Source organism: Schistocerca americana, chromosome 3, assembly GCF_021461395.2.
Source record: "Schistocerca americana isolate TAMUIC-IGC-003095 chromosome 3, iqSchAmer2.1, whole genome shotgun sequence".
NCBI lineage: Eukaryota > Metazoa > Arthropoda > Insecta > Orthoptera > Acrididae > Schistocerca > Schistocerca americana.
In genome coordinates this window covers 595,647,539-595,888,817 of record NC_060121.1, presented here as the reverse complement: position 1 = coordinate 595,888,817, position 241,279 = coordinate 595,647,539, and the positions used below count along the sequence as shown (strand labels likewise).

At 39.4% G+C, this 241,279-nt stretch overlaps 1 protein-coding gene across 1 annotated transcript; it reads right to left on the bottom strand.

The window, feature by feature from the left end:
* Positions 1-47,661: 47,661 nt before the first annotated feature.
* On the bottom strand, positions 47,662-197,145 carry LOC124607168 (zinc carboxypeptidase-like). The gene is made up of 10 exons (XM_047139382.1): positions 197,063-197,145; positions 182,156-182,315; positions 172,706-172,842; positions 170,256-170,331; positions 124,468-124,612; positions 95,025-95,185; positions 93,563-93,647; positions 92,592-92,794; positions 75,604-75,688; positions 47,662-48,111 (listed from the first exon to the last, which is right to left on the bottom strand). The coding sequence occupies exons 2-10, from the start codon at positions 182,306-182,308 to the stop codon at positions 47,909-47,911; spliced, it is 1,248 nt and encodes a 415-aa protein (XP_046995338.1). The 5' UTR covers positions 182,309-182,315; positions 197,063-197,145; the 3' UTR covers positions 47,662-47,908.
* Between the last annotated feature and the right edge of the window lie 44,134 nt (positions 197,146-241,279).

Below are 241,279 nucleotides of genomic sequence, written 5' to 3'. Positions count from 1 at the left end.
GCAGAAGCGACTCTCATCGCTGAAGACGACACGTCTCCATTCGTCCCTCCATTCACGCCTGTCGCGACACCACTGGAGGCGGGCTGCACGATGTTGGGGAGTGAGCGGAAGACGGCCTAACGGTGTGCGGGACCGTAGCCCAGCTTCATGGAGACGGTTGCGAATGGTCCTCGCCGATACCCCAGGAGCAACAGTGTCTCTAATTTGCTGGGAAGTGGCGGTGCGGTCCTCTACGGCACTGCGTAGGATCCTACGGTCTTGGCGTGCATCCGTGCGTCGCTGCGGTCCGGTCCCAGGTCGACGGGCACGTGCACCTTCCGCCGACCACTGGCGACAACATCGATGTACTGTGGAGACCTCACGCCCCACGTGTTGAGCAATTCGGCGGTACGTCCACCCGGCCTCCCGCATGCCCACTATACGCCCTCGCTCAAAGTCCGTCAACTGCACATACGGTTCACGTCCACGCTGTCGCGGTATGCTACCAGTGTTAAAGACTGCGATGGAGCACCGTATGCCACGGCAAACTGGCTGACACTGACGGCGGCGGTGCACAAATGCTGCGCAGCTAGCGCCATTCGACGGCCAACACCGCGGTTCCTGGTGTGTCCGCTGTGCCGTGCGTGTGATCATTGCTTGTACAGCCCTCTCGCAGTGTCCGGGGCAAGTATGGTGGGTCTGACACACCGGTGTCAATGTGTTCTTTTTTCCATTTCCAGGAGTGTATTTTGAAAATCCAGATATCATGATATAAAGCTCACTGAATATTCATGTATCAGTGTGTCTGAGTACGGTAAACTCACCCTGGTGCCCTTCGAACGACGCACGTGCACTGCGAGTTGTGTGACACCTTGCTTTCAGTTGAGAGAAACAAACTGCATGTCAGGGTGGACATGATCCTAAACGATAGAAACAGGCTTGTGTTGATCCACTGTGCCTTCTAGAATGACGAAATCACTCAGGGAATGAGCTGAAAACATTCCCCAGACTATAACGCTCCCTCTTCCGGACTGGATCCTTAGAGGATTGTTGAACTGTTTTTGCCATCCGCCCGATGGAGCATATAACGCAATTACATCTGGGTGGACAGTGGGTCAACAGCTGCACGTTTATTCGATCGTACGTATCTTCGCAGTCGTCGATAATCCCTGTCATCTGTGGCCCGTGGTGCAACACAGTTGCCTCTTCACCGGATTTGGAAAGCACCATTTTGCCATTGACGGTATACCTAAACCACGGCGGCACGCGAACTGTTTACAGACGTAGCTGTTTCAAAAATACTTCCAACCATTGCCTTTCCGACAGCACATAAATCACTCCGTTTCCGCATTGCGACGGCGACTGCACTGTTTTCAGTTTTCAGCGTCGCCCCGTCACGTTTCTTGTACCCTCCACTGCTCGCGCTGTTACCTACCGTCTGTTAATGATTGTTGAACGTTGACGTAGAACATAGGCAGTGGTCACATTAATGTGACTGAAACATGTAATTATGTAAAAATATTCTTCGAGATGATAACTGAAGCTTTATGACTATACCCCATAGGTTATCGCTGTGCTATGGTCATTAGAAAAGAAACAGTTAAGTCTTTCGCCAGGTACGGGTTACCAAATGTCCGTCCATCCTACAGCTGTCCTATATCCGGATATCTGACTGTCCGGTATTCAGCCGAACATTGCCACATAGCCATATACACATCTGAAGGTCTCGGCGAGGATCATTTGGTGGATTCGAGCTAATTCAGTCTCCGTCGTTCACGAGTGAAGCGAGCGAATCACATATTGATTGACTGACTTGACTATTTGATTTGTAGCGAGTGGCAGTCACTTTCATCTGTTGTTTATATGAGGCTACCACTGAAAATAATTTACTAAATGCAAGACAAATTACGAAAATTGTCGTAGGTATATAAAAGATCGCCTGCTTGATAATACTCGTATTTTGAGGCAAACACAGACAAAAAGTATTTTTCCGTTTGATGGGCCAATCTTAAATTTCAACTGGCGGAAAAGGAAAAGACGGGGATATCTACTAATGCCTTATTTTATATTTCATTCTTTCGTTCTGAACTATTTTATTACATTTATTAAAAATACTGTTTGTCCATAGCTAAGATGATTAGTATTGTTCAGTAGATGCCTATTATTGAATACTCTATTTGACTGAACTTGTTTGCGATGCGAGGATATTTTTGAGCAACGTAGTTATAGCAAAGGGTAAAAGTAATAGAAAATGCCTAAATTCCTACACCCAATGAAATACGTTTTTGTCTAACAGACACATCACTAACAAAAATCATTTGAAAATGAAATATTCTAATAATTTCCAAGCAGTTAATAAAGGTACAGACAGCTGCTGCTGTCTACAGCGTTCTTTACTATCCTCGATATAAGTTCCTCTTCAGCATCGATAGAAAAGCAATTGTACATGTCAGCATTGCTTGGAAGGGAATGGCTGTAGAATGGAAACGACGTTAAAGGTAAAAACTATAATTTTTTAGTAGTAAATAGACTGCAACGGGCAATGAACCACTCTCCATGGTAGGAAGGACCAGATTTACAAGACTCCTTTAATTAACTTTAACCTACTATAAAATGCCAAGCCGTAAATACATTTACCAAAAAGCTGTGCCTGACATCAACGACAGAATTTATGCAAAAAATAAATAGATTTATTCCAGGTGCACTCACGGTTTCTTAGCTTCTGATATATGGACCTGTTTGCATAAAAACTGAGTTTCGCAGTTCATTGTCTCCTGAATTACATGTGGAACACGAAGTTCTTGCTTTGAAGCCTTTTTAAGCTCGTCACACTGGAGAAAACATAGCGAGAAACCTTAATACTATTGCAGATTGCTGGGATATTGTCGAAAGCAAACATATTTTACTCATTCATGGCTGAGGCGCTAACTCATTGAAATGTGCTTGAGAGGCTGAGTGTGATTCTGTTAGGTGCTTCGTCCATTCGCTTCACAAGGGTCGATAAGGTCTGAATATCCAGCCTGAAGCAGCGGATTGATCGGGACTGATGGTCATCTCGTAATGCATTTCAGCAATTTCAGCTTAGCTGAAGGAAAACTGTTGACGATTCAAAATCAGGTAAATTTACTGGAGCGTCAGTTGGTGTAAAGTATTAGCACGAGGTGGAATTCGATCATATAGTAGATGTGTGTCCGCTGGAACAAAAACGAGCTATTTCGCTGCACGTGGTGTTTGAGAAAGTTGTGCATTCAACTTCTGCAACGCTTTGAAATAAGAAAAATAAGTTCTGGTCCGCAATTTCGAAGTAATACCACGTTTCGAGGCAGTAAATAAGCATTTAAATAAGAATGGGTCAGCACAAATATCCCCTGAGTTACCAAACGTGACAGCCTTGTGGAGAGGTGAATCAGAAAGTCGCTTTAACTCTTTCAATGAAGATTCATTTTACTTGAGTGTAAACTTTCTAGACCCAAGATAATATGGTGTTGTAAAAGCGGAAATAATTGGACACAACGTGCTATTGGAATTTTGCGAAGAGTCTTCCACCAGTAGTAGTTGATCTCCAATACCTGCAACGAGAAGTGAAAGAGGAGAAACTCAGGAAACTGTGACTTGCGAAGCTCACGACACGTTTTACAATTTCTGTAACGAGGTAGTAAATGAAAAATAATAATAGTCAGTGCGGCGGTCAACAAACGAAGGCTACTGTAAGCGAAATTGACTATTATTTGAACACATTTTCAATCGATCGCAATCGAGACGCATATATTTGCTGGTCAGCTATAGCGAAAAAATATCCAAATTTGACAGTTTGTCAGAATTTTATCTTCCAGTGTCTTGCAGTAATGTATACTGAAGTGGCCAAGAAAATCTCGGCCCTATAAGTGGAATGTTCCGATGGGACGGTGCTTGGGTTCTGTGGCTGCAATCAAAAGAATTTACAGAAGACAGTCACTGAGCATAGCATTAGGCACTATTATTATACTCCACTTTTGTGCAATGACTACTAGTTGAAATCCAAAAACAAGTCCCTGGAAAACGCTGATACAAGTCAAACACGTTAAATATTCACAGTAAACATCAGTCTGGAGGCCATTTCTCAGGTACGATTTCGGTGGAGAAAGTAACATCTGCACTAAGGCGATACTAGACTATTCTTTACTACAGCCACACAGCATTTCGGCTAGATCTCCGTAAGAACTGGGTAAGAACTCGCATGAACTCGACTGGGAACGAACTGGCCGAGTTGCAGCTGGGCGATCACTTTGTCCTCGTGACCCATGGCGCCTGTGGCGCCACAGCTCAGGGGGAGTGGCAGCTTTGCCGCTAGCGATCGCTGTCATTTCCGCGGTCTGACAACGGGGAAAGCCTTAGTGCCAACCTCGGAGCCTCGAACGATTGTTACGTGTACGGTGTCAACAGGTTACAATACCAAATACACATCTAAAGACTTTTCTTTGATACTGACATTGTTTTGAAAGACAAAGAAAATCCCTAATTGCGTTTTAATGCAGAGAAATTGTTGTACATTTACTATAATTCGCCTCTAGTTTAGTAAGGGTGGTAATTTATTTATTTTTTTTGTTCAAATGAATAATAAAAGAGGGTGTGGTTTGAAGATATTGTAGTTTTATTTGTGTAAAGATAATCTTATATGTGAAATAAATAAAGTCGACTTTATGAAACTTTCGTGATTTCTTGAAAATACCGTATCCGCCAGATATTGACCTAATGCATGTTATTTGGCTGGATAGTAGAATTAGGTCGAATACTGGTTAGTTGCTGGATATCCGATTCACCTGTAACTGTTATACCATTTAATTCATCATTTTATTTTTCTATTTTTATTTTATTTTACATTTTGTGAATGATGACCAGTCTTGGTCTGACTAGAAGATCATTTTCGGGTCTAAGTTAAGAAAAGGAAACTTAAAGTAAGACAATACATAAATTACATGAGTGTAACACTAAAAATTATACTGGCAATGGTACTATCAATAGCATTAATACTTAATGAACTCGTTCGTATATAGTTCTACAAGAGTAATTTGAAAGTAGTGGTGAGCATGTAATACAAAACTACGTAAAAAGTACAGACGATCCAATGGGAAAGTTACATAGACAATCACGACACAAGCGCAGTTGAGTGTCCAGTAAATTGATACAGTGTAAAGAATATTCTTCCATCACAAAAAAAGAAGTTATTGAAATAAAAATACGTTAAGCTAATACTATTCAGTAGGTATGACATTTTACAAGACAAAAGTAAAAACAGGGAAGAACGTCACAGCAATTTGCACGAAAACATTGTACATTTATGGGTGTGTTTATACATTATGTAATACAAAAAATGCAAAATAAACGAAAGTATCTAATTTGCGTTATTTTAGTCCTCCATCCGTTAAAACCGAACTTGAAGAACTTGCGATCATTTAAAAGATAAAACTGTTCAGGATTCGTAATTTAATATGACATAAAAGTGTAGTTTAATGTGACATAAAAATAGAAAAGAAAATCTGGGTACAAAACCAGCAGTAACTTTTATGAAACAGAATTACTGTATACTAACAAAAGAGTTGCAATAGTGTGGGGAAACACACAGTGGCCATTGTGGTGCACCACATACGTGTCAGGTTGATTGACGAGCGAGGCTTCAGTTTGTTTTTCACATGTCGCAGCCTGCATTTCTGCGACGACCACAGTTTGTCTAAGGCCAACTGATATGATAAACACGTTACCGTTAGCGGACCGAGAGAGCACATCAGGTCCTGTGCATGTACTGGAGAGAGTCCTCGTAAATAGTAAAATAAACACTGCTGGAAAATTCATGTCTTTCATTAATATATTTGTAACGTTCTGTTCGTTTGGTAAATTTCCAGCTCTTCATATCATATCATACTGATACAGAAAAAATACTATTTCAAACTATAGTCAAAGTGACGAAAGCGTACCTTGTTAGCCCGATGCAAAATCTCCATGTTATTGTCAATGCCACTGGTTTTATGGCAATGTGTTGACAGACGTGTATCAAGTGCAGTTTGATTTTGTGTAAGTTGTGATGAAAAGAAATTGGAAATAATATCTAATCTTCCTGAAGTTTTGCTACACAATGTCTGCTGAGTCTTAGAGCCACTTGATCATATGTGGAACAGACGTTCGGGTTTATCATAATCATTTTTGATGAGGTTTAGATAGGCTTTCCGAAAGACCTTTCCAGTAAATCCGTCTGTCTTCACATCACTACGGTAGATATGTTTGTTGGTGGTTGCCACAGGACATACTGTTAGTTGCAACTGAGTTGGAGACGAGAAATGTTATTCAAAGTCCAAACAATCTAAGGTTGCCACTGAGATATATCCAGAATAAGATTATGCCTAATATGATTAAAATTTATGTATCATCTGGTTTAATACATTATTTTTGCATTTTAGAATTGAATTACAGCCCTTTTGGAACATAACAACAACATAAACAAGCACACAAAACATTACTTACAACACGAAAGTTTTCTTTATCACGACAAAATAAAGTTATGGACTTATTTTTTTTTAGGTATATATCTAGTCCTAGCAAACACTGAAAACCCCGCGGCACAATACAGTATCACGCTGCTAGAGAATTCAAAACAAGATGGCACCCCGTTATATAATTCCTCGTGAACGTTACTCTATGAAACCTCTTAAGATGCTATACTCCTAAGAGAAATTTACTACGCTTGACAAATAGATAGCAAAATTCAAAAAAATAGCTGTACAACTAAACACATTCTCAGACTGCATCGAGAACAGAGCCCGGCAACGAGGTGGTAGAGACAACGGATTCTAAAATTTTTCTCTCTGGATCTCAGATGAGCGCTTGAGATTGGCCAATGAGTGTTTACTGTTCCTCACCTTGTCTTACATTTATCTGATAAATCAGTAACTTAATGAAGCTGCGTTTACTGAGTAGAGAAATGTTTTTTTCATCTTGTTATTGTTGTTGTTGTCCATTAACCGGAATACTGATTTGATGCAACTCTTCATTCTAGAATGCTCTGCGCAAGTTGCTAGTGCAACCCACATTCACTTACACGTACTTACTGTAGTCGAACATGGCCCCATTTCACAGCTTGTACATCCACCCCCTCCCCATCTCCCTCCAATGTCGCAGGAATTTTCCTGTCAACTTACACCTTATTTTAATCAAGTAGAGCAATAAAGGCACTTTCTATCCAACTCGATTGCGTATCTTTTCATGATTTACCCTATCAAGCCATCTTATCTACACATTTTTTCAGTTACGTAACATTTCAAAAGCTTCTTTTCTCTTCTGGTGTCCTATTATCTAATTTTTTCTTCCATATAAAGCTACACTTTAGACAAATGTTTACAGAAAAGACTTCCTAACACTGGAATTTGTATTATAGCTCCTTTACAAAAAAGAGGTGAATAGAGAAAGATTTTTGGACTCGCTAGCCCTACCACTTAATTTACGGGCTCAGAACAGTAAAAATGTGTTGAAGACCATTCGTAGAATTAAAGGTTTAGTTATGCAGTTACTTTTAGAATTTTTCCAGTCTGGATTTTACATACTTCCACTCTTGTACTGACAAATAGTGTTGACTTTCGTCTATAGCTTTCTTTTTCTGTATGGTGGTTATTAACAGAGTTATGTTGACAACAAATTCCAACCTAGACGCAGGTCTTCCACGACTGTTGCACCTGAATAATGGGATAATAGGTCTGAGTGAGAGACATGTAGATTCAGCGCCAACCCGAAAGGAAAAGCGTGCTCGTTTCACCTAAGGGACACAAAAGAGTCCGTAGTGACCTCTGTCTGGGCTGCACTTTGGTCCTTGGCACAAAATGTCACACAGCTGCACTCAGTACTTCCCGGCAGAAAGTTACTGTGATAGCCTACGCAATGATGCAAAAGTTCCTACATCACCTTCTGAATGGGCAATATCATACTGATACGGAAAAAATACTATTTCAAACTGTAGTCAAAGTGACGAAAGCGTATTTTTCACTAAAATGTATCATTAAGAATAAGCGTTTATTTTTCCAAAACCAGTGAGCCAAGCTGGAAGCAAAGACAACTTCCACAAGACCACCGCACAATCTCCGCTGTGTTCTACTGTTGACACAGTACTCCAACAAGCACCGCGCACGAGGTATTCACCGTGCCCACACTTGGTCACGTGAATAGCGTAGCACGTAACATGACTCATAAATCTGTAATTCCGTTGCTGCACAGACCAAAAACAAAGTCGTTTTCGCCATTAATACTGATTTAGCGCATTCATTCTTACTAGTATCGACTTTGATCGAAATCGGACCAATTATGTTTATAAAGTAACGAAAGTCAATTATTTTTAATGTAAGTGATTAGAATTTATGCATATACTGATTCTTAGTCCTTATCTGAACAGAATGCAGGTTTTTAAGTCTCACCTGAGTGCTATGAGACAAGGAGAGAGAGAGAGGACGACGAGAAACAATGAGAGAATGAAAGACAAAAATGATAATATTTGCTCTATTCTACAATTTGACGATACAGAAGCAGAGTATAAATAATATTTTCAGTAAATATTCTTTCATCGTTCGCTAAATGTCCTTGCTCGCTAGGCTCACAAACGTAAAATTTCAAACCACTGAAACATCGAACTCCACCTTTCACAGCATAAAACTGACCACACATAAAAACTGGTTGTCTTAATAAAATCCCAACTTTTACGAATATTTGTCCTTGTGATTTATTAATGATAATAGCAAACGCAGAAATAATTGGGAACTGCGTTCTTTGAAACTGAGAAAGTAAAATTGTACCAGAGTAAGTAGTATGTACATGTCTAGTCAAAACTCGCTTATTTTGTATGATTCCAGTCAGTAGTTAGCAATCAATAGCATCATTATATAAACATTTGACGCACATTCTGATTCCCTTACCTAATCTTTCTTTCGTATTTATATTTCTGATAAGAAGAATTATGCAGTTAATTATGAATTTTAATTTGTATGGTGGTAAACCACATACACACAGAGGATTTAAAGGCTTTAGTGAATAGCCATTATTAATTTTGTATTCATTATCACAAATTATTTTTTCAAATCTGTGACAAATTTTTACTTCACCTGGCACAGCATTAAGTACATCATTATTTATTATGGCACAGACTTAATTTTTTGGGCCTAGATTAACTGAATTTAACGATGATTGTGATAAAATATGTTGTGCAATAGTGCCATAAATATCAGTAATGATATTATTTTCGACACTGACTAATGGCTGTGATATTTCAATAATACTGTCACCAAACTATGGAAGTTTCCTTGTTTATTTCAAAAAAATCCACAGACTCTACTTTATGTGACACAGCCCTCATATTTTGAGTTAAAGTATATTGACGAAATTTATGAACTCATTCTAACTTGTAATGCACTTCTCAAGTAGAACTGCATGTGATCCATGTAAAATCGACGATTGGTAATATTTATCAAAAATCACCACACAGAACAACAGTGTCACCTCCAGATGGTTTATGTTTATTACATTCATCTGTACACAGATCTCTAAATAATCTGTCTATAAGTTTAAATACTTGATGTGGACACATGGTAACTTCATCAGCAAGAATCAGTGAACATCAGTTAAAGTATGGTCCACAGTAATTTTCTGATGTTATATTGGGCACTGGATTTTACAAAACTGGAGTGGGCAGCTTAAACAAATTGTGCAAGATTCTACTTCAAATTAGAAGATTTGAAGCTATGCCTCTATAGACTGTTACAGTGTAAAGAAGATTGCAAGAATTTAATTTGTATTTCGTGTGAATTTTTTATCACAACCTGCATGAACAGTTAAGCAAAACACATTTGTGCCAGTATTAGGGTACTAAACTTCATAAGTAGTACTGTCAGTTACAGTAAGCTCTTCATTATTATCTCCTTGTAGCTCCTCGTGTATTGGATCCAAGATATCTACTTCAGGAAGTTTTGGCAGTATTGTTAGAGCAGGTAATCCAGATAACCAACATGTCAAATTGTGACTATTCAAAATATCATCAATTTATAATAGTGATCTACTCTGAGAAATTTGTCCATTTTATTCCCTTAAGAAATCGTCGCAATAGTATATTCTAAATTCAAGCCAGAATACTAAAGCAACAGGTTGTATGTTTAAAACACAAATTACACCAAATAAATGATACATTAGCTTTGACGAATTCAGTTACTTTGCTTCATTGAAACATTCATGTCATTCATGGTCAGACATTCAGCAGGTAATATATTGTAAACATTGCAATTGTAAGTTTCAACATCTTCAAATGATTTAGCACCACAAATGTTGAATAAGTGCAAACATAAATGAAAACTTTCTGCGTCCTTTGGAGACACTACATACATGTGTGTTATCACTTTGGCCTCATGATATACTCTCTTCTTCCATTTTTTTCGCCTTCTGTCGAAACATACATAGTGCAAAGGCATTCGCCGATGGATTGGTTTCACTTAATACACTCCTGGAAATGGAAAAAAGAACACATTGACACCGGTGTGTCAGACCCACCATACTTGCTCCGGACACTGCGAGAGGGCTGTACAAGCAATGATCACACGCACGGCACAGCGGACACACCAGGAACCGCGGTGTTGGCCGTCGAATGGCGCTAGCTGCGCAGCATTTGTGCACCGCCGCCGTCAGTGTCAGCCAGTTTGCCGTGGCATCGCAGTCTTTAACACTGGTAGCATGCCGCGACAGCGTGGACGTGAACCGTATGTGCAGGTGACGGACTTTGAGCGAGGGCGTATAGTGGGCATGCGGGAGGCCGGGTGGACGTACCGCCGAATTGCTCAACACGTGGGGCGTGAGGTCTCCACAGTACATCGATGTTGTCGCCAGTGGTCAGCGGAAGGTGCACGTGCCCGTCGACCTGGGACCGGACCGCAGCGACGCACGGATGCACGCCAAGACCGTAGGATCCTACGCAGTGCCGTAGGGGACCGCACCGCCACTTCCCAGCAAATTAGGGACACTGTTGCTCCTGGGGTATCGGCGAGGACCATTCGCAACCGTCTCCATGAAGCAGGGATACGGTCCCGCACACCGTTAGGCCGTCTTCCGCTCACGCCCCAACATCGTGCAGCCCGCCTCCAGTGGTGTCGCGACAGGCGTGAATGGAGGGACGAATGGAGACGTGTCGTCTTCAGCGATGAGAGTCGCTTCTGCCTTGGTGCCAATGATGGTCGTATGCGTGTTTGGCGCCGTGCAGGTGAGCGCCACAATCAGGACTGCATACGACCGAGGCACACAGGGCCAACACCCGGCATCATGGTGTGGGGAGCGATCTCCTACACTGGCCGTACACCACTGGTGATCGTCGAGGGGACACTGAATAGTGCACGGTACATCCAAACCGTCATCGAACCCATCGTTCTAACATTCCTAGACCGGCAAGGGAACTTGCTGTTCTGACAGGACAATGCACGTCCGCATGTATCCCGTGCCACCCAACGTGCTCTAGAAGGTGTAAGTCAACCACCCTGGCCAGCAAGATCTCCGGATCTGTCCCCCATTGAGCGTGTTTGGGACTGGATGAAGCATCGTCTCACGCGGTCTGCACGTCCAGCACGAATGCTGGTCCAACTGATGCGCCAGGTGTAAATGGCATGGCAAGCCGTTCCACAGGACTACGTCCAGCATCTCTACGATCGTCTCCATGGGAGAATAGCAGCCTGCATTGCTGCGAAAGGTGGATATACACTGTACTTGTGCCGACATTGTGCATGCTCTGTTGCCTGTGTCTATGTGCCTGTGGTTCTGTCAGTGTGATCATGTGACGTATCTGACCCCAGGAATGTGTCAATAAAGTTTCCCCTTCCTGGGACAATGAATTCACGGTGTTCTTATTTCAATTTCCATGAGTGTATAAAGAATGGTAGTAATTTATTTTATTTTTTTCACGTTTTCAGCTGCATTCCATTCTTGTCCTTCTGTGAAGTAAATGTTTTGTCTATGGGTCAAATGAACATCAACTGTAGTGATAGTGTGCTACTGAAAATACATTGCAAATTCACAAATACACTGTACCACTTGAGTTGATGCAGCATAACGGCCATTCATAAAATTTCTCACTTTGTCAATCTAATCTTCTTCCTTCTCACGTAATCTTTCATTGCGTGCTTCTATAGCTCCACTATTATATCCTTTATATATTTATTTATAAATGTATTTAACACTTTCAACTGTAGTGCAAACTTCAACATTCATGTGACAATCAAATTTAGGAAATAAATATGGACTTTATGGAACAACATAACGATTATCAAGTGACTGTCCTCGAACATTAATGCTAAAACCATTATCTTGCCATCTGTACAAAGAATAGCTCTTACCTGATGGTCATGTGGTTTTACAGAAACCTTTAGGAACTTCTTTGTGCATTTGCAATCCATCATACACACAGAATTTTGTTAAGTACACCACATGGCCCATGCATCACATGTTTCGCAATATGTTCATGCTGTTTACAGTGTGTTCAAACATCTGGAATTTCTGCAAATAGGGCTTCATTGATATTACAAATGTCTACTATTCTACCAATTTCACATAAAGTGGTTAAAACATGGGCCTGCGGAATCTCTTTTGTTTGAGACTCAGTAGTGTAAATCATAGCATTAACTTTACCAAAAATATGCGTTACTGCTGCATTAAATAATTCATTTAATTTAGACTTGAATACTCTCACAATAATTTGTGGACAGAAATCAGAAAATTCATATGGATCAATGTTGTTAGTAATTTATGGACAATTAGAATTGCAAATCGTTGTAACAAATAATGAACATTACTCAAAATGTTGAACACTGGACTTTTTGTTTAAGTAATTTTGATATTTATTTCTTGGAGAACCATTAAATAAAGAATACAAAATAACTCTTCTTCCAATATCTACAAGATTGTTCAGATTTATTTGAAAATGATGACAAGTGATTATAAATTTTCTGCATTAGAACATACTGATTTTTGCCTCATAAAAGTGAGTGTTGTAACTTCAATACCTACATAAATATTAAAAATGCACTGCAAAAATAAGGTTTTTGAATGATGTTAATGGCTGAAACCACCTCTCACTGAAAGGCAATGGCATGCACATTGCAACAGAGTATCGTTATTCCTAGGGAATGGATGTGTTTGATGGATTATGAAAATAATTTGCACGCCAACCAGTGTGTCCGTTAGAAAATAACAATGCAAATAGTAATTGATCCCGAGATGTTTTCGACCGAACCCATGTTTTCTTTGGGAAAGTGGTTCACCTGTGGTAAAAATAGCGGCAACATTAGTTTGAATTGCATCATTGTCATGCCAGGAGTCTAAATTTTTTAAATCCATAATAACCATTCAAATTACTGTATTTTCATTACCTGCTCTTGAAAAATATTCTCCCATCACAATGAAGGAACACTCAAAATGATTAGCGCATTCTAGTTCAGTACCTCTTTCATGTATTATATTGATATCAGTATAGCAGGACTGATTTGTTTGTTCATTTAGTCTACAGTGAACAACAACGTCTGTGTCATAAAAATGTAATTGCCTATTATCATGTTGAATGACAATATAGAGGAGTCATTGGACGTGACCTGTGACAAAAAATGCCATCTGTCTTAAAGCAATACACCCCACTTAAAATTGTGTGTGGAATTTTTGCCTCAGAACTGACCGTATCAAATGCTGCATTGCAGGCACGAATATTATTGAAATAATTCTTTGATTTCTCATGAACTCTTGGATCATTTGAAGAAGTGCGCCCTTGATTTCTCAAGAATTCTTGGAACACTGGAAATGCTTCCTTGATAAGGCCCTTTGAAAAAGGATTTTTATATTAATGCCAGCAAATTAACTTCTCACATGCGACAACACAATGTGAATACCGTTGTATCACGTACTGAAACCTCTAATGCGAAATGTTTTCCATTTCAAAATCTGCATCGTAAATTCATGAAACCGCAGTTGTGAGTGGAAGAATTATTTGAAATTACCTTAAGTGCACATTCAAAGGTATAGTTCAATAAAATTGTTGTATTATCGTTATGAATGTTCACATTCCTATTGCTCTGTCTGCGCAAAAACTGTGTCTACCTGGCTCTGCGCCTTTCACTCTGACCCATTACAGTTCCCGTCCCACGCATAGCCTAAAACGAAAATGGTTTCCATATAACAAGGGAAATCGAAAGTCATAGTTGTTCAAAATGAATAAATTAAAAATTAAGACCTTATTTCATGTTTCGTGGGAATGGTGGCAAATGACCAAAAATTACTCTTACAGAAAAGTAAGCGAAATAACGAAACCACTGTATAACATTACTTACAGACTTCATCGCTATGATATTTTGACTGTACTGTTAACATCGTCGACCTAACAGTGGTTGCATTGTAGCTGCCCAGTATGTATGTGTTACCGCAAACGAACCATGTAAACACGAACGTCCGAAGAATGTGATTTCACGAAACGTTGTTACTTTCGTGTGTCATTTCTACCATACGGCCTGATCAGTACGTAGGGCAGAAGTTGGTAACACTTCAAATATTGCCATTCACATAATGGAGATTCTACTGCGTGATAGGGAAGGTATTATCAGAGTTATGAATATGGAAGCATGTACTTCCTTTTACCACTCTTAACGGCTACGTACACTCTTGACCTTTTTTTAAATACATCTATGGCAAAGTACATTTTGAATTATGTGTTTCATTGATCTCCTTGTATAAATAATATTAAAAATCGCTATTTCAATTTCCGTATTTAGATATTAACATTATGGTGACTAGCACCTCTCAGGTGGTAGCATAATCATGAAAATACTTTGTAGATAATCTGCAGCAGAAAACCTGCGGAACAGCTAGCAATTGCATACTGCAACAGAGTGATGGTTTTTTTTTCTAGGCAGTGGATATATTTGGTGTATTATGGAACAAATGAGCATGATTCATTCATATGATACGCTGTGCAGTTTGCACTCTTTGTCGCCTATTTGCTCAAAAGATCAATCTTCCACGTGAATGAAGACAGAAAGTTTAACATATTTATCGCATCTTAAACTTTACGCTGGCGTGGCGTGATTTAATGATGCACCTCAACGAAGGATCGGCTGAAGAGAACGTACAGATTTCGCATTGCATCTTCTCTGACCAAGACCGCCTGATGTTAGAGGTGTTTTTCTTGACTTTGGGGGGAAAGAGAGAGGTTATAAATGCTTCGTTCCATGAACTTTTGACGTCTGGAACTTAGCGGGATTGCGGTTATAATTACGTGTAAGTACTCCTGTTATTGTACCGAAGTTCTTCAATCACTGAAAACTGTCATAGGTAACTTGGCTTTCATATCCGCTTGCAGGGGTTCGAGCAACTTTGATTTTTAGGTGGCTCGATACTTAATAGGCGGTATAAGTAGCATACCAACAGAATTTGTACGTATTGTAGACTCTGAGAGCACCTTTTAACACCGAGGGAGCAACCCCTACCATAATAGTTGCAGCCAAGGTTAGTCTCTTTCAAGATTATGAAGATTTTTGCTAATGAAGTGCGTAGTTCCCTTATCAGATTAATACAGGCATAGAAGAGTTTGGTAAATACAGGCTAGTTCGGCATCGGCTGGAAAAGCACATGAATGACGTTGAGCTCAGGCATCAACCTTTCTAGTCGCACCGTCATGAGATGGCCGGCAGTCATGCTTATCAAAGATTGTGAGCATAGTGCTCCGAAGGGGATAAGGGTTAATCGTTAGCCGGAGCCGAAACGAAACTTTAACTCGTGCTTTTGAAACACTTAAACTGAACCAAATAACAATTGAAAATTTCACGAGAGACTTTAAATTGTTATTAAAAAACGGAACGTAAATCTTTTGTTCACATGCATAATGTGCACGGGGTACTGTGCAGGAAAATTGAACTTTATAGCGCGACCAATAGTTCATCAGCGCGTTAAAACTCGAGCATCGTCGAAAAATACGTGAATGCAGAACCAAGCGCCAGAGCAACTTACCCAGCTCGTTGTAGATACATAATGGCTAACGAATGCGAACTACAGGCAAACTACACAGGTAAACCTATTCTAATTCAGGGATAAAATTCACAGCCTGGCTCGTAAACTGATGTGTGTATACACAGATGTAAATCCTGCTAATAATCAGAGCCATTTGGAAACACTCGGCGAAGTGTCAGAACTTTCATTGGAAACTAACTAACTCATTACTAGCACTTAGGTTAGTACTTAACGGAGTGATAGTTCATACGCCTGCACTCTGGTCATCAAGCTGCGATGGTTTGTCGCCAACGTATCAACAATCGAGGTTTCGTACACGTGTCGACATGACCACTAATAAACTAACTATAGGGTTTTAGCTAAATAAGTGCAGTTGAGCAATTGAAATCACTTTATACAGTTCTGACATTAGTCGTGAATTATGTGAATGCTAGATAACCTGAAGGTTAACTAATCTAGCATAATTTTTCGTAATGTCATCGACAGCTTGCTGTATTCTGCTGCAGATCTACAAATGTGCAGTTACTAGAATGGCTCACGCAGTGGAAGGCATAGATGCACCGCATAGCGCCTAGAATAGAAGCTTGAAACTTCCCCGTCCACGAGGTATGTGAACTGCTTCTGGTCACGTGCCCTTAACCATAGCCTTGTCGTTCCGTAGCGGCCTACCACCTTCTCTCTGTAACGTTCTACGTGTGCCTATTTCATACGACTTTCTGAGTTATATGCAGTTCTCTTGGTGGATATTGAAGAAAGACATTGATTTAAATATTAACACGTTTCACAAAATCAGTCACCTTGCCTTACAGGAGGTACGATTCTGTTTTAATTTCAGATGAAGCCTTTTCGAGTTTTGCTATTAACTGGAACACTACAGCAAATTTCCAGAGGAAAAACATTAGTACTAAAAAGGTACGCGTAATTACTACACTACATGTCACGTGGAAATGTAAGCAGCAGAACTGAATGCAATAACTTGACATGCTTGCTAAAATATGGAACAACCTTTGACTGTTTTCTCGATGTTTGCCTCGCATCCCGTAATGAGATGTTGACTATTTGTGAAAGGTAAATTAAAAATTAGATCATAATCGTAATTGTAAAAATAAGCCCAAGATTATGTGGACATGCATGTAAAAGACATACCTTTGTAAAATCGGATGGCTCGTTTGACAGCAAAAACTGTGAGACCTATGAGTAAGTTAAAATTCATCCTATCTTCACTCATATGGAAGATATAGACTCTTAAAATTGGCTAAATCTATTCGAAACACCTTGTGTATCTAACTGAGGATTTCGGCATATGTAATTCCGATTCATCATCTCTGATTGAATGCTAAACATCATACACTTTTGAAAACATACAATTTGAAAGAATTTAGTTTTCTGCGGTACTCGGAACTCTGTGTGACAGATAACACATTTGTGATGTTAGCGTGTTGTTCCTAAAGTTACGGAATCTAGGAATCAAAACATAACACTAGACTAGTTAGGTGTGTAAAGTGAATGGCAGCATGGTTCACCCTTTGTAGCACTCATGATTTAACAAGGAGTGGCTGGAACAAATTAATGGCTACTTTTTGGCTATGTATGTGCTACACAGTTTGTGTTAGTACCAATCAACGGTATGTAGCGCCTCTTAATAAAGGATATCACAATATGCTCTCCACATGGGACTAGACATGCATACAGTTTTCACTTGAGACGTGACATTCACAGAAAGAATTTACGTGGATCTCTAACAGGAATTGTCGTTCTTTCAGTTATCTAACCATAATGTTGTTATTATGCAATTCTATACTCCCCAGGTCAGCACTAACGTAGCGATTCTTTGTCAATAATATATTTTAATTACAGATTCAGTGACGATTTAACAAAAGGGAGCTACTCAAAAAAAAATTTCACGTTTCTGTCGTTGTGACATAAATGTAACACACATAATTTTTGACGATATCTTCTTTTTCTTCTGCCTTTCTCCTAAATCAGCACAGGGTGGACATGGTTACGAACGATTTTGGCAGTTTGAGGCGTAACCGGATGCCCTTCCTGTTACCACCTCGTCTCCCCCTTCCCCTCTGCCCCACTATGAGACAGAGTATGTGTGCAGTGTGATCCGTATGAAAGTGGGCGACAGTTCTCTAAATAATTGCGAATCACGTAACTGAAGGAACTTCGGTACCAGCCCAGTATTGATCTAGGGGGGTGTGGTAATCCCCCTAAAAAACCGCATCCAGGCTGGCCAGTATATCGATCCTCGACGCTAATCAGCCACGTCGATTCGCTGTGGGGCTGGCGTACTTCACTGTCCTGGATGTGGAGCTTAAATACGCATGGCTATACCAGTGGGTGTTAATTTTGCTGATGTACTAATATATTTCCCTTACTCGTTATTACCACCTGCTCAATTTATTACGTCATTATAACCTGTTCTTCAAATGTTTTTCCGTGGAACAAAAACTAAAGTTACTGTTAGGATGCAAAGAACAGAGGATCTGAGACATTCTGCAGTTCATCTTCTTATGACCTTTGTCCAGTGTGACAAGCATAATAGTGACCCTTTACGACCAGCAGTAGGCGAACATCAGTCGGGAGCAGCACTCACACCACACCTAAAAACGACAGTAAAAAAGCAGCCACCGGGGTCAATCGCTATGAAAATAAAATTTTCAAATTTGTAGTGCATTTAAATAAAGATGTATTAATTTCATAGCAATATACTGAATTACAAAATTTGGCATAGCTTGTGGTTGCAGAAGAGGTAAGAGTAAGAATATCGTTGTCCTAAACATTATGTCACTACCAAACACCCTCGCTGGCTGCTCAGCTTGATAGTGGATTCTGCTTGATATCGACGCAGACTGATAAAATTTCTTTGTATTTGTTAAATAGCTTTTGATATATGAATGAACAGAACCTGCGAATGCCATCTGAATTATGAACACGTATTTACACTGCAGCTAAAATTCTGCTTACTGACATTTTATCTCTTTCTCTAAGCAACAACATATCAAAATTTAATATCCATCTATCAGTATGTACTTTCACAATTTTTCTTGATTGATAAAACTGTGTCATGTATTACTATAGAACTGTTCACACTGATGAAAACTATTTGTCACATTGATGTCGACTACATCACGAACTCTTAATTCGTATGTAGTTTGTATGCACCGCTCACAAACAAGGTTTTACATATATTTAGGATTTCATCCTTCAGATGCACCGTCGAAGGAGCAATTTACACCAAGAACGTTTCTTCATCAGTTGTGTCATTAAAGCCCAACTTGAATAGGTAGACTTTTAGTCTGTTCCTTTACAATCATAAAATGACATACCGATTACAATTTCCACTCAACATTTGTAATATAGTGTCATCGCTCAATAGAAATATCGACAAAGCCTTACTGCAACCAATATTCCAGTCTGAACAGGAGGTGCATCCCTCTGTTATTTTCAGTACATTGCGACCAGGTATGTTTTGCATTTTGAATGGAAACTGAGTAAATATGTATTTCAGTTTGTACGTCATACCAATGGCCATTATGTACGAACAAGGCACAGCACACATTCTTTTTTTCAACAATATGATGTGCATTGTTTCCTCATTGCAATGCTCGTTGTAGCTTTAAAGGTTGCGGGATGAGGCAGCAACGAGAATTCCTAATGCTCTACCCTTCATTTTTAAATATATTTTATGTTAATTATTGTGGTAGATACATTTAGGTATCACCTCAGGAGGTAATACCGCTTCTTTCTCTTGTGGGAAACATCACTGGCTACTCCCAGGGCTAAGTATACAAAGGAAATTCTATTTTACGTCAGTAGAAAAGTCTTGAAACATTTTCCGATACTTCTGTACTGAATAAAATACGTAAGTGCTCTTGGGGAAAGAAATGAGGAAGAAGTTTAAAAAGTGTACATTATTTATAGGTGTGAGGTTTATAGCTACAACACCCAGAATACAAGAGCACTGGACCACTTAATAGACCTGATTTGAACGACATGCTGCTCTTCACTGAGCATGCCTGGATAAGGAATAGTGTGTCCGAAAATTCTTAAAACCCATAAATACTAAAGTACAGCTCAGTCAGATTAACCCTTATACGAAATATTAAATTTACTCCCTAAATGTAAGCATTCAGAACGGTATGACATCAGCAGCTGTATGTATAACTATCAGTGCATTCTCAACCTCGGCTTTAGTCATATCTGAGGTCCCCCCCCTCCCCCCTCCCCCCCCCCCCCCCCATCTTCCGTGCCTCCTCGAACTCCCTACATCCCACACCCTTAGCCACTATTCGTAGATTCCGGTATCGGGAATATCATGACAAGTTAGGTTAGAATTGCACCTTAAGTACTAATCTTCAATGTGTTCTTTAACATAATACGTATCCATTCCTGTGGTCCATTAATTTGATTGGTAGTTTTAAATTACCTTTATATATCAAGTTCGACAGAGGAGAACTTTATTACTTTTTTCTGAAGCTTGGTAACCAAAATGAGAGTGGTGTGTTTTGGGTTCATGCCCAGTATTCTATAGGAACTTAGTTTTACGATGACATCCTCATTTTTATACTCGCGAAACTAATTTTAAGATGAAGCACTATTTTAAAAATTCTGTTATAAATATGCTGTTAATTAATATCTTAATGTTTTATTACTGATATCTGCTCTACTCTCAGTTTTTGAGAGGTAAAACAGTGGAGTTCCACATCACGAAGAAAACCGTACGTTTACATACGATGTGTTACAACGTTTATGAATATATGCTCTTTTTGTGAGTATGGGGCATTGTTACCAACAGTTCAATCGCAGATGTACCACTAATTTTGTTTGATTCTTCGTACTGATTTTATACCCGACTGTGTGGTTTTACCACCATTTTGCCTGATTTTTATGTAACTGTTTTACACCCGATTGGACGCTTTCATTGATGTTGATCTTCCTTATCTTGCCATGTTGTACAGCGTTGTTTCTTATTTCAGAATTTATGTAACGATTTATACTTGAATGAGTGGTTTTACCACTCTTTTATGTCTGACTTTATGTAATGTTTTATAACTGAATGTGTGGTTTTGTTAACGGTGGAGTTTCTCATCTTGCCATGTCGTATTAGACTGTGTTAAAACTTTGTCTCTTGATCTGTTTGTTGGTATTGTCACAGTTTGTTTTCGTATGACTAGCATCGTAGAGAAACTCAAAATTTTTTTCACTTATTTTCTGAGTGTAGCAGTGAAATGATGACGTACAGGACATGATGACGTTCAGACACCATTTTGCTTACATTACAAATAGTTACTTAAATATCTTCTTGTAAAGCTTTTTGATGGTATTTGAAATATGCGTTTTGTGATACATGTTACTGCATGTGCTGTTAATCACTTTATATGAAACTGAAAAAAAAAGAAAAATATATGTAAAATAAAGCTGCAGCCTGAGGGTGCACTTCCGGTAAGCGCCTCCTATCCCAGTCTTCCTAATACCTTCCACGCTTTGGTGTCTCGTTTTAGTGAATGAATTTCAGCCCTGCACTGCTTTCCAAGATGTTTTTAACTAAAATGAACAGTAATGTGGCTGTCATAATATATGTTATTCCGTATGTTGCAGGTACGCATCAGTTGTCATCAGTTTTGTTTGTACTTTGGCACTATTTTGTAATGTACTAAATACTTACTATTTGGTTCCTGTGTTTTAGGATGATTTGATAATCAACTTACGGAACCAGTCATCAAGTGATAAAGAAAATTAATATTGCAACTTCGACGGTTCTCTGCAGTTTACCGCATAATTCGAAAATATTCCTACTCAAACGTAACACAAAATGTTACTGCAATAACTTAATGAAAAATCTGGTATTAATATTAGCAATCACCGATCCTGCCAGAGGAACTATTTCCCTGGCTTCGTAATTATCTGTCCTCTGTGGCCTCATAACGATGGAAAAACCAATGGAATAATTACTAGGTAATACTGGAGTGAACAACTACATTATGCAATAATTTTTGTATCGCAAGAACTCTCTGCCAACTTTTTTTTTTTTTTTTTTTTTTTTTTTTTTTTTTGGTCATCAGTCTACTGACTGGTTTGATGCGGCCCGCCACGAATTCCTTTCCTGTGCTAACCTCTTCATCTCAGAGTAGCACTTGCAACCTACGTCTTCAATTATTTGCTTGACGTATTCCAATCTCTGTCTTCCTCTACAGTTTTTGCCCTCTACACTCCCTCTAGTACCACGGAAGTCATTCCCTCATGTCTTAGCAGATGTCCTATCATCCTGCCCCTTCTCCTTATCAGTGTTTTCCACATATTCCTTTCCTCTCCGATTCTGCGTAGAACCTCCTCATTCCTTACCTTATCAGTCCACCTAATTTTCAACATTCGTCTATAGCACCACATCTCAAATGCTTCGATTCTCTTCTGTTCCGGTTTTCCCACGGTCCATGTTTCACTACCATACAATTCTGTACTCCAGATGTACATCCTCAGAAATTACTTCCTCAAATTAAGGCCGGTATTTGATATTAGTAGACTTCTCTTGGCCAGAAATGCCTTTTTTGCCATAGCGAGTTTGCTTTTGATGTCCTCCTTGCCCCGTACGTCATTGGTTATTTTACTGCCTAGGTAGCAGAATTCCTTAACTTCATTGACTTCGTGACCATCAATCCTGATGTTAAGTTTCTCGCTGTTCTCATTTCCACTACTTCTCATTACCTTCGTCTTTCTCCGATTTACTCTCAAACCATACTGTGTACTCATTAGACTGTTCATTCCGTTCAGCAGATCATTTAAGTCTTCTTCACTTTCACTCAGGATAGCTTTGTCATCAGTGAATCGTATCATTGATATCCTTTCACCTTGTATTTTAATTCCACTCTCTGAACCTTTCTTTTATTTCCATCCTTGCTTCCTTGATGTACAGATTGAAGAGTAGGGGCGAAAGGCTACAGCCTTGTCTTACACCCTTCTTAATACGAGCACTTCGTTCTTGATCGTCCACTTTTATTATTCCCTCTTGGTTGTTGCACATATTGTATATGACCCGTCTCTCCCTATAGCTTACCCCTACTTTTTTCAGAATCTCGAACAGCTTGCACCATTTTATATTGTCGAACGCTTTTTCCAGGTCGACAAATCCTACGAAAGTGTCTTGATTTTTCTTTAGCCTTGCTTCCATTATTAGCCGTAAAGTCAGAATTGCCTCTCTTGTCCCTTTACTTTTCCTAAAGCCAAACTGATCGTCACCTAGCGCATTCTCAATTTTCTTTTCCATTCTTCTGTATATTATTCTTGTAAGCAACTTCGATGCATGAGCTGTTAAGCTGATTGTGCGATAGTTCTCGCACTTGTCAGCTCTTGCCGTCTTCGGAATTGTGTGGATGATGCTTTTCCGAAAGTCAGATGGTATATCGCCAGACTCGTATATTCTACATACCAATGTGAATAGTCGTTTTGTTGCCACTTCCCTCAATGATTTTAGAAATTCTGATGGAATGTTATCTATCCCTTCTGCCTTATTTGACCGTAAGTCCTCCAAAGCTCTTTTAAATTCCGGTTCTAATACTGGATCCCCTATCTCTTCTAAATCGACTCCTGTTTCTTCTTCTATCACATCAGACAAATCTTCACCCTTATAGAGGCTTTCAATGTATTCTTTCCAACTATCTGCTCTCTCCTCTGCATTTAACAGTGGAATTCCCGTTGCACTCTTAATGTTACCACCGTTGCTTTTAATGTCACCAAAGGTTGTTTTGACTTTCCTGTATGCTGAGTCTGTCCTTCCGACAATCATATCTTTTTCGATGTCTTCACATATTTCCTGCAGCCATTTCGTCCTAGCTTCACTGCACTTCCTATTTATTTCATTGCTCAGCGACTTGTATTTCAATATTCCTGATTTTCCCGGAACATCTTTGTACTTCCTCCTTTTATCATTCAACTGAAGTATTTCTTCTGTTAACCATGGTTTCTTCGCAGCTGCCTTCTTTGTACCTATGTTTTCCTTCCCAACTTCTGTCATGGCCATTTTTAGAGATGTCCATTCCTCTTCAACTGTACTGCCTACTGCGCTATTCCTTATTGCTATATCTATAGCGTTAGAGAACTTCAAACTTATCTCGTCATTCCTTAGTACTTCCGTATCCCACTTCTTTGCGTATTGATTCTTCCTGACTAATGTCTTTAACTTCAGCCTACTCTTCATCACTACTATATTGTGATCTGTGTCTATATCTGCTCCTGGATACGCCTTACAATCCAGTATCCAATTCGGAATCTCTGTCTGACCATGATGTAATCTAATTGAAATCTTCCCGGATCTCCCGGCCTTTTCCAAGTATACCTCCTCCTCTTGTGATTTTTGAACAGAGTATTCGCTATTACTAGCTGAAACTTGTTACAGAACTCAATTAGTCTTTCTCCTCTTTCATTCCTTGTCCCAAGCCCATATTCTCCTGTAACCTTTTCTTCTACTCCTTCCCCTACAACTGCATTCCAGTTGCCCATGACTATTAGATTTTCGTCCCCTTTTACATACTGCATTACCCTTTCAATATCCTCATACACTTTCTCTAACTGTTCAGCTTGCGACGTCGGCATGTATGCCTGAACTATCGTTGTCGGTGGTGGTCTGCTGTTGATTCTAATTAGAACAACCCGGTCACTGAACTGTTCACAGTGACACACCTTCTGCCCTACCTTCCTATTCGTAACGAATCATACACCTGTTATACCATTTTCGCTGCTGTTGATATTACACGATACTCATCTGACCATAAATCCTTGTCTTTCTTCCACTTCACTTCACTGACCCCTACTATATCTAGATTGAGCCTTTGCATATCCCTTTTCAGATTTTCTGGTTTCCCTAACACGTTCAAGCTTCTGACATCCCCGCCCCGACTCGTAGAACGTTATCCTTTCGTTGATTATTCAATCTTTTTCTCATGGTAACCTTTCCCTTGGCAGTCCCCTCCCGGAGATCCTAATGGGGGCTATTCCGGAATCTTTTGCCAATGGGGAGATCATCATGACACTTCTTCAAATACAGGCCACATGTTCTGTGGATACACGTTACGTGTCTTTAATGCAGTGGTTTCCATTGCCTTCTGCATCCTCATGTCGTTGATCATTGCTGATTCTTCCGCCTTTAGAGGCAATTTCCCACCCCTAGGACAAGAGAGTGCCCTGAACCTCTATCCGCTCCTCCGCCCTCTTTGACAAGGCCGTTGGCAGAATGAGGCTTACTTTTTATGCCGTAAGTCTTCTGCCGCCAATGCTGATTATTCGTCAAAACTTAGGCAGTGGCGGGGATCGAACCCGCGATCGAAGACGTTTTGATTATGAATCAAAGACGCTACCCCTAGACCGCGGATACCTGCCAACTAACAACCACAATATCTTAAACTACCGCCAGATTGCAAAACGTACAAATGATTCTCTCCTATTACAAAAGGTACCTTAAGTGAGAGACTGACTTCAATGCGGTATAAAATCACGTTTTTCCGTAATTGGTATCATAATTTACGTCTGTACTCATAATTTTCCCACCAGCCTTCGTATCAAATTGGCATCACAAGCAGAAAGAGCTCACACGATTTTTGGAACTTTAATAGTGGCAACTACTTATTTACAGCTCGTACAAAATAGATACGTGTTTCAAAGTTTTACTGATCTCCAAAATAGTCACCAGCATTGTGTATAACCTGTTGCTAGCGATGTTGAAGTTGATACTCTTAGTAGTGCCAGTTGTGTTGACAGTTCGAGCGGCGCGGTCTATTGCCCGACGAATTTGTAGCAGTTCACAAGCAAATGCCGTGAAGTGTTTCCTTCAGTTTAGAAATGGAGTTGAACTCACGATGGCTTAAGTAATGAGTTTACAGCAGTTGATATAGCACTTAGCAGCCCGATCAGTCAAACAAATCAGTAACAGCTTGCACTGTAGCTGCTTGATCATTGTCCTGCAAAATGATGGTCAGGTCCTGCAGAAAGTGTCATCACTTCTGTCTCCATGCTGTTCATTTTTGGAAGACAACCTACGAGCAGCTTAGAGACAGAAGTGATGACACTTTCTGCGGGACATGACCATCATTTTCCAGGACAATGATCATGCAGCTACAGTGCAAGCTGTTAGTGATTTGTTTGACTGATCGGGCTGCTAAGCGCTATATCAACTGCTGTAAACTCATTACTTAAGCCATCGTGAGTTCAACTCCATTTCTAAACTGAAGGAAACACTTCACGGCATTTGCTTGTGAACTGCTACAAATTCGTCGGGCAATAGACAGCACCGCTCCAAATGTCAACACAAGTGGCACGGCTAAGAGTATCGTACGACTTCCACATCGCTATCAACGAGTTATACACAATGCTGGTGACTATTTTGAAGGTCAGTAAAACTTTCTACGAGCTGTAAATAAATAGTCGCCACTATTAAAGTTCCAACCCTCATATTTCACATAAAAAGCTTTCAGTTCTTGAGCGCAAACTGGCAGTCGTTTCGGTCAAAGATAATATCATTGTATCATCTTTTCAGCAGCATCTTTAAACAAAGAACATCGAATTAAGATGGTCTGTAACCATTTATAGCTGTAGGTCCAGTATAGTGTCTTAAAAAAGTTCAGGCAGTAGCGGACCGAAGTTGAAAAATTCAGGCGAGACGCACCCTTGTTACAGATGCCGGTCAAGTAACACCAAGCCACCTCAGAATACAATTCTTTTCTAAGTTGGACGAGATGCTTGTCAACGGAACTCGCGCGTCCTAGCGACAGTGCTGCTGCCTGCCAGATCCTGGTATCCACTCCATCACGCGTTTGAGATCACATTTTATCATGAGATATAGTTAAGCTTAGAAGTAAATACTTATTTCTGTAGGTCTTGTAATCATCTTTATCTATTTATTTTTTGTGTCTTCGGTGATTATGTTTTCATGTAGCATAGTTGAAAAATCTAGTCTCTCCCCACAAACAATTTATATGCGTTTCTCTTGAATTTTTTTCATTGTTTTGTACGCATAATAAGCAGTTCACTGTCCCCTTCAGGTCGGTTATACAAAAAATTATAGGCACTGTTCTCCCACTGGAAGACAGCCTCGATGATTCCTTTCCCAAAGCGTTTTGTGACGCAGGAGATCAATCAGATTCGTTTTATAACCAGGAGATATATAAAACAACTGACTGTGTTTGGAAAATTGCGTTTACCATACACACATCACTCTGTGGAGCTAACAGTAAGGCTTTGGAGAGAGGATGAGGTAACGTGATCATTTATTTCGTAAGTGTGAAACCTATCAGTTATCAATATCTCCCATGAATGACCGTAAATGGCTGGGAATGTCTGAAAAGTGAGTGCATTTGAAAAGTTTCTGTGAGAAACCAAAGCAATTAGGGTAGTGGATGAGCGCTGTTAACGTAATGGAAGGGAATAGCAGAGGGGGTGTTGTCTAGGTAAGGAATGGTAAGGAATGGTGGTAAGGAATGGTGGGCTACAGAGGTGATGCGGCAACTGTCATTGTAGGAAAGCTGGATAGGAGCAGAAATGATTAGCGAAAGAGTTACAACACTAAGCGGAAGATTTACTTAACATATATTTCTCCAAGCGTACGAGGACTCATTACAAATAATGTTGCAAGGAACAGAGTCATCTGTCATTGCTAACGAGGATGAACTAAAGCACAAAAGATGGTGTTGGAGCTACGTCTAGGTGGTGTCCACGTACCATCACGTAGCGCGCCGGCAAGAGTGGCCGTGCGGTTCTAGGCGCTACAGTCTGGAGCCGAGCGACCGCTACGGTCGCAGGTTCGAATCCTGCCTCGGGCATGGATGTGTGTTAGGTTAGTTAGGTTAGGTTAGTTACGTTTAAGTAGTTCTAAGTTCTAGGCGACTGATGACCTCAGAAGTTAAGTCGCATAGTGCTCAGAGCCATTTGTACCATCACGTAGCGAGGAAGTTCCAAGTGGAAGTGGGCTGTCTGGCTGCCGCCGGCCATCCTGTATCAGGGCGACAGAGGGCGCTCACAGTCCACAGCCGCTGAAGTTGTGGCTCAGCGGGCGTGCTCCATTAGGTCCACCAGAGCCCAACAACTATCGGTCGCTGAGAGAGACTTGCAATTCTGTTGCAAACTTTAACAACTGTAGGGTGGTACTGATACGCGATACCACAAGGGGCAATGTCAGAGATGTAATTTAATTCCAGACGTCACAGTGTGCAGTTCGCCATACTACTGTTAACAGTACGTCTCCCTACACTCCTGTTAGCCAAGGGAGGAACTTTATGGCTTCATGCTTTTTGGTTGCACTTACTGTCATTTTGTAAGTATACAGTCACACTTTTGTGAGCAATTGTACTAGGTCATGGATCAATGTATTAGAATAAAAAAGTTGAACTTCTAAAGGTGCTTAATCTCTTTATTTCACGAAATGGTTTCACATATTGCGAATCTGGACTGACATCAGCTGTTTACGGTTTGTGACAGACTGGGACTCGAATTCGGGTATTCCACTCACTGTGAGCAGTCGCCTTAACCATTTCTGCTGTCTGAGTACACCTCCAGTAAACACAGATATTGTAACCATCAATAATCTATTTATTTCAGTTACGTTATGTTAAAGAAGTGGTTTGTGATCAGTTTTTGGTTCCTATTTCCAAATTTTCACATGCTGAATGTAACTTGAAATGGCGCACTTTTTTTCTTCCGAAACTACCACCATGTGTCAGCTTTGTTGGAGGTGCTAGGTTATCATGAACTGTCTAACTACTAGCTTGATTGCATATTATTTATAAAACTCTGTGATAAATAGTGTTTGCATGTATTGTTGTTTAGCAGGATAGCCTCTGTGAGCGATGTTACAACTTTGTCCAAGTGTAACTGAACTGAACACACAATGGCGAAGTGTTGAGTGAAAGTGCGTTCAGAAATTACTTCTTGCCCATTCACGATACCTTTTCCCACATTTCGAATCAGTAGAGTTTTTACACGAACATATGATTTACCTGCACTAGATAGCACCAGGCAAGTGTGAAGCACACCACATGTTCTCCGTTCGAAAGCTACTATTTAGTGCTGCCATGCGTGTTGTAGAATGCAAAACTCTGTGTCTAAACTACAGGGGTTCAGTCTAAGACCCCTACGGGTGTCACGAATCGGCCAACCAGGGTGTTATGCGGAGGATCCAGTAATGCTCGAGAGCATCAAGAAAATATTATTGACAACATAACATTTACTAAGCAGAAATATAGGACTGTCTTCCTCAGGCACTGACAACCCTGTCAAGCTAGCAGTGTGCGAACCCAGCCAGCAGTAACGGGAGCACGTCGCCTATCAGTTCTGCTGCATCACAAAAGAATCGCTTGGCAGCCGTTACTTCACGGGCAGATGATACTCCCAGCGGACTCACAGCAGACAGCATGTTCTACGAGCTTATTTAGGAAACGCTCTCGTTGAAGCCGCACGGACAGGAGACTCGTCCAGAAGCCCAGCCTGTAATACTGGTTGTCATGTGGAATTCGACCCTGTAAGTAAGCAAATAATACATCAACTTTGTCTAAGGTGTTGCTATTACATTCCGATAGGAATCGTTTATGTGAATTACGACATTGTTGTGTAAACAAGAAAGGCACGATTCACCTTCTTCTGTTTGTAACTTCTCCATCCATCACAGATCATTTCAAATGTCGTAATCTTAACAAAACATTGGGCAGGCCACAATCCATTCAGTAGTCGAGGGAGTACCGACTAGAGTTCTATTAACACAAGTGATATGGTGAGTCTAATTCGTCTGATAACATACTTGAGATTAGTAAAGTACCAACATATACAGTGTAAAATTATTGGATTACTAGGGTTACTAATATGAAGTTACAAAATATGAAGATGCCAGGGCAAATGGATATGAAGCTAGAAAATGGAGCAGTAAAATGCCTGTTCCTAGCCATTAGTGAAATAGTGATCGAGTGTCGAATGCATTTTGATCATAAATTTCTCTCGTAAGGAGGCTGCAGTTATCGATTTTTCTACAGGAAAATGTGCTTTGAATTTCGATGGTTAAGAAACAATAGTATGCTGGATAAAACCCAAGTTGGATCTTGGTAAATACTGCCAGGATTTGAGAGTAAGATTACTTGGGACAAAAACTGTGGTAACGTTGAAGATACAGAAAGTTTATTAAAAGATTACTAAATCCACTACTATTGATTCACGGTTTTTAGCAGAAGCTAAAGATTTATTCTTAAAATATATTCATGTTTTGTAAGCAAACCTGGTGTTGTCAAAAAGCACCAGTTTAATTTGGAAGCCAACCACCATGAAGTGTACTGTTACAAAATGTAGTCTATCCCTTGGATCAAGATGGCAGCCATGGCTGCAAAATTTAAACAAATGCTAGGTTGGTGGTTCATTGAACCTTCTATTGTCACTGTTTTTTACTCCATTGTTATCAGTGGCAAAGCATGACGTCAGTTTTCCCTTGGTTCTCGACGAAAGGTCAGTTAATAAAATCATTGTAACTGTGAAAATACGTCCAGAGAACTAGGATGAGCAGCTAAAGAAATTTGAGGACGTAAGGTATCTTACTAGCATTGATTAAGAAGTTCCTGCTGGCAGGTGAGTCTTCCAAATGAATCTAGGAATTACAGGGCCTTTATCATTGGTGGATGTAACTACCAATTTTATGTGCTACCATTTGATCTCAATGTATGTTCAGGCATGTACGTAATCACGTTAGTTGCAGTACTTCACATTATACGATTACGATGTACTAGTAGCCACACACACCTGGGATGAACACGTAGGTTTAATAAGAAAGACCCTTCAGAAGTTCTCTGAAGCAGAAGTACTTGCATACTTAAGGGAATCAAAGTTTGTTGTATACATGGAATTTTCTGAAGGAATCGTACCTGACCTTGACAAAATCAGTGCCTTAGAACACTTTCCTTACACCAGCACAAAAAGACAGCTTAAGGTGTTTTCTGATTTATAATCGTTTCTTAGAAAGCTCTTATGAAATCAGCTTTTAAAGAGTACTGTCCTTTTGAATCTGCTGAAGAAAAATGCACAGTGGGTGTGGACCAATGGGTGTAAAAAAGATTTTGATTCCATAAACGACACCTATGTTAATTCAAATATACTGCACCATCCTGATATGAACAAGAATTTCTGATAGTGCACTCAAGCATCGTTTTCTGGTATAGGAGCTTGTCTGTCTCAGATGAGCAATGAAGTTGGAAATCCAAATGTTTGTGATATCAGTTTTGCAAGTTGAACCCTATCAGAATGTGAAAGCTCATACTCAGCCATAGAACTCGAAACAGTAGCAACAGTGTGGCAATAAAAAAAATAATTTTTACATTTGTGGGAAGAAAATTAAAGTTTTCTAGGATCATCAAGCTTTAAGCATTTTGTTAGTTTGCAAGTTACTTCATCTGAACTTACTTTGCTGGTCCTTTTTCTGCCAATATACTATTATTTCTGGTAGGGATGACAGCATGTCCAGTGCTCTGTCATGGTTACCTCAGGAACTAGCCAAATACATGGAACTTATTGAGCAGTCTAATGTCTACCATGTTCTACTCATGAAAGTTAATAATACACAGACAGTACTACCTAGATATGTAGAAGAACATTGCAGAACTACAGAATGCTGCCCAACATTTCTACGTTTTGAAAACATTGCTTACAATAAAATCAAGAGATAAGATAAAATAATACCATACATTTCCAAAATGATGTTCTGTTTTTACAGTAGTGACTCAAGATCTAACGTATGGTGCGCTTGTGTACCAGTTTCATGCCTGAATGCACTAATCTGATATACCCATGAGACACAGCAAGCAACTCTTTAAAACATTGTAAGGTGGGAGATTAGATGAATGTCAATTTCGCATCTTGTATGAGAGATTTTATACATCGTAATGAGAAGATGAGCCGGCCAGGGTGGCCGAGCGGTTCTCGGGGCTACAGTCTGGAACCGCGCGACCGCTACGGTCGCAGACTCGAATCCTGCCTCGGGCATGGATGTGTGTGATGTCCTTAAGTTAGTTAGGTTTAAGTAGTTCTAAGTTCTAGGGGACTGATGACCTCAGAAGTTAAGTCCCATAGTGCTCAGAGTCATTTTTGAGAAGATTAATATGTCACCTGACATACTTCGACGAAAACGAGCAGATTTGCCTATAAAAATGTGCAGTATGCAATGCAAAGGGATGACACTCAGTTTACGGTATTACCACACCAAACCTAAATCCTGCATGTCAGTGAGCAAGAGGTGAAAAAAGCTGCTGGAGGAAACATTTAGTTTGGTGCAGAAGTGAGTTGTGCCATCACGGGCCCGAGTACAACGGAACGCTTTTAAGGCGACTCATGGTGAGGGACAACGAATGCGCCGGGCGATGCATGGAGGAGAACAGGTAGCGGGTCAGTGCGGCGTGCTACGGAAAGAATCTTTAGAAAACTGCGTTGGGGAATTTCCAAATGGATACAAGCAGACCAGCGATGCAGTTGATCATGTGAAAGGCGTGTGGTATGCTCATAGTGTACGCATGTAGCTTTTAGACAGTTTTGCTACGAGAGACACAAGACCGAAAATTTCGGAGAACTCTCCTCTGAACCAGCGTCAATTGCAAAACAGAGCGCATCACACTCTGTGCGACGCAAAGGAGGATTTGTGTGTGAACACTGCGTTCACTTCAGATGACATTCAGTTCGAAATTAGCTGTAGCTACAACAGTAGAGAAACGAAACAGCCACATAGTTAATTGTTCTTGTGAGAACTGAGAGGGCATTTTAATATGCAAACAGTTCCATCCGTGCACGAGCATGTCGCCATATTTCAAGATTAGGGATGAGTGAAGGTTTTCTCGCTTGACGAGAAACATAGTACAGTTTCTGCTTCACTACCCGAAATGCCATCCTGAAATATTTAGTCACGTCCAGTATGAACAACTTAAGTTTTTGCTTGGCTGATACAAGTCTTATCTCAAATATCATCAATTCTTTTACCATCATCACTTGCCAATTTAGACTCATAAATAGTAGTTATACTAAGTACTAAACATTAATTCAGTAAGGATAAGCTCATTTCCTTAATTTTGAAAGTATTTCTTCAGATTGTGATGGAAATACAACCACTTAATCTTATTGGTTCTAGGGTATGCCAGAAGATAACTCCCCTCATGCAGACTACTAGCAGCCTTACAGGGAGCCCTGAACAACAATTGCCGTTTTCAGTTTTTCTTTCAAAGAAATTACGATATTGCATGATTTTCAGCAAAATGTGTTCCCCTATCTGGTACTTCTGTGTCCGTTACTATTTTTTTGTCGTAATATATCTTCCTTATATGAACTTGTTCAGTAAATGCAATTAAAACTCTCCTTAACTTTTCTTCCCAGGGACTAGTGTCTCTGTATATACAACGTAAAGAGTCAATCCATTAATTGCTCTCCTTCAAGTTACCTATGAGTTCTGCAAATGTAATTCGTGTAGTGTATAGTGGCAAACCGTTCAACACCTAGTCAAAAAGACCTATATATTCTATCCACCTTGCTTGATTATTGTGTACATAAGTCCTAATGAATTGGTTGAATTCTCGTAAAATATGTTATATTGTATTTCCTTGAGGATGAAAGAGTGAAACAACTTCATTTGCGAGGAAAAAACGTTTTCCATTTGTGGGAAGTAAAATCTGTCGCATTTCCTGACAGTGGAGTGGCAAGTTTGCCAACTGTTGGAACACAGTTTTTCATTATCCTCATTATGACGGGTCCCACTGCAGTCAACCATGTACCATATCATTTAATGTACTTAAAAAAAGTCATACAGCGCGACCACATATTTACTCCCACACTTACGTCACAGAAGGGAGCCTGTGACGCCAATGGCGACAGTTTCAAATGGCTTTGTTGGTATTATGGGGTGTACATCTGTATGACAGTACCTGTTTGTGGGTTTAGCTTTTTAACATTAGAAATGTTCTGCCACTCCACACCTGTTCTCTACCATCACACATCATCAAAAACAAGCAGTGAATGTGTTAGCGTCTATAGAATAAATGACTGGGGTAAGGAGTAGATCCTTATTCTATGACAGAGCACAACAGTGTTTAGCTGTACACAAATCGTTTTTAATTCAGGATTATTGTCAAGAAGCACACCATTTTATATAAATTGTAACATGACAATGTTAGGACACTTCTCAAGATAACGCATTACGCCCTATTTAATCGAAACAATACTGAACACGACAATATCACGTTTTAACCAGAAGGTTCTCTACAAATTATTCTTGCTACTACATCATGAAGTTGGCCGACATTACGACAAATCGTCCGATTCCAGTCCTAAGTTCGGTATTGTTTAGGACGACAATCAAGTCTACAGACGATAATTAGTTTTTATGACAAGATGAGCAAAGGATTACTCAAGGTTGCTTGAGTTCACAGTGGAGAGAAGCTGGTGAACCAACAAGTTTATGCCTCTGCTGGCGGTACTTACCTTAGCTCATTTCTCCTACTCGCAAATTATGCTTGCAGAGTACACTTCACTGATAGGTGTTTCTCATTCTGGAGTGTTCAATGCATTAGCAGATGTATATAATTAACGTAAATAGTAAGATGGTTTAAACACAAATGCTGCAGTGTTAATTATGCTACTTGCGGTAGAATGAAACCCAAGTGATGTGATGAGGGTAAGTTAATTCACTATTTTCAACGAAGAAACTAATGGGAAGATTTATTTCTAGAAGTTGTTTGAACTTACTAGTTAGAAAATTGAAAATACCCTATCGTTAAGACGTTGATGTGGTGGTGACGAAAAGATAAAGGAATCGTTACACAGACCTATTCGTTAACAAGGGAGTTGTCCAATAAGAAGTGTCGAAACCTATTCTGAAATTATTTACACAGGAAGAAGACAACGAAAGAAATGCACCATCAAAATTTTAGCTGCTAAGAGGTACTGCAAGTATTAAAAGAAAAATGCAGAAATTTGCCGAATTCGTAGCGCGCCATGCTGCAGTAGAAATGTACACCCCTACTGGCGCTGTAGCAAGTGCAACACACACACACACACACACACACACACACACAGTCGAGGTTGACGGTACACTTGTAAACAGGAAACCACAACAACACAATCCTATCATAATTTGTAAAGGACGTTCCAGGTTACAATTCGTTGATAGTTTCTCTGACACTACAGTACATAGTTACTATTCTCTCCAATTAGCCAGTCAAGTAACATCTATTACAAATTATCAGTTGCTTTTTGCAGTATTTCTAAGTATTGACAAAGCAGATAAAGCTGAATTAATACGTATTGAGTTCGAATCTCGGTCCGGCACACAGTTTTAATCTGCCAGGAAGTTTCATCTCATTCTACTATTTATTGTGCTTTTGTAAAGCATGCCTGCTAGTAGTTCCTTTTTTTTCTTCCAGTTTGACAGCAGTGTGGAATCCAATTAACTTTCTCATTTTAGCAATGCTGAAATATGAAGAACGTGGTTTCCAGCCGAAATCACCTACTTCTCATGAGAACATACATATGTCTCATTTGTTACTTGATTTCCTTGACATTTCCTTGACATTCATTCGAACGATATCGACATTTCGTTTGAAATTGTGGATACGTTAGGAGAAATAGGAAATAACAACGACGATTCCATGAATTGTGGTTCGGACGACGACAGTTGTGCCAGTAACAGTTCTGAAGACGAATATCCTCCAAGAAAAAAACTGCAACAGCATTAAGCGACAAAGAAAAGGCGGGAAAGGCAATGAAATATTGGTTAAACAAAGGAGGGAAAAGGCGCTTGAAGTTACGCAGTGTGCACAGACGTTTTCGTTTCTTAAAATCGGAGCGTGAACCGTAAAAATGGAAGACTGAATTACATGAAGTAAGAAATATGCGCCAAACGGAAATCCGAAACCATCTGAATGAAAAACTGTTCGAAAGATATAGAACTGCTCGTGAGAGGTTACCGATGGAGATTTACGAGACTGGGCCCTCCGAATTGCTTCTGACATGAACATTGCTAATTTCCAGGCTTCGTCGACCTGGCTACGCAGGTTCAAGAAATCTTACAGAATAAGAAGTCGCAGAATTACCAAGTTTACGTCACGTAAACATGTAGAGCAGCTGCCAGTAATAGACAGTGCTATAGAGAAATTCATAGCTGACGTATAGACGAAACTTGTTGTTATCTCCGCAACTGCTGTTTATAACGCTTATCAATCAGGTTTCCTGAAAGAACTGCGTGCATACGGCACTTTATCACTTCGGGGTGAAAAAAAGGAGTCAGTTGCCCAATCAATGAATGCAATGACACATTCATGTAGGATAATTCCAGTGATAAGTATGAGTGGTTTCCTGTTTCCCTAGCCTCGTATATCTGTCTTCAAGAACCGCAAAAAAATGGTTCAAATGGCTCTGAGCACGGTGGGACTTAACATCTGAGGTCATCAGCCCCCTAGAACTTGAAACTACTTAAACCTAACTAACCTAAGAACATCGCACACATCCATGCCCAAGGCAGGATCGAACCGGCGACCGTAGCGGTCGCTCGGTTCCAGACTGAAGCGCCTAGAACCGCTCGGCCACACCAGTCGGCCAAGAACCGCAAGGCAAAAAAGGACTAAGGATAAAAAATGGACTATTTAGTTGCAAAAAACTTGTAATCGACGTATCAAAATCTGCAAAAATGGGAAAGAATAATTTTCAACATTTCGTTCGAAACGTATTCCTACCAGCTGCAGAAACTAATGTATTGCTTTCGTTGGATTCATGGTCTGGACATAACAACGCCTCTGTTTTTATGGCGGACGACGAAAAATCTGTAGATGTAATGTGGCTTCCGCCTGGAATTACTAGTGCGATTCAACCTCTGGATAAAGAATTTTTTCGCCAGTGGAAAGCATTTTTGAGGAAATTACCAGGCAACATAATTTCCGATACATCTCTCTGATTTCAGGTTTATCAGCGGAACAGTATTCTTAAGCTCCAGTCATTTGTACATTACCAGTTTTCTTCGTCACGATTTACGAATTTGATCAAGTATGCCTGGTACGTAGCACAATATGCAGAACAGCTGATGGGACCGTTTCTGACTCCACCCCAGTTCTGTCTAAATAAAACTAGTGGATGCTGCGAAGTGCCTGACTGCATCTGTTTTTCCTTTGTCCTGCGTTCCTGATCCAAGCAAATGTTTGTTTTTGTCGCTCAATAGACAATTCGCATTTTTGTGACAACTACACGGAATAAATAATGAACTGTTTCACAGATAGTCAAATGTACAACATTTTTATAAGTTTCCCTTCAATGCTAGTGAGAAGCAAGGGAAAATGGCAGCCAACTTACAAGGAAAATTTTGGACCAGTGCTAAGGAGAGATGGAGATGCAGTTCCGTGTAAAGTGCACGATCTCCACGTATGTCACGCTTCCATACAAATTGAGACACTTTTCTTCCTTCCCTGCGCCATTTTGCATACTCCGTCAAGAACAGTATGCTCGCCATGCAAAATAATCCTCATTCAATAGCAAAGTTTCTCACTGTGGCTCTAACAAGATAAAGTTGTATCTTGTATGCCGAATATTAGCTCCAAAAACTAAAAACTAATTACATAGTGTTGTAGGCAATGTTCGCTACCTTGTGTTCTCTTCCGTTCCCTCTAGTATAAACGATTCAATCCATATATAAGCGAATGGTAGCGAATTTTCTGCAAATGCTCATTCGCACGATATCGCTTCCATTCCCTCCATTGTAAACCAGGCTTTAGGTGCTTAAATTAGGTGTCTGTGAACTCCGCATAATTCAGCTACGCAGCGCTGCGTGAGTGGTCGCAGAATCTCGCGCTAGGCGGGCTGTATAAACCGCTGTCATAAGCTGTTCTCCGCGCGGCAAAAGTGTGTAGCTTAAACATTTTTTTACAAAATACTTGCAGTGCCTCTTAGCAGCTAAAAGTTTGGCTGTGCATTTCTTTCGTTGCCTTCTTCTTGTGTAAAAATTTCAGGGTAGATTTCGACATGTCTTATTGGACCATTCCCTTGCAAGTAATTTCTTACGATGTGAATACTTTATTACAAGTTTCTTTGTATTTAGTAGTTAACTTGATGAATAAGTACAGGAAATGTCTTTCCAGTTCTTCTGGAGTCAGTACATAAGACCCTTGGCTCGATGAGGAGGTTCTACTGAAGCCAGACGTGTTTATATTCATGTATTTATGTTACCACGAAACGGTTTATATAGTTCTCTACAAATCTTGTAAATAGTAGTAGATCAAGAAAGTTTTGCATAAGTATGACTTCCTAGTTTCTTGAGATTTTGAAGATTGCTCGGCTTTGAGCCTTGATTTTCTTTCGCAATTAGTTACCCTTTTCGTGTCCCACACGTTGGCTTAACCTGACACTACATGTGAAAGACTTGTCACTCTACAAAAATGCAAAATCGGTCTAACCAGGCTGTAAATGGTCCTAACATGGAATTAGCATATACGCTGGTCAGACCTTTCTGGTAAGTGACATCAGGAAGTTACTGCTTCCTCATTCTGCTGCAATGTATGGGAATAATCTTTATGCCATGAGGCGAACTAACTGTCTTTTAACTATGTTAATTAGGAATATTATGTCAAGGAAATAAGACTCATGATTGTGAATAAGCCATAACAGCGACGAACACTAGAAACGTCATTGTGCCACGATCTGAGCTAGTACTGTGTAGCAGTGTGTTGTTATGAGCTGCAAAACAAACTAAAAAAAACTGCCAGCACATGCTTCCAACGGAACATGGTATTCACCAGTGATATACTCAGCAATGGGTTGTCTGGTACAAGCCTCATCACTGCGTAGTTGGTGTAAACTGCGACGTCTGCTACACGGGATGACATTTCTCACACTGAAAGATGCTCTGCCACAACTCACGGAAGTTGGCAACCTGAGGTATGCCTAACCACAACTTTGAGTAGGGGCTGCCCGGATTGTCGCTATAAACACTAGCACGCCACTGCTGTTAAATGTGAACGCTAGTTTTTAAAACTAGAAGAACTTGCTGACGGAAAGACTAAAGAAGTGGATGTTGTAGACATTAAATGAAATTAAGACTTACTGCACGGACTGTTTTATTATTAACTTAAGTAGCGTACGCTGTGTCAAAAAAAATTCGAATTATAAGAGGCTCTACTTCCCTCAAATAAAACCGAATCCATTCCATGTACCAAGAATTCACATTATTGTTGTATATGATAAAAAGGACTGTTATTTATAGTCTGATGAAAATTTGTTTTAATATATTTTTGTAAGTTTACGTCTACGTAGCATTAATCCAGTTGTATAACAGTTTCATGTGATCTAACGATTCTATGCTGTATGCTGTATGATGACAGAGAATAAACACTGGGTGAATTATCACGCCTACTGTTCGATGGCGAGCTATCTTGCCGAAAATCTAATCATTCACCTGGATCCGATCTCATCTGATAATACCATCTCAACCAAGTTCTCTGTCAGTCACATTTGGTCATCCTGCTGCAACATTCAACCTACAGCCATAACATAAACAACATGAAGAGCTCCACCTCTACTTTGTAAAGCAAGGATGAAATTCGTATTATGTAGCCATTGTCATCACCGACGTAATAATATAGGAGTTACGAGGACTGTTCAAATTAATGGACTTCACGCGAATCACAGCTTGTTTCAAAAATTCTAACCCCTAACTGCTGTTTATTTAAACTATCTGGAAAATACTGAATTCCGGTCGTTTGGTAAGCGCTAAAAACCTGATGTATTACTAATGGGAGCACTATACTGTACGTTACAATGAATGCCTTGAAAGTATTTACTCGAAGAAGATTATTGTATTATCTGAACAAGTTGTTTTAGACTTTTCACGTTAATGCAAGGAACATAAAGGCTTATGTAACTTCACACTTAATGAAATTGCGCAGTATGACCGTTGCATCTCATATGTTCCGTGCTGTCTGAAAGTAAACCTCCAAAATATTACAGCGGAATAGCTGCCCTTGTATCGTTGCCAATAATGTCACCGCATTCAAGCAAGTATTTATCTATCAGCTTTACCTAAGATGTTGCCATTACATTCCCATAACAATCGTTGATGTGAATTGCGACATTCTTTTGTAAATAAGAGGAGCACGATTCGGAATCAGTCTTTTGTCCTTCTCTCTTGCAGCAGCAAGGCATGTAAGCTTCGTTGTAATCAATTTTCAGAAGTTTGGTAGTAATAATTACAGTCTCGACATTTATCGATGTTTCGTTCGAGGAGCATTGCTGTTATCCTTTGTTATCAATGATATTAAAATTTTATGTATTTCAGAGTGATTGGTATAGGAAGGATATCAGCGCAAAAAAGTCGAACTTTAGCAGTCCAAATTTACCACACGAAGTCACTTAATACAGTGCAAAATTATTTGTTTAATATTTCCGTGTTTAATTCCTGTGGTGGTCACTGTGGCTCATTCCGAATTTCGAATAGTTCAGATTCGAAAGAAACAGTTTCAGCTTTTCTTTTCTTTTAACGTGTGAGTGACAACCTCCAGTTAGAAGACAATGGCCGGCAGCGTCAGTGTCGGCTATGGGAGCGGAGCGAGCAGCAACAGCGAGTCCTCTGCAGGGCGGCGGGTATCGTACGGCTTCTCATCGCTGTTGGTCAAGTCTCTTTTAGGCCAGCAGAATGATGGCGGTTACCGCATCCAGTCAGTGGAGACTCAGAAGTTGGCGTCACAGCTTACAGTGGCAGAGTCTGTCAGTGGAACTTGCGACTCCATAGGTCATCGTAGATGATTAGGCGCTCATAGGTCCGACTGACACAACCTCCCCTGTGACACGGGACTGCTGCAACTCAGAGTGATTAAGAAAGGCGGAGTCCTTACGCAGCACTCTGTTGCGATGTACCAGTTTTCTCGTGTGGTCGGCTCTCCTAGTGGCTTCAGACTTTCGTAACTTAGTCTTTCAGCTGAATAGTTACTGTTGCGTTACAACTGGGCTTTATGGCACATTGCTCTGTCAATAGTCTGACGATATTTGTCTGTTGCTATGATGACACTGTGTTTCGATTGCGGACTGGGGTGCTCCGCCGGTTCCATTTGTCGCAATCGCTTCCAGGTTCACCTCGGCCTGCTCAGCATTTCCTCCTGGCTGGCAGTTTGCCTGTCATAGACTCAAACGGCTTGACTCGTGGCGTCGCTAGTAAAGAACTTCAACAAATTTTTAGTGTTAACCTGCGATAGTATTCTGCGGAGAAGTTTCTTTCGTTTCCTTTTCCTTCCATTTTAGTCACTTTTATGCGACCATTTGTCTCTGGTCCCACACGTTTTATTGTCCTCGCTGTTTGTGCTGTAAATGTCCTGATGGGAGAACATCTTGGGAGTAGAAGTTACCTGATTCTCTGTCGATGCGTTGTTGTGGATAAAATGAGTCTTGCTCCATCCTTCGTGTTGCTTCATTGTTTCGAACGTGAGGCTTGTCACACTTAACAACATAATCAATATTTCCCCTGCATCCATTCTGTAATGCATTACGGAAACGAAACCCAATGTTAAATCATGTGTTCCTGTTTTTACTGTAAGTGCTCTCTATTGTAAACATGTTTCGAAGCTGGATGTCAGTGGCAGTTCCAAGCCTCATTAGAGTAAAATGTCATTTGTGTCCTAAGAGACGTAGTTTTCCTAGTATGTTTTTTTATACCACTCCAATCTCCATCTGCTGCCGGTGTATTCATCACAATACCTGTTTAAACGGAATGTGTGTGTGTCTAAAAGAGAATAGGACCCAAACTGAGTAGTTTTCCATGAAGTAGACGACAATGCAACCACCAACGCCCAACTTTCTACTACAGGCTTGCATAAAGGCATCCAAGTTGTCCCTTGTGCAAAACATTACTAATCTCATTGCTTGGCCTTATTTGATAACGCAAATTCGTTTGGTGGAACGAGAATGAAGTTGACGAAAATGAGATAGGTGGAAATAAAATAATATCAGTCGAATTCATGAACAGAGGCCTTATATGAATACTATCTTCCAAATTAACGATATATTCCTTTTAGCAGACGTCTTATTATAGCGTTGTAACCAGAACGAACCAGTCACCTTCTATCTGGCGTCTCTATTCAAGGTGCTTTTTCTTCTGTTCGTCAACAATATATCATTTTCACTCGATCCTTTTTAAATGAACAGCAACCATCCAGCTCTATTCAATGCAAGCTTCTATTGTCCTAGACAAATTGAAATTTTATATAATTGATGCTAAAGTCAGCCAACGGATAATGTCATATTTAACCAAAAGTCTGCTGAACGTTTTACTTAGTAATTCAACAGATATAGTCTGAGGACGTAATTCAGACTGGAGAGAAATAATATATGGCGTTCCCAAAGGTTCAATCTTAGACCCACTATTGTTCCTCATATATGTAAACGATCCTCTGTCTATTATACAATAGGGTCATTCCACACCAAGTGGTCTAAAACTGAAAAAAGTTCCCACCATCATGGTCTCCAATTTTCGTCAAATTTTAACTGTAGCTTTAGTCAAGTGTTGAAGTAAGTTTCCCAAGATTTCAGGCCTCTAGCTGCAATAGCTGCTGATCTAGACCCCCTTGTCTGAAGTGTACTTAGTCCGTGTGCATGCAACATAAAAAAAATGTCATATTTGGAGTCTAATAAAATCGAAACTAATTCATAAGAATGGTTAGTAAGATGCGACCCTGTACAGTTTTTTTTGCTGATTCCAACGAAATTATGTATAACATTACTCATGCAAACCCCGGTCAAATAACTCGACTCAAAGTATACTTCAAAATTTGTCGTGACACAACGCGACAAATTTTGACCAATATTAAGACTGCAATGATTTCCTTGCAGTTGAAGATATGGACTTGAACTTTTGGCCAAGCTTCATGCTTGTGCTAGACATAATGCAGCCGGATTTGCAATGATCCAGGCCATATGGTCGCCCTGCAGTATCTCTTCAAATTAGGCAGTGTCAGCACAAACGGTAAAATTTACCAAAGTTTCAAGCCAATTACTAAAAAATAGTTGGCCTGAATCTGCTTGTGAATAGTATCACCTAAAAGAGAAACTCTTGCTCTACAAGACTGACATTTGTTTTTTTTGCAACGCGACCATTAAGTACTCATTAACTCACATCAAAGTTGTTATATTTTGTATGCGCGATGCACTAATTTTTCTTCATTTCTAGGAATTTGAATCTTAATAGTCGCTTAGAATTACTGATATAATTGGATATTTCATTCGTGTTTTATTCAGTGATTGGCCAGTGAGAGATGTCAGAAGTTAATGAAGAAGAAGAATCGTTGGCCCCCTGTTCAATTGGAAAAGATGCTGCTGCATCGAAGTGCCATGTTATCTTCTATGCTAAGAAGACTGGATTCAAAGCGTTTAGTGATTTCACAGAATGTGACCAGAAATTGCTTGTTTCGCGTTCAGAAGCCAAACTTGACGAAAATTCCATCATTTGCTTCCACCATGAAGCCCTCTTCCTACATGAATATCAAGCGATGCAAAAGAAATGTTGCAATCCATTCAAGAAGAGGAATCACAATGTAAAAGCTGGACTTAGACTGCTTGATAATGAAACAGCTGCCAAACTTTGCCTGTTAAAGAAAAAAGAAGTGATTGATATAAAACCTGGTCAGAAGCTTTGCCCTCGCTGCATGTCGGCACTGAACCAAAAGCTAGAAGATTCATCATCACTATCAACCCAATCTGAACAAGATTTCACAACGGATGAAACTGAACCAGCCATCAACAAAAGTTTATCATTTATTGGTGCTTCACCATTGAAAAGAAGACAACTAAGTAAAAGAGATAAGCAAAGCTATGCAAAAAGAAAGATCTTGGATGCACAAAGTTTAATTGGGAATCAAATTGCTGCTGCTGTAGGAATCAATTACGATGAACAGCCAAGTTCAAGTAAAAGTCGCCCATGCAATAATTGTGCAGATCTTGATAATCTTATAGAAGAGTTGAAAGAAAAATGTAAAGTGTCAAATCGTAGGACAAAAGTTCAAATATTGACCTTGGTTCCAAGAAGCTGGACAATTAAAGATACGACAACAGCATTTAATGTATCAGAAAGAATGGTAAAGCAAGCGAGAAAACTGAAGAATGAGCAAGGTGTTCTAGCTTTTCCAGCAAATCGGCAAGGAAGGAAGCTTTCAGATGAAGTTGTTCAGAAAGTACATGACTTTTTTCAAGATGACGAATTCAGCAGACTTTGTCCAGGGAAGAAAGACTGTGTGCCTGTGAGAATTTCAGGAACAAAGGTTACAAGCAAAAGCGGTTGTTGCTTTGCAATTTGAAGGAAATGTACGTGTCTTATCAGAAGCAAAATGGACCAGAAATTGGCTTCTCAAAGTTTTGCGAGCTTAGACCAAAATGGTGTGTTACAGTTGGCTCTGCTGGAATGCACTCAGTTTGTGTCTGTACAATACACCAAAATGTCAAGCTTATGCTCACTGGTGCATCAATCAATGAAGACTACAAGGAAATTCTTAGCAAAGCTGTTTGCAGCTTGGAAAACAAGGATTGTATGCTTCATCGTTGTGAAAACTGCCCTGGTCCAGAAGGTGTAGAAGCAGTTATTGCAACATATTTTGAAGATAATGACCCTGAAGAACTGATTGAGTACAAACAATGGATTCATACCGACAGGGATACTTTAGAAACAAAGCAGCTTTCAACAGAAGAGTATGTTGAAGATATTGCAGCAAAAATTTGGAACCTGTCTTGTCATCACTACATTGCCAAGCATCAAAGCCAGCACCTGAAAGCTCTCAAAACTGATTTGAAAGAAGGCGAATTCATAATACTAATGGATTTTGCTGAAAACTATTCATTTATTGTTCAAGATGCAGTGCAAGGCTTTCACTGGGAAAACAGTCAAGCAACAGTTCATCCATTTGTAGTCTACTACTGTGAAAACGAAGAGGTGCAATGTGTGAATCTTTGTGTTATTAGTGACTGCCTTCGACACGATACGATTACTGTCCATGTTTACATTGGAAAAGTAATCAATTACCTGAAGACGCAATTTTCCAAAATAAGCCACATCCACTACTTCAGTGATGGTTCAGCTGCACAATATAAGAATTTCAAGAATTTTCTCAACTTATGCTATCACAAAGAAGATTTTGAAATAACAGCAGAATGGAATTTCTTTGGAACAAGCCATGGAAAGTCGCCTTGTGATGGCATTGGAGGCACAACAAAACGGTTGGCAGCAAGAGCAAGTTTGCAACGTCCATATGAAAACCAGATTCTAACACCCAAAGATCTTTTCAACTTCTGCAATGATAATATCAATGGAATCAAATTCTTTTTCATCAGCAAAGAGGAAGTTGAAGAAGAAAAAGCTTCTCAAGAAGAAAGATTCCTGCAAGGGCACACTCTAGCTGGCACAAGAGAAAACCACCATTTTTTGCCCATTGATATGACGACAATTAAGGTCAGTAGAGTTTCTAATGATGCGACATCTTTTTTGGCCAAAATTAGTGCTGCTGAAGTAGTAGTTCAAGTCATGGATCTTCAGCCTGGGCAGTATGTTGCTTGCATTTATGAAAAGAAATGGTGGATTGGAAACATCGTTGAAACCTCAGTCGAACAGAAAGATGCTTTCATAAGCTTTATGCATCCTCATGGTCCTGCAAGTTCATTTTATTGGCCCTTAAGACGTGATACTTGCTGGATTCCAGAACAACTTATCATTGGTGTTATTCCAGCTCCATCAGTGACATCATCTGGTCGGCAATACAGTTTTCCTGAAAGCATTCTCTTGCAAATCAACGATGCTTCCAGAATGATGAAGTAACTGAGGAAGACAGGCTTGGGAACCTGCATAAAGAAACCCACAATCAGGCTTGGGATCCTGTGGTAAAGACACCCTGTAATCAGGCTTGGGAACCTGCAGTAAAGATACCCACCCGTGGCTGTTACTGCATGGCTATCGGGCGTGGCCCCTATGGCGATGGGGATGCTGGTTTTATTGTGATAACCAGTAATGGCTCAGCCATCATGGACCAACGCAGGGCACTGCGCACACAAAATATAAGATACTTTGACCTGAGTAAATAAGCACTTAATGGAAGCGTTGCAAAAGAAAAATATATCCATCTCGTAGAGCAAGAGTTTCTCTTTCAGATGATACTATTCACAATTAAATCCAGGCTGACTATTTTGTAGTAATGGGCTTTGAACTTTGGTAAATAAAGCCATTTGCGCTGACACTGCCAAATTTGAAGAGATTTTGCAAGGCGACTATAAAGCCTGGGTAGTTGGAAATCCAGCTGTATTATGTCCAGCACAAAGATAAGACTTGGTAAAAAGTTCAAGTCCATATCTTTATCTGCAAGGAAATTATTGCAGTCTGAATATTGGTCAAAATTTGTCGCATTAAGTCACGACAGAATTAGGGGTACACTTTGAGTCGACTTGTTTGACCGGATTTTGCATCAGTAATCTTATAATTAATTTCGTTTGAATCAGCACAAAAAACTGTACAGGGTCTCATCTTACTAACCATTCTTATGAATTGGTTTCAATTTTATGAGACCCCAAAAATGGCATTTTGTCTGATGTCGCGCGCATGCGAACTTACTACCCTTCAGACAAGGGGGTGTAGATCAGCAAGTATTGCAGCTAGAGGCTTGAAATCTTGAGAAACTTAATTTAGCACTTGACTAGTGCTACAGATAAAATTTGAAGAAAATTGGAGACATGATGGTGGGAAGGTTTAGACCACTTGGCATGGAATGACCCAATAAATGGAGTTAGTTCTTATTGCTGACGACACTAGTATTGTAATCAGTCCATACAGAAGCTGAAGAAATTATAAACAATGTTCTTAAAAGTATCACTGACTGATTTTGTGCGAGGGTCTTAGCCTCCATTCTAAAAAGACACAGCCTATACAGTTCTGCACATATAGGGGTACTACACCACTGATATGCATAACTCATGGTAATGAAATAATGCATAGGTCGTAAATGTAAAAATTCTTAGGTAACTGTATCGAGAATTTAAACTGGGAAAAACACGTTTTGGAACACATAAAACAATTTAATTCAGCCACATTAGCATTACTGCAAATCTTGGGGAGAGACAAATTATTGATTTGACACATTTTGCATATTTTCATTTAGTAATGTTATATGGAATAATGTTCTGGGGTAACTCATCTTTGTGAATGAAAGCCTTCATTGCTCAAAAACATGCTGTAAAAATGATATGTGCTGCTCACTGATGATCATCTTGTTGACCTATGTTTAAGCATTTGGATATTCTGAGTACTGCTTCACTGTACGTTTGCTCCCTTGTCAAGTTTGTTGTAAATAGTCCACTACAGTTCAAAAGGAACAGTGATGTACATAATTACAATATGAGAAGAAGAAAGACATTAATTACTGAACATTAAGGTTTCCTTTAGAACAAAAATGTGTGCACAATACTGAAACTAGCAGTTTGGTCGCCTACCCAGTTGTATAAATTGTGTAACAGACAGAAATTTTAAAAAGTCAAAACAAACTGAAAAATTTTGTTCTTGTTAACTCCTTCTAATCTGTAGAATAATCTGTATTATTGTAATGTATAACAGGTGACAGTTAGAAATTACTGACTCATATCTGCACATTAAAAAAATTCTAAATGTTAAGCATGTAGCCATATTTATAAACCAATCTGCAGTGTGAATGTAAAATGACTCATTCCACATCGTTACAATTTACATGCAAAATGGTACATGAAACTAACTTATATTTAAGTTACCTTCAATTTCAGCTTTTTGGTTTTCTGACATCGGACCGTGTCTTGTAAATTGTTATCAGAAATGTTGATAACTGACTGTCTATTAAATATAATTTACTGTGCAATAATTATGATAAAATTCCCAGTTATTTTATGAATGGCTGCTCTCGATCTGGGCGAGCACATCACGTAGGATGGACAAGATGCTGTCGAAGGTCTCTTCACTGTTGGGGATGATCTGGTCAGCTGGCAGCAGCTGGCCATACTGCCCCTTGTCACGCAGTTCCCAAACGAAGACAAAACGCTTGCCCAGCACGCCCATCACCCAATCGAGGCTGGAGCCTGCCGCCGCATCTATAATAGGAATGGGCGATATTTAACTCAACTGTTAAAGTAACACATTTACTGGGTAATTGGAGACAGCTTTCTACCAGGAGGATACTGTACCAAGGAACACATCATGTTCCCTGATCGTGTATACTCTAGTGACTGCCTTAAGAACCATATGAGAGGAATATGTGCTAGGGACCGCCATAAGCAGTTTCTTGTATTTTCTACTGTTGTTGCTGTTGTGAGAAATGTAGGTGTGCTTTGTGCTGCGCTTGTAAATATTACGAGTTCTGCATATATAAGTGCTGTATAACATGTTAAATTTATCTGGAGGACGTTGCTAATTCTTCAGTTACGGGACTGTATTCTGCATATTTTTAGAACAAGTTACATAACATGTGGACGGTTAAGCCATACTTCATCAGTCTTGCATCGTCTTGTACCTTGAAAAGGAAGGTCTTCCACGTGGAGTGCTTGATGTTTGGAAACAAACTTAGTTCCTTCAGTGTGTCAACCATTATTCCTGTCACGAAAATGAAAATTTGAGATAGTTGCCAACAGTTTATATTTCAAAATGTTTTTAACACTTAGTAGCTTGTTGATGATAATTCTTGTTAATATGATTTCACTTACTGATTACTAATGTGTAGTAGAGTAATAACACACAGACCGTTAAATGCAGTAATGACATGATTTCCTCGTTTAAAACACTTTTAAATTTGAATAGAACATTTGTTGCTATGTACAAGACCATGTTTTACCTTGGAATAAATTTTCTCATTTGGAAAACCCTTACTTTCTCAGAGTAACTTTTGTAATATCGGAAAAAGATTGCAGCACATATGAAGTGAATGCTGTCGTTTAAGAGGGTTGAATGAAAAGTAATGTCTCCATCATCGTTAATTGTGTTTGAATGGGAAATTTTAATAAATCAAACACAGCAATAAGCCTTAGAATGTGATCTTGAATTACCAATATTCACTTTTACACATAATCACCAGCCAATTGGATACATAAGGGACTATTTTACCTCTGGAATATTTTGCCCAAGATGATGCCATCATCATTTAACCATACAATAAAACTGCATGCCCTTAGGAAAAATTATGGCTGTAGTTTCTCCTTGCTTTCAGCCATTTGCAGTAGCAGCACAGCAAGGCCGTTTTGGTCGATGTTACAAGGCCAGATCACATGATCTTCCACACTGTTGCCTCTGTAAGTACTGAAAAGGCTGCTGCACGTCTTCAGTAACAACATGATTGTCTGGCCTCTCAACAGATGCCCTTCCATTGTGGTCAGACCTACAGTATGTCTCTCTTTATCGCGGAGGCACACGAGCCTTCTCACCAATGGCAAAGTCCATATATACATATACATGGCTCACCAGCTTTCTGGGTTGATGCGCCACCACAAACACGGATTTGTCTCATGTGCCAAACTGTACATCTCGATGAGCACTCGCACCTGAAGTCCTCAATTATTTGTTGAATCTGTTCCAGTCTCAGTCTTCTTTGCAGTTTTTACCATCTACAGCGTCCGCTAGTACCACTGAGGTTATTTCCTGATGCCTTAACAATTGTCCTATCATCCTGTCTCGTCTTTTTGTCAATGTTTCTCATACATTTTTATCTTAGGGATTCTGAGGAGAACCTCCTCATTCTGTACCTTATTGGTATACACACATTTTAACATTCTTCTGTAGCACCACAGAGTTTGACCGCTTCGATTCTCTTCTGTTGTGGTATCCCCGCTATCCAAGATTCACTACCATACAACACTGTGCTTCAAACGCACAATCCCTCAAAATTCGTCACCAAATTAAAGCCCATGTTTGATTCTAATAGACTTCCTTTGTCTGGGAATGCCTGCTTGACAGTTGTAGTCTACTTTTTATGCCCTCCTTGCTTCATTCGTCATTTTGGTCTAAAGTAGCAGAGTCTCTTAACGTTGTCTACTCCGTGATCAACAATTCCAATGTTAATTCGTATTCTACAGTCATTAGGCTATTCGTTCAGCTCTACAGGATCTGTCATTCTTCTTCGCTTTCGTTGACGACAGCAATGCAGTCTCATCATTGATATCACTTTCGTATTTCAGTGAGACTCTTCAAACTTCCCTTTATTACTTCCCAAACAGCAGGAGGCGAAAGACTGTATCCCTGTCTTTTATATTAACCATGTTTCCCTGTAGCTTACTTATACTTTTCTCGGAACATCTTGCACCATTATACACTGTTGAATGCTTTGTCCAGGACGACAAATACTATGGATGTGTTGAACTTACTTCAGTCTTGGTTCCATTAACAAGCGCAACGCCAGAATTACTTTTCGGTTCTCTTTACCTTACTGAAACCACACTGATCGTCACCCAATGGATCCTTAATTCTCTTTTCCATTCTCCTGTATTTTATTCTTGGTAGCATATTAGATGCATGAGCTGTTAGGCTTTTAGTGCGATAGTTCTCACTGTCATCTGCCATTGCTAACTTCGGAATTGTGTGGATGATTTTTTCCGAAAATCTGGTGATTCGTCATCAGTCTCATGCATTCTGCATAAAAACTGGAATTAGCGTTTGGTTGCCACTTCCCAGAATGATTTCAAAAATTCCTATGTTATCTACCCTTTCTGTCTTATTTGATCACAAGTCTTCCAGAGCTCTTTAAAATTATACTGAATCCACTGTCATCCCTATCTACTCCAACTTATTTTCTAACACGTCATCAGACAAGTGCTCACACTGACAGAGGCCTTTCTGTGTATTATTTCTACCTTTCCTCTTCTGAATTTAGTAGTGGAATTCCCATTGCGCTCTTCACGTTTCACCCTCACTTTTCATTTCAACAAAGGATCTTTTGGCCTTTTTAAATGTTGACTTGTCTTTCTGATAGTCATTTCTTATTCGATATCTTTGTCCATTACCTGCATCTGTTTCGCCTTGGCTTCCCTGAATTTAAGGTTCATTTTGTTCCTAAGTGATTTATATTACCACATTTCTGTCTTTCTCTGAATAATTGTGTATTTTCTTCTTTTGTCGATGAGTGCAAGTATATCTCCTGTTACCAAAGGTTACTTCACAGTTACCTTTGTTGTACCTGCATTTGTCTGTCCAAAATCATTAGTCTCTCTTTTTAGAGATGTCTACTCCTCTTCAACTGAACTGACCCTTATGGTATTTCTCATTGCTAATTCCACATCTCTAGTGAACTTCAAATGAATCACATCACTGCTCACTTCTTTAGTACCCCACTTCCTTCTACTCTGGCATTTCCCATCGATTCTCATAAACTTCACCTTTCCTCATCATAATTACAAATATGTGAGCTGTGTCTACATCTGCACCTTAGTAGGCCTTACAATCCAGTACCAGTATCTGATTTTTGAATCACTGTGTGATCATGATGTATTCCCACTGAGTAGCATTTAAGTATGGGGTTTCTGGACCAAAGAGAACACTTTTAGATATTTGTTGATGTGAAACCAAGATTTCATTTTTGTTGTTTCCCCGATTTAAAAATTTAAAAATTTATCTAACATCAGAGCTGGATGAAGCATGGAGTGGAATTTTAGCAGTGAGAGTATAAACAAAAATTCTGGTAAAAGAAAATTTATTAGATCAGTAAGCTGCATACATGAACATGTATAGTGAGTAATATGATGGTTGCTCTTGCCTGCAATCTAGTACATGTGTGGACCAAAATTATAATTTATTTAAAAAATTAAAAAATAGAATTATAAAAATCTAAAATTTATTCAGATTCAATAACATCAACTGATTTATCTTTATTTTGATTTTTATCTCGATAAATCCAATAATTTTATCTAATTTATCATCATCTTCTGAAAATGTTTTAGTACAATGATCTTGAAGAGTAATTTTTATTTATCATCTAAAATTAATAAAACATTTTCATCATATTTAGTTATTAAAATTTAAGTTTTTGAAATACTGTAAGATTTATTCATTTTAAGTCCTGATAATTTAATGAACAATTCTGCACAACCATTATGATAAGTGTTAAGTTTACATACTAGATTTTCGATACTACCATTCATGTTCATTTTATTTATATATAAAAATATACATTTTCAGAAATTAAAATGTTAATCAAAAGTTTTAATTTTTTAAAATCTAATTTTTTTCTGTTTGAAAGGCATCTTTACAATTATGGGTATCTTTACAATTAATCTGAACATGGGGATAAAGTGTGGCCTCAATACTACTGTATTGCAAATGGAATGCAGTAGGATGTGCTATACATCAGAGCTGGATGAAGCATGGAGTGGAATTTTAGCAGTGAGAGCATAAACAAAAATTCTGGTAAAAGAAAATTTATTAGATCAGTAAGTTGCATACATGAACGTGTATAGTGAGTAATATGATGGTTGCTCTTACCTGCAATCTAGTACATTGCATATTAATTAACCCTAGAATTTTACTGTGGAGACCCCTGGAAGGTCTCTAGTCTATGGAAGAGGAATGTTCAAATGATGGTTTAATTACAAACACTTACATTCACACACACTTGACAGACTAACAGGAAGGAAAAGAACTGAAAACCTTCACCACAGCACACATGGGTAGGAAGAACAGCTGTTCTCTTGATATCAGCATGCGGGATAGATGAATAAAACTCGTATTCTATAAGAATGAAGCATAATTAAAAATCATAATTAATTCAGAATGAAACTTTCACTCTGCACCGGAGTGTGTGCTGATATGAAACTACCTGGTTGATTAAAACTGTGTGCCAGACAGACTCAAACTGAGGAACTTTGCCTTTCGCTGGCAAGTGCTCAGACGACGTATTGGCGGAAATAAATGTATGAGGATGGATGTGAGTCATGCTTGGGTAGCTCAGTTGGTAGAGCACTTGCCTGTGAAAGGCAAAGGTACTGAGTTCAAGTCTCAGTTTGGCACATAGTTTTAATCTGCCAGGAAATTTCATATTAGTGCACACTCCACTGCAGAGTTAAAATTTCATTGTGGAAACATCCCCCAGGCTGTCACAAGGCCATGTCTCCAGAATATCTTTTCTTCCAGGTGTACTAGTTCTGCAAGGCATGAAGGAGAGCTCCTGTGAAGTTTGGAAGGTAGGAGACGAGGTACTGGCTGAAGTAAAGCTGAGACGGCAGGATGTGATTCGTGGTTGGGTAGCTCAGTAGGTAGACCACTTGCCTGCAAAAGGCAAAGGTCCCTAGTTCGAATTTCGGTCCAGCACATAGCTTTAATATGCTAGGAAGTTTCATAATTAATTCAGATATTCTATAGCAAAAGATCACTATGGCCTTGGCACCATAAACTTTTTCATTAGATCATGAACATGTGGTCCTCAGAAACAAAAGTAGGCATAAAGAAAGTTATCAATTGAGACGAATTCACAAAAGTCAGTCATAAAATCACGGGAATCAAGCACAAGATATATGTTCTTGCTAAAGGGATAGTAAACAAAATGAACTAAATCACAATAAACTTAACAAGGTTCCATGTATTTGATGAATACTTCAAAAGAACAATAGCCTAAGCCATCCCTGGATTTTAATGCATTTAACACTCATGAATCATCAAATAAAAGTTGTCACACATGGTAATAAACTATGAATGATGAAAGGAATTATATACTTTTAATAGCTTTGAAGAATGTACATAAAACTCAACATTAACTTCTCATCGAAAAGACACACTTACTGCCAGTAGGTCTCACCCATCTCATGTCCCATCGAACACTTCACAAGCATTCACTCTTCAACCAAAACCACTCTGTACTTACAGAAGTGGCCAGAATAGTCCCTATTGTGGTGTCAACCTATGTGAATGGTTGGTCCCAGGCATACAGAAACCTCTTTGCTACCTGGTATGTGTTTCCTACAGTAGCAGACTACTACACCCCATGGATATACACACTTAAAGCCTTGCACACTCTCATTCTTACAGTCAACTCATTGGACAAGAAGAAGAAAGGATAGATACATTGAAATTTGGCGGTTAAATGTTTCAGACATGCATGTGGGGCTCCTACAAATACGAATAACCTCATGAAAAATTAGAATGAAATACAGATAATACACTGTGGCCATCACAAACACATTCAGCTGCTCAGTCTTTTCCCTTTTTGACCATTTGCACCAACAATTGGAGTGCCAGAGGCAAACAAATGAAGCTATGTGGAAATGGAAAAAACATGAAGAGGCTCATGCAGAGATCCTTCAAGTATTTATCTATCTTTCTGAAAATATTTCAAAAAGAAATGTAAAGATGAAGATGAAGATTTTATCACTTTCTTAAAGTTTTTATTCATTTACATCATTAAAATTTTGTAGTCAAATCTGTGTTAATCATGAGTTAAATTCTTTTTATAATATGAAATTATATATATATATAGTAACATCATTAATTATATTTCAGTTAAAAATGCACATAACTTGATTGTTATTTTTTCAGTAGTTAAAACATTAATTCTTCTAGGAACATTTATCACATCGGTAGGATAATTCTGAATAACATTGAATGGATTTAGATTTGCATCGTTATTTAATTGTGTTATTCTTTTAAAATCTCTACAAGAAACATAAGCATTTAAAAAGTTATTCAGGGGATCAAGATTCCACAATTCTTTAGTAGAACTTCATTTCTTCAATTTTTTGCATTAATATTTTGTAATTTAACTTCATCAAATAAAGGAGAACTTTCAACTAGTTATTTTTTCGGATTCTTGGAAAAATAACCAAAATAAAGTACGGTATATCATGTTCAGGAGTATTATAATAATTAGTAATATCTCATACTAAATGTTTTTCTATTTAATCTATCAAATTCAATTGTTTGTAGATCAATGAGAGAAACTGGAATTCTTGGATCTTTCAGTATTTCTTGTTTTAGTTCAAGGGAATATTCTGGTTAATATTTAAGGAAAAGATCAAGACTTGCCACATTCTTACAACAATTTGACCTTCTTTTGGAAATGTACTATTATCACTATTAGTAGTCCAGCAAAGAACAGAGTCTTCTTGATCCTTTCTTGAACTCTGAAACAAAATTACTATTAAATGTCGTAAAGCAAAATATTTCTTTAAAATCCTTTAAAATTCACGAAATAATTAAAATGGGTAATGTACTATATTTTGTTTGTTTACAATTTTATCGTTGTGAAGAATATGTCCTTTGATTGTTAATTCATTTGATATTGTTGAAGTTAATCAAATAATAGTTGATATAGAAATAAGTAGATATTCTAAGCTTGAAAAAAATTCTTTCTCTTTGTAATTGTAAGAACATCAAACAATTGTAATGCATAATTATCAATTAGTTTAATATTCTGTTTACCATTGTACACTGAAAAAACCGTTCCATCTGTGTGAATACCATCAAATGTTATATAAAGCTGTGAACAACTAGGACGAATTCATCCATCTCCAATATTAATATTACTTTCTGTTTCTAAATTAGTTAGATATAATTTAATATTTTTTGTTTCCTCATTAAAAGGAAATGAGTAATGTTGATAAGTAGCGATTTTGATCATGATTTACTAAGGAAAAATTTATTACTTTTTTTTTAATATTACTCCTACACAAACACAATTAAAGTCAATCAAATTATTATTTACACCAGTGACAGTAATTATTAAATTTTGAATAGTTAAAAAATTGGAATATTAATAGGATAATTTGATTCATAATTTATGGTCCGCCAAATTCAGCATTTTGTTTAAATGAAGAAATCATATTAATTTCACTATCAAAATGATCATTATGTTTAACACACATTCCATCAACTACATTAAATTTTATACTTATTAATTAAAGTGGAGTAGTTTTTGAATTATTTTTACCAATTGTATTTCATTAGCATCAATAATCTGATTATGATACCCTAAAAATTATCTAATACAATATTCGTTATCTATAAATAATTTTATATCCCTTTCAGTAAAAACTTCTTTAATGTGTGTGTTAGATTTTTTCGATTGAATAAATTTTTCAATTGTTTTGGCCAACAGGAATTTGTATCATTTCTGTGTGAGTACATAATTTATTATATGTTGTAAGAATATTTGAAGGTCAAAACCAACTAGTGAAACATTTTTATAAGTTTCTTTTATTGGAACTGTTAATCTTCTTTTCAGAACAAATGAATTATCGCTCAAGTTAAGTAATATTCCTACTTATATTATTAAAAATTATGTAAATAAATGACAGATTGCGAACCAAACATAACAATTCCTGAAAAAATATAAATGTAAACACAGTAAACTTTTACCAAATTCTATTAGATGTTCAGTAATAGGACCTCATGCTTGTGGAAAACAAAATGAATGATTGGAAATTATATTGTAGCCCCAAGATGTGTAAACTGGAAAAATTAAATCATATGTAAGCTTAATCGAAATGTTTAGATGAACCAAAATATCTAGAATTTATTTTAAAAATGTGAAAAAGTTTTAGACAAAATGAATAACAGAATTACTACTTTTATCAAAAATAATAATGGAATTATTCCATTAAATGAGTGTGAAAATTGTTCAGGTGTAGTTGTTGATGATTTTATTCTTAAAAATCAAAATATAGTTACAGACTGTTTTACTAGAGTTAGACATAAATGAAAACAATGTTTTTACTCCTATAAAACTTTTTAACATATACCAAAACAATTAATTTGAGGTAATCTATATTTTCACAAATTTCCAGACAAGATGACATAAATTTAAACCTTATTATTATGAATTCTTGGATGGTGCTTTAAAATTAGACGATTTTAAAAAGTGTGTAGCAAATGTTGGAATAAAGATGAATTTGATATTATAACAAAAGATTTGATAAGAAAAATTGATGATGTTAGATACAGAGGAAAGATAAAAATATTTGTAGACATTAAATGTAGAAAATAAAAACATTACACATAAAAACGTTGAATATAAAAACATTGAACCTAAACATGAAAATTATGAACATAAAATTAAGAAAAGAGAATATTCCAATTTTGTCATTGGTAAATGATTTGAAAAAACATCCAGTAGTTCTTAAGAAACCTTAACGATGCAAGAAAGTAAAAAAAGCAATTTAAACAATCATTTTAAAAAGGGAAAAACAACAACCCAGGACATATTATAAAAAATTTAAAATAACATATCAAACAATTATTGAACGAACTGAACAAGTTAAACATTGAATCAATGGCTTAAGTGATAACAGAGGAGTTGAAAAACAAACCTTTCCCTATAATCCAATATTACTTATTAGAATTTAACGATACCACAACAATTAAACAATGTGGTAGAGATGAAAGAGATTATATATTCAATGAATCAGAAATACGTGATTTATTTAATAAAATGAAGAACAGGTTAAAGACAGAAAAAGTCAAAAGACAAAGATGATAATAAATATATAAGTGAAAGTAAAGTTAAAATTAATCAGTCACAGTGAAGATTCTGTTATTGGATTAAGAGCTGTTGGTACTTTTAACTATACCGGTGAACATTCAGTTGAAATAAATCGTAATAAATTAAATTTCGGTGATAAGAATATGAAGGTACTGATGCATTAATGCATCTTTCAACTACAATACAAATTACTTTCGTAGATTTGGGCAAAGAATTTGATTCTCTTGTTTTACAAAACGATGCTAGAATATGATTCGACTCATATTCTGTGTTTTCTGATAACAATCCTTATAAAATGAAATCAATTATAGTAAATAAAATCAATTATTTGATAAAAAGTGTTGAAGATTATTTCTCTAGGTTTTCATATTTAATGGTTGATTCCAAAATATTAGTGAAGGTTTAATAAAAAATACTCAGAGAAAAAGTTGAAAATATTTGGATGAATGATGTTCATCAACTAATTGATAGATTAGCTATAACCCTTGAAGAAAGATTGGCTGGAAATAAAAATTATCATAATGAAAAAGTTGGAGTAACAAAAATGTTTGCTAATAAATTTAGTGATTTTATAATTAACAATCGAAAAGGAATTCTATATTTCATTAGAATTTTGAGTAATTTACTATATACATTTTGGGAATGCAAATATGGGAAAAGTTTAGTTAATAAAGCAATTAATACTTTTCCATGTTAAATGGATTTACTAGTTAATAACTGGTGTAGTCCTGGGAGTAATGTAAATGAGAGAGTAGCACATGGAGTAAGATAAATAAACGCAACTGATGACGCATGTAAAGAAAATGATATTTTGTATTGAGATAATAAAGAATTAGAAAATATGTGAATCTGATAAAAAACTCCTGTTAGCGCAAAACAAAGAATGTATAATCCAGATGCCATATTGGTAAAAAATTAGCTGCAACTTCAGTTAGCAGAGTAATGTATGGAAAACTAGGATTAGGACTTGGATGAAATTGAGATAAAATTGGATGGGGATTATAACAAAGCTTTATTAATGTTTGATATGTATGAATATATAACTTTAGTACTGGAATAAATCAAAATCAATTAAATTATAATTAACTAATGAATATCTAAGTAGTACTCAATCATTTATAACTGATGCACAAAAAAAGAAAAGGAGAAAAAACTGGTGAAAATTTGCTTAATACTTCTGCTTTTTGTGTTTAAAAAATACTTTTATATTATTTAATGAACAAAAAAGAAACAAAACACGATGGTAGATTTTACTGCTACTAGCGCCTGGTTCATCACTCCTACTTTTTGCATCTGCAGAAATATTTAAAGATTTTAATAATGCTTTATCTAATTATGAGATGAAGTAATTAGTCAGACAATTAAAAATTAAATATTTTGATGGCGAGTTTATGATTGATGAATTATCTGACAAACCTAAAAATTCAGAATGTGGAATCGCAAATTTATATTGGTAATCATACCGATTTTTGTCATAAGAATAAAAAAATAAAATTTGTTTTTGACTATTTGGTTGTAAAATATCAAAATTACTAGTACATTACTTAGGAAAAGGTGATTTTTATAACATCATAGAAAGGATACAAAAACTTAACGAATTTATTTGCAGTCTTTACGTTTGTTTTAAAACTATTATGGATAAATTATAGTTTTAATTATATTTTTAATTTAATGTATATTAAGTTTTCGAAATATGGTACCTGTTTAACTTGGCTCGATTTAGAAAAAGTAAAACATTTTCAATTGTTAGAACTATAATAAAACATAAATTAACTTCCAAAATTTGAAGATTTTCAATCAAAAACCATAAATTTTAAACCAGAAAGTGAAAATATCGATCAACAATAGATCCAAAAGCTCTGGAACAATTACCATCAGAATTTAAAAAATAAAACTATCATTACAGTTGTCAGTAGCAACATCTAAGGTATTTAATCATCAGTAGACTCAAAAATGGATAATGCAACTAAACAATTTCAGAAACATTTATATGTTTTTTTAAAGTACCTAGAGATAAAATGATACAATTAATGTATAAGGTACAGTGAACAAACAACATTTAGTCAATGGGTTAAAGAATCTTGTAGCTAAAACTGAATATAGATGTATTTTAACACAGTTGAATAATTATGTCAGTGAAATGGATTTTAATCAGTTTAATAGCAGTAAGCTAACTAATTAGTTTACCGAAAAGGAAATTGAAAAACTTTTTCACATTACTTCTTAAAAAGAAATTTAACCCCAAATTAAATGGTTTCCTTAATCTTAGAAACAAAGGATATGTAAAGAAATAATTGAATTTACCATTATAATTGGAGGTGAACAAAATATGCACATTTTGAATGATTTTATTCTTAAGAAGTGTTTTTGGTAAAAAATATAAAGAGGGATTTAACAATTAATGGTTTTGATCTGTTGATAAGTGTTACTGATGAACATTGCAAAATTCTCCTGTCATCCAATTAATAAAAATAGTGGACAAATCAATTTTTTTGACTATAAGATCAATACAGGGTGTACATAAAGTTCTGGAACACTTTCAATTACTTATTGCACAACAACCAAACATTGTACAGATGCCATACATTTTGAAGAGAAACTCTGAAAGTAATTTTTCAAATATTCGATATGTAAACCATAAGTCACCGGGCAGTGTCAACACAAAAATGAAATTCTCTCCATGCAGTCCATCGTGGACTGTGGCAGTCGCTTCCTGTATTCTCTCCGGGAGCTCTGCTGCATCACATGGTAGAGGCTGTACATATACCAGATTTTTAATGTGACCCCCACAGAAAATAGTCACACGGATTGAGATCTGGTGATCGGGGTGAAGAAGATTGGTCCATACTGTGTTTTATGTCTGATTTTCTTTGCTGGGCACAAGCAACCCATCATAACGAACTTGTTGTGCCACTGGTAAATGGCGTTCCTTGTTGGTGGCTTCTCACTATACTTGGTTATAACATTTGTTGAACAGCTGTAGCAGACTTGTATTTGTCGAACTTCAACACATAGAATGCTTCCTCCACACCTGTACTCGCCATATTTGCGACTAGCGCTGCCTATTGCCAAATTACCAAACCATGCTGTGGCGGTATAAATGAAAAAAAAACTTTTATTGTTTCTCTTCAAAATGGCATACGTATGAAATGTGTACAACGTTTGGCTCTTGTGCAATAAATAATTAAAAGTTTCATGGTCTTTATGTACACCCTGTAGATTCTGTTAAAACTGTTCCAGTTGATGTAAAATTAATGATATTTGGTGAAATAATTTAATTATTTTTATATTATATGAATGGAGAAACATAGTCACATCTAATGTTTCAAATCTAAAAAGTTTCTAACACAGCTAAAAATGGAAAACAAAGAATTAAAGGTGTATGTTCGATAGATTTGCTTATAAATACATAAATCTTCCGCTACCAGTCACGATTTTTTTAAATTTTACTTTTCTTTCGATATGTTTCGAGGAATAATTCCCATTTTCAAGTGCTTTTTTTGTGTGTTTTAATCCATGTCTTTTCATATTGTCGGTGTATATGTGTCTGCATCATTTCATTGACTACTCCGTGGACTACCTGTAGGAAGATCCTTGTAACTGTTTTATATATTTTTGATGTGTAAAGAGTGCTACAAGTTGCGTGTGATGTTTAATGTGTGTGAGACTCTGCACAACTGGACCATTAGAAAACGTAAAACTTAATGAAATGAAACAGACACACACACTGACAACATCAAAAGAAATTGCTTAATACACACAAAAAACGCACCTGAAAATGGGAGTTATTTCTCGAAACACGTCGTGCGAAAAGTAAAATAATGAAAATTCATGACAGGTTGGGGAGGATTTATATATTTATACACAAACCTATTGTTTTTACAGTCACAGGCTTTCAGAAACCATTTATGATGGATCAAATCAGAGTGTTTTTTCAATTTGTATAAATGAAAAAAGGAATTAAGTTAAAAAGTTTGTGGGTGATTGATTAAATATTGTTAAGAAATTTTTTAATGAATTACATAAAATAACAAGAAAAATTTTAAAGGAAGAAAATTTAATTTCTTTTGGAATAGATGATTTATTGCAAGCTGAATTCAAGAAAATGAAAAGCAATTTAAAAAATAAACAATGTAAATATTTATAAACTGTTGTATATGTTTCTTCATAACTGCTTTGATTTTTGTAGTTAAAGGTAAAAGAGGTAAAAATATAGTGACAGTATTAAAAATATTAAAAATTTAGAAGCAGATAATGGTAAGTAAATATTAATAGAAGATAATTGTTGAAATATTTCAGCGACCTTTAAGTGAAAAATGTGGAAAAAGTTTGAGTTACAAGGAAATTATAAATTTATGTACTTGTTTCTGAATTAGTTGATTAATATAATAACACAAAAGTTCAAAAATAAAAATAAAACTGAAAGATGTAATCACAGAAAATGAAAAAAGTTTCTTGAAAAGTGTTTGTGTAACAAATTTGTTAGGTAATATGCTAAATATAAAATTGGAGGTAAACTAAGAATAAATACATTTAGAAGAATTTTGGAAAAATGATATACAACAAATTGGTAAACAGAAATTTTTGAAATTGCAGATGTTATTCGACATAAAAGTTTTCTGGCTTAGGTACCACATCATTAGCCGCAGAAGAAGACCATGCAATCGTGGCCGAAATGTTTCCTTTTCTCCAGCACCAGTAGTTTTTATATTATGACGCAGTACCAAACCCAGAAAGCTTTTTATGTTGAATGACTCTGGCCACGGAAGCCTATGCAATTATATCAGATGTTATTCATTTAAATCCAACCACATATACATTGAAAGATTTAAATGGTGAAGAAGTAAAATGAAATTTTTATGAATGTGAACTATTGGAAAAGAACATCCAGATGTTTATCTTGTTGAAAAATGTTAAATAAGAAAGGTAATTAAGTATATGTTAAATAGTTACATTTTGATAATAGAACAATAGTAGGATAAATAAAGGAAAGTAAGTTTTTAAAATGTTCAAATAGCTCTGAGCGCTATGGGACTCAACTTCTGAGGTCATTAGTTCCCTAGAACTTAGAACTAGTTAAACCTAACTAACCTAAGGACATCACACACATCCATGCCCGAGGTAGGATTCGAACCTGCGACCATAGCGGTCTCGCGGTTCCAGACTGCAGTGCCTAGAACCACACGGCCACATCGGCTGGCTTTTAAAATCTAATTTAATATTTATACATAAATAGAGTTTGTTAATGAGAATTGAAAATGTTTATTATTGAATACTATGTCAATTATGCTTACTGTTTTATTGAAGAAATATATTTAAGAAATATATTGGAGAGTATATTATCATATTCAAATAAAGGGTAACAAACATGGTTTAATGTCGAAATCATTTGCAAATTTTAAATGTGAGTTAATGGAATCATCTGATTTAAATGAATTTTAATTATTAGATGAATATGAAAATCGTTTTGAATGTTATTTAAAATTAAATTGCGAAAAAAGGGCTTAGAAATTTAGTTTTATATTCGAAGAATCGCTCGCTAGAAAGCTATATTATCATAGAGTGTTCTCGTGAATAGTTGTTCAAACCATTGAAATAATTTCGATTGCAAATTATTCTTAACAGCCTATAAATTTTTTGAATAAATTTACTAAATTTGATACATATGTAATTATTAAAAGTTTTTCACGATTTCGATATCTATTTTTGATATTTATTTATGACTGAACATTATTAAATTTAATTCGAATAAAACATTTAACATAATTAAAATATGTAAACTAAAAAAGAAAATAGGGTCTTAAGTTTTCATCAGTTAATTAAAGAATGACATGTGATAATGAACAATTATTTGTTAATTTATTTCATGCAAAATTTGAATATTCATCATGTATTTCGTTTGATTTTTGATATAACTAACCTCAATTTAAATTTGATCTTTTAAATGATTTATTTAGAGTTGCTTTACTATAATATTTATTTATTGTTTGCAATGTTATGAACTGCTGGTAAGACTTCTTTATACACCCAACCTTGAAAATTTTCTGATATTGATATTTTTGGTTTCTTAATTAAAGAACACATATTTGGTTCATTTATAAAGTTTGTACATGAATGTATGTGTACTTGCGAATTAGCCCAAAATTATTTGTTATATATATATATATATATATATATATATATATATAACAAATAATATATATCTATATATATATATATATATATATATATATATATATATATATATATATATATATATATATATATATATATATATATATATACAGGGTTATTTCAAATGATTGAAACGATTTCACAGCTCTACAATAACTTTATTATTTGAGATATTTTCACAGTGCTTTGCACACACATACGAAAACTCAAAAAGATTTTTTAGGCATTGACAAATGTTCGATATGTGCCCCTTTCGTGATTCGGCAGACTTCAAGCTGAGAATCAAGTTCCTCTCACACTCGGCCCACCATGTCCCCATCAATGAGTTCGAAAGCGTTGTTGAAGCGAGCTCACAGTTCTGGCACGTTTCTTGGTAGAGGCGGTTTAAACACTGAATCTTTCACATAAACCCACAGAAAGAAATCGCATGGGGTTAAGTCGGGAGAGCGTGGAGGTCATGACATGAATTGCTGATCATGATCTCCACCACGACCGATCCATCGGTTTTCCAATCTCCTGTTTAAGAAATGCCGAACGTCATGATGGAAGTGCGGTGGAGCACCATCCTGTTGAAAGATGAAGTCTGTGCTGTTGGTCTCCAGTTGTGGCATGAACCAATTTTCCAGCAAGTCCAGATACACGTGTCCTGTAACTTTTTTTCACAGAAGAAAAAGGGGCCGTAAACTTTAAACTGCGAGATTGCACAAAACACGTTAACTTTTGGTGAACTGCGAATTTGCTGCACGAATGCGTGAGGATTCTCTACCACTCAGATTCGCACATTGTGTCTGTTCACTTCACCATTAAGATAAAATGTTGCTTCATCACTGAAAAGTAGTTTCACACTGAACGCATCCTCTTCCATGAGCTGTTGCAACCATGAGCTCGTAGCAATTGTAAGCGGTAAGGCTTCAGCTTTAGCCTTTTACGTAAGATTTTCCAAACTGTCGGCTGTGGTATGTTTAGCTCCCTGCTTGCTTTATTCGTCGACTTCCGTGGGCTACGCGTGAAACTTACCCGCACGCGTTCAACCGTTTCTTCGCTCACTGCAGGCCGACTTGTTGACTTCCCCTTACAGAGGCATCCAGAAGCTTTAAACTGCGCATATCATCGCCGAATGGAGTTAGCAGTTGGTGGATCTTTGTTGAACTTCGTCCTGAAGTGTCGTTGCACTGTTATGACTGACTGATGTGAGTGCATTTCAAGCACGAGATACGCTTTCTCGGCTCCTGTCGCCATTTTGCCTCACTGCACTCTCGAGCGCTCTGGCAGCAGAAACCTGAAGTGCGGCTTCAGCTGAACAAAACTTTATGAGTTTTTCTACATATCTGTAGTGCGTCGTGTCCATATGTCAATGAATGGAGCTACAGTGAATTTATGAAATCGCTTCAATCATTTGTAATAGCCCTGTATTTGCTTGTAACTTTGTTTTTCATGGCATCTCTGGAACTGACATTTCCAAAACATCACAAATATTTTGTGCTGTAACAATTGACTATTTGTTCTCCACTAATTATTAACAGTTATTTATTGTTATATATACGTTTGTTATTTTTATATGTAAAACCGAATTCATTTATTTATGATAAAATATAATACATGTAATATTATAGAACTGTTTTACTTCTGTAATTGGATATTCATATTAAAGACTATAATACACATTCATTAATAAATATTCAAAGGTGACTTTTTCTCTCATTTTTTTTCATATGGTATATCTGAAACAAGATAAAAAAATTCCCAAATTAGGAAAAACTATTAAATGTGATTAGTTTTTATTTCATTAATCGTTATCTTAATCATCTATACAACTAATCAATTCATTTAAGGAATCATGGTTATCACCTATTTTTGGGGATTTAAATTACAATGACAATATGGTAATGTAATAATCTTGGAATATAGTATGTTCATCATCATAGGAACTTAACAATTTTATTACATTCAGCTTTATACATTTCATATTTCAAAGATATAATTAAATTAATCGCTCTATATTGTTTCTCTTGCTAATTTTTCTAACCTTCAAACTTGTTAGAAGATATTACATTAATCATTTAGATTTATTCCTTCTTTGTCACTCAGTTTATAGCCATACATTTTCGATATTAAACTGTTTCATTCATCCATAGTTTTTACAGAGTTGTTAATAGTTTCTTGTTTACGTGTTGAATTCCTGAAATAATATCTTATGAATAATCACTTCGTTTATCATCGATTTCATAACTTTATAAATCATAAATAGAAGAATCTGTATCCATGTAACTCAAATGAATATTTTCAAATTATTTTAGTTTATTACATTATAATGGAAATCCAACATTTTCATTTTCGAAATATCTAGGATAGTCACTGAAAAAAAATTGGTTAATTGAATCTTACTATTGTTTCTTTTCATATGAACTGAACTAGATTTTCTGAAATTGCAGTTGTATGTCCACAATTTGGTTTTTAAATATATCATATGCATTTATCTGGATGTATTATTATTTCAATAGTTTGTCGAATATTAAAATTTTCCACTGTCTTACTAAATACTGATTTATTCATGAATCTATAGAAATATTTTTTTCAAAATCTTTTGTTGGTTTTAGTTTTCGTTTCTGTATTACAATTAGTATATTTTGTCAATGAATCCAGTTGTTCAAATAATAAGAATGTTAAAATTTTTGTTATTTTCACCGAAATTTAAACGTATTTTAAGAGTTACATGATTTAAAATATATTTTCCTCATTATTTAATGTTAATCATTTATTTTCTCCTTCTAGCAACAGTGTAAAAGCTATATGTAAATATTGCAGTTTTTTGGATATTCTAAATGTGCTTCTAATTTGCAACCATATTTATTGACATCTGTTATTTTAAGAATCCCTTCAGAATGAAAACAAATTGGATTTAACCAACTGAAATCTCTAAATGGTAGAAATGTAGACATTGCTCAATCATATACATTATCTGTGTGTAAACTGTAATATAATTTGATTGTTTGCCTGTCTCAAAATTTTTTATCTTTTTAGTATCTGATTTAGCATATCTTATAATATATTGAGAAATTCTACTTCGAATTCCTGTATAAATAAAAAAATCGCATCATAACTGTATAATAAATCTAATTTAATTTTTGTCATATGTAGCATAGAATCCTTAATCACACCAAAGATGTAAAATATCAAGATGGATCGAGTTTATAATATTTAATGTGGGTATTTCTAAAATATCTGCTAAAACTAAAAGGAAAGATTTAGTATATATAACCTTGTATATTCAACTAAATTTGGAATATCTTTTTTTACAAACTGTTTTCCCTCGATTCTAATCTTCATCAGAAATATTTTCTTTATTAATTCTGGGAAAAAAATTCTGTTTTGTGGAATTTCGTTTGTTGTAATTCATCTTCAGGCTCCCTATCGTCATATGGATAAATTCTTTTTTTAATGACTAAATCTAATTGTTCCCTTTTAAAATGTTCTGCTGTATCTCCAAATTGTTCTTTTGTAAGTTCAGAATCTGTCCAATCTGTCCAAATGTCTTAATGTTAATAAGTCTTCATCCTATTTACGAAAGGAAACATATTTCTGTTCATCTTTTTAATAGCATAAACTTTTTCGATCTATTATATATTCTTTATTAAACAAATAAACATCGTAATTTGTTAACGTATGAATGAAAACTGGAATAAACTTAAGATTTTGAGGATTAAGATTGCAATTCTTGTGCACAGCTTCACATTCTTTTCCTTTTAAATGATAATGCTATCTTACTTCTTTTATTCTTTACTCAATTTTTTTTGCAAATAAAATAAGTATTTGAATGTATAAAATTTTTATTAACTTCATTGGAATATTTCACTCACATGTTTTACCAATTTGTCTAAATTCTTGTTACAACATTTCAAAAAAAATGTCTGCGTCTTTAGCACTAAACGTACCATGATTCGAATATTTAACATAATGGTAGAATGAAATCGGTAAATGTTTCGATATTTATTATTATTAGGCTTTTCAGGAAAGATGTTGATATGCATTAGCATCTCTAAAAAGGCATTCAAAGCCTGTATTTAATACTAAAGGTATTTACAATAAATTATTGTAATTATAAATTTAATTATTTTACCTTCTACAGGCATATCAATTTGTTTTCTTTACATTCTTTACAATAATTTCCATGATTGTCTATATTTTCTTGAGAATAAAATACCTTATCTATCTATGTAAGGATAAATTTTTGATTTGTATTTAGTCATTGTGATTTAATTGATTTAGATAAAATTGTTTTCAAACAATAATGTCAATTGTTTTTATCTCAAATTTATAGAAGAACAACTTGTTTTCATTATTTATTTTTTATGGTAAAAAGGATTCACAATAAATTTTTCATTGTGTAAACATTCATTGAAATATCTGTCTTCTTTGCCAATGTTGGAATACCTGTTAAATAAACAGTAAATTATTTTTCCCCTTTTCAAAAATTTCATCTAATTATACACAATATTGTTATGATTTTTAAAACTTTCAACCTGATCATTTAGTGGACATAAATCTGATTATATTGAATAAGGAGAACGTTACTCATCTGTGTTTTTGGATTAATTACAGTTTTTGCTGAATCGATATAAGAAGAACCAAAAATGGATTGTGCCTTTTAATCTTTAATTCTTGACTATTTATGTAAAATTGAGAAATAACCTGATTTTTCTTTGAATTTCTTCCACTGCAGTTAAATTTTATTTGTTGTTGTTTGATAACAACCTTCTAAAGCAGCTGTTATAAAATTTTATTACTTGTTATAAAATTATATTCTTGTGATTTATAAAAATTCAGTATAATTTCATATTAACCTTAATAGCTATTCTTCGTGATTAAAGTATTTGTAAATTTATTGGTTACTTCTCTTTAGTATGATTAAAAAATTCTTGGGTTTTAACAATATTATCAGCATTATTAATTTTGTTAGTTGTTATCCTCGATTTAAGGCAGAAGTTTTTCTTGTAATTCGCTGAGGTGATTTTAAAAGTTTGAAATCGTCTAGAAAATTGATTCCAGACATATTTTTCTGTTAATGTTTTCAAAACTTCTTCATATTGTTAATATTACCCTCAGATCTTGTAATAAGATAGATAAATTGTTTTTCATCAAGTTTTGAGTTTTACTGCAATTTTTTGTTTTATGGATTTTACAAATGGAATTTAAAGATTTTTAATTCAGTTCATTATCATTATTATTAATATTGTTATCTGATTATTTGATAAGATCATTTAGTTATTGTTTATTGAATTGGGGATAATTCATTAAATTTTTTGTTTCACAGATTTCATGAAGTTCCATTATAGTTTTTAAAAAATATTACTCATATTATTAATATTATCGATACAATTTTGGAATGAGAGTGTTTTAATTTTTCTTCATTAAGTTCACAGTAATTTTGTAATTTTCGTAATTTACAAATTATTCATTTATATTTTTGTGTTTTAGTTCTCACTTCTTCATTACTCTTATAGTAAAATAATCAAATAATTCCTGTAGATCTCTTCTAGTTGCATTTGAATGGCCCTTTTACTTACAACAATTTTCTAAATCAGTATAACTTAATCCACATTTCTATTTAGAATAATTCTTTAAGATTTGAAATAGCTCATTTTCAAAGTAGATTTGGCTTTGCATTTATTGATTGCAAAAAATTAATCTTTTTAAAAAGTTGAAATATTTACATTTGAAATGTACCATTGAGTTTTCTTTCAAAATTTCAATCAATGATATAGATATATGAGGTCTAACAGAATTTACTTACATACAGAAAAATATATTAGAATCTTAATTTTGAATTAAATGAAAATTTTCTTCATGGATATACATAAACACGATCTTGGAGTGCTTCTTATCAAAGGAAAAAAATTAATTACATTTTTATTTTTTAAGTGAATGAAAATTTCGTTCATGGATGTAGATAACACAAACGGGAGAATCTATTTATAATGAAAAATAGTTACTAGACTTTTAGTTTCTAAATAAATAAAAATTTGATTGATAGATATAGATAAATTTTGAATGGGGGAAATGACAAATATAAAATTTTGGTTTTGTATCAAGAAATAAAAAAAATATCCTCTTTGGTCCAGAAACCCCAGTCATATACTACTCTGCTGGACTTATCTTGTGTCTCACGTGCAAGCATACTTCCCCCTCTTGTGGCTCTTTAACAGAATTTTGGTTTTCATGATCTGTCAAATGTGGCAACACTCTGCCATATTATTCCTATTCATAATGAATCCTACTCCCATTATACCATTTTTTGCTGCTGTTGATGTAATGCTACAGTCATCTGACCTGCAGTACTTACATTTCTTCCTGTTTCACTCCACTTGTCCCCTACATGTTGGCACTGAGCCATTGCTTTTCCCTTTTCAGATTTTGTAGTTTTCCTAACATTTTCAAACTTTAGTATGACTTGTAGAGCATTGTCCAATCGGTAGTTATTCAATCTTTGTGTCATAGCCACTTAACCCATTGGCACTCATTTCTGTGGGAAACTAATGTGGAATCTTTTGCCAATGGATAAATCGTAATGACACATTTTCAATTACAACCCATTTACTGTGGACTCCCCCTATATCCCTTTGATTCAGTGGCTTCGAGCGCCTTATGCGTTCTGATGCCGTTGATCATCGCTGAGTTTTCACTCTTTTAGGAGCAGTTTTCCGCCCCATGGGGAAGACAGTCCCTTGAACTTTTATCCACTCCTCTGCCTTATACACGGATATTAGCACAACAGTCTCATACTGGAAGTCTTTGGCTGCCATTATGTATGACTTTTATTCTGAATTTTAAACAGTGGATACGTTGAACCCACAATGTCTACATTATCAGCCATAGTCCCTATGGCAAGACTACAGGCTTTCTTATCAGAGGATGAGTCATCCACATTCTATTTATGTTACCAAAATGCTCCATGTCATTTTCATTTTTTTTCTGTTCATCTAAAGGTTTTCCTTAGCTACTTTAAGCACAAGAAAGGTACTAACTGGTTCAATGGCTTCGTTGTTAACTTTTTCTTCCATGTATTTATTATACACCATTGTGCCTAGGTATGATTATCACCCAGCAGATATGGTGTGAAATATTACATGTGCTGTGACTTCGAATATGCCACAGTAGCATCCTGATTTGTTAAGGCACATAGGAAAGTAGCTGAAGTGAGTTACCTAAAGTGCGCATCATTTATGTTGGCGGCCGAGTTTAGGTTCGCTCTGCGCATCTGACGTCACAAAACACAGTCAGCCAATGAACAGAGAATGACGTTGCCAGATCTCGACTGCAGTGCAGAGCATGGATGAGTGTCTTCAGTTTTAGAAACGTTCAGTCATCTATAAAGTAACAGAAGAAATGCAATGTCTTGATAGCAGACTTTATTTTATAGAAAGCTTGGAAAAAGTATTGTTTGTACCAATTGCTTCATATTCTATTAATTTACTAAACCAAACAAGCAATAAGACTCCTAATTCAGGCGATAGCAAGGAAAGGAGTTCGTATCAATCTCACGAACCGCTTTTTCACAATAAAGAGCAGCGGTAATTGTTTATTTCCTATTGTACTTCGACGAAGCGTGAGTTATTCATAGTCATACCAACAGTGTTTGTCAGTATTTTGCATGATGCCTTAGAGTCCTCATGGCGTGTTCTAGTTAGACGAGCTGTGTTAGCGCAACGGTTAATGTGTTGGGCTTCTACGCGAAAGGTTATGAGTTCGAACATTGTGCAGTGCTTAATACTTTCATTATTCAAAAACAATATCAAAGTGCTTTACGTCACGAATTATATTCGTTTGAATGCAATTTTTTGAAATTCCTAGTGCTTTGTCTCTTAATTAACCCTTTCGCTGCTGCAGACATGTGCTCCCCACATTCCGCGCTGTGCGCGATTTTGTCATCACTGCACTCCTCACCTGTGCAGACACATGGTGTTCCCACTGCTTTGACACACTTATCATTCGACTTCACAATAACTATTTGGCCCAAAAATTAGATTTTTACAAGTCTTCTTGACTGATACCTTCCCACCATAAATGACTTAATTTTGTTTCGATGTTCAATACAGTTATTATGCAGCATTAAATGTAGTAAACCATCGCACGAAATTTTTAAGAGTTTGCAGAGGTAGAAGTCCATAGCGTATACTTTCCGTATGGTCGATTTTAGTTGCCACAATGTTGAGATTGAAATGTGGACAAGATACCTATATTTCATATAAAATTTACTGTATAGCAATATCTCACTTAATTTAAGTACCACATAGGTGTCGTATGTAATATTGAGAAATATTCCGTCTTTAGCGACTGTAATAAAAGTTTTATTTACGCCGGATGCCTTTGGCTTTATTTTAAAGCACTTCAATCAATGAAAGGTACGGCACATACTCAATGGTACTCATGTTCTCTTTCTTATTTTTGTTCCACAGTCGCAGTTTTACCAATGGTACTGAAATATATTCCTCTTCTGCAACTGTAATAAGCGACTTATTTAGACCAGATGTGTTTCTCTCTTTTGAAGCATCTTCAGTGGACAGTATTTTGTCTCCTCCATTGCCAAGTCACCTTTTGTAGTTTTGTGCTGCGGTAACACAATATTCAACGTTTGTGTTGGCTGATCAGTGTTTTAGCAAATAAATGATGTTTGTGTGTGCCACACACAAAAATTATATTTGACATAGCTCAGAGCACTTCACAGATAGACGGTATATTCAAGTCCTAATGTTTTTGTAAGTCCACAGTCTTGTTTAAATTATTTTGTCTACTTCCTTTTGATTGATTGAAGTGCTTTAAAATAAAGCCAAACATGCTCAGTGCATATAAAATTTTTGTTACAGTCATGGAAGATGGAATATTTCTCAATGTTACATACGACATCTTTGTGGTACTTAAATGAGATATTGTTATACAGTAAACTTAATATGAAATTTAAGTATCTTGTCCACATTTCATTCTCAACATTTTGGCAACTAAAATCGACCATACGAAAAGTATACTCTATGGACTTTTACCTCTGCAAACTCTTCAAAATTTCGTGCAATGGTTTACTATATTTAATGCTGCATAATAACTGCGTTGAACATCGAAACAAAATTAAGTCATTTATGGGGGGAAGGTATCAGTCAAGAAGATGAGTAAAAATCAAATTTTTGGGCCAAATAGCTTTTCTGGAATCGAATGATAAGGGTGTCAAAGCAGACTGAACACGATGTGTCTGCACAGGCGAGCAGTGCAGTGACAAAATCGCGCACGGCGCGGATTGCAGGGAGCACGTCTTTGTAGCAGCGAAAGGGTTAATGCGGCCGTGGTGGCTTTACTTCATGAACTGCGCGCTTCCCCCTAAACGTAAGCTTGCGAACTATGCTATACTATGGTGCTGCTTATATTGGCGCGTGTGTCGTGTGCAACTGGCAACGCAGCAATCTCCCGCGTCTGGGCGGGCATGCGCGAGCCGCCAAGATAAAAGGATTGAACTATAGCAGCAAATGGAATGACACTGATAAGGCACCAACATGCATCTCATGTCACCTGACACCACGGGGTGTGCTCGATGCCGCAGATTTTATTTAAGTGAAACAAATGTGCATCCATGTTTCTACTTAGTTTCTTAGTAAAACTTTTACTTCTTGCGTAAGTTTCTCACTATAGTTGATAAAACTGAATATCATGCAAGACGTGTGGATGACACATTAGTGCTGATTATAGAGTCAATGACTTTTATGTTACACTTAGGTGACAAAATTCAAAGCCATGCGATACCTCCTAATATTGTGTCTGGCCGCCTTATTCTCTACATAGTGAAGAAACTCAGCGTGGCATGGACTTAACAAGCCGTTAAAAGTTCCCTGCAGATATATGTAACCATGCTGCCTGCATTGCCTTCTACAGCTGGCAAAGTGTTGCCAGTGAAGGATACTGTGCACGAACTGGTCTCTCCATTAATCCTGTAAATGATCGATTGGAATCATGTCAGGCGATATCCGTGGCCGAATAATTCGCTCTAATGTGTGGAATGTTCTTCAAGCCAAACGCAAAAAATTGTGGCCCTGTGACATGAGGCATTGTGATTCATAAAAATTCCATCTTTGTATGGGAACATAGTCCGTGAATGGCTGCAAATGGTCTCCAAGTAGCCAAACATAACCATTTTCCATCAATGATCGGCGCAGTTTGATCAGAGGACCCAGTCCATTCCATGTGAACACAGTGCAAACTACGATGGAGCCACCACTAGCTTGAACAGTGCCCTGTTGATAACTTGGGTCTATGACTTCGTGTGGTCTTCGCCACACTCGAGCCATACAACAGGCTCTTACCAACTGAAACTGAGGCTCGTCTGATCAGGCCAAGGGTTTCCAGTCGTCTAGGTTCCAACGGGTTAAGCCGTGACCTGTGTTATTAGCAAAGCGACTCGCGTCGGTCGTTTGCTGCCATAACCCATTAACGCAAGATTTAGCCGCACTGTCTTAACGGATACGTTCGTCGTACGTCCCACATTGATGTCTGCGGTTATTTCACACTCTGTTGCTCGTCTGTTAGCAGTGACAACACTACACAAACGCCACTGCTCTCGGTCGTCAAGCGAAGGCCTCGGCCACTGCACTGCCCATAGTGACAGGAAATGGCTGAAATTTGGTATTCTCGACACACTATGGATCTCGGAATATTAACTTCCCTACAATTTCCGAAATGGAATGTTCCATTCATCTTGCTCCAACTAACATTCCGCGTTCAAAGTCTGTTAATTCAGGTCGTACAGCTGTAATCACGTCAGAAACCTTCTCACATAAATCACCTGAGTACAACTTACAGCACCACCAATGCACAACCCTTTTATACGTTGATGCAGGGCTGTGATCCTGCATATTCGGCCACCGCACTCACGGATATGCTTCACCCGCCAGGTATGGAGCGTACCTAACCTTGGAGGTTGTCAACACAAGAGTGACTGAGCTGTTTACCGCAAGCGTCGTGCAGCCGCCACAGCCTCTGGAGGCGCGAGCTACGTCGATACGTTGTGTGCAGGTCGCGGTTAACAGCGCTACAGTCACAGGCATCTATGTGCGTCTTTGTGGTCACCTGTCCAGTTGACACTGCATCTGTAGTCTCCCGCGGATAGTAGCTAGGTCATTGCTCAGTCCCGCGGGAGCCAGTGTCGCTCTGGGCTCCAGGCTGACCATCAGCCGCCGTCGAGTGTACACTACGGATCCACCTACTGCCGTCAGACAGTGCTGTGTAGCCTCAGGTGTGAGCCAGTCCCGAGGGCCTGCTTTGCTGAACTGTGTCTTGACTGCCCACAAGCCACTACCTCGTGGGACTGTGCCAGTTCTGCATCCGGCTGCTCAGCGGTTGACTGTTCATGAGTGAGCTCATAGTCTCGTGCAGACACAGGTGTGTCTCCACGGCACTTGACTGGTCGTCGCCACTTCGATGTTCGTGCATTTCATCGTGGTATCAGTTAGGCATCGACATCTCGTTTGTAATCAAGTTGTGACAACATTCGTCCTGACAAGCTGTACTGAGTCTCGTTCACAGTCAATAAATAAACATTTGTTATTACACCATGTGTATTTCACTTCTGTCAGTTATACCTAACACATAAGGAACAGAGCAATGTTAGCCCATATTAATACCTTCACTAAGGATTTGTAAAAACAATATGGCATTAATTTCCTGGATCTTACTATGATGTATGGTGTTGATGTTATTAGAATTATCACCTGGGCTGTTAATCTCATTCAGACTAATTCTTACCACCCACAAGCCCAAAAGAATGTAATTTTCTCCCTTTTATCATATAGAAGTTAATACATCTACTTATATATTTGTAGCAAATTGCTTACATGTTTCTGAACTGTAGCGGTCGTCAATCTCATGATAACCTCAAATTTATTGTATTGTCTGTTTCTTTTAAGAGATTATTTATTTTTATACTTACAGATAGTATCCACTATGCTCCCGAATGTGTACTGCGTCCCATATCTAGCAGTCAAAGCTTCCACAGCTTTAGTGGTTATTACAAGCTGAAAAGAAGCACAGACTGAGTTATTATTGTTCGTTCTACAATGCTAGTTTCATAAAAAAATTTAAAAAATCGGTTCATAGTGTGCTGATAAACGATAACTGTTGACTCCAGGCAATCAGTGACAGTCATACTGTTTAAAGTTTTTCTTCTTACCATCAGGTTACAGCTGTCGATTCCCTTATAAGCAAATATGCGGTAGCTACCGCTAATGATTGATTGATTACATGATTGCCGAACAATGACTCGAAGCAGTTGAATCTATTACATATCTAGGAAAACACACACTGAGTAGTTTAAAATGGAAAAATCGTATGAAACTATGCGTAGGAAAGGTGGATGTCCGATTCATTAGGACAAACCCACAAGAAGTTTAGTCCATCTACGAAGAAAAGAGCTTACAAAACCATAGGTTAGTCGATACTCGGATAGTGCTCTTTGTCTGGGACACTTAAGAGGTAGGACTGATATAAGAAACAGAAAATATCCACAGAGGATCAGATCCAAGAAAGAGCAGTTTTCGTCATGGGTTCATTTAGCAAGCGCGAAAGCTTCTCAGAAGTGCTGAATCAAGAGAGATTCGAACTCATACAACGAATTACCAACAAACGTTCTGCCCTCGCACCATTCGAGAGTAGAACAGGAAAGGGGAATGCAGGAGTGGAGAAAGTAACAGAGGTTCTACAAAGTTCCCACCATCACAAACTTTGCTGTTGCTTGAGCAGTATAGGTTTAAATGATGGCGCATGTTTGTATGTTGGCGTACAATTCCTTATCATAAGATAGTCACCTAGTTTCCTGGTTGCAATCGCTCACAGCTATGGCTCATAGACTGCTGGATTGTGGCACTGCTAATGGAGATCAAAGTGACCAGTGCGAACTCTGAACTATACAGTTTTCTTTGTGCAATTGGAGAGGAACAGGTTATGTACCAGTACAGGCTTGCAGTCCCTTTCATGACTGAATTCATGATTAAACACAACAATAGTAACATCATTTTGTCATACAAGGTCTCCTCAGAAATACAAATAAGATCCACAACCGTCCAATAAACGTTTACTTATATATCTGTATTGGGTGAGATCTGTCGCCTCGTGCATGTAAGAAGGGAAAGGGTAAGCAAACGGCAGTGGCTAGACCAGAGCAGCAGGCGACCTCAACAGGTGGAGTACAGTGGACTTTCAATCCAGTGCAAGGGATATGGCGCTTGTTAAGTGCACGGAGCTGGGGACAGCGACCATAACAGCGGACACTGTGCACCTGTAGGAATACCACTGGAATAGTATCATTGAATTTCTGTTTCATAAGGTACGATCATAAAACACAGAAACCAAATATGCCAAAGACATCGCAGCGACGAGACCAGCTCAATGAACTTCAGTTCATGATCATATGACAGTTATGACATAAGATACATGCACTTGCAGTTATGAATATTATTGAACATTAAGTAAAATTACACACACACACACACACACACACACACATACACACACATACACACACACACACACACACACACACACACAAAACGCACACAAACGCGAGCGTGAGAGATACTTACCCTTCAGGTACTCTTTCGTAATGAGAGTCATAGCAAATTTAATTAATTTATGATTATGAAAACCCATATCAGTTACACGTAGCATGAAGTCAGCATTAGGTACTCAGATTGTGTTTCTCTTAATCCATGTAATACAAAATTGAAGGTCGATATAGTATATATTTTATTGAATTCTAAAATGACATGAATGAAAATCATTCATAATTTAAAAGCGGTGCAACTAATGTAGATTCCACAGGCAACAAGATGTTGAGCATGGAAAGACGCTTCATTTAAGCTTGTCATTGTTATCTATTTACTTAACGAATTTTTTATTGTTTCATAAGAAGGCATATGTGTATATTATGTGCGTTTTAATTAATAACGTACGTCCTATTGTAATGTAAGGTAGAGGAGAAGATAGTTCAGTTGATTTACTGTTTTACATGTAGTTATTGAACAAACGATGTGTTTTATCTGGGGTCCGTGGTCATATTTTGATCGTTTCAGTAACTGGCAGAGAAGGCTGAGAAGACTACCCTTGCGCATTGCCGGACAATGTGGCCGAGCGGTTCGAGGCGCTATAGTCTGGAAGTGCGCGACGGCTACGGTCGCGGGTTCGAATCCTGCATTGCGCACGGATGTGTGTGATGCCCTTAGGTTAGTTAGGTTTAAGTATTTCTAAGTTATAGGGGACTGATGACCTCAGAAGTTAAGTCCCATAGTGCTCAGAGCCATTTGAACCTTGCGCATGGAGTTTCAACGAAGCTCATGAATTGCGCACTGTCCTCATAGTCAGTGCGAGAGCGGTACCGAGATGCTCAACAAACTCCACTGCAGGCATTACAAGACAGGCGTTGTGCGTCATGGAGAGGTCTACTACTGAAATTTCGAGAGAGAACTTTCTGGGAAGAGCCGGTCGACATATTAATCCCTTCCAATCACATCTCACGAAATGACCATGACGAAAAAATTAAAGAGAGCCAAACAGCGGCTTACCGACAATCATCCTTCCACTCGCCATTCGCAAGTGAAATAGAGTAAGGGGGGGGGGGGGAGAATATCCCCCCACCACGCACCTTTAGGTGGCTTCCGGAATATGATGTACATGTAGATGAAGATGAACCTATGGTGGCTCCATGGTTACAAGTCGAGTGGAAGGACTGAACCAGAAACTTCGAAGGTTCTGGGCAAGCTGGGCTACGAGTTACCAGACTTGAGTCACAGAGTTGGAAACTGTACGGTACCCGTAAATGGGTCAGATGTGCACTACATATCAGAGACTGATACCCAGTTGGTGAACTATGGGTGGTGTGCACACATGAGATTTTTAGATTAGGCTACCCTCCATGCAGTCCTGATAGCGACAGCTATGGGAGACCCGGGAGTATTTGTGTAAAATCCAAATGAATGTCTCCCTCAGGCGATAGTATAAAAATTCCTAGTACATAAATGTCGAAGCATTCGCCACAAAGTGGTAGATTTTGGAGCGCTCCTGAAATGCGGAGAAGCTCACGTAATACTAGGTCAGAAAGCTAGTTAAAACGTGGAGTTGGTAGCAGTGAGATTTTTAGGGATAACTTAAATGTACATCGAAAGGATAAGCTGATGGGAAATGGAGGTGGAGTATTTGTCGCATTAGGAAAGAAAGCCAAATCCACCTAGTTAGAAATTGAAGCTGCATTAGAGGTTGTTTGGGCAAGATTCATTATCAGCAGTGTGCACAAAACTGTTGGATCCTCTTGACGTAACCGAAAGCTTTAGAGAAAATCCAGTTCACTTGTACGTAATTTCCCCAATCACACTGTATTTATCAGTGGAGATTTTAATTGTTCAACAACCAGTTGGGAAAATTACAGGTTTGCTAACGGCAGGCATGATAAGACAACCTGCGGAACATTACTAAATGCCTTCTCTGAAAACTACCTAGGACACGTAGCTCGAAATGCCACTCACTATGAAAATTATTACAAATTAAGTCAATAAATAGATTTGTCCTCTTTGAGGATGTCCACATCAAAAGTGGTATCAGTGACCATGAGGTGGATTGTGGCAATTATGATTACCAAAGTATAAAGGCCAACTAAAACAAGGAGAAAGATGTACATGTTCAACAATCTAGATAACAAAGCAGTAGTGTCATATCTCAATGAAAAGCTGAAACTTTTAGCACAGGACAAGAACACGAAGAGGAACCACGGATCAAGTTGCGCTGGATAGTTACGCAGGCAGTAGAACAGTTCATGATGAGGGAGATTCTCCGTGGTGTATTGTCACTGTAGAGGAACTTCTGAAAAAACGCAGTCTACTGCATAATAGATATAAGACAAAGCGCAGGGCTACAGACAAATACGTTAAGTCCTCAATCACCTCCGTAGTAGAATGTTATTAATGATCTATCACAGAAAAGGAAATTATGATCGTATTTAAAGGCTCCTAGTACCACAAAGGTTAGCGTCCAGTCACTCGTGGATGAGACAGAAACTGAAATTAAGAGTAGCAAAACAAAAGTACAAATGCTTAACTACGTTTTCAAATATTCCTTTACAAAGGAAAACCTAGGAGTGTTCCCCCTATTTAATCCTCGTACCACTGAAAATATAAGCGAAATAAGTGTTATTGTCAGCGGTGTTGACAAACAGCGGAAATCGTTAAAACCGAACAAATCTCCAGGCTCGATGGAATATCTATCAGATGATATGCTAAATTTGCGGATGAGTAAGCCTCTTCGGGCAGTATGATATAGTGTAGACCTCTACAGCATGACCTGTGGTGTAGGGAACCGGTACGGTAGCTCAGCGTGTTCAGTCAGAGGGTTGACTGCCTTCTGTAATTAAAAAAAAAAAAGTCTTAGGGAATGGATCAACGATACACTTGAGCGGGTGCCATGGCCATGGGACGTCTGCCCCGAACTAATACAGAGTACAGTAACGCGCAAATTGAGATAAAAAAGGGATAGTGTCTTTGCTTACTAATCAAAGCGTCATCAGTCCCGGATTCAAACCTCACCACTGATTAATTTCTGAAAAAAAGGCTACATAGCGTGTGACCAGTAACTGAAAAAGTGTCACGATGATATGATGATCTTCCCAATGGAAAAAGAACCTGACTAGTTCCTCATTCGGATCACCGGGAGGGTGACCATGAGAAAAATATTGAATGGCTAACTAAGGATAACGTCCTAATAGTCGGCGTGAGGAACTTCAGAAGTTTGAACGTGGTATGCAGGCTAGAAAACGTGAGAACGGAAATGCTAAAGCTCAGTCTAGATATATTGGGGTAAGTGATGTGAAATGGAGAGAAGACAAGGATTTCTGACTAGATGAGTACAGAGTAACATCAACAGCACCGGAAAATGGTATAACAGGAATAGGAATGGTTATGAATAGGAAGTCAGGGCAGGGAGTCAGTCACTGTGAGCAGTTCAGTGATAGGGTTGTTCTCATCGGAACCGACAGCAAACCAACACCGATGACAATAGTTCAGGCATACATGCGACGTCGCCAGCCAAAGATGAAGAGACACAGGAAGTATACGAGGATATTCAAAGGGTAATTCAATACGTAAAGGGAGATTAAAATCTGATAATTATGGGGGATTGAAATGCAGTTGTAGGGGTAGGAGTAGAAGAAAGGGGTTCGGGAGAATATGAACTTGTTACTAGAAATGACACAGGAGAAAGCTTAATCGAGTTCTGTAATAGATTTCAGCTACTAATAGCGAATACTCTTTTAAGGATCACAAGAGCAGGAGATATACTTGGAAAAGGCAGGGATATACGAGAAGATTTCAGTTAGATTACATCACGGTCAGGAACAGATTCAGAAATCAGATACTGGGTTGTAAGACGTACCCAGAACAGTTCTAGGCTCAGATCGAAATATAGTAACGGTGAAGAGTAGAATGAAGTTTAAGAAGCTAGCCAGGAAGAATCAAAACGTAATGAGGTGGGAAACGGATGTGCTAAGGAATGAGGAGATATGCTTGACATTCTCTGAGGATATAGATATTGGGATAGTGAATAGCTCAGTAGGCAGCTCGTTTAAAGAGGAATGGACGTCACGGAAGTACGAAAGAAAAATACAGGTACAAATAAGGTAGCTGCGAAGAAGCCTTGGGTAATACAAGAAGTACTCCAGTTGATCGATGAAATAAGGAGGTACAAAAATGTTCAGAGAAATTCAGGAGTACAGACATACAAATCATTTATAAACGAAATGAACAAGGAGAGCAGGGAAGCTAAGATGGAATGGCTGCAGGAAAAATGTGACTCAATCGGAAAAGAAATGGTTGTCGGAAGGACTGACTCAGCACGTAGGGCAGTCAAAACAAAATTCGGTAAAATTAAAAGCAAAGGTGGTAACATTAAGAGTGTAGTGGGATATACAGTGTTGAATGCAGAGGTGAGAGAAGACAGATGGAAAAAGAACACTGGAGTCCTCTGCGAGGGGGAGGACCTGTCTGATGACGTGATAGAGTAAGAAACCGGAGTCGATCTAGAAGAGATCGTTGATCCAGTGTTAGAATCATGATTTAAAAGAGCTTTGGAAGACTTAAGATAAAATAAGTCATAAGGGATATTTAACATTCCCTCTCAATTTTTTAAATAATTGGGGAAGTGGCAACAAAGTGACTGTGTGTAGAATATATGAGTCACGTGATATGCCATCTGACATTCGGGAAAAACATCATCCACAACATTCCGAAGATTGCAAGAGCCTATAAGAGCGACATTTATCACACATTCACCTTAACAGCTCTTGCATCCAAGTACTGACAAGAATACTACACAGAAGAATGGAAAAGAAAACTGAAGATCTGCAGGAGACTATCAGTTTGGCTTTAGGAAAGATAAAGGCACCGGAGAGGCAATTAAGACGTTGCGGTTGATAATGGAAACAAGCTTGAAGAAAAATCAAGACATGTTCATAGGATTTGTCGACCTGGAAAAAGCGTTCGACAGTGTAAAATGGTGCAAGGTGTTCGAAAATCTGAGAAAAATAGGGGTAAGTTACAGAAAAATATACAATATGTTCAAGAACTAAGTGGGAAGAATAAGAGTGGGAGTCGAACAACGAAGTACTCCGATTAAAAAGCGTGTAAGACAGGGATGTAGTCTTTCGCCGCTACTATTAAATCTATACACCGAAGAAGAAATGACTGAAGTAAAAGAAAGTTTCAAGAACGGAATTAAAATTGAAAGTGAAAGGATATGAATTATAAGATTCACTGATGACATTGCTGTCATTAGTGAAAGTGAAGAAGAATTACAGGATCTGCTAAACGGAGTGAAGTCTAACGAGTACAGAATATGGACTGAGAGTGAATAGGACATTGCAGTGGGTGCGCGACCATCGGGATTCGATCGTTGATCAATGGAAACGTGTCTGGTATGCGGGTAAATCACTGTTTTCCTGCACTAGGTTGGTGGGCGAATCCACAAACGCCGTCGTGGAAATGAACGGCGCCTCGAAACTTGTAGCGCGCCAAGGACTCAGGGTGGTGAGAGCAGTGTTATGCTGTGGAAGACATTCTCCTGCGCTTAGATGGGACCTGCGGTAGTAATCGAAGACACGCCGACAGTTGCAAACCACTTGCATCCCTTACTTCTTGATGTCATTCCCTACGCTGACGTCGTCTTTCTTCAATATAATTGTCCGGGTCTCGGAGTCATAACCGTGCTACAATGGCCTGAGGAGCGTTACACTGAAATCACGATGATATCTCGGAGATCAAATCCTATGGAACCCATCTGAGTCGCTACTGGGCGCCATCATCGCGTACACAAAACGGCGGCCGGTTATTTACGCGAATTACATGACCTGTGGGTAGACATCGAACAGGCGCACACGCACTCTTGTATGAGTTAACCGTTACAACATACCTCCACAAACCTACCAAGAAACTGTAGGAGCCGGCCGGGGTGGCTGAGCGGTTTTAAGCTCTACAGTCTGGAACCGCGCGACCGCTACGGTCACAGGTTCGAATCCTGCCTCTGGCATGGATGTGTGTGATGTCGTTAGGTTAGTTAGGATTAAGTAGTTCTAAGTTCTAGGGGACTGATGCCCTCAGCAGTTAAGTCCCATAGTGCTCAGAGCCATTTTTTGAAACTGTCGGATCGATGACATGCAGAATCAGAGACGTATTTCATTCCAAAGGTGGACAAACAAGCTACTAAGTAGCTGGTCATAATGTTTTGGCTCATCAGAGTATAGCTTAACGATAAACACGGCAAATGCGAAGGTGATTCAGAGTAGGTGGAAGGAGATTGAAGACTTGCTCAAGATCAAAACTGGTAACGATACTGTAGTGGAGGAAGTGGAGGAATTCTGCTAGATAGGAAGTGAGATTTCACGAGACTGTGAAAGTAAGGAAGACATGATAAGAGGATTGGCACATGCAAAGCTTCACTGATATCGGATACTAATATGGAACTGAGGGAGACGTTCTTGTAAGTGTACATCATGGATACAGTATTACATGAAAATGAAACGTGGACTTACGGAATCAAGAAATGAAAACATTAAAAAGTTGGGAACGTGTACCATCAAACTGTGTTAAAAACTATGTGGAAATAATATCGTGTATAAAATCGAATAGTTCTAATATGAGTGAGTTAAGATAGATTTCTATAGACGACGTTTGCCAAAAGACGGGAATGGTTAATAGGGCATTTGCGACAACATAGTTCAAGTTAAACTGGTACTAAAAACAGCGGTAAATATGACAACATAGTTCAAGATGGAGGGCAGCATCAAACGACGAAGGATTACTGCCTAATAAAGAGAAATATAAAAATAAAACTTGCTACTTTGGGTAGCAGGTCAATCTTCGTAATATCTCACGAAACTATTATGCGTATGTTAGCTGACTAATGGTGCAACGGCCAACATGGGGGTAGGAAATATGACTCCTGACGTTTAAAATATGCGGAAACGTAGTCTAGTCAGACATTCACTTATGAAATCTGTGTTTTTTGTAAGAAGTGAATATGCCAACAGTGTTCATCCGGGTGGTGTTAATTTAATCATCGTATGAGCTTCGTTTATTTGTACTGAGGGGGGACTCGCAGGTATGCCTACAACTATCTCATCCAGACGTACTCATTCCGGTACCGTCGTCAACGGGTGTGGATGCTTGATGAGTGCTTGTGTGTTCTACAGGATGATGAAAAAGTTCCATTACCCCTATGTATTATTATATATTACGTAGATGTTACGAATTGTTGTTTTTGTTCTTGTTGTAGGTGCTGATACAGGCTCAAATCACGGCTGATAAGTTTACTTACACCGTAGAGGAATGGATGGCAACGAGGACGTTGGCTCACGAATGACCCTGTGCAGGCAAATCAATAAGAGATGTTCAGCATTGTTTCACTCTCAGGTTTCAGAAAGCTCCCCCAGCAAAACCAAAAATTTTACAGTGTGAGGAAAAGCTCTTTGCAGCTGGCTGCGTAAAAGTTAAGTCCTGCTCAGGACGACGACCAACAACACTGGAAACATGTGTAGGGTCTACAGCGTGTGTCGGACGTTCGCCAAAGAAGTCCATTCGTAAGCGCTCACAGGAATTGGAAGTTCCATACTGGATCTACATCTACGTCTCGTGGTGTGTAGCGGAGGCTACTTCTGGTACCACTAACTGATTCCCCGCCTCCTATCCTATTACACTCGCGAATGGGAGTAGAAAGAATGATTGTCGGTAGGCCTATGTATTGGTTTTAATTTTTCAAATTTTATTATAATAGCAGGCAGTAATATGTTGTCCGACTCATCCTGGAAAAATGTTCTCTCGAAATTTCAATAATAAATCTCTCCGTTATGCACAACGCTTCTATTGTCACATCCGGAAAAGGTGATTGTTGAGCCGCTCTTCGTTGTATCTTCACTTTGCTCTCTCTCTCTCTCTCTCTCTCTCTCTCTCTCTCTCTCTCTCTAGCTCTCTCTTCTGCCAGTCATACCTGGTAAGGATCACATCCTGATGAACGGTACTAACGAATCGGTGCAGAAAACTCCTTGTAAGCCACTTCCTTCATGGCTGAGTTACATTTCCTTAAGATATTTCCTATGAATCTTAATCTGACATCTACTTTGTTTATGTGGTCGTTTCACCTAAGATCGCATTGGATAGTTACTCCTAGATATTTTGCGGTAGATACTGTTACCAGAAATTTCTTATTAATCGTTTTTATGTACAGTAGTGGCTTTCTCTTCCTTTTTATGCGTAATACGTTACATTTATTCACGTTCAGGATCAACAGCCAGAACCTGCACGATTGATCGATCCCCTGCAGGTCATATGCAAATCAATAGCATCTCTGGCATTGCTACTTTGTTGTAGACAACAGCATCATCTGCGAACAGCCCTAAAGAACATCCGACGCTACTACATCATTTATATACATTGTAAACAGTAACGATCCTATCACACATCCTTGGGGTGCTCCAGATTTTGCCTGTAAGTTTGTCGATTCTGTTCCTTTAAAAGTGATGTGTTGTGTTCCTTCTGTAAGGAAGTCTTGAGTCCAGTCGCAAACCTGGTCCAATATTCGATAAGCTCGTATATTTTTCACTAAACGACAGTGCGGGACGTTATCAAAGGCCTTCCTGAAGTCAAGGAGCACGGCATCAACCTGGGCGCCATTGTCTACAGTATTATGCAGCTCATGGAGGAACACAACTAGATGAGTTTCGACAAGATCCCTGTTTGCGGAATCAATGTTGATTATAGCAGTGGAGATCTTCGTACTCCAAAAACGTCATAATTCTGGAGCTGAACATAAAACATGTTCCATAATTCTATAAGATGGACTCGGCATTACAGAACCATATAGAGAGAAGCATTTAAATATTAGTTTGTTACCGAATTGAGTGATAATGACATGCCAAAGGTCATCAGGTTTTTGGGCTAGTGCTGCTTTTTTTACAACTTTTCCTTTGTGGAGGAAAGGGTTTTTCCGGAAAAGTGTGCAATATACTACAGTGCAAAAGTTAGAAATATTTATTTCTGGAATAAAGAAAACTCACATTTTGTAAAGAACGTGAAAACAATCCATTGCATGTCATGATCTGGGATGCAATGTCTACAATCCACTTTATAGGTACGCAATTCTTTTTCGGTGCTGTGAATCAAATTGAGTATGTCACCATGTTCGATAATTGGTTTATTCCACACCTGCAGGATCGGGAACCGCGTGGTCGTGCATGGTTGCAGCAGAATGGAGCACCAGCCCATTATATTCTCAATGAGGTATTTTATGATAAATGGATTAGACGTGGTTATGTTTCGAAAACGGTGGTGTACACACAGACACTCTGGAATAAATAACGAAGAATAGTCATACTACCTCAGATCTGTCCTTTGCCAAGATCGCATTAACACAATGTGATCATTACAAATATATGGACACAGGGTGGGGCTTTTTGATAACTCTATAGTATTGTGTAATCCATGAGTTTATATCGACGATGTAAACATCAACAAGGAGTGAATACAGTTTATACCTCTAGAACAGCACTAATAATACCAACAAATCCAATATTTACATTTGACACACAGATCACTGACGATGAAACATGGCGTCATTTCTTTGGGCCATTGAAGAGCTTTAGAGTTCAAACCATAACGTCGATGCTAATTCTGATGATCATATGCACTGTCACCTACTTTTAGCAAATACTGTAAGTATTTTATTTCCTTTGTCAAGCTACCTACTTGAGAACTCACTGCATTCCTTTAACAAACTGCGTTAGCATAGTGAGTCAGTGACGTTACAGTGACGAACTACTGTCAGAAGATCTTGCTGCAATTATTTGGATTATTTCTTGTAAGTGGTGGAAGCTTCTGTTCAAAATTCAAAACTAATGACAGCTGTGAAGTTGATGAATTTAACAAACGTAAAAGCAAACTAAGTTCAGAGTCTTAAGAAATTTTGTTTCAAATTAATTGCTAGATGCGACAACAAAACGATTCAATGGAGGGGAAGAGTGAAAAGACCCACTATTAAACTTAACAACATTAAATGAGGTACAACAATAATAGAGTGTTTAATTAAATGACTTAATTGACCAGGAAACCGTACGCCTAATACTACAAGAGGGATTTTAAGTTTTGACAGTAGCTACAACAAAATTGACGTAAGTATTAATAAAAGAATTCAAGAGGTCGTTTCATCACAATCAGACAGTGACGGACTTGAATAACTAGAGTAAATATTTCGCCAATCAGCTCTAAATTTATAATGACAGCTTGGGCGAATTTCATACGACTGTTACTACTGAGAAGCAATTCGAATAATGCAGCCTCCAACTAATAACCGTTGCATAAGGCTAAACAGCAGACCCCTAGAAGTCCAACTTAAAACTTTGCTCAAACTCAGATTGTAGTTTATGGACAACCATGAACGCACAAATGACAAGCAGCCAGAGAGCTTAACCAACATACTTAAAGTTGCTTATACTTTTAACAAGGAAAGATGCCTAAATTCTAAGATTCTTGAAAATAAACACATAATAAGAAGACCGTTACAGCCTGTACTGCAACACCAATTAAGCAAGCAGAATAGTAAATTAAACTCATGAATTCACTAGGGAGTAGTACTATTTAGAGTGCGCACAGCCTTTGACCTACTCCCGTAGAACGCATTGCTGTCCAATACACGATAACTGCGTACAGCCGGCCGAAGTGGCCGTGCGGTTAAAGGCGCTGCAGTCTGGAACCGCAAGACCGCTACGGTCGCAGGTTCGAATCCTGCCTCGGGCATGGATGTTTGTGATGTCTTTAGGTTAGTTAGGTTTAACTAGTTCTAAGTTCTAGGGGACTAATGACCTCAGCAGTAGAGTCCCATAGTGCTCAGAGCCATTTGAACCATTGAACCAACTGCGTACAGTTTAACATAAACGGTCAAACTTTTGATTCACTGAGGCGTCTCAGACAGCACCTCAACAACAAGGCACCAACAGCCCACAGCCCACAACGTAAAAATGTGTCTCAAACTGATCTTTTTAATTATTTTTTTAAGATCGCTTCCCCTAGACGTAGCCCGGCAGGTACAAACAGCCGACGCTACTCACAGTCAGTCACTGGTGCGTCGCGTTCCTTGCATACAACTCCGCTGGCCGTCCAAAAGGCCCTCCTGCCCCGCAACAGGCTCAGCGCTACGTGGTCACTTCCTGCACGCCGCGGTCCTTCCTCTGACCGTGCTTTTTTTGGTGGTAAGTTCCTATGGGATCAAACTGCTGAGGTCATCGGTCCCTAGCCTTACACATTATTTAATCCAACTTACTCTAACTTACGCTAAGGACAACACATACAACCAAGACCGAAGGAGGAATCGACCCTCCGACGGGGTTAGCCGTGCCAACCATGGCAAGGCGCCTCAAACCGCTTGGCTACCCCGCGCGGCTGGGACCCCGTGCTACTTGGAGCCAACTTCCCAACTGCGAGGCGCGCTGTCGCACCACAGAGGCGTGTTCGGACAAAGATAGCAGCACGAGGTCACAACCGACAATAGAGAGATCTAAGCGAGCCGCACGGCTCAGTACTAGCATTTCTGAGCACTCTTCGGTATGAACGCACTTTTATCAACAACAGGGTACACATATCACTAGGAAAAGAACAAAATAAAGAAATAAAGGATTCAGCCAGAATGCGCGAACAGGAAATAATTATAGGACAGCGATAGGAAAAGAGAGGCTGTATCAACACAGATATATCTGTACCATTGTTTTTTTGTTGTTGTTGTTGTTGTTATTGTTGTAGTCTTCCGTCCAGAGACTGGTTTGATGCAGCTGTCCATGCTACTCTATCCTGTGCAAGCTTCTTCATCTCCCACTACCTAATGCAACCTACATCATTCTGAATCTGTTTAGTGTATTTATCTCTTGGTCTCCCTCTATGATTTTTACCCCCCACGCTGCCCTACAGTACTAAATTGGTGATATCTTGATGCCTCATAACATGTCCTACCAACCGATCCCTTCTTCTAGTCAAGTTGTGCCACAAATATCTCTTCTCTCTAATTCTATTCAATACCTCCTCATTAGTTATGTGGTCTACCCATCTAATCTTCAGCATTCTTCTGTAGCACCACATTTCAAAAGATTCTATTCTCTTCTTGTCCAAACTATTTATCTTCCACGTTTCACTTCCATACATAGCTACACTCCATACAAATACTTTCAGAAACGACTTCCTGACACTTAAATCTATATTCGATGTTAACAAATTTCTCTTCCTCAGAAATGCTTTCCTTGCCATTGCCAGTCTACATTTGATATCCTCTCTACTTCGACCATCATCAGTTATTTTGCTCCCCAAAATAACAAAACTCATTTACTACTTAAAGTGTCTCATTTCCTAATCTAATTCCCTCAGCATTACCCGACTTAATTCGACTACATTCCATGATCCTCGTTTTGCTTTTGTTGGTGTTCATCTTATATCCTCCTTTCGAGGCCATGTCCATTCCGTTCAACTGCTCTTCCAAGTTCTTTGCTGTCTCTGACAGAATTACAATGTCATCGGTAAACCTCAAAGTTTTTATTTCTTCTCCATGGATTTTAATACCTAATATAAGTGTTCGTTATTCCTATGCGCTTTTCGAGAGTGGAACAGTAGAGAAATAGCTTGAAGATGGTTCGATGAACCCATTTCCAAGCACCTGATTATGAATTGCAGAGTAATCATGTAGATGTAGATGCAGATGGGGTCTCTGGGCCAACAATGATATACGATTATTATCATAGTACAAACAAGGAACGTAGTTAAACATTACATTAGGACTATGTTCGTAAAATTTTTAAGTTGATCATAGTTTTAACGATTTTTCTGTACTTTGTATTTCAATAATTCCAGTCACTGCCCTAATTTATTTACTGAAGTTTAAGTATTTGTACTTGATAATTTTGCTAAACTGCATAAACACAGGAAATGGCCCCTGAGAAGATAAAGAGAACCAGTGTATCAGTTTTGATGTACAGGGTGATTTTGATAAATGTGGGCAAACTGCAACAAACTATCCCTAAGAAGATAAGGAGTAAAAGTGGTCATATAGTCATATGGCCAGGATTGCATTGTACGGGAGCTTCATGTACTTCAAATTAGAGATAAAAGATATGTAATACCTTTGAAAGCTCACATGTAAACACACCAGATATGTGCGAATGTCCCCTGTGTACTAGTGTTTGAGTGGAATGGTAGCAGCGAATCACCAACACTGAGACACTCTCAGCAAGCGGGTGGGGACTATTCGCAACTGTCTCATGGGACCAGTAATCCGTTCATCACGTCTGACAGGCGAAACACATCTGCTCTTCCTGCTTGTGATCCTCTCTCCTTTTCTGGTGCCTTATATGGTACGAAGAGTGAGGTGGGTGCTGCATGCTCCAGCTCACTTCTGAATTTCTGTGCGGATGCAAATCGACAACATTTACTGTACCTCGACCACACATTGAGGCTGAACTGGTGTTGATGGTCTGCTGCAACAACATCACCAAAATGCTAGTACAGACAGACTATTCACACTTACCTGCTGTGCTCTGATGTATGTTTTCAGTCTCTGATACACAGCAAAGATATTTTATCTCCATCTTCAGGTGGGTGTACCGCCTTTGGAACACGTTCCCACGCATTTTCATATGTCCATAGCGTCTCTCTTGCGACGTATCCACTTAGCGATCTTTTCCTGCTGTTTGTTCCCGTTTATCATAATTGCCCTATGTATCAAAACTGATACACAGATGCAGAATATTAGTAATCGAAAAACTTAATACGAAATTGCAGTGTTGAAAGAATGCCGTAGCACATAACAAAATGATAGTTTAAAATGTTCTTGACGTACAGAAAATTTAAAGAGTTTTCCAAGAGCGTGCAATCTTGATCAGTTAGATATATACAAATTGTTTTCCGCTTTTGTGTGTATTGGGGAGACACTGAAATATTGCCGACATTAAATATATGGAAAATTAAAAGTTTCAGCCAGTCGCAGAAAACTGATAATCCGAATCCTGTTAATAACAGTTTCCTTTCAGTTGTTACTGTATATGTAACAACAGGAAAAGAACTTGCAGTTCTGTACAAAATGTCAAGCGAGTCATTCAATGCGTGTTTCATTTGTTGTCTTTTCGTGAAAAAAAGTGTTAACTACTTTGGTGGCATCATTTTAATATTATTGAGTGAGGTTTTGGATAATGGTGACGTCGTTTCTAATGCATCTAAGAAACATGAGAGAAGAACGAATTTTTTTCTTTCTTCACGATGACTTTTTTATATTGTAATCGCTTAAGGTAAATTGTACGCAGTCAAACGAAGTATGAAAACATAAAACTTTGAAGTCTTAAGAAAAATCGAAGTTTAGGTTACATTCTATTTTTGTTAGTTAGCTTTTTCTATTTATATGAGTCATTTCTGGAGCACGTTGAGCGAATCATCCATATTAACGATCTATAATAAAAAGTCCGCTTTTTACAGGAGAATATATAAGTCTGTATGAAAACCTAGTTATTCAACTGGTTGGCAAGAGCACCGTCAGTGCCTGCTCAAGTAGTTCTTGATTAAATCAATATATATTTGTAAATTAATTCTGGCTTCACGAGTGATTTTCTCGTATTTACATTCCCATCTGCCCAGTATCCTTTACCAAATATCATCTCAATGCGACATCCCATGTATTCTAAGAGTAATTTCTTATGCAATACTCTGTCTGTTACAGCCTCCCGCAGCACAGAGCTATGCTTATCTATTTGTAACTCGAAACTTCGTAAAGGAAGTTTAACGAGCTGTGACAACGTGAAGCTTTTATGTATGTGGAAATCAGTGAGGCCCTTTAACTCGGTCAACTGGCCTTACAGATAAACCAGTGGAGATATTGCCATCGTAGTCAGATGTGTGTTTACTTTTTCAGTCTTTGACATATGTAGCTTTCTGGACTGGTACAAACACATTCTTTGCACAGGCTTTCCCTACAAGAAATGACGTATGTGCGCTGTCACGCAGTCATGTAGTGGACATATGCTGCCAGCTTTTTACTTCTACATTAATTATTTTGTTTTACCTATATTGTGTCCACCGCAAGACCAGTTTGATTCATAATTCAGATAACGAAGTCCGGGACTTTACTTTGAAACTTTATACTGGGATTTATGTTGACCAAGAAGTAAGCACACAATTATTTAATGTCTTCAAACAAATGTCGCTAATGTTTCAATTTGGTCTTAATATTCTGCAGCTAAAGTCTACTACATAAATGGTTAATTAGCTGCTAGTGACTACAATAGTGTTACAAAGTCAGATCGAGTGACGCTAACAAACAGAACAAAATAAATACGCCGGTCCTGATTCAATAATGCTGTCACAGAAGACTCACCAGGTCGTCGTAGTTCGGTGCTGTCACGCTGTATAAGCCATACGGGAACATGAGCATCTGCCCGTAACTGTGGAAGTCTAGGTAGACCTGGAAGTCGTCGCCCAGACTCGCCAAAAATTCTGAGAAGGTTCTCGTTTCAACCTCGGAGAAGGGTTCTGGACCGGCGAAGTCCGATGAACACACCGTGGAGCTGGCACCTTCTTCTGTTGGTGAGGAAACACATATGCTTGTGAACACATGACTACTGAGGCCATTTATTCGTGTATCTATGCAGTTGCTTCTAGATTTATGAGAGCGTTTGTTAGTTGTAGCAAACTACAGAATGAACACCTTTAACCTAGATATAGCTAGAAAATACCAATGACATGCATATTTAAACTCAAAGAGAATTACAGTGTGTATAGATGAAAGGGATGGAGTTCTCTAGCTCTCAATGATTTGCTGTTGTTCTCGCATGTTCAATGACTGGGGTCTCGCCGCGTTGGTCTGTTCTGTACAAGTCTCTTCGTCGTTTCGGACCTACTACAACCAACACCCATTTCAGTTATCCCCTCAGCTCTCATCTCGACGTTGGTTGAAACTCTTACCGCACTTTTCACTACGTGTCCTATGGCAATTAGCCTAGAATAAAGTTAAAGGATAATGCCAATGGACACTCGTATCTAAATCCTGGAACATGTTTTCGTGATCTGGCAACTGATAATTCGTGCCCGAGTTAAAGAGTGTGTTTGGTTCAATAGAAAAAAGATAAAAGTCACCTACATACACGTATAATTTATCCTTAATTATATGTAATACTCATTTTAGTTTCGAGTATTGGAGAATCGTAAATACTATCGACGTTAGGAAGGTTATTTAATTGCTGCACCACTGTGTACAAAGACACAGAGATAATTACGCTCAGTAGATACCAATGGACATACGAGTATTGTGAAAGGCGGACCAGTACTTGCTGTAGATTCAAAACTTACCTCCCCAGTGGAAGTCCCAGTTACGATTCGGGTCAGCCCCGTAGCACGGCGTGTATGGGGTGCGAGTCCCGCGCCAGTTGCGATCCTGCGGACAGATGTCAATCCTGAGCACGACGACAGCTGGGAAGCACTTGTACTCTACATCAGCTCCCGTAGTCCAGAAGCTACTGAGAAACTCCAAGGCAGAGGCTACTTTCTAAACTTCCTGATAGATCAAAACTTTATGCGGGACTGCGTTTCGAACCCGAAACTTCGCACTTCCCTGCCAATGGTCTTACTGACTGATTCAGGCATGACTCGTGGCCTATCCTCACAGCATCAATTACGCAGCGCCTTTCTCTAGCTACGCCAACTACATGCAAGGTTACCTGTATACTTTTCTATCCTACTCGGACGTAAACTGAAAATCTCTGTGCTCACTCTCAAGGACAGTCTGATATAACTTTCATGTGTAACGTCAGACATCACCTTGGCTAGAGACATTGTACTACTTGCGTTTGTTGATGTGGGAGGGGGAGGGGACAACAACGATTATAGAGTGAATGTATTACTGTCACTACAACGCACCAGCATACACTGTAATTAAAATTATTTCATAGAATAAATATACATTACTTTGTTTCAGAACTGGTAATAACAACATGTAAAACATATTTTCCATCATTCTAGGAATCAATGTATTGGTTAACATTATGGGCCGCTGTGCATACATCTGTCTACTGAGAACACTCTTCAGTTGCTCATATGCATTACGAAAGATGCGAGGTGACAGTTTAGAGTTATTCATCACGTACACAGATACACCCAAGACAAGGTGTTAGTAGCCTACGTTTATCTTCATTGGCGCTCCGGATGCTTCTTGGAACGGCGAAACAAGTTTTAGTGCACAGTCATGAAAACCTCTGGCCGGAATTTTGGAATATGTTTCTGAAAATATATTTCACTGAGTGACAGCTATTTCAAATTTTTTAGGTTTCCATTCATATAACACAGTGTAGTCAAAGAAATAAATTTAGGAAGCAATACTCTAAATAAACAAATATACCGAGTTCTATCTGGATTTAATTGGACCAGAAAGAAAAACAACGACATTATATTCTAGAGTTAATGTCGTAATCTGTAACAAATCAAATGGCTCTGAGCACTATGGGACTTAAATTCTGAGGTCATCAGTCCGCTAGAACTTAGAACTACCTAAACCTAACTAACCTAAGGACATCAACACATCCATTCCCGAGGCAGGATTCGAACCTGCGACCGTAGCGGTAGCGCGGTTCCAGACTGTAGCGTCTAGAAACGCTCGGTCACTCCGGCCGGCAATCTACAACATCACATTAACTAAATTCTTATTGTCATTCCGAACTGGACTTACATACCCTATATATTCGATTAATTCAACAAAACTGAATAGCATACAGACTATTAACCTGATAAATTTGATAAAGTTTAGTGTGCTACTCACCGTGGTCCAAGTGTATACGTATCCATCAGGGTTGAGGTTAGGGAAGACGTAAAAGTTAAACTGCCTCACGGTGTCCCTTACGGCCGAGTCATTGGTGGTCAGTATCTGATTGATGATCCACGTAGCGGTGGCGGGGCCGATCCACTCACCAGCATGGATGCCTGCCAAGTCATATTTGTAATAATTCCGATCAGAATTAGTAATGCGTGTCAGTGCAAAATTTACTGAAAAAAGAATCGTCTAAACAAGAAAGCCCAGCGAGTTTTAATAAATAATCCAGTGATTACGGGTTTGACGGCAGATGACAAAACAATCTTGTTCCTGTTACTTGATGAGACCCTCACCGCCGTGTAAGTTTTGCGAATATGACGAAAGCTATTCTTCATTATCATTACATGATTCATCGTGAAAATGTTTAATTTTCTCACCTCCTGCTTGTGCATGTACACTACCTGACAAAAAAAGTGAAGTATCTAGAAGACCTGATCAGATGCCAATGTAAGTTCGTCTGTATACACACCATTGACAGGCAAATAAATGACTTGATATGCAATTCTCTGTGACAGGTAGAGTGCACTGGTGTGATTTCTGTTTAGTGGTGCTACCAGACTTGGTGGCGTATAAAATGAGAAGACCATCGTAAAGGACTCATAGATGCCGCGTAATCATGTGAGAAAGCATTATCAGCAACTGACGGTGTTGGAAAGCTAGTAGCGATTGAGCGATCTGTCAGTCGTCCTTAGGAGTTGCGGGCGGCCAACGCCTATCTCTCGTTAGGTTAACGCCGGAAGGTGTGGCGGCTTTGTCTTCTGTGGTAGGAACAGCTATGTAGTGTTCAGCTACTAACGAAACTTTCGTAGAAAAGAAATCCCAAGTAATCAACACTGAACTTCAATAGTAGTGACTTTTCTGTCCGCCAGCAACTATAAAGATGTACATAGATGGAGCACAAGAACTGCACTAAGATTCAAGTCCAATGAGAGTTATGGTGAAACCAGTTCTACATCGTTGGCTGTAGACTGAAAAAGTTTCGACAACCGCATGACTGACGCCGAATTATCTCTCTCTTCAAGCAACGCGTCAGTGTTTCATAGACTAGGATCTCTGTTCTCTAACTTCTCAAGTGGCGTCGACAGTCGGCCAATAACGAGTGACAGTTTTCCGAGAGCATCACAGAATATCCAAAGCGTTTCCTTCTCCTTTCTTGTGTGGTTGAGAGGGACGGTTCCTTGCCTTTTATCGTACACGTAATAGTAATAACTGTCGACTGTACGTAATTTGGTGTGGCAGGTCTCACTGTTGCTACGTCTTCTTTGCTTCAGTCTGGGTCTGTCTGCTCAGACCCCTTGCTTCAGCGTTCCCAGCATAAGAAACATGAGGTATGAATTCTCACGAGGGCAAGTTAGCAACCACACGCTTACAACAGGCCTGATTCACATGTGTGTACACATACGGAATTATATATGGATGTTTTATAATGAAGTACGGCGTTTTCTTACTTTTTTACATTTGTGTATATATGTTTTCTACAATTTTTAAATATAAATACAATGATTATGGGATACTCTTCTAAACCATTATTGTCGTACATCGCATAGAGATGCAGCTGGCTACTTTTTATGTAAAAAGGACAAAAATGTTTTTCACCACTCTCATAATGTGCGTAGGTTGTGATCCTTCTCCAAGTAACCTTCTAGGTAGAGCAACCACAGCTATGAGTAATCATCTTAGATATTAATAAGCTGCTTCAGCTGTATTTACTCCTTTATTTTTAGATTACTGCCGGTTTCGTGGCACTACAAGCCACATCGTCAGGTGAACATCTGTGCAACAGTAAAATCAGTAAAATAACAACCTTGAGACACCCACTGATATAACTAACTAAAATTATTTTAAGTTTTAAAAATTTATAGAAAGCTATTAAAATTTTTACGTGAGATAATTAAAAAGTTTTTACTCACTTAACTAAAATATTTGTGCTAAAACGCTTGGAATTTGTACTCAACATTCGTTGTCGATTAGAACTAAACATCGTTAAAAGGCGGTATATCATTCAGTAAAAACAGCCCGATTCCAATCCAATATGGTGGATGAGTCTTAAACAAATTATACCATAATGAATCATTGGTAGGGTGTGAATAAATAAAACACCTTTAATACTTAATTCGCTGCTAGCACACAAAACCGAGAATTGGTTACAAGAAAATGTAAAAGTTTTAATAATTTTAAAATTAAAAAAAAAAATTCAATATAATTTCTTAGATTTATCATGTCAGATGTTGTCTCAGGACTGTTATTCCTTCTGGTTTTGTTGTTACACAGATATTCACCTGAAGATGTGGCTTTTGGTGCCATGAAACCGGAAATGATGTAAAAATAAAGGAATCTGCATTATCGGTGCAATTTTGTCGCTCTGTGTTCAATCTTGAACTGGTCAGTGCGTCTTGTACGAACTATTTAGTCTACCATCACACCTCTAAATTAATTTCAAGCTTAGAGATTAGCGCATATTATCACTTTATCGTTACAGCAAGAAGACTTGTCAGCAAGGGAAACTGCCCATCGCATTGGCGTACACAACAGCAGTGTCATTCAACAATTGTACCCCTATCGTACGACAAAAAAAAGACTACTTCTTAGTGGTCACCGGAGGTTAACAGTGGCTAATGTCTGCTGCCATCAAAATATGGCTCGTAGGTACCCTGAAGAGAGCTCCTGCCTTCTTGAAAGTAAATATGAAGGGCGAAGTCGATCCTGACAATACCCAGCCATCACCAGTCTTTGTTCCTAACATCCATTACGAACAACAATATATTCAACCAACACTGTGATGCGCGCAGATGGTGGGCAAAGGAACTCCTGTAATGGAAAGTGGATCGGTGATGTCGGGTTATTTTCACTGATGAAAGTAGTATTTATTTGACATCTGATGATCCAGGAAGAAGAGGAAACAGGCGACGAGCTACCACTGCACGTTATAATATTTTACGATACACGTTCAGCAGGGATGCGATTCACGCCTGTTTTGGGCCAGTATTGTGTACAGATGTGGCATGGCTTTCACCACAACCAAAGGTAATATGAGAGCTTATCTTGTGTTGGTGGTCAAGTTTTCCAAAGACATCATCCTCAAATCTGTGAAAATATTAAGTACATGTTTCGATCTTGTTTTGTCTTTTGGAATAATTCTTGATGAAATGGAAAATTTGTAAAATAAATAAATTTATTTATTCTGATTTCTTTAATTTATTACAGCCACTAATACAAACATTTTTAGCTCTAGTTTTTAATTCGATTACTCTCATATTATTAAGATTCCTTGTAGGAATAAGTAAATTATGCACTATAATTAAATTATCATGCTTACTTAATCTGTTGGAATCAGTAATATTACTCTTCTACAATAATCACACAAATAGGCCACAGTACATTGTTCCACTTTGGTCTATTACTTAATATAAAAGTTTTATGAAGGAATTTTAAAAAGAGGCTCAGCCAGATTTCTGATTTTTTATATATTCTATAGTAGATTTCATACATTTACGTGTATGTTTATCTCAATACAATGGATTGGGGCAAAAACATTCTGTTTCTTTAATATCTTGACAATCAACACATTTTTGAGTGTGTTATCAGTCTCAGTCTGTCATTCACCATATTTCATCGACAACAGTATCTTCAAATGTTTTTAACTCAGAATTCGTTAAAGTGATTTTTATAACCTCCAATCACACAAGGAATTCGCTTACTATTGTATACTCTTATGTGATATTCATTTTAAGTTTTTCAAAATTTACACAGTTTTGATTGAATGTGCTCCATTCATATAGGAAAAGTTTTTGGAAGGAAAAAGTAAAATTTTCTAGTTAATAAACATAAATCAGCTATTCCAGCTTTAAATACTTTTTTGTGAATTCATTATATTCATAGTATTGTCCTAAAAGAAATACATCAAACCATTAATGTACCTAAATACAGAATTCATTCCAGTATGCCCTTCTGGAAGTTTTCTAGTTATAACATCTCTAGTTTTATATTTATAATTGCATTCATCTATTGCCATATAGGAAACTTCATTAAGGAATAATACATGATTTACTGTAAAATCTTATGTAATCCCCTACTAGAAATTGACTTAGGATAGCCTGGTATTAATTGTAATGTATAAAAATATATGATGTATAGCATATTGACACAAATAAAATAAACTTCTACTTCGTGTTTAATATATTTCATCTATTATTTTGTAAATCCTGTTTGAGAAATGTTATCCAGTTATTTATTAGCTATGATCTCATATCACTACCAATCCTCAACGACTTTCGATAACATATTTATAAAATCCCATTCACAAATGATATATGATTGTACACAGACTGTGTACTGAGCCCATCAGGGCGATCGAACTTCTTCATCTAACATAAAGATTCATTTGGTTCAGATGAAGCAACTGGGATTCTTTATGGTTTTTATGGCTGTGTTATTGTCAGTATTTTTTGGAATAGAGTCGATGTCATCTTGAGAGAGTTCTAAATGTGAACCACCGTAGTATGGATGCATTGTTGCTGTATCAACATCTGTGTATTTTAAAATTAAAGCATGACCAGTTTCATGAACGAAAACTTCAAATAGATTTGCTTTACCCTTATCAATCTCCAAGTATCACAACTCTTTGTCATCCATATGCATTTCCACTGGATCATTATTCATAGTTGGGAAACATGTATGACCTAAGACATTATTACCATTTCTGTCTAGATGCTTTGGACAACAGTAACCATACACTTAATAACTATGTACTCATCTGTTATTTATAATTAAAATATCAGGGTTTTTGTTATCTTGATGAAACTGAAAGCAAATATACTGTTGTCATATATTAAATGTGATTTTTGCTACTTGTAATACCTTTTTAGCCATGCCTTTATAATACCATTTTATATTTTTCTTATTCCATTTATACCTAGCAATTCTATAGTCAGTATTCATGTGTGGAATGAAATATCATTAAAGCTTATCTAAATACATCTCTCACTTGAGTAAGTTTTGTTTCATTCTAAGTATATATCAATATTCGTTCAAATATTTCATTGGTTTACTCTTTTCACATGCAACTGCTATTTTCATGTACAACATTAGTAGAAAGAAGTATTATAAGATTTTGTTAAAATGAAGTTTCCCTGCTCTGGATCCAAAGGGCTATGCTGGCAGTAGTTTACCTACAACAAGGATCACTCAAGCAGGACTGGCTGAAAGGGAGGGGGCCAGACAAAGTGTGTCCCACAATGGCCTTTCTGTCCTCAGTGTCCTATCCTCATCCTATTCCTGCCTTATCCTTTTTTCTACCATTCTTTGTCATAAGTAAAGAGTGGCGTGGACAGGAACCCTTAGCCATAGTGAAGCAATCTGTCTAGAGGTGACATCCCTGAATAATAAGCCTCTCAAGAAAACAACTTGGGTAGTATCTTGGAGAGTGGCTTTCCACAGCCCGCAAAGAATAATCTTCAACCAACCATCGAGGAAAATTTCCCTGAATGCAATACCCCAGGTGGTAATCATTCACTGTCACCCAAAATGACCTTAGCCAACCTTTAGATTCTGAGGAGTCTGCACTAAAGTGCTTTGAGGATGAGTCGAACCATCCTGAAATCACTGGATTTAAACTCAGACCAAGATGGCAAAGCTTCTTCAGAACATTTAATCTTAATTCACTGCTAGAAGTGGGTAAACTGAAACATCTGACCGTTTCACTAATACAATACAAAATAGTATTGACAGCGGTACAGGAAACCAGATTCACAGATGATTATGTCATCGAGTCCCAAGGATATAGAATCCTCAAAGGAAAAGTGGATCAGTGGGTAATGAAGAACCTAAGTCACTTAGGTACAAGGTTTATAATCAGTCAGAAAATACTGGATTCAGTGATTGACTTCACCTCTCGAAGCAGTTGTGTATCCATCCTCTCCCTCAAACGTGATAACAAGGGCTACAGTGCAGTCAACGTACATTCCCCAACCAACCAGAACAACAGACGCAATCCACACAGAACTGAAAAATTCTGGGAAGACTTATAAGATATTCTCTCTAAAGTTTCAGAGACACACACCAACATACTGCTTGGTGACTTCAATGCCCAACTGGAAGGAGGGAAAAAGTACAGAAATATAGTGGGCAACTATGCAGCACATACGAGAGCCACCCACAATGGGGCACGATTGGTGGATCTTTGTAGGACTTATGGGTTGTTCATGTCAAACACTTGCCAAGGAATCAGAGGGCTTTGGTTTGACCTAACACCAGCTTGGGTGAACTCCAATTAGATCATGTGGCCATTTCAAGAAAATCTCAGAAGAAAAAACAAGTCCTGAAGGTATTAATAAGTGCCAGTCTAGATTCAGACCACTACCTCCCAAAGATCAAAATGAGACTACAACCTATAATCACAAGAGTACACAGAACTTTGAAGATGATAAGATCTGACATAAGTGAGGTAAAAACAGACAAGAAATAAGGCAGGGGCTGAACACCACAGATTTCAACTGCTGTGACCAACTTAAGGAGACTCTTGTGAAGATGGCCAATGAACTCACCCCCATCACGAGAATAAGGAAGCATCCATGGTAGAATGAAAACTGTGGCAATGCACTAACCCAAAGACTGACACTGTGGGGGAAGTGGAATTGTCAGAGAACCAAGAAAAATTGGCAGAACTTTTTGGAACAAAGAAGGCTTACAGGTAAGCTAATTCAATAAACCAAACAGACCTTCACGCAATATCAACCAACCCAAATCGAAGAGAGCTTCGCTACGAATAACTTCAGAGTTCTCTACAGAACCTACAAGCAGACACTCAGAAAATACAATCCGCCAAGCCTCCACTTAAGAGACTCTCAGGGTAAACTGGCTTTTAACAATGAGGATAACAGCCACCTCTTACCTCACTACTTGAAAAACCTATTCAGCTGTGATCCGCCCAGCGAATACTTCGATTACAAACAAACCACACCCAACCCAGACTCACTGCCTGCTTCATTGGAAGGGTTTGGACAAATCATTCAGTTTCTAAAGAATAATAAGGTAGCTGGAGAGGACTCTATCGTTGCTGAACTCTGTAAATGTGCTGGGAGCAATTCCATGGGCAAACTCTCTGACATCATCCAGGACATCTGGGAAACCTGATTGGAACACGGTTCTGAACCATCCTCTTCACAAAAATGGAGACTTTGCTGATCTGAACGACTACTGTGGAATTTCTCTTGTCCCAATATCATACATGAATCTCTCCAAGGCGTTACTAACAAGGGCGGAAGATCAACTGGATAGTCAACAGGAGAATATCAGTAAGGCTTCAGAAAGACCCAATTCTGTGCTGGACAGGTCCTCAACCTTAAAACTGTACTGGCATACTCCAAGATGAGGAACTGCAAGGTGGCCATCACCTTTGTTGATTTCAGGAAGGCCTACGACTGTGTTGATAGAGAAACGCTTAACAAAGTACTCCAGCGACTAGGACTAGACAACAAAACTCGCAGATTCATTCTAAAAACCTTGAGCAACACCCATTTTGAGGTCAAATTTAGAGGTGAGATCTCAGAAAGATTCGAGATAGAAACTGGAGTTAGACAAGAGGATGGACCCTCTCCACTTCTCTTCAACTGTGTCCTTGAAAAATTTGTGAGAGAATGGCGCCAGGAACCGACCAGTTTGGGTGTTCAGAGTGGTGTCTACCTAGGCCATAAGGACTTTTTGTAGATTGCCTCGCTTTTGCAGATGACCTGGCACGGATTGCTGATTCTCTTGAAATGCCAACAATGCAGGTAAACGGTCTCAGAAAACAAGCTGTCAAGGTGGGTCTTCAAGTGTCACTAGAGAAAACAGTTCTTCACCAAGATCAAAGAATTTAACAGAGAGATGGTGCTAGATCAGGGAAACATCAAAAGAACTGAGAAATTTAAGTACCTCGGTGAATGGATTGAACCCAACTTATCAGAAAAACGTCGTTATCCATAAGAGTCAACAAGTTGGAACAAGCCTATCGACTGACTATGAACACCTACAGTTAAAAATGTCTGTCACGCAACCTGAAATTTAAGCACTATACATCAGTCATACGACCAAAAGCCCTGTATGCCATGGAATGCCTTTCCATTAACCAGAAAGGTCTGATGGAGAAATTTCGAGTCCAAGAGAGGTGTATCCTCAGGAAGATCCTAGGCCCAGTAGAAGAAGGTGGGGAATTCAGAAGGCAGCATAACTTGGAGCTCTACAAACATATCATGAGGTTCTCCGACTCTGCAAGAAAAAGAAGGAAGCTCTCTATAGCGATGTTACAAGGTTGCCTACAAACAGATTGACTAACTGTCTGTTTACCTTTGCAAAGCAAGAAGGTTCACATCACTTGGCTGACAGAAACTGAAAAGGACGTTAAAGAAGTGGGACTAGCTGATATCCAGAACAGACTGTCTGTGAGACATACCCTCAAGGAAATCTGAGGATTTCAGGAAAAGCCCCAAAGGAAATGTAACCCCTGTATAGAAGAAAGGAAGGAGTTACATTGGCAAAGAATGCGACAGTCCTGAGCAAAGATGCGAGCCCAACAATTGAACAAGCATTGCACAAAGTAGGCCCAGAAACGAAACAGTGCTACTTAAATATGAAATTTATCAATGAGCCCAGCATTATTCTTTGAATTACGAAAAATTCTAATATATATGTCTTTTATTCAATAGTCAGTCATTGACCTTGTGGACAGAAGTTTACATATAATAATAAGGAAGTGTTCATGACTATTGATGAAAAGAATAGACCACGATTTAAAGCTAAAGAAAGGCAATGTCAGATCATGTAAGGCAAAATATAGGAAAAGGTGTAAAGATTTGAAGGGTGACGATTCATTACTCTTCCATCCAGATATAAATTTTATTAATGAACCTGGTCTGTATTAATTAATCATGAAATCAAAAATAAGGTTAGCAGGAGAGTTTCAAGACAGTGTTTATGAAGAAGTTGTACCATCACTTCGTAAACATTGAAAATACAAAATTAAAAATGAAATTAAAGAGATGTATCAAGGTCAAATAACTCACTTCAGAACTATAAACAAAATTAAGGATGGACTTATAGAAAATATAAATGAAATAGTTGATAATTCTATGAGAATAATATGAGAAAGAAACAGAGAAATTGGTACTTTATTACCTCACATTTTTCTTCAAACATTTCATCAGATTTTAAGACCAACTTTTGTTCTTTTAAATTTATTTTATGAAAACTGTGAATACAATTATTATGACGTTAGAGCACAATAAACAAATTACAAAGGCAATTGTGTAGAATCTAAGACAAACATCCAAATTGTGAAGATATGTTAAGACTTAATTACAATATGAATTCAATAAATTTATACCAAATGATGAAACAAACTTCAAGAATTTTTCTTGGCGCAATTATTTCACTATTTTAAATGGTTACACACAAGAGAAACTGATTAATGATATAATTAATCAGTTATTACCATAAGAAATGCTCAAATAAATTTTAATTAACTTACATCTGTGTTTTAAAATATTCATACACATTTCTTCTCAATTTAGATTGTGTAAGTAATTCATATGCTCATTGGTTAACTGATCTCTGAATGTGAATACATTACTATCAAGGTAACATACAGGTAGAAGATATGGAAGCATCAATTTTATCACTAGTATGTAAAATATATTTACATGTAAAAATTTTTATTAATAAAATAAAAATCTAATAGAAATGGTTTACTATTATTTGGAACCAGTTCCAAGTACATTTAATACTGAGGCACTTATGATGTATGTATTTGAATTCATTAACCCTAAGAAATATGTGTCAAATTTAGGTACCTGGTTTAATGATATTTGGGTTCCATTATTTAAAAAAAGAATGCATCAAGCACTAACAAAAATGTATGTTTTACTATGTTTGGAATTTCAGAGGCTGGAAATCTCACCTCCAAAAAATTAAAACAAATTAAAAAGAATTTTATTGAGTCCTTAAACACATACAACCTAGAGTATCGTTAAATTCCATCTGTGTTTTGCGTTATTATTTTTAAGAAACTTGTGGCAGTGGATAGTGGAGAAAACAAAACACTATTTCAGAACATGAATCTGGGTTTCTTTTGACAAAAAATAAATCTGTATATAGGGGTAAAAATAAAATTAGTAAAATAGAGTACCAACAGTGGTAACAGGTTCCTCTCACTGTCATAACATGTCACATATATACCGTCGTATTTTGTAAACAAATGTGGTGTCTGCAAACTATTAGGTTTCACCTGGTTACATAAATGAGTATGAGGTTTAAGCTATATTAACTTGACAAAATCGGATTTGTACCAACCTGAAATATTTAATCCAATGACTGTATTCTACATCTCAAAATACAGATCTCCAAAATCATTTAATAATTATTCAGTAATAATGTTATTACAATGTATATTCTTTGCACTTTGTGATAATGTTTCTCTTCTGCTATATGATCTTTGCACCTAAGTCTCCAGATGCCACATTTGTGTACAAAATATGACAGTATACATGTGATGTGCTATGACAGTGAGAGGAACCTGTGACCACTGGAGGTACTCTATATTACTTATTTCATTTTTACCATTAGATATACGTTTAGCTTTTTCTCAAAAGGAAAACAAATCCATGTTCTGATATAGTGTTTTGTTTTCTCTACTAGCCAGTGCCACATGTTCCTCCAAAAATTGGAACAAAAATACACACACTAACAAATTATGTCCACCTAATGATGGAGGTTTAAACATTAGAAATGTGTCATGGAGATAATAAATAGTGAATGATAGCAGTAAACTTGTTTAGTTAAACCTAGAATATACTGAAATATTGTACAACGTGCAATTAGCTTTAGAATGTGAATATATTCAAAATGAATTCAAAAACATAATGCAAATACTTTGAATAATAAACATCGATACTTTTAACATCAATAAATTTCAAGAAACTTGTTATGGGTATAAGAAATAAAGTTGCTGATGAGATTAAATATTACTATATTACAATTGAGGATATACTAGTTCACTAATTTGATTATACAAGAGGTGTAGAATAAACCCCAACAACTTGGAAACAAACTAAAAATAGAAGAAGAACAAAATAGTCAACTAGCTATACAGCGGAAAGAAGAGGAAGCAAGAAGTGAAAAACTAAGACAATAAACAACAAAATATTTAAAATAGAAATAAAGAAATTCAGAATAGAACTGAATATTTAAAATTGAACTGAAATTATAAGACCAACATAGTCATCACAGACAAACTACAAAAATATAATGTCTTCAAAATTGGTGAAACAACTACCAAGTTAATCAAATCTAAATTATCTCCACACTATACAGGAGAACATTGAGCTGACAAGTTTTTGTTATGTGCACAGCAACGAGTGTAACAACAACAAAATGACTGAAGAGGATGCTGAATCTGCTTTCAAGTGTTATAGAATAGAAGTGGGTAAAAAGAGCATACATTATGAAATTTGATGACTTAAAAGATTACATAGATAGATATGTTCAGAAAGAAAATAATTCATTACTACACAGACATGAACTCAATAATGAAGAAATTAAAAATAAGTTATATGACAATATTCTAACATCAGCAGAACATATTCAACCTGTTAGCATCACCAAAGAAAGCACAACGAAAGAAAACAATAAAATAATTAATAAAACTTTGTTAGATGGATTACCTAGAGAGGAACTACCTCCAATTATTTCTGGAATCTATGAAGAACATCCTTACAAAATGTATGTGGATTAAAAACACTAGAAAAGTTCTTCTATCTAAAGGAGATACAATTAAGGGAAGTATGATGAGGAGAATATGTAAGGACACTGTGACTATTATAACAGAAGCTAATCCAAATTTAGAAATAAATTTTAAGTACCAATGGTAGATAACTTACATTTCTTTTTATAGTAGTTATAAAAATACATATTTCTTCGCTACAACTGAAAGAAAACAGCCTTCGGTCAATATTTATAACGAATTAACTGGGTTTCCATATTGCTAGGAGTGTCTTCCTCAGAATTTAAATCAAAGAATGGTCTATAATGTGGTCACAGAATCACGACTAAAAATGTATGATACAGAGTATAAGTATGGAATCATCTTGTAAGACTGGTGGTACTTATATGTCATTTACAAAATAACAAATATGCCAAAAGGGCATTAGTCACAAAGATAATCAAGATAAAGAAAACTGTGATGGCGAGCCACTAAGGGCTGTTCGTTACTTCCGTGGTGCAGGTTGCAGTCATAATTCTGTGATCATGTTATAGACCATTCTTTGATTTAAATTCTGAGGAAGACACCCTAGCAGTGTTGAAACCAAGTTAATTCGTTAAAAATAGTGACTGAGGGCTGTTTTCTTTCAACTGTAACTATTCACGGTCTCTGAATGTGCAGCAATGTACAAAATGTTGTATTTCTTCTCTATTTAGACTGTATCAGTAATTCACATTCTCATCAGTTAATTGATATATGAATGTGGATGTATCATCATCAGGACAACATACAGATAGAAAACATGAAAGTGCATTGTATGATACAATTACATACACAAATTAGTTAGAAAACATTTTTGTTGTTGTTTTTTGATACATCAAGGTGGTGATTCATTTCTCCTTCAAATATGCTAAAATATTTTAAAAAGGGTGAAGAAGAATATTAATAATCAGTTTTTCGAGATATAGGTATCAGTGAATCGCTGCCCCCCCCCCCCCCCCTTTGAGATGATGAATGAGCACCCCTAAGTTTCAGTGGAGAAATATCGATACTCTGCAATTAGCTGGGTCTAACTTACAATGAAAAAAGATCATAAAATAGATAGCGATATATTATGGAGATACATGTGTGCACGAATCACTCACCTAATCAATTACAAAACATAATACAATATCTCCTCCCCCCATGAACCATAGACCTTGCCATTAGTGGGGAGGCTTGCGTGCCTCAACGATACAGATAGCTATACTGTTGGAGGGGTATCTGTTGAGAGGCCAGACAAACGTGTTGTTCCTGAAGAGGGTAGCAGCCTTTTCACTAGTTGTAGGGGCAACAGTCTGGATGATTGAGTGATCTGGCCTTGTAACATTAACCAAAATGGCCTTGCTGTTCTGGTACTGCGAATGGCTGAAAGCAAAGGGTAACTACAGCTGTAATTTTTCCTGAGGGCATGAAGCTTTAACTGTATGATTAAATGACGATGGCATCCTCTTTGCTAAAATATTCTGGAGGTAAAATAATCCCCCATTCGAATCTCTGGGCGAGGACTACTCAAGAGGACGTTCTACAAACCGGAGCGTGGAATGTCAGATCCCTTAATCGGGCAGGTAGGTTAGAAAATTTAAAAAGGGAAATGAATAGGTTAAAGTTAAATATAGTGGGAATTAGCGGAGTTCGGTGGCAGGAGGAACAAGACTTTTGGTCAGGTGAATACAGGGTAATGAATACAAAATTAAATAGGGGTAATGCAAGAGTAGGTTTAATAATGAATAAAAAAATAGGAGTGTGCGTAAGCTACTGCAAACAGCATAGCGAATGCATTACTGTGGCCAAGATAGACACGAAACCCACGCCTCCCACAGTAGTACAAGTTTATATGCCAACCAGCTCTGCAGATGACGAAAAAATTGAGGAAATGTATGATGAGATAAAAGAAATTATTCAAGTAGTGAAGGGAGACGAAAATTTAATAGTCATGGGTGACTTGAATTCGAGAGTAGGAAAAGGGAGAGAAGGAAACATAGTAGGTGAATATGGATTGGGGCTAAGAAATGAAAGAGGAAGCCGCCTGGTAGAATTCTGCGCAGAACATAACTTAATCATAGCTAACACTTGGTTCAAGAATCATGAAAGAAGGTTGTATACATGGAAGAACCCTAGAGATACTAGAAGATATCAGCTAGATTATATAATGGTAAGACAGAGGTTTAGGAACCAGGTTTTAAATTGTAAGGTATTTCCAGGGGCAGATGTGGACTCTGACCACGATCTGTTGGTTATGAACTGTAGATTAAAACTGAAGAAACTGCAAAAAGATGGGAATTTAAGGAGATGGGATCTGGATAAACGGAAAGAACAAGAGGTTGTACAGAGTTTCAGGGAGTGCACAAGGGAACAATTGACAGGAATGGAGGAAAGAAATACAGTAGAAGAAGAATGGGTAGCTTTAAGGGATGAAATAGTGAAGCCAGCAGAGGATCATATAGGTAAAAAGACGAGGGCTAGTAGAAACCCTTGGGTAAAAGAAGAAATATTGAATTTAATTGATGATAGGTGAAAATATAAAAATGCCGTCAATGAAGCAGTCAAAAAGGAATACAAACGTCTCAAAATTGGTACTACAGGTAGTGCAAAATGGCTAATCGGGGATGGCTAGAGGACAAATGTACGGATATAGAGGCTTATCTCACGAGGGGTAAGATAGATACTGTCTACAGGAAAATTAAAGAGACCTTTTGGAGAAAGGAGAACCACTTGCATGAATATCAAGAGCTTTGATGGAAACCCAGTTCAATGCAAAGAAGGGAAAGCAGAGAGGTGGAAGGAGTATATAGAGGGTCTATACAAGGGCGATGAACTTGAGGACAATACTATGGAAATGGAAGAGGATGTAGATGAAGATGAAACGGGAGATACGATACTGCGTGAAGAGCTTCACAGAGCACTGAAGGACCTGAGTCGAAACAAGGCCCCCAGAGTAGACAACATTCCATTAGAACTACTCACAGCCTTGGGAGAGCCAGTCCTGACAAAACTCTACTATCTGGTGAGCAAGATGTATGAGACAGGCGAAATACCGTCAGACTTCAAGAAGAATATAATAATTCCAATCCCAAAGAAAGCAGGTGTTGACAGATGTGAAAATTACCGAACTATCAGTTTAATAAGTCACAGCTGCAAAATACTAACGCGAATTCTTTACAGACGAACGGAAAAAATGATAGAAGCCGACCTTGGGGAAGATCAGTTTCGATTCCGTAGAAATGATGGAACACGTGAGGCAATACTGACCCTACGACTTATCTTAGAAGAAAGATTAAGGAAGGGCAAACCTACGTTTCTAGCGTTTGTAGACTTAGAGACAGCTTTTGACAATGTTGACTGGCACACTCTCTTTGAAATTCTAAAGGTGGCAGGGATAAAATACAGGGAGCAAAAGGCTATTTACAATTTGTACAGAAAGCCGTTATATGAGTCGAGGGGCATGAAAGGGAAGGAGTGGTTGGGAAGGGAGTGAGGCAGAGTTGTAGCCTCTCCCAGATGTTATTCAATCTGTATATTGAGCAAGCAGTAAAGGAAACGAAAGAAAAATTCAGAGTAGGTATTAAAATCCATGGAAAAGAAATAAAAACTTTGAGGTTCCCCGATGACATTGTAATTCTGTCAGAGACAGGAAAGGACTTGGAAGAGCAGTTGAACGGAATGGACAGTGTCTTGAAAGGAGGATAAGATGAACATCAACAAAAGCAAAACGAGGATCATGGAATGTAGTCGAATTAAGTCGGGTGATGCTGAGAGAATTGGATTAGGAAATGAGACAGTTACAGTAGTAAAAGAGTTTTGCTATTTATGGAGCAAAATACCTGATGATGGTCGAAGTAGAGAGGATATAAAATGTGGACTGGCAATGACAAGGAAAGCGTTTCTGAAGAAGAAAAATTTGTTAACATCGAGTGTAGATTTAAATATCTGGAAGTCGTTTCTGAAAGTATTTGTATGGAGTGTAGCCATGTATGGAATTGAAAAGTGGACGATAAATAGTTTAGACAAAAAGAGAATAGAAGGTTTCGAAATGTGGTGCTACAGAAGAATGCTGAAGATTAGATGGGTAGATCACATAACTAATGAGGAGGTATTGAATAGAACTGGGGAGATGAGGAGCTTGTGGCGCAACTTGATTAGAAGAAGGGATCAGTTGGTAGGACATGCTCTGAGACATGGAGGGATCACCAATTTAGTATTAGAGGGCAGCGTGGAGGGTAAAAATCGCAGAGGGAGACCAAGAGATGAATACACTAAGCAGATTCAGAAGGATGTAGGCTGCAGTAGGTACTGGGAGATGAAGAAGCTTGCACAGGATAGAGTAGCATGGAGAGCTGCAACAAACCAGTCTCAGGACTGAAGACCACAACAACAACAACAACAACAACAACAACAACATTACAATATCTAGGTAGCACCTGTGGTCTAGGGGTAGTGTCTTTGATTAGTAATGGAAACGTCGGTCCCAGCTTCCAAAGCTACCACTTCCAGCACAAGAAGTCACCCCCACGCTTCCAACGTCCCTGTCAAAGAGAGCAGAGGAGTGGACAGAGGTTCAGGGCACTCTCTTGTTTTTGTGATGAGTAACTAGCCCTAAAGATGGAAGAACCAGCAATGATGAATGGCATGAGGATGCAGAAGGTAATGGAAACCACGGCATTGAACACACATAACATGTATCCACAGGACATGTGGCCTGTAATTGAAAAAGTGTCATCACGATCTCTTCATTGGCAAAAGATTCTGGAATAGTTCTGCGAATCTCTGGGAGGGGACTGCAAGGGGAAGGTCAGCACGAGAAATGTATTCAACAACCAACGAAAGGATAACGCCTGCCTAGTCAGGGCATGGAATGTCAGAAGCTTGAATGTTGTGGGAAATCTAGAAAATGTGAAAATGGAAATGCAAAGACTAAAACAGAGATAGTAGGGGTCACTTAAGTGAAGTGGAAAGAAGACAAGTATTTCTGGTCAGATAAGTACAGAAGCAGGAAATAGTAAAACAGGAGTAGAAATCGTTATGAATAGGAAGGTAGGCAGAAAATGCATTACTGGGAACAGTTCAGTGATAGGGTTGTTCGTATCAGAATCGACAACACGCCAACATCTACAAGGATAGTTTAGGCATACATGCCAACTTCACAATCTGAAGTTGAAGCGACAAAGAAAGTGTATGAGGATATTGAAAGTGAGATGAAAACGTAATAGTAATGGGGGACTGGAATGCAATTGTAGGGGAAGGAGGAAAAACAAAAGGTTGCAGGAGAATATTGGCTTGGGACAAGGAACGAAAGAGGAGAAAGGCTAATAGCGTTCTGTAATAAACTTAAGCTAGTGAAGCTTCCTGGCAGATTAAAACTGTGTGCCGGACCGAGACTCGAAATCTGGACCTTTGCCTTTCTTCCAGGAGTGGTAGTTGTGCAAGGTATGCAGGAGAGATTCTGCGAAGTTTAGAAGGTAGGAGACGAGGTACTGGCGGAATTAGAGCTGTGAGGATGGGGCGTGAATAATGCTTGGGTAGTTCAGTTGGTAGAGTACTTGCCCGAGAAAGACAAAGGTCCCGAGTTCAAGTCTCGGTCTGGCACACAGTTTTAATCTGCTAGGAAGTTTCATATCAGCGCACACTCTGCTGCAGGGTGAAAATTTCATTCCGGAATTTAAGCTGGTATTAGCGATTACTCTGTTCAAGAATCACAGGAGGAAGAGGTATATTTGGGAAAGGATGGGAGTTACAGGGAGATTTTAGTTAGATTACATCATGGTCAGACAGAGATTCTGAAATCAGACGCTAGATAGCAAGGCATACACAGGAGCAGATGTAGACTCCAGTCGCAATGTAGTAGTTATCAAGAGTAGGCTGAAGTTTAAGAGACTAGTCAGGAAGAATCAGTACACAAAGAAATCGGATACAAAAGTACTAAGGAACGATGAGATAAGTTTGAAGTTCTCTAAGGCTTCAGAAACAGCACTATGGAGTAGCTTAGTAAGCAGTACATTGTAGCGGAATGGAGATCTCTAGAATGGCCAGTCACAGAAGCTGTAAAGGAAAACATAGGTACAAATAAGGTGACAGCAAAGAAACCATGGGTAACAGAAGAAATAGTTCAGTTTATCGACGAAAGGAGGAAGTACAAAATGTTCAGGCAAATTCAGCTGTACATAAATACAAATCGCAGAGAAATGAAATAAATAGGAACTGCAGGTAGCTAAGAAGAAATGGCCACATGAGAAATATTAAGAAATTGAAAAAGAAATGACTGTCAGAAGGACTGCCTCAGCATATAGAAAAATCAAAACAGCTTTCGGTGAAATTAAAAACAATGGTGGTAACATTAAAAATGTGAAGGGAATTCTACTGTTAAATGCAGATAACAGAGCAGATATGTGACAAGACTACACAGAAGGCATGAGGGGGAAAATTTGTCTGATGTGATAGGAGAAAACATAGTAGTCGATTTAGAAGAGATAAGTGATACAGTATCAGAATCAGAATTTAAAAGAGCTTTGGAGGACTTAAGATCAAATAATGCAGAAGGGATAGATAACAATCCATCAGAATTTCTAAAATCATTGGAGGAAATGGCAACAAAACGACTATTGATGTTGGTGTGTAGAAAGTATTAGTGTGGCCACATATCATCTTACTTTCAGAAAAAGATCACCTACAAAATTGTGAAGACTCCAAGACCTCACAAGTGTGAGAATTATCCCACAATTAGCTTAAAAGCTCATTTGTCGAAGTTGCTGAAAATATAAGATACAGAAGAATGGAAAAGGAAATTGAGGATGTGTGAGGTGACTATCAGTTTGGCTTTAGGAAAGCAATTCTTACATTGAGATTGATAATGGAAGCAAGGTTAACGAAAAATCAAGACCCATTCATGGGACATGTTGACCTGGAAATAGCTTTTGATAATGTAAAATGGTTCACGGTGTTCGAAATTCTGATAAAAATATTTTGTAAGCGCTATAGAGAGAGATGTGTAATATGCAACATGCACAAGAGCCAAGAGGGGATAATAAGAGTGAACGATGAAGAACGAAGTGCTCAGAATAAAAAGGGTGTAAGACAGGGATGTAGTCTTTACTTCACCTGTTCAGTTTCTGTATCGAAGAAGCAATGATAGAAATGAAAGGAAGGTTCAAGAGTGGAATTAAAACTCAAGGGGAAAGGATATCAATGATATGCTGGTGACATTGCCATTTGAGTGAAAGTGAAGAAGAATTACAAGATCTGGGAATGGAACGAACAGTCTAATGAGCAGAGAATATGGACTGAGGAATATGTGGAAAACACTGACAAGGAGAAGGGGCGGGATGATAGGACATCTGTTAAGAGACCGTGGAGTGACTTAGATGGTACTACAGGGAGTTGTAGAGGGCAAAAACTGTAGAGGAAGACAGAGATTGGAAATCATCCAGCTTATAATTGAGGATGTAGGTTGCAAGTGCTACTCTGAGATTAAGAGGTTTACACTCGAGAGGAATTCTTGGTGGGCCACATCAAACCAGTCAGAAGACCGATTACTCAAAAAATAATAATATTTGGCCCTATTTCAGAAAATAAAATAAATTAAATAAAATGAATATGGATAATAGTGTTTTTGATATTTAGAATAAAAATAAAGAAATATTTATGTTAATTGATAATGATAGTAGTCTGTAGTAACAAATCTGCAACAGCTAAAACACACTTTACTTTGCATCTGGTTTATATTCTTTAAATTTATCAGCTAAAAAAGGAGAAGCCATTATCCTTACCAACCCAACTTTATGTAAATTATCAAATCCCAGCCATTTGACATATACTTTATCTCCTTTATTCTGTAAGGCTTTCTCAGCTAGAAATACATCTGGATATTTTGTCTTCCATAGTTCATACTCACAAAAATTTCCTTTTATTTCTGCTCCATCGAATGCCTTTAATTTATGTGATTCGATTATAATGAATAACATCATTAGTTCGAAAATTTCTATTGACCAGTTAGCTGCATAACTTTCTTCAAAATTCCTTTAAGTTTGCTGATATTAACGTTACTGCCAACTTTATATTTAGGTTTATCATTAGATGTGGACATGCTTGGTTTATAATTTATTTCATTAACTTCTAATCTCTTCATTTTATTGTCGAATTTTTTGCATTATTGTATTCATTAACCAATTTTTCAACTAGTTCCATCCATTCATAATTACCTTATGGAGCAAATTTTTTCCACATCGCTGCTTTAAGTGTTCTATGAAATCCTTCTACAACAGATGCTTCTAATTCAGTAAAAGCTGATGATGATTAATATTACAAGTTTTCATCAGTTACTGAAATTCCTTAGTATAGAATTATTTACCATTGTTGAAAGAGATTTTGGGATTGGTGCCAGTTATGAACTTCACTCCACGATATTTGGACTGAACACCTGCCAGTCATCTTTATGTCAGCCACCTAAATCTGTGGAGGACATTTTCCACTCTGCCCTATATAGGATGCTGAGAGTATTGCTCCATGTGACTGGTAGGTGTTTTATGTTTTATTTTTAACTGGAATAGAGCAGCATATGTGGAAAAAAAACATCGAAAACAGTTAATAAATATTTAAATCCATTATTTATTTTCGAAATGCCTTTCAGTTTACCAGAACATTTCTACTAGATCAGTTTGCCATAAATCATCTATACCAAATGAGCCAACATGTCTTATTTTAAAATTTTTTCTGATTGGTTCATGTAACTCATTAACTAGTTCTTCACGGATATTAGAACTGAGATGTTTCTGTGATGTAATCATTCACACAACCACACTGCTGCCCGAGATATCGATCCCCAGATGCGATTCTCTCGATAAATGGAACAGAAGAATGGCTGTGTTAGCCAAAGAGTACACAGCCAGTCACAGTACTTATGCTCACTGTGAGGCGCTGTTAGGCCACTTCATGTGCCACAGGAGAGAAGTGCGGCTGTGCCAGTCTACAGTTTGTAGCCACACTTAGTGGTCAGCCAGCGCTGATGTTAGTCTTCGTCTGCAGCTCAGTCATTGCTGCCACCAAGTCTTTGTAGTTCCGTTCCAAGTTAGCCTTCAAATTCAACAGAGAGATTAATTCGTCACTGCAAGATTTGTCACTTGTAAATTATGTCATTCTACAGACTCTTAGTCTGGTAGCATCTTCTATAATTGTCAACAAAATGATCATGGACTACAGCAAAGTTAAGTAATAAATACTTTCTTATTTTTTACTCCTGCTAATTAATTGTGTTTTCCTGTTGTAGCTACCAAGCAGTCTTGGCATGGTAGAACTCATGTTTCCACCTCTTTGGCTACCTCATATTTGTCACCTCTTGTTGATGGACTCGATTATGGTGGAATATTGAGACCCATCAGTATTAGTTTTACATATTTAACAAATTACATCAACTCTTTGTTTTCCATTTTCTGTTGTTGTTCTATTTTGACAGTATGTACCGGTAAATGTTTTACATTTTAGACATGAAATATGATTGTCTGAAAGGTTATTCATTTGTATAAGATTAAATATCACCAAAATTTTGAATTTATTGGAATCATTTTAACTTTACCTTTTAATTTTACAGCTAGAAAGTTTGATTTATGCAATATTTTTCTTGGGTACATATCAGTGGCTATTTGATACAGATTATCAAACGCATTTAACAAAATATTAATATTAATAAATGGTAAATATTTAGTGTTTTTACCAATAAAACAACTTCTTTACGGGTGAATACATGCTCGTCACTAAGTGTTATCTTTTCAGCACTTGCCATAAAAGTAAATTCAGCTATTTGTTTATCATATACCTTACTTTTTAGCACACCACATCTATCTAAAGCATAATTAAGAACTATACTGATGTTCTGTATCTTTTCATGATTATCTTCTATAGAACTATCATAAATTGTATTTAATTCATTGAAATGTGTTAGAATATTTTCTTATTCAGGTTTTATAGCAAGAGTGTTTAGTTGCAGAATAAACTGCTTGCTAGAGTGAGTGATAGCTGCACAAAGTCTGCTGTAGCTGATGCAGACTCATTTTCTAAATATTGTTTGGTAACTCCATCACAGCTAGCCCTAAAATCAATACAACTTGTAAATGCTTTAAAATGGTACTGGTATCATTTTGGAATTGTTTAATTACACTGTTCATTTTTCTGTATACTAATGATTTTAATTCTGCACACATATTAGATTGTTGCTGAAATGCTTAATTGAACTTTTTGTTTTTGAATTTATTTCTTTTCTTAATGTTGGATTCAAAATCTTTGGTTTTTGATTCGAAAGTTTTTTATTTTTTCTAAGTTTATTTGGTCACTGATCTCACCTTAGTTCCAACAATGTCCATTTATTAAATTCAAAACATCAATAAACTTAAAATTATATTCAGAACAAGTACATCCAAATAGCCTCAAATACCTTCATCAAAATTTTTGCATTCATTGTCTATAATAGTGTAACTTATTTCAGCCAAGATATTTAGGCACATCTTTAGAATTTTTCTTCCAAATGAATCAAAAACAAGCTTTGTATCTTTATTCTTGTAATAACAGATCTAGTATGAGCCAGAATGACCAGAGGTATCTAAATTGACTGTTTCAGGTTCATATTCTCTAGAATGAATATGTAATTCATAGTCACAAAAATACCATACAAGTGTCTGGTTTTTAATTGCTTAGCAAGATTTTCTATATCAAAATTGCTTAATGCATTTGCATATATATGAATTATTGTTTTGCAGTTTATTTTATTCAAGCTTACTTCTCCATCGCTAAAATATACCCTCTTTTAGATCTTCTAATCCTGTATCACGATTTTTCTTGTCTGTTACTGCTTTTGCAATACAAGTTGCTCCACATGCTACTGAACCAGTAGTCGATAGATACAGCAATACTGCCAATAATAAAGGAAGAAATACTCCATCAAGTTTTGTCTATTCTGAATCTTCTTTGTTTCGATATTTAAAAGGTGGAAGAAATGAAATATTTCCTCAAGAAGCATGGAATTCAGAACCATCAGATAATTATTTGAAAGCTTACAACCCTTTTGTTTATTTTAAACTAATTACTCAGCTGAAAGGAGATGTTGATATAAACAATTACAATCTTGTAAAAAATTATGTATATGTGATTAACAGAACACTTGGAAAATATACTATTATAATTCAAGAGATGAAGATCAAGTTAACAATAAGGTACCAAAGGACACTCTTTTCTATATAGTCATGAACACTAAGAAAAATTTACATGGGACACTCAACACAGAATATTTATTGAAAAATTCCAATTAGTAAATGATATTCATTGTATTTTTCTGGATAGCTCTATTCATATAGCTTATATTAGCACTTTGTGTTTCAATGTCAGTTAATATTTGGCTGAAAAATTACGAAAATCGATCTGTTCCACTGGTACTGCTTGTGGATGTCTGCTGGTGTGATATATTGCATAGCTCCTGCTGTTGCGTGCCTCACAGCTGACTGAAGTTGTTATCTGGTACAGCCAAAAGGCTGCTCTGTGCTATAAAACCATAATTTCCTGGATGAAATTAGCTGCTACAGCTGGTTCAGGAAACTGCTAGTAGATGTCTGATTATTGTTCTCAAATCAACTTTGTTCCTCCAATATCAACTATATATAAGTTGTGAACATTATTTCCATACCCTGCAGGGAACAGCTAAATAGCCAGTACTTTGTCATATGCTATTCTCATCCACTGCTCAAGCCCATCTACAGCTCTACAATCTACACAAGCTGCTGCCAAGACGTGACCAGAAGACGAAGATGAGTGGGTGATGGTTAGCATCCAAGTTACAGACCAACAGCAACATTCAGCAAAAAAAAAAAAAAAAAAAAAAAAAAAAAAAAAAAAACCTGAGGAATACTATGACGGAAAAACCCCACCAGGCACCAAGAAGCTTTAAAACTAAATTAAAATTTTGTTAACTGTATATAAAGGAGTAAACGATGATAATGAAATTAATGATTTCGAATTTTTCTAACTTTGTGACTCACATTATTTTTTAAAATTAATTCTAGTGCAATAAAATGCTTATTATTTTCAGCTAAAATTTTATTTTATCCTATATAGATTTTAATTAAGAATGATAAAATGTCCATCATTTTTTTAAATTAATTCTAGTGCACTCAAAATGCCTAACATTATCAACTTAAATTTTATTTCAATCTATAGAGATTTTAATCAAATTTTGTAAGTTTTAGTGTGCTCAAATTGTCCATTATTTTCGACTAAAGCTTTATTTAATTCTATGTGGGTTTTAAGTAGGAATGAATAACTTTGCTAATTTTTTAAAATTAATTATAGTGCACACAATATTGGCTTGTATTTTGCTATGCGCTTGTCATTTTTTATTGCATTAACTTTCTTAAAAATTAATTTTATTAATTATGTTGTTATGTCACCCATCAGGTTAGCCGAGAGTGCCAATGCGCTCAGGTAGGTGTGCTGGCCCTTGATTGAATCCACCTAGCAGATTAACGATGAGGGCCAGTGTGCTGGCCAGCCTAGATTTGGCGTTTAGGTGGTTTTACACATCCCACTTGGTGAATACCAGGCTGGTTCCCATGTCTCACTTCAGTTACATGACTCGCAGACATTTGAAAACGATCGCACTATTTCATGGCTTACACTAGACACAGACAGCTGGGGTACACTACTTCTGTCCCAGGGGTACAGGGTGGCGACCAGAAGGGCATCTGGCCACCCTCTGACACCAACACTGCCAAATCTGTAGTAACAGGACTGACCTCACGTTGAAGTGGGATAAAGGCCAAAAGGAAACGATGATGTTGTTATATTATATTGTATAAAGATATATAAGATAATAAGTTCAAGATTTTTTATCTTATAAAAAACGTCATATAATATAATTCTAATTTAATATAACTAATTCAATTACATAATTAAAAAGATTATGCAATAAAAATATTCCAAGTGCACTCAACATACCCACTTAATACTTTTTATAAAAGCCTACATTAATTTGGGTTCTTCTTTTTGTTTAAGAGTAAAAACATGGAAACAGCAGGACTTTCAAATTACATATGTGCTCCCATACAACAAATTATTTTATTTGAACAGAATTTCTGTATACATGTGCTGGAATTCTTGTACTTTGTGTTTACTGGAGTTCTTGTAGATCTTCATTTGTTGTCTAGCCATGCCATGCTCTAATTATTTGTTTTCACAAATACGCTGGCGTTACCCCAGTAAGCTAATATGCAGTAAAATAGACATGATGCTTGAAATATGCTGCAGTTGGCGGTTGATTAGAGGAACAAAACGTGAACAATGTGGAATCACTTGTTTTATATATTTAGTGTATCGCTATACCGTAGTAAGTTAATTACACATGATACCTTAAATATGTAGCACTTGGTGGTTGAATATAGAAGCATTACTTGACCAATGTGGAGTCATTTGTTGCACGTATTTATTGTATGGCTGGGGCACCTCGAAAGGTATCCTATTTAAACACTTTGCAAGGAGATCAGTATGCCCTCTGGACTATAGAAAAGTGTCGAACATTCTCGAAGGTAAATTCAATTGGCAAATAATAAAATAAATAGTACTGATGAGCTAATACTTGGATTAGAGTGTAAGTGTTTGGAAACACAACAAAATATAGGGATCAGAAGTAATAAATGCGAATATTTATAATTTAATGTAGAATGAGGATAACAAAAATAAACAGCACAGAATTATTCTGAGAAAAATGTAATTTCAGTTATTAACAGCTCGGTTGTGACAGCACTTTTACTTGCTTTTGGTGTCTATAAGTGCATAGATGCTGATCTACATTTACTAGTTCTGACAACAATAAACTTGCTGACAAAGTTCTGTTGCTGCAACCATACTGTTGATTTGAAAGACTTTGTTTGAAAGGGAAGCTGGAGGGGGGCTGTTCAATATCTGTAAAGTTTGTAGGAATTTCGTAAAGAAAATGAAAAAAGCGTACTGGGTATGCAGATAAACCATAGAGTCTGAACCAGGAAAAGCTGGAAGTGAATGAGAGATGCAGAAAATTTTAGGCATCAATAGAATAAGAAATCAGTACCCAAGCAGATGTAGCCTGTAGGGATACTACATTGTCATATGGATACCTATTTGTATACTATCAGCGTTTGCTAAAGTTATTGAAAAGACTGTGTAGTAAGGATAATTAATCATTTTACTTCACACAATTGCTATCAAATATTTAGTTCGGTTTTAGAAGTGGTTTGACAATTCAGAATGCTATATTCTCTTTTCTGTGTGAGGTACTGGATGGATTGAACATAAGGTTTCTAACGCTCGGCATCTTTTTTGCTTTAACTAAGGTGTCTGATTGTGCTGATTACAAAATATTGCTCCAGTAGTTGGACCATTATAGAATACAGGGAGTAGCTCACAACTGGTTGACCTCTTACTTTAACTACAGACAGCAGAAGGTCATTATTGACAGTGTTGAGAGTGGCTATGATGCGAGGTCTGAGTGGGGCATGGACAAATGGGGTGTGGCCTAGGTAGCAGAGCTGGGGCCGCTCCTGTTCCTTATTTACATACATTTTACGCCCTATAGAATTACAGTTGATTCTAAAATATTCCTGTTTGCTGATGGTACTAGCTTGGCAGTAAAGGATGTTGTGTGCAACTTTGGCACTGTTTCAAATAGTGCAGTTCAAGATATAAGTTCTTGGCCTACAGAAAATAAACTAATGCTAAATCACAGTAAGACTCAGTTCTTACAGTTTCTAACACGTAATTCAACAAAACTTGACGTTTTAATTTCACAGAAAGGGCATATGATTAGTGAATCTGAACAGGTCAAATTTATATGTGTCATGATAGACTGCCATGGGAAGGCCACACTCAGGATCTCGTTCAGAGACTTAATGCTGGCATTTTTACTATTTGGATGATGTCTGAAGTAAGTGATAGTTCGATACGAAAAGTAGTCTACTTCAGTTATTTTCAATCGCTTGATACATATGATATTATACTATTTTGGGATAGCCCTTCCCAGTCGCAAAAGATATTTTTAGCTCAGAAACATCGGTTAGGGCAGTACGTGGTGTAAGATGGCGAACCTCTTGCCGACCCCTCTTCATTAGATTGGGTATTCTGATATTGGCCTATCTATATATACTGGGTGATCAAAAAGTCAGTATAAATTTGGAAACTTAATAAACCACGGAATAATGTAGATAGACAGGTTAAAAATCTACACATGCTTGGAATGACATGGGGTTTTATTAGAACAAAAAAAAAGAAAAAGGAAGTATTACTAGATGCGTGAAAGATCTCTTACATGCGACATTTGGTGATGATCGTGTGCTCAGCCGCCACTTTCGTCATGCTTGGGCTCTCAGGTCCCCAGATCTCAGTCCATGCCATTATTGGCTTTAGGGTTACCTAAAGTCACAGGTGTATCGTGATCGACCAACATCTCTAGGGATGCTGAAAGACAACATCCAACACCAATGCCTCACCATAACTCCGGACATGCTTTACAGTGCTGTTCACAACATTATTCCCCGACTACAGCTATTGTTGAGGAATGATGGTGAACATATTGAACATTTCCTGTAAAGAACATCATCTTTGCTTTGTCTTACTTTCTTATGCTAATTATTGCTATTCTGATCTGATGAATCGCCATCAGTCGGACATTTTTGAACGTTTTTATTTTTTGGTTCTAATAAACCAAGCATGTGTGCCAATTTGTACCTCTCTGTCTACATTATTCAGTGATTTATTCAGTTTTCAAATTTATACTGACTTTTTGATCACCCAGTATATTGTTTACTGTCGTTTTTTGTTAAAATTTCATCTTATTCCCAAGAATTAAAAGCTTTCACTCAGTTAATACTAGGCAGAAAGCCAATCTACATTTGGATTGCACTTTCTTGACTCTTGTACACAGAGGCATGCAGTATACTGCTGCATCCATTTTCAGTAAACTACCACAAGAATTTAAAAATCTTAGCAGTAATCCACGTGCTTTGAAATTTACACTGAAGACTATCCTCAAGGGTCACTGGTTCTATTTTGTCGACGAATTCCTTGAAAAATTAAGCTGATTCCTGTGTTATATTGTTGATTGCGTTTACATATACTTATGGATTGTCTTGTTTTTGGGTTCATAACACTTTATTTTACCTGTTATTACTTTTCTGTTGTAATTTCATGTACTGACACGTTACATGACCTTGGAGATATGCTCCACAATTTGGTTTCACGCAACAAGAAGCGTAAAATTAAAAAAAAGAAATAGACTGCTACTCACCATATAGCAGAGATCTTGAGTCGCAGATAGGAACAACGAAAATACTCTTAAACAAATAAGCTTTTGGCAAATAGGGTTTCTTCCTAATTAAACAACATATTCTCACATATTCATGCAAATGCCACTCACACACACACATGACCACTATCTCTGTCTCCCTGAGGCCACTCTAATGTCGGCAACCTGAGACAGTGATCATCTGTGTGTCAGTTGTGTTTCATAAATGTGAATATGTATTTTGCCTAGTTTGAAAGAAAGTCTTTCGGCCAAAAGCTTACTTGTTTAAGAGTCTTCCTGTGCCTATCTGCTATTCAACTTCTCCATTGCATGGTGAGCAACAGTCTAACCTTTTCATAATATTGTTGTTATTCCATCGTGGGTCTTCCATTGTTTAAATGTACAAGTAAAGTTAATGGTATTGCTGTTCATCTAACATGCACTATAAAGACCACAGAAATGGTAAAACAGAGGAATTACGAAAAATAAGAAATTAAAATAAAAGATATCTGGCATCTACAACTGTGGGAACATATTGTGTACTGAATCACGCTGAAGGAGTAATTTCAAGGAACTTCCAAAAAATATGAAGACATGTCAGAGAGGGTTTTTAATGAGAAGACAGAAAACCGTTTTATTACAATTTATGTTACAGTGTTACAAACGTTACAGGAAGAAAGAGGTGGCATCATGACATGATGTATTTACTCTTTGTGTGGACAGAATCTACTGCTACAACTGCTGTGGAAAAATGTGTCTGACGTTTGAAAACACTTTAGAAGTATCAAGAATCTGTTATAATTTTATAATAATGTGTTATGAACATAAGTACCATAACGACATCAGTAATGCTAATGTGGTGAAAAGTGAAAAAGGTTACAACTGCATTGCTGCAACATTTTCTTAATTATTAGTTAATGCCTGATAAAGGGCTCAAATTTGTGTAGACAAACTCCTCTGTCAAACCGAATGCTTATCCAGAATTACTACCGAAATCTGGACGTCATTAAATGAATGAGCTTAGTATTTAAGAGTAGATACTCTAGTGGAAGAAACAACGCAGGTTCCAACAGAGTATGAAAAGCTGATGTTAACATTTTAGTTTACAATACACTGATATTTCTTGATAATAAAATTAGTGCTCATAATAAAGGACTAGATCAACTATAATTAACCTACTATAAGTTAATTTAATACTATTCATGTGGACGATTATATGTAAACACTCGCTCTGCAGTTTTTCTTCTCTTGCACCATAGTAGAGCCATTCTTTAAAGCGATTTATGGCGCATCGTTTTGTAACACTAAGTACTGGTGTGAAGTTCCTTTTTACTTACCTCCCTCAACGACAACGACAGGGTTGCCTGGTGCGAAGGTGATGTTCACACCAAGGATCTCTCGGCCTTCGTAACTGGATCCTCCAACTATCGGCGTCACAACGTCTGGGTATGTCTCTGACAGAGAGTTCAGCCATCCGTGGATCTATAAGTCAAGTGAGTGATTAGTGTGCGATGCACGGTAGTTTTCCACCGGTGTTTCTCGCTGTTTCTAGTGAAATATATCAGTAGAAACTTCTGTTCACTGTGTACAGTTTCACTGAGTTTTCCAGTTGACACTTGAATTTTTGGTTTTAAACAAGAAATTGTGTGAAGTTTTCGTGGTACCGGTATTAGCTGTGGTTTAGTAGTGTTAAAAGAAGTAGTTTCTCTCTTAGTAAAGAGCGAAATTCGAGATCACAATTGTTAGTTCTTTAACTCATTCTACTGTAGTAATTGAATGCAGGTAACATGATGCTTAGTTTTTTCAGCAATTGTTAACATTTTACCCTTATTGAGAAGTGAGGGCTTTGTCGTAAGTTTGTAAGTAGTAATTTCATTGGGGAGGGGGGGGGGGGAGCAGTGGGGACTCTAGCTACTCTAGCGAGATAGAGATCATCTCCTGGAAATGCATAATGAGTATCAGAAATAAATTAATAGAGTACCATGGGCTTAAGATCTGGGCCCTTCAGGTTCAGTTAAAAAATGTAAAGAAGGAGTTAGATAGTATGAAGAGGGAGAAGGGCGCTGGGGCAGTTGGTAGGAAGGCAACCAGGAGGAGGAGATACTGGGATAGCTGTACTTTGCGCATCACCAATAGATTTAACCATATGTCAGAGCTTAGTGGACAGGAGCCTGTATGAAACATGCAACAGACTTCAGCATTTAAGGACACTAAGACAGTTGCAGTTTCAAAGAGAAAGAAGAAGGTTATGTTGATAGATAGTTCACATTGCAGAGGTGTAGACGAGCAGTTGCAGGAAGTGTTGAGGAGTGAGTGCCAGGTCACCAGCACTGTGAAGCCTAGTGTGTGGTTAGCTCAGGTGACTTAACTTATCGGAATTATGTAGGAATTTTAGAAAGAGGAACAGCTTCTTAATGTCAGCTTTGTAACAGTACCAGGTTTCCGAGGCATATAGTAAGGTGGATAATACTACTGCATTGTAGACTGCAATTTTTGTTTGTAGTTTGAGATCATGTGATTTCCATACTCGGTCATTAAGCTTACCGAAGGCTGAGGCTGTGCTGGCTATACGCACTGCGTTTTCCGTTGTCAGGCTGTTGTCACTTCTAATTTGGCCTCCCAGGTATTTGAAATTTGACACATTTTGCAAGGGTTTGTTATTTATCTCAATACTGGAGTCATCTGCATTAAGACCTCTAAGTGGCTGTTTGAGAACTTGCGTCTTAGTGATGCTAATGGCTAAGCCAAATCTTCTGCAGGAGGCATTTAGCAGATTTATGTAAGTCTGAAGAGTTTCGCAAGAATTAGCCATCATGCATACATCATCCGCGTAGAGAATCTCTAAGATGGATAGTTTGGTTACGCGACTTTTTGTTCTGAGGCGAGAGATGTTGAAGACACTTTTGTCTGTCCTTGTGTTGAGACTAATTTGATTGCTACAGGCTTTGGTCGCGTCTCTCATAACAACTGCGAAGTAAAGTGAGAAGAGTGTGGGAGCCAGAACACAGCCTTGTTTTACACCACATGTCACGGGAAACTGTTCTGAGAGCTTGTCCTCATGGCGGATTTTTGCCATCATGTTTTCATGAAGCTGCCGAATCAAACAGACAATTTTGTCAGGGCACCCAGCTTTCTTTAGTATGATCCAGAGAGCTTCCCGTGGGACACGATCAAAAGCTTTTTCCAGGTCTACAAGGCACATGAACAAAGGCCGATGTTGGTCTAAGCTTCTCTCTTGCATTTGTTTGCAACAAATATGGCATCCACTGTGCCTCTGTTTGGGCGAAAGCCACACTGGGTCTCTGGTAGCAGTTTTTCTGCAAAGTGTGTTAACCGGGTGTTAATTATGTGAGCAAGGACTTTTCCCGCTGCTGAGAGAAGAGAAATGCCCCTGTGGGAGCTGCAGTCTGATATGTCACCCTTGCCTTTATAGATCTTGGAAATGCAAGCATCTTTCCAGTCTTGTGGAATCATTTCATACTACCAAATCCTTAAGATCAGAGCAAACAATGGTTTCTTGATGTCTGGCCCCCCATATTTATATAGCTCTGATGGCAAGTTATCTAATCCTGCTGTTTTGTCATTTTTCAGCTTAGCCAGTGCTGAAATGAATTTATCGTAGGAAGGGGCATCCGCAAGTTGTTCCTCAACTGGCAGGTCTTCAAGTGCTTCTGTGTATGGAATATCGGTTGTCTGATGGTCGGGATTAAGAACATCATTAAAATGTTCCGCCCACCGAGACAGGATGTCACTCTGTTGCGTCAGCCGACAACTTTTATCTTTGTTATTGACTGGTGCTATCTTCCCAACTCTTGGACCAAAGATAGTTTTCAGGGACTCAAAGAATCTGCCCGTTTGGTGTGTGTCGGCATAAAACTGTATTTCATTTGCTTTATTTGCCCACCAACTGTCTTTGAGAGCATGTACCTTCACTTTCAGATTGTAATGCGCTGCTCTACGCTTGTTATCATCAGGGGTGCGAAGAGAAGTTCTGAAATCATTAATTAGCTTTCTGATCTCTGGATCTGAGTCGTCAAACCAGTCCTGGTGCTTCTTCTGAGGCTTTCCCAAAACTTCTGAAGCACAGCCACGCAGTCTGCTAGCGTATGCACTCCACTGTTCATCTACAGGGGCAGATTCAGATATCAGAAGGCCATCGACACCAAATTTTTCATCCAGTTTTGCTCTCATAGTCTGATCATTGGCCAAGATTTTGCAGGACAATTATGTTGGTATTTTGTGTGAAGCTCGGCGTGGTGCCTTCAAAGTTATCTTTAATTTGGACCTCACGAGTCGATGGTCTGTCCATCCCTGAGCGCCTCTCATTGCACGTGTGACCAGTACGTCACCAAGATCTTTTTTCCGTACTATCACATAATCCAGAAGGTGCCAGTGTTTAGATCGCGGATGCATCCATGTCGTTTTATATTTTTCAGGCAGACGAAAATATGTATTTGTCAGAGAGAGTTCAAACTCGGCACATAGAGTTAGAAGATCCAAACCATTCGAGTTGCATTTTCCAATCCCATGGCGACCGAGGACTCCATTCCAAGCACTGAAATCATTCCCAACACGAGCATTAAAATCACCAAGTAACAGAAGTTTATCTGCAGATGGAATATCCCTAAGGACATGTCGGAGGTCTTGGTAGAACTTGTTCTTCTCTTCATCCGGAGATGGCAATGTAGCTGCGTATACATTGATCAAGTGAAGATATTTCTTGGATGCCAGGTGAAGTCTGAGTATTATTATCCTGTCACTGATACCCTTTGGGAGTTCTGTTAGTGAACATGCCAATTTATTGGGTATGGCAAAGCCTACCCCACTTTCCGCCCTTTTAGTGGATGATTTTCCACTCAAGTAGTAGGTATAACCTCCGAGTGGTTCACATAACCGTCCAGAGTCACTAAGATGTGTTTCACTTATGGCGGTAATGTCGATGTTATATTTAGCCAATTCCATTGCGAAAAGTCCTGTCTTTCTCTCTGGGCACTGATTATGGTGGTTATCCTGTAAAGTACGGACGTTCCAGACTCCAATCATTAGATATTTAAGGTAACTGTTTATTTTATTATTTTTTTGACCGCATATGTTAGTGAACAAGTGACCGCAGTTTGCCACTTGTGCTGGGTTGAGACGGGCTATGTTTAGGCCACCTTTTCTAGGCCCCTCCCTGGATTAGGGAAAGCAGAGCGATCCTAAATAGGGCTGCTTTGTCGTCTGACGAGCTGCCGAACCAGTCCTCCCGTCTCTCACGAGTACCAGAACGACCATCACCGTCTGACCGCCTAACGTGCAGAGCACCAACTAAGGTTCAGGTACACCAAACCCTTGCCTCACCATCAGTACTCCATCGCCGCAGGACTTTCAAAGCTCATAGTCCATTGAAACTTTGCTGGAGTCATCTGCGCGTGAAGGTATTTTAAGTGGAAAAGCAGTTGCGCAGATGCAGATCCACTCTCTCGTCCTCTGCCTCTGGTTGGTAGTGGATCGTAGGGCCGATACGACTGGCAAGAGGCAGGGGATGCAGTGAATGGCCATATGCCACTGGAGGTATCCTGACATACGCCCTTAAGCCACATCACAGGTGCCTTGCTTCGTCGGTACAGAAGCCGTAAGTGTTTACCTATCGATATTACCCGCCTCCTACACCGATGAAGAGACTGACAGAAGGGAAGAAGGAAAGGGAAGGGACTGGAAGGGAAAGGGAGGAAAGGACGGTAGGTCGTTGTGAGGCACACTTCGTCTGGCTCCTCTGCTGAGACCTGACCGGCTAGGTTGAACCAGCCAGTAGCTACGCTACCACCGGTATAGTTCTCAGCATCACAGGAACACGCAAACTCTCCCACCCGCATGGACAGTGCTACGATAAGGTGGTGCCTCCAGGGAGAGATGCAGGATATTTATAGTGATGGTAACACAGGTGACAAATACAGTAGAATGCTTTCCTTAACACATTTCTCATGCTCTTTGAAAGCTGTTTTCTATTAGAGCTTTCAAAACAAGGCACTAGCAGTAAAAGCTGGCCTGGGTGGCTGACTACTGGGGTAAGTATATCATGTAGAAGAAAGTTGGAATTATAATGTTGGAAGTAGTCACAATCGAGCTACAGTAGTCCATTGCAATCAGTATTGTAAGGCGCTTAAAATATTATGAGGAAGGCCAAGTGTATATGGTATGCAAATACAGCAGCTAATTCATCAGATAAGCAAAAGGTCAGAGATATAAAGACAGTACATAGTAAAAATGTTTTTGTTACTGATAAGTTAGATATATAGATACAGTATTTAACAATCGCTCTCTGAACATAGCTGGTGAATTAAATAAAAATCGTAAAAGTCTCTTGGGAAATGCCTTTCAGGGACCGTTATTTGAAATACTAATTCTGACAAGGGGGAGACTGAACCAATAAGATTGAAGACTAAGGACTCTTAATGATATGACAGAGTATCTAGCAGAATACTGAAGTAATGTGCTGCACATTTTAGCCCTGTCCTTAGCCATTTTTGTAATTTTTCCTTTAGAAATAGTTTACAGAACGATTAATATACTCAGTAGCAAAGTCATATTGTAAAAAAGGGAGAAAGGAATAATGTAGAGAATTTCAGACCTATTTCTGTGCAATCAGTGTTTGATGAAGTTCTTAAAAAAGATATGTATGTAAGGATAATTGATCACTTCATTTAAGATAATTTGCTGTCAGATGTAGAGTTTGGTTTTAGAAGTGGTTTAACAACATAAAATTCTATATTATCTTTTCTCTGTGAAGTACTGAATGGGTTTGACAACATGCTAGGCATCTTTCTTAAATAAGAAATTAGCTTCTGTTGATCACAAATCTATCTCCAGAAGTTGGACCATAATTGAGTACTGGGAGTAGCTCTCAACTGGTTCACCTCTTACTAGAACAGACAGCAAAAGGTCCTATTACACAATGTTAAGAATGGCTATGATGTGACGTCCACGTGGGGCACGGTTAACAGGTGGGTGACATAGGTATCAGTGCTGAAGCCACTTCTGTTCCTTGTTTATATAAATGATGCACCTTATATTGTATTACAGTGATTCTATAATATTGGATATTGGTAATTGGTATTTGGTAATATAGGATGCTGTGTGCAACATTGGCATTTTTCAAATAGTGCAGTCCAGGACATAAGTTCATGGCCTGTAGAAAATAAACTAAAGCTAAATCACATTAAGACTCAGTTTTTACAGTTTGTAACATAGAGTTCAACAAGATTTGATGTTTTAATTTCACAGAATGGGCATAAGTTTAATGAAACTGAACAATTCATATTTCTAAGTTTTCAGATAGATAGTAAACTGTCTTGGAAAGCCCACATTCAGGATCTTGCTAAAAGACTTAATACCACCATTTTTACTATTACAAAAATATCTGAAATGAGTGAAAAGGTAGTCTATTTTCCTTATTTTCATTCGCTTATGATACATTGTATTATATGTTGGGATAACTCTTCCGGTTCTCAAAGGGTATATTTGGCTCAAAAACTTGCTGTTCGGGCAAAGAGTGGTGTAAGTCCTCAATCCTCTTGTCTACCACTCTTCATTAGTCTGGGTATTCTCACATTCTCCTGTAATATATATACTCTTTTATGTCATTTCTTGTTAACTATATCAGCTTATTCAAGAGAATTAGAAGCTTTGTCTCAGTTAATACTAGACAGGTATGCAGTCTGCATTTGGATTGTACTTTCTTGACTCTTGTGCAGAAAAGCGTGCAGTATTCTGCTGAATTCATTTTCAATAAATTACCACAAGAATTCAAAAATCTAACAGTAATTCACTTACTTTCAAATTAAAACTGAAGAGTTTCCTTATGGGTCACTCCTATTCTGTCAACAAATTCCTTGAAAAATTAAAATTGTTATATTGTTTACTGTTTTTATATAAACTTAAAGCTTCTTATCTTTTTATGATTCATAAACATTTTATTTTATCTGTTATTACTTTCTGTTGTAATTTCATGTACCAAAAGCTTCCACCACCATGGAGATTTGTTTCTCAATTTGGTCATACCCGAACTAGACATGTAAATTTAAAAAAGAAAGTAGCAGCTCATGTAGGTTTATTTATATTGGTATTCTCATCGCCAACTTTTTGAGAGCCAGCTGCTCTCAAATCGATGTCTGGAAACTACCCAAGAAACTGAAGACGATGTGAAAATTACTTGTTTGATTATATGTTAAATGTACATTAGTGAAATGTCATGGAATACTCAGAAATAGCAGTTTATCAAAGAAAACTATCGACAGCCGATTTGAAAATGAGTGCTTTGTATGAATGTTGGCAGTTCAACGCTTTTACTCATATTTATTCAATTAATTAGATCCTGTTTTCAGATAAAAGTTGGATCTGGAAGTAACTCAATGCCATCTTTATAATTAATAACAGTAAACATAACAATTAACATATTGATAATCATAAGAGCCACAGTGAATCAATAAAATTTTTCCCTTCTTTTATTGTCTTTTATCTACCTAGTCCCAAGACCCAGCTCCATGTTATATAACATCACTATTTAAAATGGAGAAAAATACTTTAAAAAGGAAATGTTATACTAGAAAAGTAGGAATGATAGAAGGGAAAGATTTGCGTAGGTACAAACAAATGCTAAGAGTCTTAATAAGGCTTGCAATAATGGCAAAAAAGGTCAAGGAAATTAAATTACTCACTGCAATGCCACTATAATATAAATCTACTAACAATCGCTTTTCAGAACTTTGAACTGGCAGGAAACTATCCTTATGTAAAAATATCGCCTTGAATATGATTAATACATGCAGGCCGGCATTGATGACTTTTGATGGCTCTGGATAAAAAATATCTGCTGCCCCTCCTCCCGCCCCCAAGACTTGAAATATGAGTAGTTTTTTTAAAAAAATTTCCTTGCTGGTGGGCTTGTTTCTCTGTCTGTGTAATACTTAACTATGAGCTGCAAGCTTAAAACAGTGATTTTATAAAAATTACAAATATAAAATCTTAATATTGTCTCGTACAATGGATATAAACGCAAACACTATAATTGTGCCTTCATTAAAATTAAATATAAACAATACATGCTACTTATACTCCCTTTATAAGGTACCAGGGGGCGAAAGACTGACTTTTTTAAATAACAAAGGGTTTTTCTCTGCCCTGTCATTTCGAAACAAGTTTATGATTTCTCCATAGTCCAGTTCCACGGCCAAGTCTGATTCAGTAATAAGGACACCAAAATAACTAAAATGATGTCCTTAAATAATTATTTATGCATCTTACAGAAGAAAAACACCTTTCTGTTATGAAATTAGAAGGAGGAGTACTCAAGTATATTGGAAGAGTTTTACTGAATGCAGACGTAGTACCTGAAGTATAGCATTAACAATGAATGTTCACCTATTCACAGAAAATCTATCCTACATTGGACTCAACGCTTATTGTCTAGAAAACCAGTATGTTGGACGATCGTTAAGGTAGTAACTGGTGTCTGTACAGGAAGGAAGAAGTCTGGTTTATAGTAGTCCAAACATAAATATTCGGAAAACTTGCTACAGCACAGAATACAGAGGTTCCAAATAACCAGTGTTAGCAGCGTCAACGGTTTTACAAGAACAGTCCAGAATATCATCTGGAGGTAACCCATCCCATACAAACACAGGCTATTCACACAGTAACATCATACCTGCCTTATTGAGGAGGCTACCTTTAGCAGGCAGAGAGAAATTTTGGAGCTAAGTACCACCGGAATCATTTTCTGCATTCCTCGTCTCCTACAAGTCTCCTACAACAATTTTAATGGGAACAGACACGGGCACACCTGATCTAGTAGCGGCATTTAGAGACGGGCACACTATTTCGTCTACTGTACAACCCCAGCAGTCTAATTTCACTGTACGAGGGGATAACCACACTGGACAACAAATGAGCCTCGCCTAGTAGACATCATATTATTATCGCGCGGCATGTCCTTTAGCCTTGATACTGACAAATATTTCGCGTTATGCCAAATACGTAATTGTTAATATGATTTATTTGCAAAATAATATTACTGAAGGGCGCAGTGGAAGTTTTACATCTGCTAAGCATTTATCCTGCTCTGGAAATTCGTACTAATGCAAACCTGTGTGAAGTTCGCCATGTTGGTACATAGACATAGATTTAGTTACAGTGACCGCGTAGTAACACGACTGAAAGACCTCAAATTTAAAGAATGTAGAGTACCAAGCAACTGAGGTCCGGTTTATTCATATTTTAATTTATCACTTGAATTTGCCTAGTTTCTTTTCTAGTATTTTTTTTTTTTTTGTAATTTAAAGCCCTTGCTTTAAATTGCATCAAGTAATTTAAGGGCTGCGTTTGTTTTTAGTACTTAAATTCTTCGGTTGGTTTGGCAATTAAATTTACGTAAATTAAAAGCCTTGGCTGTATATCAGATAACGACAACAAGCTATGGCGTTATTAAGGGCCACGATATTTTATTCACGTTGTATAGTTACTACAAGTACATAACAGTTGTTGTCTTGCAGGAGCTATTTTTATTATGTTCGGAAACAGTGCTGATGTAAGGGCAAACTAACAACTGTAAACGTAGCATGTACGAGCGGTACCAACCGATCACACTACGTAATGTTAATCCTCTATGTAAGCGGAGCTCTTTTCGAAACGAGGCACTTGGTGTTCACTTACTGTAAAGGGGATTGGCCTACTTGCCATTAGCTTACTAACCATTCAAGTGATTTAATTTGTTGATAATTGATAATATTTATTTTCTAAAATTTTATTGTAGGGTTTACCTAAAGAAATTTTAAAACTGATGAACGCGCCGAAAGTTTTGAAGTTGATGTTTAATCTATTGTAAGGTTGTTTTAACTTTTTTATTTGGTTTCATTGCAAGGTGTTGCGTAGATATGAACTAAAACTCCCACTGTTCAACAAGCAAACTAATTACCAATCTTGAGTATTTAGGAAAATAAATACATTTTTTTTAGATAGCGTTTAACATGTCTTGTCCCAGCATTCTTCCTACTACAGTCGCTTGGAGCTACCCATTTGGTCCAAAATTAATCAGTATTTTTCCGATTATAGCTGTGAAATAATTTAAATTATAGTAATTTCTGAACTGACGGAGCAACTTGTTTCATAACGGTACCAGTTTGGCGAGGAATAGAGTCCACAAGTTCGATTCTGTATACTTTATCCAGCGAACCCTCTCGTTGATGATTAGATAGCGTAGAGATACAAAACTGCGGAGATATAGGCTGCTACGTTCCACCCGCTGCTTTCTATGGGATTATGAGTGATATAGTGGATCAGCTGAGGGGTAACAGAGTGACTGGGTGTGCGTCAAACCAGGAACGCACGCTTGTAGCCAAATGAACACTGCTGTTATCTTGCAACACGGGTGTGTCCACAGCCTACTCATCATGCGGTTGTAGAAGAAAAAGCAGCACTTCGTCACCGAGAATGTTGAAATAATCAGCCTGATTCATCCAGTACGAGATTTTCACTTTGCAGCGGAGTGTGCGCTAATATGAAACTTCCTGGCAGATTAAAACTGTGTGTTGGACCAAGACTCGAACTCGGGATCTTTGCCTTTCGTGTGCAATTGCTCTAAGATCTGAGCTACCCAAGAACTGGTGTAAGTAAAGCTGTGAGGACGGGACGTGTGTCGTGCTTGGGTAGCTCGGATGGTAGAACAATTGCCCGAGAAGGGCAAAGGTCCCGAGTTGGTGTCTTAGTCCAGCACACAGTTTTAATCTGCCAGGAAGTTTCATATCAGCGCACACTCCACTGCAGAATTAAAATCTCATTCTGGAAACATCCCACAGGCTGTGGCTAAGCCATGTCTCCGCAATACCCTTTCTTTCAGGAGTGCTAGTTCTGCAAGGTTCGCAGGAGAGCTTCTGTGAAATTTGGAAGGTGAGAGACGAGGCTCTGGTGGATGTAAAGCTGTGAGGACGGGGCGTTAGTCGTGTTTGGGTAGGTGAGATGGTAGAGCAATTGCCCGCGAAAGGCAAAGGTCCCGAGTTCGAGTCTCGGTCCGACTCATAGTTTTAATCTGCCTGGAAGTTTCAGCCTGATTTATGTTCACGATAACTTGAATGAGTGTGTCCAAGTCATACCGTGAATTACGTTCCCAAAACTTGACAGAACCATAGCACAACTGAACAATACCGTCCACTGACAGCGGGTTAAACACTTCATTGAGCTGTTAGCACACTCGACGACTTACATTATACATTATTTGAAACGAGGCAAAACTGCAACTTGTCGGATATCACTACACGGCTCTAGTCACCTACTGTCCAGTTTTTGCATTGTTTGTCACACGAGTCTCGCGGCTTAGCGTTCTACTTTGAGTAATGACCTTTCTCAAAGGTCCATATTCCAGATGTCTCTTGCAAGCATATTGCTTAGCAATATTCACTCGGAAACTTGTTTAAATCGAACAGCGTTCACTGACAGCAGCAGGTCCTGCCGGGTTGAAAATCGATTGACAATGACAAGGCGTAACACTCGTCTCCGATCTCTGCCGGTTAGAGCGCTTTCACGAGCGCTCTTCCTAGTGTGTGGTACGCAGAGTAAAGTCTGTTAGTACCAAACACCGGCCTCAGTCTGAGTAAGAAATTTCTCAGAATGTACGTCCGGAGCGCAGCACTGTGTGGAAATGAATCATGGACAGTGTGTAAACCGGAAAAGAAGAGAATCGAGTTTCCGATGTGGTGCTACTGAATTCAGAAAATTAATGGGCAAAGAGGATAAGGAATAAAGAGGTCTTTTGTAGAATCAACAAAGAAAGCAAAATGTAGAAAACACTGGCAAGAAGAAGATATAGGATGATAGGATAAGTGTGAAAGAATTAGGGAATAACTTCTGCGGTACTTGATGGAGCTGTAGAGGGTATAGAAATGGAGTATATCCACCAAAAATGAGGACGTTTGATGCCAGTGCTACTATGAGATTAAGAAGAGGGCACAAGAGAGAAATTCGTGGTAGACCGCTTCAATCCAATCCAAAAATTGTTGATACCGATAAACCCCGCCAATCCCTCGCTTCAAAAAATTCACGGATTGGTCAATGGGACATGCAAACAAGACAGCTCTTTTCTGCCATTCTGTTACGCCTTCGCGTCTACCAATGAATGCATACAATGAATCGATACAACCGACTTGTACATACGCGCTTCAGTGCCAGAAGTTACTTCAGTACTTTAGGGCCTGGCATCACTTTCACGTCATCAGCGCTCTAAAGAGACCAGTGTGATATTTTAAGGAGATGACGAATTTTTCATCCAGTGATGTAAGATATTTTACTGCTTAGTTAACAAGCATCAATGAAGTGTCATATAAGCACTTGATACAGAGAATTTCAGTGTAACTAACGTCCTCTGATAATAAAAAGCAGACAGAAACGTAAGACAATAGAAGGAAAAGCAGTCAAAGTTGCAAATATTTTATTTATCATTCGATGACTAATTTCCGTCCGAGACCCACATTCATAACAAAGTCGAAAATGATATTTTCGAAGATGTCAACAAAATGTGTAATGTACATCAGTGTATAAATATAATTGTTACCTGTATGCACTGTGAATATACAATACACCTGAATGTACGTTACACAATTTGTTGAAATCTTCTGAAATACCATTTTCGACTGTGTTATGTTGATTTGAAAATGGATCTAGTTATCGAATGAAAACTGAAATATTTGAAACTTGGACTGGCTTTTCGTTCTATCGATTAACAGAAGTTGCTGACCCAAGTTACACCAGCATGCTGGACGCTCGTGGAAACTTGTGTTTCACTAAAGGATGATAAGACTCTGATCAGGAAAGGATAGGGAGCAAAATCAGCCGTCTCTTTGACGATGGGAACTTCCCGATGTATGTCTTTAGAGGTATGTGGAAACCACCGAAAACCTCGAACTACATGGTGAGCTGGAACACTTGATCTGCTGTATGCGAGTTCTGTGACTTATCTCTACCCCATGTTGATAGCTAGTAACAAAAAGATATTCGGTATGACGAATCGATCACAAGTGGATAGCACAAGATCATGTTTTCTGCGCATTCATTAGGGTGTATAGGAGAACGCGCAGGCGCTTTCATTAGGGTGTATAGGAGAACGCGCAGCCGTAAGTACCATTGTAACACATCAAGGCGACCGGTAAATTTAGAATTTCTTAGAGGTGGCATTAGTCTTCAGTTCACCTCCATCACGTGGATGATTACTTGACATTTGTTCATGTGGGAGAGAGGGACTTCTATTTAGCGTATCGAAGTGAAAATGAATTTTGAAATATTTCTTTCTGTAGATTTCTGGGTAAATGAATTCGTTTTACCCAATACATAAATATATGTCAGATATTACATTGTACACTCCTGGAAATTGAAATAAGAACACCGTGAATTCATTGTCCCAGGAAGGGGAAACTTTATTGACACATTCCTGGGGTCAGATACATCACATGATCACACTGACAGAACCACAGGCACATAGAGACAGGCAACAGAGCATGCACAATGTCGGCACTAGTACAGTGTATATCCACCTTTCGCAGCAATGCAGTCTGCTATTCTCCCATGGAGACGATCGTAGAGATGCTGGATGTAGTCCTGTGGAACGGCTTGCCATGCCATTTCCACCTGGCGCCTCAGTTGGACCAGCGTTCGTGCTGGACGTGCAGACCGCGTGAGACGACGCTTCATCCAGTCCCAAACATGCTCAATGGGGGACAGATCCGGAGATCTTGCTGGCCAGGGTAGTTGACTTACACCTTCTAGAGCACGTTGGGTGGCACGGGATACATGCGGACGTGCATTGTCCTGTTGGAACAGCAAGTTCCCTTGCCGGTCTAGGAATGGTAGAACGATGGGTTCTATGACGGTTTGGATGTACCGTGCACTATTCAGTGTCCCCTCGACGATCACCAGTGGTGTACGGCCAGTGCAGGAGATCGCTCCCCACACCATGATGCCGGGTGTTGGCCCTGTGTGCCTCGGTCGTATGCAGTCCTGATTGTGGCGCTCACCTGCACGGCGCCAAACACGCATACGACCATCATTGGCACCAAGGCAGAAGCGACTCTCATCGCTGAAGACGACACTCCATTCGTCCCTCCATTCACGCCTGTCGCGACACCACTGGAGGCGGGCTGCACGATGTTGGGGCGTGAGCGGAAGACGGCCTAACGGTGTGCGGGACTGTAGCCCAGCTTCATGGAGACGGTTGCGAATGGTCCTCGCCGATACCCCAGGAGCAACAGTGTCCCTAATTTGCTGGGAAGTGGCGCTGCGGTCCCCTACGGCACTGCGTAGGATCCTACGGTCTTGGCGTGCATCCGTGCGTCGCTGCGGTTCGGTCCCAGGTCGACGGGCACGTGCACCTTCCGCCGACCACTGGCGACAACATCGATGTACTGTGGAGACCTCACGCCCCACGTGTTGAGCAATTCGGCGGTACGTCCACCCGGCCTCCCGCATGCCCACTATACGCCCTCGCTCAAAGTCCGTCAACTGCACATACGGTTCACGTCCACGCTGTCGCGGCATGCTACCAGTGTTAAAGACTGCGATGGAGCTCCGTATGCCACGGCAAACTGGCTGACACTGACGGCGGCGGTGCACAAATGCTGCGCAGCTAGCGCCATGCGACGGCCAACACCGCGGTTCCTGGTGTGTCCGCTGTGCCGTGCGTGTGATCATTGCTTGTACAGCCCTCTTGCAGTGTCCGGAGCAAGTATGGTGGGTCTGACACACCGGTGTCAATGTGTTCTTTTTTCCATTTCCAGGAGTGTAGTTTCGTATAGGATTTAATTATGTATTTTTTCGTACGAATGGACCGGTTCAGATTTAATACGGCGGCAAGCGCTTATTTGTAACAGTGTACATGGGGACACTTATAACACGTTACAATTCATTTCCAGTGAACACAAATTATTTTTGTGCACCTGGCTGAATAGTTACCTTGTTTGAATAGCGTCTACAAGAAACATTTATTAAAATCATCTATTTTAAGCTCTTTTACAGTAAGTTGACAAATGTTATGCAGATTCCACAAGAAGCTTGGAATTACTGCAGCGGTAGATTTAAATTCCAGAAAATCAGTGAGGAGTTTGGCGAGAGAATTTGGTATAAGTCATGTGTCACTGCAAAGGATTTGCCAGAAAATGACGAATGAATTATATTCGGAAAGCAGACGACAATCCGCATAACCATACATCCAGTGCCGAGCAGAAAACAGAACGTGCAGATTACATCAAACATTCTTGCTATTACTGTGCCGCAAGGAGAAACAGCAAGTAATATTTTGTAAGGAGTCTCTGAAATTGGCAATTTGCTCGTTTAATGATTATATTTTTCAACTGTCGGGTCCCGTGCTAAGATAAGTTCGGACGTACCAAACACATAAAAGAGCCAAAGTGGTCCCGACGATAGATTGAGAGAACCCTGGACTACAAGAGCAAGGCCCCCGAAAGCGTGCGAGGTTGCGACTTTTTCACCTGAGGTGGTGCGTCCGTCTCCTAAAGCCAGAACGAAGAAAAACTTCCTCAAGGCGTCCGGAAAGTCTTACAGGCACTCCCCAAAAGCTTGCTCTTCAAAGAATGGAAATTAAAACGGAAATAAGTGTTGATAAAAAAAAGTTTCAAAATGCCAAAGAAAAACTGCCCCTTCGAACCATTTCAGTTTCAGCACGACGAAACAGAGTGAATTTAATATCTGATCAACAAATACGTACAATAACGGCAGATTGGGAGAGGAATGAGTCCAGTGAATAGCATCTTCGGAGTAATCTCATATTAGATGCACAAAGGGAGAAAAACGTTACGAGGGCTCTTAGTGTTTTCCAGAATAGAGTATATCGATTGTCTACATCTCTTACGAATATTGGAATGTTATAATTTTATCTTTTAGTGTTTATAGCGTCCCTAGTGCCAAATTTTTATCATGTAGCCGTAAAATAATAATTTCTCTGTGTAGGTTTAGATTGCAAAGAAATAATTTGTGACAGAATGATCTAAACAGACGACAAGTTACGCTCTTTTGGAAATTTTTTAGTCGACTTTACTTCTTCTCTTGTCTTTATTGTGTATCGACGGACATCTTTCGAGTGCTGGCAAATGTAAGCATATTTGTATGAGTTAAACATATAATATAACGATTTAATATTATTGCGCACTTTTAATTTGTAAGAGGTGATCCCGATTTCATGTCCGCCTTCTTTGAATTAACCTGCATTCAAGTAATTTACAGCTCAACAATCGCAGTGGCCGATGCAGCCAACGACGCCATTACGTGGCGATATTAACTTATGAAAAATTAGCGGAAGCGGAAAACTCGCCAGCTATTTGCATAATATTAATTTTTCTCCACAGCCGCACGAAGTTGCAGAAATACTTAGCTTTAAGATTCTTATTTTCAGTACCATAGCCGAGACCCAGATCCAGGACTCTTGACTACAATACAATGGTTAACGGAGGTAAGAAAAATACTCTCGCGCGTGTGTGGGCCGCAATTTTAATTAATAACTAAAGAATTCTTGCTTTAAAGTGAACTGACTAGCCGAGGAAATTAATATGAAAAGTTTATTACATTGTTCAACTTAAATATCATTTTTATTGAGGCCCACCACGTAAGTCGGCAACAATCAAAAAATAATAATAACAATAATAATATATATATTAAATTACGACGGCCGACGGACGTGAGATTGGCGCCGCAACTTTGGGGCCCGATTAATATGACTCTATTGTATTGAATGTAATTATGTATGTGTCTAAGTGTTGTAAAATATTAATGCTTATATGAATTCTTTTACATGTACAACAACAAAACCGCACCCTGAGGAGATCTGGAGAAGAAAAAGTGTAGAAAAGAAAAGGGATTACGATAAAGAAAAATAAAGGTAAGGCCTATTGTGCAAGCATCCTGTGTAGCTCTGTGCGGAATATCGAACCCATGTGCACATGAGATACCTTCGGTGTTTTGTGTATTTATGTGTTTATTTTTGGAGGGGATAATTATTCGTTTTGTTTATTTATATGTTTATTTTTGGAGGGGATAATTAATCGTGTGTGTATCAGTGTTAAAGATTCATCAGTGGCTTAAAGTGAATTTAGTATGGGTAAGATAGGACAACCTAAAGCATCCGTACCAGAAGAACGAAATTCTGTTAATATGGAAAGTGAGGATCATTTGCAATACGTACACGAATCCCAAGCCACCACCTCAGATAACATAATTTCCGGAGCGGGGGGGCGAGGATCTGTGGACGGTGAATGACGCTCCACAGCAGAATGGGAATAGAGTAACAACTCCACTGCCTGGGCAGGGGGGCCAATCGAGTGCTAGATTAAGCGGGGCACCAGTATGCTCACCGATTGCAGACCCATTTGCAGAATTTCTGCGCAGGTTAGAAGAAAGAGATAGGGAAAGAGATCAGAAACTGGCTCAGATGCTCCATGAGCAAGAGCAACAAAGAGAACAGAAAGAAAGGGAAAAAGAAAGAATGTCAGAACAGAGGGAAAAACAAAGAGACGAGAAACTGGCTCAGATGCTCTATGAGCAAGAGCAACAAAGAGAACAGAAAGAAAGGGAAAAAGAAAAAATGTCAGAACAGAGGGAAAAACAAAGAGACGAAAAACTGGCTCAGATGCCGCGTGAGCAGGAGAAAAAATTAACGCAAAAGGTCATTGAGCAAGAGCAGCGCAGTGAAGCAAAACTAGACAGTATCCAAAGCAAACTAGCCGAGATGCGGGACGCGTGCAAAGAAATACCCGATCTTGTGCAAAGCTTAGCCGGCGAAATGCAAAAATTACAGATATTGAAGATAATGTCCAGACTTTAACCAACCGCGTAGATAATGTGGAGATAGATGCACGGAAAAGTATTGACGCATATTTGGAAGTGCAAGCTCAAAAAGTAGAAAATGAATTAAATTAATGGCTAGATGTAAAGGATCGCGAGATATCTGCAAAGATTGAAAGCGACGTAAAAACAGCTGTAGAAAAAGCGACTGGGGCCGCGAGTGTAAATATTGACGCTAGCGCTGCCGCACTACGTGCCGAATTAACACAGATCAAATCCCGTGTGACTGCGGAGTTGCCAAATTGGCAACAGGAGGTCGCGCGGAGACTGTCTGCGTTGGAAAGCAATGTAAACAGTGGCGGACAGATCATGAATCCGACTCCGCGCACTGATTACTATAATAACGCTGACGGTAGGCAGGGTGCGAGAGCGCAACCGCAACCTAATGCGAATTATGAGCACGAACAACATGCGATACCGTGCAGCGCACATCACGAAGTGATGAATGTCCCAGAATGTAGCAATCAGACGTGCAAAAAAGAGGACAATGTAATAAAACACAGGACATTCCAACCTTTCAATAGCGAAAAACGAAATGTCCACGCTGTTGTATTTATTAAGAGCTTCAGGAATGTGTTTCCCAGGACATGGACGGAAAGACAAAGAATACAGTTCGTGGTCTCCTTTATTCAAGGTGACGCGGCACTGTGGGCCACCGACGTGTCCGAAGAATGTCTAACTATGCAACAGTTTGAAGGTGCATTCCTGCAAAAATTCTGGTCCGATAGCGTCCAAGAAAGACTACGAAAGGAGTTGTACAGTCCAGATATGTACAATCCTAAGATGGGAACGTTACGCAAATATTTCGAAAAGTATATAAACAAAACCAGGTACTGGGACGAGCCAATGTCCGATCGTGACATAATCAGATTAATAAAAATGAAGTTGCCCAGTGAAATTAAAAGATATTTCATCAATGTGCCGGAATACGATATAGAACAATTCATGGAAATAGTGGATTCTGTTGACTTATTGATCGAAGATATGAAAACCGAAAACAAGTGGAACCATGCAGGCTGTAATTAACAAAAAGCCGATTACAATAGCAGCCACAGTAATGGTAGTAACTTAGTACCAAATGGTAACGGGAATAGGGAAGAGCACCGGCAACAGAATCGAGGCACAAACAGTGGCAATGGTTATAACGGCAACGGTTATAATTGTCAAAATCGAAAGAGACATCATGATGGACGCATGAGTAATGGATATAATGGTAACGGCAATCCGCAATGGCGGAACAACCGAAACCAGTGGCGTGGTTGTAATGAACCGACACCACAGTGGCAACAAAACACAGCGCCACAATGGAACGCCAACCCAGGTCCGTCACAGAACATGTCAGGGAGTTACAACCGACCACCACAAAACCAGAGCCATACACAATATCAAAATACACCATCGGGGAGGCAGGGCGGCCAACCTAACAGTAGCAACAACAACAACAACCAGAACCACAATGTGAGGTTAGTGGAAGTGACAGACAACTGTCAACCCACTAATGCTCATTCGTTAAACTAAAGACAGCCACAATACGCTCTCCGTTGTTGGCTGCAGGATGGTGTAGTGAGGGCACATTCACGGATGACAGTCATAAACTTTGTATGCTGAGATACAATGAAGGAACAAAAATAGAAAAGGAACTTGTAGACATACCGCAGAAATGTAACCGAACCGACAAAACTGTTGTGCAGGCTATATTGCAAGCAGATATGTACGGAGCAGCAATACAGATAATAGTCGATACCGGTGCGTCAACCTATGTCATGAGTGCAAATTTTTACAAGTACTTGAGTCAAAATAATAGAATACCAGTATTGCCAGTGAAGAATTGTCGTGAAACGGGTGCAATAGGTGCACAATCTCATATCATAAAGCACCAGGTGCAAGTCGAGTTTACGGTAGGAAATGTATCAATGAAAAGCTCGTTCCTAGTAGTTAAGGGATTAGGTGTTGCTTGCATCCTGGGGATGGAATTTTTACGCCAGAGGGACGCAAAAATCGACCTCTTGTGCGGGGAAGTAAGCCTTATGAATGAGGATAGACGTGTAATTTTGCCATTGTTGAGGACACGGGAAGTGCACGGTAAATATTGCCGGAGCTTTCAGTCGAGATTCGAAGGAATACAGGTAATGAATTTATATTCTGACTTAAGTACAAGACAAGCATGTTATAAAGAATTTATTACTGAAGACAAAGAGGAAAAAAGGAAACTGATAGCCATGAAAGTTAGGGAGTGAGAACATTTGACTGAAGCACAACAAAACGAATTGACTCAGCTACTTACAGATTATGAGAATGTGTTTTCGGAAAAACCCGGTGTTATCGAGGGCTACACCTATAACATCGAAGTGGTACCTCACGATACTTTCTGTCACGCAAACTACACCATCCCGTGGTCAAAGAAGGAGGCAGTTACGAAGGAAATAAGAAAAATGATTGATTGGGGGATAATTGAACCATCTCTATCCCCGTACAGCAGTCCGCTCGTGGCCGTAGCGAAAGCGGACGGCAGTATACGTCTCGTGCTTGACGCGCGCGATATTAACAAAATAATTGTACCTGTCAGAACGCGACCAGAAAACCTGGATCAACAGATACAGAAGTTTTATGGAATTAAATATCTGACCTCTGTCGATATGCGTTCGACGTATTGGCAAATCCCACTAACTGAATCATCAAGAAAGTACACTGCCTTTGTGTTTGCCGGCAGAAGTTACCAATTTAAAGTTTTACCATTTGGATTAAATGTTAGTGCAGGTGTCTTCATTGCAGCGCTCGATAAAGTATTAGGACCAGATTTGTTGGACCGAGTAACGTTGTATGTCGATGACTTATTAATAGCTACTCCCGATTGGGAAAGCCACATGGACACGCTGAAATGCGTACTAAAAGGATTTTCTGAGGTAGGCGTAACAGCAAACCTCGCAAAATCCAAATTTGGCAGGGAGAAAATAAAATTTCTTGGTCATGTAGTATCACCTACAGGTATTGTGCCCGATCCGAAGAAAATGGCAGCAATTGAGAACTTCCCTCCTCCTAGAACCAAGAAACAGTTAAAGGCGTTTCTGGGTCGAGTGTCATTTTTCAGACGATTCATACCTGACCAGCTTTTAAATGATAATACCCTGTTAAACTTGTTGAGAAAGAATACACCCTGGATATGGAATGAACTGTGCCAGCAGTCGTTTGAGCAAATACGACAAGCCCTTCTAAATGCTAATCTACTGTCACATCCTGACATGTCAAAGGAATTTTGCCTTGCTACAGACGCCTCCACTGTCGGACTAGGCGCGTGTTTATTTCAAATCGATGAGGATGGTGGAAACAAGAACGTAAGAATAATCGGTTTCGCAAGCCGAGTGTTGTCAAATTGTGAACGATCATATACAGTCACCGAACTCGAAACACTAGCAGTAGTATGGGCCATGAAGAAGTTCAGATACTATGTGTACGGAAAAAATGTAAAAATTTTCTGTGATCATCAGGCCTTAAGTTTTTTGCTGACATGCAAGTTAATGCGCGACAGGTTGACTAGGTGGGTGCTTGCTCTGCAGGAATATCAATTTCAAATAATGTATATAAAAGGTTGTGACAACGTAGTGCCTGATGCTTTGTCACGGTTGCCGCAAGGTCTGCCTGAGTTAACAACAATACTAGAACAGGCAACAGAGTACAACATTTTAGTTATGAAAGACCCTACTTGTCGAAAAAAGTTCCTGCAGACGTGCAAGCAACTGCCTAGTTTACAGGACGAAGATCCCGCCTTGGGAAAAGTCAAACAAGAACTATCTTCGGGTGGAAATCAGATAGGTAGCCATTATTCTGTGCAAAATGGGGTATTATATTACCGGAAGGATGTTAACAAGGACTTGTGGTGTATCTGTGTACCGGAAGTATGTATCAGTGATTTAATCTGGCACGTACACCTTTCGTGGGGACACGTGGGCATTGAAAAATGTAGGGCACTTCTCGCAAGACAATGTCATTTTAAGAATACGAAAAGAATAATGCAGAATGTTGTAAGGACATGTGTAGTTTATCAAAGGACGAAACCTACAAATCTGCCCACTGTAAGTGAATTGCACCCTGTTGTTCCTAACAAACCATTACGACTAGTTTCTGTTGACATTCTAGGGCCACTACCCACTGGCAGAGGTGGTGTGAAATATGTATTTGCTGTATATGATGCCTTTTCCAAATTTCTAAAATTGTATCCTGTAAAAGCTTCAACGGCCACACCCCTCATTCATAAATTACGAACAGATTATTTTGTTAATGTTGGCAAACCACAGATCATATTATCCGATAATGCCACCTATTTTACTGGTCTCAAATGAAAAACGTTTCTACAAGAGCAAGGTATTAAACACATTTTTGTAGCCCGATTTCACCCGGAGAGCAGTCTTGTAGAGCGCACCTTTAAAGAGTTGAACAGGTTCATGAGAACTTACATTCCGAATCGCCACACCAAGTGGGCAGAATACGTTTCGACTTTTGAGGAACTCCACAATAGATTGCCACATTCAGCCACCGGTTATACTCCACTAGAAGTCATGTTTGGAAAGAATGAAACCGACAGCTGGCTGTCACCATTACCAACTGTACCACGACAAGTTGTACCTCACGAACAAATTATAGCTGAGACTTTAAATAACTTAACGAGGTGCGCGGAGCGCCGAAAGGAGAAGCATGACAAGAAACTAAAGAAAGTAACAGTGTATCAACCAGGTGACTTGGTGCTAATAAGGACTCGTCCCAAGTCATCTCTGTTAGCGAAAAAGAATAAAAAATGGCAACTGGTGTATGCCAGGCCCTACACAATCATGGACATACCACATGGATGTAGCTATTTGTTGGGTGACGTAGAATCGGAAGAGATTAAAGGACTCTATCCATACACAGACTTAAAGAAGTTCGCTCAGTAGAGCAACGTTTACATTTGTGTGTAGTAGGTTAAGTTTAGAGTGTATTTTTTTCTGTGTGTAAATGTTAAGATTTTAGTGTAACATTTAAAGACAATGAGGCGCACAAGATTAGTGCGATTCAATTTTGTAGATGTTAAGGAATAATAGTATTTTTAAACAATTGCATTTTGAAAAAAAAAATGAACGTAGATTTAAGAATATTTTTCAAATTTCATGTGTAACAATGCTTTGAAAAATATTAAAAAACAATTCAACATCATTTAATGATGAAAGAATTTTTCATTAGTGTGTCATGAATATTTTTGAACTGTAGTAGTAACCCAACTTATGAAATTCAATATTATAGTGTATATGTTGCTCCATGTATTTATGTCTATATCGATCTTGAAATATGCTCAATCATAATTTACTAAACAATATCAGTGCAGGGTGTACATCACCCAAGGTACCTCATGTGTTGTGGACAAGGTACAAAGCAAATCAGTAAATGCGACTACCGCTAAGCACTGTTAAAATATATTGCCATCTGCTAAGGCAGAGATTTACACGAATTTATAGTGTAAACAAAAGTCACAAATCAAACACTAATCTAGGAACTTACACGCTAGGCCTAGATTATAAAATGTCTACAATAATGCGAGAGGCAAAGTTTTGTAAAGTCGAGCCTGGCTCTGGAGGGCAAGTACGCAATGAGTGGGCAGACATGACATGGGGACTTACCTCAGATGAGACGGAAATACAATTGCATAGTCAAAAAATCTGAAGGCAAGTACGACTCTAAGTGGAAAATGAAAAGAGACAATTAGTGTGAGAGACTGGTAAAATCCAGCACGTGCCAAAATCCAGTTCAGACTGGATGAAATACATTAGTGTTTGTGAACTAATCGAAACAGTTACTTTAAGCAATGTGAAAAACTGTGAAGGTGAAACTGTGATATGGACGGTGAAGTGCTAGTATTGAACGTTCAACAGCGGTAAGGACGCCAAATGCCAATATTACGCACGAAAAACTGTGAATTTGCTTATAAATGTGAACTGTTAACGTGAAGTGAACCCACAGTCAATATTTTTGGGACAGACTGTAATTTCAGTGAGTACAACAATGCGAGATTGGAATGCGATGCGTGGACTGTTGCAAAACAGCGACCGCAGAAACGGCGAATGTTTGTGCTAAGCTCGTATTGGGACACTCACCAGTGCCTGTGAGTGCTGCGAAAACAAATAATTTTGTCAAGACAAAAACTGACGTGTAATGGAAACAGTATTGCATCAAAACTGCATTCACGGGAGAAGATCCATGTCATGTATTCTGCAAGACAGTGCTAGCTTGACACTCGGAAACTGCATACGTAACCAATTGTATATTATACTGTTATGTAGATAACTTCATCTGTATTACACTTTGTGCGCAACACACCTCAGTAATTTAACGATTTAAATATACGATGTGACACATATAGACTGTGAAAGAAAAGTCTGCGTGTGGACACTGTGGACATGAAAGTGGAAATATTTATGTCAAAAAACACGAACATTTTTTATGACATAAACATTTCGGGGGGCAATATAGCGTCCCCAGTGCCAAATTTTTATCATGTAGCCGTAAAATAATAATTTCTCTGTGTAGGTTTGGATAGCAAAGAAATAATTTATGACAGAATGATCTAAACAGACGACAAGTTACGCTCTTTTGTTAATTTTTTAGTCGACTTTACTTCTTCTCTTGTTTTTATTGTGTATCGACGGACATCTTTCGAGTGCTGGCAAATGTAAGCATATTTGTATGAGGTAAACATATAATATAATGATTTAATATTATTGCGCACTTTTAATTTGTAAGAGGTGATCCCGATTTCATGTCCGCCTTCCTTGAATTAACCTGCATTCAAGTAATTTACAGCTCAACAATCGCAGCGGCCGATGCAGGCAACGACGCCATTACGTGACGATATTAACTTATGAAAAATTAGCGGAAGCGGAAAACTCGCCAGCTATTAGCATAATATTAATTTTTCTCCACAGCCGCACGAAGTTGCAGAAATACTTAGCTTTAAGATTCTTATTTTCAGTACCATAGCCGAGACCCAGAGCCAGGACTCTGACTACAATACAATGGTTAACGGAGGTAAGAAAAATACTCTCGCGCGTGTGTGGGCCGCAATTTTAATTAATAACTAAAGATTTCTTGCTTTAAAGTGAACTGACTAGCCGAGGAAATGAATATGAAAAGTTTATTACATTGTTCAACTTAAATATCATTTTTATTGAGGCCCACCACATAAGTCGGCAACAATCAAAAAATAATAATAACAATATTTATATATATATACTAAATTACGACGGCCGACGGACGTGAGATGTTGTGATATTTATACGATAACTTTTAGCTTTATCAGTAAGTACTGAATCGCTAATCTACATTAAGTCTTTTTTATAATGCCTTAAAAAGTATAATGGTAAATAATAGATAGTTTTCGATAGATACAAGTCTCTTCAGTACGGCAGAACCGTGGTGTCAGCCCTGTTTAGCCTTTGCTATTTGTTTGTGGTGCGAAAGATGTTCACAGGTCAGTGGATGTCTGCACAAAAAGAGGCGGTGTATCGTCACCAGCCTTTAAAAATGAATGCGAATGACAGAAGGGAAGGGTGAAAATTCTCAATATCCATTATTCAGTCGCATAAGAGATTGGTACTGCAATTTGCTATGAAACGATATTACAATACAACTCAGAAATAATTTAAATATCTTGCTGACAATGAAAGAGAAAAAAATTACGATTGATGGGATTCATTCTTCAGTAGATCAAGAAGCACTTTGTGCTTCATTTTTAGGTGTACAGCACATGGAGAAATTCGTGGTAAGAATAGCAAAATTTAAGAAGTAGCACACATTATTCCACTGTTATTTTCAACAGTTTTCAATACAACAGAACGAAGAATGTGGTGATTAGATATATTATTGCATAGTGCATCGATTGAAAGCTCGCTGTTGTTGCATTTATGAAGGAAAGAATGCAGGAAAAAATTAGGACCATCATGTTCGATACCAGGGGAATGTACTGGAAAATTTGGGCATCTGGAAGGGATGCAGAACTCGCATATTAAGTGGACTTATCCGCAAGTCGCCCAGAATAAGACAGTGCAATGTGAGAAACAACTTCTTCCTGATTTCATGGGAAGACGTTTAAAAGGAAAATAGCATTCTAGAAGGGGCGCATTCAGTCAAACATAGTCCATGTGAGACCTTAATGGAATGGACGACAGCCATCCTTTTCCACTTTCACCGCGATATAAATATTCGGGTTGGAATTGTGTTCTGGTGTAAAGACAGGTGCCGACATGACGATGAATAACGGAAGAGCAAAGAGTGCTGTGAGACGACGTCAGCCAGTAGTACGCTGGCACCAAGGCAGGAGCAGTATCTACATGATCAGAATATAAGCGCCGCGCCGCCGTAGCCGCAGGGAGTGGTAGACGAGCCATCATGTAAACGCTACTCAGTGACTTATCAACTATTTTGCTTGCATTGAAATTGTGTATACCGAAGGGCATTGATTATTTGCATGTCGCCATTTACTTGTGACACACACTTGTGAATATGCAAAGTTAAGTATTGACAATTTAACTTTCTGTAATAAACTCCATTAATACGATTTGCTTGAGTTGTTTTGTAGCGATCCAAGAGAACCAGCATCTTAGGCACTGTGTGTTACACGAGTGGCAGATACAAAGTTGGCAACAAGGATTCAAAGAAAAACCCCATGCCCACAGCTACGGGATTTTCTTTTGCGTTTTGCTGGCGCCTTAATTCTCTCCTGTCTCTTCTTTGCAGGGGTCTTTACATGCTTTGACAGTCTCTTGTCGCATTTTTGCTGAGCAGTGTTTTCATGTGGGCATAGCAGAAATTTTCTTTGCTTTTGCACTTATTTTTCTTGCTTGCCTTGTCTGTTTCTTGTATTTCTCTCTTCCAACATGCCCACTCCATCTATCCCAACCCCTGCTCAGGCGCCACAGCTACCAGATTTAGATGCAACACAGCTAATACAGATATTTCAGTTTCAGAGCCAGCAAATATCCTCGCTGATTAACAACTGTTTGAAGCCAACATAATTGCTCACAATGTACCAGGTACTGTGAAACGTCCCTATATATTGTCCACAGCAGGCAGTGCAGTGTTTAGGCTCCTACAAAAAACTGTTCCCTAACGCCACTCCAAGTGAAATCTCGTATGATCAGACTGTAGATTCGCTAACTAACTATTATGATCAACAAGTGAAAATGATAGCAGCTGGGCATCAGTTCTTTAATTATAAAAAACGGTGAGAACAAACTTATTGCGAGTGGGTAACAGATTTGTAGGATATGACAAGCAAATGCAAATTCAAATGTGCTTGTGGCGCTTTATACTCAGATATTATGTTGCGTGATACGATTGTGTACAATGTAACTGATGTCAAACTCAGAGAACATATTTTGAAACAGTCTGATCCATCATTTTATCAAGTAGTGCAAATACTAGATCAGTATGATTCAGGTGCCCTGTCAGCCAATAGATCTGAGCAGCCAGCGATTTGTCAGGTTGAGTCCGTTATTTGCAACTGGCCCATTTGGCAGTGGCAGGTTGCGCTCGCCACGCCACATAAACAACTCTGCACACCATGTAAGCAGCTTGCTAAATGGGCCGCTACACGGGTGTATAGAACTGAGCCACGCTCTCAGTATTATTTACACCACTAACAGCAAGACTGCCCCTCCTGATAATTCCAGTGTTACATTTGTGGCAAGAAAGGACATGCGCAATCCGTATGTTTGCAATGGAACGAACTTAAGAATTCAGCCCACTCACGAAAATCTATTCACAAGGTCCATGTCATTAATGCAGTATATTCAAAGTGTGCAACTGGCATTAGCAAAATCAGCAGGCGAGCAGTTTAATCCTACGCCAGTCCAACAAACTTTTTGTTCATTTGCTTCCTTGTGGGAAACATGTGAAATTTCAGTTGGACGCAGGTGCCTCTGTTACATTGCTGAATCGTCACATATGTGAAATGTTAGGCTTCCCACACCTTTCTAAAACTAGCACACACCTGATGGCTTATAATGGACAATACATTCCCATTCTCAAAAAAAGTACTTTGCCTGTCATGTACCACACGCATACACGAAGAGTGACTTTTACGGTGCTACAATCACGCGATTGTGAGAACATATTTGATCTTGATTCATTTGATTTGTTTGGCTTTAACATTCAGCACAATGTGTTGTCAGTGCCTGCGTTCCATGCAAAAGAGAGTGTAGCTAGCTTGCTGAAAGAATTCCCGGAACTCTTTTCTGAAGGTTTAGCCAAGGTTAACAATTTCGTTGCACATATTACTCCGAAAGGCAATGTTCAGCCGAAATTTTGCCAGGCCAGAACTGTTCCCATTGCATTATGGCACAAAGTTGCTGCTGAACTTAAAGTATTGCAAGATAGCGGAGCTATTGCGCCTATACGAGCCAGTCAGTGGGCAAATCCACTGGTTTTGTTCCCCAAAACTTCAGGTCGCATTCACCTCTGTTCTGAATTTCGGTCTACAGTCAACCCACAAACTGTGAAAGATACTTATCCATTGCCACGCCCAGAGGATCTCATGGACAGATTAGGCGCTGGTTGCCATTTTTCAAAAATTGATTTGCGCGACGTGTATCTGCAAATACCGCTCGATGAAGAATCTCAAAAACTGTATGTAGTAAATATTCATTTGAGCTTGTTTAAATATTTGCATTTGCCTTCTGACAGTGCTTCCACATCCAACGGCATTTGGAACAGCTGAAAGGTCAAGTGTCAAACTGTCCAAACTATTTGGACGATATTGCCAGAGCGGATCGTACAACTAAAGATCATAATGAAATTTTGCATGCTATGTTTCGTATGTTGTCTGACGCAGGACTAAAGTGTAGACTGTTACATGAGTTAAAACTGAGTTGCACTATCTTGGTCATACCATAAATAGTCAAGGTATACATCCTCTTCAGTTGCATTTTTTAGCCATACGAGATCTGCCAGTTCCTCGCAATCTCCCTAAATTGCAGTCAGTCTTAGGGAAAATGAACTATTATATTCGGTTCAAACCGAATGCTGCGCAAACCGCAGCTCCACTGCATTGCTTGCGTCGCAAGAATGTCCCCTTTGTTTCGACAGGTGAAGACCAAGTAGGTTTTCAAAAACTTAGAGATGAATTGCTCAGTTATAGATGCTCAGTTCAGTTTGATCCTGACAAACCAGTTGTGTTGCAAGTTGACGCTTCCTCTTATGGAATCGGTGCAGTGTTTTCGCACAGAATTGGTGAGGAAGACAGGCCTATCGCTTTCGCATCAAAAGTGTTGTCCAAAGTTCATTGCCACTATTCACAAATTGAGAAAGAGGCTTTGGCTATTGTGTATGGTGTCGCCAAATTCCACCACTATTTGTATGGCAGAAAATTCTACTTACTAGCAGATCACAAGTCTTTACAGTCCTTGTTTCATCCGACGAAACCGGTTCCTGCACGAACTGCCCAAAGCTTGCAAATATGGGCTTTGTTGTTGTCGTAATACCAATACGAGATTGTGTATCGTCCGACAGCTCAACATGGTAATGCGCACGCACTTTCGCGTCTTCCGTTTGGCCTTGATTCAGACGTTGACGCTTCAGCTGCATCTTGTTGCCACATTGATGCTCAGGATTCTGAATTGCTTCTATTTTTTCCGCTGAACTATAGGAAAGTTGCACAGGCCACGGAAGCTGATTCAGATTCGAACATTTTGCTAACATACATTCGTTCACGTTGACTCGTTCCTGGCATATCATAAAGAGCTCTGTTGTGCGCCGATACTTTGCACGTGGGTGCAGCCTCGCTATACAGAGAGGTGTGATTCTTGTACAGAATGACAGTGGACAGTCACGTGTCTTGATCCCTAAAGCTTTGCAAAAAGAAATGTTGCAGTTACTTCACCAAAGACAATGCAGGATTGTTAGTACGTAACAGTTAGCGCGTCGACACTGTACCTGGCAGGGTTGGACACCCAAATGGAACAGATGACCAAGGACAATGCAGGATTGTTAGTACGAAACAGTTAGCGCGTCGACACTGTACTTGGCAGGGTTGGACACCCAAATGGAACAGATGACGTCACAGTGTCACGCATATGCGGAAAATCATTCCGCTCTTCCACAAAAATTCTCTGCATGGCCCAAGTCGCAATCACTATGGCAACGTGTGCACATAGACTTTTGTTGGACCTATTTGGAATACTCGTAGGTTGATTGTGGTTGACTCGTACACCAAGTTTCCTTTTGCTGTGCCAATGAACTCAACATTGTCACGTAGCGCAATTCAGGTGTTGTCCTTTTTTTTTTGCCGCGAAGGTTAACTGAAGTCATAGTGTCAGACAACGGCCTTCAGTTCACGTCAAACGAATTTGAACATTTTGTGAAAGCAATGGAATACGGCATCTAACTAGTGCACTGTTCCATCCACAGTCAAACGGCGAAGCGGAATGTTTTGTCAGAATCGAACCTTAAAGCAGCAGATGGTCAAACTTCGCTCCACACACACCAGTGATCAATCATTGCAACTGTTTCTCGCCTCCCATCGTTAGCACCCAAGATATGGACCATCGCTGGTGGAACTGCTTCACGGCCCCCACCATCGGACAGTGCTCCACCTGCTCCACTCTCCTCAGGATCAGGCGTCCCATGATATTCTGTTTTACAGGGTTTTCAGCGGCAGCAGATGGTGGGTGCGAGGTGAGATCGTCTGTCTACTTGGCGCTTGCATGTACCTCATTTCAGGTCCAGGCGGACTGCAGTGCCGACATCACAATCAACTTCGTCACTGTCATGTGCACGGTGATCCTTCTGTGTCTCTTCCCCAGATTCATGGATCCCGAGAACACCGCGGCCACAACACTGCCAGAGGGTGTCATCACGACACCGCGGAATGACCTCATGAAGACGGAGCCTTCGCCTCGTCCGCCTCCTCTCGTCCTACAGATGGAACTGGACCCGCCCACACTTAGCAGTCGACGCCTTCTATATCTGGTTATTGGCCTCCGATAGTGGACACGTAGCCTTCTGGTCAGTTTTCCGGGGGACGTTTCCGCCAGAGCGAAGGCTGGATGTGGAGGAGGGGGGGGGGGGGGGTGTAGGTCTGGATGCTTGACGTCGCCTTCAGCAGCAGCTTCTGGTCCAGCGAAGCGTCCACGCTCCTGCCTCCTCCGCCGTCGTCGCGCACCCTACACGACGAACGTCCGTTACTTTGGGGGAGAGGAATGTTCCAGTGTAACGACAAGCGCCGGTACGAATATGAAAAACGGAAGAGCAGACGGGGCTGTGAGACGACGTCACCGAATAGTACGCTGGGACGCTGATAACCACGCACTTGAGCACCCAACAAACCAAACATCATCGGTAGTACGCTGACACCAAGGCAGGAGTAGCATCTACATGAACAGAATATAAGCGCCGCTCCGCCGTAGCCGTGGGGAGTGGAAGACGAGCCGTCATAGAAACGCCACAATAGTGACTTATGAACTGTAATGTTTCCTTGCATTGAAATTGTGCATACCGAAGGACACTGATTATTTGCATGTCATCATTTGCGTGTGATACACCTTTGTGAATCCACATAGTTCAGCATTGTCAATTTAACATACTGTAATAAACTCCAATAAATTTAACGTACTGTAATAAACTCCATTAATACGATTTGCTTGAATTGTTATCTAGCAATCATAGAAAAATAGAATCCTAGGCACCCTATGTTAGACGAGTAGGCAGATACAAAAAATTGAATTTAGGTGCTCTAAAAACTCGTTTCAGGTTCTCATAGCCGCTATGTCAAACAACAAGAGTATCCTCTCGAGGCGTGGCGCCTTTATGTCGCTCATGTCTGGAGCCTGTGTATCGGGAGAATGGCTCATGCGTGCACAGTGACAGATGGTCTGAAGCGGGTTCAGTCAAGTACGCAGTTCTAATTATCATCCACCAGAGTACAGTGGCGGACAGAGACATTCAAGAAACAGGTCAAGAGAATATTTTTGATATTTGTTCTGTTTATTTCTTGCAGGCTTTTCTGTTTATTTATTTTTGTGCTGTTTTGTATACACTATGTGGTCAAAAGTATCTGGACACCCCCAAAAACATACGTTTTTCATATTAGGTGAATTGTGCTGCCAGGTACTCACTGTCAACGTCCTCATTAGACAACGTGAGACAGTAGAATGGGTCGCTCCATGGAACTCATGGATTTCCAACGTGGTCCAGTGATTGGGTGTCACTTATGTCATATGTCTGTAGGCGAGATTTCCACACTCCTAAAAATCCCTAGGTCCACTGTTTCCGATGTGATAGTGAAGTGGAAACGTAAAGGGACACGTACAGCACAAAAACGTACAGGCCAACCTCATCTGTTGACTGACAGAGACCGCCGACAGTTAAAGAGGGTCGTAATGTGTAATAGGCAGCCATCTATCCAGACAATCACACAGGACTTCCAAACTGCATCAGGATCCACTGCAAGTATATGACAGTTAGCCGGGAGGTGAGAAAATTTGAATTTCATGGTCGAGCGGCTGCTCATAAGCCACGTATCACGCAGGTATATGCCAAAAACGCCTCGCTTGATGTAAGGAGAGCAAACATTGGACGATTGAACAGTGAAAAAACGTTGTGTGGAGTGACGAATCACGGTACACAATGTAGCGATCCGATGGCAGGGTGTGGGCATGGTGAATTCCCGGTGAACGTCGTCTGCCAGCGTGTGTAGTGCCAAATTCGGAGGCGGTGGTGTTAAGGTGTGGTCGTGTTTTTCATGGAGGAGGAATGCGTGGCACTATCACAGCAAGCACCTTCTGGTTTCCTACTGTTGAAGAGCAATTCGGGGATGGTGATTGCATCCTTCAATACGATCGAGCACCTTGTAATATATAGATTATTCCTTGCTACTCTAGTGTTATCTTGAAGCTGTGAGAAATAAGGACAGGCGTTCCAAGGCGCGGAAGCAGAGACGATGCTGAGGGCAGACGAAACTAGGAGAGATATTGTTACATGAAGTAAACCGTAAGGGGAGAACCTTGCGAAAATGCAGACGCCCCCACACGCGGTCCCAGGAGGTTAGTTACTCTTCAAGGAATTAACATGTAACTTCATATGTCGTCCAGACGCTGTAATAGGATGCCACCGTAGAACTTTGTAACCAACAGGCACGTAGTAGCGTATAAAGCCAGCTTGATACCAACCCTGAGAACGGCAACGTCAGTAGGCTCACAAGGATTAGAAAGAGAGCAGAAACGCCAAAAACTGTTGAGCTAGCAATCCCTAATCGGGGAGCCCGTGTGGCGGGGCTAAATGACGTATAAAAATAATGTTGCAAGCCTTATTTGGCGGAACACTTACGTTCAGCTTTCAGCTGAACAATGTTGATACCCAATTCGGACTTAGTTAGTGCAACTGCATTACCATCCCCGCCTTAGGAGTAGTATAGGGACCTAACCAAACCGTGATTGGCAGACATCCGCAAGAGACCTACGGGATGGTCTGGGTGGCTTTAAGTGGGAAAAACAGTGCCCCCACGCGACTCTTTAAAACCCCTAGACTCCGCATTTTGGCAGGGTTCTCACTCAGACGATCTGGGCGCCGAATCCGCATCCGTCGACTCCAGCCTCGGTCCAGCTCCGCGTAAGTCTGCTCTCTCTCTTGGAGTGCCTCAGTGAACAGTGTCACATTCAGTATGTTTTGTTTTGCAACTAAGTAGTTGACTTAAGATGCTGCTAGTGTTTTGCCACTGTGTTCAGCCTCCACTCCTGGGACTTCTGCACTGGTTTCTGTTGAAACAGTGTTATTCATGCTTTTTCTAACCCTAGAACTGTGTATTAGTTAGTTCTGTCTGGAATAAACAACTATTTCAAAACCCTGTTTGTCCAAGAGTCTCCACAACGAGTTCCCTACCGAGAATCACCACCAGCATATCTAATAAATGCCTGTACCAGTGTTGGCTCAGATAGAATAAAACAATCAAATTCCTTCACTGTGAATTGTCCTTCTGGTCTGTACCGCTCGGGAGCGCAGACTGACTAGTAACCCCTTTTTTCCCTTTCCCTCCTATGTTAGGACAGCCTGTTAATAATGCACGACCTGTGGCGGAGTGGTTGCACAACAGTAACATCCAGTAACACCCCTGTAATGGACTGGCCTGCACAGAGTCCTGACCTGAATCCTAAAAAATACCTTTGGGATGTTTTGGAACGCCGACTTCGTGGCAAGCCTCACCGACCGACTTCGATACCTCTCCTCAGTACAGCACTCCGTCAAGAATAGGCTGCCATTCCCAAAGAAACCTTCCAGCACCTGACTGAACGTATGCCTGTGAGAGTGGAAGCTGTCGTCAAGGCTAAGGGTGGGCCAACACCATATTGATTTCCAGCGTTATCGATGGAGGGCGCTACGAACTTATAAGTCTTTTACAGCCCGCTGTCCGGATACTTTTGATCACATAGTGTAAGTTTTTAGTAGTGTGAATGATGCGTGAATGTGGTCTAAAGTAAATATGTAGCTCATTGTTATACTGACAAACGCTGTATGATACAGCGTGAGAAATTTTTGAGACTGTGTGAATGCAGATGACGGGAAATTTTGTATCACAATATGTTAAGTAAGTTTATGGTAAAACGAAAGCTAATTCGAGTGCAAATAATAGTACTTAATAACGTAAAGTATAAATAAAATATCAGAATGTTAAGTATCTATTTCGGGAAAAAGTAAAATTCGAAAGTGTGTTATTTGTTGATTGGTTAGTCATGAAAAGCGCTGACTAACGCGGGAGAGTAATATTTTTCTATTGGCCTTAAAGAAAACTGACCAATCAGAACGGGGTATTCTTCACGCGCCTTTTCTGTGGGAAATAGAGAATGCTTACAGTAATTTAAAGTAGTCGGAGCCCAGCCTTCCAATGGTACGGTCGTGTGTAGTATGAACTCCGAAGGAAGTTATAGTCTGCCAGTTTTAGTGTATGAGAAAGTATAGCAATTCTACGTGGCATATTGAGCGATCTGCAGCGACAGTTCACAGATAGGTGCTGGTTTAATCCCAGAAAGGAACCGCGCCGCCACACATCGTGTATCTGTGCTGGGAAAATAGTTAAAAAGCTGTAGTACATTGAATCCGTGGTTGAGAGAAATTTTGTGAAAAACCATAATGTGAACGATAATGAAAAATCTAGTAAATGGGTACACGCGGAAATTTGAACGGAACCCGTTTCGAGTCGCCGGGGAGACTAACAAGAAAGAAGAAGATGTTAAACGGTACGATAACAACGAGGGTGCATTGAAGCAGCAGTCGGCGTCATAGCGGTGTCAACGAGCAGCATTACGGCAGGGCAGCGCTGCAAACTTACAAGACGAGGGAGGACCCTGAAACTGGTACGGCAGACGAAGGAGGTCGGACCCGCAGTTTCAGCACGCCGAGGCTGCAGCATTTGACGAAAGATAAGTGAAGTTTCTTACATTTGTTGTGAATGTGTGCTGCAAGAATGACTAACGTGAAAAGCGATAAAGATTTTGTAAATATGATAGAAGAGGAAGGACTCTCATTCACTGCAGCCTAAGTTTTTCACAAACTAGCACGCCTGAATAGACAGAAGGCATCTCCGGCGGTACTTCGCTATGAATACCGCCCTTCGACTGTGGCAATCGTCATTAATCGAAGTGTTAGGGTTTTGCAGGTGCCAGCCAGCCAACCAGCCTGCCAGCAGCAGCAGCAGCAGCAGCAGCGGTTCCTGCCAGCGATCCTGCCGGCCAGCCAGCATTCCTGACAGCCAGCCAGCCACAGTTCCTGCCTTGCGGTCGCCCCTGCCAGCGGCAGCAGAGTGGGGCTTCGGCCCCAGTCGGCGTTTCATCGGTCCTCGTCTGCCTTCCTATCTTTTTCGTCCGCTTTGTAAGTCCCTTGTTCTCTTCTGTCGTTTTTGTTCTGACTTGTGTCTTTTTTCAAATGGCTCTGAGCACTATGGGACTTAACATCTGTGGTCATCAGTCCCCTAGAACTTAGAACTACTGAAACCTAACTAACCTAGTGACATCACACACATCCATGCCCGAGGCAGGATTGCGACCGTAGCAGTCCGTGCCTTTTTTCCCACTCATCATGTCGACTCCCACCACCACTACCACTGCCACCACTACCTCCATAGTCTACACGTCCCCATCCACCGCCACCACCACCATCACATGGTGTGCCCAATCTCCCCCTCCCCCCCATTCCATCCTCCCGCTCCTCACTATCCCTTCTCCTTCGCTTTTTGTCGCCCCTTCCCCAGCTCCTTCCTCCTGTGCCTCCTCCTCTGACCCCTTACCTCCCTCCCTCAGCTCCTTCCGCTTCTGTGGCCCCTGCTAGAGTAATGGCCCAGAGGGCCACAGCCCACGCTCCACTATCTCCTTCACCATCATCATTATCCTCATCATCGCCATCGCCTTCACCATCGCCATCTCCAGCGCCAGCTCCAGCGTCCATGCCGGGACCTGCCACTTCCCGCTATCTTCCCATTGCCCCTGTCCCCCACACAACCTCTCACCCTGTGGCCGCCATCAAACGCCTCAGCGGCACCCCTGCCTCCTCTGCTCCTAAAAAGTCCCAGGCCCATCCTCCTTCCCCCTCCCCAGGATGCCATTGATGTCTCCCCACCTGTCCCTGCTCCCTACTCCTCCTCCCCCTCCTCCTACAGATAAATCCTCTCCCATCCTGATCCCCCCCTCCTCGAGGCCCGGAACCTCACTCTCTTCTTCTGCCAACACTTTCCCGGTGGCCCCTTCTCCTTCCTCACTCCTCACCGTGACTCCATCCTCGTCTCCTCCCCCAGCCCTACCCTTCACACTGACATCCTTTCCTGCATCCCCATCACCCACTTTGGCCCCAATGCCTCACTCACCCCTGCACCTTTCCCGTCTCCCTCCTGCCAACCCAACGCTCCTATCGTCCGCCAACCCTAACCGCCGTGATCTCTTGGCTTAGTCCGACGATCACGGAGGAGAAGGTGTTGGCAGAGCACAAGGTGCATCTCTCGTTGGAAGTACGGGCAGTCCACTGCATTTTCAATTCAGCTGGCCTCACCCGCCTTATGCAGGTTTTATCGGAAGACACCCCCTCCATTGACCGTCTCCTGAAGGAGGGTGCCCCCCTCTTCAACCAACACTACAAAGTCGACCCCTCCCGTTCCCCTCCTTAACCCCTCCGCTGCCAGAGGTGTCTGCACTGTAACACGCATACAACATGTGACTGCCACGAGGCCCCCATCTGACTGTACAGTAAGCAAGTGCATTTCCTCTGGCAGTGCCCCAACCTCCAGTCCCCTCTCTCCTGTAACACCTGTAATCTCCTACATCCCACGTACTCCCAAAAATGTAAGGCCCGACCCCCTCCCGCCACTCCTGAACTCACCGTCCCTGTCTGCCCTCTGGACACCCCCACCCCTCCTGGCAATTCCCTTCGTCCCCTCCCCCTCCCCACGGCTGAGGACATCATCAGGTTCCTCACCATCATTCTCCAAAATATCCACTCTTTCCAGTGCCTCACACCCTCCAGCAGATATCCCTCGCCACCTGTTCCATCTTCCACCTCAAAATATATGCCACCTACTCCCACAACCAGGCCCATTTTACCTTCTCCCATCTCAACACCCTTGTATAAATCCCTGTCATGGCGTGACAGCACCATATCCTGTTCAACAACATCTGTTCCCCTCCCGCCAACAAGAACCTCTTCATGTACACCCTCGCCACCCACTGCGTGGATGCCTTCCTCCTCAATGAAACCTTTCTTCAGCCACACCACACCATACACAACTCGCCCTACCTCCTTCACCACTCCGATAATCCTTTCCCGATAGCGCGTGGCGGAGTTGCCATTGGTCACCACTGCCAGATCCCAGTTCAGCTCCAAACTCTCCTTTCCGACCCCACCGAACACTTGATGCTTAGTCTCTTCTTCTCTGCCCCGACCCTCGTAACGAACCTCCCCCGAAGTACTTCCATGATTATTCCTGTGCCAACTGGAATGCCTACCGGGATACCCTATCTACCCAAGTCGATGGCCACCCCTTCACCTACCGCCACCCTGATGATGTTACCCGTGCCACCTCCCGTCTCTACCGTGCCTTCCTCCACACACATGACCTGGACACACTACGCCACCACTGGCAACTTCAGCGACACATCCGACACTTGCTTGTGGCTAGGAAATGCCGGAACTGGCGAGAGACATGCACCTGTTTAAATGCTACACTTCCTATAAACTCGTCCAAGTTCTGGTCAGCCTTCCGCCACCTTACCAGATCTAAACCCCCCCCCCCCTACTATCCTCTCCTCATTGATAATCAACCCTTCCCTGACAACATTAGTAAGGCCAATCACTTTTCCTCCTACCTCTCGGATGTCTTTACCATCCCCGATGATCCCCAGTTCAATTACTCCCTCTTCCAGGATGTCCACGATCGAACTGACACCTCTGTCCCTCCCTTCGCACCTGGTTTCCAGTACTTGGACAACATTGCACACACTGAACTCAATGCCCCTATCACTACACAGGATCTCATCGCTACACTCCGCATGAAACGCATCACCGCTCCTGGTCACGATCGTGTCACCCATCGCCATCTTCGTGAAGCTCCTGCCTCTTTCCTCTCACCCTGGCCAGGCTCTATAATGTAGTCCTGTCCACCGGATACTACCCCAACCTGTGGATAACCTCCCATATCCCGATGTTCCTTAAACCCGCTAAACCGCTGTCCGCTGTTTCCTCCTACCATCCCATCAGCCTTACCTCGGTCTTCAGCAAGGTCCTGGAATCCATCCTAACCCGACGCATCCACCAGCTTCTCCGCCAGCACCTTCTTCCCGTTGCCCAGTGTGGCTTTCAGCCGTCCTTCTCTTCCGATGACCTTCTCCTTCACCTCACTCATCTCCTCTCCAAACAGCTTAATTCCCGTCACTCCGCTATCTTCCTCTCCCTTGACCTTGAACGAACCTTTGACCATGTGTGTCATGCCAGTCTCTTCTTCAAGCTCCAAACCTATGCCCTTCCTATTAACTACGTCCGTCTGATCGGCTCCCAACGTCCCTCCTACATCACCATCCATAACACGGATTCCTACACCTTTTTCCCCTCTGCCGGTGTGCCCCAAGGATCCGTCCTCTCCCCTCTTCTGTACCTTCTGTATATGGTGGACATGCCGCCATCTTCACCCCCTACCCACCTTCTCCAGTACGCTGATGACACCGACTTCCTTGCCCTTGCCCCCACCCTCAGCACTCCCAACACCTTCTCCAATCCCATTTTGACTGGTTCACCACTTGGTGCAACCAGTGGTTGCTTAAGGTCCATCCTTCCAAAACTCAGGCTATCATTGTAGGCAAAACCACCCCTTCCTTCTGCCTCCTCGATTTCTATATCATCATCTATGGCCATCCTATCGCCCTCACCCCTACCCTTAAGTACCTTGGCGTCATCCTCAACCATCACCTCTACTGGACCCCCCATCTCCGGACAATCCAAGCCAATGCACGCTCCTGGCTCTGTCTCCTCAAGCTCCTTTCTGGCTGTACATGGTGTCAGGACCCCTCCACCATCCTCCACACCTACAAATCCCTCATCTGCTCTATCCTCTGCTATGCCCATTCTGCCTGGATCTCCGCCCCTCCTACCATTTCCAAATCCCTTCAAATCCTTGAACGCTATGCTCTCCACCTCCCCTATCGTATCCATCTCCCCTCCCCCATACAGATCCTGTACGATCTTATTCTATTCCCCCACTTCTTCCTCTTCCTCGAACGAATACGGATCCTATACACCTCCCGTAAACTAGATCCCCCTCACCCGCTTGTCTGTCACATCCTCTTCCACCCCCATCTGTTGCCGCGCCTGTATTTCCATGTCCCACCTGCTCTCCATCTCTCCACCCTCCTTACCCTCTCCCAAGGTGGCTTCCGCGAGCTCCCCCTCCCTGATGATGCCCTCCTCCCCTCCATCTACCCCTCCTATCAACTTTGATCATCCCCTCCCACTTCCTGTGTCCTTTCCCTAGGGCACCCTCTCTCGCTTCTCTCTCCTTTCCCTCCATCCTCCCTTCCTCACCCTTCCTCCCCCGGGATTCCCCTACCCCCTCCTCCCTTCATTCCTCCCCCATCCCCCCCCTGCCATTGGCATCCCTGCTCTCCCCTCTCCCACCCCCACCACCTTCCTCCCCTCCCGGCAGGTCCCCGGACTCGCACACACTAAGTGGACATTCGCAGGCCAGAGATCATCGCCATGAGTTTAGTGCCTGTACCGTCGTCATTGTGATTTAGTGTTTTTCGCCGCCACGCTCCTCGTTCACTCATTCCGTCTTATTCGTCAGTGTTAGTGTGCAGTGCCGACAGTTTTTCGTGTGTTTTCGTCGAGTGTGAACAGCTTCAAGTTTATTATTTATTGTATCTCCTGTTTTTTAACCACGAATTGTTACTTTTCTGTCTCCTTTTTCTCTATTATTGTAATGCTTGTGGCTGAAGAACAGAGTAGATGTATCCACTGCCTGCCCGCCTTTGTATAAGGTGAACAAATAACAATAAAGAAAAAAAAACAGACAGAAGGAGTAGATGTTAAAGTAAAAGAGGAGGTGAAACTTCCTGGCAGATTAAAACTGTGTGCCCGACCGAGACTCGAACTCGGGACCTTTGCCTTTTGCGGGCAAGTGCTCTACCATCTAAGCTACCGAAGCACGACTCACGCCCGGTACTCACAGCTTTACTCCTCCCAGTACCTCGTCTCCTACCTTCCAAACTTTACAGAAGCTCTCCTGCGAACCTTGCAGAACTGCAGGCTGTGGCTAAGCCATGTCTCCGCAATATCCTTTCTTTCAGTAGTGCTAGTTCTGCAAGGTTCGCAGGAGAGCTTCTGTAAAGTTTGGAAGGTAGGAGACGAGGTACTGGCAGGAGTAAAGCTGTGAGTACCGGGCGTGAGTCGTGCTTCGGTAGCTCAGATGGTAGAGCACTTGCCCGCGAAAGGCAAAGGTCCCGAGTTCGAGTCTCGGTCGGGCACACAGTTTTAACCTGCCAGGAAGTTTCATATCAGCCAGCGCACACTCCGCTGCAGAGTGAAAATCTCATTCTAAAAGAGGAGGTTTTTAAGCCGGCCGGAGTGGCCGAGCGGTTCTAGGCGCTTCAGTCTGGAACCGCGCGACCGCCACGGTCGCAGGTTCGAGTCCTGCCTCGGGCATGGGTGTGTGTGGTGTTCTTAGGTTAGTTAGGTTTAAGTAGTTCCAAGTTCTAGGGGACTGATGACCTCAGATGTTAAGTCCCATAGTGCTACCGAGCGAGGTGGCGCAGTGGTTAGCACACTGGACTCGCATTCGGAAGGACGACGGTTCAGTCCCGCGTCCGGCCATCCTGATTTAGGTTTTCCGTGATTTCCCTAAATCGCTCCAGGCAAATGCCGGGATGGTTCCTTTGAAAGGGCACGGCCGACTTCCTTCTTCATCCTTCCCTAACTCTATGAGATCGATAACCTCGCTGTTTGGTCTCTTCCCCCAAACAACCAACCAACCCATAGTGCTCAGAGCCGTTTTGAGGTTTTTGACGATGTTACTTTGTTATTTACGGACAGTGGAGCAGAGTCTGCTTCAAGTATGTCAGTTAATGTAACTAGTGGGGTTAATGTAAATACTGAAAGTTATATTAGGAATGAAATCGGTAACAACCAACTGTGTGATGACAGTGTGGGTAGTGTTACTGAAACAAATGTGTCAAATGTGAATACCAGATTTGGTATAGTGCCGGCGGAACATGGTTAACAGGAAATGCAGAAAATAGAACCTGGAACTTTGCAAGTAATGTTTAAAGCATTAATGGGTTCTATAAAAGATGGACACAACCGATCAGAAAATCAGTAAACTTGATGAAAAATCGAAAAGCAAACGAGTTATTTTAACGAAAAAATTGAAAAGGCAACTGCGGTTTTAAAAGAAATGTGGAAAAATGATTTGAAGTTGTTGGAAAGTAAAGTGGATGGCAAAATTTTTCAAGTTGAGAATAACTGCCAACAGTCCACTAAAACTGTAAAAAGTGAATTAACAGATGCCTTGAAAAAAAATTGCTGTTGGAAACAAAGGGTAGATTTTATAAAGGAAAGTGTGCTGAAAGTAGAGGTCAAAATAGCGGAGGTAGAGTCTATATGTGTAAATGATCACAAATTGTTAGACAGTAAAATCAGTTCTGAATATGCCAAATGTATGAATAAGTAAAAAGTGTGTTTGGCCTAGTGGGTGTGTCTGAAGAAAGTGTTCTTCATCTAACTAACCACGTAGAAGAGGTTGAATATATGTTGCATGAGGAGAGCAGTAGATTATGCCATGTTGAAACTAACCCCAGACATGTGACTAACAGTAGTGGCTGTAGTTTTGTGGCAGAATCGTCTGAAATAGCATGTCGCTCTCAGGCAGTTTTTACGTTTTGATGCAACGGGAAACGTGCATCCAAAATAATTCTGGAATGACTTTGAAGGTGCTCTACCTAGTTTATGGTCAGACACAGAAAATAGGGTTCATTATGTCCAAATTCTTGGGAGAGTCTAGAATTTGGGGGATTATCGTTACTGAACAGTACGATACTCTAGATAAATTTAAAGAGGGGGTTTTAAAGAATATTGGGGCAAGCAGAAACAAATGGAGTTGCTAAATGGCTTCTGGGGTGGGGAAAAGTTTAATCTCAGGAAGGAAAGCGTAAGGATGTGTGCGTTAAAATGGGTGACAAATGTAAACTTTAACAGAATTAGAGTGTACCGTGGAAACAGCAGGAGCAGGGGTGCCGGGAGGTGGCGCTATCCAGCAAATAATAGGCGAAATAAATGGGAGAAGGTGCATTATTATCGATCGTATTCTGCGATGCGAGAGGATGGCATTATGCCAAGGCGACAGCAGATGGGGCAAACGTAAGAAATGGTACAGGATCCCAAAATCTGTTAAAATAAATGCCGTCTGTGAAAGAGCTTGCGTTTACAAGACGAGAAGTAGGAATTTGAAGCCGCTTTGTACGTGTTAGAACTAAACAGACAGGGATTATAAGTGAGGAGCGGAAGAAGGTAGTAACAACAGACGAAACGAGCTACATAAAAATCTGTACATTTAACGGAGGTTTAGTGGAGTTTTTGGACAGACGTAAACGAAATTAACACCATATTGCAGACGAAATGGGTGACGTATTAGCGTAAAATATGACAGAACCTGATTGCGAGAAAGTCTTTAGCAATTAAGTTGAAGTTGAGTCATGTTCTGGGGAAGAAGAAAGTACAGAAGCTGGAGAATTACAGGAGATTAGTTATGTCGGCGTAGGAGAAGTACTAGCGTCTATAAATGACGACGTTTGTGAGGCTATAAGGGAGAGGCAGGAAAATGGTGACCAAAATGGGGTTCAGCCAACTAACTGTGGAAAAAAGAAAGAGAGAGACAGGAAAAGGAGAATGGCCAAATGCCGAAAAAATTTTTGAGCTGTCATTAGTGGAGAAAATAGTTAGTATGGGGGAGAAAAGTGATGTGGGTAATTCTGCAAAAATCTGTGTAATTTCTGGAAACAGGGAAGGTTTCGATAGAAGGGAGGCTGTGAATGATTTGTTCGAGGATGGTTCTGATGGTAACAGTGAAAGAAAGGTGTTGAGTCAGCCAGAAATTAGTCTGCAAGTCTATAGCGAAGAAGTACAGTGTTTAGCAGATAGTGGCAGTTATTTACGTGCTGGGAATAAAAAATGGTTAGAATCGCTACCAAATAGAAATGATCTTGTAATAATGCCAGTAATGGAGGCACAGATAATTGTAGCTACAGTAAAAGTTAAAAAACCTGTTAAACACGAAGTTCTGTTGCCAGTAAAAATAAATGGTGTGGAAGTACTCCATGATTCCCTTATAATCCCTTATCTATGTACAAAAATGCTAATTGGCGTAGATTTTTTTAACCAGTACAAAGGAAGATTAAATATGCTGCGACGAGTTCACATGTAGGCGCTGGTTTAATTCCTGAAAGGAACCGCGCCGCCGCACTCTATATATCTGAAGAAAGCATGCAGGCTTCAAAGCCCCCGTCAGTGGCACGTTCCTCGAAACCCTTCGTAGACGAATTGCAATAATAGGTGACAATGGTCTTCCCGTCGGAACTCCGACTGCCTGTTCGTACGGCTAGTTATTGAATAAAAAGCAAGTGGAAATCAACACATGTTGAAAAAGGCTCGTTAATTCAGCACTAAACCTAACCTCAATCAACAGTAACGAATCAGACAGAGAAACACGAGTGAGGAGAGGAACCACATCAAAACTTAGAACATTCAAACGCATTTCCCCTAATCGACTCAGAAATCAGCCGAGTTCTTGATGTAGTGCTCATACAGACCCACCATAGGGCTCAACAGAGTAACAAGATGTTTTGCTACACGATATGTCAGAGCTCCAACTCTACTCAAAATCGACGAAAAGGTACCCCTTCCTTGTGGACCCTAGGGAGGCCATATAACCTGCGACATTCCTCCCTCCTAGTACCCTCTTCTATGGATCATGAAACTAAATAAGTCGCAATTACGTGGAAACTTCAATACGAAACTGTCTGCGTCTCTCTGTATACCGACAGTTCGTACCAGATAAAAATTCTTCAGCACTCCAAATATAATTAAATAATACTGAAAATTTGTTTGTTTTTGTTCTGTGCTGTTGAGAAATGGGATATATAAAACCAAGTCGTATGTAGTGCGACTGCACTTCCATTTACATCTTGCGCTTTCTCAGTTTTGCCCACTTCCCTCTCTTCGCATTCAGACAGTGTGGCGTGACGGTAGGGGAAAAGTGTGGTTGAGGCAGTGGTTCGTGTCTTAACCCTTCCAATTTTTTTTCCTAAAATGCGCGTTTTTATTAGGGTCTGATACTTTATTATTAGTTTAATTCAAGCATATACTATAATACTTGATGTTATGTAAATATAAGATCACCTTCCATTTTTTTTTTTTTTTTTGGTTTTTTTTTTTTTTTTTTTTTTTTTTTTTTTTTTTTTGAGTGGTGCCTTTGTTCGATTGGCTTAATCTACAGGACAGCTTGCGCTACTTGTGTAAAGATATTTTGCTCTTTTTTCTATTACACTTCGTATTTCACATATTGCAAAGATTCTGCTACTGTGTAGGAACAGTGATCAAGTAAGATTGACCTTGGGGTTTTACTAAAATGTGGGATTGATGAAATAATATTTATCTTATGCGGAGAAGTATTCAAATTTTTAATGCACAGTTTGTAATGGAAATTTTATAAGCCCGTTACCTTATTTATTGGACATGGTACTTTCCTTTTCGTGGACGATGGAGGAAATGTGCATTTTAATAGAGCTAGCGTGGGAATTTTACGCGCGCCCGTTGAGTAAACATTGTGATTACGAACTAGAAGCATCCCTCAACTGCCGCTGGAGTGCGTTGCGATCGCGTATACCACGTTTGGGCCCACGTACTGTATGCACAAGTCGCATCGTTCCTGAGCGTTCAGCAGCACGTTGAACTTGGCACGCTCAACGTTAACGTTCGACAGCACGGTCAGTGTGCCGACGGCTTTAGAGTTGACGGCAGGCCTACCTATAGTAACCAAAGAGCAATTACTTCTCTCTTGCAAGAAGAGAAACTATACTTTAGCGTCGCGGCGACTTCTTTGGAATACATCTGAAACACTAACTCAGTTGTATAAACGTGGAAGAAGGAATTGGTCGTTATTTTCTAAAATAACCGTCCTGATGTTCACCTTTAATGATCTGAGTGGCTCCAGGAAACGACTCGAAGCACGTTGCACCAGAGTACGAGACAAGGCGTTTAACTACCGCACCACATCTCTCGCTGTTTGTCTCTCCGAAGTGCTCTTGGTTCTGTGTCTCAACATTGCTACCTACTCGTGCGAGTGCGTTGGTCATTAGGCATTTTCTGACCTGCACACACTGCAAGAGAGTCTGAATGTGTGGGGTTCAATGCTGTGTCTATTCTGGAGGTTATTTCATTCGCTTGTCGCTTCCCTCACCTCTAGCACAGTTTTGTAGCAGTGAAAAATGCCAAGTTTTGTAGCAGTGAAAAATGTCAATTAAAGAGTCCACATTCCACAGTTACTGGCTGGGTGAGTCACTTTAAAAGGATGGGAGAATGTAAGACCTTGTCGCCTCCTACAGGACCATGTCTATTGAACTATTGCTGTTTTCAAACCAAGCATCGGGCTCGGGACAACATTATCTTACACGGTGTAGAAGTGGCTAAGATGCTGGCAACTTAACTCTTGAGAGCAACTTACCTCTTCGAGGGTGTAGTAGTCCTCCCAGCCAAAGGATTCTCCCTGTCTCCGAACTCCTCTCTCATTGTCGATAAGTCTGAAACGAGGGGTTTTAAATTATTGGTGACAGTAGGTAGTTGTGCAGAAAACAGTTAAGATCAGTGCTTCAAATTGTGACTGAGAAAGTACTTAAAACAACAAAAATGGCAGGAGCTACAAAAATAAGTAAGGTCTGCAGCAGCGTTCAGTCTGGTATTGCAACACTTTTACTATGGAATTTTTCTTCTTAGTTCCTTACTTTATCTTTAAGCTGTTGACTAAAAAATACATAACAATAAAGAGGACAACGACTCAAAAACGGAAATTTAATTTTACGGCTAATGAAGGGAGTCTGCCTCCGTAGCTGAGTGCTAAGGGCGGTTGACCGTAATACGAAAAAGTCGGGTTCGATTCCCGGTACTATCAGGAATTTCTCCTTGGTGACAGGACTGGAACGGGATGCATTCAGTCTCGTGATGCGAGCTAAAGAGCTACTTCACAGGGTAGTCGCTGCCCCATGTCACGAAAACTGACAACTGCCCAGAAAGTGGTGTGCTGACTACACACCCCTTCATGTCGCATCCAGTGACGCTATTGACGAAAGATGACACAGTGGTCTGTGGAAGGAATTCTTTTTCATGTGAAGATATAAAGTTAAAATCTAACGCCTCTACGTCTAAGTCATTTTGAAAGAAGACCTGCTCGGACTGGACGTGAAGGGGGAGTAAAACACCTGTTTAAAAAATCATCTATTTTTGAAGAAATTACTCCCAGCATGCACTTACAATGATTAAGGGAAACAAGGGGAAACATGAAGCAGAACGCCAGCGATTTCAAGTCCTTTTGAGTGCCTGTCCGTTGCCTATCTACTGACCTGACAGAAAATCCTAAGAAATTTTGGTGTGATGTTAAATCAGTAACAGTATGTTCGCCCCTGGTAGCTAAGTGGTCAGCGCGACGGAATGTCATGCCTAACGACCCGGATTCGATTCCCGGCTGGGTCGGAGATTTTCTCCGCTGAGGGACTGGGTGCTGTGTTGCCCTTATCACCATCATTTCATCCCCATCGACACGCAAGTCGCCGAAATGGCGACAACTCGAAAGACTTGCACCAGGCGAACGGTCTACCCGACGGGAGGTCCTAGCCACACGGCGTTATTAGTAACAGTATGAAAGCAATGTCTTCACTGCGAAGAAGAATAACAGAAAGAATGGATAAACACTAAACTTCTTTTTCCAAAACTGTTTCACAGAAGCAAATCGTACTATGGTTGCTCGTTTAATTCATCACACCAACGACGAAATTAAACATACCAAAATAAGCGATCATGGGATAGGAATTTTACTGAAATTGCTCGACAGCAACCGGAACTGATGAGATATTGTATAATTCTCCATAGAGAACGCAAAAAATTTCCACCTCGTTCAATTTTAGTGTACCGTAGGTCGCTGGAGGACAAAAGCCTTCCTAATGAAAGAGCGCAGGTCACTACAGTTTTTCAAGATGGGTAGTCGAACACACGCATGAAACTACATACCTGTGTTGCTGATGTAGATATGTTGTAGAATTTTGGATCATATTATATATTCGCGCACTATGACCTTGCTGGAGACCGAAAGTGGAACGACCATATGAAACTAACAGCAGATAAGACAGATGCCTCACTGAGATTCATTGGAAGAATCCGAAGGATGTGCAATCCACTCTCAAAAAAGGTAGCTTAGTGAACCATCGCTCGAAAAGTACTTGAGTATTATTGATCAGTTTGGTATCCGTACCAGTACAGATGACAGGCGATATAAAGAGGATACGAAGAAGAGCAGCGTAGTTGGGTACAGGGCTACAGGTCTATTTAGTGAATGCGAAAGCGTCAGTCAATTCAGTCAACTTCAACGGTAGACGTTACAAAAGAGGCGCTGGGCATCACATTGTGGAGCACAGTCAAAAAGTGTGCTTGCGTCCGTGCGTCCCTTGAAGCGTCCATCAATATATTGCTCCCTTCTATGTATAACTCGCGAAAAGGCTACGAAGATAAAGTTAAAGAAATTCTAGCTCACACCGATGCTTATCAACGTTTGTTCTTCCCGCGGACGCTTCACGACTGGATTAGGAAAGTGGGTTAGTTACAGGGGTATACAATTTACCGTCCACCACACACCATAAGGATGTTGGCAAAGTGCAGATATAGCTGTCCCAGTCACTGTGCCATCTCACTTAGTGCAAAGACAGGACGAATTAAGAAAGACTGTAGACCGACAAAAATTCTTAGAAAGCGGAAATCAGAATAAAATTTGTGGAAGACAAGGGATTACATGCAGAAACCGACGAATCATGGGCAATATCTGCAAGATCAGATTAAGACAAAGTCGCGTTAAGGATACGACCACAAGATATATCATACTGTGAATAAACGGTAAACGTTAAGACCTACGTCTGCACGTTGTCCACGTAGACGGTCGCTTGGATTCCATTCGCTTCGAGGCCTTCCAGGAAACTAGTTTGCATCTCCGGCGACACCATCACGTCTGCAGGTTTGTTCACGACTCTGGGTTCCTTCCAGAACTGAATCTGTAAGAAAGGTGCTTTTAGTATTAAATTTTGAACACAATAAATGCGAATCGATTCCTATAATATGTGTCTTAGCCAAGTGCGGAAATAACACAGCTCAAAAAAGGAAGGCAACAGAAAACAGACCGACTTGCTTATCTTCTAGCAGTAATTTATTGAAGGTAAGAAGGCTACCAAGCTGTTGGGAAAAGGCTAGATCATTCCAGTTTCGAACAAATGTTATGGGACAGAAAGGCCTGCTTCACTGGCGTCCGCCTGTTGCAGAATCATGGGAAGCGTTTTACTCTCACTCAACATACTATTTTGGAGAACGGAAATCTCTTCGTCGCTATAACTGACGCTGCTGATAGCAACTATTTTAAAGTTCAGTTTTTAGAGCTGAAGATGGCCTATTTCATCAGAAACCAGGTGGTACAGTGAAAGTAAGAAATATTATCTGGACTGTTTTGTTCATAAAATGTGACTAAGCGTTTGCATTGTACGCTAGCCAGAAATTCAATACATGGCCGTTTTCTCGGCGGATTGGATCCTGCTCACTCTTCAGAGTGGTAATCGATGTAACTGTATTTGTTACTACATTGAAACTAGATATCATCTGTTGAACATCTATGATAGTGATGTTCTCGGACGGAGCAGTGTGTACTGCAAGATAAACTTTCATCACGGCTTCCCACCAATGATGAGACGCTGCAGAAGTGAAGGGGTGACATGTTCAATAATTATACCTGGTGTCTCTCCTAAGAGTCGCCAGGTCCATTTTCCCTGGTACTTCGGCAGATATCGGCAATTTCATTTATGCGGACAAATACTGCTCATCACGTGTTTGAAGTGACGACAAGCGTCGATGGAAGGCTTCGGTTTCTTTCCCGTTAGATGTTTTTTAAAATTGAGTTTTAGGTTCCTACTGCATAGAGCGGTTCCATATTAATCTAATGCGTTATTCGTTTTATCCTTATATATTAATAGGAAGAGTAAAACGTGAGGAATAACCAGGAATCCAGAGCTTCTCAGTAGCGCTGCATGCTTGGCGGTAGGAGTCAGCGCGGGCCAGGCCGGTGCTGTTGCTGCTGCAGTACTGGGCACTCTTTGTGTTTTACTGTCCCTTTTAATACACAGCAATAAAACTAGACTTCTTTAGAACCGCTTCATAGAATGAACACGTAAAATTCCTGTTTAAAAAATCATTTTATTTGTAAATCGAAACAAACCGTCGCTTTGCTGTGACATCGGGCGTTGCATGAGAATCGTGGTGAGCAGTAGTCGTCTGCGCTGACTCCATGTACACACTGCCAAAACTAAATTGCAAATACTTGCCGAAGCAACAGAGAAAATGCGTCTGACTTTTAGGAGAGACACTCTGTATACATAATTAAACCCGTGATAGATTCTACAAAACGATAACGTTCTAAGATAAAGGGTTCGTCTAGTGTCCGAATATCTTCATTAGCGAATGTTCAGCTCGATCTCTCTGCCCGAATGCCACAGAAAAAGTCGTCGAAGGTCTCCGAGGTCTAGCAAATGCTTGCTGTCTTCCTTCCAAGATCAAGGAATATGGCATTCACCTCCTATGGAATTTTAAAAGTGCCTGATCATGGATCTAAAGATAGAAGAGCTGACTTTGTGTTAATGCTACTCTACAACTCTAGTACCCTCAGGAACGTTTGTCATGGGTGCCATAAACCTAGGCGTTGTCGATTGGTCTTTAGTGGCGGTTACAGAGCTGCTTTCGCACCCCTTCATTGCGGGTGGTTAACAGGGAGCTAGGGAATTTCAAACAAGCAGCCTCTGTGGATACGAGGTAGCTTCACTTATACCAAGTCCCACGTATGGACTTTACATATTCTATTGTCACCTTGATCAATAGACAACATGGCATCATAAACAGCGAAAAGCATGTTACTGAAATCTTATCAGCCACGGAGATGTAGTTCTGAAATGAAACTACATGGTTTTATCTCAGAATAGTAGCTCTAGCTGAGTTAGCTACTCTTTATCCGTTCTCGAAAAGTGAACACGTTGGCAGCTAGTTCATTATTACTAAAACACATTATAGATCTAAAACTTATTTACAAATTAACAATGCTACGGTTAGTACTTGATGTTTCACCGATAGCATCAAGCAAATTAAGTTGGCATATATTGTAATATTACTTCACTGTAATCTTCAAAAGTGCAGTGTACAGTTAATCGATTATCTTTTGTCTCGGCGATGCGTTTTACTATAGAAAGAATTATGAGATTCTGGTTGGTCCATATTTATTGCACCATAAGATTAAGCAAAGTCGAATTATATTTTTATTGCAAATTTCCTTCTGATCCCAACACTTTGAAATTGTCATGTCTCTGAATTCCGTACAATTAATTCCAAAAATTTTCATGTGAATGCTTTCCTTTCAGTATTTCAAGGCTTCCTGCATTTTGCTCCGCATCTTTACGATAATTTTTGTGGTGAAGTGATAACGGAGCTTAGACGTTTCTCCACCTGTGACATAAGACTACACGCAAAAGTTGCATACTGCTTGTACGATTTTGTCTTCCTCCCACAGAAGTGAAACACATACGTTCTCCATTACGATGTAGCTAAACAAAAGTTATTTTCCGATTAAGAGAGTAATAACAGAAGGTAGATGATTAAAATTTCAGCACAATGAAAGCGAATTGCTACAAAAGCCAAGTTAGCACGAAGTCTACATGCTAGGACATGCAAGTGATCAGCGTTCGAACGCAAACAGAGAGAGTAAGAAGGAGTAACGCCGCCTGCGTTCTGTACGTAAGGAAAGATTACGCAGTGAGTTCCTCGTTTAGAAACTGCATTTGAAGATTTGAGATAAGATTGTATTGTGCCTCCTGTCAAAAGGAGAATCCGACAGTGGCAAGATCATGCTCTGTGAAGACTCCAGTTGATCTTACCTCGATCTTGGTGCACGCATTGTTCCGTGTCCAATGATTGTTACGTGAATTTAGAATCAATGAGCCGTACTCAACGCTTGGCAAGATCAATGCCTAAAGCGAATAATGCCCAAGTGGACAGACGTTGTTGGCTCAGCCTAACACGATCGTATGACCACGACACATACCTTGAGCCGGTACAGTGGTTTGTTTGCAGTAAGACAGATATCTCCGAAGACAGTATTACGACGTCAGTAGTACCACTGGCTGTCAGCACTGCGACTGTTGCGATTTCCATTGCCGCTGCATGAGACAGAGGTGTGCCGACGGTGTTACGCCCATGGACTTCACAGTACACATGAGTGTCACCACATATGCTTTTCAGAAAAGTTTCAGTTTCGTGTTCAGCAACTCGATGGACATTTCCGTGTGAGGAGGCACCGAAGGAGCTGACGTTTCCAGATCGCATTCGTCAACGTCATACAACAGCGGCACCTAGCGTTTGTAGCAACTTTGGGAACACAATACGGGTAAGTGTGGTTTGTATAACCAGTAATTTGGACAGCATGCTCTCCATCTCTGATGTGTTAAGACCGGCAGCATTGCACTATTTTCAAGGTCTCTTCGACATTATCTTTCAACAAAATAACGCAAGCCCGCATGTGGCCCGCGCTGTCCCGACCTGTCTCGCCAGAGGGGTTATTCGATTGTTGCCCTGGCTAGCTGTTTACCTACTGAAAACAATTAGCTTCGGGTTGTCTAAAGTCTGGCACATAACCACACGTCGGCTTCTATGATGGATGAATTCTGACGGAGCATTAAAGCAGCATAGAGTAAATCTTAATTCTACTCGACGGCAAGCAGCGTCAGAGCCATTGTTGGTGCCAGAGATGACTGCTCTGTACTAAGTTTCACACCTTATATACCCACGTTTACCCACAAATTAAATCGCGTATTCTTCCTCCTATACTGTACATGCACAATACGCAATATTTCGTTATTTGCCTCCTTGGTATTGCAATTTTAATGTCCAACAGTATGTTTTAGATAAAGCACTTCATAAAAAGAAGAAAACGCGAGACCACGTAAAGTTCGACGTCTCTGCTTATCTGTGTGGGATATAAAGCATATTACAACATAGGTGGTCAATGTCTGTTGCTATGAATCGCCAAATGACCGCCTCATCGTTTCATCATCGATTCCTCTTATAGTACAGTTAATTTTTTTTTTCAATTGCAAGAACAATATACACTTTTTCTAGAAGACCTAATTTCAAAACTTCTATACTGTCCTAAGTTTTCATGTAATAATGGTTTCTATAAATGTTTATGGCATCGTATTGCAAACTCACCCCTACTTTCTTGTTTGATTTTATCATTTGCTGTTATGGAGTCTGAGTTTTATTCACACCTATTATGGGCACTTGGCTGCCTCATTTCTTAATAGTTCTGAGGGTTATAGCTTACTATGGCTAGTGACAACAGGGTACCTTCTCAATTACTGACCGACAAATTAAATGACTAATCTTAATTAACTTTCATCACTCAGATTAATTGTAATAATGCACAACAAATAACGCTTCCTGGCAGCATCATCAGTCACTACAATCAGTGGGGGGTGGGGGGGGGGTGTAGAGATCTGCTTTTGCCCATAAATTGTTGAACTTATGACTCTTTCTCATTTTGAACTTGATTTTCTTCAGTTATTTAATTACCCTGCTGAATCAAATACAATCAGTTATTGGGAATATACTTTCAGTGGGAATGAGTGAAGGTTTCCTCCATATCAAGAGCACCATAGGGATCTTACAATACAAAGTCTCTCATACTGACAATTATCTTATAGTTTCATCTCTTCTGCAGATCAGGACTTTCACGTCTGAAATGCTACATATCATAATTCCCAGTTGGAATCAATCTTGGTCTCCTGGAGCTAATTAAAGATCGTCACACCATTAGGGAGCAGGACGGTTTCACCTAATGCAAAATATGAGTAATATCGTCGCACAAAATAAGATCCTCACTGGCATACAATATAACAACTACGGTATGAATATCACTGTTAGTGGGAAGGCTAAGCATCGGAGATCAGGAGAGAACGGTTCTTACAAGCAGATCGCATAATAACGTAACTGCGCCGAAAAGCTATCATGCCACCCTTATGATTAAGGAAGGCATTAGTCAGTGTAAAGCTATTCATGATGACGTTAGCAAGAAACTGAATGACACTTTAAAAATCACATCAGAGAAAATACTTAAATATGAAATGGGTGTGCGATCACTTTCATGATCTATATTAAAGATAGCTCATTGAAATTATCAAAATTACGTTAATGTGCGTGATGTTCTTAGAGAACTTGCTGTAGTGGTCTACAGAATTTAACTGACACAGGCGTTACAAAATTATATTTTAGATGAGCTACCACCAAGATTTTCAAATTAAATTAAAATTCAGGAACTCCAAATGCTAGCACATTTCACCATACAGTACTGACTTTCACTCAACTAATATTGTATCGTGAACCTCAATACGGTACACAAAGAATCCGTAGCCACACGTTGTAAACCATGCGGTACCGCCATCCATCGCAAAGAAAACATGAAAAATAATCATTATCAATCAATAAAAATAGATTCACTAGGCTGCTATATTCCTTAACAGTGGGTGAACATTAATAAAGAACACACACTAATGATTAATGTTCACTGGGAACAGATACTCTTACTTGGTGTGAAACACGTGGTTGAAAAGCAAGTACAAAGGAAAAGAATAAAGAATCCGAATTCGTAAAATGATAACGGAAAATTATCTCAATTTGGCCTATAGCTCGTCTACCAACTGTTCTAGCAAACACGCTTACATAATTATAGCGATTTCTCATAGTATCCTGTACCAAAAGGGGTGCGAAACAATATTCACACCAGAGTCACCAAGAAAACCCACGACTTGCTAGAATTGGTCCCGTTAAACTATTCTTGTAAAACTTCTAACATATATAGCTATTATAAGCGTTTGGTAATAGCCCGCAAAACTTAGAAATTTTATAGCTTAACGCTCTTTATGTGTTCAGCTCGAAGTGCACTCTGTTCTATGACACAAAGAAAAGATCATCAAAATAAAATAAAATTTATAAACACCTTATGGAGCTTCCTAACGCCTTCTAAGCTATCGATACGTACTTTGCAAAAGTACCATCTTCTACTAATCTATGGTTAGTTCTATCCTTTCTACAACCCAAACAATCACATTTTGATTCACTTATTTTCATGAGAAGGTGAGGAGAGGGCAAAGAATGTTTGAGACAATTGCAGTTTCAGTTCCAAATGGCCATTTTGTGAGTGAATTATTTCTCGTGGCTTCTCCTTGTGCTACCACGAACTACGATTATCAACATAACGATCTCTTGTTTCCAGCCCGAAAGGCTTTAATGAAGCGTACGAATAGTATCGCTTCGTTAATTTTATGTAGGGTGTTTCAGGCAGGTCTTCTTTCTCTTAACCTCACAAAATAATAAGTTAAACGAATATGTATTGTGAAAGGTAAGTGTTAGAAACATGAATGTAGTTTATTAAATTATTTTCGAGCTACGAGTTACAATTTCTAAATAACATATAATATTATATTTTACTATCAGGTAGTTGATCTATTTAAAAATGAACAAAAATATTTTTAAATGGAATATCCATCAGCTTTACCTGGGAAACTAAAGTTGTTCAAAGTTTAAAGGGCAGATGCAACATGGAGTGCATAATCTTGCTAGTGTCACAGAGAGACCAACTTACCCCACTCTCTGTTTGAAGTTACCTGGATTTGCGTCTTCGGAAACAAACGAGGTTGCTTAGATATTCCCCAAGAATGAAACTAGTAATGTTAGATTAGGCGACTGTGCAAATCGTACCTGAGGTCCACGGCTTCCTGACCGTCTTCCGGGAAATCTGTTGTTCGATTCTTGCACATCACACGCAGAATGCGCTGGGTGCATCCATATACGGCCACTAATGCCTAGGCTGACATTTTCAAGGACTGCACCTAAACAGTCGATAGCAAAAGATTGATACATGTCATCTCTCAGAGCAGCTGCGAAGTAGTGTAGATCGATGATTTCCTCTCAGAGGTCTCCACACCATACTTTAATCACCCACCTCCTTTGAGCATCGAAATGAGTTACCCATCTATGATTTTATGTGGGTCAGTAATATGTCGGTTCGCTGCGTCACTGAATGTTTACTTATCAGAGAACTTAAAGCTTTGTATGGCGTCCAGGATGAAATTATTCATGGGCCATTCGCAAGAAGTAACTCAGATTGAAATAGTTTCCATGCAGGTCCTGTGTCCATGAAAGGTGGTACGAATAAAATTCGTGACCCTGCACTATTCGCCAGCTGATCCCAGTGACTGCGACAGCTTCTCGTAAGCTGACATTTGAATAGTGGTGTAGCTCAGAGAAAATAACGACTTCTACATGATCAGTTTTGGTTGATATTGGTCTATTGCCAGCACACCTTCTGATTCTCCTTTGTCGAAGTCTTTGTTTAACACGAAAGAACATAATGGCTGATGGAGCTCTTCAACAAGGATATCTCAAGGCATAAGTCATTGGTATTCCATCAACCGTTGCATCAGCATGAGCCGAGCATTAGCATCATGTCAACGTACTCGTTGGATGTGTATGGCATGATTGTTCCACGTTAATGTCCATCGCAGATGGTACCTCATTTGTGTTTGGATTCCGACCTGCCTTGCTTAGGTAGCGTAAGGAGACGTTGTACAAACTAACCGAACGAGATTCCCTACTGCTATAGGGAGTATCGAAGGAACGTTGTTATCTCACCGAAGCCACAACTCCAGATCACTTCAAACAGCGCATCGAGGATGCTTATCGCTCCGTGACATCACACACTGCATCCATCCTTAAAACGTTCATAAGTTCTAGACCCGTAAATAAAATTGATAGAAATTTGATTTAAATGTACTTGCACGTTATTGATTTAAATACAACAGCTACACGATGGAGAAAAATGTTCCGTTTAATAAGTTATAGGTCGTTGCTCTCTCTGAAAAATAATTAAACTATGTTCCTAACACTGAGGGAAGAGTAACGTTTCTTTCGTTTGCCTATCTAAATAAATATCTTTACACTTATTAAGATATTCCTAGCTATTACACCGTGATCTTATTGAAACCCAATGTTCCGTCCATCTTATTGAAACCCAACGTTCGGCCCCATCTGTGCAGGACATCTCGTTGTAGCTTCAACTCCACTCGACGATTTCCTCTGCAGACAGAGTGGAAAAGTTCGGTTTTAATAAGAAAACTTCCCACCACGGTATAAGTAAAGTACCGCGTGCTGGCCCTAGACGGGCCAATAGGGTCGACCGACCGCTATGTCATCCACTGACAATGGTTTCGTCGGACGCGGTATGGAGGGACGTGTGGTTAGCAAGCAGGATGTTGGGTTTCTTGACCTTCAACCATTCATTTGTCGTTCCTCCCGTATGCTGGACGACGACTGTTAAGATTACCTTGGTAATGGGCAAACACCACATAAAAGTTACTTTCTAGCCAAAACTCAAAATCAAGGACATGATTCGCTCACTAAGAGACAAAATAGGACTGCAGGCATGGCAGGACGCAATGTTGAATCTCGCAGCGCTGTATTATACATCTCTGAAGTGTTCACCTCGGTCAGACGAGTGTGCTGTGGCAAAGCACGTGACGAAAGTGCTACGCCGTACCAACGCCTTGTGAGATTATCTTCAAAGACGTGACGGAGCCACGAGCACATGACAAGCTCATCAACCGGGACAACTGTTATCAGTTAGCATTCAGCGACAGTAACAATCCGTCAACAACATTCCAGTCTAAAAGCGGCGGAATAGAAAAATCTACAATTCAGCGGCTATGAGAAATAGCTCACCACAGCGTCCCGACGATTCGCATGAAGATGACGTGTAGGAAACCAGTCGAAACGTTGCTACAAGACATCGCTGCCTACCGGCAGTCACCTCATGCAGATGTCATCAGTTAACATGAAAATGACTCTGAGGTGCCGCCGCCATACGCCTCAGAGTGCCTTCCGAAAAATGGATGTTGATGGAGACATTTCGTGTTTATTCATAATTCTTCGGTAGGAACACGAGAGAGTTCAATTAACAAAGTTTTTAAAATCAAGTATACACACTACTGATGCAAGAGACACTATATTTGTGGAATAGTTATCAGTATCTTTACCATGGCTATTAACGCGTTTACCGTATAAGACTCGATCACATCAAGCTTGTGAGCAGTCCTGGGACCGAAGAAAAACAATATGCGACTTAATGATGTACGCTCCTTTGAGTACAATTGCAATCAGGTCGCTATGCAGGGCAAACAGACATCTCCTTAAATAACAATGCAGACGGGTGGCTTACAGAATACTCACGTCGTTGTGGTACTTGGCGAAGCTGGCCAAGAAGCGCAGCTGCTCGTCGCCTGCTGGATGCACCCGGTACACGCGGTACTTGTCGTAGCGCACCTTCTCGCTGGAGATCACCACCACGGTGGTCGCCAGTAACACAACAGCTCTCCACAGCATCCTGAAACTGAGGCCAGTCACGTTACTTCACTCTCCGACAATGACAAGCGTTGTGGTAGCTTTCGATCTTAGTGAACGCATAGTTCTCAAATTACGACACACTCTGAGAGAGAAGCAGAGACAGAGAGAGAAGGGGAGAGGGAGGGAGAGAGAGAGAGAGAGAGAGAGAGAGAGAGAGAGAGAGAGAAAGGACGCACTACGGTGTAATTATCCTAACGGGACAGAAATCGCTAGAAATGATGTACATGTACACCCAAACATATGATTACAATTTCAGAAAATTTGGTTAATTTATTGCAGAGAAAGGGCTTTACTAATTGAGCAATTTGGTAGCGTGTTGGTCAACCTTTGACCCTTATTCAAGCAGTTATTCGGCTAGTTACTGACAGAAAGATTTTTTTAAATGTCATTCTGAGGAACAACTTGCCAAATTATGTCCAACTGGGGTGTTAGACGGTCAAAGTTCCGAGCTGATTGTAGGGCCCTGCCCATGGTGCTCCAAACTGTCTCACTTGGGGGGAGGTCCAGTGCAGTGACCTTGCTGGCCGAGGTAGGGCTTGGCAAGCGTGTTGGTCAACCTTTGACCCTTATTCAAGCAGTTATTCGGCTAGTTACTGACAGAAAGATTTTTTTAAATGTCATTCTGAGGAACAACTTGCCAAATTATGTCCAACTGGCGTGTTAGACGGTCAAAGTTCCGAGCTGATTGTAGGGCCCTGCCCATGGTGCTCCAAACTGTCTCACTTGGGGGGAGGTCCAGTGCAGTGACCTTGCTGGCCGAGGTAGGGCTTGGCAAGCACGAAGGCGAGCAGCACAAACTCCCGCCGTATACAGGCGGAATTACCTTGCTGAAATGTATGCCCAGAATGGCATGCCATGAAGCGCGAAAACACGGGGCGTAGAATATCATCGACGTGTCGCTGTGTTGTAATGGTGCCGCTGTTACGAAATTTAAAGGCTCCCCAGACCGTCACTCCTGGTTGTCAAGCGGGGGACAGTGGGGCCGGTATCCCACTGCTCTCTGGGGCATCTCCAGACACGGCGTCGCTGGTCATCGAGGCCCAGTTCGAAGCGGGACTCTTCACCGAAGATAATTCGACGCCAGTTCGTGAGATTCGAGCATGAACGCGCCCGACGCCCCTGTAAACGGGCATGTTGGTGTACAGAAATCAATGGTAGTCGTCGCAGGTGGCGGCCTGAACTCAGCCCCCCTTCGGTGAGCTGCCAATTAATGGTCCTAGTCGTTACTGAAGCATGATTTGCGCATCTGACTGCTGATAATGATGAATCCGCGGCCTTAAGTGCCTCTCTGACGATTGCACGGGTTTCACGTTCTATCGTCTCTCTAGGTCGACAACATCCTTCTTGACCCTGTGTTCGGCCATGGTTCACCAATTTCTGGCAAAGTCGTTGACTAGTGGCATAGCTCTTATTCAAACGTGAAGCAATTCTCCAATTATTCCAACCGGTTTCTTTGAGCCTAACTACATAGCTTTTCTCCAGAGCTCACATTTGCGTGTATCTTTCACGCACCTGGATGCAAGGCTGTGTACATGTAATGAAATTCGCAAAGACTTTATGCCCTGATATCGACATGTCCCCTGCTTGCTATCGTTGTCAGCTGTGCGGTGAAAGTGCGCTGGAGTGTTACACATTCATCCATTGCCCGCCGAAGTTTACTAATTTTGCGTTTTCCATCGATACCTGTATGAATATCAATGAATGAAGTTAGTAGACTGAATATATAAGACACGAATATTAGTGTCCATTCACTCCTTTGAAACTTGTGATATAATTCTATTCGATTCCCAGTCATTTAACAGTCAAAGATCAATTGAAGGCAATAGATCGAAACACAATCGCTTCCGAATGAAACACTTTTGTTCTTTTTACCCTACATTAATTCCGATGAAACATAACAAACACTTTTGGCTACAACTTAAAACTGCTTCAAATTAATAAGTTTGTTGGTCTGCCCATTTTCCGAAGCAAGTATGTAAATATTCGTTTAATAAGTTGAAACGCCTTTTTCATCCTGCAGTATGTATTTATGTATTTATGTTCGAGACGCGTTTTACCTTTCACAGTAAGGCTTCTTCAGTCGATTTAGCCTCTAATAACTCAGTCTGTTTGTTATATATATATTGGAATACATTTCGTGCCATTGTTTTCGCATAAATAAATTATTACTTACAATTAATCGTGTGTCCGATCGAAATCTACGTTTTTTACATCTGATCACAAGTTAGAGATAGCGCAGTCACTTCACTAATAAAACATTGGCACATTTTCACGTCGTTATTTTTTTGTCTTCTAGTTTTCGTATTTCGTTAGGTAACTGTTGTGGAACACCATTGCTGATCTGCCAAGAAATGTAGACTTTTTTTGCAAGAACTCTGAGTGATTTTCGTCTCAGCTGTTCTTTCCTTTGGCGTCTGCTTGATTATTTCTATGAATTAGTGTTGCCAATGTAAGGAAAGGTGTTCTCTCTCTCTCTATCTCTCTCTCTCTGCGTGAGCGTGTGTGCGTGAGTGTGTGCGTGAGCGTGCGCGCGAGCGTGCGTGTTTGTTTGTGGACGCTTACGAGTATGCATGCATCTGCTGAGGAGTGGATTATTTTGTTTAGAGGTTACATGGAAGCCACCAACGAACATTGGGAAGCAGTTTGCGTGGCGTTAGCCTAATGCTTATCTACTTGAATATTTACCATTTTATCCATTAATGCATGTGGTGAATTGTTTGTCATGAACACTTTCATTCGAGAAGTTTACTTTTCTGCTTTGATTTATTGTACATAACAATGTTCTTAAACTGGTCAAGGTGACTTCCATTGTTAGTTATATTTTCATTTCTTTTTGCTTGGAGGTTAGTTTGTGATTTAAGTTCTCCGAGAGACTCTGCAAATGTCTGATGAATAGCCCGTATCTCCAGGCTCTCATATCCACTTTTTACCGTATATAAAACTTTCTACATCTTCGACCCACGTACTTCCGATTACATGCGTTACATTTTACTATATTGATACCTGATTTCTGGTATAAATGTATATGTATATCTCCTGCTGGTTTTAGAAAGTATTTCTGAACAGAACGGACTGATCAGCAAATTATGATTACGCCTCCTTCTTTAAAAATTTCATATGAATTTTTTGTGTGGGTTTGTTTGCATACTAAGGTGCCATGTCTTGTATTTTCTCTTATGTCGTTCTGATTTTTCTGTATTTTTTGGTTTTATTTTGTTTGTTTTTATTTGGTTGTTTTGTCTCTGGCTTTGTGTTTACTGTTATTGTTTGCTTTTTACTTTTGTTGTTTACCTTGGTGGCAATGTTACTACTGTACCCACTGTTTATGACTACTTCCATTGTGATGTGTATTTCATTTTGATAGTTTTCTTTATTGAGCGGTAGGGTGTTGAGTCTGAGGAACATTTGTCGAAGTCATGTTTATTTTTGTGAGTTTGGATTGTTCAATGTTTCCTTCATGATGTTGTGGGTTAACTGCAAATTTCAAGTACGTACTTGTGTTTTTGTTTCTTAATAACTGCATCTAAATTTAATTTGAGTATTGGATTGGTTTGTTATTGTGGATTTAATCTTTTTATGTATCTTGTTCTTGACCAATATTTGTTCGTGGTTCATCTATTATTTTTCAGGATGTCATCTACGCATCTGACCCAATATAAGTGCTCTATTCTTTCGTCACTACTTCCGTAAAAATAATCTTATCAGTAGTATTTATAAAAATATTTGCTAATGTTTCTCAAACTGAGGAAAATGTTAATACATCCTCTAGTAAATAAAATTCATTGTTGAAATGGAAGTGGTTTTACTCTATTAGAAGATTTGAATTAAAAACGCAGATCATTGGAGCTTATAATAGAACAAAACTACTTCCAATTCAGCAATGAGGTTTATTTAGAGGAGGACGCATTACCAATGAGTTCCTCAATTCTGGTAGCCTCAGCAAATATTTTCATAAATCGTGTTGAGCAGATAATTATAACAAAAATAATTTGAAAAGAATGCAACACATTATAGTGGGCCAGTTTGATACCAAAGCAGGAAAGAAATCCTTTTGAAATAACCAAGAGCGTATGCCAAACAAATCATTACTCACATTGTCAGACAAAATGGTAGAGTTGCAAGTCGTCATGAATGTGTAACAGGTAGCGTCTCCTAGTTACGTGCTGCTCATACGTACATTCAACTTGAAGCTATGGTTTCCTTTTCTGAGGAACAAATGCGTAAAATATGAACACCAAACAATAAATAATGACATGAAGGTTTGTGGACTATCTCGCTTGATCCCCTGCAGTTTCATTAAGTTTCCATAGGTGTCGGCGCTAAACAAAGCTTTCAAAATGGCGTCTGCAAAGCTTAGAGTGTCTTTTGGGGGAAAACCAGAGCATTGCAGACATTCATAAGCGCTTGCAGAACGTATATGGAGTCCTGGTCGTGGGCGCGGCGTCTGTCATCATTGTGAAGGTCGCAAAAACCTGTCCAATTTCCCGCGTGCTACCGATCCCACACGGCTGTCACTCCTGGAACGTACGAACACACTCATTCGAGGTGGTCGATGGATCACAATCAACATCTCGCTTTACAGGTGGACGTCTCTACAGGTAGTACTGATACACTCGCCCACCAGTTGGGGTACACAAAGGTGTGTACCTGCAGTGTTTCTCGCCGCCTAACGAAGATTCGTAAACAACAACGAAGCACCGTCTGCGATGAATTACTTGCGCGTTTCGAGGCCGGTAGTGGCAATTTTTCCCAAACATTGTCACAGCTGATGAAACAGGGGTTCATCACTTCCATAGAGTAGCGTCACACCACCTCTCCTCTGAAGAAAAAGTTCGAAGCCGCACAATTTTTCCCAAACATTGTCACAGCTGATGAAACAGGGGTTCATCACTTCCATAGAGTAGCGTCACACCACCTCTCCTCTGAAGAAAAAGTTCGAAGCCGCACCCTCAGCCGGTGAAGTCATGGTGAAGGTCTTCTGGCACTCTGGAGGGGTTATCCTGTTTCATGTCCTCCATCATGGTGCAACGATTAACTCTGAAGTGTACTGTGCTAACCTCGGGGAATTGAAGAAACGCCTTCAGCGTGTTCGTCTCTACAGAGATACAAAAGAACATCTCCTTGTCCATGGCAAAGAAAGGTCTCACATAAGTCTGCACACCCGAGAGAAGCTCACAGAACTTCAATGGTCTATTCTTCCTCATCCACCTTAAGCACTTTCACTTTCAGACTTCCATGAGCTGATCCAATGAAGAATGCACTCCGCAGGAAGCAGTACGTGTACGATGAGGAGGTTACTTATGCAACAAGACGTTCGCTCCAAGCCGGCCCTGTGACCGAGCGGCTCTAGGCGCTTCAGTCCGGCTGCGGTCGCAGGTTCGAATCCTGCCTCGGGCATGGATGTGTGTGACGTCCTTAGGTTAGTTACGTTTAAATAGTTCTAAGTCTAGGGGACTGATGACCTCAGATGTTAAGTTCCATAGTGGTTAGAGCTATTTGAACCATTCGCTCCGAATTCGACCCGTAGGGTGGCATCATGCGGGCATACAGATCATCCCAATATGGTGGCGTAAGGTCGTCGCGTTGAACGGAGATTACCTTCGAAAATCAGGATTTGTAGCGAAAAGAGGGGGGATAAGGTGGTGTGTCGGAATTCTGAATAAAACTAAAGTGCCTTCAGAAAAATAAGTGTTGCATTACTTATTGAACGCTCCGCGTATAAGTATCATCTATAAAAGCCAAACTGTGCTACTCCGCATTAAATTCACTGGAGATGCCTTAACGTGGAAGGCGAAAGGTGTGTGCGACGTAAGGAAATATACATTGCATCAGGGAAAGGTGTCTCAGTTTACAAAATCAGTATTGTTTGAAATTATCCTTTTCTTACCTTTCACTTATACTTACTCTATCTGTTGCTGTCGTGTGATTCTAGTTTCCACTTTTGGTTTTACGGAGATTATGTGTAACACTGCTAATATTTACTGAATGGGACAATCACTTTTTATTCTCGGTGAGGTATCATATTTTTGGGGGGATAGCATCCATGATCAAACCACACAAAAACTGATACCAGAAGCACAACGGCATCTGTTTTTGAACCATTTTTAATGACAGGTGATCTGACTCACCGCCATTCCTCGATTTAGACAACTAGTGTCCCATCAAAGACAACGTTTTATTGTACATGGGTAGGGAAGGGGGAAGAAGGTTGCTGGATTCGACTTGCGACGATAACGTACAGGAGGTCGAGCGGTCAGGATTTGTAAGTGGGCGCCCAGGGCTGCAGTTAAATAACAGAACAGGAAATTACATAAACTAAAGAGAATATGTTTCAGTGTACGGTATACAACGGACGCGCCTAGGGTCGGAAGTTACCAGATTTAGGTGTCTAGGAGGTCGAACAAGTAACTGAAGCGGGCAACGGAAGGGGAGGCGGTTCTTGTCAATTAAATGTTAGTGACCGGTCATGGAACGCAGAGCTAGAGGCTCTGCCTCCCAAGAAAGACGTCTGTTCTGCTCGAGCTCTGGATCACAAGGGAGCAAAGCAACTGTGTTCCGCACTGCAGAATGCTCCAGAGTCCACACACGTAACCTGGACCCCACGCTAGCTACTGGCTAAAGTCAATGGCGCGAACTATCTAGCAACTTCAGCGTAGGCCTCAAGGTGACTCTTGTCAGACGTGGACAGAACTGCCTCGGTTCTGAAAGACAGGCAGCTTGTGTCACGTAGCTACAGCGTAAGTTGCTCTGGGAGGAAAACTTGTAAAGATTTCACAAGGCCTTTAAAATAAATATTTTAAACAAGTTCCCTAAAATACTTGTTGACTGGCTGCCACCTTGTGCATTATTCAATATGAATCAGTTACAACATCAACAAAAATACAACGACTGATCTCAAAATATACTGCCTTGAGAACATATAAGTCCAGATTCAGATTCCCGTAAGCCAACACTGTCATTTAATGTACGTAATAATATCATTGTTACGCTATATATTGGCAGCTGCCTGTTAAATTTTATTTTTTCCGTCTTAGCCCCGTCTGCACGTCAATCCAGCTTAACGAACAAAGTTTAAACATGATTTTCATGCAAAAGGATCCACAACTCTCCATCCACTACTATTGCGATGTCCCGAATTTCATTGTGTAAAATATAGATGGAACCTAGCGTCATTATTATGACGTGTCCCTCGGTTGACAAAACAATCGTCCTGAGCTTTAGGAGGTTGAGACGGAAACAGTGGGGGACTGACACCAAATGTGTGCCGTAAGTGCTGCATCAGTATTTTCGTCTTTAACAATTTTATAACGCCAAAACTTATGTTAGCGATCTTGGTACTCAGGCAATATCTGTGTCATTCTTGTGTTGCTATTTTGCTGAATCCACAAGAAAATTGAGTATTATTTATTTTATTAACAATAGGCAACGCAGTTAATAAATATCCCTAGACATGAAGAATAGCCTTCAACCTACACATATAGGTAAAACAATGAGATCGAAGAAAAGAAGTATATGGACATAATTTGTGGATTTATTAATCGACTAATGTATATTTGTGGCGTTATTTTCACTGCGAAAAATAAGCAATATTTATATCTGGCATACAGATACTGTTTCTGTTCACACAATGATAGTACCCACCAGCTTCTTTTTTGTATATAACTACGACTCGAAATTTGAAGAAATTCTGTTATACAACGTAACCAGTAAGTCAAGTGGCTTGATGCCGTCTTCCATGTCTTCCTGTCGTATGCCAATATCTTCATCACTATATCGTTGTTGTCCCCTATATATTTTCCATAATCTATTTTCTATATTTGGCAACGGCCTTGCCGCAGTGATAACACCGATTCCTGTGAGACCGCAGTTAAGCACTGTCGGGTTTGGCTATCACGTGGATGGGTGCTCGTCCGGGATACCGAGCGGACTGCACTGAGCCCTTGTGAGGCCAGCTGAGCGGCTACTCGATAGAAAAGTGGCGGCTCCGTCCCCGATCCTGACAACTGCCGTGAGAGCGGTGTGCTGGCCACATGCTCCTCCTTCTCCGCATCCAGTGACGCCTTTTGGCTGAGGATGACACGCCTGTTGGTCAGAACCGTTGGACCTTCCGAGACCTTTCGAACGGAGTTTAGAGTTTTTATTTTCCATATTTAAATTCCATGCTGATTTGCTCCTTCCATGCTTCAGGAAACTATTTCTGTATGTCTGATACGAGGTTCCCTCATGCTCTTTTTTATGCCTTTACATTTCGTTCACTCGCTGCCCATATAATGTTATACCAGTTTCCTATAACACCTCATTCCAAATTTTTCCAGTTTATTCTGTTCTCTTTTGATCTATAGAGGTACTCTCTCAACTTTCTTCTCGCGGTCACGTTATTATTTCATATAACTGGTGACATCTTTACAATCTTCAATGCACTTCTTAGTTTTCCTATGCTTCTGACACTCCAGCTTAATATTGTTCCTTAAACAAAATTCCTTTCCCTTCGTTGCAATTGCATCTTCGCTAATTTAGATTCTCAGCAATATTTACGCAAGTTTTAGAGCAAAAACTGACCAGTGAGACACCACGGGTCGTTTACGACATATCGTATTTCGAAAAATTTCCACACCGGCACTTGTTTGTGTCCTAGCAGTAGGTCGTGAGTGGACGATGGAATTTACCAACGCAGAAAACGCCGACGTGCTCATGGCTTGCGGAGAGTGTCGGAAGAATTCAGTTCGTTCTTGTACGGTGTATGTGGCAAGATATCCTAACAAACGTCAACCACTTCGGCAATTATTTATCAACCTCTTCAGCCTGTTAAGTGAAAGTGATGGTGTAACACCTAGAAAATGTAACAGATGGAAACAAGTGACAACAGAAGGGGAAATTAATATTCTTGTTGCTGTTGCAGCTGATCCGCACGTCATTTCCCGCGCATTCGCACGAAGAAGTGGCATGAGTCAGCGTTCGTGGAATGCAAATGTGTTGTTTGGGACAGTGAACCATCAGTGAACCTCAGCACGGATGCTAGAAGACGTACCTCCGCAGACTAGGTTCAATCTGTGGTACCAGCCATCGGGCTGTCCAGCCCATAGTGCACGAAGCATTATAGCAAGTTTTCACGAATTTCTCTAAGTCGTGGGAATGGACGCAGAGGACCTGCACCGTGGCTGGCGCGTCTCCTGGATTTGGCACCTGTACTCTTTTTTCTGTGTGTTTGGGGGGGGGGGGGGGAGAGGGAAGTTGAAAGACGCTGTCTACAAGGACGTACCAAATAAACGCGATGATATGATATGACATATTACTGCACTCTGTTCGGACATCCTCGCTGGAATGCCAGCACGTGTGCGGCACCCGTTCGTACCAAACTCTTCACTCGCAGCTTGTGTTGCCGTTGTCAGTGATCATTTTAAACACAACCTGTGATGTTCAATTGTTTCGTTACTGGTCCGAATACTTACAACCATTGCATGCACTTGTGTTGTTCTTTAGTGTGTGAAAACACAAGTATTCTACAAATGCCGGTGTGAAAACTTTTCAAAATACGGTATCTCGTAAATGACTCGCATTAGAATCCGGCAATAAATGTCTGACATTCTAATTCGCCATAGTTTTAACTTGTTAATGTCATTATGCATTGTTCCATTTAAGAAATTGTATGTTTGCACAAAATACATTTTCTACGTATTCTCACAATCTGTTGGTCGGTTACCAGTACGAGCCCCTGACTATTAATCCATTCTGTGAAAATCGCACGTCAATAGCATAGTCAATTTCCGCAACATTTACGGTACAATTTTTAGGTGATTCACCACGTATAACTCTTGTCGTGGACAACATTCAGTAACTGAGCAAGTTGGATGGAGAATTGACTGTGTCACTACTCAGTGGAGCCAGTTTTTCACGAAGGCATGTGCGCCAGAGGCAGGGTTGGCGCAACGTGTCGACCAGTCCTCGATGTTTATGTGGCGGTGAGTTGACAGCTAGCAACTTTCGTCTTCCTTATTCCTTGGCTTTGCGGTGATGCCCTGGGCGGGGCTTTCGCTCTCAGTGCCTATTGTCGGTGACGATTACTTTGAATATCCTGCCCTGGCGTAATATTTGTAGGCTCAGATCATGCAAAGAAAATCTGATGGTTAAAGGTTTGTGCATTGGTTTGGAAGGTAAATCCAATCAACATGGAATGGATGAAAGAGTATGTCACCGACACGGGAAGGAATGTAGGGATATGACACGAAGTGTGTAGTCGGCAGTAGGTCGCGATGTCTTCAGAGCCCTAACTAACCGTCTCTTCTGATACCTTTGGTTGCTCAGTGTCTCATCACTGTCTCCTCTCCATCTGACATCTCTGGTTCATCACTGTCTCTTCACTATTTTCCTGACCCACCGATTAATTTCTAGCAACTCCTGCTTCGCAGTTTTGTTACTCGTCTCCCTCTTTCCTCCAGGGAGTTGAGTTTTCCGTCGTATTGGCTTGTTCATTGAAGAGGGCAATTTGCAAGCCTACCCAACGGCCGACTGATACAGCCTAACAACGCCTTCCAGTCTACGTGCATGGTGAAAATTTCTGGCATGTAAACTATGCACTTTCATCTCATTATCACACCGTGTCTTGCTGTGGCGGTTCCCAGTGCCGGCTGCAATCTCCCCAGCACATTGTTTCAAATATTGTTGTCCATTCCTGAGGAGTCAAGAAAGCAGTCACATCACAATAAAGCCACTTATTTTGAGAGGGGGGAGGAAAAGAGATAGTAGGGTGTTATTTGTTTTATATTATGACCTAACATCAGAAGTAAAATTGCTTAGCGCAGGCTATAATAATGATGTCAGCAAGCATGCAACAGTAAGCGATTTTATGGGGTTCTCTCAACGCTCATTTAATCGACTATTCTACGATTTCGAAATTGTCTGTTTTCACTGCACACATATTTGTTGATTTTGTATTGATATTCTTGATACAGGCATGCGGGATTCCACTGGAGATTGAGTTATGCGGCATATTTGGAATAACAGATGAGAGTGAACGGTTTTCAGATCACAAAGGGTGACTATTATATAAATGCATGATACAAAAGAGTAAGGGGCACCTAAATTATATTATTAAACTCTGTCTTGTGACCTGAATTATGTATAGGTCTCATAACATGTAATAGACAAGGGCACAGGGAAGGCATTGATTCCGCTGGGAGAAAAGCCAGTTCCGTGCTCAAGACGGCACAACAGCATAACGGATAGGATAAAATTCATGAAATCCATGCACACGCGTTACAGGGAGCAAACAAAATCTACTTCCGCCAACAAGTCTCATGGACCCGTTCAAATACCAGACAGATAGAGCAGAGAGCTAACATCAGTACTAAATTCGGGACTACCAGATAAAATCGTAAATTTGAGTGCGATAGAAAGTTTCTCGAGCATATTGGCGTACGTTTAGTGAAAAATCTTCTGTCCACCAATGTGTACAGATTTAATAATGGCAGCTGCTAACTCAAGAACACATGGGTTGAATTACACTCACTGAGTATACCCAGTTAACGTACTAGCCTTTTAACAACTACTCACGTGTGATAAGCGAAAATGTTCAACCAATATGCAAACAAAAATTTCTGCATACTCGTATACACTATACCTAACAGTTCTGTAGCCTTTACTAGTGTAATACTTGGTGATTCGTTGAACAAAGGCTGAGACGTTTTACACGTGTGCCTAAGAATGATGATTTAGTACACAATTCAGTGTACAACCCGTGCAAGACTTCAAAATTCATGGAGTGAATAAGCAATTGGCAGAAACCTCATACTGTTTATGTAATTCACACATCTTGCTCATCCTGAATGAACAAAGCGTATCCTATATGGTAACATTCAACATGCGAAATTCAGCAAAATGAAGTGCAACAAGATACTGCAGATAGCTCCCAAAATAAAGTGTAGCTGAAGTAGATTAAACGCTCTTATAAACTGCATTAACTCATTCTGATATCTTCCTGTCCTAACCAGACTACCAGAACAAGTGAACTAGGCTCATTAAACGGACATTATCGTCACGGACTGGAATGTCTGGGCTTCATTCAAGTGTGACCTGGAAGGATCTCTCTTGCTCTTTGTCCGGCTTCTTGTGGCGCTACCTCTAGCAACGTGAGGCAGTTACTTTAATGAAGACACCTTTGGCTGCATTTAGTGAAAGTTGAAGATTCTTTGCAGAGAACTTATTGCAGCAATAATGACCACTAAATAAATACAAAACAGTTTTCGTGGTAGCACCCGTTTTGGTAATATAACTTCTCGATTTAGAGTTCCGTGAAAGTCTCACACACTGGTTCTGTTTTAATATTCCCTCTCGTTTACAGCACCCAATGACAAAGTATTATTCTCCTTTCTATTACAGATCTTCAGTCTTGTATTGGCTTTGTTCATCCTTTACACATTTACAGTCCTATGCCACTCACTGAGTATAAAATGTTCCAAGTCTTGCCTATTTTCTGACGAAAGGACTTCAACACCTTTGAAATCTGTGTTTATGTCTGTTTGACTTCTGTTATCATATCTATGATGCCAGCAGCTTACAAAGGTAAGACATCAAACTGATCGCCTGATGCGAAAAGCATGTCTGCACTGGAGTGTGCACTGTTTTGAAACTTTCTGGAAAATTAAAACTGTGGTCCAGATCAAGACTCGTTGCCTTCTGCAGGCAATGCCCATACTGGCTTAGCTGTTCAGGCAGGAGTGACAACTGTTCATCATAGCTTTAATCTATCACAGTTTTAGTCTGTCAGGAGATTGAAAAATACTACACACTTTGCTATGGAGTGTAAAGATTCATTGAAATAACGTCCACCGTCTAAGTCGTGATGATCTTCATTCCAAAACTGCCAGTCCAGCTAGGTATGTAGGAAAGTTTCTACGAAGTCTGGAAAATAGGAGAGAGGAACAAGAAGGACTGAAGCTACTAGGACTTTATCAGGGTATGTTCATCTTTTCCTCATCCCTTCCTCTTTCCATCTCTTTCTTCATCCATTTCTCTCTCCATCTCGTTCTCACTGCACTCTCTTTCCTTCTTTCCCTCTCTCTGTCCATTCCACCCCTCCTCTCTGCCTATCTTCCACTTCCTCCCCTCGTTATTGTCTCCTTATTCCCCTTTACCTCTGTCCATGTCTTCCTCCTCCCCAGTCTCTGTCTGTTTCCTCCTCACCCTCTATCTGTCATGTCCTCCTCTCATTTCCCTCTACCCATTTCCTCCTCTCTAACTATCTCGCCTTCCCTCTACCTGCCCATCTCCTTCTTCCCCTCTTGCTTTTCCACCTGCCCACTAACCCTCTGTCTCTTCCTCTTCCCACTATCTCTGTCTGTATCCTCTTGACCTCTCTTCCTTTTCTACCTGTGTGCTATCCCTCCCTATCTTCCATCTGTCTGTTAGACCTCCCCCCCTCCACCATCTTACTGACCATAGCTCTTCCCATTTCTCTCTGACCATTTCCTCCTTCCTGGTTCTCTTTCCATCCCCTCCAGCACCCTCTCTCTTTCCCTCTTCCCACCTCAAGTCCATTTAATCCACCCTCCTTTACCTATCCATCTCCTCCTCCTCAGTCTTGCTGTCCATCATCTACCTCTCACCATAAGACCATATCTTCTTCCTCCTTTCTCTCCATCTTTATCTCCCTTCTCTCTTCTCACTCTTTCCACCTCTCTCTGTCCATCCCTATGACATAATGGTAAGTGAATCGTTTACACAGCCGTCACCCTCTCTACCCAACAACGTCTCAAGGAGCGCCTACAGGCTGTTCTCCAATGTTATATCTGTTCTTCTGCAGCACACGTTTGAAAAGAGTCGCAGTGCAGTACTCAGACCTTCCTGTGGTTGTTAAGTTTCCACTAAATTTGATAATACATTACTGAATACAGATTAGTAGCGATTATAGCTAACACAAGGAATGCATATTAACATGATCTATGTAGACTACACTACACTGCACTACACTGCTAGACGGGAAACACATTCTTACACATTCTGTATGGGAAAAAAGGACGTTCTTCCGAGAGAGATCACTTACCCCCACCACAAATACTGCTTCCTCTTTAGTTTACCGATAGGTAACACTAACTCTGAAGGCTTATTATTGGTTCCCACCGACTTATTTTAATAAAGGCTCCTAAAATTGATTGTCCCTATGTGAAATACTTTTTACAACAACTCCATATTCACAACGAACTTGTATGTCACTTCTGAGACTTGTCTACAAGGCGAATGTTCTTGTCCTGAAGCATCATCTTGCGATGTTTTTTAGACATAAAATCTCAACAAAACTTGAAAGAGATGCACTCAGCTTGGAACAAGCAATATGCAATTTCCATGTTTATTGTCAGAGAATTACTGTAGTGTGAAATTGATAACAATGACTGAATCCTGACAACACAAATCAGGTCACATATCTAACAAATTCATAAATTAAGTCAAATATCTAAAAAGACCCGAAAATTATCTTTCCCTAGTCCTGACTGATAACCACCATAGTTCAGACATTTTGACACTAATCTTTTGTGAATGGATTGTCATGAGCAATGACGCATGCTTAATATGTATCATGTTGACAGAGATTGAATCCAGAGAGAGCCTTTATGCGTCAGTTGGCTTCAACATCTATGATACATTAAGTTTAATCTCAAACAATATTTTGATTACACAATGACATTTTATACAAAACTGTGAAATCGTCATAATACAGCTAAACAACATTCGATTACTTACAGTACTGCTCTTCGTCCAGTTAAGAAATCTGTCTCTAGAGTTACTCTTATAATATCTCGACTCTTATACAATGCACAAAAATATCAGCCATTTACGAACTGTCTTTTTCTGATTAGATAATACTTATCACGTCAGCAGACTCAATTAACTACCAGTGGAAGACAATGAACTTTATTTCGTAACGACACATTGTATTCATATTACTGTATGGACAGACCGCCTCCTTACATGCGTGGTCAGTGTGACTGTCTGCCATGTGGAGGACCTGTGCTCAGTTCCTGATATGCAAGGGATTTTTGCTTGGCAGTGGGACTTAATAGGGGTAGTGAGTCTGGCCATGCCAACTTGAATGAAAAGTAGCAGCTCCAAGGTCTGCAAAGCCGACAACGAAACACTGTCCCTCTCCAAAGTAACAAAAAGTACACCAAGTAATCCCCATTACAACACAAACAACAAGCAATGCCGTGCACAATGCGGAACAAAGTTCACCAAACACCACAGAGGTTTAAATTTATCCACGTTATATGGATGTTGTTTGCGGTCTGCGACTGCATTATAAGATTATGTGGAATAATTTATACTGCTGCAGTCACTTTTTACTAATATTTTATTAGCGCATTGCATTTTGGCAGCATGCTGCCATCATCAGGTGCATTTTACAGTTACCTATACATCAGATGATAGCTTATGTACGTTAGCTGTGTATACCAGTGCACTTAAGAACCGAAAAATAAACCTGTATGGAAGGATAAAACTTTTACAGTGTGTACATAATGTGAATAGCATGATTAGGTAATATATTAATACGTTTTCTCACATTTCTATTGGCGATTTCATTTTCTGGCACACAGAGCACAGTAACAAGTAACTCACAACTTAGCATTTTCACAAACATCTGTTTACATCTTCCCAAAGAGTTTTAAAATCTAAGATAAACTACTTACAATTTCAATGGCTATTAACATCTTTCCAGAGAGTTATGAAATCTTATCTGAACTACTTACAATTTCAAACACAGTAATATATAGCTGAAGTGAAGATGAGGACTTCTATTTGTATGTATTCGCAATTTGGAGAATGTTATATGGATGCTTAATGAAAACTATTCCGCCAATGAAATGAACATTTCCTGTTGGAGAAGTTTTTGAAGAAGTTAACATTTTTACTTTCACGTATATCATTTCATAATACATCTCCATGTGCTGTGTCATGAATGAAGATTTCCAGTTCTTCATATAAGTCCATTTGGTGTCCCTTATTCTTTTTATGTAATATATGAAGATCATTTGCAATAGCGAGGCATGGGTGGCCTGTGTCTTTTATGTGGGTAGATATTGCCCATGTTACAAAATTACAAACAAACTTAACCAGATTATAACTGTGACATACACATAGACTAAAATCTACTCAGTAAAAAACAATCAGTAGCTAATAGACGAAATTAAAAAGTCAACATTCCTCATTCAGCCCAACTTGTATCATCTGACATTACAAACCTATACTCTAACATCCCCACCCTGAAACACTCAGATCATTAGTTCAAACGTCATAAAACATCAAAAACTATATTTGCCCGAAATTACTGAATTCATGGACCTCCTTGAACCAATATTAAACTACAGCTATTTTACATTTTATAATAAAATCTACATGTAACATAGAGGTCTTGCAACGGGATCAAACCTAGCTAGTACAATTGCCAACATATACATTAACCACCTTGAGCAAAATACTCTTGCTAAAAAATCAAGCTCTATGGATAAAATAATTTACTATAAACGCTATGTTGATACATTACTCCTGGTAGATGGTGACACAAATGATATTAGCGACATACTCGACACTCTCAATAAACAAGATAGAAATATAAAATTCACAGTGGAATCTGAGAGCAATGGTAGCATCAATTTCCTTGATCTAAACATCATTAAAGAAAACAACTAACACATCTTCAAAGTTCACAGAAGGGCAACAGCAACAGATACCACCATACACCGCTCATCCTGTCACCCTACAACACACAAACTTGCTCCATACAGAGCACTAGTTAACAGAGCCAACAATATACCAATCGGTAAATATGCTCATCCTGATGACCTCAGCATAATAAAACAAATAACTTTAGCAAATGGCTATTATGAAATATTAATTGATAATGTTATGCAAAAAAGAAAAAACAATAATTAACCACCTTCCATACATGAAATTAATAAGAAACCCATGGCTTGCATACCTTTCACAGGCAAACTCTCCTACAAAATAGTAAACACACTCAGACCACGCGACATTAACATTGTCTTTATAACACACAACAAACTGCAACACAAGCCGAGACACAAAATATACACACAGACGGATATACACTCACAACCAGGCATCTACAAAGTAGTATGTTACACTTGCAGATCCCTCTATATAAGCCAAATTGGGAGAGACTTCCAACCAAGATATAATGAACACATAAATCCTTACCACATTAACAATTAAAATAGATCGCAGAACCAAGTCAGTCACCAGGAAGTTTCACCTCCCGACCTGTTGCCAGCTATGAAGCCTGTTATTATTTTCGTTCCACATAATTCAGCGTGACGCATAAACACAAAATTTCCGCAAACTCAGCGAGCAGCAGCAGCGTTTAAATCCACCTGAACCAGCCATCAGCGTTCTACAGTCGTTTCAGACAACGCCTATTCAGCTGACACCTCATCCTGTTACATCAAATTTACCTAATGGTATCGTCAGGGGGTCATCAAGGTTTAATCGTTGATCAATGAAAACGCATTCTAAGAGCGAACATGTATGCTGCTAAGCAAGTTGTCACAATGTGACCTCAGTGTGTTTGGTAAGTGACAATAAACCAGCACTTCCTATCTGTTACTTAGTAACAGGTTAAAATAACACTCTTCCTCACTAGGCAAATGGGAGTGAATGAAACAGTCTCCATGAATCAATGTATATGCTAAATTTAGTGAAATATTAGTCTAACGACCTGCTCGTCTAGTGTGACGTGCAGCACTCTAGCTTGTGAGAAAGGGAGGTGAGGCAGATTGAATACACACTTTGTGCCAAGATCAGGTGCCAGCCCGAGTGTTGATTTAGGCTGTTTCTCGCGCTTATTTAGGATAATGTTGGGCTGGTTCCAAAATTCTGTTAAAATACTATGACATAAAGGACGAAGTTCAAATGATTCACATACGACTTCCTTTCCTTGTGTTACCTTAACGAAAGTGGCTTCAGGAAGAGCAACCCAGTTAAACAAGAATTTGGAATTTACTGAATCCTATGAAAGTGGATAACTGGACAGGAAAAATAGTACAAAAGAGAAGAAAGTGAAATATTAGTTACTGAAACGCCCGCTAAAGCACGCAGGGCTAACAGGTAACTAAGAGTGTGGAAAGGGCCAAGGGAGTTGCGGTCGGATTTCAAAATTGTAATTCATTACCATTTAGTTCAGAAATACACTTTTGAAAGAATTAAATTTGCTTCGCGGATGAAGGCCTCCAAACAGATGCTTTAAGATAAGTTCAATTTTGAAAAGACATGGCACACAGTTAGATTTACGAATAAGATAAATCGTATGCATATATTAAAGCGACATACGGAACGGCTGAAGGCCGCCGGATTAGATCTTCAAAATTCCAAATATACTATGATGATTACTCAAGGCAAAAGGCCACAATGTTTTAAGAAGCTAACACGGCTGTTGGCAAACAAGGTGCACGGAAAGAGAAACAAACGCAATAAGATGGCTGAAGGCCGCAAAGTTAAAGTCTGCAAATTAAGGAAATATATATTGAAACAATCGATAAAACAATACATTAAGTTTAAACATTTCCTTTTTCGGTCACCAACGGCGGAAGGCCCACAATAACTTGTAAAATCTTTCGGAGGAAATTACAATAACCTTTCAAGAGCAGAAGACGATAATGTTTGGACTTTAAAGAAACTCTGAGAACATGGTTCCAGGGCTGAAGGCCCACAACTATCCTTGCAAAATTAAAATATAAAATTCAGATAAATCAAAACAACATTAACACTGCCAAAAGGGTAATTATGAGAACGGCACCCAGGAGTCTGCAGTGGATCGGTCTGCCCTCGTTCACTTACGCGAGACAAATGGTGAGTCCAACTACACTTAATTCGTGCGAACCCAACCAAGGTATAGTCACGGATTGACCGACCAGCCACTTGCTTGCCACGACGGAGTACACGAGAATTAAAGGCCCCCCCCCAAAAAATTACAAGTATCACTATCTCCAAACAAACGCGTATGTGACCTGAGCTGCCAAAACTACACACCATAACAGGTGAGTAAAAGCCACTGCCTAAAAACTACGTTAGCGGCCCGGACGGGTAACCAGAACACTAACGGCCACAAGGCAAAAAATTCCGCTGGTGCACATGACCATGGATACATTTATTTGACGAATTCCACCTCACGGCGGCTATCTCGAACGTTTCACTCGTTGTTGCTCACAGGAAAACCTCCACAACAGCAACGCCGGAACCAACAACGGAACGCTCTAAACCACTCAACCTTCACCTCGTGGGTAGGTGAGCGACGATGCTCGTACCGATCGGACAGATCCAGACAGACTCCGACAACGCGCAGAGACCGCCCGCGGGCCCAGTCGATTGCGCCGCACGGAGACGTCCTCGGACCAACCCACCGACCAGCAGTCCATCAAAAGTCAGGCCCGACTTCAGTAATGCGTGGCGGCAACGGTCTGGCGGGCGATGTCCAAGCAGGACTTACTGCTGCTGCAAACCTTAGACTGGCTGGCCCGAGCTGCGCTCCAGACGCGTTGCAACTGACTGCCAGGGTCCAACTCACGACCCGAACTGTCATCGTGAACTCTCCTCCTCGCACCTTCTGACTAACCCCACAACAGATGACAACCGGGAAGTAATAGCAGCCTAGCACAGATACTATCAGATGGGATATATCGATACGCGCTACTAGCGTCAACGATGGTCAGGCAAAACAGCAACTCAGGAACGCCAGTAATTTAAATCAACGTGGTGAGATGGAAATACGTTAAACCAGGGTGTAAAATACCAAATGGTGGGACGGCGAGCCATGCAGGGCTCAGTTACATGTTCAAGGTTGTGGAAATAACGAGAACTGCTTATGTGATGTGGGATTCATTTGCTTAGAAAACACTGCTGCATTTTCAGATTTCTTCTGCTGGCGTATTACGAAGTAACAGTGGAAACACTGAAAACGGTCCGAACATTACTGGATATGTAATTTTTCTGCAACATGATAGTACTTATTGATAAACTGAAGTGTCCAGAATGAGATTTTCACTCTGCAGCGGAGTGTGCGCTGATATGAAACTTCCCGACCGAGACTCGAACTCGGAACCTTTGCCTTTCGCGGGCAATTGCTCTACCATCTGAGCTACCGAAGCACGACTCACGCCCGGTCTCACAGCTTTACTTCTGCCAGTATCTCGTCTCCTACCTTCCAAACTTTACAGAAGCTCTCCTGCGATGTCTCCGCAGTATCCTTTCTTTCAGGAGTGCTAGTTCTGCAAGGTTCGCAGGAGAGCTTCTGTAAAGTTTGGAAGGTACGAGACAAGATACTGGCAGAAGTAAAGCTGTGAGACCGGGCGTGAGTCGTGCTTCGGTAGCTCAGATGGTAGAGCACTTGCCCGCGAAAGGCAAAGGTTCCGAGTTCGAGTCTCGGTCGGGCACACAGTTTTAATCTGCCAGGAAGTTTCAAACTGAAGTGTGCTGTTTATAAACGAGATATGACCTTACATACACAACTATTTGTCAGCATAAATTTGAAAAATTTGTTATTATATACCGAAACTTTAACAAGTTATTGAAGAATAGGTGCGATAAAATTTTGGTGCTTAAATGTTGCTAAAGCCATGTCACACTAAACAACAGTTACATCTTATAGTAATGAAGTATTTGTAATCTTCCACAAATCAAATATGCGATTTCTGTCTTCTCCTTTAAATATTACTATCATTGTATTCATATTGATTTTCTGAAATGCTAGTATCATATAATTACTTTCACTTCAGCTTTACTGCCTATAATGGACAAAGTTGGAAGCATTCTAAAATGTCTTCCATATACAAGTAAGCCCAACTAGCTCTATTCAGCAAAACCCCAATGCTAGATATGAACTTCGGACGCTATCACAGTAGATCCCACTTCCATCACGAATGTTTATCGGAATAAAAATCTTTTATTTCCGTCTACGATCACAAAATTGTTAGGCCCTTAGAATCCGGTTTCGGTCAGCAATACTCATCTTGAGATATGTTTTAAAATATCACGTAATGTAATGAAGCTATAGGATTGTCACAATTGTTAGGTCTTTAAACTACTGGTTTCGGGCAGCGATCACCATCTTCAGATCTGTTTTAAAATACGTCCTAATATAATGAAGCCATAGCATCATCACTATCGCTTCATTTTACTAGGACATATTTTAAAACAGCTCTGAAGATGATAATCGCTGACCGAAACCAGTGGTCCAAGGGGCTAACAATTTTCTGATCATAGACGTCAATAAAACAAAAATATTCTACACTTTCTGGATCACTGGTCTACTCGTGTTAGTGTTGCAGCTTTTGGAATGTTTATCAGTCTTGAATAAATTGAAATGAAATGATACAAGGCAGGAAACTGTCCAACGAGGCGTACCACTCATCACCTACAAGGAATATACACTACTGGCCATTAAAAATTGCTACACCAAGAAGAAATGCAGATGATAAATGGGTATTCATTGGACAAATATATTATAGTATAACTGAGATGTGATTACGTTTTCACGCAATTTGGGTGCATAGATCCTGAGAAATCAGTACCCATGAACAACCACCTCTGGCCGTAATAATGGCCTTGATACGCCTGGGCGTTGAGTCAAACAGAGCTTGGATGGGGTGTACAGGTACAGCTGACCATGCAACTTCAACACGATACCACAGTTCATCAAGAGTAGTAGTGACTGGGGTATTGTGACGAGCCAGTTGCTTGACCACCATTGACCAGACGTTTTCAATTGGTGAGAGATCTGGAGAATGTACTGGCCAGGGCAGCAGTCGAACATTTTCTGTATCCAGAAAGGCCCGTACAGGACCTGCAACATGCGGTCGTGCATTATCCTGCTGAAATGTAGGGTTTCGCAGGGATCGAATGAAGCATAGAGCCACGGGTCATAACACATCCGAAATGTGGCTTCCACTGTTCAAAGTGCCATCAATGCGAACAAGAGGTGACTGAGACGTGTAACCAATGCCACCACAGACCATCACGCCGTGTGATACGTCAGTATGGCGATGACGAATACACGCTTCCAATTTGCGTTCACCGCGATGTCGCCAGACACGGATACGACCATCATTATGCTGTAAACAGAACCTGGATTCATTCGTTTTGCCAATCGTGCACCCAGGTTCGTCGTTGAGTACACCATCGCAAGCGCTCCTGTCTGTGATACAGCGTCAAGGGTAACTGCAGCCATGGTCTCCGAGCTGATAGTCCACGCTGCTGTAAATGTCGTCGAACTGTTGCAGGTGGTTGTTTTCTTGCAAACGTCCCCATCTGTTGACTCAGGGATCGAGACGTGGCTCCACGATCCGTTACAGCCATGCGGATAAGATGCCTGTCATCTCGACTGCTAGTGATACGAAGCCGTTGGGATCCAGCACGGCGTTCCGTATTACCCTCCTGAACCCACCGATTGCATATTCCGCTAACAGTCGTTGGATCTCGACCAACGCGAGCAGCAATGTCGCGATACGATAAACCACAATCGCGATAGGCTACAATCCGACCTTTATCAAAGTCAGAAACGTGATGGTACTCATTTCTCCTCCTTACACGAGGCATCACAACAACGTTTCACCAGGCAACGCCGGTCAACTGCTGTTTGTGTATGAGAAATCGGTTGGAAACTTTCCTCATGTCAGCAAGTTGTAGGTGTCGCCACCGGCGCCAACCTTGTGTGAATGCTCTGAAAAGCTTATCATTTGCATATCACAGCATCTTCTTCCTGTCGGTTAAATTTCGCGTCCGTAGCACGTCATCTTCGTGGTGTAGCAATTTTAATGGTCAGTAGTGTACAACTAGTGTATAACTAGTGTATAACTAGGGAGTTAAAACAAAATACATACGGACACATACCACCTGATCCACACCGAGCGAGGTGGCGCATTGGTTCGACACTGGAATCGCATTCGGAAGGACGACGGTTCAATCCCGCGTCCGGCCATCCTGATTTAGGTTTTCCGTGATTTCCCTAAATCACTCCAGGTAAATGCCGGGATGGTTCCTCTGAAAGGGCACGGCCGACTTCCTTCCCCATCCTTCCCTAATCCGATGAGACCGATGACCACCCTGTCTGGTCTCCTTCCCCAAAAGCAACCAACCAAGCAACCTGATCCACATGCTCCCAGTCGGCGCCGAAAGTCCAAGACAATAGTAAAGGGAAACCAAAAAACAAGTTGGCGGTGGTGACGTGAAACTAAAAGAAACTCAAAATAATGGTGGAGGGTGAAATTTTAAAAAAATCAGAACGTCAGAACCAGCTCACTTGTGTTTTGTACCCGACCCCCCTCCACCCATCTCAATTTCCTCTCCAGTCAGAATCAGTGTAGTATTAAAATGAATCAGTCAATCACAGCATAGTATTTTAGTTGAAATTTAACGCAAGGTTATAATTCAGAATGAGCGAAAAATCAACTTCTGTTTTCTTGTATTTTTTAAAGGTTATGAGTATCAGGAATTTTGGGACGAAAATGTCTTTTAACCCGCGCGATACAGAAGTTTCTACAGTCCATTATTCGACGCAGTGTCATGTCCGCCGTGGGGTGTTCTCAACTGGAGTCGCCCAGATCAGGTAAAAAACTTGTCGTGCCTTGAAGCACGTTCAAAAAATGATTTATATTGCAGTACTCATCCGAACATATTTGCCGAAAGAGCTGACGGACAATGTGTGCCAACTGAAGAAGGCAACACATCCAGCTCAGCCAGATCGGCTTTTTTCGCGAAGAAGAACGATGGAATGGCTGTCCAGGAACAATCAAAGTTAATAGGGCGGGTTGTTATATGGTCCTGAAATTGTAGACTAAACGTAAGCAACGAAAACACTTTTTTCTCAAACTTCGATCAAACTTGATCAAAATATAATATTTGGCTGCTATATCGGATTACCCAGTTTGAATTTAGAAAATCTAACTTCAGATTTGCGTTCAACTGTATCAAAAATATTCGATAACATGTAATTTTTATGCAAATTGAACTAATAATAAATACAAAAGCTTTCTTTAAACTTTAAACAGATTTTTCTCGAGAAACGATTTTTCAAAACTGCGTACAGTATAGAGTAAAAACCGTTCACCCTATTACATTCCACCTTCGACCCCAAAAATTAAGGACTTTTACTGGGAACTTATATGTATAATATATAAAATTTGCTAATATTAACTATTTTTTGAAAAGTCGTAAAGAGTGACACAAATCCCCAAAAATCGAACTTAAGAGTTCGAGTTAGCACCGTATCGTTAAATTTAAGGTTACTTCATTGTGGGTAGGGATAAGGTCCCATAAATTTAATGTAGTATTGAATGATGTTATCCATTTTTGATTTCAAATAACTCCTGAGGAGTTACACTCCCTGCAGTCTGCGTCCTTCAAACTCGCAGGCCTTTGATCAAACCATAGTCACTGGCGCAATTTTGTTTCTTTCTTTTTACTGAAAATCGAAAATAAAGTTCTAGTACGATCGATCTTACTGCAGAAACAAATCCTTTGTACTTCTTTTCACTGTCTCAAGAAATTTCCAATCTTTGCCTACTTTTTGCTCATTTGAATGAGAACCTGATATTAAACGAAATCACAGTGTAGCCACAGAGCAGGCTTCTTGACAGGGCTCGAAAGTATCGAAATAATCTAAATTTTTGCTCCATTTTTTAACTTTTAGTAGTATTTATCTGGAAACTTTGGTAAAGGATGTATATTCTAGTATTTCACATCTAAAATGTGCTGGCAGAACACACACACACACACACGCACACACACACACACACACACACACACACAAACACAAACACAAACAAACACAAACACACGAATTCTTTATGAACTTGCAGGTTAAGTAGCTCTAGTGAGTGTAGAAAGCATCATTTATGTACCATGGTATAAGATACAATTCAGTCTCAAATTATTTATTTTCAATATGTAAATTGTTCTGCGATTCCTGAGAAGTGTTACAGTGTATTTCCAAAGTCTAAAATGTCTGCTAAAATATGTCAGCAATACAAATAACCCAACGTTTCTGTCAAGTGTCACAATGTTATTAGTCTCAAACTAAATATTTTTCAAATATAAATCATTCTATGATGCTTCTCAAGTCTCACAATGTTCTTTCCACGTCTAAAATGTCTGCAAATACAAGTTAGAAAGATAAAAAAAATTCGATGTTTGCATCAAGAGTCACAATATCATTTTTCACAAATATAAACATATATCGTTCAAAATTTTTGCATAAAACAATGCTATGGACTCTAAAAGTAAGTGGCTCAATGCTATATCCATGTGTAAACACTCGTGGCCAAAAACCATCATGCTGAAAAGATAGTTGCATTTCAATGGTCTAAATCAGGCAATGTCACAAAACTAACCTGACAAAAGATTATAACTACAGAAAACCTAAGCTGTCTAAAATGATACCCTGAGCAAGCAAGCACACAACTGAGACAATATCAGTCATTGCCAGATACTTTAAAAAGTAATTAATTCCATTATTTAAGTCTACTCTTAATGAAAGACACAATGTACCCTCACATTTAATGTTTTTCCATACAATTGTTCTGTGATCCTTGGCAAGTATTAGAATGATATCTCCACATCTAAGGTACACAAAGGGTGTTGCCATTTAGATCTCAAGCTATGTCATCGGTAATGCGTAAACCAATTACTGTAATCACCTGTTGTTTTTGCAAATTTTTTGGTAATACTTCATTTTAGTAACAATTGTTTAAGTAAGACTGTATAATGTCCCATGTTCTAAACTTGAAAATATAATCGATTTTAAGTAACTATCTAACATTGCTTATTTTTTTAATTTGTACTGGACATAGTAGAGATTACTTACAAAAAAAAATTCCAAGGAATTTTGCAATATTTACCAATCAGAACTATGATGCATAGGCTTTCTTAAACTTTATTTGTTTTAATTATGTACCTAGTGACACCAAAATCTAGTCAAAATACATTATGTAAAATTAAAAATTAATATTCCAACATAGCTAACTCTCAAAACATGATTTAAGGAAGGAAGGAAGGAAGAACCTGTCTTGAAGAGTTTTGTTGTGATGTATGCAAAGGCAGCAGTGAGGTAGTCATAATGTTGTGTTTGATAAAGGATGCAAGACTGAAGGAAAGTCAAGGAATATTCTTAAAAGAATTTGAGAATGTAAAATGTTAAAAAGTGTTCGAAATTCTGCGAAAAATGGAAGTAAGCTGTACAGAAAGAAGAAGAATACACATAATGTACAATTATCAAGAGGAGAATGCTCTGATTAAACCGGTGGTAAGACAAGGATGATGTCTTTTCCGCCTACTCTTCAATCTATACCTCAAAGATTCAGTGACAGATGTGAAATAAATATTCAGGAGTCGATCTAAAATTCAGGACGAAAGGGTAACAATGATAATATGCGCTGATTACCTTGCTTCAATTAAGGTGAAGAAGAATTACAAGATCTGTTGAATGTAGTGAATAGTCAGATGAATGCGAAATTTGGATTGAGGGCAAACAGAAGAAAAACTCAAGGAATGAGAAGAAGCAGAAATGAGAAATGCGAGAAGCTTAAGAAGCAAATTGGGGACCACAAAGGAGAGGAAGCTAAGGAATGCTGCTACCATGGAAGCAAAATAATACATGCCAGACAAACGAAGTGGCACACAAAAAGCAAAGTAGCACATGGTAAGACGCATTGCTGGTCAAAGCAAGTGAGTAGTATTAAACATCGACTTTAATTTGAGGAAAGAGTTTCCGAGAATTTACGTTTGGTGCACAGCATTGTATGGTAGTGAATCATGGATTGTAGGAAAACTGAAACAGAAGAGAATCGAAGTGTTAGTGACGTGGTGCAACCAAAGAATGTTGAAAATTGTCTGAAAAGTTAAGGTTATGAAACGTCCCCTTTGAACAATTCTACACGAGACTGTGCTTAACCTGACACACAATATTTTGTTAGCGCAACGCAATCTGACTTTCAGAATTCCCTACAAAAGAATGGCCCTGACTAACATTAAACTATACCTTTCACAAATCACTAAATCACTTACCTCACAAAAATCTTCGTTACTCCCACTACTGCAATACAGCAAGCGCCACTACTGCCAGCTAAGTAAAAGATTCAAACTACGGAAGGCACTAACTACTGATAGGGATAGTTAGCAAATGAAAGATTTTAATACAGAACAAACAATGTATTTACCTTGATATCATCATTCATAAATATAGCAGTTCATGACAAATTTCAAAACTCCGGCATCTCTCTCCCCACATCCATCACTGCTGGCGGCTCACCTCCAACTGTGCAACGCTACGCGCTGTTAACAGCCCAGCTGCCCAACACTACAATGGCGAGTATTACAACAATGCAAAGCAGCCACAGACTGCACACAGCACAGCCAGTGATTTTCATACAGAGGTGGCGTTACCAATAAAAAAACCTAAACAGCCTACTTACATAGCCCCCATGCTCCCCACAAAAAATTTTACAAATTGGATTGGGCAGTGGCCAATACAGATTTGAAAAACTTTTTCATAATTACAATAGCAAAGAAATCAAATGCACACACTTATTGATACAATGTTGGTCAAAAGCTCAAATTTTCTCACAGTCCATAAAGACAGTCCTGATCGTTCATTACGGTAAAATAGTAGTGTTTTTCTCAAAGTCTGAGCAGTAAAAGACAATGCACACAGACGTAGTGGATTTCTATACAGTCTTGAAGAAGTAGTATCCTTCCATCGGAAAGACAGTGCTGACTCTTGACATGCTGACAGGTAATGGGCCACAACATAGCAAACCCACAGCAGAGTCATTCGAAGTTTTGAAGAATATTGGTAGGTAGGTCATCACAGAGCAGACCCACTGTAGTCCTGGTAGAGATTACGGTACTGGTGGGCCACCAGAGGTGCAGAACCACTGCAGTCCTTGTAGAAATAATGGTATTGATGGGTCATCAAAGATGTAGACCCACTGTAGTCCTTGTAGAGATGGCCAGCAGCCATCTGTTGGAACTGTGCAGGTGCACAATCACCATCGAAGAGTCTTGTGGACAATATAGCAAGTCCATGAACCACCACTCGTGCACTCACAAAAAAAATTTTTTTGAAATGTCCTTAGAACCAGCAATGCTGTTATCCAGTCCCTTGCTGAATTATTAACACACATGCAAACACTAACAGTCCCTACTTCTCACATATTGTCCATATACTATGACCAACAGAAATGTGTGCAGTGAAATGGAACTTACAAGTTAATAATATGATGAACTGGTGTCAATTACAATTTTATTACATAAGAATACAATTACAAAGGTACAAAATACATCATTAAAGAACATAACAATACAGATAACATTTGTAGTAACAAACTTTACAAAAGAATCGAAATAACATATACATCAGTGTTACAGGAATTATGACCTAAGTGAATATATAAAATAATGAGAATAGTTTTCGAAACATTAATTTCACACATGAGCATTAAATCAGAACAGAATAAATAATGTCTAAACATCTTTACAAAGAAAATAACATAGTATTTGAAAAATTCTACAACATAAATCTTATTAGCTAAACACATAAAGACAGGAAAAAGACAAATACACAACGGTACATATACACATACCAGAATAACACAGGAGAAAAGGACAGGGTTTGTTTTCAGTGTAACATTTGGTACTGCAGTATTTTGTGAACAAAACCTTTTTTGTTCTTGGAGATCTCCCTTCGTTCATCATTATTCCCAAAAAGTCCTATCTGTACCTCTTTTCTGTATTCTAACCATATTTCCTTCAAAATAAATATGGCTAATTGTACAATACTCATTTAGGGCCAAATCGTTTTCATATAACTTTCAAAGCATTATTTCCCTATTCTCCATAGTTAGGTTCTTATATAGTCTACCCCCTCATAAGCTAACTTAAATCTACTGAGCTCAGATATTAAACTAAGGGACGAGGCAATGCAGCAGCACAAAACAATTAACACAAACAGCAATGACAAAAAAAATGGAAAGTTGCAAAGCAAGCTACAGTAAATCTAAATTACCAAGCAATTCAACATTACAACTAATATGAGGCAATGCACAGCAAACAAAAAAATAAATCTGGCTTAGCAGAGTAACACAAATTAAAGTTCAGTAGCACTATGCCTGGCAAACAGCAGCTTATATCTAAACATGACATAGCTCAAGCAGAAAAAATAGTACACTAAAGATAACAATGCAGATAAGGGAAATGTATAATCACATCTTAATGTCTAAGTAATTAAAGTGGTGCACCACAAGAAGTTATCCTACCAAAAAGTTACCAAGTACTTGAAAAGAAAATTGTGAATGCAGTTCCTGTGAAGGTAAATGTCATTTTGTGCTCCCTCATTTTTTTGGAAAAAAATTATTTTTTACTCGATCTGTAGACAGAAAATATTTATATTAGTACATCTATAAAATTTTATTTTAACCAATGCTGCAGTGCAGCTAGAAACTAGGTATCAAATGAAATAAGCAACTATGTACACAGCAAAGCATACGAACAATAGCCATGTGGCATTTCATAAGTTAGTAGAAAAATCTCTCAACTAGAGTGACAGTAGTCATAATCAGGTGTATAGACATAAAAATATTTCTCGTCATTTCATTAGGCATCCAGTGTAATCATATGTTTTCAAGTTCGACCGTGTCGTTTTTGCGATGCTTTCTACAAAGGAATGTCAGAAGCGAGGTTAATGGCGTCTCTTTTTATTTTTTTTTTCCTACCTGTGCCGCTGAAAAGGGCTCGCAATAATGGCTTTTCCTCCAGGCAACTGGCACACCTGGCCGCTCGCAACGCATTACGTCACGGTCACTTACCTTTCTTACCGACATATTTACGACAGCAGTTTCCGCTACAGTGACAGTCTCATATAAACATTTCACAGGTCGAAAATTTGCGTAACAAATGTGTAGAAAAAAAAATCCTGTAAATATAACAGTGTTCAAAAAATTTTCGCCAGCATTGTGATACATTCACGCATATACACACATTTCATAACTCTTAAAGTACGATTCTTGGTTTCCAACATCCTTTTTCACAAGTCAAAGTCCCACTACTCATTACTCCTTACCTTATTACACATATGTATATTCGTCGACACGTCAATCTTGCGATGACACTTCAATATTTCATCATAACTGCATCAGCTTATTGATCATAAACATACCTAAACAGCATAATACACATCGTCGTCGTAAAAATATCATAACACCTCAGTCAAATCTCAAAAACGTCGTAGCTTTCTGCAATAATTTCAAAACCTAAAAAAAATTCTCTGCTCATGTCAAAAGTGTCATCTGCCTCAAACGTACTTTAAAAATCATGAATCCATACCAAATACATCATTCAAAGCTCCCATAGTATCACAATGGTTCCGAAAAAATATGAGCATTTCACAAAGTACAGACAAAATACAATTTCATAAGTGTGAAGTTATCCAACTGTGTAATTGCGTAAACATCTGTCACTGATGTAATAAAAAAAGTTTATCTCTCAGTTACATGATCAGATAGCTGTGTAATTTGTGTGTTAAAGAAATATGGTACCGATGTGTAAAGTTGTATAAGCAAATACCATATTAGCTAGGGTTCCTTGTGGTTGCCACACACATGGTACACAAAGTAAGCATGTACCCCCCTGAGGATTAATGTAATTATACCCTCAGGTGTTATAGATTATTGCAATGGAATGAAATGTATCACGGAAAACCTTCTTTCTAATTCTAAAATCTTTAAAAATAAATGGCTTAAGTACAAAATTAATCTCTCAAATGCGTGTCCTGTAGCGCTAAATGTGCGTCTTGCTGTAAGATAATTCTGTGGAAGTGTCGTAGTTATCGTCCTCCGAAAGCCAAGTTCTGCAGAAGTCAATGTACTTACCTCATGATAAACAAAAGTGAAATGCTTTGCGTATAGATATCGTAGTTATTACGCTTATTGTTGTGATGAAGAAAGTACTGTACAGTAACGTATTGTTGTGCCACGAAAAAGGCTGTCTCATTGTTGCTATACCACAAAAGTTACTACTAAAACATGTTTTTCTTTCCAGAATAAAACAGAAAACTGTGCAGATATAAAACAGATACACCGCAAAAGCAACATTGTAAATTGTCACTCATTAGTAGCGTCGTGATAAAACCGTGTAGTTGTCACATAAACTAACCACTGTGTCGTCTGGTATCTCACAGAAAGTACTTTAAACCCAGAATGTATTTTCAAGTAAACCAAAATGTTGCATTAAAATCTCATTAGCAGTACCAGTATAGGTTCTAAGTATGTAAGCCTGATAGTCGTTACGTAATCGTGCAACTAACAAGCAAGAATGTACAACTAACAACACTGTGTCGTCTGTTCATTATAACAATGCATTCGTAATTTCTGTTTAAATAAGTTCTCTCGGTTCTTGACTGGATATTTCACTTCAAACATTGTTACATGTTAACAGATTCTAAATCTGACAAAGCATACTAGAAATGTGAAGTGAAAAGTTTTATGGCAAAGACAAAGTTAAAAAGCAGATTATCTTTCAATAAACGGTTTTACATGTGAAATGTGGTGTAAACCTTTACTCTTCCTAGTACGCAGAGTTTCAACTTCAACGCAATTATCATGTCGTATACGTCGGATTCTGTAAGGTCCATTGTAAACTAGAAAGAATTTGTGACTCAAGTGTATCTTCTTATGTGACAATGAATGAGCTTTAATGAGAACCTTCTGACCAATATACAATTTCTTTGCATTTGCTTTACCGTGTAGTTTTCTCCTTTTATCTGCTGCAGATTTTATATTTTTAAGAGCCAAATCAATTATGTCTTTGTGTCGAAGTTTACGTGTATTTGGGAAAGGTACAAGCTCTCTGATTCTGTTCGGTGGTTCTTCATTCTTTAGTACAAGAGTAGGTGGTAAAGCAGTGGAATCATGAGGCATTTCATTCAGCACATTTTGAAATAAGTGTAAATATCTGTCCCAATGTTGATGCTTTCTGTGACAATAAAGTCTGCAAAGCTTATTGATTTCTTTCATAATCCGTTCAGACGGGTTACAATGTGGTGAGTACAATGAAATAAAAACAGGTTTTATTTTATGATTCCAAAGCATGCGTGACCAAACAGCAGATCTGAATTGCGGTCCGTTATCTGAAATGACTTTACTAACGTGTCCAACTTCACGTAAGAAATTTTTAACAAAGGCGTTGGATACAGACCGTCCAGTGGCTTTACGTAACGGTGTGAAAGAAACAAATTTTGAAGTAAGTTCAACAGCGACTAGAACGTACGAAAATCCATTAGATGTTCTGACAAGCGGTCCCAAGAGATCAACAGCAGCAAATTCTTTTAATTTAGAAGGAATGATAGGAAACAGCGGAGCACGATGGGAGATAGTAGATGGTTTCGCCTTTTCACAAAGTTTACAGATAGACAAGACTCTTCGAATTCTCTTTTCCATATTGTTAAAATAACAAGTCGTTCGAAGAATATGATAACATTTTCTTGGGCCAAAATGTGCATAGCTGAAATGAATGTACCAAATGAGCTTATTAACAAAATCGTCAGGAATGCAAAGTACCCATAGCTTGTCATCAACAGTGCAGCGTTTGAACAGTATGTTGTTTCTAACCAGATAATAATGCCGAATCTGTGTGTGTGTCTTTTCATGCCATTTGCTTTTAATGTCTTTCCAAATCGGATCTTTATCTTGTTCATGAGCAATGTCCTTTAAGGGGATACGGAATCACCTATCCCCGCAATGTTAATATATGCCTACTATAGGGAACATTTTCTCACAAACTACTGGAGACAGAGAGGTAAAAATTTTACTGTATGTGCATTCATATGTTACAACAATACTGAAACAACAGTTTATTGTCAAAGTATTTTCTTACAGAGACATTGTACATTTATTTTTAAGTAAATTTTTTCCATCGCTTTTTACTAGACTATCACCCCTAAGTCTTTTGTAAATCAAGTAATTAAAAAATCGTTGTTTCAGTATGTAATAGGGACCTATGTCACTACGTCACAAAAATTTCAGACTTCTAGGTTGACCAGTACCTGAGATAATGTTCCTAGATGAAGTAAAAAGTAAACTTACGGGAAACGGAGAAAGAAGATTAAAACATTCCTGATCCGTAGCTAATACCCCCTTCACAGTCTTCATAATCATCTTCAAGTCTTCTTTTGGCACCCCTCTGCACCTGTCTCGCTTTTTTCACTAATGTCTTGATTATATTATCAGCATGCCTTAGTCTGTGCTGATCTAAAAAGAACATAGCACGTACCGTACGGGAACCAACACACATACCCAACTTTTGAAGGACCTGGCATTTAGTTATATTTCCAAGATTGAAGGTTGCCACAGCATCATACACACCAAAATGTAGTGTATTAATTCCGACAAACACTGTTTTTGGGAGACGATGCCATATCACACTATTCAAGCACTCGTTGGGGTTCTGCGTTTTTCCGTGAAGACATTTCATCAGAAGACTTCTGTCAGCCAGATCTCTGAAAATGGGCTTTATTTCTGCCATGATGGCTGATGGTAGACTGTGGTGGTGAATGTATTTCTCTCCTGTTGTTAGTCCCCTATTGCATTTACACCAGCTGTTTTCACCTTTGGGGCACAAACCATGTTGTGGATGCTCATCCGTGGATGCGGTGTGGAAATATAAAGCCCATATAGCTCTCCTCATTTCTTCAAGATTGCCTGTATTTTGCCTGATTGCAAGGCCATAGCAGTTCTGAATGTGGTCTATTATGGAATCAGTCAATCTTCCTCTGCCATCCAAGGTTTTCCCATCATCTAGTTTTTTCCCTTTCATAACTGATTTTAACCTTCTCAGCCTGGCACCCATTCTCTTCTGCACATGTCCTATACATTCAAGTTTGCTTATATTTACACTGTCCCCATATGGTTTGCTTTCCAAAACTTCTTTGAATGCTTTAGAGTCACCATCTCCCAGATATTTGACATAGCGAACATTATACCACTGTGAAGAGCGATGAAAAATTTTCTTCACCCCAGCAACCTCCATGCCACCACTACTACCATAATAATTAGCAATACAGTCATCACTGTGTTCATTTTTCAGCCTGCCTGTGCACCTACAGTATTTAGACATTATTGCAACATCAATAACCTTGCCAGTATCAACACTAGTTGCTGTTACAACACCATTGTTGGAGGTGTGGCCCCTTTTCTGCCACGTGCCATCAAACGCCACTGTGAGGTCACGACTGCCGTCATTTTCTTCCACTGCTTCTTCCACAGCAACCTGCATTGACTTCTGTGCTACATCTTCAACTGCAGATCCTAGTACATAATTGTAAGCTTCAAACTTTGAAGGTGCACTTGGAAGATTTAGAACACCACATAGCATATCACCAGCTGCTTTGCCCTTACCAATTGCTCGCAATCCATAAACTAACCTAATATTTACACTATAAAGTTCAGTTTTCTTGTATCCATTATTTACAGTTACTGAAACCGAACTTGGAAACTTACAGCTGTATTTACAAACACTGCATATTAAATTAAACTGGGCAGCCAGGCCAACATGGGATTCTACTTTCAGAGAAACGTTTCCATGACATTTTTTGCAGCACAAACTGTTTTCAAGAGCTTCACACAATATATTCGTATCAATGAGTTCAAAAACTTCATTCCCTCTATCAAGTAAATTATATTTCTCTTCCAAATCTCTTAGTTTTTTATGAGAAGCACTGTTTTCATTTGGTGTAAGTTCGTTCGGCAAATCAGTAATAAGTGGATTCACATTTTCCAACAGTGATGATGATGAACTGCTTTGCTTTGCTAATGAATCATTATTTCTTTTCTTTTGCCAGTTCACACGCTTTTTAAATACTTTTGCTTTAGCTCTAGGCATTTTCACTGCGAAAAATGAAGCACTAAATACGAAATAACTCAACAACAACTACTTTCTTATATCACACTGTTTACAAAACAGTCCCGCCACAAAGTCAAAGAGTAACTTGAGGAAACCAGAGAGAAACATTTTCGGGCAACTAGTGTATAAATAGTCGCTGGAAACCGGGATATTTGAATTCATGTCACTTTAAAGGTACTGCCAAAAAGTTCATGGTCAGCCACGAGAGACGTGTATAACTAAAGCGCAATACCCGATCTCACAAATATATAAAAATAAAATAGTTATAATTGTAGTAGAGCTATGTATGATACGTCATTTTAAAGAGGAAACATGGCAGAATATAATACGCCAATAAAAAAAAATTCGATTTTTTAACCCAAAATCCGATTCCGTATCCCCTTAAAGATGTGGTGATGAAGTTTTCAAAGGCGACTTTCTGAATGTAAAGAATACTGAAATTTTTCTCGAGGTTGCCTTCTGTGTTACTTTTCTCAAGCCCAGCCGGTGCGCGTGACAGTGCGTCCGCAGCAATGTTCTCCTTGCCGGGAATGTAGACTATTGTGAAGTGGAATTCTTGCAGAAACAATGCCCAACGTTTTAACCTGTCATGATTTAATTTTGAAGACATAAGAAATTGTAATGCACGATGATCACTGTATACTTTTACGTGCTTACCAGAAAGAAAGAAACGGAATTTGTTAAATGCCCAAACGATAGCTAAAGCTTCTAATTCAGTAACGGAATAATTTTTTTCAGATTTGGTTAGCACTCGGCTAGCAAAAGCAATGGTTTTCTGAACAGTAGTGTCATTTTCTGTGGCTTCTTGAAATAAATGGGCACCAAGTCCGACTTTAGAAGAATCCGTGCTAAGGCAGAAATCTTGTGACAGATCTGGATGAGCTAGTATTGGCGCGTTAAGTAGCGATACTTTCAAAGAATTGAATTCCATCTGTGCTTGTTCGTCCCAGTTCCAAATAGTGTTTTTTCCAGTGAGAGAACAAAGTTTTGGTGTAACAAGAATTTGCATATTCTGAAAACGACGGTAAAAATTTACGAGACCTAGAAAACTGCGAACTTGTCTTTTTGTGGGTGGAACTGGAATGGCTCTGATTGCTTCTAACTTTTCAGGATCCGGCTGAATGCCTTCAGAAGAAATAATATGTCCCAAAAACCTCACCTTTGACCTACCGAATTCAGACTTTTCCAAGTTAACTGTAATTCCAGATTCTGCAAAAATACGTAACAGACTGTTGAGGATGCGATTATGTTGTTCCCATGAAGCTTCCGCTATTAGAATATCGTCCACATATAAGGTGATGTGACGTTTTAAGAACTCAGGTAATATGGAATTTAGCTCGCGAATAAATGCTGCTGAAGAAATGTTCAAACCAAAGGGAAGTTTCCGAAACTGATAGCAAACGCCGAAACAAAGGAAAGCTGTGTATTTTCTACATTCTGGATGAAGTTCGATCTGATAAAAGCTGTATCTGAGATCAATGGAAGACAACACTTTTACACCATTAAAATTTTGAAGAAGTTCTTCCAACGTTTGCGGCCTGTCTGTTTCAGGAATAATGATAGTATTGATTTGTCTCGAATCTAAGACAAGTCTGATCGATCCATTTTTCTTTTCAACAACATGTAATGGATTGTTGTATGAGCTTACTGCAGGCTCAATAATGCCCTCGTCAAGCATAGATTGTATTTCTGTTCTAACACGGTCCCTATAATGTGCTGGAATTACATATGGTCTAACACAAAATTTAGTATGCTCACGAACACGAAATTGGTATTGAAATCGCTTGATTGTTCCTGTTTTATGAGTAAAAACTGTGGAATGTGCTTGTAAAATCTCAAAAAGGTCCTGCCTATCAGTGTCATTACAATTCTCAATTGTTTGAATTTTATTCTGAATTAACTTATTAATGTCAAATGCGCCGTCGATATCATCCCTGTCAGTACTTGCAGAGTGATTGTTGGTGTCTAGTTCCGTAGAAAATTCCGAACTGTTGTCTAACAGAAGGTAAAGCCGATTAATTTCCTCGTCATGGTTTGAGAGCCAATCTTCAAATTTCAAAGCTATTGACTTACCTTCTTTCTCTAAACTTATTTCAGCATCGGGAAAGTTTAAGATTGCTTTGTATTCATTCAAAAAGTCTACTCCCAATATAATTTCCGTCGACAATAATGGAACAATAAGAAAGTTCATAGAGAAGCTGTGGCTTTGACAAAAGAATTCTAAATTGGTTTGCTGGCGTACATCTACACTTTTTCCAAAGATTGCACCTTGTAATTTAATCTTACGTAACAGAAGTGTGGGGCAATCGTTCGATTTGTTACATTTGCTAAAGGCTGTTTCACTAATTACTGAAATGGGACTGCCAGAGTCAAGTACTGCCGTAAATTTTACGTCATTTACTGTAATGTGAATCACAGGATATGCAATATTGTTATGTTTTACGTCGTGTTCTTGGAGTAAGATGTCCCTAATGTCTTCCATTTTTACGTAATTACTAGCTACGGCAGCTGCGTCGTTAGTGTCATAAGTACGTTTTGTGGCTGCCATCGGTGTGAGTCATTGCCTATTGTCTCTTTGTTGGCGCGCGTCGTTATTGGGATTTGGAGACCTAACTCCTACAAATTCACCGTGACGAGAGGGCCCTGCTCTGTTTGAATCCCGCCAGTTCTGATGCAGTTCAGGTCTATCGTTACGATCATATCGTCTGTCGTCATGTCGGTAGATGCCATAGTTTCTTTCTTGTCGGTCACGTGGTGGAGAATTTCTCCCTGAATCGAAACTGCGCGCTGGACCGTTGCGTCTAAAGTTATTCTGTCTCCCCTGATAATATTTATTTTGGTTCCCATATTGTCTGTTTCTCTGATTGTCTCTGTGATAGTCATTACCACGGAGAGGTGATCTTTCCCTGTAGTTATTACTACTCTGCCAACGGTTGTCATACGGATGGTGTCTGTTTTGGTCACGATTTGTGTTGTGAGAATAGCCTTGTCGTGTCCAGTTATTATTTCTTTCATCGCGGATTTGCGACGGATGTGACCTGTAATTGTTGTGTTCCTGGTTTCGCGTTCCGCGATTGTCAGTGTCAATTTCTAATTCTTGTAAGAGTCCCTGAAATGCTTCAATGTCGTCTTTGCAACGTCCTGCCAAAATAATATGTCGTAAATGTTCAGGCAGTTTGATTAAGCAAATGCGGATGAGTTCTGAGGGGCTGTATGGGTTTGAAAGATACTGATTCTTATGTAACATGTCTTCAAAATATTTGACAAGACTGGAAAATTCACATTGTTCGAAATGTTTCATCATTATGATGCTATGTTTTACTCGGTCTTGTGTGGCTTGAGACCAATATGCTGAGAGGAAGGCATGATAAAATTCTCCTTCACTGTGACAATCGTGAATGACCGATCGCATTCTTACAGCTGGTTCATTCTCTAAGTAGCCACACATAAATTCTAATCTGTGTTCTAACGACCAGTTGGGAGGAAAACAATAAGAGAATTGATGGAGCCATGCTTGTGGATGAATGTCGTTGCCTGAATTCTTAAATGTTTTGAATTTACGTGTAGTAATGAACAGCTTATAGTCAAAATCATCATGTCGGCGAGTCGCATATCGGTCATTGTTTGGTCGTGTCGGCCGTTCCATCTCGAAATTCGGTGCACATTGCCAGTTTCTTTCATAACTTCCGAAATGCCCTGTGTTATTATTTTGCGTCTTTTCCGTATTTCTAAGTTCCTCTTCCCGTGTTGGGGCGCGAGTGTCCTCTGAAATACGTAATTCTTGTATTACCTGTGTCAGCTGATCTTGTACTTCCCGGATTTCTCTTTGGTGTTGCGTATTAATTTGATTCTGATTTTGTTTGAATTTCCTAATTTGTTCATACTCTTCTGTGTCAGTGAAGGCTACAGGTGTTGTGTCATTCAGATCATCATCTACCTTTGTAGATAAGTTAGTGAACTGATCTGAAAGTTCGGCTACTTTATCCGATAGTGTACTTATTTCCTCAGTGTGTTTTTCTGAACCAAGTTTCAGAGTATCTACTGTGTCCTTTAAGTTTTCCTGAGTTTTTGCAAGTTGCGTAACCGAATCGGTAGATGCAACTGAGTCAAATTTAGCTTGCAAGGTCTCATGATTTTCATGAACAATAGTTTGCAGTTCTTTTATGGCTGCTTCGTGATTCTGTAATGCATTTTCATGCCGCGAAAAAATGGGTTGAAAATGCTCACAAATTTGAGTTTTTACGTCATTACAGACTTTTTGACATTTCGATTCAATGTTATGGAACTCAGTAGTTAAATCTTCACGTGTTTGTTCAAGAGTTTGTTCCAATGAGTCTAACTTTTTAAGATTTTGTTCCACTGTGTCTAACTTTTGCTGTGTTTGTCTCTGATTTTGTTCCATTGTGCCTAACTTTAGAAGATTTTGTCCCATTTGTTTCTGATTTTGTTCAAGCGTTGTGTCTAACTTTTGTAGCTTTTGTCCCATTTGTTGCATTAACTGTAATAACAATGCACTGGTGTCTGAAACATGTTCCTCAGTGCTTTTCGGCAGTGAATTTGCACCGGCAACATTCACTTTTCGACAAGCGGAAAATGTGTCTTGACTCATTTGAGAAAACGGTGAGGACGCAAAACCTGAATCTACAGTATTTGCAAAATTGTGTCCTGTCATTTCGGATTCCTGAGGCGAGCTGTTGCTGACCGATCGATCGATAATGCTTCCCTCTTCACTAATTGTTTCACTGTCCATGCCATTGTTTGCCGCCCGCTCCATTTCCCTATGCACAATTACCAAATTACTACTTTGAACATCAGTTAATTCATTACTCGGTGGCGCTAACACACTGCTTTCATTTTCACTGTCATTTCTCAGTTTACTTTGGAGCCTAGTATTACGTTTTTCACACGCCATTATTGTCACAGTATTTCACACGACAACACAGAAAAACACAATTTGAAGATCAAAAATAAGAGAACACATTAACATAGCACTGAAAATAATATCTAGTTAATTGCAAGCGCAGCTGCGAAATACTTGGTGCAAATCTACATGCATGCCACAACTGTTTTACTGTACAACAATGAAAGACTGCAACTACAAAGGAAATTCTCTCTATAATTACGCGCTAGCAATGAACAAAATCTACACTAATTACACAAACTACAAGAAAAAAATCAGAAGATTCCAGTGAGGTATCCTCGGCTAAGGGTCGACATATGAAACGTCCCCTTTGAACAATTCTACACGAGACTGTGCTTAACCTGACACACAATATTTTGTTAGCGCAACGCAATCTGACTTTCAGAATTCCCTACAAAAGAATGGCCCTGACTAACATTAAACTATACCTTTCACAAATCACTAAATCACTTACCTCACAAAAATCTTCGTTACTCCCACTACTGCAATACAGCTAGCGCCACTACTGCCAGCTAAGTAAAAGATTCAAACTACGGAAGGCACTAACTACTGATAGGGATAGTTAGCAAATGAAAGATTTTAATACAGAACAAACAATGTATTTACCTTGATATCATCATTCATAAATATAGCAGTTCATGACAAATTTCAAAACTCCGCCATCTCTCTCCCCACATCCATCACTGCTGGCGGCTCACCTCCAACTGCGCAACGCTACGCGCTGTTAACAGCCCAGCTGCCCAACACTACAATGGCGAGTATTACAACAATGCAAAGCAGCCACAGACTGCACACAGCACAGCCAGTGAATTTCATACAGAGGTGGCGTTACCAATAAAAAAACCTAAACAGCCTACTTACAAGGTGACGAATGAGGAAGTTTATCTCAGTATTGGCAAGGAAAGGAAATTACTGAATATACTTACAATAAAGAGGTACAGGATGACAGCAAATCTTTTAAGACATTAGTAAATAATTTTCATAATATTAGAGGGAGCTGTTGAGGGTAAAATCTCTAGAGAAAGGCAGAATTGGAATATATCCAGCAAATAATTGAGAGCATAGTGTGCAAGACGTACTCTAACATGAAGAAGGAACATATTCATGGCAGGCTGCATGAAACTGGTCAGGAGACTGATGACTGAAAAAAATCACTTACGCTGTATATTTTAGTAATAAACAGAGAAAATATACCAGTTTTTTACGGTCATCACAAGATAACCAAAATGGGTGGTTATGGTGGTGATGGTGGTAGAGCAAGACAGAGGTGACACATAGCCAAAGATGAGAGTGCAACCAATCAGATATGATAAGTCAGTATCTCAGAAATCCAATCTTCTCCACTAAAATAAAGTCATCATTCATTGAGTTCATAACATATGCAGGTTGCTTACACAAAACACAAGTATAGTTCAAGATTTCTCATTACAAATGAAAATTCAAACTTAACTGCAATAGAAAAGGCGTTATTTCTCAGAAATGTGCAATTTAGAGCACAAAAATTACTGTCATAAATTAATATTGCAATGCACTATTTAAAAAAATAGTATACATGGTTTCTGTATTGACAATACTGATAAAAACGTACAGATTAAGTAGTACTAGTTAACAACCAATGTTCGATTGTTGTACCACAGTTGATAAGCGCAAATTTTGTTGGTGCTATAATAACTTTTTCCACGACTGCACCAGCTTGTCCTCAAAATTGTTTCAACTTGGCCCCAAAAGTGTTTCAGTTAACCCAAAAATCGTAACAACTTACTCCAAAGCTGTAACAACGTGCTCCACAACATATCAGTGTCCCCAGAAATAAACAACTTGCCCAGTAACTGTAACAGCTTGCCTGGTAAAAGTAATAACTTGTCCTACAATTGTAACTTCTTGCTCTACATATGTAACAACTCGCTCATCAAACTATGACTTTACTGAGAAATTGTACCAGTTTGCCCCATAACAGCAACAGGCTGATGCACTGCTGTAAGAACTTGCTGCCAAAACTGTATCAACTTTCCCCATAATTCCGTCAAACTGCCGCCAAAAATGTATCAGATAACCCATCAACAGTATCAGCTTGTTTCACCACTGTAATAATTTGCTCTTCAGTTGTATAAACTTGCCACAAAATTGCAACAATTTGAACATAAAATGAAACAGCTCACCTGACAACTTAAGCAATTTGTCTCACAACTGTAATAAATTTCCGAACAACTGTAACAGCTTTCTCTGCAACTGTAAGAACCTGCCGAACAACTGGTCCTACAAATGCAACATCTTGCTCTTGAAACTGAATCAGATTACCTTTAAACAGTAACAATTTTAAGCAAGTCTAAAAAAATTTTAAAACTAGGGCAGCCACAGCTATGACTGATTGACCTTCATACAGTATAACACAGATGTTTACATACCAGGGTTAAAACTTTAAAAATACAGAACTGAATCACAAGTGCAATCGCCTGCAATAGCTGTATTTATTGGTATTGATTAGACTCATACATACCAGTTTCACAAGTTTTATGTTGCATCTTCCGGTGTACATCTGTAGAGGAATTTTTATAATTAATACTTAGATGATGAGGCATCGTAATTCTATGACGTATTCTCAGACTATTGAGTGAGTGGATGTATGCAAAGACGAAAATATTACACATCTGACTAGCAAATACCAAAAGATGGTTGCTTACAATGCTGTATCGTATGGTATAGGATGCTATTACAGATTGCCATAGAGTAACAGTTGGCATGGCTAGGCAAAGGTTTCAACCTCCTTCAGTAAGTAAAACCAACATCAATGATGAATGACTAGTCTGTAAAAGTCAAGGAATGGAATTAGGAATCGTAACTGATTCTCGACTAAAAAACAGTGAAGCGGTAACTAAAATGAAAAAGAGATGTGGGCAGTCCCATGTAAGGTGGAACAACCAACAAAAATGGGACTGACCTGTACTAGTACCACTATGAACTGTCTCTGGCCTGACTGACTAAAATATGTTCCTGTAGGCCTCTGTCAAGCAACAGATAATGCACCCATAAATGTTATTCAGGAAAACGTTGGGTCCTGGAGTGACTGAAGAATAAAATATAAATAAATTTAATGATGAAAAGAATAAAAATAATCTATAAAATATACTGAATAAAACGATTTTAACACGATTTGGGGCCACCAATGAACAAAATGAAGAAGATGTGCTGAAGCTCAGATTTACTGGAATCTGTAATACTCGTAGTGGTAATCGTAGTGGCTGGCAATATAAGCTACAAGACGCCCAATGTATTACCAGAGCATATGCAGTGGCTGCTATCTGGATATCGAGATCGTATTAATTTATAAAAATCCCTCTACCATTGGATTTTACATTCAGTTTTCTGTTTTAAAAGTTTTAACACCTATATGTAAACATCTGGGACATGCTGTATGGATGGTCAATCAATTACGTGTAACTCTAAAAGTACCCTCTACAGATGAAGCATCTCTTCCCTTGAAAAAGTAACAACTCGCTCCACAATTGTAACAACTTTCCTTGCAACAGCAACAGCTTCTTATCAACTTGCCCTTCAATTGTTTTTACTGCTTCAGTTTGTCCTAACGTGTCCCTTTAGGTGAGACAACTTGCTCCAAAACTATATGAACTTGCCCTGCATCTGAAACAACTTGACTGGGAGCCATAACCATTTGCTGTACAAAAATAAAAACTTGTCCCATAACTGAAACAAAACTAAATTCTCAACTGTAACAATATGCTACTACAACTTTAATAACTTGCTTTCTGAAATTGTATCAATTCACCCCACAACTAGAGGAACTTGCCCACAACATTAACAATATCCTCCACAATTGTAACAACTTGGAAAACAACTGTAACAAATTGTTCACATCTATAACACTTTAGCCCCAAAACTGTATCAACTTGACTCACATCTGTAAAGACTTGCACCAAAATTGTAACAACTTACCATGCAACATTAACAACTTGCCTCACAAATTTAACAAAAGAACATTCCCAAGTGTCAAAAACGATGTTAATGAAACTTAATAGATGTGTAGAGGGAGAGAATAAACAACATTTTTTTTTTTTCGCTTGTGCTCAATTTCAACTTTAAGGGGTAAAGCAGACCGTAAAGAGTAATTTCGCATCTTATGTCTGGAGGGTATATCTTCGAAACGAAGATACATTCTAACATGTGTGAGACTGGTTCTGACGTATCTTCCTACCACAGTTGTGCAAGGACGTTCTGTGAGTGTTTTAGGAATTTGATGTTGAAGCTACAGCCTGCAAGGTAGGAAGATACCATCTCACGCATGCAGAGTTCAGAAGAGTGCAGCAGTATGGAGAGTAATGTAATGAGACAGCGATCTCAGTGTCGGTTGTATTACACTCCCTGTACAGGAAACGTTATCACTAGCGGAAATTAGTGTACAGGTTTGGGACTAACTGCATGTTAGCAAAAAGTAAAAATCTTAGATTTTCGTTATCAAGCTTCTATTTTATCCCTAAATATGACTTCTTAATATCGTAATATCATAATTATAATGTATACAGGATGGTAAAATATTGATATGGTGTGTTTACAGCTGTGAAGCGAAATTCCTAATTATGCTAAGGTAATTTGATAGTAAGATGCTTGATGACTTTAATGAAATAAAAAAAAGAGGAAGGTATATTTATTTATTTATTATGTAAAAAAAATGAATCGAAAATAAAATGAATCGAAAATGGATTTGCAAATGTGGGGATGGAAATGTTGCTTTATATATTTTTGTTATTTTTCCTTTCAGTACGAACTTTGTTGTAGAATCCCTTATTTACGTGTGGTGATAAAAATTCATTTAGACAGAATTAAGCACATTTAAAATTACGTGAACCTTCGACCCTCTCATGCTGATAAATTCATACTATCTGATTTAGAACATTTAGTTGAAAATTGTATAAATTAAATTTTTTTACGTATTTCGGCCTTGGCACACATTTTCTAAATGCAGTGGTTTTTTTTTTTTTTTTAATATTTACTGAATTCTTTCCCGGCGTTAGCTATGGAACACAAGACTGTCTCTGTTGGCATAAAATGGTTAAATATTGCCAAGCCGACCTGAACGTTTAATTGTCATTGCAAAACACACTTCACTACACGTTTAAGTAATTTGCTTTAGAAATTGAAAGAACCAACAGATTGTTAAACTTCAACGTTAACTACCTGCCTATGAATGCACAAATGTGAAACCAGTAATAAATTCCGTCTTGCTCAGGATTGCTGTAAAAGAAAAATATTTTCGTAATTCACTGCTAATTTTATCTGCTCCCTATTTACGGGTTTGGTTAATTTTTCTTAGCGGAACAATTTTTTAAATGTGCCGCCGCTGCAAATCGTTCGGTCGCGGCGCAGCCCAGCAACACCAACGATATTTGCTAAAAATGCTGAAAACTCTTTAAAGAAATATTGTAGATGACATGGGCAAGCTAATTTACATTAGTAATACACAATTTTGATAAATTATAATGTAGTTAGACCACCACAATAATTCAACTAACATCACTTTGTAATTTCTCCTCTAATGGTGGTTAAAGGTAGATATAGACAAAAGAAGTCTACTCATTCATAAAATGCTACGTCACAGGTTCCTCTCTCTCTCAGCTCTCGAGGAAGTCGACAAAGAATGCACATTATGTATTCCTATTTATACCACTGCCGACCATTAATGTTTCTTTTCAATCTTACAACATTACTTCCCTCTGTGGCTGTATTTTACATTTTTCTTATCGCAGATATTAACATATTTCGTAATTACATTATGAGTATAGAAATATTACAATCGTAAATACATCGAGAATATTATTACTGAAAAATATTACAATAATAACGAATGTCCTTTATACAAAATTAAATAACTTTTTTTTGTCAAACAATTACAGTACATACGAATTGCTTCATAGTGTACATAGTACAATTAAATGTCATTTCCTTTGATTAATAGTGTGTGTGCTGCTAGGGAACGTTACATTGCCCCCTGGCAGCATTTTTATTTATATTTTTTTTGTTTTATTTATTTATTTTTCCGTGGGACCACATTAAGGAGAAGTCTCTATGGTCATGGAACGAATCAATACATGAAATTATAACACGATTGTAGAAACATATTCAGGCGACTCGTCGTTAGTTTAAATAAAGAAAATCAAGAATGTAACACTGGAATTTGCTTAATTTTTTAGCTCTTCCAGGAGCTCCTCGACAGAATAGAAGGAGTGATCCATGAGGAAACTCTTCAGTTTAGATTTAAAAGCGTCTGGGCTACTGCTAAGATTTTTGAGTTCTTGTGGTAGCTTATTGAAAATGGATGCAGCAGAATACTGCACTCCTTTCTGCACAAGAGTCAAGGAAGTGCATTCCACATGCAGATTTGATTTCTGCCTAGTATTAACTGAGTGAAAGCTGCTAACTCTTGGGAATAGGCTAATATTGCTAACAACAAACGACATTAAAGAAAATATGTACTGTGAGGGCAAGTCAAAATTCCCAGACTATTGAATAGGGGTCGACAAGAGGTTTTCGAACTTACACCACACATAGCTCGAACAGCCCATTTTTGAGCCAAAAATACCCTTTTTAAATAAGAACAATTACCCCAAAAAAATAATACCATATGACATAAGCGTATGAAAGTATGCGAAGTAGACTAGTTTTCGTGTTGAAATGTCACTTATTTCAGGTACTGTTCTAATGGTAAATAAAGCGGCATTTATTTTCTGAACAAGATCCTGAACATGGGCTTTCCACAACAGCTTACTATCTATCCGTACGCGTAGGAACTTGAACTGTTCCGTCTTGCTTATAACATGCCCATTTTGTCTGATTAAAATATCAGTTCTTGTTGAATTGTGAGTTAGAAACTGTAAAAACTGAGTGTTACTGTGATTTAGCATCAAATTATTTTCCACAAGCCACGAACTTATTTCATGAACTACATTATTCGATAATGTTTCAATATTACACACAAGATCCTTCACTACCAAGCTGGTGCCGTCAGCAAACAGAAATATTTTTGAATCACCTGTAATACTAGAAGGCATATCATTTATATAAATAAGAAACAGCAGTGTCCCCAGCACCAATCCTTGGGGAACGCCCCATTTAACAGTGCCCCATTGGGACTGAACGTCATTACCACTCTCAGTATTGCGGAGAATTACCTTCTGCTTTCTGTTCTTAAAGTAAGAGGCCAACCAATTGTAAGCTACTCCCCTTACTCCATAACGTTCCAACTTCTGCAGTAATATTTTGTAGTCAACACAGTCAAAAGCCTTCGTTAAATCAAAGAAAACACCTAACGTTCGCAACCTTTTATTTAATCCGTCCAAAACCTCACAGAGAAAAGAGACTATAGCATTTTCAGTTGTTAAGCCATTTCTAAAACCAAACTGTACATTTGACAGCAAATTATGTGAATTTAAATGCTGCAGTAACCTTGTATATACAACCCTCTCGATAACTTTAGCAAACACCGATGGCATAGAAATAGGTCTATAATTATCAACATTATCCCTGTCTCCCTTTTTGTAAAGTGGCTTCACTACCGAGTACTTTAATCGGTCAGGAAACCGACCACACCTAATGGAAAAGTTACAGATATGGCTAAGTACTGGGATAACATACATGGAACAATACTTCAGTATTCTGCTAGATACCCCCGTCATATCCATGAGAGTTCTTGGTCTTTAGTGATTTAATTATTAACTCAATCTCCCTCTTGTCAGTATCATGGAGGAGCATTTCAGGTAACAGTCTCGGAACACTTTTTTCTACGAGCGCTATATGATTCCCTGTTGGGACTAGGTTTCTGTTTAGTTCACCTGCTATATTCAGAAAGTGATTATTAAATACTGTACATAATGCGACTTATCAGTAACGCAGACATCCCCACTACGCACTGATTCTATATCCTCGACCTGTCTGTGCAGACCAGCCACTTCCTTTACGACTGACCATATGGTTTTAGTTTTATCCTGAGACTTAGCTATTCTATATGCACACCACATACTTTTTGCCTTCCTAATAACTTTTTTAAGCACCTGACAATACTGTTTGTAATGGGCTACTGCATTTATATTGTGACTGTTTCTAACATTTTGATATAATTGCCACTTTGTTCTACAAGATATTCTTATACCTTTAGTCAGCCACCCAGGCTGCCTGTTTGTGCTAGTACCCTGTTTTGAACGTTCTAACGGAATTTGGCAAAGAGTTTCTATACTTTGACACAACGGTGCCAGTAACGTTCTTTACAATTCTGTATTTTTTATGGAATGGCTCTTTTAATTAGTCCCAGGGTTATATATGTTCATGGCTCACCCATTTGGGCGAAGGCAGACAGGAAACCTGGGCAAAACTGTGCCGGAGCCCAGCCATCCCAGATGGTTCATGATTAATCTTGTCTCTTTAACAGTCATTCTTTTGAATTGATTTAGCAGTATGTCATCAACGGTTACATAATATCACAGTCACATACAGTTCAACGAAAGTTTGTTGTGTGTGATTAACAACTCGTAATTATCATTTTTGCGATATACTGCAAGGTCACTTGTCCTAGGATATATCACTTAGTTTTTTGAAATCATTTAGTACAACGTCACTTTTCATAATGTTCCCACTACCTACGTGTTACACATCCATCTCCTACACTTGTTACTGTTCATTTTCTCTCGTCAATTTACGGGTATACATAATAAGTGTTCAATGTTTGTCAAAAATCGAGTTCATTGACATGTTACGCAGTTTGTGTAAATATTTTGGAATATATCAATAATGCTGTAGTTGGTGAGCGGTGCGGAATGATTGTTGAGCGGCGCTCGGCGCGGCGCGTCGGCTCCGTGTAGGTCACCGCCCCCGGTGTTGACAGCTACGGCGCGGAGAGGCGTGTGGCTGTCTGGTCTGCTACTGGCTGCTGCGGCCGCTGCATGGCTGAAGTAGCCGGATGCGCGTTGTATATCAGCTCGCCCGTGTGACATCCTCTTGCAGTGCTCCAGCAAACATGCAACAAGTTCACAAACAATGTACTATCCTTATGGGCATTTTTCCTGTTGTGGGAAAGAACGCACACAGTTATTGGCCGTTATTATTCAGTAGGCCTTCACTAGTCTGGTTTGCACAATGTTTCGTTGTCACAGTAACACGTTTTATGGGCACACAATACACTCCTGGAAATTGAAATAAGAACACCGTGAATTCATTGTCCCAGGAAGGGAAAACTTTATTGACACATTCCTGGGGTCAGATACATCACATGATCACACTGACAGAACCACAGGCACATAGACACAGGCAACAGAGCATGCACAATGTCGGCACTAGTACAGTGTATATCCACCTTTCGCAGCAATGCAGGCTGCTATTCTCCCATGGAGACGATCGTAGAGATGCTGGATGAAGTCCTGTGGAACGGCTTGCCATGCCATTTCCACCTGGCGCCTCAGTTGGACCAGCGTTCGTGCTGGACGTACAGACCGCGTGAGACGACGCTTCATCCAGTCCCAAACATGCTCAATGGGGGACAGATCCGGAGATCTTGCTGGCCAGGGTAGTTGACTTACACCTTCTAGAGCACGTTGGGTGGCACGGGATACATGGCAGAAGCGACTCTCATCGCTGAAGACGACACGTCTCCATTCGTCCCTCCATTCACGCCTGTCGCGACACCACTGGAGGCGGGCTGCACGATGTTGGGGCGTGAGCGGAAGACGGCCTAACGGTGTGCGGGACCGTAGCCCAGCTTCATGGAGACGGTTGCGAATGGTCCTCGCCGATACCCCAGGAGCAACAGTGTCCCTAATTTGCTGGGAAGTGGCGGTGCGGTCCCCTACGGCACTGCGTAGGATCCTACGGTCTTGCCGTGCATCCGTGCATCGCTGCGGTCCGGTCCCAGGTCGACGGGCACGTGCACCTTCCGCCGACCACTGGCGACAACATCGATGTACTGTGGAGACCTCACGCCCCACGTGTTGAGCAATTCGGCGGTACGTCCACCCGGCCTCCCGCATGCCAACTATACGCCCTCGCTCAAAGTCCGTCAACTGCACATACGGTTCACGTCCACGCTGTCGCGGCATGCTACCAGTGTTAAAGACTGCGATGGAGCTCCGTATGCCACGGCAAACTGGCTGACACTGACGGCGGCGGTGCACAAATGCTGCGCAGCTAGCGGCATTCGACGGCGAACACCGCGGTTCCTGGTGTGTCCGCTGTGCCGTGCGTGTGATCATTGCTTGTACAGCCCTCTCGCAGTGTCTGGAGCAAGTTTGGTGGGTCTGACACACCGGTGTCAATGTGTTCTTTTTTCCATTTCCAGGAGTGTATTTTTTTCACCATGTCATGACTTGTCATTAGTCACACGCAAGTTTTCACCTTAGGACAAAATGTATCTCTGTAGTCAATGCGCTTTCCTGGCGTCCCTTGACACACACACAAAAAAAAAAAAGGTTCAAATGGCTCTGAACACTATGGGACTTAACTACTGAGGTCATCAGTCCCCTAGAACTTAGAACTACTTAAACCTAACTAATCTAAGAACATCACACACATCCATGCCCGAGGCAGGATTCGAACCTGCGACCGTAGCGGTCACGCGGTTCCAAACTGACGCGCTTAGAACCGCACGGCCACACCGGCCGGCCCTTGACACACAAAGAGCTATAGTTTGACACTAGCTTGGTGCACCGTCTGTTATCGGCTCACTGTTCGTGTCGTGCTAGTTCCTTGTCCACTTGCACACACGGCGATGATACAGTTTCTTATTGCTTGTTCAAAACAACCTCATGACGTATTGCTGCAGGTTTAACAGTCACTGTCTGTCTCTGCCACACAATACTGCACTTTTGTTTTAAGTTTTTTCAGTTACAATGTCCGTTGTGCAATTTTTTGTAACAGCACATTCGTAACTTCTTTGTTCGCTCTTTACCAAGGTGTGTGACAATTGCGTACATGGTAACAAATATTAAAATTTCGTATTAGTTTGCCCAAAAATCATCTATATTTATGTACGAATAGATTTTATTTGTGCATTCCAGCCGGATTCAAGCATATTGTTCAATAACTCCTTTGAAATTATGTCTCACTTTACTTGCAAGGTCCTACGTAACTACAGTGTAGTCTCTGTAGGCTAAAATTGACTTGGACTGTATCGGGCTAGCTCTTTTCACTGATTCGATCTGCACATACTTCAATTGAAGCTTCTTTGTGCTTAACTTTGCGTTACTTAAATTTGCAATAAGTTTGCCTCCCATGGTGCCCTCGGGTCATTACTCTCTTTGATAATACTGGTTTGAAAATAAAGTTCTCAGGGTCTCATATTATTAATATTATTCTGGGTTCGAACCTGTCAATCTGACAGCTACACACACACACACACACACACACACACACACATATATATATATATATATATATATATATATATATATATATATATATATATATATATATAATAGAGAAGACTGTACCAAGGAATACTTCAAGTCTGACACACATATAGAATATTATGCAGTACACAAACTAATCACTACTAAAATGTTCCTCCTGACTGATCTCTGTCACAATTTAACACTACAAATAATTGCACTAATCAGGTTATCTGTGCAGACATTTAGAGCATGTTTAAGCTAACACTAATTAAAAAGAAGACATAACACAAATAATCATAAACAAAAGAGAAAGTCAATCATATTCTTATAACTAAATACTTCTACACTAGTACATTATCTCTACAGATGACACATCATTAATGTTCATTCATTTTCAAAAGAATGGTGTACCTTTTTTTACACATAACACATAGGACTATTAGTCATTTACTGTAGGAATATTTTCACATCCTTACGCGGATACAGTCCCCGTACTCTCCATGATTGGGGATCTGCTAAGAGATAGCTACTATTTCCTTCTTGGACCAAGGAATGGAGTATGAGGCTCGACAGTAGGTTTTGTGAGGCTTCACCTCGATATTGTATTGATATCCCTTAACAATTCCTGGCCGTTCTGAAAATACATCTGCATAGTTAGATAATAACTGTACCATATCCTGCTGTTGCATGGAGTTCAAATTTTCGGACTGTGATACTTTGTTCACATTTGCTTTTAATTGATCACTTTGTACGTCTGGATAATAGAGATTTTGTCCTAGAGAATGATTGTCTAAATGTAGTATCGACTAATTCCTACATTTTATGTTAATAGCATTACAATTGGGCACAAGTACCTCTTCAGATCTGAGCATTGACAATTCTATCCTCCTACCCGCGTTCATCAAACTTAATTTTCCCCGAGAAAGGTCGATTACTGCGTCGCTTTCTCTCAAAAAATCTACCCCCAAAATGCAGGCTACCTTTAAACCCTTTACTACCAGGAACGAGCACGCTATGGCTTCTCCCCCTATATACATCTCTACCCGCACTTGGTGTTTAATTATTTCTCGCTGTGTCCTGATGGCTCCAGTGACTTTGCAATTGTTCACAGGAAAAGTCAGCATATGCTTTTCTTTCCACAGTACTCTGAATAAGTCCATACTCATGACACTGACAGTAGCACCTGTATCTACGATTGCTTGCACATCAATATTGTTAATTTTGATCTCTATTGTCGCTTGTATTTCGTCTTTGTGCTCCTTTATGCACGTGGGTGGTTCAGTTATTAATTCATGTCCCATCTGTACCCCGTCATTATACCTGAGGATACAGATTTCCGATGTTTTATTCTGTGTCGGGCTGCTCTCACTCCAAACCTCAGCCGACGATGGAGAGCGTATCTCGGCTGAATCTAGTTTGTCGGATTATTACTGGTGGATGGGTGTGGCTGCTCTGTGTCGCTGACCTCCACTATGTGTAAGTTGTGTTGCGTCGGCCGCCACGGTTGCGCAATTGGCGCATTTTGTGGTGGCGGTCGGTTATTGTCACATCTTTCACTGTTCTGCCGGTCCGGACTGGGCCTCTGGTTCTGTGACCAAGTTCGGTTTGCATCGTTATAGGTATTAGTGTTCCACGGCCGCCTGGCATTTTTCCATCTACTATTGCTTGGTGGGCCTGTTTCATATCGGTCATCGAACCTCCTTTTCAGGTCATTATTCACCGGCGGACTATTGCCGTTCCGGTCTCTACCTCTATTTCCGTTTTGTACATAATCTTGTCTCCTATTGTTACCTCCGCCGTTTGCATAATTTGGTGGAGGCGTGTTATTTCGACCATTTCTGTAACCGTTTCCGTTACTTCTAGCCTGTTCAGAGGCTGCCTTAACATCCTCCTGAATCAGGTCAATTGAGTCCAGAACAGACAAGAAATGTTCCATGTCGTTCTCCGGTACGTGTATAAGTTTTTCCTTTACGTGTATCGGCAAGTGTGATTTCAAAAGTCTGATCAAATCCCGGGATGAAATCTGCTCGTCCCAGTAACGGGTCTTATTAATGTATTTCTCAAAATATTTTCGCAAATTGCCTAATGGTGGAGAATACGGCTCTGGATTATGTACCTCTTTCCGTAATCTCTCCTGAATACATGTTGACCAATATTTGGCCAAGAATGCCTTTTCAAATTGCTCATATGTGTCGCAACTGTCAGCTGCTTCGGTTGCCCATAATGCAGCATCTCCTTGTATGTAAGACATAACGAACTGTATTTTTCTGTGTATGACTCCAAACGCTAGGCAAAATGTTTCTAAATCCCTTGATAAATACTACAGGGTGAACAGATTTCTTCTCCGTTGTAAAGATCTGAAACTATCGGTTTTTAATTAGGCTTTCTCCAATCACTATTTTGGAGTGACATTTGTTTGTTTCGCTAACATTGGTTGCCTGTTCTGCCTCGCAGTCGCAATTTTTCACTGCCGTATTTATGTTGCCTATCATTGTTGGACCTGGCTGGCGTAACACACGACTGTACGTCGCCGTGCAACAAGCTGTTTTCCAACTCCGCAAGACGATGGTTGACATTCAGTGTGCACCGCTCTTTTATGGTCCCGCACTTCCGCACTCGAACACAAGTGTTTGGCCTCAATCGCGGCGTGCACCTTCTCGTCTATTTTTTTTTGTAAATTAGTTTTCAATTTTGTTCGCCTGTTCGGACATTTTCTGCTCTATTGCTTGACTTGTGTCAATTTGTAATTGTTCCATCCTGTTAGCCAGTACACTGATTTCACCCACGATGCTGTCGTTAGCCACCTGGATATTATCTACTCTTCCGCTCAGTTCTTGCGCCGCTTTGGGTATGGTTTCATAGTTTTGTTTCAAACTAACAATCTCACTTTGCATAGCTTCCAAAGATTGCATCACGCTCTGCTCGTTCATGCATAAACGTAGCTTGGAAATTGAGCATGCGCTCGAACATAACTCTTAATGATTGCACTTCTGACACCTCACCGCTCTCTGGTCCGTGTCTAGTGCTTGTGGGTGGCACAGTATTTCTACTTTCAACTGAATCACTGGCTGGCAGTGGCAACATTTCTTGCCATTCTGCCCCCAGATTCTCACATTGTACTTCCTGAACTACGCCGCTAACATACTTTGTGCCCCACTTTCTAACTCGGTGTCACTGCTTGCTAACTGTTGTTCATTATCCATGTTTATATTTTTCTGACTACGCAATCTAACCATAGTCAACAAAAGAAACAAAATCTGAACTAAATATCCTAACACTCAGGTTTCACTGACATAATCACACAAGAAATAGTCATTTGTTGAAACACACTTATTATATACTACGATGACTAACTACTCAAATGTCCTGTTATTTTAAAAAAAGAACATTAACAACAAGCACACGACTAATGATCCGAGAACACCGCATCGAGGCTACTTTACTACCCACAGGCCAACTACACTGTAGCTTTACCTTTTGGTGATCTATCTTGGGAGCAGCTGCCCCCTGGTATTGTGGGAGGTAATTAATTCTTTCACATAATGAGCTCTCTTCTTCAGCTTGCCTCTGGGTATATAGTGTTCTCATGCAAAAAATCATATACAGGTATTACCACACAATATTGGTTAGGTAATACATACAATACATGAAAAAATTATTAATTGTTCTCCAACAAAGTTCGACTACAATAATTCCCTAGTTATCTCATGGGTATTTTGTGGCCACTGCTTATTCGGGCCCCACGCTGGGCGCCAATTTAAGCAATAAAAAAAGGGGAAGATATATTTATTTATTTATTATGTAAAAAAATGCATCGAAAATAAAATGAATCGAAAATGGATTTGCAAATGTGGGGATGGAAATGTTGCTTTATATATTTTTGTTATTTTTCCTTTCAGTACGAACTTTGTTGTAGAATCCCTTATTTACGTGTGGTAATAAAAATTCATTTAGACAGAATTAAGCACATTTAAAATTACGTGAACCTCCGACCCTCTCATGCTGATAAATTCATACTAACTGATTAAGAACATTTAGTTGAAAATTGTATAAATTAAACTTTTTTTACGTATTTCGGCCTTGGCACACATTTTCTAAATGCAGTGGTTTTTTTTTTTTTTAATATTTACTGAATTCTTTCCTGGCGTTCGCTATGGAACACAAGACTGTCTCTGTTAGCATAAAATGGTTAAATATTGCCAAGCCGACCTGAACGGTTAATTGTCATTGACAAAACACACTTCACTATACGTTTAAGTAATTTGCTTTAGAAATTGAAAGAACCAACAGATTGTTAAACTTCAACGTTAACTACCCGCCTATGAATGCACAAATGTGAAACCAGTAATAAATTCCGTCTGTCTCAGGATTGCTGTAAAAGAAAAATATTTTCGCAATTCACTGCTAATTTTATCTGCTCCCTGTTTACGGGTTTGGTTAATTTTTCTTAGCGGAACAATTTTTTAATTGTGCCGCCGCTGCAAATCGTTCGGTCGCGGCACAGCCCAGCAAAACCAACGATATTTGCTAAAAATGCTGAAAATTCTTTAAAGAAATATTGTAGATGACATGGGCAAGCTAATTTACATTAGTAATACACAATTTTGATAAATTATGATGTAGTTAGACCACCACAATAATTCAACTTTCATCACTTTGTAATTTCTCCTCTAATGGTGGTTAAAGATAGATATAGACAAAAGAAGTCTACTCATTCATAAAATGCTACGTCACAGGTTCCTCTCTCTCTCAGCTCTCGAGGAAGACGACAAAGAATGCACTTTATGTATTCCTATTTATACCACTGCCGACCGTTAATGTCTCAGCAATCTTACAACATTACTTCCCTCTGTGGCTGTATTTTACATTTTTCTTATCGCAGATATTAACATATTTCGTAATTACATTATGAGTATAGAAATATTACAATCGTAAATACATCGAGAATATTATTACAGAAAATATTACAATAATAACGAATCTCCTTTATACAAAATTAAATAATATTTTTTGTTAAACAATTACAGTACATAAGAATTGCTTCATAGCGTACATAGTACAATCAAATGTCATTTCCTTTGATTAATAGTGTGTGTGCTGCCAGGGAACGTTACATGACCATGTCTGGGGGTCGATAAAATACAAACAAATTAACTACAATTGGGGCCAGAGATATTAATTACGGTAAAATATACAATTAAAATAGCCAGTTACTGGATGTGGGTTGGTAAAGAGCAATCAGAAAGAAGTACACAATTAAAACAATTCAATACCTTCAGGGTATAAAGCACTCTACAGTGGCTGATCAGTCTTTTCCATCAGATCGGCTATCTCGCGTTTCTCCTTCAATGAAGCCTGGCAGTCATCAATATGTTCAACCACAAGTCATGGTTGAATGAACAAAGAGAAAAAAATAGGTTAGATGCAGACGACCGCAGTTCTGAGTGTCAGTTGGATATCATTTGCTGGCGTAGCGTGAGTGCGCGTGTTTACCTTTCGTCTGCGGCGGACGCGGCGCCTGTCAGCGCGTAGTGTGAACCTGAGAACCTATTCTAAATCTCTCTGGACCTTTAAACTCCATCTCATTACATTTCCAGCTTTTTCGGTGAAGGTGAGACTCCTAGTTGTTCCCTAAATAAGTTAATTGGCATGGTACACACTGTTAGGCTCAAACAGCGTGTACGTCGTTGCCCTCAGATCGCTCGCAAGCGTTAACTCTCAGTGTTCAGTGCGATTCTCCGTACAAGGAGACCCTGCAGTTTAACTCCTTACGAGTTAAGACGAGCCTATGAACGAGTGTTCACATAATGACTCTCGCAATCGTCTCAGCGCAGCACGAGTAACCTTGCTCAAACACTTGTCCATTTGCTGCAAGAGAAAGAGCGAATTATCACTCTGAAGTTTGCCTATATCAAAGCTGGTGGCCACACATTTTCTTTCTGGTCAATCAAAGCGTTCGTACTAGTCATAACTCTGTCCGCTAGAGTTTCTGCACCCTATAACAGGCGTCATTTATTTCTTAGGCTATCTGATATTGAGGGAAACAGTTTTTTATTTCATGCAACTTTTACTACAGGTGGCTACAGTGAGCCACCAATGTTTCGAGTTGGGTTTCTTTGGACGTATGTCTGCCATCTCCGACTGTGTTCCTGTGGAAAAGCTTTCCAAAGGGTCATTGTTAAAAGCACGGACATGGCCTGCTTTTGCCTCTGTGGGTCTGCACAGTGGCTCCGGCGTCTCATTCTGTCTGTTAGATGTCCTGTTGTGTGGGTTTTGACCTGACATTGGGACGGGTGTTGCTGTCGTAAAATTGTCCTAGCCTCAGAACTGTGTCTCGTAGCTCGGGTCTGGGAAATTACTTGCGTGTAATTACTAGTGTGAGTGTTAGTGTTTCATATTCACGAAATGCTGTCTTGTTTATTATCTTTGTCTATCAATAATTCCTACAGTTTCACTTCACTATATTGTGTGACATATCGATTAAACTGAAATTGTTTCAGGAATTCAATGTAAGGTGTGTTATTTGTTTGGAAATTAACATATCACCACCCTTCCACGATAATTTTTGTACTGAAGTTAGACAGCGGTTGAGGCAGTGTTTAGTCAGTCAAAAAGTATAATTTTTCTCAAGCATTGAATATTGGTCAACCATTTGATCTAGACCTTATTCTATTTAATTTTATTGGTTTGTGAGCTTTATTTTTAACATGGTTAAATTTGTTATTGATTTAATTTTCTCCTTTAAGTGAAGACTAAATTCGGTTTTTTTCTTATTTTTTTTAAATGTGTGTATGTATTTTAGATTTTATATCGAAGATGAGGAGACTGTCACATCGATGTTTTAATGTGATTTTCTTACTCACTTACAGTTTAAATCAGCACAAAAAGTTAAGTTACTTTAAACATAATACAAAAACATATTTTTTACATTTTGTTGTTTGTTTTATAAAATTATTGTCCTAACAACCAATATAGCAGCAAAATACCTCTCTAGCAACTCCCACTGATGTAAAAATTTTAAAACTTTATATGAATGATTTATGCAAAATTTAAAAATATTATAGTTGCAAACAATGTTCATACGCACATATTATTCTTTAAAAAATATTATTCGAGTAGACAATGTGGTTTTTAAGAAATTTTGCATTATGAATTATGCATGAATCAAATTTTAAAATATTGCATTTATAGACAGTAAATTTACTTAACAGAAATGTTATATTTAAAACACAATATACGTGAACAGGTTTTCTTTTTAACATATTATTCTAATTAACATAACAAGTACATAAAACAATTCTTTACAAAAATGTTTCTCCTGCATTACTCATGAAACAAAGATTTTGAAAAGACTGTTATACAGTTCTTTTCAGACACTTACAAATATTGTGTAGAGAGATGTAAATTGGATCAATACAGCGAAGTCCTATGTTAATTGTTGTGTGTTTTGCAGCTTTTTAACTGTATGACATTGATCTTTACGAAATTCGACCACTATTTTCACATGATGTCTACGAATGTTCTCGTGTGAGGTTGGCGACAAATGTCTTTGCACGAAGTTGAAAGACTTGTATGAGATGTTTGTTGCCAAACCTTTGGGTGAGCAGCGTCGTTCTTCATCGAATTTTACAACAGGATTTTGTCATAGTGTGGTGTTGCCCTCATAACAATGTGGACCTTTTAGTGCGAAGTCTCGTGGAG

What these genes read in the sequence shown, in the direction of transcription:
- LOC124607168 (XM_047139382.1), bottom strand. Translation starts at nt 182,308, where the DNA reads ATGCTGTGGAGAGCTGTTGTGTTACTGGCGACCACCGTGGTGGTGATC. An exon ending in ACGTATACACTTGGACCACG is followed by an intron (nt 93,648 to 95,024) that starts GTGAGTAGCACA and finishes ATCTGTCCGCAG; the next exon opens with GATCGCAACTGGCGCGGGAC. An exon ending in CACCGAACTACGACGACCTG is followed by an intron (nt 75,689 to 92,591) that starts GTGAGTCTTCTG and finishes GCTTCTTTTCAG; the next exon opens with CTTGTAATAACCACTAAAGC.